Source organism: Neopsephotus bourkii, unplaced genomic scaffold (assembly GCF_033783945.1).
Source record: "Neopsephotus bourkii isolate Nb327-2 ecotype Australia unplaced genomic scaffold, CSIRO-AGI_Nbou_v1 NB_1749, whole genome shotgun sequence".
Taxonomy (NCBI): domain Eukaryota; kingdom Metazoa; phylum Chordata; class Aves; order Psittaciformes; family Psittacidae; genus Neopsephotus; species Neopsephotus bourkii.
Genome location: NW_026902223.1, coordinates 6659690 through 6931505, shown reverse-complemented (window position 1 = coordinate 6931505; position 271816 = coordinate 6659690). Strand labels below are relative to the sequence as shown.

The following is a 271816-nucleotide window of genomic DNA, read 5'->3' as shown; positions in this document are numbered from 1 at the left end:
AGTGTCAAGGGATAGCAGACAGATGCTCTTTAAACGGCCATCTACCACACACACACACTCCCCACCTATCAGGGACAACCTGAAGCAGCTAATTCTGGCCAGGCAGATGCTGCTTTAGCTGCCCTTTTACAGGACTAAAAATAATCCTGCTGCAGTTTTCATCCTCTGTGTCAGCTTTAGGAAGAGAGGAAGCAGTTCTGTGGTGTTCTTGGAAGCAACCCAGGTAACATCAGCACAGGACTAAACATAGGAGTCTCTCAAAGGCTCCCAGAGGAGAAGATGGCAACAAACATGCTGCTGCACAATGGGAGTGTCTGAGAGCAACACGGAGCAAGTGACAGTAAAGGCTTCTGCCTCTCCACTGAGGGCTGTATGGGACAAAGCACCTGCAAAAACATCCTCTCCGACACAGGGAGAGCAGAGAGATAAACAAAAGACACAGAATGAGCACTAAGGACTTTAACTGGAAAGCAAAGTCTGCTTAGACACCAAACTGCTTCCAAAGGATGCATCAAGAGCTACAGATGAGAGGAAAACTGCACTTAATGCCAACATCTAGTACAGTCACACACTGCCTGGAAAGAGAAAGTGCCACATCCCAGCAGGCAGCGAGCAGGCAAAGGCAGCAAATCCAGAGGTAATCAAAAAGGTTCCTGAAATACGTGTACATCTGCCCCAGTCTTTACACAGGAGCTGCTGTTCTGCTGCAGTGTCAGTCGAGGTAAGGGCAGCCACAAAGGAAGGTGGCTGTAGGAGGCGAGAAAGGACAAGTGCGAAGTGTGGCAGGGCAGGGGAAGACGAGCAGGAAGGGCAGGGATTGTTAAACACCCATCCTGACACTGAAAACACAGAGCGTTCAGCAAAGCAGGCAGAGCCTGTGGTAAACAAACACTGGATAATGGGAGGGAGAGGCTGCCTGTGGTGACTTGGATCACTCGCTGCTGGTGAGCATCAAGGAAATGCACTTGGAACCAAGGAATGAAAGGGACAGGCAAGAAGAGCCACCCCAGCTGCTGGCAAGGGGCAGCTCTGGGTTTTCACAGCAAGAAGCCATCAGCTGCTAATGAGGCATGTTTCAAATGCCCTAAAGGAAACCTTTGTATATTGCAAACCTTGGCGCTCTTAAGCTGTCCCAAAGGGATCTTCCCAGCCTTTCATCAGCTGCAAGTGCTCTTCCTGCCACAGAAGAGGAGGTGAGCACCCCAGGGTGAAGAAGCCATTCGCAGGAGGTGGCAGGTCATTAATAAACCCCTCAACGTTCATCTCTTTGCTTTGGGAAGTGGCATTCAAAGAGTAATCCCCTAATTTTCAAATCCAAACAAAAGCAGCAAGACACTATCCCACCCCCAGGCTTTCTCTGAAGAACAGAAGAAATCAGTAAACTCCAGGTTAAGGTGAAAGCAAACCCCTGCTGGGAACCAGGAGGCAAAGGCTACACTACCCTTTTGCCCATGCCTGAAGGGGAAAAGTCCTGAGGAGAAAATCAGCAGTTGCTTCCTCCTTTGTCCCCAGGGGCTGGAGAGACCCCTGCCCTGCCTATTGCAGCTCTAGTCTGTGATGCATGACTGAAGGCAAACAGGGGAAGAGTGAAACCCTGTTCCTTGGGGATGGTACCACAGCTCTCAGTTGTGATCTGTAGGATGGCTGCGAAGGAGAAACACACAGTGCAGATCTCTTCTGTGCCTGTGATTTTGCTTTGTAGAGGGAATGAACACGCTGAGGTGTGGACTGGATGGGAAGATGAAAAGATATGTCAATGTCTCCACTTGCAGTAAACATCCTAGATGTTAAATTACTGCTTAGCTTGCCTGCTAACATCAGGGAAAGGGAACCTGAGCTAGACCTAGCAAATGCCCAGGTTTAGGAGCTGCGTTGGCTCTGCAGGAAGGACACAAGAAGCAGCTCAGAGCTAGGAGACAGGGAGCACAGATAGACTTTTCTTTGCCTTCTCAGCTTCCCCCCCCCCCCCCATAGCTTGACAGGGAGAAATTATTGGGCAAATACCCAATGATCCAGGAGGATCACAGCTAAAAGGTTTCCCCTGCCTTCCTCATGGGTTGCACAGGCATTTGCAGACTGCCAGATAGGAAAAGAGTGGTTATCTTCTGATTCTGCCTCCCACAATGTGAAGTTGTTCCTGAGCATCACCACCTACCCATGTCTGCTTCCCACAGCCCACCTCCATCTTCACATAAACCACCAGTGACTCCTGATGTCTCCTAAAATTCCCATCTTGTTCTTTGACACATGGAAACATTCAAGAATATCTCTGAAGGTTATCAGCTATTCTCTGCTATGCAATGAAAGACAGAGGTCTTGCTCCTTCCTTCAAGAGGAACAAGCAAGCAGAGATCAGACGTATGCAGGTGAGCAAGAGCCACGAAGTATTAGTACAATGAACTCCTCTTGTCTTTTCATACAGCCATTACACATCTATAGTAGCATATTTATTCGTTGTACCAGTAAATGTTGATATAATAAGTGGTGTTGTAGCACACGTGCCAAACATTGTTTTAAATAACACCAGAACACAAATACATTCTTTGACTTCCAAAGCGAGTTGAATCATCCTTCATTCTCTGTGGATTCAGCCTCTTGCAGGATAAGGGGTTCTCACCAAGACTGCTGTACACTTTGTAACTGCCTTTACAAAGCCTGTTTGAACAACTAAGGGAACAGAAAACAGAATATTTGCTGGAAGCTTCAGTTTTCACGGCCTGCAGATCCACCCCTTTGATTCAGAGTGGAAAACCACTACAGAGCGGTATGTCAGATTGGTTCCCTCTTTCCAGGCTGCACACAACAGGCCTCTTTTTCAACACTTCTGTTCAATTGCTTTTCAGTTTTCAACAGTTGGAGGTGGGCAACTGGGCAGCAGAATGTTCTTCCTTTCCCTGACAGCTACTGTGCATTCCTAAGCAGAAAGAGAAGGCAGCTTTTCATTCAACAATGACATTTTGCTATTAATCTACTTTAGGGATTACACCTCTTGAAATGTAAGCACAGTTTCAGAAACACATGAGAAGGAGTAACCTCAGCAAGTATATTTCTGCATGACAGTGTGACAACTGGATGCTCCTCTGCACCTTATTTTCTCATCTCTACAATGTGACTACCAACTGTAGCTGTGATGAAGATTATAATGGTCACCACCCCACCTGAACACTACTGGAAAGCACAGGAAAAAGAACTGTGTGTTGATACCCACAGGACTCAGGCAGCTCCTTAAAGCAGATCATGGCTCTGTGGGCACCACTGCCTTTAAAAGTGGACGTGCTGGGAAAGGTACCAGAAGGCACAACAAATTAAACTCTGTTTAAATGGCACCTGCCATGAGCTTGGCAGCCACAGCTTAGCTGTTGGTGGTCTCAAATCAAACAAAACAAGCAAAGCCTTCAGCACAGCAGTGCCCAAATTAAAAGACAGAGCAACAGGCAACAACTGCCCCCTTCCTCCATCTGCAGCACCAGTATGAAAGGCAGAGCCCAGACCTCCCCCTGCCCCTGGACAAAGGAGACCCCACAGTTTGGTAACCGGGTGCCTGCGGGGGCTTCTGGCTTTGAGGCTCATTGCTAACAGGGCCTGCAGACTTGCACTGCAAACAGACACAGCTGCAGGAGCACAGATCTCTGGAGATGTGGCCAAAGCAACACTCATCAGCTGCCTGAATCATCGCTGCATTTTGCTGTGAGCAGAGTCCATTTTAACCCACACGACATTCACACTTTACCCCCTCCATAAAGCACTGAGTAAGATGCCAGCAGGCATGACCAACCTTTCTGCATGGGTAATGCAAAGCCCAGTGCTCTGCTTCCCCTCAGCTACAGCAGCTCAACAGCAGAGAGGAGGTGACTGCTCCCCAGGTTCCAGCCCAGTGTTGAATCGTGCATTCTTCAGTCCTGTTTGCAGCAGCAAATCCCCAGCCATAGTTACCTGCCCCACCAGGCTGCTGGCAGGATGAGGCAGTGTTTATGCAGTGCTTTGAAGCTCACCTGTGCTATGCAATTATCAAGCTTTAATTACATTATTCCTCCAACTTCAGAGAGCACTATGGGGTCTGGATTTATTCTGGCTCTAACACACAGCACACTGCTTTATGCCAGTGCAGACCTTATTCCAGAGGATGCTAATCCCCTCCCAGAGGCCAGCAAATACTCAGAAATGCACAGAACTTCAGCACATCTGTCATCCCCCCTTCCCATCCCCACTTCTTTAGCTGAAGACTTTGGGGACTAAAAGTATGACACAGCTTAGATGCCAGGGATGAGCAGGTTCAACAGCTACAGATCAAAGCCCATAGAAGAAACAGACAAATTTAAGCCATGAGGCTGAGGGGTAGCAAGGCAGGAGTCAGCACCTAAAACCATGTCTGGCCCCTTCTGTTGCTTCTACAAAGAAAGCTTATTTCCCCATCCCCTCCAATGCACTAAGCTATTCCCCAGTTAAAATCATCATTCACTGCTTTATGTCCTGCCTTAACCTCTTTTCCTCAAAAACTCAAGGTTCTTCATGCACCATCACATCAGGAAGGATGCAGAATGGGAGAGGGTTGGGGGGGGACAGGGAAAGCCATTTTGAATAGAAATGTTAAGTCAGAGAAACTTACTTTGCAGCATTTGCCTTGGTGGGGGATCCAGAAATCAGCCTGTTTAAAGAGCATCTGGGCCAAATTCCTGCGCCACTTCCCCAGCAACTTGCACTGCTGCTGCTCTCCAGAAATGAGCCAGCAAAGAGGGAGAGAGAGCAAGACTGTGCAGAGCCCAGCGCTGCAGAGAATGAGACAGAAGCAGCAGAGTGAAGCACCAGGCTGCTGATTAATTCAGCCTGTTTCCAGTCACGCTGCAGCTCCAGCAAGGAGGCGGTGGATGGGGGTGGGGATGAGGGAGAGAAAGGGGGGGGAAAAGAGGCAGGGAGAGAAGAAAGTTTGCCCAGGATAGCACCAGATGTCTGTAAGAATGGTTCATTCATCAGCTGGAGCCGACAGAGCCAGAATCCCTGGGTTCCCTGCCTGGAAAGATGCATATGCATGCACAGTGAGGGTTGATGCTGACAGACAGGGGTCTGTGGAGAAGCAGATGGCAAATTACACAGGACAAAGTGCTATAAAATATACTGCAGGGGAAAGAACACCTGAGCAGGCAAGGAAAGAGAGTAGATTGAGACAGAGAGAGCCAGGAATACTAACTCCCTTACATAAATCTATGAGAGTCTTCCAGATGATTCCACAGCTTTGAATTCAAGCTCAATTTAAAACTATAAGCATCTGCTATCTGAACAACTGAGATGGCTACGGGTCCAGTTTGACAACAGAAAGCAGCAAAAGCCCCTCTGAACACCCAGTATTCACATAGCCCAAGCCACAGAATCTAAACAAAAGGTGCACCTGAATTCTTCACAGCCATGCACCATGCCGGGGGCTTCCCATTTACTGACACCAGGGCAGTGCCACAGACAAGGCAGAGGATCAGTGTTGAGAGGGAAGAGCTGGGTAGAACAAGAGGTAATGGGATAAAAAGGCTTATGGAGGTGAAGAAGAATGAGCTTTCTCTCTCATTCTTTTCCTGCAATGCTTCCTTCTCATTGTTGGAAAGAAGCACCTGTATAAGTGGGGGGTTATATAGCTCCTACTTCAACGCTGCCCTAATTCTCCCTGGGGCTTCCAAGCTCTGCAGAGCAACCACTAAACCAATGACTTTCATTCCACATAGAAAGAGGTAAGGAACCAGGAACCATCCCAGCCAAGAGCCTTGCTGAGGATTACAGCTGTCCAGACCAGAACAGACAGGCACTGCAAAGATCTCAGCATATCATGGAGCTTTGAAGACCAGGTACCAGTGTCAGGACTCATCCACCCTCCCTGGCCAAGCTCTTCACTTTTTTTCCTTCACCAAACTCCAAATGCCTAAACAGGCATAGCCCATGTTCTACGTTTAAAGCCAGATGTGTAAAGAATAGGTCTCAATATTTACAATAAACCCAAAGCAGGGTCTGGTTATCACTCTGTGTTGGCACTAAGTTACACATCAGTATGTAACCTCACAAAGGCTCTTAAAGCCAAAGTTGAAGGGAAGCTGACACTCCATTTAATGTAACTTCAGGAGAAAGCAGGGGGAGCAAGAGGCAAGGCATCCTTCATCCTCCTATAGGGCATTTTGTTTCCTAGACAACAATTTTAAACCACAGAGAGGAACAAAATGTCCTAATGACACAAATTTTCCTTCCTTCCTCTTTTCCTGCTAAGAAACTACTTACCTACTCACTTCAACACAAAGAAAAAAAGCAAGGAGAAGAAAGGATCAACAACAACAACATGGGGTAAGAATGGACAAACCCTCATACATGTAACACCTCTCCTTTTATCATAGTGCTTGATCCCATGGCTTTGCTCCTGGAGATTGAAGTGAATGTGAATAGAACAACTTGCTTGTGACAGTGCAATACCAGGAACAACCCCTGTGCTTCATGCAGGTAAGAGGTCCTGATACAACTTTCTTCCAGCTCAAAAACTCCAGCTTTGGTTGTGAACACAACTGGAAATGGGTAAATGGATTAAATTGCCTCTTCTTGTTTACCCCACCATTGAGAGGCCTTGTTCTGAAGTGTTTTGTGTAGGGCAGTAATTTGTACTATGTAGCTTCCTTCTGACATCAGTCTAATTGCATCTGAATATGCATTTGTGCGTTAAGTAACAGAATGAAAGAGCAGAGGCTGTAAACTTGAGATCTGAAGATAAAACTGGGGCTTGAAATAAGAGGCTTGAGTATAAAGGCAGGGACTGAGACCCATATGAAAATTGGAGCATAGATGAGAGACGTGCAGAAAAAGATTGTGACAAAGCCCCTGGAAGAAAAGATGAGGTTTTAGAGAGCAGGGGATTAACCTGAGATACAATTACTGGCAAGCTGAGAAGAGGCAAAGGACTTGGGCTAATTTTCAGTCCAAAGGTAAGACAACTCTAGACAGCTAAGGACAGACTGTGCTGGAGCTGGAGCAATGTGGACCCATTGCCAGGGTCTGGCCTGGTGCTGTATCCAGGCTGCAGCAATCACGCTGGGATAACCCAGCTCAGTTGTTATTGGTAACTGTGGTATCAATGATGCCAATTATTTTTACTGGTTGTGTTGCTGTAAATACAGCTTAAATAACACAGACTCTTGAGCCTCACACTGCCCTGTGGCAACCAGTGCTGATGTCTGTCTTGGTATATGCTCATCTTGGAGTAGAGATTTTGGTACCTTTCCCAAGTATTAAATTCACTTCAGAAACACACAGAAAATTAAAAAGTCAGGAGAAGAGGAAGAACAAGATATCAGCACATTTAATTTTAGGTTTTGGCACTGCTCCTGAAATAAACTCTGCCTTTCCTGCAGTGTCTGGCTTCTGGCAGAAATTGGAAGGTGGCCTATATTACATCTGACAAACTCTGATCCTCAGCCACTTCTGTCAAGGGAACTGTATTAGCCCATAGGAGCAGAGGACAAGTCTCTTGACTTCTGAGTGACAAATGTCTGTGCTTCCTCTGAGCACATCTTCTGTTCCAGGAGTGTTAACTCTTCACACACATATATTAGAACAAAAAGCTTTCAGCTAGATTTGAGAGTGATGTTTTCACTTGGGTTCATTTTGATTTTTAGCATTTGAAAATAAAACTAGCACACTGAACTTACTACTGAGGTTACATACCAGGTTAATTTGTTCCCTTATCAGCATGTATGTGTCCAAGTTCTTCACTATGGAAAGGAAGATGGATTCCACTTTAAAGGGGGTGAGACAGGGATCTGCAGTATTGGGAAAAAAAAAAATAGGAGCAAACTTCTTAACACCAAATAATCTACTGCTACAAGAACAAATCCATTGTCTTTCCTCAGATCCAAACAAAGTAAGTTGTAAAATGCAGCTTTACGGTTCAAAAGGCTTTTTGTTTAAATCCTGTTGAAGAGTGTGATGATATCTTGCCTTCATTTTTAACCCCCATTCAGGAAGGAGGGACAAAAAGCTTCAGTAACTCTGAAAAGGAGACTAAGACTTCAGAACACCATGATCCCCCCATAATGTCCTTGTACAGGACACGTTACTAATAGGCCTTTTAAAGGTCTGTTACAATACTGTCCATGCTGCTGCCATTCCAGCAATTTGATATGCAATTCCTGCATTGTACAGTAAAGAATGTCATCTGAGAAAGAGAGAGATGAACCAAAGACAGTGGCCTACAGTGGAATTGTCTCCACTGTGCTCTGCCATGGCTGCAGCCATGCCAGTGCTGGTGCTTTCACGTCCTACGCAGAACACATCCGTGTACAGAATGGTAACTGCATCATCTCTTAAAATGAACAATGCCAGATTAGCCTATGATGTCAGTAATAAGAGAATAAGTAGGTATTTATCCTCATTGGAATGTTACCTCCATGGTAATACAACAATCAGATATAAACCAACACAGTTCAAACATGTGCTCCGAGCACAAGCAGCTCCAAGAGTTTCAGGCATGAGTAAACTCAGACCCTCCGGGACAAGCACACTTCAGAACAGAGACCCCAGCAAAGAAGAGGTGTACTAGACAAGTACTGATGTTAAAAATGGAGTAGCTTTGGAGTCACACTGCTGTAGCAATCTCTGAGAGCAGATCTGAGGTGATTACCTAAAAGGTACTTTGCATTAATGAACAAAACCACTTCTTGATGCTGGAAGCACTGTAAACAAAACAGCAAGAAAGGGATGCAAGAATAACAGAGAGGCAGCACCATGATCTGGCAGACAAAGTTACTGTGTGGTGGAGAAAGGGACACCAAAAAGGAAAGCCAAGAATGTGCTCTTATCAGAGCCAGCTGAGAGCTTGGCGTCTAATGTCCTCCACTGATCTCAAACTACCTGCCCCATTTCTGATTGGAATCCAGAATAAAAACCAGGTCAATTTTTGAGTAAGAAATACATTTAATATTCAGGTAGTGCTGAAACTAAACCAGAAGTGACCAGCACATTGCTTGCTGAAGTGATCAAAATCATTTCACTTTTAGGAAGTAGTAACATGTGCCAAGTTGACAGTCTCCTATCAGCCACAGCACATATGTCTTTAGCATCTACAGCAGCTACTCATGAAGATTTCTCTCTCTTCCCTCTGAATCTCAAAGCATGGCAAGACAGCATTCCTCCATACAATATCTAGACATACCTAGAACTTTTTAAAACAGATGTACAAATACTACCTTGCAGCACTTCCTAGACATGCAATTACCCAAGCAATACATCCAGTTATCATCACAAAAACTGGACTCAGATGATTTCATTAACTTTGTGTATTTAAAAACTCTTCTCAGTGAATTCAGCCTCTCAAATAAAGTCAAGCAAAGTGTCCAGAGGACTGAAGCCCTACTTTAAACCTCAAGAAAGACACAGCATATGTGACAGCATATACTTTGGTATGTGCTCCACCATGACATCTCAGTCCCAGCCTGCAAAGGGCTTACTGACACAAGCATGTGCATCCCTAGGAATCTGAAGGTGACAGAACTCTCAGCTTTGATACTGTGGGCTATACCAGAATGCCAAATGGTGAGCCTTGACCCAAAATAATGAAAGACAATTAAAAGGACTCAACATTGCATCAGGAAACCTACCTGCCACTTCTCCTTGAGCTCCACGGCTGTGTGGTTCTATCAGCATGTGCAGCAGAAGGGGGTTGCTGCTCAGGGGAGGGTGGCTCCTACACAGAGATGAGCTTGGCCACACTTATCACATCACCAGCTGTGGAAACAGAAGAGAAGCAGTTAATCAATCTTCCCATATAACTCCATTTAGGACAAGAAAGTTATGACATTCACAAAACTCAGATTACAAGATTTGTCTTTAAAAGAAGGAGAACTGGGGACCTGAAAGCGCTTCTAATAGTACAGGAACCTCCTCTCACTGAGAACTGATCCCATTAGCTTATGTCCCCCCCAAAAATTGCTGCAGTAGATGAATTAAGTTCCCAGCAGCTCACAGGATTATTGCAGCCCTGACACACTTTAGGGCAAGCCTCCAAAACAAGCTGACAAAGCAGGGGATTCCACCAGGTGCTGGAGCATGCTGTCACCCCTGGCTGTTTGTCTTGCTATTCTTATCTACCAAGAGCTTTGTCCAGCTAATCTCTAATGGAGCCTGCAGTAATGAGTCTTCCACTTGCTGAACAGCACATGCAGTCTTTGACAAGGCTATGTTGCTGGGCTGAGCCTGCAGATGACCAACATTCAGTGGGCCAGAAGTCATAAAAACAATTCCAGATTTCCAGGGAACTAGGTCTTCTTTTTTTCCCCCCTTTCTTCCTTTTAGCAAAGCTGGACCTGTAATAGAATTGAGATAGGAAGCAGCTCTAGAACTCACATCCTTCTTCAAGCCCATTTCCCTTTGATCTTCCATGGCACAAATTTGTTCTTCTTCCACATAAGTAAAATGTATTTATTTTCTGGTTAAAACAAAGGCTTTGTGTACATTGCTCCAGAGGATTCTTTTATATAGGAACACAATGAATCATTCTAAAATGATGCTATGATTTGTCTTGGAAGCTTTTTGTTGATCAGTAACTATTGGTTCTACTTTTTATCACACACAAACTCAGCGCTTAGACTTCTGGTAAATCCAAGCAAACAAGGAAGCAAGATCTGCAAACCAACCCAACTGGGATTTACTACCTTGGCCTATACCATACTGCTTCTTCAAAGAAGGACTCTGGAGATCCCAATCTTGTGGCAGCCACCTGCAGCACTGCTCTCCATGATGCTCCACCATAACAAGGAAAACACAGAGCATCCAAAGCTTACTCAGAAAGCTCCTCCTGCCCATGCTGAAGAGTTCCATGTCAGGATTTCCTCTCATGCAGGCAAGTCCTGCATCTGCATTCTGGGAAGCAGCAAGCATTGAGTACTCAGATGCTGGCTACCAAAGCACTGCTTTGCACTACAGCAACCAGCACCTGCAACTGCCATTTTTTTGGCTGCTGGCTGGCTGGCTGGCATGAGCCACAAGGCTGGACTCTGCCCTACTTTGCTGAGCTGTGACCCTTGTCAGTGTGCACACACCCTGGGAATGAAGCTATTTCAGTCACTTTGTATCCCTGCCAGGCCATTAGCAATTGCAAGGAAAGAATCAGAGAGCTACTGGAGCGAAGCTGACAAAGCTCCCAGCAAAGAGCTGGGAGTGGGAAGGAGGAAAACGTACGTTTGTATGCTTGCACACAGCACAGAGCATCAGTATCTTGCCTTTAACTTGACAGTGACTTCAATATAAGGAAAGGCATGAGGGGATGATTTTAAGGTCACTAATAATAAAAGGGCTGAGAAATAAATCAGTGATTCTTCTTTTTACTCCCCTCTGACAAAAGATGGATCTACTGAAGGATTCTGTGCCATGCTCTCGGTACTTCAAAGCTAAGAGCCTCAATGTCTCTCTGGATCTGAACTTCAAAAGCATAATTATGTGTGACACAAGTGGGTAACTGGGAAGCCAAAGTCACAAAAGCAGAACAAGAAAATATATCCTGGACTCCTGGTGCTCATCCCATGGAGCCTGTATCGCTTGGAGCCAAGGGTGGCTGTGGCAGGATGGTAGGAGGCAGGGTTTGCTGCACTGCCCTGAGTGGCATTCTGGGTTAGGCAGCAAATGAAATGTGATCCTGAGTACAAGCCACACCATTCCTTACAGTTCAGAGCACATCATCCTCATGCTTGGGAACACCACCCTGAAGTCCCTCAGTGCCAGGAAGCAGGATACTAGGGTATCCTACTACGGTATCATCTAGTGTGAAGCGTCCCTGCCCACAGCAGGGGGGTTGGAACTAGATGATCTTAAGGTCCTTTCCAACCCAAACCATTCTATGATTCTCTACACAACAAGGGTGTTAAAAGATGAAAGATTGGTTGGAAAGAGTGAATATTCCCTACCTAGTTAAATTCAAAAGCTGTTACAATGAACAATTAAAGAGCTTGTGAAGTAACCAGTGGTGCATGCAGCACTGCTCCATCACCAGCATGCTGTTCAGAACATGAACAGACTGACCTGGAACCCAGAAGCAGTTTCTCTCACATCCCCAATTGAAGGTGCTAACAATGGTTGGACTGGATGTTTCACACAGAGAAAGCAAGAAGCCAAGTCTCTCCTGTGCCAACCTGGATATACAAACCAAGTGGAATGTTTCATTTTTCCAAGTTTAAAAAGGGCTTTAATTTATAACCAAGAATTCCAGACACAGGTAAGTCTGGACAGGTTGGGATAGCTTAGTATTAGGATAACTGAAGCCAAAAGAAAAGACAGGCTACAGTGATAAACCATCCTGCCACAACTGCTGCACCAGGACTGGCACTAGACCCATATAAAATGTGGTTTGTGCCCGCTTTCTTATAAATCAGAATTCAGCAAGACAAGAAGTTTGCAAGAAAATGGCAGGAATTCTGCCACACCAACAAAAACCTCATCAGCATTAGAGAGGCTTTTGCAGACATTCAGAACACAGCTTCACACAATGAAGCTGAGGCAGTTCTTTCTGTAGGCAACGTGCAGATGTGCAGAGCTGTGCATCCAGCCACTCCACCCTCCTGTAGTTCCCACTACCAGATGTGTCCCTCCACCACCCCTACCCAATAGCAAGGACTTACCCCACTCTGGACCCATCCCAGGAGTTCCGTGCACTACTATTTCTTCCACACTAGAGTATCTGCCTGTCTCTGCCCTCCCTGTGTGTTATCTCTCTTCTGCCTGCCCAGGCCATTAGTCACTCATGCTGTTGACATGTTAGACTGGGCCAGACAGGAGGGAAGAAATGAAGTGGGACTTTGCTGGAACATGTCAGTGGGTGTCAAGTATTTAGCCGCAGACAGATGCCTGAAGCTGTGGTTGCTCTACTCAGACACCAGAGGCTCCAAGGGCAGCCAGTTCACTTTCCCAGCACACTCCATCCTCCTCAGGATTCTCATGTCTAGAGCAGTCCATGGAACTTTGAAATGGTTGGATGTGGTGTCCAAGTGTCATCGTGCTGTATTCAGCATGAGAAATACTTCCAAATCATTTAGTAGAGTGAAACCCAATATAGGGTCCCACCAAGTAACTCAATCCAGTGCACCTTTCACTAACAGCAAATGAACTTTCTGGAAGTCCTGTATGCTGAACTTGGCCAGTAGTTACCCCACAACTATGTGGAGAGGTCTGCAATGCACTTAGAATATGTCTGTTTTATATTTGTAAGAATAAATGAGGTCACTGCTCAGGTTTTCATGGGCATCTGGTACCTTTTAAAATCTGCCATCACCCCAAAGTCACTTCTGTTTGCAAGTGCCCTGAGCATACAGTAAGTCTTATAGCTTCATCTAAGAGTATCAACAAGTGTTTGAAACATCCTTCTGAAGAGCAGAAGCTTTACAAGGGTCCATTCAAACCTTTGTCTATGAAATCACCTTTCAAACAGCACTGTCTTATGCAGTATTTATACAGGTAATAAACACTGTGCTTGCAGATGCTCCTTTGAAATCCAGGGATTTCAAAGCATGACAACTTAACCAAACCTCACAACATCAGTATAGTGATATTTAATAAGGAACTGTACAGCATGATACATGAGGTACAGCACTCCTAAACCAACTAGCAAACAGAAAGATCAGATAACTATACAACCTACAGACACTTGGGAAGAAAAATGTGCTTCAGAAGCTGCAAGTCTTTAGGGAGGAAAATAAATCAACCTAATGATCCTGCTTTCCCTAAATGTTCCATCACTGGTGCTTTCACGTTACTTACTGAAAATATAGATATAGTCTATGAAAAATGATGGGGAGTCTGAGCACTTCTTGCTGCCAAAAGTGGATTCCTCAGGAGCAGAAGCCTGAGCTGTCACCAAGAATAGAAACATGGGGGAACAGAGAATAACCAAAAAAAGCAGCTGCCTTGTACAGAATGGCTTAGATTAGAACTGATGGGTTTGATAACAGCACAACCACACAGTCTTCGTCCTCATGAGTAGCTGATAATTTGCAACATGGGCACGTTTGCTGATCTATGGACTTCCAAAGATGTCCCAAGTGGAACTGTCAATGACCTGCTTTGAGACTCACTGAGAGCACAAAGTAATTCCAGCAAGTGAGCTGGCAGCCACACTTCTGGTTCAGTAGCCGCTTGTGAAAAACCTTGTCAAAAATAGGGCCAGCTGAACATCCTCTGCCTCACTAACCCTAGATTATAGATAGGGATGGGCGGATCTGCCTCAGAGAGAGGCTGTGAAGTCTATTTATTAGTATCTGTAAAGTAAGCGAGATCTTCTGAATTAGTGCTGTATATGTGCTAAGTATTATCAACTCAGCAGTGGTCATGTATCTTGTTTGTTCATGGCTGTGAAGAATCTGTTGACTTCACACTTCCCTTGCTAAATGGCAACAATTAGAGATCTACTTCACCTTGAATCAGGAATAGGATTAAACTCCAAATGAACTTAAAAGTTTGTCTTCCAATTGCCAAATGTGCCTTTTGGAGGTGAAAGTACTTTTGTGTTTAACCCTTACTCAACAGGAGTTTTCTCAATAGTAATCTTCAGCAGAGAACATGCACATTAGACTTGTTTCAAAGGGCAGTGGTGGCTTAAAACAAAAGCTGAGCAACAAGGAGGTAGAAGGGGAATAGCAAATAGTTAATGGCAGGTCTTTTCCTATCTAGTTGATGCTGTGATTTGGCACACTTGCCAGACTTGAAGATTAACACTGGTGAAACAAGATGTCACACAACCAAAAGAAGGCATTTATTTTTGTTTTAATTTTGTTCTGGTAAGTTGAGAATTAACTGATTGATATGGTCAAAAGAACGATCAAATCAGATCAGTCTACCTCCTGCTTCCACAGGGGCTGATAGCGCTTAAAGGACAGTAAATATGAAAGATCTTTGCTGTGTTCATTTTTCCTTACTTTGTTAAAAGAGAGTGTTTGGGAATTAAAGGATTGCTTCATTTTTTCTGCTTCAGGTACCCTAAGTCTGCCACAGAAAGAGACAGCATGTGTACAGTCTGGATCAAAGTGGGAAATGCAACAAAAGGCTCAATTGTGAAAGATGGAGGGGCCCCTGCAGCCTCTGCAGAGCGCTGAGACATCATCTGCTTTGTGGCACGATGCCTTGAACGGCAACTAAAGCATTTCATAGCAAATGTAGGGAAGAATTCACTGCAAAAGTGGCAGCTGTCACTCATCATTGTGATGATGGTTATTATGGGAATCAGGATTGTATAACTCCCTCCATTAAAACCCACCCTGAAATGCTACAAACCCACAAAAAGGCAGCAGCCCAAAATAAGATTCAAAAAGCTGGTGGTGTATTTATAGAACCTTCCAGCAAATCAATGTACACTGACTCACAGATAAAAGTGCAACTCTTTCTCTTAACTCCAGGTTATAAATGAGGGTGTTGTATGCATAGTTTATAGTAAATCTAGGCAAAAAACCAACCCACACCAGTGTTTGCCATGTGAAGATATTTAACAATATCATGTTGATGGAAGGTGTTCATTGGGAGTTCCCCAAAGCAGCACCTGGAGGGCATTAATCAGACCAAGCTCCTACATTCATGCAAAGCACAGCCCTTATGCAGAACACACTGATCAGTTCAAGAGATTTGTCTATTTTGCTATTCTCAGAAGCAGCTCCATGAAAGTTTTATGATGAACATTTGTCTGATGAACTGTGTCTAGAATTAGAGCAGAGAGCTGACTCACTCTACTGTGAAAGGAAAACAGAGGAGCCCTTTACATCTCCTTAAGAACTTCTCTACACTAGTCACTCAAGAGTATTACAGATAATGCTCCAAAGTGCCACAATTAGCATACAGATGGTCCCATATACACTATCACAGGTGGTACCCCAACCCAAATCTTCCTCCTTGCAACCTTAGGTGCAGAACAGTATTACCCAAGCCCCCTTAGGCCTCTTTTTAGCCCACCCTACAGAAGGGCTTGTCTTTTGGCCAATCCCTCACGGCCCAGCCCTGCTCCTGGCTGGTCCCACCCAACCAGAGGGGTGATACAAATACTCCCTCAGGGCTATGTTCCTGGTGGAACACTGTGGTCTTTGGAGTGTTTGTGGCTGCTTCTAGCAGGTACTTTGGGTAGGATTCTAACAGAAGAAGTAAGGGTAGCTTTAAAGATACACAGTCTGGAACAGTTATAGTGTAGCATGAAGACCAGAGGAAGGAAGTTTGTTTTCTTGGTTCCGCTTGCAGTAGCAATATTGATTACTTTGTAACCTAGATTAAAAGGGACCTTAATCCTATGATAAAAAATGTTGGCAATGTGTTTATTTAAAAGGTTATGGTTAAGAGCAGTATTATATAAAGTGTTTTAATGTACTTATGTGAAAGACAACAAAGAAATACAAGGTACTACTTTCAAGAACAGAAGATACCTTGCATAAAGGCATCACAGTGTAGCTATTTATGTGTATGTCTGTATTGAACAGGCTTCTTAGAAAGCAAATTTAGTTTGCTTAGTAGGCTATTCAAATCTGGCTATATTTGAGCAGGCCCTGTAGTTCAGTGCAGTACAGCCCTTTTTAAGGAAGCTTGTTTCTGTATAAACATGCTCTTTTAAGGAACCTAAAGTGTTTCATAGAGGTCGTGTGCCCCTATACCATTGCACCTCCTTGCATATGAGCTGTCTGTTCAGTTAGGAACTTATTCTGCAATTGCTAGGAGATAATAGGATTTTAAGCAAGCACAGAATAACTGCCTCCTTGTCTCAGAAAGTTAATGCTGTGTACTACTTGGCAGTGGCCTTGGGGAGATAGAAGGGTTCTATCTTGGTAACTTTTAAGACGGGTCAGAGTAGCTTAAAGAAACTCTTCTGTAGCACAGGCTGTCCTGTGAAGGCTCAGTGAGTCTTGTAAACTGTGTGCTCCAACACTATTTGCTCCTCTCTAGCTACTTTTTAGGTAGATAGTATCATCTAAGACAAACTTGTATTTATGTAAAGGGATTTTTACCTGGGATTGCTAGGCCTTTTCTTATCAACCACGGCCTGTGTTATCCTGATAGGAGAAAGCTCCTGAACAACAGACAAACAGCGGTATCATAATCCAAGAACTGCATGGATATCACAGCTTTCGGAAGTACCTCACATGGATGAATGTCTGAGGCAGAATGCAGCGTGCCATGAACTTCTGCTGAGCAAGACTGCGATGAGGTAGGAGCAAGAGTGAAGCAACCGGCTGAGCCGAGGAGTCCAGACAAACTCCTAAAGGCTTTTAAGTGGGAATTTAGGGGCAGCCCTAAAACCTTTACGCGGAACACAGAGCTGCAGCCGGAGCACCCAGTTCGGGTCAGCGCTGCCGGGGCTGAGGGGCCTGGCGGGGGATGCGCTGCGAGGCGGAGCGTGTCCCTCAGCTGCTGGGGCAGCTCCGCCGGGTGCGCTGAGGCGCGAACACGTGTGGGGGCGGCTGTTCTCGGTCTCCTTCATTTCCTCTCCCTCACAGGCCGCTCCGGAGCGATGCCAAGAGAGGGTGCGTGAGGGGAACGGCGCTACGCGGGAGCCCGGGCCCGAGGGGCGGCGGGCAGCTCGGCGGGATCGCCGCCGGCTCTGCCTCGGGCCTCCCCCGCCATGGCGGGCAGCCTCCAGCCGACGTGGGGATCCCGCTGTGGGAGCGGCCGGCCCTCCCAGCGCCGCTCTCCAATGGGACGGAGCCCGGCCGCGCCCCGCCGCCGCTCGGCCCGTACTCACCAGCCGCGCCGGGCACTCTCGGCGGGGAAGCCGCTCGCCCGCCGGGCCTCCCCCCGCGCCGCCGGGGCCGCCATCAGGGTCACTGGCAAACGGGACGTCACAGCGCTGGGGGACCCGCGATGGGGCTTCGGGGCGGCCTCAAGAAGCTGGTGTCTGGTTGGTGAGATCCCGCGCGGCCCCCGTATGCCGCGCGCTGATTGGCTTAGGCGGGGTGGCGCGCGAAGCCAAGCATCCGCCCTGCCGGCAGGTCGGGGCTAGCCCTGAGGGGAGCCCGGGTGGGCTGGGGAGCGGCGGCTCAGCCCCGGCGGCAGCGCTGAGGGGACCGGGCGACACAGGAGCGATCCCGCTGGCTCCCAGGTGCTGCGATGCAGTCGTAGGGACGGTGCTGAGAGCACTGAAGTGACTCAGGAGTGAGGGGAATGCGTGAGGGGATGAGGAGAGCCCAAGAGCGGCCTGAGGCGTCATCCCCTTGGCACAGGCAGGCCGAGGTAGATCCCCCTGTCACGGGAGTGTGAGGGAGAAGGGGTGTCCCTTTGCCAGGGCTGTGCCTCCGCAAGGGGAGGGTGACACCTGCAGATCTCCCTTTGAAAAGCCACTTTTGCCGCAGGGTAACCAACGGGCTGGCAGTCTCTAAGGTACCCTGAGGTGAACGCACACGCTGGGTGCCGGATGCGCAGGAAGCCGCCGTGAAGCGAGCACACAAACGTACCGAGCCGGTAATCTAACGAGAAATCTAAGCCACTGCAGAATCTGGAAAGGAAATCAGAGGTGTGAGGCGGAGATGGCCAGTTTCTGTGCCTCTGTGCAGAGATTTGGGGGTTGTCTTCTCAATTCACAGTGGCTAAATCGAAAAGATGCATGTTCCTTAGCTGTAATCCCTTTCCTCTTCCTGCAATTCATTGCAGAGCGGGTATTATCCCAGGTTGTGATGCAGCAGTTCCCATGTGAGATTTTGCTTTACAAAACTGATGATCATTAGTGTATTAAGCTACAGGTGCAGCTGTTTGCGATGTTACGGCAATAAATTGTACAAAGGCTCTGCACTGTTTTCCCTGGAGATGCAGTTTTGGATGAGGAAGTAGTGTTCTGGGAGTGTACTTAATATTCCTTTGAGACACTCTACTTGCATGGTGTCTGGAGACATAGAGAGTGCAGGAGTGTGGTTTCAGCTCTTTTTAAATGCAGTCTAAATTCTGGTGAGGAGAATGGAAGCCACAAAACAACTGCTTTTCCTGAGCTTGTTATCCAGAACAATTCCCTAGAATCAGTTAACGAAGAAACCCCGCAATTCTTAATACACTTGAGTGACACTCTAAGTGGTTTTGGTTTAAAATGGCAGGTCTGGGGAATTTTATGGTATAATTTAGAGATGAAATTACACCATAAAGAAGGGGAAGAGGATAAATATGTTACTGGAGTTGTAATAAGATGGTGTGTTGTGCAGTGTGCTGCATGAGCATTTTTAGTTCCTCTTTATATTGTTCCATCCCTAATAAAGTATACTTAATAAGTAGAAAGTTGTATTTAAAGGTCAGAGTAGAGATACATCTTCAATAGAGATCCGGAGTCTGGACTGTTTTCCCTCTGACACCGATCCCCTGTGGGTTTTGAGCAAGCCACTAATAAAACCTGTTTTCACTCACAAGTATGGTGTGGATAGAGTTTCTGTCAGTGAGATGTGCCGTTATAGGAGCTGATATACTGGACCTTTAACCTAGTTGTGCTTTTATTTCCTCCTTAATAAATCTGATCTACCAGTCTCCCTCAGGGTGATTTAGGGACCTAATGCTTGAAGAGCGTGTTGAGATTAAGTGAAAAACACTATCAAAAGGCATTATTACCAGGGTGGTTGGAAGAGCAGAAACACCCTTGAATTGGATAACATGGCTATAGCATCAGAAATAGGACAGGTATCCAGAGAGCACTTTTCCTATGTATTCTAGTACTAAATGGCAGAGGGAAAGCTGAAAAGGCAAATGCTGTAAAGTACTCAAGAGGCACTAAACTGCTCTGGGTTTTGGATCTTAGAACCTTGGTGTAGAGACCTGTTCTACAAGCAAGCAATGTCTCTGTTTTTTTGATGTTGGGGTTGTGAATGAATGCTCTAAATCTAAACAAGATAATGTTATCTCTGCATGTATGGGTGCTTTTTCCACATCCTTGTACTTCTTGGAATTGTTTCACTGTGTGAAAGCCTCCTATATCATTTTGGTAGGGAGTTTACAGAAAGGAACCAGCTACTGCAAACCTCTCTGTATAGTCTGAAAAAGCTTAATTTCATGCTCCCCATGTCCTCAGCGCAGGGATATACTGTCTCCTCTTGGGACCATGACATATGTGCCAGAGACATGGCTCAGTTTGCAGTAAGCTTCCGCCTCTGGCTTTCAGTGCTTGACAGATCCAGGAGAACTATTTGGCCTCCCTGCATGTGCCTTTCAGTCAGTGCTCATCAGTGCGCTGCTGTGGGTAGAACAGACATGAAAATTTGAGTAGGACCACTTTAAAGCAGGTATTGTATGCAAAAAAAATATCTTTTTTTTCCTTTTTTTTTTTTTTAGTTAGTTCAGCTCTCTGACAAGATGAAGTTGCATTTTTAATCAATATTTGAGTAGAATTTCTGAACAAATAATATATAAATTGGTGAAAAAATATCATATTGTTTAGGTAAGGCAACTGTTGTGTGTTTGATTCCCCCACCCCAAGGCACATTTCATGATAAATGCTAGGAACTGACCATGTTTCTAATATGTCTGTAATGATAAGAGGAATTAAAAGGGGAAGATTGATACAAAGGCTGAGGCTTAAAAAGCAGTAGTTGAGCTGACCAACACCTCTACCAAAGCTGAAGAGAAGATAGTATTTCATTTTAGCTAAATGATATTCCTTACCAGCTCCTGTGTATTATTTAATAAATAAGGGAGATGTACCATAATTCAATAACTAATTATAAAAGACACTGCATTCCTCAAAAGAGAGAGATTCTGCCTTTTAGTAACAAACAGCATCTGCTTTGTTTTTCTCCAGACTGAAAGGTAATTGAACTGACAATTTCAAGCTGTCCTGAAAATGACAGACGACTGAACTGGGAGTAGGAAGAAAGCAGAAGCTCTTTTGTACTGAAGAAAGGGGAGATGATACACTATAGTTGGATCTGGTTCCCTTTTACAGATGTCTTTCAGAGGTTAAGCAGCTCTGAGTGACCTCAGCCAGCACTTTATTGTTGAATTTCTTAATGTTAGCAATGGCTGTTACAGTCCCAGGTAGAGCAGTATTTCCTATGTTGTCATTTTTGTAACTATCTTTTTCTTTCTTCCCTTTGTGACCATAGAAACACATGTGGTACAGAAGAGAATCTGCTTTTATTACATTCTTCCCAGCTCACTGGGAACAGATAAGACGAATAGTTTTGTTTTGGACTGTTTGTTTTCTGCTTAGTTTTGAGGCTAAGCTGACTTTTTTGTTTGCTGGTCTATAAAAGTCAAAATAGTCCCTGTTTGTCTCACATGGTGATTAAGCTGCTTCACAAGTGCTCTTGAGATCTGTAAAATGGTGACACTATTTCAGCTGTTCTGTCTGGGTCACAAGCACCAGCACATTTACTGCACTTGGACAGATTCACAGAAACAGGCAGTTGTGGTAACGTTTCAATATGTGTGTGAGAAAGGCAGAGCATTAGGAGTGGTTTGAAGCACAGGGAGCTGATGGTTATAGCAAGGCTCGGGAATCAAGAACTAGGAATTTTGTTCCTAATGCTGCTGAACATTGTTGTATGGCTTTGGGCAAGTCCACTCTATCTCTGCTTCCCTGTATATAGAATATACTCTGTACATGTTTACATCTGTTATATCCCTTTGATACTGCTTTTATCACTAAGAAAACTACAAACTAAAATGAAACCAGCTAGCAAAGCAGTTATCCTCAATCCATTCACTCTCCTGCTTTCCAAAGAACAGGCACAGAAAACACATCTGGACAGGCTTTTTCCATAGCTTTGCTGTCTGAGTCTCTAATTTGTGCTGTCACACAGTGTTCCGGATACAGGCATGTGGGTAAATCCTTTATCTAGACAGGAAACCTAGATCTGGAATTAAGGTTTTAAAGAACCTCTAGTAATACCAGTTAAGCCTATAAGGCTCCATCAATAGGCCAAGCTTGTTTGGTGACTATTTTAATACTTAATTATGAATGAAGGCAGTTTGTTGCCTTTTCTGTCTGCAGGGAGTATCAGTGGGTCTGTTGCATCTGGGCTAAGACTAGCACATAGATACTAGGTTTTCTCAAAGTATTTAGCATCCTCCTAGAGCAGGTCAAAGTCATTGCTCTTTGATTGCATCAGGCATGTTTGATAAAGCAACTTCTACTCCAAGACTCAATCTTGCAAATGGGATAGTTTTGGATTTTAATGGTTCTGGCATGATTATTACACTGAGGCCAACATGGGGTGATGTGAGAAGGAAAAGGCAAGAAAATAATGTTCATGCAACAAATGTCAACAGCACCATTCCCAGCATTGTCTCCTTGCTGTGCCTACATTCTTGGCATTCAGCTATTTGCCACACCCACTTTATTCCTGTGTATCTTGGAGGTATATGGCGAGTCAGTCCCCCTACAGCTGTCAGGACACTCTTATGGCATTACATTTTCAGCTTGCAAGAAAATTGATCAGGGCTATCTTGAGTTAACTACATCTATTCTACATTCCCCCACAGATTCTCTGCATTGTTTTCTATGGGAGGAAGCTTTCTATCTTGGTTCATACATCAGGCTGCTAATATACAACTTGGGTAGCACATACATAGTGCTGTGCTGTGTGAACTGCAGCAATATAATACAGAATCACAATGTGAAATTTTGAGCATCTTCAGTTGTGTTGCATGAGTCAAGGGTTTGCTTTGAGGAGCTAAAAGAAAAAGATCGCTGTAGTTCTTTGAAATCAGGAAATGTCCCTGAGGAAGAAAGGTGTATTAGTAATGTGGTTTGGTACAGTTATTGTGCCAGATGCCATTAAAAAAATCATTGCAACAGACAATTCCATAAATTGGCAATTGTGAATTGTAATTCATGGTAACCACAGATCCTCATGTCTGAAGAGAATGGACTTAGGAACAAAGGCTACAGAAAGGATGAAATGAGTTGCCTTGGAGAGCTCTAGCCAGGGAGGCTTCCTCTGCCTGGGGTTGAGCAGAGATAGAGACTGAGGCACATGGAATGCAGGTTAAGCCACATCGTTGTAAAGAAATTGCTTAAGTGTTACAAGTTTGTCAGGGAGCTGATGGGCCTATGAAACACCAGTGCTGGTGAAGCAAGGACTTCCTCAAGGCCAGAGGTTCCTTCTGTTAGGTCTGGGATGTGATGACAGTTTCCAGCCACCTCTAAGCAGTTCCTACTCATTCTCAACAATTACACCCACCCTGTTTTGTCTTTGATACTGACAGTATCTGAAGTACTCAGATGTTGGGTTTTTCCTCTTGATTGATTAGATGCCTGAGAGAATTTGGTCTCATACAATTTTGCATCAAGCTAACATTACAAATTAAGGAACTGCAAGTTAAGGATCACTTTTATTCTCCATTCAAGCTTGGGTTTTTCTTGTTGCAGTCTCTGCTGTACCAGAGAGAGATGATTTTCTTTTTCTGGTCTCTTTGCGTCTTGCACTGTCACGAGACAGATCCTGCTGTAGTTGAATTTGCTCACAGTGCACAAAGAACAGAGAGACCACAAGGCTCCTTCTTTTACTACTCATTCACAAGCTTTTAACTGGTGTTTGCCAATAGAGAGAACAGATATGAATCAAAGCTCGAGCAAATATTTTCTGACTATGAACCCTCTCTAAATTCAAAAGCTCTCCCAATAGTTTCTAGCTGCTCTTTTGTTTGAGGCAGAGGCCCCTGGGCTCCAATTTAAGCTCTGATGCTTAGTTTTCAAAACCACCTTTGAAGTTGCATGTGTTGATGCTCTCAGCAAGTGGGAGTGAGAGGTCACTTCTTTCTTCCTTTGAACGAAAAGAAACAGTCTAGAATATCTTCCTGGTTATCATTTAGTTTCTTGCATCAGCCCTACAAAGAAGCACATTTACTGTGTACAGTAGCATTGAGATGGTGGTTAAAACTAGGAATATATTAATAAGATCTCAATACATGCCAGAGTTGCTGTTACGCAGAGAAGTGCATTACAACAGCACATGCTGAGTTCATGCATTTGCTGTGACAATGCTAGAAAGTTAATCTTTAGATGACATAAAGTGGGAGCTCTGAGTCCTAATAATGGAGAAGTTTTCACAATAATTGAATGGCACTGCAAGGGGTTGGAACTTGATGATCTTAAGGTCCTTTCCAACCCTAACTATTCTATGACACAGACATTCGTGGAGCAGAGTTTAGAGACTATGACAAGAGATGTGCTATCACTAGGGTTTGTCTTCATAACATTTGCACTAATGTAACTGCTGTTACTAATGTTAAACTTCCGTTTATATTATCTGTAATTGTTGTCTTAGGCAGTACCATGGCATTAATAGGAATATTCCAAGCAGAAACAGCAAATCTTGAGTGGCTGTTTATACAAAACCAGTTTTTGATTAATATTCTGATTAATTGATAGCAAACTGTGGACATTTATGTCTCCAGACTGCTCTGAGAAGTTTAGAAAGGCATCCAGAAGACATGTCAGACACCAAGATTTGTCTTCCTCTTAGTACTTAAAATACTCTGAGCTAATCTTAGATTATACTTTATCACCACAAACTCTCATAGAAAATCCAGGCTATTCCTAGACTACTAAAACCATCTGAAATTGATCCTCTAGCAAAACAATGTCTCTGTTGCCTTTTCCACCCTAGCTTACAGCTATACAGGATTTTAGCCTCTGCTGCAGTGAAGCTGCCTGCTATTTGCACAGTGAGTTGTGTATTTTTCTAAAGCATGAATGTGTTTGCAAGCTGGGGAGACATTCTACATTAATTGCTTTGCAAGCGAGTACATCTCAGCAGCTCCTTTATTGGGAATATCTTGCTCTGACCACTTTGATCTCTGCTATTTGTAAAATGTGTTGCTTGTTTGATTTTCTAGGACTGCCCTTTTAAAGTCAGGCAGCTGCAGGCTCCTAAAGTAGCCATCATTCAACTGGCAGCTGTTGGCTGTGTCTGGCTCTTCAAGTCCAGCTAAAAGTAGCTGCTCTAGGTTTTCTGAGATGTTCTTTAACTTATAGAAGGCTTACTAAGAACTTCTAAATGCTCTTTTTGAGGTCGTACATGAAACCAGAGAGTCTGTAAGCCAGTTACTGGGGGCTTGGAGTGGTCTTGGAATCTAGCTCTGATTTCATCAATCTTTGTGTCACCCCGGATGCATCACTTCTGCATCCTCAGAAAGAACATCTGAAACATCTGTAATATCCTCAACTTCTATAGCTCCAGTTCCCCACCCTTTCCAATTTTTGAGTGAAGTACTGGGAGAATTCACACTCTCCCCCAGCACCCAAATTTGGCAATAAGTTAAAGCCCCTTAAATACAATGCTGTTAAGAAGAGGACCTTGCTAAGGGTTTTAACCAGAAATTTCATCCCAAAATAACCTCTCAGGAATCTTTATTGAGCATTTAGAATGTGAATGTTAGCAGACAGTGTTTGCAGACCATGGTTTTAAGCTGAATTGCACAAAGCAGGATATATACTCTGATGTTATTCTCAATATGGTTGGAACCATGACACCCCCCTGCAGAGTACAGCTAGGAAGATCAGCCTGTGTGGTGGCATGTGTAATAGAAGTGGGTTTAATTGGAGGCTGGAAATATGCATCTCAGTCTGCTTAAAAGAAAACATTGATTATCTCTAAATTAGATGTAGTCTTGGTCCAGAATAATCCTAAATTTACAGGAACCTGGATGTGAATCCTGTGGCTTGCGTCTCAATTCTGTGTATTTGCTGTGCTCTCTGTTCCAGTTCTCACATCTTTTTGTGGGTGGCAGAGTGGGGAGCAACTGGAGGGGAAAACCCCAGAAGTAGCTGGCTCATCCTTTCATTACAGTTGTAAAAGCCTCCAGGTCAGAACCGAGCTTTCTAGAGCCAGGGGAAAGCTGCTTTTATTCTGTAGCTTTATCAAGGAATTAGGACCTGGTGCTTATCTGAACAACACCTTTACTGTGTGTTGTCATTAGCCTGTTTTCAAGCTCAAAGAACATCAGGAGGTTAGATGATTGCAGGTGCAATCTTAATTCTGCCCTTGTGCATATTTTAACTGCGATGTGTGTTCACTGTTGTGTGTTTTTCCTAAAGCCTGACTGCCTTAATCAGTGCTCAGAAGGATGCTAGTTGTCAAGTTATGTCTCTGCCGGGCGTATTTTTTGCTCTTCGAGTCTGATGAGGTCTGTACCCCCAGTGCCCCCTCAAACACAGTGTGAACAAGGCGGAGATTGTTAATGAATCCCTCCTTGCTAGGCTGCCTTGTTTTACAGATGAACTAGGCATAAACCCTGCACGGTTTCACCTCCGGAGCCCTGTACTCATGACCCCCTTCCCCTGGGGATGATGGATACAGACTCCATGCTACTCAGGTATCTCGGCTCCTGCTTATCCCCGCTCTCTTCTACACAGACCCTACTCTTTCCCCGCGACCACTGCTGCGCATGCGCGAGGAGGGCTCTGAGCGCGCAGGCGCCCCTCCCGCCTTGGGCGGTGCAATCGCGCGGAGCGCTGACACGGCCGCTCTCGCGAGAGTTGCTGCGGGAACGGCCGCGGCGGAGCAGGCGGCGGGCGGGGGGGGGCCCGCGGGACGGGGCCGTAGCGACAGCCGAGGCGGCGCTGGAGGGGCGGCCGGGCCGCGTGGGGCCGGGCAGGCGGCGAGCACCCTCGGGCGGGGCGGCGGCCCCCAGCGCTGCGCGGTGGTGAGTCCGGGGGGGGGGGTGTGTATGGAGGGCGGGCGGCGGGCCGCCGACCCCCCTCAGCCCCCGCCCCGGTGCGCCGCGGGGAAGGGCCCTTCCCGGTGGGGGGCCCGGCTCCTCTGCCCTCCACGGGCCTTGCTGGAGCGTGTTAGGGAGGACAGGCTGAGCCCCGGTGCCGCGGCCTGGGCCCCTGGGGTGTTCCGCCTCTCCCCGCTGCGCTCCGCAGGAGCCGCCTCAGCGTTGTCCCTGTTCCCCGCGGCTGTGGGCCCGCGCCCCGGCGGGCCCCGACCTTCCTGAGGCGCTTGTCGGAGTGCGGGTGCTGCGGGGCAGGGCTGCCCCGGGCGGGTGGGGGTTGGAGCAAGGGCCTGGGCTGGAGAGACGTTATCTGCTGGGCGAGATTCGCCGGCTCTCACACGGCTCTGTCCCGCGGATCCCGCGGACGGGTGTTGGTCTCGGGGCGCTTTCCCCGTCGCCGGGCTTGCATGGAGTGTGAGCTGTTCTTGGGGCTTATTTTTAATATTCCCCGGAAGAGTTCCGTAACTTCAGGCCGCTTCCAAAGGTTAAAAGGTTGTGAATACCCTGTAGGCAGGTTAACATCCATCCCTTTCTTTCTCCAAAGACCTTCTGGGTCATGCTTGAGACGTGCGCTTTATGCTAAAGAAGGACATTTTTCTCTTTGCCACCTCTTTCTCTTCAGAACTTCCTGCTTGAGATGCAGCGTTGATTTTGGGGGGGGGGGGGGGGGCATAAGGTTTAACGTGCCAATATAGTTTCAAATGATCTGTAGAAGACAAGGATGCAGTCATGTTAACTCCCACAGCATCTGACTCAGACATCTCTTTATAACCTAAAGAGCAAAATACTCTGTAGCACAGTTAATAACTGGGAGAGCAGTTCATAGATAAATATAGTGTTTAGGGAAGTTAACTCCTTGTTTCAGAAAATACTAAATGCCTGTGGTCGAGGGCCAGAATATGCAGCGTCACAGATTGTTACTGTTCTTCAAACACTGTGGTGCTTGTAATCCATTTTTCTGCAAACTTTGGGTATTGGGAACTTGTGCCAAAAAAGAGACCTTTCAGTTATCATTTCTTATGCTGATTATGTCATGTAGTGCTTTAAGTATTTCATAATACCAGAAAGCTTGGAACAGTCAAAGCTGCTTATACAGTTCAAAACAACAATAAAAAAAAGGCAATAAATAAATTTGGGCAGAGATAAAAGTTTTCTATTACCTGATAAAATTATTTGATCTGATAAATATTGTCTGTGCTTTGTGCTCTAGTGTAGCTTTGTGCTATCTTGACTTGCTTAAGGAAGTTGAAATGTATTAACGTGGTAGATCATTGGAGTGTTATTTATGATCCTGAATGTCTGGACTTTATATGTTGATAATTTCTATTTTACCTCATTCATTTCTTGTGTTTTACTTCCTTATTTGGCTAATGTGAATTAGTGCTCTGCTCTTACCAGTTTTTTCTTTCTATTCTTTTGTGTAGAGCCTGTCACTTAACACTTCTGCGTGTCTTCCAGATGATGTATCCACACATTTTTCTTTCCATCACCCTCTGTAATGTTTTGTCCTACAGCAGCTGATGAAGCCTGGGTCTGATTCTTTGCAAAATCTTCCACTGAAGGGATCTTCTTTCTTCCCTCGCTTTGGCTTTTCTAAACCGTCTGTTCTTCTGTTCCTGCCCATATCACTTTCCAGTGAAACAGTGGAAAGAGAACAATGAGAAAGCTCTCAGTTGCTAGAAAAAATGCTGTTTGTAAGACAGACAAAAAGCCTCCCTCTGCCTGAGTGGCTTTTGAAATATCTGTTGAAAAGAACATGAGAATTGTTTCCTGTTGGCTACCACTGGCAGGTTTGTATTTGTAATTACTTACAGCCCCCCCTCAGCTTCAGTATTCTTTGGTAATCAGAATTTACCGGTAGCTGCATCTGCTGCCTTTGCTTCTCTCCCCCTTCCCAGATATTTTAAGAGCAGAGGAAGTATCTTGCCCCAAATCACAGTAAGGCAAGAGGTGAAAAACGGAGCAATCTCAGTCATTTCTCTAGTGAGATCATCTGATAATTCTTGTGGTGTGTGTTCATTGTGTTCATATTTTGCCTGTTAGTCCTTCATACCGGTCTGATTCCATTTGAAGTCCGTGGGGCTGGGGAACACTGTAGTATTCGCAGTGTGTTGTTTCTCTGTTGTCTGCCCATAGCAGATACCTCCAGCTGTGCCCTCAGTGGGGAGAGATGAGCACAAGCTGCTTCCTTGTAAGCTGATTTTTGTCCTTGTTGTGCAGTTGGTTTGTATTTTAATAACTGTGTCTGACTGTCTATAATGACTTACATGAATAGTGAAAATCATATGCTTTCTGAGTGGCTTCAAGGGAATTGATGTTCGACCTTAACCTTTTCTGACATGTGCTGTGTAAGTATCTTGGCTTAATATTTTCAAAGCTTTTCCCTAATTTGCATGGAACTTCCCTGTCCAAACTGCAGCTACACTTTTGCCTAAAGTGATGTTTAAAGTTTGGTTCTACACTGCAGCTGCTGTTAGCTCTGGTACCTGGAAGCATCCCTCCTTTACATGCTGACAGTGTATATGATGGTGGTAGTAAAGTGAATGCTTGAAGAAAATTGTGTGATGAATCTCTTTCATCTTGAATTGTGCTGGAAAACTTCCCAACATTGTGCTATTGCTAAGCTCAGGGAAATGCCAGTGTAGTTCTTGGAAATGCTCTGTCAGATTCTTTAAGAAAGCTGAGCAGTAACTCCTTCTGTTAAAAAAAATAGTTCTTAGATGCTAATGCAGTGGCAATATTTGTGTATCCTAAAGAAATGAACATTTCCCAACTGGCAATAGTTTCTTTAACTGTGTCTTGAGCCTATCATGTATTCTTTGTTGTGCAACTTGCTGTTGCATTCTTAGGTTTGGAACTTGGGGTTTTCAAGCAGTGTTCCCTTAGCTGATGGTGTTTGTATACCCATGTAGTGATACCCATCTTCAAATGTAGCATTGTGCTGCTTGAACCACCAAGGCACTGCTGCCAGTAATACTTATCCCTTGAGAGGATTAGAATCTGCTGAGGTTTACCATGGAAGGTGCGGGAGGTGTAGGACAAATGTTTGCATTTTCCATTGTTTCACACACAGTTACTTGTTTTGCTCCTTAATATTGCTGTAATAGCAGGAAATCATAAATACCATCAGTTAGCAAAAACAGAGGCCAGGTTACAGAGATGCAGAGGTGAACACAGAGTTGGCAAAGAGAAAATGTCCCCGGTGAAGGAAAACTATTGCTGCTGTTTGTATGAGTGTGCTGTGGGTGTGGAAGACTGACATCAGGACAATGCTTTTTCATCAGCACTGAAACTAAAATGAAGTATTTTTGAATCAACAGAATGTCGCAAAGGTGATGCACCTTTTGGATTTAGTTATGCATGTTGGTCAAATTTGGATCCAGTAGATTTGTTTTCGATGGTTGCAGTAGCAGATTGTTCAGTTGGGATCTCTATGGCTGTTGACAGCCCTGTCAGTCTCACTGACAGTTCAGCAGCACTGTGTAGGAGTACCAGAGAGTACCAGAGAAAACCCCAAGCCCTGCCCACATGGGGACTTCACTGAGCTGGTCTTTTTTTGATCAAAGTAAATCCTGTACATACCTCTTATCCTGCCAGCTTCCTGTGATGGAAATCTCCCTTCTGGGGTTTGCCTCCAGCTTCGTTATTTGTTATGGGCAGCCGAAGGTTGGGCAAACATGGGCTTCGTGGAACAGGAGCATGTTTATTGCTTCTCTGTATTTGTGTAAGGCAGGTTTCTCTCCGAGATGAGAGAATTCTCTTGCCATCTGCTGCCTTTGCTTGTGGCAGGGCTCCTTCTGGGCCGTAACCAGTGACTGAATTAGCAGGTGCGTGGGTTCACTGCTGGTTGTCACAGCTCTTCTGTCTTGAGTTGTCACTGACAGATACCAGCTCTCTGCTGGGCCTTCACAATAGCTTTGAACTTACAGACCTGATTTTCTCCTGATCCTGTATCTTCTCTGCTCTCCAGCATAGCTGGAGTTCGATTATATCCTTCCAATTCAAACCCAAGATCAAGATTTAAGCCTTTCCAGTGGTTTCCCTGTTCCTTGCTGGGTTTGATGTCATTCCTTCTCTGTGCTCCTAAGAGATAAACAAACATCTTGATTTTCATGCTGTGCATTTGAAGTGCTTTTAAAACGTTCTGTTGCCCAAGACACTGGAATTTTGGGATGGATTCATGTTAGAGTGAGCCCAAACTTTTGTCTCTCTGTAATATTATTTGAGGACACTTTGGTGGGCATTTCAGTTCCAGGAAGTTTTTTTTTTTTTTAGAGAGGACCCCCAGAAGCCCTCTGTGCTTTGTGTCACTGTATTCAAATGAATGGAAAAAACCCGAGTTACTGCTGTCGGCTGCATCCTCAGACCCATCCTTCCCGGTGCAGGGTGCGGGCTGTTCCTCTCTGCAGCCGGCGGGGGCTGCCGGGGCTCGGTTCGGTGGCCGGGCGGTGCTGGGGTGATCACAACCGCGAGGAGCGGGTGTCTGCCCGGGAGGGGCGGGCCCTGCCAGGCCGGCTGCCCCGCGGGCACCACCGGGACGCTGCTGCTGCTGCTGCCGCCGCCGCCCGGGGGCGAGGGCCCGCGGCTCCTCCCGGAGGGCCGGGACCGGCTGCGGAGCCGCCTCCCGCCCCCGGGGCAGTCGTGGCGGCCATTGGCCGCGGGAAGTGTCACTCGGTGAGCCGGGCCTGGGCGAGCGGCGGCGGGAGGAAGCGGCAGCCGCGCCGCGCCGGGCGGAGGGAGCGGCGCTGGGCGCGGCCCCGGCCATCGATCCGTGCCACTTCCCCTAATGGCCCGTCTCTTCCTCCTCCTCCTCCTCCTCCCCCTCCCCTAGGGCGGATCGTCCCCCGGCCTCCCTGTATGTGAGAGACGGGGCCGGCGCCTCGGACGGAGCCGGGCCGCGGGAGGAGCGGAGGCTTCGGGGAGCGCTTCCTGCCCACCGCCCGCACCGCCGTTCGCGGCAGCCCCAGCATGGAAGCCATCGCCAAGTACGACTTCAAAGCCACCGCGGATGACGAGCTGAGCTTCAAACGGGGGGACATCCTTAAGGTAAGCGGAGGGCGAGGACTCGGGAGTTCACTCCTTTGCCCCTGGGCTTTTCAGCTTCTCTTCCTGTCTATCAGACCTGACCCTTCTTTGGGTCCCCAGGGAACGCTGCCTCCTCTTCGTAGGATACCTCAAGATTTCCTCAATCCCAGCCTTATCTCTATGAGCAGGACACAGTTTGGTGTCTGTGTTCATCATGCATCCCAAAGTGTCTCATTTCTCTCTGTTCTAAGATTGGAATATCTGAAAACTTAGTCGTAAACATGGTAGCAAATAAGCAGAAGTACAAACTGGTCTCTACGCTGAATTCCCTTCAAAGAGAGGAAACCCCTTAAAGTGATCAAGATCAGTTTAATATTCCTTTCCTTTGCTCCTGCCAGGGATTCCAGTAGCAAAGAACAGTGATTGGATTATTTCTCAGTAGATAATCTTTAGCATCAGGCTGTCAAATATTGGCACTGAATTTTATCTTCAGTCCTCATGAGCTCCAGTGATAAGCTTGTGGCTGAATATTTAATGGATCTGTGCAGATGTAAGTGGATGCTGGAGTGCATTAGAGGAATTCTGGTCTATAGTTTTTTTCAATATTATCAAAGGCTTTTTAGGCTTCATCTTGGCTGTATTAAGGAATTTGATACATATTTGTATTTCTAAAGCTTTATTTAAAAAACTGGATGCAGAACAAGCCCAAAATTTTCTGTTTTGGATAAAACCCCCTAGTGCTTTGACCTCAGTGAAGCAGAGCTCTGAGCTTTGTTGCTCCCACGTCCTTAGAGCCATATTAGAGAATGCTTTAATGGAGCTTCATTCAGAGTCAGTATTTCCCCATAAGATGGGCTTTACCCTTCTGGTGTGATGTATTTTAAGCTGCTTCTTCCTCAAATGCTTTGAGTAGATAGGAGCAGTGTTGAGAGGTGCCTATCTGCAGATGTAATGCTGTAACTCTGTATGTGCTGACAAATCAAGTCTTCAGACCTCAATGGGATTATGCATATGCGCAAGACTTTTGCTAGGGAAGGGCTTGATTTTAACTGTTTCTTGAATATAAGTTGGAAAAAACCCAACCTTTATGGATAAACTTTTGCCTTTTGTAACTGATATTTCAGTAACGTAATTGTGACTTTGTTAAAAGAGCAGTAAAATGTGTAGCCATCAACAGATACAGGTTGCAAAAATGTATCCCACTGTTAAGATAACTGTATCTGTGTGTATCTTGCTCCTGCCTGTCTCATACTTGGCCTAAAAAGACCTGTACACCTTAATTCCTCTGTTGTAAAAGACCAGAATATTTCCTTTTGCTGCTTTTAAACATTTAAGACTGTCAGAGTTTTAGAAACCTCTGTGATAATCTTGCATTTATTTTTCTTAACCTGAGCTGTATTTGCCTGTTTTGGGTTACTGCTACCCTCAGCTTTCATAGTGTATTTGAGGTCAGTTTGTAGCACATTCTGAACAGGAAGGAAAAACTGAAGCATAATGAAATATGGTTTATTTTAAAGTGGATTCTTAATTATTTTGATCTAGTTTGGTCAGAAATTTACTGAAGTACATGAAAAAAATATCTGGTAAAATTTGCATTCATTTAAAAGCATTTTCTTCTCTGAGAATTAAAGGAAAAAAATAACTTATTTTTTAGACTTTGGAAAGTTTAGTCTCTGCTAAAACTTTCACAGCTACACGCAGTGGCTGATGAGGTGTCCCTGCCCATGGCAGGGGGGTTGGAACTAGATGATCTTAAAGTCCTTTTTCACCCTCACTATTCTATGATTCTGTGATTCTGTATTCCTGAGTCCTAGCACTTGATGTCATCCCACAGGTACACATTGTTCCCAGTGACAGAAACATGGTGTATGTATGGTGTTACACTACAGTAGTCATTTCATTTTTCTAAAGAGAGGGGTTTTCCTACCATACACAAACCGTAGGCTGAACACTTCCTCTTAGTGCTGATGAGCAGTTCTTCACACTGTATTTCAGCTCACGTTCTGAAAATGGTTACTAACTTGACAGATTTCCTCCATAGAGGAGTAAACTGATTTATAGAAATGGTGAACTGCTCAAGATTATCACTAAGGTCAGTGGAATCTCTTGAGAGTTTGAGGAATCCTTCAGCACGCAGCTGAGTCCTGTGCAGCATGGTGAGGGTCACTGTCTGAAGCTGGCAAAGTTCAGACAAATAAGCCAAACCCAATTAGAATCGTTACAGTTCACTTTATTCAGGCTGACAAACCTCTGGGGGGCTTTGTCATTCTGAAAGTCTGGGTCACTTCAAGTGTGTTTCAAGTTGTGGAAATGAATTTCCCTCTGACGTGTCAGATCTGTCTTGTTCATACTTCGTTCACGACTGAGAAATCTCAGGTTATCCCATTCATGTGCCTCATGTGAGCTGTTGTATGAAGCTGGTCAATCCTGCTGCCCTCAAATGAATTGGGAAGAGAAATAAATTTGTAACCTGTTGAATGCACCTGCACATTCACTCTTGAGATACCTTTTGCTGTGGTGCACACATAACTCAGCATGTAGTGAGGACTTCTTTGAATCCAGACACCTGTCTTAATGCACCTCAAGAAAGGCAGATTAGTTTGGTGGCATCTATGATAGAATCATAGAATCAGACAGGTTGGAAAAGACCTTTATGATCATCAAGTTCAACCTTTCCCCAGCACTGCCGAGGCCACCACTAACCCATGGCACTGTGGGCCTCGTCTCCACGGTGTGTGAACACTTGCAGGGATGGTGACTGCAGCCCTGCCCTGGGCAGCCTGAGCACCCTTTGGGGAAGGAATTGTTCCTCAGCTCCATCTAAACCTGCCCTGGTGCAGCTTGAGGCCGTTTCCTCTTGTCCCATCCCTTGGTCCTTGGGAGCAGAGCCCAGCCCCTCCTGGATCCATCCTCCCGTTGGGCAGTCGTAGAAAGCAGTAAGGTCCCCCCTGGGCCTTTTCTTCTCCAGACTAACCACCCCCAGTTCTTCATAAGAGGATGATGGCAAAGGACTGTTCCATAGCGAGATGTTATACCTAACCATGCAAAGGAAAGAGCACAATCTCTTATACTTTAATTCGCACTCCTTACGCAGTTCATGTTTCTCTCTGTGGGGAGAGCAGGCAGAGATGCAACTGACTTGCTCTGACCTCAGCAGATAACTTGCCTATGATGTCATGGTGCCATTACTGCTGCATACCCACATACTCAGGGCTTGATTGAACAGCATTTGAACTGTAGCCATTAAGCTGGTTGTTAGTAATCTTGTGGATTGTTTCCAAAAGTGAGTGAAGATAGTTGACCTTTGGCTTGCAATTGTAAAACAGCTGAGGGAAGAGGAAAAGTGCTTGGCCTTTGCTTGTGTGGGCACTGCATGGCAAAAGCTGCCTCTGTGCTTCTGAAACCATGGCAGTGCACTGGATCCCCTTACCCTGTTGTCCACTGGTTCTGTAGCAGTGTGTGGTGTTGGTATTCAGGAGGTGCAGGCTGACCTTTAAATGTTTTAAATACACTAAATACTACTTTTCCAGAGCAAGGAAAGGTTTCTGGTTCCGTCTGGAGTGAAGATGCCCTGTGCTAGTATTTAAATAAGTAAAAATAAAATGAAAGTGAGGGATTCCTACTTTATTTACTTGTAATAGTCGATGGTTGCTACGATGCTTTTTCAGTCTTTTCCCCTTTCAATTGCTCTATTTATTGAAGTTGGGAGTAGCTAACTTCAGTCTCTATTTGTTACTTAGATTTTATGTCCCCCAAAACTATTTGCAGCAGCTTCTGGTCTTGTTGGCCTTTCTGCTAACTGGCAAGTATCCAGACCTAAAGTGTGCTAATACTTGCTGGTGGTTTGGCAGGAGATGGGGGGGAGGAGAGAAGAAAAATCATCATTCTTTGTCTCATCTCATCATCATTTCTTTTCTCTATTCCTCCTACATCTAATCCAAAGAGTACAGTTAATACTGTGGTGCTTTGATAACCGTTTCTGCATGGTTAATGCAGAAGCACTGAACATACTCATGCATATCCTGAATGTTGTGGCGTTTTTAAAGAACTACAGACCACTGCTCCATTTCCTCTTTCTCTTTTCTTAATGTCACAGGCTTGGGGCATAGCTGTAAAGTGATCTTCTGAAGAACTGAATAAGTTCCTGTTCCCTGTAGCTGTCAGCATAGTGAATTCAGGGACACTTACAGATAGTTTTTGTAAGGAAAATTGCTCAGGTGGTGGTTTAAAATAGAGGTCAGCATCTTTCGCTTTCGGGGTGTTCACTTTGGTGTGGCACACACCAGCTTCCCTCTCTGCTAAAAGAAGGAATTCCTTGGTAGAACCTTGACCACTTGACAGTTCCATTTAGCAAAGTCATGGGGTTTTTCCCCTACTCTGCTCGAACACAGGACAGTCACTGCAGGCTCTGCTCACGTGCTTCTTTCCCACCAGCCTTTTCTTTCTCTCAGCCTTGAAGAGGAGTGAGTGTTTGCAAACAGTTGATGCTGAGGTGGCATTTTCACTTCCTGCATGAAAACCATTTTTGTGTGACTGGATCCAGTGAAACAGTTTTTAATAGAGGGAGGAATCTGCCCAACAAGGGCAGCATGGTCTCCCTCCTTCTTCATCCTTGGGCTTTGACTTCACCTGCATTGCCTGTTACATCGTGGTGTCTGCGCTAGAGAATGGAAATCCATGGCTTGCTGTGGAGTACTGCAAAGACTTCCTTTCTTTAGGGTGAAATTGTTTTTACTCTCATCCTTCTCTCCCTTCCTTACATTCCTTCATCTTCCCTGTTTTTCCGGAAGGAGGTGGACTCAGGTGTGGACTTGATTTTAATACCTGAGAAACCGTTTTCTGAGTTAAGGGAAATTGAAGCCCTGTGTGCTTTAGAGTGAAATAGGTCAAGTATCAGAAGGGGTTGCCCAGAGAAGTTGTGGAATCCCCATCCTTGGAGATACCAGTCAGGTCCCTGAGCAAGCTGATCTAATTAGACCTGTTCTGAGCAGGTTCCAACCTACATTATTCTGTGACTGAGCTGTGAGTGGTAACTGTTGTATGTGGTGGTTGATTTGCAGAAGTGTGCTTTGGTTGTGTTCCTTGGCTCGCAGCCTTGGATAAAGATTGTATTTGTCATCAGTGTGTGATCAATATTGCAGTCAAAGAACACAAACCTCAGATAATTACAGAGACTCATAAAGACAAGTATAATTATCTTAAATGGAGTTAATTTGCCAGCCTGGCAGTCGGAGTTCTGTGTTAGGAAGAGATGCCTCCTATAAGAGGTTGCATTCTTCTGGTCTACCTAGCTATGCAGTGCCTATGTTTTTAGTACCAACTTCTCAAATACTGTTCCTCTGTGCATAATAACCTACAGAGAGAAGGTGGGATGTGTTTCATTAGTGAACTTCCCAGGGTTGTGGGAAGGACCTACCTAACCTCCACAAGGTGTGTTTGCCCAAGAAAGAACACACTCATGGTCTGTATTTCTAAAAGAGAATGGACCTGCTTAGAGCAAGATTATATTGCTGAAGGTGTGTCTGTACAGAAGACGTAAATAGGGAGTGTTCTGGACTGAAGGGCTTTGCAAGCAAGCAGTAAACACATTCTTCCTTAAAAACAGCCTCTTTGTGTTTATTTAGAAGCTATTTGTGATGATTACTTAAACTTGTCACTAACAGCAGAGAGAAACAGGCCCTTGTCAGCTCCGTGCTACTGGTGTTTGAGTGTCAAACAAAACACTGATTAAAGCTAGTGGTCAGCCCAGCTCATTTATTATATTGATTTAACATATATTGCACTCTGTTATAACCAGGAGAAATGATGCTCATCTAAAGCTCCAGCTGCCTTTTGCCAGTGTAATGGAAATGCTGTAGTTCCAGCTTCTCTGTGAAGTCCATGTTCTGCCCGGTGTGCCAGACCCCTGAGAGGTGTTAGCAGAGACATAATCAGCAACTCAAGTTTTGCTTTGCTAAATGATTTATCTGCTTTGTTCAACATGTGTCAAACTGCAGCCAGTGTGATGGGCTTTTGGCTTGGTTTGCTGCCAGCACAGAAATGTCCTCTCCTCCCTGGTTCAGTGACACTTCTCTTATGATAACTCTATGGTGAGAATTTCAGGCCGATAAAATCAGTTTTTCTGGGGACATCCCAGGCGCTAATGGACCCACTTAAATTTTTATTATTATTTCAATTAAAATGGTAAAAGCTTCATCTCAGTTGGAGGAAGAAAAGAGGGATTATGTATAAAGGCTTGAGAGTGTCATAAATGTGGTATTAATAGTTTTCCAGTTTCTGTGCAGAGCCCTGCTATTTGAGGGAGGAGGAGGGGTCCTGTTGGTAGTGAAATTCAGACTTTTCTGGTTTCTTATTATAATAAGGATTCAACTAAGCAAGAGGAGATAAGGAATCCAATTTGACTATGTGCAGCTCAGCCTAATATAAGCAGGGAACTATATGACCCCTTGATAAAATCCCTTGTGCTTTCAAGTTGCCAGTGGCTACATACCAGAAATCAATAGCTAAAGCCTAAACCTCAGGAACAAAATGCACTGGGTGAAACTAATTCTGTTTCTTTGAAAATGAAACATTAGCTCCCTAACAACACTGGAGCCAAAATCTTCCAATCTTCCACTGAGTAAAAAGGGAGTGTAATTTACCAAACCTGATGAATTTCACAAATACATCTAGACTAAAGATAACATTAGGACTTTCTCACAATTGCTGTGAGACTGAGCTGTTGGGTTAATTTAAAGCTGTTATACTTCTGATGCCAGATTTTGCCATACTTGCTGGTTACCACTCAGTTAAAACCTTTTCTATATTCGTAATTTATTTATGTAGGTCTTGAAAGGTTTGAAAAATCAGGGCTAGTTCTGGAACCATAACAATAAACAGTGTTAAAATACCCAAACACACCCTACTACCTGCCTCCAACAAAACACATTTAAAGCCATTCATGAAACAGATGTCAGAAAAGGATTTGGCAACATTGATGAGCTGTTGAGGTGAGTTCTGTTTGAGTTTTCCCTGTGTGACTGTGTATGTAGCATCACATTTCTCCTGGTCTGTGGTGTTGAAGTGCAGAATGTCCTTTGGGTTTGCCAGCAGAGTGTAGTTAAAGCACCAAGCAGAGCTGTGAGGACTCTTGTCACCCCTCTGCTTACAGGTTTATAGGTATGTCTGCATTGCATGGTCAAGAGATGGGACTGTATCTTCTGTGGTCATAGGTAAGCTACCTTCCAGGGAACTGGAGTGATGATCGTCACATTATGGGATTCAAAACTAACATACTTGGCCTGTGCTTCATGCTGGGTTACAGGGGATGCGATGCATTAATGTCTGAGCAGGCTGCTATGGAGGTCTGAATTAGCTGTGTGTAGCAAAGGATAAGCCTGTTTCCCTTCTTGCTTCCCATTGCTTTCACTCCCTTCTTTCAGTGCTGATGGGATAGGTGCTGGACCAGGGAGATAAAGCCATGACTTGTGAATGTAGAGAAGTGACCAAAGAAATGCATTTATTTTTTCTCTGATACCTGATTTTATGGATTTAGAAATGGAGCTTTTACACAGAAGTAAGCCATTTCACTGGCTCTCTAGTGAAAAGAGGTACCAGCTCTCAATGTTTTGGGGTTTTTTACTTGCTTTATTTAGCATTTTGTTAAGAAAGCTGCCTTTGATCTCTATCAGTTCCAGTTTACTCTGAAGATTCTGTTAAATTCAAAATGCAGATGAGTAGGTGAGTGTATGCATTCAGCATTTCTGTGCAGATCAGCAAGCTGTTTAATGCAGGAGTTTAATACTTGAGTTCTCATCTGCAGCTTTATCCCACAGTGCTTCTTGCTTTTTCATTTCCTTTGCTGGCCCTGCAGTGGCAGTTAATGTTATCTCCCAAGCTGGGCAAACATTAGTGACTAGAATATATACAAGGAAGTAAAATGTGTTATTTTAGATGCTTTGGGCCTTGGGGAAGAAAAATGGGAGAACACTTTCTGTGCTATTTAGGGTGTTTTTTGCATTACCTACCATGTGAGTTGTTCCTTCCCCTCGAATAGCTGTATCTTTGGAGGTGGAACAGCAGCATTGTCGATCTCAATCTGTCAAGCCTCAAGCTGCTCTTTGTTTGTTAAGGTTCTAGGCTCATGCCCTGGTGCTCAGTATTTAAAGCACTGCTCATGAGTGACACATGCCTTCAACTTTGAAGTCATCTTGTAACACCTCATAAGAGTAGGTGTTCAGATGGCATAGAAAACCGGTTGTGAAGCAGACTGTGGTGGAGCCTGAACTTGTTCCTGTGTCTTATATGCATGATTGGTGCCACCATCTGACAACTCAAGTGAGAATTGGTTTAACAAACTTAAGAATGTGTTTTCTCATGGTGACATGTGCTAAACACATGGGCTTGTACTGCTGAGCTCTAATAGAGCAAGAAGTGAACTGACATTCCCCAAAACTGCTCAAAGATAATGATTTCGAGGATATTTATTCTGTTCCTGCACCCCAGATGCTACTCTGCAATACTTCCCTATTATTTACTACATGCATCTGAAATTTGCATGTTAAATGGTTGTGTTCATCATTTCCCTCAGCCTGTTTCTCTCTTTACTTAAATAATAGTGTTTTTCTGTAGCTACTCAATATAAGCCTATTTTAAAGATGTCTTGGGACACCAAAGGGGCTTTTTTTCCCTTTCAGGAACCTGATCCTGGATTCTTCTGTCTCTCTTGGAGGTTGGGAAAACAGATAGTCCTGTTCTTGGAGATCCATCAAATCAATTAGGTTTTTGATCCCATGGGGGCAGGTCAGATTGGTGACTGAAAGAAGGCAACAGTGAGGACAAGCTATTTTTGTCTAGGAAGTACATTGTCAGCCAGTGTAGAGTGAGGAATTTATAATGGTGCTGTTCAAACCTTACTGACCTTCATAAACAAAATAGAGAAAGAGAATCCTTTGCAGAGTAGCTGTGTTCAGTGGGTACCTGCCTCATTTAGCTGCTTTGCATGTGTTCATGCCAGTGTGCACGCTCTGTCCTGAGCCGCCAGTTGGCTCCGCTGCAGCTGGGCCTGGTGCACAGAACAGAAAGCATTTCTTTCTGCAGTTCAGCTGAACTGTAATTATGCTGTTAGTCTCTAAAACCCCTGATTTAAATAATTTGTCTCTGGAATTCATGCTTGCTGCATTGAGCCAACCTACTTCTTGCTCTGACTTGTACTCAAACTGCACAGGTTTACATGCGGAGGAAGGAAAAAAAGTGCTGCTCTTATGCAAAATTGTTTCCCTTGGGAGGAAAGGGGGGAATTCTGCATGAGTTATGTATGAGCCAGCAGGTTCCACTAATCCTAGCAGCTCTGCTGGTGCAGAAGACTTGTGGTCTAAGCTACTCAGCCTTCTGCTTTGTGAGAAACTGGCACAGCACTCAAACCTCCTGCAACTGGTGCTGAGCTCCAGTGCAGTTAAATTTTGAGTGTTCTTTTGTTCCCTACACTTCTTTGGTTTTAACCATTTCATCTGGCTTCTGCTTTCTGTTTTTAACAGTTGATTATGGTCTGCTTGGAAAGAGCTATGCTTAGGTTCCAGCCTTAAGTGAGTTTATTTCAGAATACTAGGAGGGATTTTAAGCTGCATCTTTCACTGGTTCCTCTGGAAAATCTTCCCCTTTGACTTAAGAGGTATTTATTTCCCTCACCTCCTGTTCACATCTTGGGCTCTGATCTTTACTACTACTTGAGGCATAACTAGTAAGGGGAAACTCCAAGTGTCTTGATGGGGGCAGAGAGGGAAGGCCAAAGTGCTCAAAGTGTGTCCTACAGTTGCAGAGGAAGGGAAGAAATGAGGAGGAGGTGCAGCAAAGGAGAGAAGTACAATAAAACTTTCAAAGGTGAAATTTGGCATTTAAAATGTTTTTCCCAACCTTGCCTTCAAACACTACTTGGGTTTTGGTGAGAGGAACGTCAGCGTGATAAACATGCCTTGTTCAGGCTGTATCAGGAGAACTTGTATGGATATTCCACAGCTGAATGTTTTGTTTCTGTACTGTTTTGCATGTCCTTGAAGAATACTTTGTTAAGATGAACCCTGGAAGTGATAAAGCCTGATCTGGCAGCTCAGGCTCTCTTCTGAGTGCTGGAATGGAGGAAGCAGAAGTTGCTTTTGCTTCCTCCTTGCCTTCACTTCTGTCCTTATTTCTCAAGATACATTTTGCACTGATGCCTCTTTCTGACCTCTCATGAAACTACAGCTTGTCAAAAACTAATGTTTTGAGCATTTGTACCAGGGTGCTTAAACCTTCTTCCAGCATCAAACCATATTGACAATTCCTTACTCCTTAGCAAGAGGTGATGCATTCTTCATTTTCTTTTCCTGAAAATTGCCTTTTAGGTTGAGAGTGTAAACTTGCTCTGTGGCAGGATGGGTGAAGACTGTTGGGACTCTACCTAGGAAGACACAGGTTAAAATTAACTCTCTTCACAGGGTCAGAAAAACCAGAGCTAACCACAGTGCTTATAGTTGACACAGCTTCCACCCTTCCTTCACAGCTTGATATGTCTGGACATCTTGCAAGCTGTTACCTCCCCTCAGTTTATTTAGGTAATGTAAAAAGGAAGAGCATAGGTAAAAAGAGGCTTCCGATGTTTCTATAAACTTGCTTGAACTTTCTTTTCCATGGAGAGCTTGGGTTTCATTCCACTCGCCTCTGTTTGGATTACAAACATGTGCGAGATGCTGCAGGAAGATTAGAGATGCTGTTGGTGCTGTTTGCATCAGGAGTAATAAGTTTCCCCATATGATTATTAATGGAGAAGAAAAATGATTTTTAACTTTGAAAAAAGCTGAAGTTACTAAATAAATGTTGAGAAAAGAGCTGCTCTGCAGCCTGGCCAGCACTGAAACCCAGCCAGGGTGACTAGCATGAACTGCACATTAGTGTACTGTGGCCATATCTAAGGGTGCAGTTCTAGATCCTTTTGGGCTCCCTAGCTTAAAGTCCTCACAAAGCAAATATGGTTCTACCTCTTTCTTAGTTTGCTCTGAATCTGACAGGGCTTAGGTGGTTTTGTTCAGGATTGCAGTCCAAAGTGAGAAATCTGGCAATTCCTAATCAAACTCTTGCACAATCACCTTTTATTCCCTCAGTCATGGTCACTAACTGGGAGGAGGCTTGAGGGGCATCACCCAAATGAGTGAAAATAACTCCCGTGTCCTAGTGGAGGAAGAAGGAACACTGCTGGAGTGTGCTTGGGTTTGGCAGTGGTTTGCAGCACTCTCATAGACAGGTCTGAGCTGACCCTTTACATGGCTCTTGTACCATGTTGTCAGCTACCAGTATTAGCCAACTTTCTCCTACTCGCTGTTTGTTGCCATGAATAACATTACATTTATTATACCTTTATAATGGATTAATGCTTTAAGCATTCTCCTGTGGAAGTAAATTCTACCCTTCATAATGTTAAAATACTGTCCTCTATTATCTGAGAGCAGTTTCCATCTGAAGTGCACTATATGCCATTTTCATGATTAAACATAATAGGAAGCTCTTTACACATATCATAGAATGGTTTGGGTTAGAAGGGACCTTAAAGATCATCTAGTTCCAACCCCCTGCCATGGGCAGGGACACCTTCCTCTGTTCTTATTTGAATATCTGTACTTATTTGCCATTAGAGACTGGGCTAGATGGACCCCTGGAGTGCTGGCTGTTTGGGATGAGACATTTAGCATTGGGCATCATCATCCTCCTTGCAGAAGGTCTTGACTTCCCATAGGCAGGCTTTAGTGACTTTCTCAGCTGGAGGCTATACCTGGACTATTATGTTTTAGCAGCCACTGATGGTCACACCTTCTGTGTATCTTTCTAAACCCATTTTGAGTCCATATGTATGCGATAGCATTAAATTCTCATCATGTAAATGTGTACTGTGTGGAAAAAAGTGATTCCCTTTGTCGGTTTGAAACATCCTACCTGGTAATGTTATTGACTTCCCCCCTGCTTCTGTCCTCCTCCCCTTGCAAGAGACAGCAGGAAAATCTCTCTTCCTGTACTGAGAATAGTATGTTTGCAGATGTCCTCTTGTGTCTGCTATCCTATAGTGCATAAACCATCCCATACTTGCTTTATCTTTGTTCCTTTCTCAACTGCTTTAGTTTATTTCGGTGTTTCTCGAGATGGATTGAGTGTAGGTACTTACAGAATTCAGAGCCTGACACAGAACACACCTACAGAATCAAAATCATTTGGTTCTTTCATATGGAATATTAGGTAACGTTTCTAATCTGTTTTCAGGTTACTGCCTCCATGATTCTGGGGTATTTGCTGAGGAGTAATAGTTGGTTTAAAACATAGCTTTGTATAGTTACAGTTCTTTGGGGGTTTGGCTGTGTTTTTCCTCATGCATGTTATTTCACATGTTGTATTCAATCTGACATTTATCACTTGGTCTTTTAGTACTAAGTTATCCATGCAACTCATGAATTTTAAGGTTCAAGTATGTCTTGGTGAACTTTGCCACTTCTCTGTCAGCTTTTCAGCTCACTGGTGAAGCTGTTAAGCAGCACAGCCTTTCCTGGGATCCCTGTGGTACAGCCTCCCTCCATTGTGGACACCGACCCCTTGCTTTCCATGTTAACCTTCTATCACGCCACTGAGCAGAGGGGATTCTGTGTTGTTAGTGAGTGTGTTTGTGAGATGAGTAGCCAAAAAACATGAGTTGTTCTTTTGAAATCAAGCAACCCACATAAACCCAAGAAAAGTTCAGGTCTTGGCCTTGCAACTCTTCTAGTTTCTCTCAATCAGTGATTCATCTGCCTTCTATATGGAGTTACGTTTTTGTTCTCTCTTGCCACTGATTAAGTGGAGCTCTGAGGTGAAGATGCTTTTTGCTTTATAGCTTTGCCAGAAGAGCACAGCTTCCAAACAGCTGCTTGACAGTCAGCTGAACTGAAGAGCTGCATTCCAGGGAGGCTTTATGGCTGCAGACCAGCTGGGACCAGCTGGCATCTGTCATAGTGCAAGATACGTTTTTGATACCTGCTGATAAGGTCTGATCCTGGTCTGTGAGCACGCTTGAGGTGGCTTTACTTATTGAGGTCTTCTCGGAACTCCACTTTTGGGAAGGTTTTTGAATGCATCCATAGCTAACACATGGCCTAAAATCCTATTTGGCTGTGTAGGAACGATTGACCCTTTGTCAGGGCCCTGGGGGGACTTCTGTGTGGTCAAGGCATTGATCTCCCGATTGGAATCTCCCAGTAAGGGACAGTTTCAGTGCCTTAGTTTTTACTGAGACTTACAATGGAGACACTGTGCTGCTGTAACATACTTGGGAGCTTAAAATTAGTCTGTGGTCAAATAATATACCCCAGGGTGTGAGTGACCTGCATTCTGATATCCCTTCCAGGTTACTACTATGGAGCCTGAACGAATTCTATTCTTGTTTTAATTTGTTCTTGACCTGGAACAGTTCCTTCTAATTTGAGCCACTAATTAGGAGATGGTTTGAGTTATCTCTGAGCTTTTCCATAAAGAATTTGGTGCCTCAGCTGCCTTGATTCCAGGATTCTGGAGCAAGTTACTGCTTTTGGCATTTAGAATCTGCATTTCTGCATTATTCATGTTAAAGAGCCTCTTGGATTTTCTTTTTTGCCTGTTAGCTAAGAAAGCACCTATAGACTTCTCGTGTAGAGATTGATGGTGTTTGTAATAGTATGTTATATTAATAAAAAAGGAAAGAAAGAGAGAAAAAGAAAGAAGCATGTATCAGTACTTACTTATCAGGTTTCTATTTCTCTGTTCCTCTGAGGTATTGTAGGTAGTGCATCTATTTTAAATTATGCCTGTATTAGTGTACTGGCTTTTTCCCTACCCCTGAGTAACTTAGGACAAGTGTTTCTTTTCCCAATCCATATGATAGTGAATGACAATGACTACTTTAGGCTCAGTCTCATAAATACACACAGTTCTCCTACTCTAAGTTGGTGTGAGCAAATTCTATTTAAGCCTTTTAGTTTCCTTTCATGGACAGAATTGTACATGGACTGAAGCTATTTTATTAGCTCTGAAGTGAAAGAGGAACTTCATAACATAAGGGGAATTTTTTAAAGCATCTCTTCAATGTGCAGATGTTCCCTTCTCCCCCTTCTCTTTTTATGCTGCTCATTTTCCCCTCTCCCTTCCCCTATTGTGTGTAATTCAGGATTTTCCTCTCAGTAAGTCCCTACAGCTGTGGGCTTGGGCTTTTTCTGGGGTAGAATGCAAGTTAAACTTGCTTTTTAGTTCTTGGGTTGTGTGCTTCCCCAGTTTAAGTCAGGGTAGGAATGCTGTTGTGACGCTGGAATGAGTCCATGTTCCAGACCATCAGGCAGCTCTGGGGTCCTAACTGCATGGTGTCCATCCCCTTCTTTTCCAAAAGAGGAGGTTATTGGTATCTTTTAACTTTTTGCCGTTCATGATGACTTATGGCATTCCATATGGGCTTCTTTTGGGGATTAGGTGTAGTTGGGATAGCTTTTCTTGTTTAAAAGAATGAGCCTTATTCTTCAGCTTCTGATTCCTTGTGTATGGTTCAGCTGGCCTTCTCTCCAGCTCCTCAGTCTAGCATTAGTTATCAAAGCAGGTTCTTCTTCCAGTCTATTTGTACAGGCTCTGGTGGGGTGTGTGGTTTTCTTTTCTCTTTGAAAGGCCAATCTTTCCTGGTTTGCCAGAAATTTTGGGGCTTTTTATGGTTAAATTGAGGCCACTGGAATACTGAATTTTGTTATTCCAGCTTGGTGAGTACAGAGTTTGAGGGTGTTTCATTCTATAGACTGTTGGTTGTCCAGAAATTGCACCAAAATCCTACGATGAGTTTGGAGGAGAAAGAAAAATGGATTAGCATTGGAACGAACCAACACTTTTCACTAAGTCCTGTTGTGACCCAAAAATAGGCTGAACTTCAATGTCATTAAAAGATTCTGGGATATAATAGTTCATTATTCCATTGCAGAGTGAAAACAATCATACAGTTCTTCTTAAAGTTAAGGTGAATTAAAGATCAACAAGAGACCTGAGTACTCCAACCCCAGTGTGTGTGTTTATAGAATTTGGTGTATTTCCCTATTGAGGTTTATGTATGCAAAGGGCACGAGTCACTGTGAAAGCGCTGGAGAAGCTTCATGCAGGAAGGGCTGGTGTGTCTGGCAGCTGGGGAAAAGCTGGGAGGGAAGGATGGATGGATGGATGGATGGATGGATGGATGGATGGAGTGAGTATATTACCCAAGTCTTCCTAATAAAATGAAGAATATTAACATACAGGTTGTAGCCTTCATGAGTTAAGGAAACCTGGAAAAGAAATGAAGGAATTAGATCTGAAACCAGTGCTTGGGCACTTTTAGCAAGGTGATGGGGCACAGGCAGTTGGTGCAGATTGGTTTTACAGGCTTTTAATATTGTTAGAAACATTTATCAAAACCTGGGAAGAAAAGTTGTGGTTTAATATACTTTCACAAAGGTTATTTAGGTGCTAAATCCACTGAAATCCCTTTTTCCTGTTTTTGTTTCTTTGCCTTTTTTGGGTTTTGTTTTTTATTTTTGATCCCAGAAGTCTGAATCTGGAGTGTACCTGATGTCTTTGGCTAACAATGGTCCTTAAGTACATCTGTTATTTGCAGTATTTTTCTCTTAGTAGAACTTGACCAGGTGGAAATGACCAGAGTTGAGGGTGAAAGCTCTGTTCTATCTCATAACAACCTCCAGTGGTGGCTTGAACTGTGTGTAGGAATGGACTGTTTGAACTGCCATTAACTTCAGGTTCTTAGTGCAATACCAGCAGGGTCCTGGTTGCTGGCTGGTGGCTTTGTTACCTTCTCTAAAGCCAACCAGGTTGGGTGTGTTTTGTTTGGTGTTCTGTGTTTTAAAGTGTGGCTGATGCCCTGCTGAGAGCTGGGTTGAAACTTGGGTGCAAGGAAATGGCAATGTGCCATCTCAGGCCTCTAAAAGCAAGCCCCCTGCAAACCTTTTTTCATTAAAGGGCCTCTCTTACCCTCTGTTTCTCCCTTATTCAGTGTAATGTGGGCAGGAAAATCAGTGGTGCTAATGTAATGCTTTACAGTAAAGCTTCATCTCATTTCTTCTTGTTTGGTTCTGTTTCATTTCATGTATTCTGAAGTGTTTTTAAGTGGGTATAATGTTCTAGAGCCCATTATTCAAACTGCCCTCAGTGTGCTTAGTTTGATACCACACTTCTGCTCTCATTGCAAGACCTCTCGGTGTGCTTTGCGTTATGCAAATGTGGCAGGAATGAGTCAGATGATGTTCAGGGTTCTGATCAGAAACCATTTGCAAGTGTCTTCCTCTTGTGTCTGTGTGCGTGCCCCGCTAGAGAGGAAGTCTGAGCAGCTTTGCAGTTACTGGAAAACAAGAAGAGTTCCTGTCTCTCTTCATATCCTCACTGTGAAGATCAGCCAAGCCAAGTACCTGTACATTTCCTCTCCAGTTTAAGATGTTGCTAGACATAAATCAGTAAAAGCAGATTCAGTAAGCTATATCCATCAAAAAGACACTAATTAAAAGCATCACCCTGCCCCTAACAAATCTCTGATGAATACAGTTGCAGTCCTTAGTGCTACATTAGTATTCAGGTGCCTTAAATGTTGGGGTTTAATACTGTGGAAAGCTGAGCTCTTGCATCACTAATGCTGTTAGTTGTATGCACTGGAGTTGCCTTGATTTGTACAGGGCAAGCTAAGCTTCATTGATTTCTCTTGATTTTAGTCAGTGCTGATTTATAAGTGAATTTATAATCTCATTATGAAAGTGTCTTGGTTTAAGCAAGGGTTTGTTTACATGCAGGTAGGTTAGGACTCTGATAGCAAAAAATGACCTGAAGTTCCACTACTGTTGGTTTTGCTGTCCTTTCTGTGTGGACAGAATTGAGTGACCAGCCCTGTAGAACTCATGTGATCAGGTCTTCTCTTCTGGCTTTTGCCAGTGAATCACCCCAAAAGGAAATGGGGGAAGAGTGCACATCTGCCTGTCCTCCCCCCAAAGGAGAGTTACATTTAACATTTCAAGTGCACAGATAAGAGGTCAGGCAGCAAGTTATGCAGATACACAGGGCTGAGGCAATAGAAGGAGCTTTATGTGGATGCCAACCAAATCATTAACTGTGGCCATGTCTATATAATACATGACAAAATCATGAGGGCTGTAAGAGTGTGAACAGGCCTTTTGTGGGCTGAGTTAAGACGTATTGTAAAATTACTGGCTTAGAGCAGATACATACAAACTGCTGACGTACTCTTAAGAGTTATGGGTGCAATTAGTCTGAACTGGCAGCTGAACCTGCTCGGGAAGAGATGGGATTTTTGTGGTGCCTTTATCTTTCCCTTCCTTTCTCAGGTCTTTGCATTACTAGCTGACACTACTGCTGCTGAACTGCACATCCAGCCTCAAAGGTCTCATGTTGCTTTGATTCAGAGAGCCTGAGGCTTCTGCTGACCTACAGCATAGGCCTTTTGTTCTGGAAAAAGTTAAGAGCTGTTTGGTGCTTGAAAAATCATTTTCCATTTATCCTATAGCCACAAGTCTGGTTTTAATGCTTTGTGTGATCTCTTGCTTACCTCTGTTTCCCTTAAAAGTTTTATTTAATCTGAAGGCATATTGCTGATCCTATTTAGTGCCAAAATCTAGCATGCTTTTCTTCCTTTTCTCTAAGTTTCTCTGTTGCTGATTCTTGGCCAGGTTCTGCTGAGGTATCTGGATAGTGGCCACGATAGTCACCCTCAGTTATCTTGTATATCTGAGGCTATTCCATGCTTCCCCTCTCCCTTCACCAATACTCATATCCTGAAGAACAGAAGAGTTAAGGGGTCATTCCATCTTTATGTGCATCTCTTTAATGTGCTATCTTAAACTAAGATTAAAATTGTCCCTTCCTGTGCCTGCTCTGTGGCAAACTGGTCACAGATGCGATTTGCCATCTTCACACTGTTTATCCACCTTGTAGTAAAAATCAGTGAGCAGTCTCCAGTCGCGTTCAGTTTTGAGATCCTTGTTTTTCAAAGTATTGGCTCTTTACTCAGTGTTCCCAGTTAAAGCATCTGGGAATGGGATTGGCTAAAGTCTCAGTACATTCAATATTCTGCAGTATATTATAATTACATTAATGTATTACTATTATTGCTTATGGAGTATGGATTTGGAGTTCCTGATTCTCCCTTCCAATATGTTGTGTTAGACTTGGCTAAACGGGTCCAGACCTAGAAAAATATTGACTTAGAGCTACAGTGCTCCTTACAAAGCTGCTTATTCTAGGAAATTGGCCTCCTGTTATCTCTGATTTCATGCTTTTTCCATCTGTCTCAATATGAAGAGATTAGGGCTGATCCGAGCTACGTGTGTGAGGCAGATTATGGTAATCTTATTATTCTGATCTCATTAGGCTTAGTCTCTAGATCTGAAAATGTCCTGGGGTTAACTCTTTCTTCAGCAGCTGCCAAAGCATGGACTGAAAAGGTAATGGAGGTGTGTTCTGCAAACCTCACACTAAAGCTTTATATTACCCTGAAATAATGAAGCTCTCAAAGGCTTTCCTAGTGAGATTAATACACTTGGTTGTTGTTGGGTTTGGTTGTTGGGGTTCTTTTGTCTGAACAGGCTGTCTAAAATGATGAGTAAATCAACTCCTTTGAGTTACAAAGGATGAAATTCACCCTGTATATATGACAACGAATAAGAAATGGTTGTTAAGAATTGCATTTTCAGCTTAAACAAAACACCTTCTGGAAATCCTTAGTTTGTGATAGGTTAGAATTATTTTCTTTTTTCTAGATTTTCTGAAAAGAAATTGGGATTTTTCCAGAGTTTTATCCCAGTGTTTGACACAGAAAACCATACAACTTAACGGAGTGTCTCCTGATCTCATTGCAAGTACACGCAAGTTAATGCGAGATGCTGGAAAACACATACCTGTGTATTTTAAATGAAGAAGGGACAACTGAATTGGAGCACAGATTTCCCAAACATTTTAGTATCTACAGCACAACATTACTGTTGTTGCTGGTGGGTCAGTATTAGTTGATGGCAAAGCGTTAACTTTGTGGTGGAGAAAGGGACTCTCTTCTGCACAGGGCTAGTAAGTTTTACTGTGAACACTAATGCAAACGTTGTTAGGTGGACTCTGAGGATTACAAGAGGTCTTTGTCTCCAACTTACGGAGAAGCTCTGTCCTTTCTGCACAGTTTCAGGACCACTTATGAAGCAAGTGTTGTTGCTTCTTCAAGCCTGTAAGTGAAAAGAAAGCGAAGTGACAGCTGATGCTTGTGGGAGTTACAAAGCAAATATGGTTCTCTGTCTTTAAGAGATTTGGGTTTTATCGTAACTCCTGTTCGAACAGATTCTTCGGCTATTTGAGAGTGCTACACTGATGGACTTCCAGATTAGCTACTGGAGGGAGCTCTCTTCAAAGCATTTGAATATTGCTCTGACTGTTCTACTGCCATCTGTGAACATCAAGCAATTTCCATGTTCTATCCTGAAGCTGCTTTTGGGAAGAAGATTGGAAAGGAAGAGGAATGAGATGTGTTAGTACATCAGAGCTGGGACAGAAAGAAGGAAGTTCCTTCTCCTTCTGTGTTCTGTCATTTTTACATGTTATCTGAATTGGACCTTTTACTAGATGGGGTATGTTGTTAGACCTGGTTTTGCTTAGGGAGAAGCATGTGGTGCAGGAACATCACTTAAGTTGCTACCCCGACTGCCTAGAGTACAGAGCGTGTAAGTCTACATTAGGCTTTGTTGTTTTGTAGTACAGGAGCACTTAAGCTTTTCCTTTAGTTGCTAATTCCTGTGCTCTCTGTTGATACAAAACTCGTGTAAGTGACCAAGCTCCATTGGTAATGAGCATGTTAGCAAAAATGGAGCCTTTCCAAATGATCTTCACCGTGCTCAGTCTTTATCTTCTCAAACACTTGGGCCAGGACAGGGTGGGGATGGAGAATGCAGAGTTGGGAATGAAAGGCTGGAGGGGAGAAAGTGCTGGGAGAAGCTTAATGTAGCTCTGTGACAAATTTCACTTCTGGAATCACTGCCTTGGGGATATATATGCCTTGGCATTCCAAAACAGGATACTGTGTTTTGTGTGTCACTCACTTGTGGTAGTGCAGACATCTGTAGAGGCGCACTGTGAACCAGTCAAGGGAAAGGGGTCACCATAGAGGGGTTTGGTTGGTTGGTTTTGGGTTTTTGGGGGGGGTTTTGTTCTTGGTTCGGGGTTTTGTTGTTTAGTTTGGTTTGGTTTGGGGTTTTTTTAGCTAAGGCTGTGTTTGATTTGGTTCAAAGGAGCTGCGCTTGGCGGGGAGCAGCTTTGGTGTAGGAGCCTTCTCAGTGTACCCCACACTGGCATTGCTGCTGAAGGCTTTTGCTGATGTCAGACTTCAGCCTTCATCTCTGTCCTGGGGCTATACATTTGGCTAAGTCTCATGATGGCAGAGCAGCCTTCTCTTGCTGATTATAGAGCAGCCCTTTCTTTTTGTAACTTGAATTCTTTTTCTTGCTGTTCTTAAGAACTCCTTAAAAATTTGCCTTACCAAAACGGCTGCTTCTATTGTGCGTTCACACTGGGTGGTGATGGTTGTTTTGCTTTGAGTGCTGAGTTGCTGGCAATGTTTTAATATATTTTTAGATAACAGTGAAGTATTTGTTTTTCAAATGAGAGGTAGGAAATTGCAAAGAATAAAGAATTGCATGAGCTGGCTTAGTGATAGCATGCCTGTTCCATTTGGGGTAATGGAGGAGGAAGGGGGAATAGATGGTGATGTAAGGGCTGTTTCTGTGACACTCCTCCAGTAGCAGCTTCTGTGAGGAGCTGTAAAGGGCTGAAGGAAAAGTAAAGACATTGAGGATTTGTGGACTTTGCTTGACATGAGCCATATCTCCTCTGTTGTAAGAGGAGCGTAATTCAAATGAGCACAGTGAACCCTTCCTGTAGTAAATGCAAAACTTCCCCTGAAGCTTGAATCTTGACAAAGCAGAGGATAGATTGCAGTCACTATGAGGGAAGGGTTGTCTCTATAAACAAGAAGCATTAAGAATCCTGATTAAATGCTAGCAAACAGAGTTTGGAGGCTCTGCGTTGATGAGGCAAGTCTTTGTGCTGTCTGGTGGTTGCAGTAAGCCTTACACCTGAGAAGTGCACGTAGCCTGGAGATTGGAGGCTGGGCTTTTGTAACAGCAGTAAAGTGAAGGGGCTTTCTTCAGTATTTTAAAGCCTATTTCTTGGTCTAATTATCACTAGTCAGTCTTTCCCATTTTGCTGGTGTGTGAAGTCTGCTTAATGAAGACCAGTATCTTCTGTCCCACAGGCATTTGTATCATCTTGTTCTCTGCCTGTATGCCTGGTAAATTTTACAGCCACAGCTAAGTTCTGCTGTCCCAAAGATGTAGGTGTAACTGGTGCTGCCTGTCCTAACAAGAAGAAGAAATACAGCTTCCTTGCATGGACTGACAGCTGTTTGTAGAGGGCTCCTCACCTGGAATTCTCAGTTTTCACCTCAAAATGAGATTTCAGCACCATTTACTTCATTCTTTCAGTAGGGCAGGGACTGAAACGCATGGGCGGGGAGTTACTGATGCATTTTGAAGCTGGAGGAAATGCACTTCAAATAGACAGCGATAATCTATCCTTAGATCACTACGGCTGTGAAACCTTCTTGGTGCTAACAGGAAATGGCAGACTTCAGCTTCATTGGCCAAAGAGATCAGCCTTTGCAGGTGGGGTCTGAACTGAATGGTGGTGACATTTGGGGCAGCTGTCTGAGGGCAGTGGAACTGGGGTTTTTCCTTCTCTGTACTTGCAAATGCAGACTGCAGTTATATGCTCTTGGGACTGGCAAAAAAAGTATGTCTGTGCCTGAGATGTGCAAGAAATCAGTGAGTGTTGATTCTTCGTAGAAAATGCTGTTAATGCAGTTGTTACAGAAAGGATATCGCAGTTAACACTTGCTTGACATCCTATGTCTAAAAGGTTCGATGTCAGTGCACTGGTATTGCCATGTGATTTTTAAACATGTAGTCATAAAGCCCAGCTCTTCTCATGTGCAGTTTCACAATGTGTGGTTGGATGGAAGGGCTGACTTTTTGCTATGCATGGCAGTGATAAACCCATAAAGAATCCAGCTTGTCAGAAGGACCAGCAGCTGGAAGTATGGAGCAGAAACAGACTTGATCAGCCCACCAGTACTTCTTGTGAGTGTCCCTGAACTCAACAGCTGTTTCATGCATTAGGTCTGTGGCTTTTCTGACTATGCTGCAGGAATCCTCAGATGTCTTACCAGGATCAGTATGAGGTTTAGCTTAACCTGGCTGCGTGACCTCAAGGTAACTTCTCTTTCTCTCTTGCTCATTAAAGGTCCCAGTTTCAATTTGTGTACAGCTTGAAACAAAGCTGTCTTACCACTTGCCCAAATAAGCCTGTCCCCAGAAGACGCAAATACCTTGGTCAGCCTCAGCTGTGTACCTCACTCTGCTTCCCCATTTCCCTTCTACACACTTACATTCAGTTGAGTCTTCGGTTTTTGCTGCCCCTTTGCAGGACTACCTGTGTACTGCTTCTCAAGCTCTTGTCTGCCTGTTCCCGTAGGCTGCTCTGTTTAACTCTGTCTAGATGAAACTTCATGCAAGGGGAAGATTAACTCTTGTTTATGTGAGTTTTGGGGTTGGTTGTTGGAGGAATTGTAGAGCAGTTTGTGTCTTTTGAAACTGGAATGGAGGGTGTTTCCTTCATGGCACTGCCTGCCCTATTCCTTTCCTTCCCTTCCTGTCTCCTTAGTTGCTTGTCTCAGCTCTAGACTCGTACCCTGCATTTGCTGTGTGTCTGTGTTGCTGACCAGTGAATTAAGACAGGTGAAAAATGCACCACCACCACCTCCCTGAACTGTTCTGCACATCACTTCCCCAGTCTGTTGCACTACACAAGTGCTTGTTACCACTGCAATGGAGTACATGTGGGAGGCTGCAGCCACACAGCACTGACTGCACAAACCAACTCGAACAGTGCGGCTGCCAAACATCCAGCCACTACAGACTGATAGCCTGGCCTCTGAGTTTGTACTGGGTAGGAGCTCATGCTTGGAAGCATGAATTAACACGTCAGGTTGTTAATTCTGAGGTTAAGATGCGTACGAGGTCAGTACTAACGATTTCATTGCTGAGTGTTCTGAGAGATGCCCCAAACATCCTCATTCGTGGATGCAGGTTTAAATAACTTGGATTTTGGCTTGTAGCAGCTCTATGTTTAGTTGGATATGTGTGCCACTTTCAAGGCATGACTGCACTACTGTGCTTTTTTTGAGGACCATCAGTAAAAGATCTGAAATACACAAAAGTTCAGTGATATCAGAGTAACTAAAGCATTGCTTAGCTTTCCAAATATACATGCTTAATACGGCCTATCAGGTGTAATTAATCTGGGGAACTTTGTTCTGTGTCTAATTAGTTGTCAAATATTATTCCCAATACCCATCTGTCAAAGAGCTGAGTAAGGCTGTTTCACATGCTCTAAAATTTACAACGCTATAAAATATGAAGCAATCAATATTAGGTACAAGAACCTATGCTGGTAGAATCCTAAGGCCTTGACATTTGAAAACCAGATGCAGCAAAGTTAAAGGGTTTATTGTTCTTTTAACTTGTCTGGACTGTAAAATAGACGTACAATAAATACTGTAATAAAACAGTTTAAACAAAGGCAGGCATTTAAAGACAAAAAAGGATTTGAAGATGATCTATCTTGTAAATAAATATATGCCAATTGCACTGAAAGCTTCCCCCATTCCCCCCCAGTAATGTTGCTTATAGTCAGAAGAAATCTGCCTCTTGATCTTTGGAAAGATGTTGGACCTTTTGCTTATATGGTTGCAATAGGTTTTTGACTGGAAAGAAACAGAGTAGCTGCAGATCAATTGAATTTGCTTCTTTACAAGCAAAAAAAGGCAGGTCTGTGTTTTGAACACTTTTGACATTTTTCTTTAAGGCCTTTAGAGGATATATCATTTCTTAGCGTTCTTTAAAATGCAGCAGGTAGTGTCTCGTATTGTGTTTCCCACTGAGATATAGTTGGGTTTTGGTAGTGGTTTTGGGTAACCCCTCTGGCTTGCTTTATAGCAGGCAGTTGACATTGATGCCTGACTTGCTCCTTGCCAAACAGTCTGTGGTTGTCAGGGAAAGGTAGGTGTATATTGTCTTTTTCCAGGTTTTTGAAGTACATCAACACTGCAGTTTTCCTTATGTCTGTACACATGTTGCTGGTCACTTGAATTTCCCAGTGCATCCCAGGATATCAACCCCAGTAGTCCACTGATGCTGGCAGCCTGTTTTATAAGCTACCAGGGAGACCTCATTTAGTTGAAATCTACCGTAGGAGGGATGTAGAAAATCACACCCAAGCTTGGGTAGCAGAGGTTCACTGCTGCACTGAGTCTCTTTCCACAGTGTAATCTTGGCTATGATAATACTGCATTAATGAACTGGGTGATGAAATAGGGCATGCCTATAATATTTGTGGTGATTATTAGTTGAGTTGGGCTTATGCTGAAGATACAGTGAAGGAATGTATTCTAAAACCAGGAAGATGCTCAACAAGAATTAATGTATTGTTAAAACACACAGGCAGAAATAATCAACTGCCCAAATACAGGCTGGGGAATAGCTAGCTAGGTATCAGTTCCTCTGGAAATACCCTGGACATTACAGTGGGAAACCGGCTGCAACTGAGGTGGTGTCACACTCCTAAGCAAAACTCACAATGAGATGTGTAGACAGGGCTGCAATACCTCTACAACATGCAAAGAAATTCCACTCAGAGCATGTAAGGGCTTGGCTGGGGAGCACTTGTAGCTAAAAGTCCACAAGACTTTAAAGCTACAAGACTTTAAACCACCTCTAAGTTTCTGATCAATGATTAAGTTCCAGTAGTTATCATCTCTCCTCCTGCCCAGCTTTCCCAGCACTGGATAGAGTTTGGTCTTCCTGCAGGATGCCAAGTGAACTGAGCAATACTCAGTTTCAGTGGCTGCAGTCACCTTCTCTGGAGGTTTGCATTGCATAGCAGTTACTAAGCAGCTTCCTTGACACATCCTTTTGGACTTTAACCTGTTATTACGTATGTACGTCATAGCAATCCTGTTGTGTACAAGCATTAGAATGGTTGTAATAGAGAACCCCTTTACATGGAGCAATTGCTTGATGTAACTCCACAAATAACTGTTCCTGGCTGCTTAAAAGTGGAGGGTGAACATTGTGTGCTAGGAAAAGCAATAATTAAGAATGAAAGTACAGGAGTGGAGTGCTGGACTGTGAAGAATCCTGTTCTTCAATGAGATGCCAGCCTTTCCTTGTCCTCTAGTAGTGTTGACTACCGTAGTGTGGTTATAGGCAAGGTGTGGGGCAACCAGCAAGGAACTCTGCCTTCTGGTCTTAGCTCTGTTGTATAATCACAGAGGAATTGTCCCTGTCTCTGTGCGATGGGTGTATCTGCTTCCTCAGACATGGTGAGGAATACATTCCCCAGCAGTGCATTTTAGTAAGGTATTAGGATGCATGCAAATAGAATTAGGAGTAGAAATAGGAACTCTGGGGTATTAAGTAAAATTGCTATGCAAAGCACATTAAGACTGGATTTCACAGGCTGTGAATCTAGTCTTGATTTATGGACTGTCACACATGTGTATTTCCCCAGGGTATTTCTCACTTTTACTGGGTGACCAGCTTCATTTGTATTCTAAAGCTCTAAAAGGGCAACCACAGCTGGAATGGCAAGCACATGTTACGTGATGGCTTATTCTTTGTTACCTTTTTTAGCTTTTCTGTTTGATACACACCATCAAGGAATGGTTTACAGCAGAGCCTGCGTGATGAGAGAAGTCATGTGAGAAATCTATGCTGTTGATAGGCTTGCAAACAGCCTCAAGGCCACGGCTGATGTGCTGGCCCTGTTTCTGTGTGAAGTTTGCAAGCAGCTCAGAAACACTCACTGGAATGTGTGATGGGAGGGTTTTTATTATTATTATTTTCTGATAGAGTGGCTTTTGACCTGCATCCCTCAGAGCTCGTGCCAAGAGCTCTTACAAAATCCTCATGGTTTCATTAAAGGCCTGAAAAGTTGTACTTTTTGAGAAATAGTCCAGAGCATACGATAACAGATGTGTTTTATGCTTGGTATCCATGTTGCTGAACTAGAAGGGATAGCTGGAAACAACCCCTCTTTTAAGATGGCCTGGAATTCATAACATTTGTGTTAGCAGCAGATGCAGGAATAGAAACCAGGAGACCTTAGTCTGACCACTAGGTAAATTTCTTCTCAAAATGGAGCGTTTATTGAGATGCTTAAGACAATATATACTCTGTTCTTTATGTACAGATGTGCATATATGCATTTGGGTTATTTTGGGGTGTGGTTTTGGATTTTGGACCTTTTCCAAATAGAACAGGTTTTTACTGTGAATTCAAGGCTGTTCTCTTTACTCAGTGAAAAAGATGGAGGTAGATGGTGTAGAGCTCTGTAGGCTTAGAGCTTGAACTGTTCTTTGTGTGCTTCACTGCTTGCTCTTCTTTTTGGGACCCTGCTTAAACCTGAATGAAACAGTGCTAATCTGTTGACTTTCTAAAAACCCCGTGGGGAAAGACACAAGCAAATGACCATCCCAAGTAGTACCTGAGTGAATTAATCCACACAACAGAAAACTGACCAAATGCCCTTCAGTGCTTCCAAACGCGACATGGATTTGGTTTGAGATTAAGGAAGGATGTTTTGTCTTCTGTTTCCGTGATAACATCCTGAGCACTACAGCTAGTTATAAAAGGCCGGTCCTAGTTTTGAGTCACTGTAAACTCACCCTGGGTCTGTTAAGGAAAAACAACATTCCCCTTCCTCTTTTTAAGAAACTCTTCATGTGGATCCCATAGCATTCTGCTCTCTGCATGTGCAAACCAAGCTGTGGAGTTTAAGCGGCGATAACAGCCGTGTTTTCTTGCACTCCATTTTGATCAAGCACTGACACGAGACAGTGAACTCGCTGCAACATCCAAATGTTGAGCACTCACCCTTACGTTATGAAGTTCATCAGAATTAGTGTTCACTTCAGCACCATAAAAGTTGCTGAACATAAAACTAATCTCTCTTCTGAGAGTCCCTGCTGGGGCTGAAACACTTGGGGGTCTTGTAGATGAGGGAAACCTAATTAGAACACGAGCTGGAGCTACTTCTAGCTCTGTAAAGCTATTTCTGTTTGGCTCGTAAAAGCATCAATACCGATTTTTACTGCAGGCTCCTGTTCTTTTTATAATGGAGTTTTTACATCAACCTCCTCCTTGAAAACACACATTTTGTGGTATCTTTACTATAACCTTTATGTAAGTGGTAATAGTGGCAGGACTAATTTGGAGAGAATTCTGTAATCACTGAGGCTGACATCTCACTATCTTTCACAAGCAACATAAGCAGAGGGAGTGAGTTCATTATCATTTTACTTCTATGTGTTTATGCTAGTGGGAGCTTTCTGCACAGAACTTCAGTGAAGATGAGACCTGTGGCAAAGTTCCTCGAGCTTTAGTGACTCCTTCCAAGGTCTCCATTAATATTTTGGAGGTCACTGTAATATACTTAAAATGCTGAGGTTTTCCTCCCAAGTTGCCCAGAGAAGCTGTGGCTGCCCCATCCCTGGCAGTGTTTAAGGCCAGGTTGGACACAGGGGCTTGGAGCAAGCTGCTCCGGTGGAAGGTGTCCCTACCCCTGGCAGGAGTTGGAACTGGGTGAGCTTTAAGGTCCATTCAACCCAAACCATTCTATGATAGGGAAAGAGAATTGTTGTCAAGATTGTTCTCCTTTTACTTCTTTCTCCTATTATCTTAAATAAATAAGTCTTCATAATTCAAGGCTTTTGCCAGAGGGGAAGTAGTAGTAGTACAAGACTTGCAAGGCCTGAGAGGCAGGGTAAGTTAGTCTGTGCTGAGCTCTGTCCTTGTAGCTAGACTTCATTGTACCTCAGCTAACTTAAAGTCGTCTCAAGTATTCTTGTGTTACATACAAAAATAAACACAAAAAGGTGGTTTTGAAATGAAAGCTTGAGTGCTGGTTCCCAGCCTCATTCCTCTCCTTGCACTTTGCTTTGTTACAACACACTTTACTGTACTTGCCAGCCAGTGCTACTGTGGGTTTCTTGACCCCTGTATCTCTTCCTATCTGCAGTTTGGCATAGTGAAATACGGCATGGTATTGTCATTGCAACTTGCCTTTATCTCATGTAGTTAGAGCTAACATCATTTCCTATAATCCTACCCAGCTACTTCTTCCCGTCAACCATTGCTGAAGGTTAGGGGAATACTGGATTTACCCAAGAACATTTACATGGGTCGAACCTCCATTGATTTGTGTGATAGACTGGGGAGGGACAACAGTATTATCTCTAGTTTGGAAAGAGAAGCTTCGTTCATACAGTGGCTGTGTCCTGTGGCTTTCATTGTCATTTCTGGTTTGTTGTCTCTCACCTTGGTCATGTGTTTTACTTTGGATTAGTTTCCAGGCTCTTTGAGGATGAATTGGAGCTCTTGGTCTCTTTAAGAGGGAAATACATTTAAAGACAGCAGTGTTTAACCCAGATACCAGCATTTGCTCTCCTTTGTTCCTGCTTTCAGATTGGCCTGCTATGGTGAGCGCTGTCAATGTGAACCGTCATTGTGTGCAGTGTGTTGAAGCACTTCAGATAAGGCTCTGGCCATAGCACTGCTTGAGAGCAGGGGGGAAAGGCCCTTGTATGTTGTGTTTGCTGTGGTGGGAAGCCTTTCTGCAAGGATTATTTTGGAGTTTGTGTTTTGTGCTTTTAAAAAGGATGGGAAAAGTGTTTCAATAGTGATAATGAGAACTGGGGAGAGGGTGAGAATGAAAACCTGTACACATCATTGCATTATATTCCAATCTACGTGCATTATTTTGGTGTTATTTTATAGTGTTTGATACTGAGTGCAGTTTAAGAAGCAATCTTTCTCCTCCTGTTTCCAGTAACACTCAGTGGTTAAGTGTTTCCACAGCTTTTTATATCCACCTAGAGAGCGTTACAGTTTTCAAGCATGTCCGAACATGGTGCTTTAGGTTTTGATCTGAAAAATTGACCTTTTGCATTTCCTATGTGTAATTATGATAAATTGAATTTAAGGAACAGTCTAAAACCTGTCAGCAGTTCTGAGTTCTTGAGCCTCTCACCTCAATTGGCTCACAGTTGAATTACAGTGCCATTTGACATGCATATCACCATGGCTTTCCCCAAGATGCCGTTTCTGCCACCTTGTCGATGACATTTGGCAGCCACAGTGAGGAGATTCACTTGTTCAGGGAAATCATGTAACCTGAGGGTGGGAGCTGCAGGTTACCGGGTCACATTTTGGGTTGTCTTCTGCAAAACCCCAGAGATGGATTTGAATGTCCTGTGGAGCCATTTCAGTAAGTTTATGGAAAGAAAAGTGCTCTATAATGGACTGTGTTGAACTTATCATAGAATTATAGAATGGTTTGGGTTGGAAAGGACCTTAAGATCATCCAGTTCCAATGCCCTGCCATGGGCAGGGACACCTCACACTAAACCATGTCACCCAAGGCTCTGTCCTCTGTCCAGCCTGGCCTTGAACACCGCCAGGGATGGAGCATTCACAACTTCCTTGGGCAACCCATTCCAGTGAACTTGCTCTGCTGGATCCAGGTGTAGCTTCCCCTGAAGCAGCGGGTGCTTACTGGTTTGTTAGAGGGTTACTAGCTCTCTTCTTGGAGCAGAAAAGGAGCCATTTTCCTCTGAAATGAAAACCTGTGTTAAAGCACCTCTGTGGAGGGTGAAACCATCCTCCCAACCACCACCCCATCCTGGGACACGTGTCCAGGCTTCAAACTTCAGTTGCAGAATTGCTGCCTTTGAATCGTTTGTTCACTTTAACACTTTAATTCACTTTAACTCCCTGTGACATTGAGTGTCACAAGCTCTTCCCTAGCATTCCTGAGGCTTTTGAGAGCGTGTTTCATGTACTGCATCATTTTCTTTGTGGCAGTGTCAGTTCAGCTTTGTGGAGGAGCAGAAACAGATTGTGCTTGAGCAGTTGTGCTGCTGCACTAAGACACAGAAAGTAAGAATCCCCAAACTTTACAGATCAGGAAAATAAGGAAGTTCAGAGCCTTTCCTGAACAAGTTTTTTGGGTTTTGTCACTCCAGAACTGGAGCATTCCAATGAATTTGGTTAAATTTGCAAGCACATAAGTATATTTGAGGCCTTCTGTTTGGTTCATGTTTGCATATGGAAGTCAGCTTGAGAGGTGAGATGCCAGATCTGCTCATTACATTCCGGTTTAGTGCTTGCATGTTCCTGAAAGTTGGTTGGTTTTGAGGGGATCAAGACTGATGTGCAGCAGTTCACAAGGATGGAAAGGCTGTGTGTACACATACGTGGGATTAGGAATGGCTGGGGATGCTTGCTCTTGGGGACTGTGCCTCCTGAGCAGTGCCTCATTTCCATGGGAACAGATGGGCTTCTGTTGATAAGAGATCTATTATCAAAGTAGGAAACTGATGGGCAGCAGTTGAGCCGCTGTTACAGTAAAACAGGGCTGGCTGCAGGCTGAGGACATCACATGGCACTATGTGTTCAAATGGAGTAGCTAAAAATATCCTTCCTTCTTCCTCCTCTTAGGCACAGATGCCCCAGTGTGAAAGGAAGAGACGCTCTGGCATAGATCTGCTTAGATCTAGAGCAGACAGGGGGGCTGGCTGCAAAGGAATGCTTTACGTTGTGACCTATACAAACAGCAGCAGCTTTTAGCAGTCGAGAGAAATAAGTGTTTGTGCCTTTAGACTTCTGTGCAGCCTCTGGAGGCTGCCCCCCTTTGGAGCACGGAATCTTTAAGCTTCATTTTATTGCTTTGTTTCTTGGTATCTGTTTGTACATGGGGAATTTTTCAAAGCAAAACCCAGTGATACATGCAGTACTTGGACTAAGTTATAACTTGGGAATATAAGTCTGGGAAAATCTTAACCATAGCTCAGGTAAGAACCTTTATTTTCCTTAGAGGCTTAGCACTGTGTTTTAAGGATCCAGGTGATATGTTTTGCTGTCTGGAAGTCACTGGAGGCCAGTTGGAGCTACAGGATAGAGGGATTTACTGGATGCTTTCCTTTAAAAGCTTTGCAGCATAATCGTTTAAAGTCAGTTCTTTCAGTGGGTTTACAGTTTAAAAGAGCAATGTCATATGCAGATGTCTTAAGCTTGATACATCAGTACAGAGAGTTCATGTGTTCCTGACTTATTTTTTAGCTATATTTCATTACTGGCTGTCAGTGGCATAAGTTGTTTTCTTGAAGGCTATAATTTTACATAACTATCCTGCAGCTGTCATACGGCTGCATAACTTCATAATAGCAGCACCCGAATTCCAGCCTTGTGCACATGACTGCAAAGTTGCCCTGAATTTAAGGTACTTCAGTACCTTAAAAAGCTTCATTTTTGCTTGGCTGAGCACTGGGAACAGCCCCAGCCGTGGCTCTGTCAGGAAACAACGGTTTTGCAGGTATCTCTGTTGTGGAGATGAGCCCTCTTGAAACAACGCATGAACATGGAGCTTTGTACAGCAAACGGCACCTTGTGTTGCCTCTGGAGGAGTGCACACTGCAAGACCTGGAAAGAGGAAAGAATCAGGGGTGTTCACAGGGTAACTGTATGTGTCTAAGCTCTCTGGTATATAATATAGGGCATGGAGAGTTTGGCTGTGTGCTGGGGTGTGAATGGAGCTGTGATAACTAGTTAAACTGACCTTAGAAAGGACAACAGGAGCTGAAGATCCATCAGCCTGGGTGTGAAGCAGGAAAAAAGCCCTTGGAGCAAACAAAGCAACTGAACGGGGAGGGAGCTGTGGAGGATTCATTATTACAGCAGAAGTCCCCCGACCAGGTTGTACATGCATCTGTGTAGGCAGTTCTCCTTACTCTACCTTTTAACGAGCTATTTCTGAGGGTCACAAAGCTTAATGCCTGCTTCAGCAGTGCTCCCTCCCTGGCATTTGGCTTCAGGCCATGAATTGATGAGTACCCCAAGCCCTGTGTGATTTGGCTCCTCCACGCCTATTAGCATATCTTCAGAGCAAGATAAAACTCATTAAAATAATTTACATTCGGGCATTAGAATTTCTGGCACTTTTTAATAGCCATTGCCAAACGCAGCAGTATTAAACACACAGATCCATAGTGGTGTCCTTCACATGAAGCTAGTTTGCCCTTTTTATCCTCCTCTTGGAGAAAGAACAGACTGCCATATCCCTTAACTGCTCTCTGATGGTAATGAAACAAGTTTGGAGGACACAGTGTTATCAGAGGTTTAATCTGTGCTGTCTTTGGTAAAGGAACACACATGATAGCATAAAACCTGGCTTGTTAGAAATCACATCACAGTGCGTCATGTTTGTGTTCTGTTGTGTTGTAAATGACTCTCGTGATGGCAGCTGAGGTATGTAACAGACTTCTTCCTCATTTTAATCTTCATCTTCCCTGCCCAGTATTCCACAGCTGCCTGTTGGTATCATCTACCTGTACTTTGTATTCTGGAGTTGAGTATGTTTCTGCACAGAATGCTGCCTCGCAGTCACTATGGTGGTTGTAAGAGACGTGCACTGCTTTCTTGCTTATATCTGTGGATCTGCATTAGCTTTTACCTCCAAGCCTGTAACAGAGCCACACTTGAACCTGTGGTCAGGTTAGCCTTTCTACATGACTGAACTGTAATGCATGCTAAAACTGCTTGTAAATAAATACATGGAAGCCCAAAGTAGTAATTGCACAGAGGATAGCTTGAGTATTTTTATTGATATAAAAGTAGTTAGGATCTTCTCAGTGTTAAAGTCTCCTCAGCTGAAAATACTACGATATGGGCTGTAAAGGTGCATAACTTCGCTCACCTGAAGTTCAGTAGATGTGGCCGTGCTCCTTTGCCCGTTCTGCAGTGGAAATGCTGGCACGTGGAGGATGCACATCATCAGTTGGGAGTTAAAAACAGCCAGGTAACATTGCCTGCTGTAGTTCACTGAGCAGGTCCAGGTTCTGTGTTCTCTTTGCTTTGCCAGGTTTCATCTCTGTAGGTGCTGAGGTTTTTCTCTTTCCTATGTAGCAGTGAGCAGTCAGGCAGATGAGGGTGCTGATCTGTCACGTGTGTTTGAAGGGCAGCAGGCATTGATCTTTAGAGTTGAATTTTCCAGAGCACTCCCATCAGCTGTAAGAATTTTAAAGCCTGCACTTGCAAATTCCTCTCTGCTTTTATCTTCTTTTATTTCCTCTCATCACCCTTCCAAAAGCAACAGTGAGATAGAGAAGAGTGGTTTGGGGGTTTATTTGGTGGATGTCTTCATGGTAACTATGTGTATATGTAGTACTGATCTCAGGATCTGCATTTGTGGTGTCTTTCTCTTTGCATTTCCTCATCTTCCAGCATCCAGGCAGTGCTGCTCATGTGGTACTTCTGTGACCTGAAGCTTTAAGTAAATAAATAAACCAAAACTCAGATCCAGCTTTTTTGTTTGCCATTGTCACAAAGCTAAAATAGAGCCTAAGGAAGCTGACAAGTGCTCTGGAAAAGTGGTGTTGTGGTGCTTCATTTTAAACTGGGGGGCAGGTTTTGTACAGTGTTTGCTTCCAGGACCAAATAAAATCAGTCCGAGGAGAGGTAGTTTCGTCCTATAGCATGGCTTTATTTCCAGCACATATCACCATTAAAGAGACTGCTTTCAGGCAGCACACCAGCCCTGCCTATTCCCCTGTACCACAAATGCCATGAAAAATAAAGCACTGAAGTTTTAAGAGCAAGTATGCTTTGAAGTATCAATCTGTGCTTTGTCAAGCACCTATTCATGTGACTCCTCTCTTGTGACTCCTCATCTTTTGTTCGTTGTAGAATAAAGTTAGAGTAAGGAAAGTATCCCTTAAGAAAGAAACTTTGCCCATGTACCTTTGCTGTTTGTGTGTTTAACTTGTCTTAGTAACGTAAAACATGCTCACCAGGCAGGTCACTGTCTTTGCTGTCTGTTTTAACCTGGGTTTAACTTGTATTGACAAAACCAGCTGAAGCTCCCAGTTGTATCCATACTTGTGCTGATGTTGTCAGGAGGGGGTGGTTTGTAGAATCCTCTATAATAGAGGTGTTGCCTTGAACCTTTAACATACCCAACGTGCAACCAGTGCAAATGTAGAAAAGCTGGATGGAATCATGTTTATGCTGAAGGCATCAGCTTTGTCAGCTGAATCCAGGGAAAAGTGATTATTAGAAGGGATAAAGAAAAGGAATTTCTTGGCTTGCAGATTTGGAACAGAATCTTGTGATGATGGCAGCCCGCTTGGTAGATGTGTGCCACAGATGGTGTTAAAAGTACCTGTGGACTTGAGTGACTTTCTCACTGAAGCATGGGGGGTTGGCACTAAATTCCTTTGGCTATTTTAAATTACAGTTCTGAACACTCACGAGATGCAGACCAGGATGACTGGCACCATTTCTTGCAGGTTCATCTCACAAGAGCTGTCTTAGAAACAAGAAGGGGAAGAATAAGCGAGTACCTTCGCCGCTTCTGCTGTATTTTGAAGGTTCATAAGTTTATTTTTTGTTTTCTTCCTTCAGGTTTTGAATGAAGAATGCGATCAGAACTGGTACAAGGCAGAACTCAATGGAAAAGATGGCTTCATTCCCAAGAACTACATAGAAATGAAACCACATCCGTAAGTAGAGCTTTGGTGACAGGCTCCCCTGATCTTGCTTTTGTGCATCCTCTCAAACAGAAGGATTTTCTGCTGAATACTTTGCAGACTGTACCTTACCAGATCTACCAAAATGTGTAGTTAGATAAAGGATGCTGTTGAGTTGTATCTCTGGATATACTGTCTACTGTAACTCATTCACAGCTAGCTGTTTAGGAGGGCTTTTTTGGAAGCTTTTCTGGTCGTTGCTCCTGTGTTTTATTGTAGGGTCAGACAGGTCTTGGGGGCAGCAGGCATAAACCAGCAGAGAACTCTTCAGTAGTGAGCTGTCACAGGAAAGAAGAGTGACTGTGTTCCTGTGATGATTCTCTGTTTTACTTAGCATAGCAGATAAGAGTAAAAACTGGCATTCACAGCTGCCCAGAAACATGTTTAAGGTTATTTGGAGCACTCTTAGTATGTTTGTCACATCCTGAGTATGGAATCACAGAATTATTTAGGTCAGACAAGACCTAACAGTCATTTGCTCCAGAACCTTCCTCACCAAACAGGCCACCCTCTGGTCTGATCTTGCATGATCAGGGGATCACAAATGTACATTGTAGTTTCTCTTCCTCATTTATTTCAATCATCATACATCAGTTTGCAACACTTTTGCAGGCATTTTGAGTTCTAATCTGGTGATGTCTTCTGTGGTGATGAGTTTGTTCTGTGATCATCCATGGTTTCTAGGGATATGCTGTCAGGTTTTTGATACCACAAGGGAATGAGCAAACCTGCAACTGGATGAATCAGTGTTTTTTAAGTATGGTTACTTTGACCTTTTCTGAAGCTGTTTAAACTGCTGGTGGCAGCTGGATGGAGTTAGCGCCATGTGTCAGCTGTGCTGGGAGTCTGAACCAGTGTCTTAACAGCCCTGGGAAATTACACAGAAGTTTTTACAGCATAATGTTTGCTCAGTTGTAATGCAGAGCACTCTCATTGTACAGGTCATACAAAAAGCACACTGCAGGCAGCTGAGAAAGGGAATGCTCCTTTTCTCAGCCTGGTATCAAATCGTGTTGTGGGAAGGTGGCAGAAAGGCTTTTCAAGAGCATTTGGAAAGACAGCAACTGCAAATGGCTTTAAATCCTGTCCTAGGATCTGAGACTCCAGCCCCAGACCCGTGTTTCTTCTTGCCTGTGTTTTGCAAATCTTAGTTTGCTTTGTAACCAGTAGCAAATGAAGCTGAAAGGAAAATGGGGCACCTCTCATTCACCTTCTGAGGGGTTAATCTGAATTGCCACATTAGTTAACAAAGATTTAAATAGACATGGGTATGACACTGAGAGAAGAGCTGTAGGAAGCTAGGCAGGGAGGCTTCCTGTGAAGGCACAAGTTGAGTTCAGGGGCACCTTGCTGTCTCTGAAGGGGCATGGGAAGAATTTGCTGGTTATGGTGTGTGTAAGTCAAGTGTTTGTGTTCCTAATCAGCTTTTCTTGAAGATACTGCTGAAGTCTCACTTTGCAGTATTGTAACATAGGTGGAACTCAGCCAAGCTAGCTAGTTGTGTTAAGTAAAGCCAAAGGAATTGCCAAACTGTGGATTGAAGCAAGTCTGAAAGTGATGTGAACTTTGTGTTGTGCCATCATCAGTGCATCTCCCCCACACTGTGCAGCATCAGCAGTAATGCCAGGATTTGGATTTGGATTGAGTTTTGCAGTGCTGACTAGCTGAGTTTCACCTACATTACAAAGCCAGTCGGAGACAAGTGTTACCAAGCATAGGGAAGCTGTGGGAATGTTGTGGTTGGTTTCTTTGCCCTAATTCTCTCTGATTTTTGACATGCTTTAATTCCTTTAATCAAATTGTACACTTGTACTTTGTAGTGATTCAGTAAAGCTTATGGGAAAACAGCAGCTTCGGGAAGGATTATAGATGTGCTCTTGAGCTCTTTCAGGCTTTCCTTCTATTTTATGGAGAGGGATGAGGAGTTTCAGGTTTTGGTGTTTTTTTTTTTTAAGATAAGGCTTTCATTTGCAAGTCACATGTGAGTAATTGAGACTTAATTGGCAACTAAATAGAATTAAACCACTTTGTAAACAAGAACTATGGCAAGATACTGAAGTCATGATATAAAACTTGCTTTATGTAACGTTTGGCAGAGGCAAAGTCAAAGACTTCCTTATCTTCCTGAGCATTGTGCCAAAAGCCCAGGAAACAAAATACTACCTCTGAATTCTGACAGGGTTTCATATACTGGTTTCTTTAGGTGGGTTTCTGAAGGCGGCTGAGTGCAGGGAGAGGACAGGTACGTGCTCCTTCTGCTGCCTCCGCCACCACCTCGGGTACCAAGAAGTGGCACAGATGCTAACGCATCAAGGAAAGGATGAAATGGCATAAAGTATCACTGGAAATAGGATGGTTGTTGGAGAAAGATTTTGCTTTTCATTTCAGGGGATAAAATGCACACAGGATTTGCAAGCAAGTAAAACACATTTAGGTGATCATAGAAAAACCTCTTAGAGAGGAAGATCTGGTGACTTTGTGACTTGATGAAAGCTTCAGCCTCTCTTAAGTGACTGTTTCATGGGGGATTCTGCGACTTCTTTTTCCTGCACCAAAACCCTTCACTGTAGAAAGTAAACTTTGTGTGTGGAGCTCTTGTTACTAAATGCTCTCCTCTGAGGTCAGCCATCTGCATGGTTATAGGCTGTGATTGTGTGTGATCTGTTCCTCACAACTTCAAGCTGTACTTTTTGGTTGTGAAGGTTTTCCCACACCATGTGACCTACCACTCAGCCCTTGTTTCCTTTCATCTTGGAGGAGTCTGGAAGTGCAAATGTGAATGTGGGTAAGAATCCTGTGACCAGGGGCTGTTGGTCTGTGCTGCCTATCTGGTTGCCTCTGAGGTAGGTTCACCCTTGGTGTCATAGAGGTGGTCAGCACGTGTGGTCAGACTTCTGCACAGCGGCCAAGAATATGAGATGTGGCTTCCATGGTGCAGCTCCTTGATGTGACTGCTTGTGTGGAAGCTGCTGGATTGTCCTGGCTCTAGGAAAAAGCAAGGCGACAGGCTGCTGAAACAAGTGTTATCAGCCTCTTCCCTAGAACTCAACTGCATGCCCAGCTCAGCACTCCTCTGCAGTGGAGCCAAGGGACATGGAGGGCACTTTTCTCACTTGATCTGCACATAACTCCACTCCTGGCACCTGCCTTAGCATTCTGAAGTGTGATACACATCTTTGACACCAGTGCTGTGGGATGGGACAGAAAGGTTGGATTCTGGGCTGCAGGAACCTGCTGAATGAAAGGACTCATTCTGCCTGAAGTAGTGGTGACTTACCACCTGATCTAAAAGAGATTAGAAATTGGTATGGATACAGAACACCCTTTCCACTTGTGCAGGATAGGTCAATCCATAGACAGGATCTTCTTTGTACAGCTGTGATGTTCCTGAAGACAAACCTGCGAGTGAACTCCCTGTGTTTCCCTTGCACCTTGCAAATGCTACAGTTTTGGTAAAGATTTCTACCTGCTAAAAGTATGACATTTCTGTGCTTAATCCTTAATAACTTTAATTTTCTATATTGAAAACCATGGCTAAGGCATGGGTAGCTTCTCCTTAGGAAAAAGCATAAGTAATAGAGGAGACTGTAATTCCTGCTATTATCTTTGGGTGCAAATAGTGACATAAATGCTGCTCTATCATAGGGAAGTTCAGTAGTGACCAGCCATCAGTGAAGGATTTCTTTGTTGTCTCTGAGTTGATGGCATCATACACTTCAGACAATTAAAACTTTGCAGGTAGAGACATGGGACTTTATTCCTTAGTGACAGAGGAAGGGACCTGATTTTCTTGTTTGAGCAAGGCATTTAATCTGTTTCACTTTAGGTTCTGAGGCCTGATTACTAAGATAACCATTGCAGACCACAGTAGACATTTGACCTTTATCCAGGGTTGTAGCCAGTTCCCAAGGTTCTTATCTTAGTGAAGTCCTGCTTTGTGAGACTCTGAAGCAGCTGCTTACATGAGTTTCTTGTGATGTTTTAGATGCAGGTGCTATAGGGTGCAAACTGATGTGAATAATACATTAAATTTTGAGCAGGATTTTTTCCACCTCTGCAAATAAATCCTATAATTTGAGGATTTCACTCTTGCCACATCTCTGCTTCAGTGCGTTGGGTAGAATAGGGCTGCTGCAAGCACCTGCTTATCAGGTTGTGGTTGCTTCGTTGCCAGGAGGAAGCATTATGAAAAGCTCCGTGGTTCCGTGGCCTGTATTGGCATGGCAGTGAGGTGCAGTGTAGTTATTTCTGTTAGGAATCACTTTATCTTTCTGTGAATGTCTACGTCTGTCATGAAGGAATCACAATTCTCCTCTTTCGCTGTTGTTTTCCTCATACACAGGTGGTTTTTTGGGAAGATTCCCCGAGCGAAGGCTGAAGAGATGCTGGGCAAACAGAGACATGATGGTGCCTTCCTCATCAGGGAGAGTGAGAGTGCTCCTGGGGACTTCTCCCTCTCAGTCAAGTAAGTAATGCCCAGAAGCAACTGTGTGTGGTAATCAGGCCACCTACTGCTCATATGGACGTGTGAGGAAAAGTCAGGTGAGGGCAACCCTGAGGAGGAGGAATAAGCTTCCAGATGCCCTATAGCATTGCTGTTCTTTCAGGGATGCTTATTTAGTCCCTCTCTAAGAGAACAAATGTATGTGCTCTGGTTTGTAATGAGTACAGGGGTGACCTGGTGGCATGTTCCTGTCTGGCTCATACAGTTCCAAGCACTATCTGTTGGTCTGGTTTTGAGCCCCATTCCTCCTCCTTACAGCCACAAAGTGCCCAGTGTATACATGTTTTCTCCCATCCTCCTTCAGTCTTCTTACACAGTACAAGTTATTACTATATCTTTTCTCTGTATAGTACACTTCCAATATGTTTTCATGTCTGCCTGGGACATCCTTTGGGGGTATTTGTGTTGTCTGGCACTGGAACACGGAGGCCTCTCCGATCTTTCACAAGTGCATTCCCCATTGATAGAGAAACTCACTCTAATAACAGTGAAGTGAGGAGCAGCTCTCATCCTTGAGTAACCTCGCTAGAAGGTTACTCAAGAAGGAGTTCCTGCTGGTTAGCTGTGGCCCATATAATACTATGCTACCTGTCACTGTAAAATGGAGGTATTAAAAAGGTACATGACTTAATCCAACATGGGTTGGGGGTGGGAGGGTTCTGTCCTCAGCACTTGATTTTTGCCTTTATATTTTTTTCCTGTAGCCTTCCCCTTTGCTTTAGAATCCAAACAATAGAATTTTCTTTAACATCCTAACAAAGTTTGGTTATTTATGCACAATTCCTAATCTGATGGTGTCTGTGGCTGTCAGTGATCTGTTTCAATAGGATTACTTCTTTTTCTGGTTATCTTTCAGTCAATTTTTGTCCTCCAGTTTATATTTGTCTTGAATACAATCATCTGAGCTGGAATCCTAGATATAAATGGCAGCTTCACTCCAGAAAGTTCATTCCTTTAAGAAACATGAAGTCAGGCTAGCATGGCTTTGCTGCCTTTAGCTTAGTGTTGCCATCTGGTGGCAAATTCTCAGTTAATGTTGTTCCTCCCCATTTGTTTGATTTGGAAAAGGCTTTTTCCTATACAGTGATCTGCAGGATTTAAATGGTGGGAAGCTCTCAGGTTGAGGAAGGGAGAGCAGAGGCAGTACTTACGTGATGGTTTCTGCTAGCTTTATAGCCAAGCTAACGTCTACTGTGTCAGCCAGCGTACAGGAGCAGCCAAGTGGGGAACAGTTGTTGTCTGTTTGCAGTGGTTTAGGCTGAAGTAAAAGTTCTGATGTGCCATTCGTCTGGAAAATCCCAATGGATCTCTTCAGAGTTCCTCTGTATTCAGAATGAAATTGTTGGGAAAGCAGCTTCAACTGGATGGCTTCTCTTGTCAGAAAGAATAGTTAACGTCGAACTGAAGTTGTTGCATTACATGTGCAGCATCACCCTTCAAACATGAGGGGGGTTGGGGTTGTTTATTTTGTGGGATCCTTTTGTTTTGCAGGGCAGTTTTTTCCATAAGCCCAAACCAGCTGCCAAAGGAGACAGTCCTACTCTCCCTGTGACAGTGTCTTCACAGGAACTTACCTATAATGGGACTGGAGCTTATGTATTGCATTATCACACACACACAGTGGTGCTGCATGTGGATAAATGGAGACAAGCCGAGGACCACAGCAAGAATAGCTCAAGCCTAAACTGGCTCGAGTCAGTTGTGAAATTGCTGTGTGTGAAGAGCTAAACTGAGACATTTGTACTGTTTGACGTCAGAATGTGGTATTTGAGATTGTGAAGTGGAAGGCACCATGGTGCAGCTACTTTAATGTGACTTTGTGTTTGTACTGCAAAGTTCTCTGTGCACTGTCTTCAGCAGCTCAGGTGACCTCATAAGTACATCAAGAAGTACATGTCCTGGATGCCAGCTTTGTGGCAATGCAGGGTTAAATAAGAAGCTGAAATACTGCATGTCAGCAAAGATAAAGAGTGTTTTGTGACACCAGAAACCCTTTAAAAAAGACCTCAAGGTTCTGCAAATTCAGAGTAGTTTGAAAAGCTGGCTTTAATCTGAAGTCCTATTACAAGGAAAGCACACGTGAAGCTTGCAAGATTGTTTTCCAGATAAATTCAGTATTTGGAGTCAATCTGACCCCTGATTTCTTTACAATACAACTGACAAGTGGTTTTCAGACATCTTTTTTACAGATACCAATCGGTATCTGTCTTATCAGCATCACTGACAGTTTCACTGTGTCCTGGAAGGACCTTTTTGTTCTAAACTCTGTGACATCCCAGATTGGTGACTAATAAGGTGGTTTTTATGTGTTGTTCAGGTTTGGAAATGATGTGCAGCACTTCAAGGTGCTTAGAGATGGGGCTGGCAAGTATTTCCTCTGGGTGGTGAAGTTCAATTCTTTGAACGAGCTGGTAGATTATCACAGATCCACATCTGTCTCCAGGAACCAGCAAATATTTCTCCGGGACATTGAGCAGGTGCCACAGGTAAGAGAAGCGTCTTCATAGAGCACATGTTTAGACTATTGCAACCACAGTCTGAAGTGGGATTGCAGCTTAGAGTAAATAAATAGGGATGGAAAGAAGCTGACTGATGTTCTCATGTCTGTGGAAGTGTAACCTTTACATCCTGCAGCCAGAATTATCCTGGCAAATAAGGTGGATGTTTGTGCAAAGCCTACCTGGAACTTCCTAGTCTCCCGTTCAGGCAAAGCGTTATTGTTGCTGCTTGAACAGTTGGCTTACAGATCATCTTATTCCTGTGAATTAAAAGTGGGTTTACTCCTGGTTCAGGACATAGGAAGAAAGGATAGTTCTGTACTATAGAACTGTACCCCTCCATAGCCAGTGAAGGTCCTGGTCTTTCCTAAAGAGGTGGCTACAGCATATAGAACATCTCCAGCCTTCTGGTTTGGATCTAGCCAGTGTTAAGATGAACCAAAAACTACTGCTAAGTGCCAGCAGAGCAGCTTGTGGATATCTAGCCCTTTGTTTTGTTCCATTTCCCAGGGCAGTCAGAACATCACATTGCATGTAACGGGACCTTTTGTCAATTCTGAATATATCCTTTTGCTTTCAAGTGCAGCATCCTAGTTCTAGCTTGAGAAACAAGGGGGTGGAATTCATTCTGCCCACCGAGTGCCACGCACACCCTTTGCCACAGTTGGTCTGAATTAACATCTGGCTCTGCACAGTTGGGTCAGTGATAAACAGATGATGAGCAAACAGCTGGCTGAAAACAACAGCCATGAAGATACATTTCTAACCTCATGATTTTAAGGATGCAGATTTATTTGAAATGAACCATTAGCTTTTGCATAGGAACTGAAGTATTTACTGACCAGGGAGAACACTTTGTGACAGGATTTATTGATAGTGGAGAGTTTTAAGGAAAATCTAAAAGCTAACATCCAGTTTTTAGGATAAGCTTTGTGTATCACTGTGGTAGGTAGATCAGTAATATTCACCCTGTCAGTTGGTCAGCACAGGATGAATAGAATACTATTGTATTGCAGTACATACAGATTTACAGTAGGTCACGAAGACTGGAAAAGACTAGGAAAACATCTGAGTCATCAGCTATCTTTATTTCTGCTCTTTCACAGAAACCTGACTTTTTCAAAGGTCTTCTATAGACTATGCCTTCCTCTTTTAGCCTCTTGATATAGATGTTGTAAGCTGGCTTGCAGGGAAACGGAACAGCCCAAACTGTTCACTGTTAACCCTGGTGTAGGTTAAGCTCCGGCCTGAAGGAGCAAGTTTCTCAAGCACTGTGGATGACTCTCACTTTGTGTCTCTCTTCCTTTCCCCTTCCAGCAACCGACATACGTTCAGGCCCTGTTTGATTTCGATCCCCAAGAGGAAGGAGAGCTGGGCTTCCGCCGTGGAGACTTTATCCAAGTCCTTGACAATTCTGACCCCAACTGGTGGAAGGGAGCCTGCCACGGACAGACGGGCATGTTTCCACGCAACTACGTGAACCCAGTGAACCGAAACATCTAGAGATAAATATTAGAGATTATTTAAAGAAAGGAGAGAAGCAGTAAATACACATACAGAGCCTAACTGCAGCCAGTGACCTAAAATCACGCGGCGATAAAACCCGAGTCACCTTTCAGCGGGAGGTGACCCTCCTTCACTCAGTACGGAACTTCAGGGGCTGGGGGGGGAAGAGTTCAACTTACACACCAAAAGTTATCCTTAAAAAAGAGAAAAAAAAAAGAGAGAGAAAGAGAGAGAAAACAATGAAAATAACAAATTTCCTCAGCTGCTCCTGGGTTACCCCCTTCCATCCACTCTTCTTGTTTCCCCCCCTCCCTCTGTCCATCAGTGCATGAAGTTTTAATGCCATATAAAGTCCTAGCCATGCAGTTAAAGGAAAAGGGAGAAACTCTGCTGGTATTTTCTCTCTCTGCAAACGGTCTTCATTTGACATGAAGGGACATGAGAGAAGAACCAAATCCACAGTCCTGCCTTTAAAACAAAACAAAAATCATCAGTCTCTGCTTTTGCCTTCAACATTCAGCTCTTCTTGCCTGGGAAAGATGAGGTGTTAATCTTAAGTTTTATTGTCTCTTCTCCTTTGGCACTTTCTTCTGAAGCTCAGCAGCTTCCAAGCAGGGGAAGGGAGAAGAGTTGTGTGGCTTTTTGTTCTTTTCTTTGGAGTCACAGAGCTGCTTTGAGAAACTCCAATGTACAACTGAGGGTCTGTTCATGCTGTGCTGACAGCGCTTTTGTTGTGTTCTTTCCTTAAAGGTGTACGGTTGAGCACATTCTGTACTTTTTTCCATAGTGCCTTTCCCTTCTTTTAGTTTCTTTTTTATTCTTTTTAAGTTAAAAGGACAGTCCAGAACTTTTTTTTTTTCCCTGCTATGTGTAAATAAATACTTCTGGGGGAAGGGTGTGAAGGAGGGTGGTTTTATCAATGCACACTTGAGAGGAATCTACAAGCAAGAGATGGAGCTTTAATCTTAAGATTTGTCTTAACTGTTGAACTTCCCTTCTTCCAAGGAAAGTAAATCAAGGCATTCAAGTGGCAACTTGTGCTGCTCAGAGGTGGGGAGCTGCAACCAGGAGCCTCAAAAGAAGTAAGAGAAAGGGGGGAAGTTATGACCAGGGAAGATGAGGAAGAATATTTTGGGGAGGGGAGGGTTAAAGGGGGCAGGGGGGGGGGGATTTGAGGAATAATAGCCCTGAAATGTCCTACAAAATGTACATTCCTTTGATGGAAAACTATAATGCAGAGAAACCTCAAGAAATAGTGCTTGAAAAGAAAACTTTATGCTCTTAGTGAATGTCTCTACGTGATGCATGTAATCAGCCTGTCTCTTTGGCCTGGATAGGGAATATTTGCATTCGTGTTGCTCTTGAAACGTGGGGTTGGCATCACTGTTCTCCAGTTTCTCCTCCCTCCTCAGGTCAGTGTTACTGTTGAAGTAGCTCCCCCCCCTACCCCTCTCCCCATTCACAGCAGGCTGTGTGATGACTGTAACCCCCACCCTGCACCAGAATGGTGTTTTCTGTGGCCATTTGCTCCTCCACCAGAGCAGTGTGACATTAAATTGGACAGAAAGGAAAGCAACAGAGCCCCACTGCTCTCTGTGCCAATCTTCAGTTGCATTACTTTTCCTTTGGATGGCCTTTTTGGCTTCCTTCACCCCACCAACGAATCCAAACCCTGCAGCAGAGATCTCCTCCTGCCCTGCTTGAGCATGGGCAATCTTGAGTTGGAGGGTGCCTTTTTTTGTACTAAGTGTTACAGACGTTTTCTTCCTGACATGGACTCTGCCTTACACTTGATTTTCCAGCAGATGAAAGAGAGAGCTATCCTGTAGAGTTATTACTTTCTCCCCCTCTCCTTGCTAGCTGTCACTCACTTTCCTCCTTCTTTGTAAAGTGATTGGAAAAGGAATCTATGGCATTCTACACCTGGACCATTTGATTGTTTCCTTATTTTGGAATTGGTGTATATCATGCAGCCTTGCAGACATATGTCTTGTGTGTGTATATATATTAAAAGGAAAAAAAAAATCAGTGTTTAAATAAAAAAAAGGCCTATGTACTTAATCCTTTAACTCTGCAGCAGCATTTGGTAGATAGTAATTAACTGTGAATAATAAATATACATTGAATTCTTCACTTGAGCATCTGTCTGTTATTTCAGTTCACTGACCAAAATGCCACGGATGGAGCTAACGTGTATGTTACATCCTATAGGATACTGGATTGCTGTAGGAAGAAGCTGTAAGGTGTGTTCTGGCCTGAAGTACGCAGCCTCTGGAGCATTGTAGTTTGGTCTCAGCATCCGTGGCTGAATTCATTCCTCTTTCAAGCTGTGTCAGCACAGAGCTATGTCACTTGGCATGTGGCATTATGAACAGTGAGAAGGGGGGAAAGGTGAGGCACAGGGTGCCCGGAGAAGCTGTGGCTGCCCCATCCCTGGCAGTGTTCAAGGCCAGGTTGGACACAGGGGCTTGGAGCAAGCTGCTCCAGTGGAAGGGGTCCCTGCCCATGGCAAGGGGTTGGAGCTGGATGAGCTTTGAGGTCCCTTCAACCCAAACCAGTCTGTGATGATTTGAATGATGATGTTGGTGCAAGGACCAAAGACCATGCTTCAGCTGAGCGGGGAGGCAGCACTGCAGTATTTCCCCCATTGCTTTTCTCTACCCTTTTTACCCAACAGCTCGAGTGCTTTGCAGTACAGACTGCGTGTTGTGAGGAGACACACCAGCTGTCTCTGGAGCACCTTGCTGAGGGGATGGTGGGCACACAACATTGCCATGGCTCAGGCCACTCGTGAGCTTTTGCCCTGCTCCATCAGTGCCTTGCAGGTCCTTTTCCCTTTGCTGCTGAAGGAGAGCTACCACGGTGTGCGGCAGCGCTGCAGGGTCAGCCTCTGCTCATGGGCTGAGGGCTGGTCCATTTTGCAGGCTAATACACACTAGGAAAAGGCCCATTTGGAGGTTTGCCTTGGGTTTGCCCAGTTGCTTTTAGTTATTATGCTCAAATACAAATATAGTCAAGGAGTTTATGGTGGAAATGCCTGGATTTTGTTATCACAAGTTTATTTTTCAGCCAATACAGAATTGATGTGGTTTGGTGCTCTGGGTTTTCTTCTAAGGCTGGAGCAGGACAGGGTGGATCAGAACCGTGCTGTTTATAGCTTGGTACCCACTGAAAAGCGTGGAAACCCTTTCTTCCACTTCTAACGAGGGAAGGGCAACACTTGTTCCTGTATGTGACTGTGTAACAAGGCAATAACCACGGAGGAAGAACCATCAGGAGCAAGGCCTGTCTTGTCTGCATGATGTGCTCCCTTCCCACCAGGCGCTGTGCTGCAGGGAGTGCCTAAATCCCGGTTCATCCCAACCCCATCCGCCCGTCCTTGGGAGCGCCAAGCCCCCGCCCGCCATTTTGCCGCCGCTGGACTACACGTCCCAGCATCCCCCGCGGCGCGCAGGCGCAGTGCGGCGCCGGGCGGCTGAGGCGCCCCGACGGGCCCCTGGCTGAGGGCGGGCTGCGGTCGGGGGCCCTACCCGGGGGTGCGGGTCCCCGCTCCCCTCCGGTGCGTGCCGTGGGGCTCAGCGTGTGCCGAGGGGGAGCGGTGTGGGGCTGGGAGGGAGCGGGGGGCTTGGAACGGGAGCTGTGGGACCGAGCCTGTCCGGGGCGGGCTCAGCAAAGCCCCTGTCTCCCGGCCAGGCTGCGGGGGCTCCGGGCAGGCATGGTCGGCTATGACCCCGGCTCCAGGTGCGTGTCCACGGCGGAAGCGGCTGCAGCAGGGTCAGCATCTGGCTTCGTCACCCGGCTCCTCATCAGTCCCTTGGATGTCATCAAGATCCGCTTCCAGGTAGGGTCCTCACGGCGTGCTCGGGGTGAATGAGCCCGTTACAGGGCATGGCCTGGGCGAACAGGGCACTTGTGCACCCAGAGAGTTGGTAACGCTGCTCCTCAGCCCTCACCTCGTGGTGTACAGGTTATGCAAGGTAGCAGGGCTATCCTGTGTCCACTGCTTCTATTTATATAACTGGAGTGTTTGAATGGGACCTTGTGGCTTTTATAGTTTGTTTTCTTTCTCTGTCTTTACGAATGAATCATCTTCATTATCTAACTGGATTTCACCATCCTCCCTACTGATTGTGTTGCACATGTGGCTTTATTCTTTCAGAGCCCTACATAAACCACATCCCAGTCACTTCTAGGTGTGAGTCCATGGGAGGGCATTGCTTGGCTCTGGGGGCTGTGAATTCCCAAAGGCAACACTTGAACTTGTTGAGACGCGGTGTGGAATTAGAGCAACCCTTCTCTGTGTTCTCCTCCAGCTCCAGATCGAGCAGCTCTCCTCCAAAAACCCAGGCGCGAAGTACCACAGCATCCTGCAGGCTGCACGCCGCATCTTCCGGGAGGAGGGCTTGGTTGCCTTCTGGAAGGGCCATGTTCCTGCTCAGCTGCTTTCAGTTGGCTATGGAGCTGTTCAGGTGAGCTGACCCGTCATCCATCCCCTGGGCCCAGTGCACATACATAGGACTTGACTTTGCTCCTCTTCAGCCTGGCTCCAGGGTCGCACTGTACTGATGTAAAGATATGCAGCTGTATCTTGCTGATGGGTGATTCCTGAGCTTGCTGAAGCTGGAGCACCGATACAGCAGACAGAGTTCTGTTTGTATCTGCTGTCACAGATAACCCCGTTGTTCCTGGCACTTGGCTTACCCATTCATGTTCCAGACCTGTGTGGTGGTTTTGCTTTTGTTCATGTCTCCCTAACAGCTTGTAAGGAAGAAATTAAGCTGATGATGGTGTTCTACACCGCATTGTTATGCTTACTTTGTAACTACTACCAACATGTTTTGTGAGCAGCGGTTGAAAGAGAAATGCACAGTGTATCTGTAATACAACAAACACTTTAGGATACACGGAGCACTGAGATGAGCTTTTCACAGTTCTAACTGCAAGAATTAGCACAAGTGTCAGAGCACAGACTGTGCTGAGCATTCCCTGCGCTGCTGAGTGGTTTTTACACCCTACTCTTTGAGCACACACATGCTCAGCGTGCAAGTTGGGAAGGACTTTTGAAGGACACAGGGAGAAGGTGGTTACAGGCGGTGGGTGGAGCTCTCTGGGTGAAATGAGAGAGGAATGGGAGATCCATATCACGGATCAGCATTGACTCCTTGACCTGTGTGTGCTTGTTCCTGCCAGTTCATGGTGTTTGAGAACATGACCCAGCTGGTGCACAACCTCACCTCCTACAGCGCCCGTGACTCCTTGGTGCACTTCACCTGCGGTGGGCTGTCTGCCTGCACAGCCACTGTTGCAGTGCAGCCTCTTGACACGCTACGCACCCGCTTAGCTGCTCAGGGTGAGCCTAAGGTATGGCTTAGGGATCTGTGTGTGTTTGGGATTATCTTCCATAGCAGTAGCAATATTCCATGTGTGGGAAAATAGGAGGTTTGAAAGGTACATAACGGCCCCAGGGATTAGAGAAGGGAGCTGGTGCTGTTACTGAGCAGTGTCTGTACTGTTGCCAAGTCATCCTCTGTGCTGTTGACACAGGTTTCTTAATTATGTTTTGCTGCTCTTGATTTGTGTTTGACTCCTCACAGATGATCCAGAAAGGAGAAACTGTCCTTGCCAGGATAAGTCCATTTTCATCTGCCCTGTTGGCCATTTATAAATACACTCCTCAGTCTGTTGAACATTGTGGATTTGAAGCTTTCTACCTGCACAGAGTCATGTTTAGATAATGATGGGGATGAGATCTGAAACCAGTCACCTTTCACTTGTATTTCATGTTCTTGTTTATGCAAGAATTGGTCTCCATGCTAATAAGATCTGTAACAACTAGATTTATTTGTATCAGAGCCATTAGCCTGCAGTAGACTCACAATACATATTACATGAATTCTGCTGCAGGAGTAAGCAAAGCTGTTAAGAGAAAAATAATCTTGTCTTCGAGGCAACTGGTCTCTGGCCTCAGCTCCGTGCCTTGTTTCTTCCCCTCAGCACAACTTGTATGTGGGATACAATGTCAGCCCAGTGCAATGCTAGGGATCGTTAAGTTAGTCTCTCATAGCCCAGAGGCAGCTTTAGGTTGTCAGCTTATAAGAGTCACAAGGGCTGAGCTGCAAATACTGTGTGATGTGCAAAATCACTTTGTTCATTGCTTTGTGCTGAAAGTCAGTTGTATTTTGGGCACTGGGAAATCACCTGCCCCTTAGTTTGTTGTTTTAAGCCTCTTCCATCAGAGAATCAACCTCTTCTTTCTTGCCTAGATCTACCAAAACCTTCGCCACGCAGTGGTCACAATGTACCAGACAGAAGGACCTCGGACGTTCTATAGAGGTTTGACCCCCACAATCATTGCTGTCTTCCCAAATGCTGGTCTCCAGTTCTCCTTCTACAACATCCTGCAACAGTTTTCTGAATGGGTGATTCCAGCTGAAGGAAAGAAAGGAGGTAGGCACCTGGGACAGTGATGTCTGATGTGGGGGTAGAGAAAGGATGAGTGCTACTTTGGGAGACTGACATAAGCTTGGTTTTCTGTCCTATCAATCTTTTCAATGCAAAAGTGTCTGTATTTCCCATCTCTCATTCTTAGCCCTGCACAGATAGTGCAAAAGTAAGTACAGTGAAGTTTACAGACAGCTCCTGTTATGGAATAACCATGATGGAAGTGTGGATGGATGGGAAAGTGAAGTGTCACAGACTCATACTCCTTCTCGAGCTGTGTCACGTTACTGATCCTATGGGAAGACAGTAACATGTCTGTTCCATTAGTTTCCATTTAATTCCTCTGTTCCTTTAGTGCTGTGGGGGTGGGACTCTTGGACTTCCTCAGGAAATCTGCCTGAGTTTCCAGCCCAGCTGTTCCAGAAGAGGATTTGTTCAGCCTCATTTAAAACTGCCAAGCTCTTGAGCTGATAGTTTTATGATGCTTCCTAGCTCCATGATAAGAGAACCTCAGCCTGATGCAGCTTTTCACCTTGACAGTTTTAGATACTGGTGCCTCCTTGGGAAAGAGTGTATGCAGGATTAGCGTGTTCTTATTCCTGGATGGAGTTTCTTCAGTAGAGGATCTAGACTTTCCAACATCATGCCTGCATGTTTAGTTTAGATGGCAGAGGCTGATGGTGGTTGTGTGCTGGGAACTCAGGTTTGTCAGGAAGTCTAATGCCCCAAAAGTCATTTCTCCCAAGCCTCTGCACTCATCAGGCAATGCCAGCTTGTGACTTCCTCCAGTCCAGAGTAAGTCAGAGCAATCAGGACTGCAAGATTTCCAGTGACTGGGCTTTTACTGGGGGCAGGAAAGCTCCATCCACCTGTGGCAGGTCCTCTGGTCACTGGGGTTTTTTGTGCTAAGCCACTTGGCAGAGCAAAGCAAGATAAGTGCGGTGAACCAAGATGAGCTGTTACAACTCTGGCCCCAGAGGACATTGCAGGCCAGATGTAGAGATGCAGCTTGAGGTTCTGTGGCCCACAAAAAGGTCCTTTTTAACCTTGTGCAAAGTGATCTTCAACTGAAGTCTCATGATCTGTAATGCAAACTCCCTGCTAATCCTCTTTCCCCCTCCTGTCTCCCCTTTCTGCTTCTCAGGCAACGTTAAAAACCTTGTTTGTGGCAGCTGTGCTGGGATCATCAGCAAAACCCTCACTTACCCCTTCGACTTGTTCAAGAAGCGACTGCAAGTGCGTGGCTTTGAGCAGGCCCGGGCAGCCTTTGGGCAGGTGAAAAATGTTGGAATTCCCTGATTTTTAGGAGTATGGATTTGTGAGACAGTCGGGGGCCAGTCCACCACTGATGATTCACCAGTGGTACCTCTTGTGTTCGTATTTGGGTTAGGAGCTCCTGATGAACTTGCTCTTGCCCATCTGCATCTGTTGGTTGTCTTGAAGCTGGGGATGACTGAAGCAGGAAACAGGGGTTTCATATACTTAGCTTCTAGTTGCAGCTTGGTATTTCTGATTGAGGACTACGTTCCTAGCAGAGGATGACACTGGCTTTATGCTGGGATCGCCTGGCTGTCAGGATCCTCTTCTGCAGTTAATATTTTGACGCAAGGAATAGGCACCAAGTGTTCAGCATATGTCTTACATACCAGAACATCCTGAAATTCAAAGCAAATTCAATACCTCTGGTGTTCGTTAGCACCTTCCTCTGTGCTCCATTTGTCTTACAGTGTATTTCACCTCGAAATAACGCTGTAAGACAAATACAGATCCTTCAAGTAACTCTTCCTTTACATGCCATGTGGAAAATGCCTTTTTTTCCTTCAGATTCCTTGGATCTGAGGAGCAAATCAGTCTGCACCTCAAGAAACTCAGAGATAGGAACTTGAAGTCTTAACCCATAGCATTGGATGCTTTTCCAGTGAGGTTCAGAAGTTGTTCTTAGCACTGATGTGTCACAAGATGTTAAAAGTTCCCTGGGACACGATGACATGTGGATGGCTGTTTTTGAGGCTTGTGTTTTCTTTCTGTTAGGAAACTAGAAAAATCCCAGTTTAGAGAGTGAAGGGGATGGAAAACAGCAGCCCAATCTGAAATAACCACTGCATAAACTTGTACCATGAATAATACGTGTGGTTACAGCATGAAGATTTTAGGGCCACTCAGTTAGAATGATCTGCATAAGCCATTGCTGATGCAAAACACATGGCTTTCCTCCACCCCACTTGCTACAAACTGGCTCTCAATTCATTTCATTATAATAGCCAGAAAGGTGTTTGATTATAATAGCAGAAACCCATCCCATTTTTGTGGGATATTTGGGGATCTCGGTGTTCTTTTCCAGGTAAAGTTGTCCTGGAGTTTCCTTATTTAACCCTTTTGCCATCTCTCTCCCAGGTGCGGGTGTACAGCGGGCTCCTGGACTGCATAAGGCAGATCATGCGAGAGGAGGGCCCGGGTGGATTCTTTAAGGGCCTCTCCCCCAGCTTGCTGAAGGCTGCTGTCTCCACTGGCCTTACCTTCTTCTGGTATGAGCTGTTTTGCAGCCTCCTGTGCTCCCTGAAGACTGCTGATAGCATTGCAAGGAAGGAACGCTGAAAGGGGCATGTCTGTGGCTACCTGGTGCCCTCCTAGAGGAGGGGAAACTGATGGGCTTTGCTCTGTCATGAGCATGTCGGGAATGTCACAGTTCCCAGAGCTCCATCAGCCTGTAGGAAATCACCTCCTGGGACCAAGCAGAAGGAGAAGGCAGCTGCAGTTCTGCTGAAGACACTGAACTGCTTTGCTGGAAGCTGTTAACTGAGCACTGTTTTCCTCTGTCTCCTCTAATATCAGCACGCATTTAGTGGGGAGAGGGGGGAACCAAGCAGAAAACTACCTGCTCTGAAGAGGCACCTGCTGAAGCGGGTGTATTCCTGTGCTTGCCTTGGATCACCGATTGGGATCCAGGTGTAGCTGGTGCTGCTTATCCAACCTAACACCACTTCCTATGGCTACATCCGCACAGCTGTGTTTCCTTGCTCTCTGGCCTGCTGTTTGCACCGTGTTCTTTCCTTGGTGTAGCACAGGCAGCTCTCTGCTGCTGTTGTGAAGTCAACTCAAACCTTTTTAGTGTCACAGAACCTCAGTTTTCCTTTTCTTTGCTGCCAGCTGCTGCTGCTTGCTTACCACTTGAATCAGCCACCTGAAACACAGCATCTTCTGGTGGATCACACACAAACTTGCTCTTCCTTTAACTCTGATGAGCTTGATTGTATCCAAAGTGCCCATTTCTCTTCTTGCACGTCTTGCCACACATCTCTTGGGGTTCTGCATTGCCTCAGTCACACTTTTGCATCTCAGTCTAAAGATTAAGAACCCCTCTCTAAGGGAATTCAACGCACAAGCCCTATTCTTTAGGGTTCTTTGCTTCAATGCAGTGAGTAACCAAATGCTGTATAGAGTTCTAGAAATATTTAAATGGGAATAATGAAGGAGAAGTCCTGTGGAAACTAGTAACTATCTTTTATTATTATTATTTAATACCACCTTTGAATGTTTCCAGCAAGTATTTCTGCTCAAAACCTTTCTGAATCTCACTCCTGCTGTGGTGCTAATAGATGAAAGTGTTTTGCCAAGCTAACCTGAAGTGAAAGGACTGAGCATCAGATGGAAACTGCTTGGTGTTTGACAAGGAAAGGGTGATGGAATTAGAGCTGGAGAAGTGATGTTCTGCAGTTTCAAAGGTTTTAGGGATGCTTTGAAAACCCAACAAAACAACGACCCAGCAGCTCTGATTTACGTAACGGGGAAAAGAGGGAAATTGCTTTCTTCCTCCTCTTTTACTGCTTTTCCAGGCTGAGCAGGGTGTGGTTGGACCAGTTATGGAAGGCAGGCTCTGAGGAAGAGCTGCTGTGATACAAAAGCCTGTCCATCATCTGGTGAGTGGTGGATGGGGCAGAACACTGCTGTTATTTAGAGGATGGTTTGATATCTCTTCATGCAGAGCTTCCCATGGCTCTTTTGCAGTATCCAGGGTGTTAATCCTAGATGTTGGCCACATTCCAGCGTGACCAATTCCATTCTGCTGATGCAACTTCTGGCAATTTTGAGCATATCAGCATTGCTCCCTTATCCTGTGCTGTTGTGAGAGGCTGGTTCCCAAGAGCAGCTGTTTCACTGGGATCTGAGGTAGCCAGAGAGATTCCTTGCAAGGCCAGGCCAAATAACTTGGTATCTGCTGTGGTTTGAGATCTTGGAGTGTGAAGTGGCTGTTTGCAGGTGACTTTGAGAGCTATTTGAAGTTAAATCTACTGAGCAGTGGTGGTGGCTGGCAGGAAGCTCATACAGGAGCCTTAAAGAGGGAGTAGTAGCTGCATGTACTCCAAAAACGCACAGTTTTGCTTAGAGGAATAAATACAAAGAATGTGGAGTAATGTGTCTCAAAGTGCCTCAATCTGAGTGGCATTTTCCTGTGTTATTTAAGCTGAGATTCCCCCCCAGCTCTTCTTAACTATATTTTGCCTTTGTTTCTTGTTCATCTCTTGTTCTTGGAAAGACATCACAGCCAGTGATGGGCTTACCCTCATGCCATCCTTCCAATGAGAGAAAGCAGAGTCAAACAGGTTGGGATTGTTAGGCTTTTGGCTGCTGGTACAGAGGAATGCTGTCATGGGTAGCAGGGGCAGCACTGGCCACAGCGGGTTTCTGTGCTCTCTTAGGCTCCCATAGGAAATCGGGCTTCGTCCATCCTGTCTAAACCTCACCAGACTCTTTGGTTCACTTTATATCAAAGAGCTGCTGTTAAGCTGCACAAAATAGGGGGAAACTGGTGAGGACTCAGCAGTGGGAACTGCAGCCTCTGGAAGAGGGGGGAGTTGCTTTGGTTGTCACAGCGGTAAAGGATAAAGAACAGAAGACTGCTGAGACAGTGCTCCTTGAGTGTGCTGTGGAGCTTAAGCTGATGCAGCTCTAGGGGCAGGTAACTTGGTTGCTCTACAGGGAGAGGAGCAATGGAGGGTACAGAGCAGCTTCTCCTTCTGGGATAGTTTTTTCCTCCACTGCATTAAATCCACTTGCCTGCATCCAACAGATGGCAAAGGTGGAGTTGAAGCTGTGCCAGTCTGTGGAAGACACTCCTGGTCAGGAGCTTCAGTACACAGCCTGGTTGGTTGTTTTCTCTTTGGGAATGACTGGTTTAGCACTAGGAGGACAGGTCTTACTTGTGATGCTGATTGAAGCCAAGTTTCATTAGATTTGAGCAGGAGATAGGAGAGATCCATAGTCACCTTATTCTCTGCTGTGGGGGACAAATGTGCTCCCAGATACTCCACACACCAGTTCACACTGACTCCACACGGTGAGTGACTCGCTGTCAATCTGTGCTGGGTTTTTCCCATTGGGATGGCTGGGATTTCCCTCTGATGTCATTCTGTCAGGGGGATCTGTGTTGCCTGCGGTTGTGTTAGCTTTCTAATAGTGCCTTGTACCATCAGGACATCCAAAGCACTTCAGCAGGGAAAGCCCAGCTGTGCTCTGGTTGTTGCTCTTTGCTGGCCTCAGGCAGGAGGACATGGACACACAAGTTCTGTGATGGACACCGTGCCCTCCAACACTGAGTCCTGGGACACTGTTCTTGGAATGCTCCTCCAGAGGGTGGTTTGTGAAAAGAAATGGATGTTTGACAGTCAGGCTTGGAACAGATTGTTCTTAGTTTGGGTTTAGGTTTCTCATGTGATGCAGTTTGATTGTCTGAGGTGTTTCGTTGTGTTTCCTGAGTGGATCTATTGCAGCTGCTGTTGGAAGGTGTCCGAGCAGAACGTGTGCTACCTTTGAGACAAGGTACATTAAATACTTTGTTATGCTCCTGTCTGGCTGCAGTTCCTTTATTCCTTCCCTCCTAGTATGAATATTCAGCTGGATCCCATGGGATTGCTGTGCCCCATCTCCTGCCCTGGGGGAGGACAGCCAGGCCAGGGTGCAGGGCAGGAGGGTCTGGTTTTCCTTTCCCATCACTGGCTCCTGGGAGCCGTGCCATCCCCTCTGTGATAATGGGGTGATGCTTTGGGTATAGCTGCACCCAGGGGGATCAGTGGAGCGGGGTCTCCAGCCCTTTCCCACTGCTGTGCCCCAGAGGGTCAAGTGGGAGCTCATGGGTGGGAGCCCCGCAGCATGGTGAATGAGGCCTGGCTTGGTCTGTAGCAAGCTGGAAAGTTCCCAAACCACTCATTCTGGTTTCCTGAGCTGCTCTGGCTGCTCTGCTCCTGTCTCAGTGCCGCCGAGCCTTCCCCTTGGGGCGGTGACACGGTTGGGAGTGAAGCGGTGAGGATGCTCCCGTTGCAGTGAGTTGCTTTAACGCCTCTCCCCTCGTATTTTCCCCATGTGTTGTTCCACGGCCGGGGGGGACCGGACTGACCGCGGCTCGCAGCGGGGCCCGGGCGGTGCTCCCGACGTGGGACCGGGACACACCGGTAAGAGCGGCCGTGGGGGGGGAAAGGAGCCGCGGTGCCCCGGAGCTCGCAGGCGGTGGCGCTGCGGCCGCGGCTCTCCCGGCCCGGCCCGGCCCGGCCCTGCCCTCCCCCGGCTCGGGCGAGGAAATGACCTAAGAGGAAACCGGGGCCGCGGCGGGGCCCGGGGCGCTCCGCGATGCGCCCGCGGCCGGAGGAGCCAGCGGGGCGGCCCGGCAGGTCGGTGGCGCTGGGCACGGCTCCTCCGGCGGCAGGGAGGGGGGTACCCGGGCACAGAGGGGTCCCGGTGCTGCGGGTTCCATCGGTGGGGATGGGACGGGGTCCCCGGGGTGGTTGTGCCCCTCGGAGGAGACTTCGCTGCTCCTCACCCTCTGCTTGCGGTGGCCGCGGCACGTCCTGCCCTTCCCACCGGGACTGACGCGCTGCGATGCAGCCAGTCGAGGACACCAACCCCAACTAAGTCCCCAGGATAACTCGTCTAGTGGGGACCACTGGAGTTGGTACCCGCGGTGATGCTGTGCCTGGAGTCACCCACCGCCACCAGCCCTTCACACACGGTGGTCCTGGCTGGTTTGCACTCAGGGCAGGGTTGTTTGGCTCAGCAGCTCCAAGCAGCCGTGCCCACCCCCGGGGAGCTGCGGGGATGCTCTGGGGGCGGTGGTGACAGAGGCTGCAGGACGGGCTCGGGCGCTTCGGCTTCGCTGTGTGCGGCGCTGAGCTGCCGCCAGGTTCCTTCAGCACAGCGCTGCTGGTGCTGGTGCTGGGACACGGGGCTGCAGAGGCCAGGTGGAAGGTGTTTGTCACCCAGGCATGGCACGGAGGGCACAGAGCTGCTTGTGAATCCATCTGGGAAAGAGACCTCAGTGCTGGTCCCGCAGGTAACCCTGTGCAGGTGGCAGCTTTGGCTGTGGGAGCAGCGTTGGCACTTGTCGCCCCATGGGGCAGGAGAGGAGGGCAGAGCCTTTACCCACTGCTCTCTGCTCCGAGGTACGGTGTCTGTGTGTCCCATGCTTCCAAAGGTTGATGGGCTCTTTGGCTTTAATCCCTGTCAGGACCTATTTGCAGTGAGGGGTGAGTAACAGCAGAGGAATTTCAAGCTGGCAAGACCCGTTTGGCCGAGTGCCCTCCCCATGTGTGTGCTGTGGGTCTGGCCAGCCCAGCAGTTTGTGTTAAGCAGATCATGTTATATATGTGTGTGTTAGGGAAGCCCTTCCTCTCTGTGCCATGACTGTGCTGCCTTTAGTGTATCACAAAGCAGCAGCAAATTAATCTGGAGGCTCTTTAGGAGCCTGCAGAGAGCTGTGCTTGGCTGCAGTGGGATGGGATGGCATAGGAGCTGGTGGGGATTTGGTTGCAGAGCATCCTGTGTCTCGATGAGGGAGCCTGGTTGCTGTGCAGGGGCTGCTCTGGATGCTTAGGTGCTGGGTTTGATTCCTCCCAGGCTGTCGTGTGACACCAGCTGAGCTGGTGTGTTAACGGCACAGGGAGCGGCTGCACTGGGTGCTCCTGTGTGTGTGTCCCTGTGATAAAGCCTTCCGATGGGAGATAGGTGTATTTTGGTGTGCTGTGCCTTGTGAACCTGCAGACCAACAGGCTGCAACACATTTCATACCAGAAGAACATAAAGGCTCTGAAGATTAAGTCCTATCATAGGAAACAAGGATGTGGAGCAAGGCTTTGCTCAGATGTAGGGCTGGTGGGAGCTGTCATAACAGCCTGTGCACCAGCACTAGATGGGATTTGCCAGTGGCTGGGTGAAGGTCTGCCTCTGTCCAACTGTGCTGTGTGTGTTCTTTCCCCAGGGACTGACACTAACTAGCCCATCCACTGCCCTGACTCTTGCCCTTGGAGGAAGCCAGTCATGGGGGAAACAGGCAAAGAAGAATATAAAATACAGTCATTTGATGCCGAGACGCAGAAGCTGCTGAAAACAGCCCTCAAAGGTCAGCAGGCTTTGTACTCGCTCCTCTGCTGCAGCTTGGCACGCACGTGAGGCTGGACCCCTGTAAGGAACACCCAGTGTTCAGTGTAGAAGAGCTGTTCCACAGACACTGATCATCCCTGGCTGGGTCCTGTTGGTGAATCTTCTCCAGGAAGGTCTTTGATCCCCCCTCTTTTTACCCCCTGTCACCTTCTCCCAGTGTTTAATGGTGCTGCTGTTCAAACAGCTCCTGATTCTCATCACTGGGGTTCTCTCTGATTTCAGGGTACCTCCTAACCCAGCATTGCTGCCCAGGCCTGGCCTCTCATCCCTCTCCAGCACCCTGTTCCTGCTCACTGTCTCCATCCTGTGGGGTCATCTCCTTCTCCTAGCCCATGGGGTCTCCTGCTCACTGGTCACGTCTCTGTTCAGAGCCCTGCAGGAGTTTGCCCATCTGGCTCTCACTAACCCAGCTTTGAAGCAGTTGTGGGATTTCACATTCAGATCAGCTTGCTTCCAGTATTATCTGCTTTCTCCATCGTTTTCCCATCATGATGGCTGTGTCTTCAGCCTGGGGGGACCATGCACCACTGGAGCTGGTGTCTCCAAAGCAGCCGGGGTGTGAGGAGGGGCTGGGACTCTTGATGTGGGAGCAAGCGTGAGGTTTTGCACCATATAACTTGCTTGTACCAGGCCCCACACTGACCTTGATTGCTTTCTAGGTACTCCAAAGCAAGCAGGACACAAAGGGTGCTGGCTCCTGACAGTGCTTCTCCTCTTTGCAGACCCCAGCAACGTGGACCTGGAGAAAGTGGCCAATATCATAGTGGACCAGTCCCTCAAAGACTGTGTGTTCAGCAAGGAGGCAGGGCGCATCTGCTACACCATCATCCAGGTCAGAGCTCCTCGTGTCTGCTCCTTGGGCTGGGCCAGGAGAGGCTTTGCCCCAGCCCTGTGCCATGATCACCCAGCTCTTCTGCTGCTTGCCCCTTGCTGTGGCAGCATCCAGATGAGCAGCAGTGAGCACAGGCTGCAGCTTTCCTGCCTCTGGGGGCAGTCACAGGAGGGTATCTGTGTGGTCCTGCATCCCCCTGCCCCTCTCACACCCCCAGTTCATGCCTCCATCCTGCTTTGTGGGCTCATAGGCAGAGAGCAAACAAGTTGGGCAGAGCATCTTCCGGAGGAGCCTGCTGAACCGGCTGCAGCAGGAGTACAAGGACCGGGAGGAGCTGCGCACCCGCTCGCTCCAGGCCTGGATCTGCTACGTCACCTTCATCTGCAACATCTTCGACTACCTGAGGGTGAGGAGCAGGAGCTGAGGCTGCTGCCTGGAGGTGCCAGGGGGGTCTGGGTGTCCAGAGGTGCCAGGGCTGGGGTGGTGGATGGGTGTTGAATGGAGCCCTAGGGCCATGGCTCAGCAGTGGGAGCCAGAGCCGGTTCTCAGCACAAGGATGCTGCTGGAGCTTGTGATACCTACAGGCAAGCAAACAGGCGTGGAGAGGCAGGGCCCTCTCTGGGAACAATCACAAAGTCTGAGCTTCCCCATTTTGTACCTGGTGTTTGAAAGCCCCTGTTTTGCCTGCTCTCACATGTCCCAGATTGAACTGGTTTAGTCCTGGGTCAACCTGTGGGTGCTGATATAATTACTAGCCCATGTACTGACAGAGCTTGTCTGCAAGTGTGTGTGCTTGGAGCAGATGTAAATATGATGCAAGCAGAGCTGCAGGCAGGAAAACGCTGTTGCATCAAGTGCATTTCCGATGATTACCTGATTCCATTTAAAAATAGATGTTTTTCACATCATTTGTTCAGCTTCTCTTCCTCCTGGAGACTCAAGTGTCTGCTCTCCTACAGGAATCCCACCAGTAGAGTTCAGCAGCACAACTAAATGCTGCTCCCTTCTCCTTTGAAGAGCAGCAAGGGGACAGCTGTATAGAATAGCTGCAGACTCCTCCCTTTCTGCCCCCAAGCTGATGATGGCTCCTGCCTCCTTGCAGGTGAACAACATGCCCATGATGGCTCTGGTGAACCCTGTTTATGACTGTCTGTTCCGGCTGGCCCAGCCCGACAGCCTGCGCAAGGAGGAAGAGGTGAGTGCAGGGAAGAGGGATGCTGATGTGCCTGGGTCCTGCTGAGAACCAGCAAAAGGCACAGCCCGGGGGGGGATGCAGGATGGAGCTGCCTCCTGGGATGTGCTGGAAGAAGGGTTTGCAGCCTGGGAGGAAGCAGGATGGAGGTGCTGGTTCTGACTCCCTTGCCCAGGCTGCACGTCCTCCCTTGGAGCAGCTTTCCTCCCCATTGCCAAAATGTCATCACTGTAGATGCAGCAGCAGAGCTGGAAGCAGGGATTGTCTGGTGCTACACAGGTTCAGTCCCATCATGTGAGCAAAACACAGATGACTCCCCCGTTCTCACAGAACCAGCTGCTTTTCCAGCATTCCCGATTGCTGGACATCTGGAAAAGCAGCTGCCACACTGATGTGCTGAGGCATTGCAGCACTGGGAGGTGATGGCAGGTAGCTGCAGTTGCTCACAGCAACTTTGGGGAAGCAGAACCATCACCTCTTGGAACTCCAGAACAGAGGGAACGGGATGAGTTGGTCCATAAGTGACGGATGCGAACCTCTATACATGTGCCAAAGCTCTCCATCCCCTTCATCTCTTCCTCCTGAAGGTGGACTGCCTGGTCCTACAGCTCCACCGCATTGGCGAGCAGCTGGAGAAGATGAACTCCCAGCGGATGGATGAGCTCTTCTCCCTCCTCCGGGATGGCTTCCTCCTGCAGGAGGGGCTCAGCTCCCTGTCCCAGCTCCTGCTGCTGGAGATCATCGAGTTCCGAGCTGCTGACTGGAAGATGACGGATGCTGCCCAGAAGTATTATTACAGCGAAGTGACGGATTAAGCTCTGCAGCAGAGGGGGATGCCCCCAGCACCTTCACCAGCAAGCTTCATACCAAGTTTGAGTTTCCTTTCACATTAATGTTCTTCTAGCACTTCCTATAAATAGGGCTTGTATTGGGTAGAGCCTCTGGGCACTCTGTCAGGCTGCAACGGGCACTAAGCTGACTTTGGAGGTTGGGAGAGGTGGGAAGGACACATTTAACCGAGGAGCTCTCCCATTGATTTTGGCTAACGTTGGGCTGCTGCCAGCAAAGGGCAAGCTTTGAGTTTCTAGCTCAAACCAGCATTTTGTGAGTGTTAAAAGCACAATTTAGGCTGAGAACACTTTGGTTCATCCAAGGGCTGTGGGAGGCAGAGGGGTAAATCCATCCCAGCTCAGGTTGTACCCGGTTCTCTGGGACAAGTCACACAAAACACTGTGGCCTCACAAACAGCTCATATAACCAAGTGCTATTTTTCCCAGGCTCCTTCCAGCCCCTGCATGCACACAGCCACAGGTACCTGCCATAGGGCTCTAGTAACTGGTTCTAGAGAACCCAACTACTCACATGTAGTTCTTTACTACATGCGCAGGTCCCTGAGCACATGTGGCCAGGCACAGGTTTTGTAACTTTTATACAACTGTCCTGTTTTATCCGACTTTAGGAAATTTCAACCCTGGAATGTTTCTTACAATAGAAGAAAAGAAACAAAATAGGCTATTGAAGGATCTTTTTCTAATAAAAGTTTTCCACTAACATGCCCTGCTTTCTGTCTGCACAGCTGCTGGGCTTTACTTAAAGGTTACTCCTGACTTAAGGCTTCAATACTCATTTTGTCCTCGGGTGTAGGGTGTCACCAAGGCTTTGTACAACCAGGGTTACTGGAAAGAGCAGTCTGAGAGTCAAGCAAGGACTCGAGAAACCTTTCCCATACAACTGGTTTTATTTTGCTGTTATTCCCATCAAACCTGTGCAGACAATGCTGCTGATGACCAGAACCAACTCAAAAAGGGCCTTTTGTACCATTCAAAGTGTTGTGGTGTGACAAAAATCCAGCTCTGTTCTTAGCTGTGCAGCCGAAACCATTGCTGATTGCAGGAGCAGAGACTCACAGGTCTTACAGTAAAGGTAACTGGAAGATTACTTTGTGCAGCATTGCTTTAAGAAAACATCTTAAGGCTTGTCTTTACAGGGAAGTGACGATGAAATAACCAGAGCAGGGGTTGGTAACTCCACATTCCTCCTTTCCCCATCCAGACAAGCACAGAGGAACCTTGTGGGATCAGATGAGTTTTCCCTGGCTTACTTCAGAAGCTGCATGGAAGGGATCTTCCCCCTTTCCCTCTTCTTCCTCCCCAGCTGCCCCCAGGCAGGCAGTGCTGGGGCTGCTGGCACCGTGTCCCATTGCAGAGTCCCTACCACCAGCGGTAGTGGGCATAGGCCCGGTTGGCCTCTGCCATCTTGTGCAGCATGTGCTTCTTCTTGATGATGGGGCCCTCGTTGTTGTAGGCCTGGAGCAGCTCCTGGGAGAGCTTCTCAGGCATCAGCGTCCGGCGGTGCTTGTTCTCCCTGCACTCAGTGATCAACCACTTCATGGCCAGGAAGCGCTTCCGATTGTCCTTCAGAGGGACTGGCACCTGGGGAAGGTTGAACCCGAACAGTTATCACACTGTGACGGGGCAGGAACCTGCTCTGCTCCAGCAGTCGCACAGGTCCAGCCCATGCTGCTCTCTGCAGTAAAACCAGTGCCCAGCACCTCATCTGTCCCAGTTCACCTCCTGTCCCACAGGAACTGGTCATTGCTACCAAATGGATGTTCTGATCAGCCTTGGTACTGCCTTGGAATGGGCTTTGTGAGGACTTCTGGGCTGTTTGGGAGCTGGACCCAGGCTGCAGAGATGGGAGATGGTCCCTACTCCCCTGCACTGAATGACAGAGAAATGCCTCCACATCTTATTTCCCCATCAGGTCTCCATGTTGCAGAGCTTGTACTTAAGACAGGTTCTGTTCAGTTTCAACCCTCCACTGTATCTAACTGATGTTTTCTGCTACACTGACCTGCCCCAGGGCTTTGGGACCTCTAGCCAAGCAATGTGATGCTGCACAGAGGATGAGACGGATAGTCATGAACTGCCAATTCCTTTGCTGCCTGTCATTGATCTCTGTTTTCTTGGATAACATCTGCTGCATCCTCCTTATCTCATCAGAGAAGCAGAAACCATTGCTGACAGGGAACTGCCATGCTCACAGCCTGGGGGCCTGATCTTGGACAAAGCTCTAGGTGCTGTTTTAATCCAGGCTGCAAAGCATCTCTCTTTCCAAGGGGAGGAAAGCTTGAGCTGAAGGGGTGGAAACCAGTTCATCTGCTTCCCTAACTCCCTCCCATCCAGATGTGCTCCCAGGCCCCCCTCTCACCTGGTAGGTTTTGCCTCCTTTCGTGATGCTGCTGAGCCCAATGATGGGCTGGCAGTTTTTCAGAGCCTGGTGGAAAATGACATAAGGGTTGCATTCAATTGTCTCCTTCTCATCTTCTGGAGCTTTGTGGTACTTCTCCAGCTGCTTTCTCTTAATGGCTTCTAGAGTCTTGGGATAAAGACAAGAGACAGAGCAGATGGATTATCCCACTCCATGAATGTTCATCACTTTTACAAGCACCCCGTTTTCACTTGAGCAACTGGGGAACATTTGGGCACAGCGTGTCCTTGTTTCAAGGGCTTTCAAGGATGGAACAGACCTGATGGGACCATCAGCTGATACCATTTACTGTAGGTCAGAGCAGGGCTCAAAGCTATGACACATCTGCGAGCTTTCATTGGCAAATTATACAGAAAATAAGGCACAAAAGAGCTGGAAGGAAGATTATTTGAGAAAATAATGCTTTTAAAGGTATTCTCTGGGTTTACGCAGTACATAAGGGCCAGGGGCTACTGAAGAGTGGAAAGAGAACGTTCTCCATTAGGCTCCCACCACCTGGGCTGTGAGCTGAGTGAGGCTGAGGCTTATACAAAAGGCCTTATCAGGTAAATAGCAGTGAGAGCAAAGTGACCACAGGGATAACCTGAGTTCTGATAATTCCTTATTCCAGTGAGCTTGACAACCCAGCCTTCCATTTTGTATTGGTTTAACCTAATAGAAGAAATGTGAGTTCTCACCTGAGCCATGAGGCTTCTGGCCAGCACTTTATTTCCATCCTTCATCATCATATTGGTGAATTTACTGCAAACACAAAGCCAAAGGTGAACCGATTTCCATCACCCATAGAAACAAGCACCCCCCTTTGTGCCATTCCTGTCATTAAGACTGGGTGCTGCTGGATCTGCTGTGATTATCTCTAATCACTGCCAGTCACTGGCTTTGTGGGGAAAAGATTAACCTGGAATAAAGGGATTGTGCAGTGAGAGAAGGCAAGGGCAGCACAGCAAATAAAGGCACAGCTCCCAGGTACTGTGGCTCCACAGGAGACGGTGCCTTCTCTGACCTGATCATGGGGTCGCTGAACACGGAGCTGGAGAGAGTAGGGGGTGCAGCTTTGACGGGCTGAACAGCCTTAAGCTCCAGTTTCTTCTTCTCCTCCTCAGTGAGCTCCTCTGGAGGTTTCTGGTACAATTCCTTGTTCACCTCTGGCTCTATGTAACTGGGGTTGTAGCGGCTCCATCTCACCTGCGTCAGCCTGCAAGGAGCAAGAGAAGGAGGGCTGTAAACTGGCACACATGGTATGTCACGACAGGGGTGAGCATGCCTCAGATGGCCACATTGCACTTGGGAGACATCTCCACCTTCCTCTCCATCGCTGCATTTCTACTGCAAGGCGCAGTCCAGGCCATGCTGGATGTGGTTCTGGACAACCTGGTCTAGGGAAGATTTCCCTGCCCATGGCAGGGGTTGGAACTGGATGATCTTGAGGTCTCTTCCAAGCCAAACCATTCTAGGATTCCATAAATAAGTAGTTTTACTGCTGGCCACGCCAAAGGGACGGGCAGGATCCCAAGTCCCAGGCACAGCACTGGGCCCCTGCCCTACCCTTACACTCCCTGAGGGCCCAGCCTGTGTGTGTCTCGAACAAACACCGCTCTGTGCCCCTGGCAGTGGGGCGAGCACCTTACACCGTGATTCCATTCATTATCCGCCGCGGGGAGCGCATTTGGATACGGGTCGGAGCGGAGCAACCGCGGCACCGAGAACCCCGCACCTCCCCCAACACAGCGGCTGCCCCGAGCCCCTCAGGCAGCCCAAAGCACGGCAACCCGTGTGCGGCCGGGCCCGGGGCCACCCCATCGCACAGCCCCGGGTGTGTGCGGTGCAGCGCGCCCCGACCCCGCTTACCGCGGCAGCCATGCCCGCAGCCGCCCGCCCAAACCCGTCGCCATGGGCGCCGCCATCTTTCCTAAGGGGCGGGGCCACGTGCGGCGTGAGGGGCGGTCCTTAGGCTGGGCACGCCCCCTCTCCGCCAGCTGGTCTCGCGCGGCCGGGGCGGGGCGTGCGCGCGGGCCGGCAACATGGCGGAGGCGGAAGGGGAGAGCCTGGAGTCGTGGCTCAGTGAGTACCCGCGGAGCCCCCGCCTTAGCGCCGCTCCCTCAGCACCGGGGTCCCCGCTCCCCTCAGCTCCGGCTCTCCCTCAGCTCCGGCTTCTCTACCCGGGCCCTTCCCATCGCCGCCCCACCGCTCCCCCCTCAGCCCCGCGCCCACCTCAGCCCCGGGCCCTTTCCCATCGCCTCAGCGAGCCGGGAGGCCCCTCGCAGGCCGTGGCCGTGCAGGGGAGGCCGAGGGTGGTCAGAGCACGCAGGGGCCGGTCCCCCGGAGCACAGACCTCCGCCAGCGCGGGGGGAAGCGGCTGAGGCCTCGCCTCCTGCCGGGGTCGCGGCCACGGATCGCCCTCTGTGGTGTCCTGCGCCCTCGGTGCCACAGAGGCGCGGGGCTGTGGTGGTTGTGGGGGTGTAGCTGTGGTTTGGGTCCGTTCATCGATGTGCTGCCTGGGAGGTGCGAGCAATGGGCACGTTTGGGGCTCACCTCGCTCTGCTGGGGGGTATTTTGACCGTGAGGGTTCATATGTGTGTGCTCCCCTTTCCTGGGTTTTGGTTGGGGAAGCACACAGCGTTAGTGCTGTCGTGAGGCTGAGAGCGGTGGGGATTTACCTAGTGAATTGTATTCCTGTGTTACACAACCATGATTGTCAAGCAGATGGGTTTTGCTTGGTGCCTAGCTGCAGTTTCAGGGTAGGAGTTCTGGGTGTCTGTTCCATATACATTGGCATATTTAGAACCCCTTTGTCAATATAAGGTATATTTCATCACATCAGGCACAGGTTAAACCCCAAAACATAATCTGTTCATCCCCAGCCCTTGCTGAGTATCTCCTCATTGAGTGTCTGGGAGCCGGGGGGCTGTGAGGCTGTTGGCTGTACAGAGCCTGGTGCTGCAGGATCCCAGCACAGTGCAGGCAGATCGGGAGGTGATTTTTGAATGAATCAGTCATAACAGTGGTGGTTTTCTCTATATTCCATGCACAGGGGCTGCTGCTGCTGCTGCCCCTGGGAGGCTGTCCTGGGCATCGCCAGCTCATTGTATGGAATGTCTTCTTACTGTAATAGCTGTTTGGTTGCAGCAGTGAGTGGAGTTCTGAAGTAGCTGGGGAGTAGGCAAACAGCAGATGGTCATTAAATATCATAGAGTATAAAGCCTCTTACCCTTTCGGAGTTCTCTTCCCATAAACAAGGTTAATTCTTGTTCTTTCTTGGTATTTTTATATAAAACTCCAGCACATATCCAGTATCCTCATCTGTTATAGGAGTTACTGGCAAAATGATGTTTTCAGCCCTTACTTCTCATTTTAGATCAATGCCTTCTGGCCCCTCACCATTTTTGCTCCTCCTCTGAACTCCCACTGTTTGTCAATATCTCTTTTTGTAGCCAGTGAGACACATGAAGAAACACCCACATCCCATCCTTTTAATCTTCCTCTGAGGAGCACTGACTCACCGAGTTCAGTTTGTGTGTGAAAATATCCCTAGTAGGAATGCTATTTTAGGTTGTGTCGCCTGGAAAACTTCCTGCCTGTTTGTTTTGTGGGCTTGTTTTGCAATTGTGGATGTTAAGAGAGAACTTCTCCCTCCTTGGCCGAGCAGTAGGATGTTCTGCACAGGAGAACACATGCTGATGGCTAGCGTTACAAAAGCCTTACTCACTGTAAGTAGTGCAGTGAGCCTGCCTGCAGAGGTGTACACGTTTCTCGAGGCTTGAGTGTTGCACTCTCATTTCAGAGGATGCTTTTATGCCAGGTCACTGCCACAGTGATTTGTGCTGGTGTGATTCTGTTGCTCCTCCCATCATAGAGGAGCACAAAGCATTTAGTGTATGTGAATTACTGGAGTCGTGCAGCCTGGTGCAGAGGCTGTGCAGCTTCTACCAGGCCTCCTGAGGGCTTTATTCTTGTAACCATCACAAAGCTGGGCTGTGTCCACTGCTAACCTTGAGGGTGAGCACCTGCTGTGCCCTTCCTAAAGGGAGCGGCTGGAATTGCTCTGGAATTGCTCTGGAATTCCAACTTCCCAGGCACAGAAGGTGGAAAATTTCCTCCTGACAATGATTTTTCCTCTGTACCTTCTTCGCTGCCCTGTCTGTCATCAGGTGGAGTCATAGACCCATGAAGTAACATCATCCTCGTGTCCTAATGCTGCAGCAAGATCTGCACTTGAGCCAGTGATGATCTAGCAGCTTCACGTTTCCTGCCTCATCTCAGGCAGCTGGGATGAAAGAAGGTGATTCTTGCTGTTCTCTCCCTGCCAGCAGCCTCTTCTGCTGCACTGAACTGAAATAGAGGAGGTTAGGAAATAATGGCAGTTGTACAAACACAGCTGGATCCTTTGACTTTAGCACTGTCTTTACTGCATCCAGAAGGAAGCTGTCTGTGTCTCACTCATGTCAGGCTTAGGCAGTGCCTCTCTGATAGATGCAGGTGGATAAAGTATTGTGTCTGTCTTCAGTTCTTTTTCCCTTATATTGTCATGGGTCAGCATTCTCCTCCTGGGGATACAAACAAAATTGGGCTGTTAAACTTGACATGCTTGGACTAGGGATTCCCAATTCATGTATCAGGCCTGACCTGGGGGAAGCCCTTTTTTGGGATGTTTTTTGTCTCATTTCAGAAGTAAACCTGGGAAAATATGAGCATTCATTACCAGTCAGTTAATGGTCTGTGCTTCTCTGCCTTCCAACAGTGGATTCTCTATACAGAAAAGAAGCACCTTTGTTTCATATCTAATGATGCATCTGAACATTGCCTCGTTGTGTTCCAAGGTCTATCAGAGCAGCTGAGGCCTGAATGGCTCTGGTGCTTAGGTCAGGTATGAAGCAACTTTATGTGTCCAGGGATTTGATATTCCAGAGTACAAAACTCTCCTTCCTGGAGTGAATCCTTTCATGTAAGTGTTGAAGCATATTTATAAGGCATTGCAGAGGAGCTCCCTGCCCACATCTTAAGTGTTCTACATAAAAATAGAGGACTTTTAAGTTATGCCTCGATAGACATGGTGCAGCTTCATGTAGGGATGTCCTGCAAAGGGAAATTTAGCTCGCTTGGGATGCTGTGTTTGTGTGGCTGCACTCAGATGGTAATAAGGATCTGTACACACCATTGTGTTGTGTCATGCAAACGCATCAATCTCCAGAGCCAGGGCAGGACTCCTGATCAAGCTTATTAACTTTTATGATCTAGGGGTTCACACTGAGATTTTATGAGTATTAGAAATAGGGAGTTGCTTCATGTGGAACATAGCTTCCCTTCAGTAACTTCCTTCTGAGACTTTGCTGTCTCTATGCGGGAGCCTCTGGTGCAAGAACTTAGATGAGTCTAAACTGAGTTTGAGAGTGTGAACTAATCCAGTGTCCTTCCAATATTTGGCAATGTTTGGAACAGCTTTAAAATGAATGCTTAGAACATGGCACCATTGGTTACATTTTCCTGTTTGTACTGCAGCTTTTTCCTACTTTCAGGATTTGCAACCAACAAAGAGTTCATGTGCTTGAGTGTCCTTATTTGTTTGTGCTCTTCCTGTAGTTATTAAATCCATTCCATTAACTCCAGCCAAGAGCTGTGCTTTTTCATCTTCAGAGCAGCAGAGGTGCTTTGGAGCACTGAGCTGTGTGTGATGCCATTTGACGTGCATGAAAAGACTTCACATTGTTCTAGGCCTGTGGTTTCCTGATGCTTCCAGGGTGCTGAGCAGTTGTGTGTGGTAACCGGGTTGAAGTGTCCCATATGTTTTGAACAGTTGCTTGGCTCTGCAGCAGCTGTGCTTTGAACTGAGCCTCTCTTGAATCTCTTGAGTTCAAAACTCAGCTTTGTAGCTCCATTTGTACGGCAGGATGGGATCCTCCAGCTTGTCCTCTCTGCCTGCTGCCTTCTGCTTCTTCAGGGTCCCATGTAAGTCAACAGCAGGCATAGGGATTCACCTCTGTGGAGTGTTTTCCAGATGAAAACCATGGAATAACTTACAGAATGGCTTTACAGCTGTTTGTTCTCTTTGAGGAGGAAGAAAATACAAGCAAACCTTGTAGGATTGCCACAGTAGGAAGACTGAGGTGTGCTGTGAAAGTGGGGTTATTCTGTTGGCAGCTGGTTTTACCTGCCTGTGGAAAGGCAAAAGGATGTGTTTTAATGATGATAAACAATGACACTTTGTAATGTAGCATGTGTGGAGTTCATTATGCTTCCCTCTATGATGAAAGTAGAGGGATGTGTTCCCTGCCCTTCATCCTCTACTCTATACTGTCTAGCTAAGCAATACTTTCTTTTCTACATCTTTTCTCATTGTATTGAATTTTTTATGAAGGCTCCTTAAATGCCAGCCCTGAGGTGTATAGCATTGCTTCTTCCCTTACAGGAAAGAAAAATCATCATGTCTGCTCATCTTAACTGGAAAATTAGGTTAAAGTAGGAATTTCATCTCCTGTAGATCCAGTGCTCCATCAGGGTGAAGTAGAATACGTGGATAAGATGCATTCATAACAAAAAAAGCTGCTGATAGCATCACTATTCTGCAATCAGCACAGTAAGTGAGGTCCTGGTACCCAGGGGAGGATCCTTCAGGAGCCTGAAATAACCCAGTCAGTAAAGCATCAATCTCTCAGTCTGAGCATGCAGGGTTTGAATTGCTGATCAGGCCCACGCTAGAGTGTTCATTATTTGCAAGAACAACTCAATGTATAATAATGAATTTCACTTCATAATCCCCAGAAGGAATGCTAAGGCATCTAACAAATCAACTGGCACTCTTAATGCTAAATGCCTCTATTAAATATCTGATGTTCCAGCTCTTCCACTAAACTTCCAGGGAATACACTAATAATTTCCTATGTAGAGAGTGTGAGGGTTTAGCTTTTAAGAAGTTTAATGTTAGAGCCAGACAGAAAGAGCATTCAGGCAGAGGGAAGCTCTGTGAGCTCACGTGTTTTATCTTGTGCTCTCATTTAGAGTATGGAAACAACATGTTTGTAAGTACCTGAGATTTGGCACCTGGCTTTTTGGGAAGCAGTGATTCCTGCTGGATATTTGGATGTTTCAGCTTGAACACACCCTTTTCTCTGAACAGACAGACCTGTGTGACCTTCTTCCCCCTTTATAGTTGGCAAAAGATGTCAAATGTTTTTGTCTAGGAAGTGCATGACCTTTTCTACTGTTTCTTTTGCTTGCTTGGTAATATATTCTCTTTCCCTTGCCAAAGATAAAGCCACTAACCCATCTAACAGGCAAGAAGACTGGGAATACATCATCGGATTCTGTGACCAGATCAACAAAGAACTTGAAGGGTGGGTGTCCCAAAGTGCTCTAGGCCTCATAAGTTAATATTCACAGCTTTAAGTATATCACTTGATCATCAGACTTTCATGTTGTCTTTTATATATGCTGATATCACAAGGAAGATGTGGCTATAAAAGAAACACGATGCTGTGAAGTGTGGTTTCTCTTCTGGAATGCATGGCTTATACACAGGCTGAGCACTAGGAAAATGGGAATTCTGAATCTGCCCCTAATTCTGCAGCTGCAGATTCTCATCTGGCTGAAGTTCCTCTGGTTGGCAGGCTGTGAAGTGGGGTTATAACTGTTATTAGTGCCTGGTGGGCCTCACACCCTTAAAAACATTACTAGGCTTAACTGAGGAACCCTCCTGGGCCACAGCATTCCTGGCAGTTAAGGGAGAAGAGTTTTCGTTTGGAAAAATGAAACTAATGCACAAGAAATGAAGGGATTTCCTGGGCTGGGAACTGGACTGGGAGTTGCTTGGCCCCTCCCAAGGAGAAATCTGGAATTGCTGGCTCAGACCTTTCCTATGTGCAAACACCCAGCCTTACAAAGATGCCTCCTCTGAGCCTTTGTACACTGGGGGAAAGATAAAAAGTGCTACTTTCCTTTAGTTATATAAAGACAGCTCATTTAAACAGCAGAATCTGTGAAAGTCTGAAACATCCTTCACTGTGTTTACCTGCTCTGTTTTAACGAGGATCTGCTTTGTTTCAGGCCACAGATAGCTGTGAGACTCCTGGCTCATAAAATCCAGTCGCCGCAGGAATGGGAGGCAGTCCAAGCCTTGACAGTAGGTAGTCCTTACCCCTCCTCTTCAATCCACTTATATATCAGTTCATGTCATCTGTGCAGGGTATAAGGGTTGCACAGTGTGTCAGTGGGGTCAGCTATGGGGCTGAAAGCCCTGATTCCCTTCTGCTGGGAGTGGGAGCACAGGGACCTCACTGAAGTGTCCACATTGCTCATTGCAATGGAGCAGTCAGAAATAACTCTGGTTTAGTTTTAGCTGCTTCTGTTTGTTGTCTTTGGGCAACATTTGTGTTCATTGTTAGGAGATCTAATAGCGAGATAACTTATATATATACATGGCTGAGGATGGGAGACCTGCCTGCCTTGGTGTATCACCTCTAAAGATCTGAGCTTTGTGTGTTGCAGAGCCAGAATGCATGTCTCACTGACATGGGTCTTTGAGTTCCTCTATAAGCACAACACAGCTACACAGTTACTGTAGGGTTTTGTGTTCATTTCAGCCCTGTTTTTCTTCCTTGAATGCAGGTGCTAGAAGCTTGCATGAAGAACTGTGGGAGAAGATTTCATAATGAAGTAGGGAAGTTTCGCTTCTTAAACGAGTTGATAAAAGTCGTGTCTCCAAAGGTTCGTCCCTGAGCTATATGGCTGAATTTGCTTCTTGTTTAGCCTTTTGCAGGCAGCATCCAAAATGCTTGAAGTGCTCTGGCTGGCTCATTGCATTTATTAGCCTATACTCAAGAGCATTTAGCTAAGGTTTTTTGGTTGGTTTATGTTCTGCTTGCTGTTCCTGTCAGTAAGTTGTACTTATTTACCATCAATCTCTGTTTTTAAAAACCAAACCAAACTCCAGCATCAGTGGAAGAGAGGCGTGATGCAGAGGTTAAAACAAGACGCTTGGCAACACACCAGAGTTCTAGTCCTCACTCTGCTGCTGACTTGGTGTGTGAATAGGGCCTGGCTAAGTCCCTCAACACTCATGGGGTGATAAATGGACAGGGGCACCCCATGGCATGATTCCCAGATTCTTCGGGGACAAGGAAGGGGGTGGATATCTGTATTGCTGTAATTTTTAAACAGCAAAATCCTGAACGCCACAGAACAGCTGCTTTTTCCTTTGCTAAAGGTAATCACAAAGCTTCTCTTCACTGTTACTTCAAATATACTAGAGGAGCAATTCTCTTAATAAGATGTATCTTAGATAATCGTGGCCCTTGGGTTACACACCTTTTAATGTACATCACTCAACTTCCATTCTGTGGGTTTGGGCTTTACTTGTAAAAAAAAAAGAAATAAAGAACATGGAGAATTTACATCTTTTTTTACACGTTTAGTACCTGGGAGACCGAGTCTCAGAGAAGGTGAAGACCAAAGTCATTGAGTTGCTGTACAGCTGGACAGTGGCACTGCCAGAAGAATCCAAAATCAAGGATGCCTACTACATGCTGAAGCGGCAAGGTAGGAAGTTGGCTGCTAGTTCATGCATCCCCTCCAGCCTGGGCTTTAAGGAAGAGTGTCACATATGACAGGGTGAGGTGTTCCTGCCCATGGCAGGGTTGTTGGAACTGGATGATCTTAGTGTCCTTTCCAACCCAAACCATCCTGTGATTCTATATAGTTCTTTTAACTGGATCACTTTGCAATTGTACCTTTAGTTCAGCTGATAACACATTTCCTGTGTAGGCACAGTGTAAAAAGCTCAGCTGAGAAGATGCGGCTTCAACACAAGGAAAATTGGTTCCAGGAAAGCTCTTGAGGCTGAGCATGAATCTTAAGGATGTGACAATGGAGCAAACAGGGACTTAGCTCCTCCCCAGTCATGGTTAGGAGCCTGCTCATCAGCCCATTTTGCACTGCTGCTCTCCTGCTCAGCTCGTACAAACAGATGTCATGCCCTTGAGTCTGTACAAAGCTGGGTTGTCTGGGACTGGACTTAGTGCTTCAGTAGCTAAAGAAAAAGGGGGAAAGACAAATAGTGAAGAGCTGTTGATTATACTGAGCTATTAGAGGAGCAATATGGACATGGCAACACGTTTGTGGGGGTTTGGCCTTTCTTTGTCAAAGAAAACTGTGTTTTTCCAGCTAGCATGCTCAGTGACATTGATCCTGTATTGCTCACTGGGGCAGTGTGCTGGGATCAGTGGACAGATTGACTGTGTATGGCTTTGATAGCAGCCTGTGAGTAACTGGGTGCACTGCCTGGGGTGACTGCATGTGCAAACCCACGTGGGTTCCCTTTCTCCTTTCAGGGATCGTTATGTTTGATCCTGTGATTCCTGCAGACCGAACCCTGATTCCTTCCCCACCGCCTCGTCCCAAAAACCCTGTGTTTGATGATGAGGAGAAATCCAAGGTAGAGTGAAGCCTTAGTTCATAATCACTAATGAAAAGTGATTAGTGAGTGCACATTTAGAATAAGGAAGGATACTAAATTCAGCTTTTGGTTTTGGGGTGGTGGTGTGGACTTGCACAGAACTCATTGCTTTGTCCACCTGCCTAACCTGAAGTTCAAGTGAAAGCCTTCTCTGTGTCACCACTATGAGGTTATTCCTGGTTAAAGCACCATCCTGCTGTAGCACTAAAGGCAGAGACCGTTCAACACTTGGGACCCAAAATGATATATGGGAGGAATAATGATCTTGTGTCTGAAGTCTCTGAGATTTCACAGCAAATGTCCTGTGTAGAAGCAAGAGTACAGCAACTCACATAAAATAAGAAAGCATAAATGACTCCTCCTGAAGTCACTGTAACTACAGCAGTGTAAGCTGTGTGATAGCAGGCTGTATCTCTTCTCCTGTCCCTGCCCATGGCAGGGGGGGTGGAACTTGATGATCTTAAGGTCCTTTCCAACCCTAACTATTCTATGATTCCATGAATTGTTCTCTTAGATTCCTTTCTCTGCTTCCCTTTGTCAAAGGGTCTGTATTTGTTTCCTGAATATCCTCTTCTCATCTTACAGCTTCTAGCCAAGCTCCTGAAAAGCAAAAACCCAGATGATTTACAAGAGGCCAACAAACTTATCAAATCCATGGTAAAAGAGGTAAGAAATTCCTGTAGGATTGGTCCCAGTTAGCAATCTGCTTTCCAGGTTTCCAGCAATTCGACTTCAAACTGGTGGAGAGCTTTAGCATCATGTGAATGGTAGAACTTGCCTTCCTCAGGCTCCGGGAGCATTGTGTTAGTACATCCCATAGTTAAGCTGTGGGGACTGGGTGAGACTGACCACCAGTGACATCCAGCTTTTTGTTCTGCTTAAAACTTATGTCAGTGCTAACTTGCTTCTAGTCCCTGGGGTACTAGAATAAAGGGCTCTGTGTGGTATGAACGCGTTGTGATTTTGACTCCAGCTTTCAAATGGGAGTTGGTTCCTGTGGTGGAGGAGGGGGTAAGAAGGGGCAAGGGTTGAATACCCCTTGTTGCAATTACACTCCCATCACTCGAGGTGGTCTTTCATGGCAGGCGTTGGTGGAGCATTGCAGTACCACCCCTGGATACTGAGGATTGAGTCATTTGGAGCGTGTCTTCTCGCAAGCAGGCTTCATGGAAACACCTTCCTGTTTGTAGAGCTCTGATGCACCCAGCCCAGGCAGTCATTAGAAACTGGGGGCCAGGAAATGACTCACTGGGATTCTGGCAAAAAAAGAGGATAGTTTCTAGACTGAAGAGGATGTGTGGGTTACTGAAGTGTTTCCATTCAAGCTCCTCTTGGCTCCAGGGCAGATTGTCCTGCATTTGTAGCTGGAATCTCAAATCCATAGGTGGACATTCTTGATCAGAGAGTTCTTGTTGCTCCTAGTAAACGTTTTGCTTCAAACTCATCTTTTCCATAAAGTGACATCAAGTGACCAAAAAAAATCAATCTTCTGGAAAGGTCAGAAAGGAAATTTCCTATTTTTAGTGGTAGAATTATACACCAAAGTCTATTAAGTGAGACTGTTTGGAAAAGGTAATAAAATAAGCAGAGCTTCATGTGAATGGAGAGGTGGTTGGTTTGTTTCTAGTTTAAATAGACATTATTTGACACAGGTTATACCTGCTGTTGTAATACCATGGACCTCTACAGGGAAACTCACTTTATGTCTGTGTTTTACTCCCTGAAGGATGAGGCTCGGATTCAGAAGGTGACAAAGCGCATGCACACGCTGGAGGAAGTGAATAACAACGTGAAGCTGCTAAATGAGATGCTGGTTCATTACAGCAAAGAGGAATCATCCGAGGCCGATAGGGAGCTCATGAAGGTGGGTCTGAGCTGCTCCTGGAGTCAGCCCTTTCTTCTGACAGACCTGAGGTTTGCAAACAATTACAGAGTGCAGTAAACCAGAGAGCAGTGGTGAGAAACAAGAGCAGGAAATAGCAGGAAAGGAAAGAACTGTTTTTATAGCCTTTCACCAAAGGACTCTGTGGGTAATAGATTGGGTTTGCACATGCTTGAAGCAAGGTGCATCTGTGCTTCGAAGATGCAACATGGCAGAATCAAGAAGCTGCATTTTGTAATTCCTGCTGCTGGTAGGCCACAGTGATTGCAGATCAGATCTGTCCCTTACAGCACTGTGGATGGATAAACTAAAAGCAGAAAATACATCCTCCCCTTCATAGAAAGAATTGTAGCTTGTGATAGAAGGTTGGGAGACCATCAGAAAGGTAAAAATGAAACCAGCTGCCAAGGATGGTTGGATAGGCCCAAGGCCTTGAAGAGTTGGGCTTTTAACAGTTAAAATGACTCATTCTAACAGGCTTCTGAAGCAGGGGTAAGAAGCTTAAGACACTGGTTTGTTTCTGTGAAACATTTTGTTCTTCCCACCTTTCCTCTGTGCAGTTGCAGACTCAGTAGTGGTTACAGCACAACTGAAGCATAATAGTTGAAGTACAATTCCGCTCTTCCTGTGGCTGTTAGGGACTAACTGCAGTGCATGGGGTGAACATCTCTTTGGGACTAGAGCTGGCCGTAAGTGCTGATGTGAGGGAGGGCTGGGTGATGTTGTGTTGAAATGCAGGCTGTGTTTAGATTCCCAGGCTAAGGTAGTGCTTCACAGCTCTGTTAACAGGGCAGGGACAGGGATCTTGGTTGTCCAGCCACGCTGGCACAGGGAGATTGGTTCCTCTGTTCTGGGCTTTCCAGTGTGCCTGGGGAGTCATTCTGTGCTGCCTGGTATTGCTGCTGATGGCTGATGAGACCCTTTGTCCTGTTCTCTCCTCCTAGGAGCTCTGTGAAAGGTGTGAGACCAAAAGAAGGACATTATTCAAGCTGGCCAGTGAGACAGAGGATAATGACAGCAGTTTGGGTGAGCTCAGTGCCACTTCTCCTTTGCTAATTGCTTTTGTGACCTGTGACTGTGCGAGGGTTCAGCAGCTGCTGGAAAGACACCTCCTCACTGTGATGCACTTTGCTTTGAACAAGCAGATAAAAGCCTCTTTATCCTTATCATTTCAATTCAGGCAAGGATGTGACAGTAGAGTTGATGGTCAGGGGAGGCTGGGGGTGCTAATGGGGGAGAGCTGCTGCTTTGGAAGGGGAAGGGAGTTGCTGTGGGGGACAAAGCTTTGGACTCAATTTTATATTGTTAGTGTAATGTGCATGCACCTAGGAAAGTCAGGGTGTTGTGTGGAGAAGCAAGGCAAAGGCAGAGTAATGGAGCTCCTTGCCAGATGATCATGGGTTATCTTCTTGCTGGTTATTCAGTTGGGGCTCTCAGTGGGAGCAAGGTGCCTGAGGTCCTGGAGGTTGTTTCTCTCTCACATGTAGGGGATATTCTGCAGGCCAGTGACAATCTGTCCCGTGTGATCAATTCCTATAAGAAAATCATAGAGGGGCAAGTGCTCAATGGTGAAGTGGATCTCCCTGGGATGTCTGTAGTGGAAGGTGAGTTCCTGGGAAGCCAACTGTTGTGGTCTTGAATCCTGAATCCTAAGGCTTTTGGCCAGGGTTTCCTATTGTGCTAAAGTAGAAAACTGCTGGTTCTTGTGGCCAACGGCTTGTTCAATCAGAGGGGGACAAGACAGCTCCTAAGCAGTGGATAAACAGTTCTGGATATGAGCAACAGTGCTGCAGCTTTGCATTTTCCATTGCTCAGTCCATATTATTGAAACCTTTGATAACAGCAGCAGCAAACCTGCATCTGAATGGTTTGTGTGGCTGGAAGTTTCCATTCATTTTCCTCTCCACATTTGTCCTTAATGGTGACATGAAAGGTGAAGATGATTTTATCAAAGGACAAGGTGGGAGCCAGGCCACAGGTGCCGTTCCTTGCTTTGCCAGCAATTCCATTTGTGAATTTAGGCCAGTTGCCCATTGGCACTTCAGCTTCATCACTGAAAGCTCTGCACATGTGCAGCAGAATTACCTTTGGGGAGTCGGTTAAACTGGATGGGGAGCAGCAGAGGAATGCATACTGCTGCCTGACAGCATCTCATGGAGACAAGACTCTCCTCAATAGAAAGATCCAAGAGAGTATGAGTTTTCCTCAGCTCTTGGTAGCCCTGTGTGTTGTAATTCTTTAGGATCTCCCAAAGCCTCATCTGAGCTCAGAAGGCTTTGAAACTATTACAAATTATGCTACAAGAAGCACTGAGGTTGGAGCAGGTGCTGATTTTCATCCAGAAGTTTCCAAGTATCTTGGTTGATTTAAGTAGCTTCTGGACAGCAAATGGTGAGGTAGAAAGCATGTGGGCTTTCTGTGTTACCAAGAGATAAAATGAGGATCTGTGTTACCTAAACCATCTCTCTGATCATTTCTTCTGTACATTGGCTTTGCTCTGAGCCTTTTGCCTTCTCTCCTAGTAGTGCTCTTCTCCTGTCCGCTGCAGGGAGTAACTCCACCAGTAACCTCAACACCCTCATTGACCTGGCTGGACTGGACGTCAGCAGCACCCCAGCACCTCCACTGCCACCCAGCACCCTGACACCAGCCCCCCCAGCTGAAATCCCCATCCTCCCACCCCCTCCCCAGGCATCTGTGCCCCTGAGGAGCAGCTCCTCTGGCCAAGTGGAAGCTGCACCCCCTCAGCAGAGCAGCAACTCCCTGTCATTGCTGGATGAGGAGCTGCTGTGCTTAGGTAAGACACTGAAGGGCCCATAAAAGGGCTACTCAATCCATGCCTGCTTTCTTCCCTCTGCATGAGTGAGGGCTGGCTGTGTGTGGCGTGCCAAAACGGAGCATGAGATGCCTTTGGTATCTTGAGACGTCCAGGGCACATTCCCTTGCATCATCCCTGATGTAAGACCTGGTCATGGAGTCAGGACTGAAAACTCTGATCTTCCCAGGCTCGGCTGCATGTGAAGCAACTTGAGTGTAATTGCAGTTGGTCTCTGTAGGTGCCTGGACATGCAGTTTGGTACAGGTTTCACCCCTGTACCAATGACTGCTAAAGAACAAGGTGCCGTAGAGGGGTTGTGTGTAGGAGCCTGCAGAACACCTGCCTGTGGAGCCCAGATAGGAACAGCAGAAGACACTGCAAACCAGGAAGGGTTAGAAGAGCACAGGGGGTGGCTGTCAGCTCCTGGTGCTGTTAGTCTTCCTCATCATAGACTTGCAGCCCATTTCCGCCTTTCCTCAGGTTCTTGGGGTCTGGCAGAGCTGAATTGAGTGGTTTGATGGTACTGAACCAGTTGCCAAGGGGTGACACCTCACTCGTGTCCTCCTCCTCCAGTCACAATACTTACTGTTTCCCTTTCAGGCCTGAATGACCCTGCCCCTGCAGCAGCAAAGGAGACCTCAGAAAACAACCAGTGGAGCATGTTTGAGGTACGAAGGAGGGTCTGGGGCAAAGGGGAGGGATTGTCACTGTGGGAGATCTCAGAACTCACTGTGTCACCTTGAGAAGCATCAGAACGAGCACACAAGCAGAGGGGCAGCTGTTCCTGAGGGGAAGTCTGGCTTAGCCCTAAAATCTGGGATAGCTGTGTGTTAAACAGAGTAGATATCCCTGAACCTGGCTTTCTCAGTTCCCCATCTGTCCCCATGATGTTAGCACTTCCTTTGCTTAAATTACAGATCAGATGTAGCCCTGACATAGGCCACAGACTTTGCTGCTTGCCACCCAGCACCTGTGTTTGCGGTAAATCTATCTCCCTCTGTAACACCTCCACAACAGGGGGTAGCAGCGAGTTAGAGCATCTCCTTGTCCTCTCTTTCAGAATGACCAGCTGGACCTGGATTTCTTTAACCCGAAGATGGTGACTGTTGCTTGCAACCCTGCAGGGAACCCTCTTCTCCATCACACATCCCAGACCACGTGTGGAACGTCAGTGACGCTGCCCTCTGCTTTCACAGCCTCTCAGACTGCTCCCAGCATCCCAGCACCAAACTCAGCACCGTTTGTATTCCCTGCTGGACCAGGCGCCCCTGGGGGGCCTCCTAAGACTGTTTCAGTTGCTCCTGGGTACTTCAGCTCGTCCGTGGGGAGCAATATGTCCCATAAGATGGATGCACTGGGACAACTCCTTGAAGAAGCCAAAGGGTAACCAAAAGTCCTGGACTTGGCTTTGTCTCTGCAGTTGAAAAGCCAAGGTTGCTGCAGGTTCAGAGGCAGACTCTGAACTCTCTGTTTGGGTGGAAATGTGTGATTGGGATTTGTCTTCTTGGAGGGTTTCAGTTTACAGACTGATAGGAGGGTCCCACTCTGGGAGGGGAGGGCAGGCACCACTATGGAGAGCACAGCACCCGTGCTGGGGCCTGAAACAAATGAGTGTGGTGTGAGGTACAGAGGCTTTGCCCTTCTTGGCCTTGCCAGCCTTTGCTATGGTGAAACTCTGCTTCCTTCTTGACTTACACAAGTGATGCTTGACCCTACCACCGTGGCTTCCCTCGTAGCTCTCCTCCTTACATGGGACTGGACTGAGTGACAGACTCCAGTCTGGCCCCAGGCCACTGCTGTGTCCTGGAGATCTGCTGTTACCTCTGGGTTTGTGGGGAAATTCCTGCTTCACTTCCATCTCCATTTCCCACGTTTTCCTGTCTCTCTTGCAGGACTGCCACCCAAGGCATGGTGACACCCTCAGTGTTCCCTGGGGCTGCTTTACCAACCACTGTCACCTCTGCTCCATTGATAGCGCCTGCAGGGCTGCCAGCCACTGCCCCTGCGGCCCCTCCGGTTCCCTTCCCAAGCAGCTGCCCTGCTGGCTCAGGAAGCCCTCTCTTCCAGCCAGCATCATTCCAGCAGCAAGGCAGTCCTGTGAAAGCACCCGAGATTTCCTTGGCCAATGTCCACGTTCCCTTGGAATCCATCAAACCCAGTGAGTATTTTGGGATTGTCACCTTTCTGTGAACATTCCTGAAAAGCAAAGTTTCTTCCCAAAGCTCATAAAGCAGAGAAAGGCCGAGGTGTCCCAGCTGAGCAGTCAGAGTGCCTAACGCTGCTCTAGGTCACGTTCTGCACTGTAACCCTGCATTCTGTCCCCTTCCCTCCCTGTGGCAGGCAGTGCCCTCCCAGTGACAGCCTACGACAAGAACGGCTTCCGGATCCTCTTGCACTTTGCCCGGGAATGCCCGCCGGGAAGGTCGGATGTGCTGGTGGTGGTGGTCTCCATGCTGAACACGGCACCGCTCCCTGTGAAGAACATCGTGCTCCAGGCTGCTGTGCCAAAGGTAGGGATGGGGCCAGACCCACAGCCATGTGAAACTGCCTGGATGTGAACGTGGGAATTGGGGCAGCCTGGTTCTGCCTTTCTATAGGCGGTGCTTTGCCTGTTCCCAGAACATACAGGGGGTTGTCAGAGGCAGAAAACACTGAGCAGGGTAAGTCAAGCACTGCAGGCAGTGTTCTGATTGCTGTCTAGGATCAATCCAGCTGTGTGTGTTCATGGAGGTGGCTCAGACAGTTACAGGGATAGAGCCACCCCTCAGGTCTTCAGGACCAGTTTTTAAGACATCCTTAATCTGCAATGTGTTCTGTTCTGGTGTTACGCACCTGGATAATTTGGGATGGGCAGCTTTGTGTTTTGAGAACTGTCTCAGTCTCAGCTGTGATCTGCTGCTGTCAGGAAGGTGCTCACATGAAAACTTCTGGCAAAGAGCACGCAGATGAAGGTGCTGTTGGTGTTCACCTGACCAAGGCTTTTACTCTGGGCTGACTTCTCAGTACCTGCTCCAGTCATGCAGGAACACGTTCCTGTCATGTAGGGGTGGCTCTTGTTTCCTTAGCCTCACGTGTGGGTTTATTCTCTTCAGTCTGATGTGTGCTGTTACCTCCCTGGCCTGTGCAAGCAGCTCTCACTGTCCCCAGAGCAGGAGATAACCCCTGAGGTTCCTCTTTCCTTTTCCACTTGCAGTCCATGAAAGTGAAGCTCCAGCCACCCTCTGGCACGGAGCTGTCTCCGTTCAATCCCATCCAGCCGCCTGCTGCCATCACCCAAGTCATGCTCCTGGCAAACCCTGCGAAGGTGAGCGGGGCAGTGGGGTTGATCCGGTCGGGTTCGATGTAAGCTGGATTCTGGGGACAGGGGTTGGACTGAACATCTGGGGTTGGACTGAACATCTGGGCAGATGCAGCTGTTTGTGACCTGCCCTCCAGAGGTGGTTACTGCATACTGGTGTGTGAATTGAGGGCTGGAGGGGGGCTCTTCCCCAGCAGACTGAGTCAGTGAGGAGAGGGACAAGAAGGACCTTCCTCTCAGCAGAAGCATTACAGACACATAAGGCTCAGCTTTAAGGGGTGGCAGTTGGAGCTGTACAAGGACTTTGACCCTCTTGTGCACTGGAAGCGTCTGGCTTTGGTGGTGCTGGTGCTGTAGGTGTACTTTTGCTGCGTTGAGGCTGATGGACCCGAACCAACAGACAGATGTCAGCTCACATCTGTTCCCCTGTTCTGTGGGGATGTCCCTGTGACCAGGGAAACAACGTGGTCAGCACTTCCTTTTCTGCTGATGGTGCTGGGAGCACCTGAGCAGCTCAAGTAGCCCTCTCCCTGAAGCTCAGATGCACTCACCTGCATGGTGCTCCTTGAGGACTAAAGCAAAAGGGTCCTTAAAGAACCAGCTGAAAGCTTTGAGGATAAACATCAGAGGGGTTTGGTGGGAAGATGAGCAACGCTGTGGGGTGCAGGGTGATCCCCTCACTGAAGGACTGGCTCCATCTCCTGCTTGCTGCCTCACTCGGGGGTTTGCAGAGCAGGAATTGCTTCATCTTCCTCCACATGATGAGGAATTTAATCTGGAAAGTGTTGACTGATTCCAGCAGCATTCCTCAGGCTCGGTGTGTGCAAACAGGTCGTTCCTGCTGCTCCAGGATAAGCAATCAAGCTTTTGTGGTATAAAAACTGTTAAGGGCAATAGATGAAGAGCTGAGCTCCATGGGCTTCAGCCAGGCCCTCTTCCCCTGGCTGAGTGCTGCAGAGGTCTGATGCTCTCCCCAGAGCTGTAACCGTGTGTTTGTTCAGGAGCTGCTCTCACGTTGCTCTTGGTTTTGTCTCACCTGCAGGAGAAAGTGAGGCTCAGATACAGACTGACCTTCACGCTGGGAGACCAGCCCAGCACAGAGGTGGGCGAAGTGGATCAGTTTCCCCCCGTAGAGCAGTGGGGGAACCTATGACCTTGGGCCACTGGCAGAGACTGTGACAGGCCCAGGAGAGGCTCCCGCAGGACTGGAATGGCTGTGGCGTGGCGAGGGACACGCGTGCTCTCCACTGGTGATGCTCAGCTTTGTTTACATGTCCTGACCACTCTGCTTGTAGCTTTAGTCCAGAACGTTTTGCCCCACGTTGGAGGGGTCCTGGAACATTGATGCCAAGCATGGACTGAGGCGGCAGCCGGTACCATCAGTGCTGGCTGCCTTCATCTTGACCCCGGGGTGAGTCTGGTTCTACCTTCACTCCATTGAACTTGAAGCTATTCTATGTTGAGGGCAGAGCTGTCAGCAGAGCAGGGTTTAGTTGGCTCGTTCCTGTACCGCTGTCCAGAGATACCACAGGCTGGTGGGGTGATGATGCCGTGAGCTTCCTCAGTGCAGAGCCCTTACACATGCCCTCCCTTGGACTCTCACCTCCTCAATGCCACATGGAACTGCAGCGCATGTGGAGCAATAACGTTGGATCCGTGAGGGAACGCTGGTTTTTTACACTGGAATGGCACTTAAATCCCTTCCTCCCCCTCTGCTGCTTCACTCCCAACAGCCAACATAAGCAGCCCCTCGCTCTGTGCTGTGCTGCTCTGTCTTTAGTTGGTCTGTATTCGACTTGCTGCCTCCCTTCTGTATCCTCTCGGGGCAGCTGAGGTTTGGATGCAGGGGGTTACGTTGGTTCATGCCTTCATCGCATTCCCTAATGTGGGAGAAGAGGAACTGTGTAGTGAGGAGGTAAACAGGGCTGGATGGAGGGCTCGGTGTTGGTGGAGGACAGCACCCAGTGTGCAGGAATGTCTTCACAATCACTGATCAGGTGCAGTGACTGAATCCAGGGATCAGGAGATGCCTCTCGTGTCCCCTCGTGCGGGCAGTATTATTATTGTAGTTGAATACTGTGTTTATTGAGCTGAGTACAATGACATACAAGATGTAAATAATAGAGCTATAGGGTATCTAAATAGGAACAAGCAGGTGGTGAATGGAAGGAAGCTCCTCTGGGCTGGGATGGTGCATGTGTGGGGTTTGATGCCCCGTTAATGTATTAAGTGGCCAAGTGCAATTGTCTCTGCAAGGGGAAGCAGTTTTGCTGGACGTTGGTGCTGTGTGCTAACAGGGGGCAGAATCATAGAGTCACAGAATGGTTTGGGTTGGAAGGGACCTTCAAGCTCATCCAGTTCCAACCCCTGCCATGGGCAGGGACACCTTCCACTGGAGCAGGTAGAAAAGCCAACCCCTTCCACTACAGAAGCAAGATTTAAGTCACAAAGATGTGATTCCAGCAGTCCCTTCCTCTTCCACGTCCAGTCTCCAGCAGTGCCCCAGTGAGCTTTGAGACTGGTTCAGAGTAATGGGGTTTTTAACGTGCACAGGTAGGGCAGGTCCTTGCGCTCTGCTCAGTGCTGCCAGGCAGTGGCTCTTACCAGGGCAGGGTGGGAGCTGTCAGCTAAAGCAGTGGAGCAGACCCCTGCCTGAGACAGGAGGGCTGGAGGAGGAGGTGCTGCTGCAAACCCCATGGCTGCACACGCAGCTCAGTTACATGCAGCTGCGTTTCCTTTACTGGGCTGTAAAGTAAAATCACTGGAGGGGGTGGATCTGAAGGGCTGAGGGCCCTGATCAGGGGAGGCACCAGCTGGAGAAACCCCTGAAGGATGGGTCAGAGCTCAGCCAAGGAACTTGCTGTAAATGCCTGGGCTGAAGCTCGGGTTCTTGGATGCCTGAAGAGCAGTTTTAACCCAATGGACTAGGCTAGGGGACCAGGAGAGAGTTCTTTGTGCCTCAGCCAGCACTTTAGACCCAGCAGGCTCAGGGTGATGCTTAGGAGGTGGCAGCGTGTCCTGAGGCTGGGGATGCAGTGTGAGTCCTGCTGTGACTCTGGGGAGGGCAGAGGAGCACCGGTGCTCTCTGCAGCCTGGCTTTGTTCTGTGCAGCCGGACAGAGCCCTGCTGCGTGGAAATGCGTTGTTATAAGCTTTGGGAAAGAAACCTCTGAATGTTCCTTGTCTGTAGGGTGAGGTTCCTGCTCACCCCCGCAGCTGTAACTGTACATACATCTCCAGTGCATTCATTCAATCTGCTGCATGTGAAATAAACTGATTTCCCTACTTTGCTCTGTGGGTCGCCCTTACTGGTGAGTGCTGCTGCGGTCGGTGCTGCTTCTGGGGAGCTTAAAACTCAACCCGTTGTCTCAAGGCCATCCAAACTAAGGGGAAATGGAGAAGTTGCTGTTTCCCAAACCTCCCTTGTCTTCAAAGGTGGGTTTGGTGTCAGCCCTGGGCACTGGAGCAAAGCAACTGGAAAAGCCAAGGTACCACTGCTTTGGTGATGGGGTTGACTTCACTGGGAGGGCTGGCAGCTGGAACAAACACCCTCAGCCTTTTGAGGCAGCTCCTTCTTAGAAGCTGTGTCTATGGCAGCCAAGAGCAAATCTCAGCAATATGCAAAACAAGGCATTTATTCTTAGAAAAGCACTTGGGTTTATGTACAGTGAACGAGAGGAGGAGTAAAATCACCCTGCCTTCAGGATGCTTCCAGCGTGCCGTCCTTGACGATGACTCGTGCAAGGTTCCGTGCAAGAGCAAGCCTCAGCATTTCCACTTTCATCGTCTCCACGTTGTCATCCTGGAAGTGAGCAGAGCTGGGGTTAGGCTGCTGCAGACAGCAGTGAGCTGGGGATGGGCTCTCCATGGGTCTTGGAGAGGGTGGATGTTCAGAGAGTGAGCATGTGAGTATCTACCTGTTAAAGGGAACCCCCAGAAGAGGAAGAGCTGCGTTTCCTACTTCCTAGATCACACAGGCACCACTACAAAGCCTTTTCCTGGCAGCTGCATGAGCAGCAAATGCTTCCTGTGCTATGCCTGGAACCTTCCACAGCTCGAGCTGTTGGGTGGCAGCATCTCCACATTGCCCATGTCATGTGTACTTGACTACCTTGGAAAAGCATCCCAGCCCCATCCAGCTCCAGCAGAACAGCACTGGGTTTGTGTCTATGGAAATCCCATTTGGCTGGCCTTAACTGGGCTCTCCCCCTCCTGCCCTTGCCCAGGAATGTAAATGCTGTGTGACCCTGGCCCTCCCCATCTAAACCATCATCCAGTTGTCCTCAGGGCAGGAGGTACCTGGAATTTCTGCTTGTCTGCCTTCCCTGCTGTCAGGTCTTCCAGGCACCGCATCAACTCGTACGTCTGCTCTGCTGAAAATATGACCTGTGGGGAGGGAAGCATTCACTGAAGGGGATGGAGTCCGAGGACATCACACAACGAGAACTCGACTGAGGGCAAGAGAAAGCTCCCACACCCCCTTGGATCCATCCTGACCCTTTAAACCAGGGTAATTCAGGCTGGAAGTGACTCTAGGAGGTCTCCAGTGCCACCTCCTGCACAAAGCAAGGTCAGCTTTGAGGTCAGAGCGGGTACTCTGGGCTTTACCCAGCCATGGGTCTGCAACTGCTCAATGGTTGCTTTCTTGATAATGAAGTATAGAAGAAGGAAGCACCAGAACAAGCTTCCAGCCAAGTACCAAGAGGAGCTGGATGTGCTGTGTACTCCAGTGGATCCCACTGCTGCTTTCTAAAGGCAGGGAATCAGGTTAAGAGTGGCTTGTTCTGTCCTTGCTCCTGTGTGCTCCCACTGATGGCACCCTTGGGTGATCTGCAGTTCTGGGAGAGCTCTTTTGCACTGGGGGTGCACCTCCAGGCTGGGGTGTGGGGAGAAAAGGGGGTCAGCACTTTGAGATCCCCTGTCAGGAAGGAAGGAAAGAGCCATGGGGGGGGTTTGCTGTGTGTGACCAGCTGCTCACCTCTTTCTGCTCCAGCAGGGGAAGGGCGTCTGTCAGCAGGGTCATCCAGAAGGAGCAGGGAGCGATGTGAGCTGTCATCAGCATCAGCAGCAGCCTGGCGGCCTCGGAGAACCGCTTCTCCCCGTAGAGCCGGTGGAATTCCCGGTACTTGGCTGCACACGGGTGTTGGGGAAGGGGAAAAGGGGTCAGTGTCTGTCAGACCCGGAGGCAGAACCACCCCCAGTTGAGACTCCAAAGCAGCCAGGTCAGGGGGAAGGAGAATGTTGTTAAAACAGAGGCTGGCTGAAAAGGCAGCCAAAAGCCTGTGAGTGTGCTGGTAGGATTCACTGCTTGAGCCAGGCTGGTCCCTCACTGGTGCTGGGTGTTCACTGGGCAACAGCACGAGTGGCTCAGAGACACTGGTGTCATCTGCACAAAGCAGGAACAGGAGGGGGGAAGCAGGGGGTAACTGTTCCCTTTGATACCATCGGAATGGGGAGGTCTGAACGCTTGCACTGTCTTCCTGAGTGGATCAATGAAACTGAGATCCTTGTTAATGTGGAAAGTTCTGGTTTTGCTAAGAATCAGATCAGTACTAAGATCAGTTAGATCAGTACTAAGATCAGATCAGTACTAAGATCAGTGCTAAGATCACAGATCAGTACTAACTACGATCAGTTAGATCAGTACTTAGATCAGTACTAAGAAAGATCAGTTAGATCAGGACTAAGATCAGATCAGTACTAAGATCAGATCAGTAATCAGATCAGTACTAAGATCAGTTAGATCAGTACTTAGATCAGTACTAAGATCAGATCAGTACTACCATCAGTACTAATCAGATCAGTACTTAGATCAGTTAGATCAGTACTTAGATCAGTACTAAGATCAGATCTACTAAGATCAGTACTAAGATCAGTTAGATCAGTACTTAGTACTAACATCAGATCAGTACTAACATCAGTACTAAGATCAGTTAGATCAGTACTTAGATCAGTACTAAGATCAGATCAGTACTAAGATCAGTTAGATCAGTACTTAGATCAGTACTAAGATCAGATAGATCAGCACTTAGATCAGTACTAAGATCAGTTAGATCAGTACTTAGATCAGTACTAATCAGATCAGTACTAAGATCAGTTAGATCAGTACTTAGATCAGTACTAAGATCAGATCTACTAAGATCAGTACTAAGATCAGATCAGTACTTAGATCAGTACTAACTACAATCAGTTAGATCAGTACTAACTAAGATCAGTTAGATCAGTACTAACTAAGATCAGTTAGATCAGTAGGTGAGAACTGCCTGAAGATTAAAGTGAGGTTTATTCTGTGGCTCTGTTTGTATCCACACACTACAGCAGTGATTCCCACTCAGATCCCCTTCAACTAATGCTTCAAGCTCAAGACAGAGACATGTGAAAGTTGTCCAGCAAAAGAACCCCTGATGTTCCTAAAAACTCCCAGCAGGAATCCTTTCAGGGTGTTTTATCAACAGCAGAAAGGGGATTTCTCTCAACCACAGTTTCTAAGCACAGCTCATGATTAAGCTGTGAATCTTTGGGGCTGGTGACACTGGGCACACAGGGATGTGAACAACTTGCCAAGTCACAGTCAGCTTCCAGACTTAATTTAGGATCAGGTTTAAAGGAAGGAAATACAGTTCCAGTTTTGCTAGCTTGGACCAAACAGGAACAGATCAACTTCAGGATCACCCTCACTGCAGTGCTGCTGCCAGCCAGAAGGAGTCAGCCCAGCTGCCAACAGCTACTGCAAACTCTGGTTAGGTTTTAGCCCCAGTGATTGTGCTCCCTGAAGCCCAGCTCCAGAGAAAGGTGCCTTTTGGCTCCATTTCCTGTCTCAGCCCATCAATCAGAGGCCCCAGAGCAGCTGCAGCGAGGTCAGCACAGCCCAAAACCACTGTTACTGGGCACAACTGCCACAGCGAAAGGGGGGGAGAGAGCTTAAGGTTGAATGAGCTTGGCCTTGGCACATGGAAATGAGAGTTTGAAAGTGTGGACAGCTTTCTGAAGTCAGTAACATCATCACGTTGTCAAGATCACTTACACCACACGTTTCTCTGCAATGGAAGCCCCCTCAGGTCTTCCAGACCACATCTGCTGCTGTTTCAAAGGCTCTCTAGGTAGTGATACTGGCTTGAAAAGGCCTATCCTGCTCAAAGCAGTGCAGGACAGATGCTGCTGCGAGCACGGCTGAAAGAGCAGTCTCCTGGTAGTGACCACGCTGCATCCCCCATCATCTTCAGCCATTTGCTTTCCCCTCATCACTAAACCAGGATGTAGCCAGATGGAGGAAGAGCCAAATCCAAGCGATCCTTGGAGTTACCTGTGTTCTAAGTAACAGCCCAGAATGAAAACTGTGCATGTCTCACCAAGAAACGTCAGTCGGTCACTGAGCAGCATGGATGGTCCCAGGTTATCAATGAGGTCCAGGTCAGAGAAGCTCCCCCTTTCACAGTAATCCTTAAGGAAGCTGGGGAGAGTATAAAACGCAACAAAAGCTGAGAGGGAGGAACATCATCCACGTTAGCTTTGTATCTCCTAATCCCTTCCCAGAACACTTCACTGTACTGAGCTCCATCTCAATCAGCCCCTTGTGAGGGTTTCAAAAGGCATCAAAACATTTCCTGGAAGTGGCCAGTGAATAAATTGGCCACTCAATTTATTCTGGTTTTGTGGGAGTTGAGATCTGCTCTTTGAAAGGAGTGAGTGAAGGAGGGAGCACAGGAAGCTGGGGCTGGCGGGTGCATAAATAACACTCCCAGCTCATAACAAAAGCCCTGTTTTTCTGCTGTGTGAAAACACTGATAAGCAGCAGGAACAAAACAATTCTAAAAGCTTCTCATCTGTTTTGCTGCAGCCTTCACGATGCTGCATTTGCAGATCTGCTTCCTGGGATGGTTTCCTTTCCCCTTCTGTTGAAACAAACAGAACGGTTCCCACTCCCTGAAAGAACAAATGAAACAACCCCAAACTGAACCCCCAGCCCAGCAATCTCTTACTCCCTGTTCCCACTGCTGAGGACAGCACTGCCCGGCCACCTACCCAAGGGGTCATTTCAGTACCGGACTCAAACCATGCAGAGGTTGGTACCTGCCCATTTCCATTAGCAAAAAAATACATGACATGGATTGTGAGGGAGTGAAAAGCTCAGAGAGTTGCCAGAGCTTCTGCCCAGGCCTTATCTGCGTCCTCTTCAGGCTTATAACATCCTCCCCTCCATGGTCAGATGTGATGAGCTTGAACAGAACCAGGGACACAACAGAACTTCACTCCCTGGTACATCTGTTAAATGGGGGTTGAGATTCTTTGCAGAAATGGTGGCTCAAGTGACTCCCATTGACTTGTGTGGAGGTTTCCTGGTGAACTGGACTGGGTAAGAATAACCTGCTTTATAAGAATATAAAGCTCAGAAGGGGCTCATTCTCCACCCAAACCAGTTCACTGTACAGTTCATCAAACAGCCCTATCAAAGCAAGGGAAAGGGCAGTTCGTGAGATGAGAGATATTGCCCAAAGAGATGTTTACCAAAGCAAGGTCTAAGAGGCTTGCCCTGTTGGATAAAGCCAATCTGTTTCATCTCTAGACTGCATGAAGTAAAACAGTGCAGAGAAGAACCAGGCAGGGTAGTGCAGATGAGAGTACCCAGGGATGTCATTTGCTACTCCAGAAGCAGGCACTGGCTCTGAGGGAAAGCCAGTGTCCATCTGCCTGCAGCAGGACCTGCTCTGCCCCACTGCAGTGGCTGACAGCCCTCTCCCCACCACCCCGCTCTGGCAGCATCCCTCTGGGAGCTGCTGCTCACACTCACCGGTCTGAGATGAGTGTAGCAAACGCTGCATCTTTGGCTCTGATGCTCCAGGACAGTGCAGAGCCCAAGCGGTTATTCCGCAGCGCCTTCATGGCCATGATCTTACAGATGCTACGGACTGAGGAGGAACCACAGGAGAACAAGGAATGAATTAGTTCCAGTGACTTCACTTACCCCTACAAACCAGGGAGATTTACAAATCAATCACCTTGTTCCTGCATCTGCCTCTGCTCGCAGATCCTCAGCACTTTGAGAGCCTTCTGTTCTGTGTTGAGGGGTATCCGTTCAATGTGAAGCTCCAAGTACACTCTGCCATACTCAGGGCAGTAGTCAAAGTAATCGACCCCCAGCTGCCACAGGCTGAGAGAGGGGACAAAACCCACCATCAGGTACTCTGATCATGTACACCTTAAAGAAGCGCAACAGTAAAGCCGCAAGGAGAATGTGGATCTGCACTAATAACAGTAAGTCAGTCAGTATTCAGAGCTAAAATGGGTTCTACTTTCTACCAAATACAACTGTGGAACACCTGCAGCTCCCAAGTGCTTTGGTACAAGTTGTTCTGTACCAGGAAAGCCCCAGGACAGGAGGATTCTGCCCAGGTCAGCACGCTCCACAGGTTCTAACAAATAGCTTTTGTCTCCCATTCAGGAGAGAAAACATGCTCATGTTGCATGATCCCTTAAGGACGCCTCTGCTGGGATCCAAACAGTGGCTCTGTAAGTTTTGCCTGTTTGTTGCATTAATATGGAGTTATTTGTGTTGGCTGCCTCTGTGTTAGTCTACTGCCTGAGCAAAAACAGAGGTTGGTACCTGTGGTGGGAGAAGAGCCCTGAGGCATACTCCAGCAGGAGGAATTCCCGCATGTTTGAACCAAAACTGGGGGGAAGAGAGGAAAGAAACAGGAGTCATTATTTGCACCTCATTGGAAACAACCTGCTGACTTGATTTCACAAGCATTTCAATTTAAGTATCATGTTTTCTTATGGGCCATCTTAATCTTCGTTCCTTGGGCCTAAGTTGCAGGTCAGCTTTCTCCTTGGGGAGAGCTGCCACATAGCTACAGCACTGAGCAAATGTAACTGCAAGAAAAGTGCTTTAAGAAACTGAAACCTCAAGGGAATTCAGGCAGCAAAATCCAATTGCTCAAACTTCAATTTACCCAGGATGCAATCCTGGAATTCTTTTTAGGTTGCAAATAATCAACAAATGTTTGGGCCCTTGATTGTATTTCAGATAAAATGGTATTTAAGAATGCTACCACTGTACTGAGGCGCTGCTGAACAGCACATCTTATTCATCAGGGCAGCAACTGCTGCTGCTTCTCAGAGCATCTGGGCTGCCTGTAACTTCAGAGGCACACAGAATGGTTAAGAATTGGAAGAAACCTTAAGATACTCTAGTTCCAACCCCCTGCCATGGATGACATGCAGCACCTTTATTCTCCATCTTCTGTACAGGCCCAAGATGCTTCTTTTCCACCAGCATCCCCATGCTGCTTCAGTCATCTCTGCTGCTGGGTGTCTGAATAATCAATGCAAAGGAATACTTACTACAGATTGTGAGACTGCAGGAGCTTACAGTGGTCCAGCAGGTCAGTCAGATGAGCCACAAACCACCAGTTGCTCAGGGCAATGCTGTATTTGAAACAAGGAAAAGAAAGATACAATACAGAGGCTGTATTCCAGCATGATGTCTGGTTGCAATGTCCCAGACCTAACAGAATACTTGTAATTGCTGCCTGCTTCATGTACTTTTGCTAAATCCTTGGAAAGAATGGTGAGGTGGCTGTACCCATACCCTCTACCCTAAATCCTACTGCAGTAAATGCACAGAGTAGCAATACTGTAGAACCAGAGAATCAAAAACCTTAGAACTCCACCTGCATTCCTTGATCACTTGATGAATCTCAAATTCAAAAGCTGCCATTAAAATCGTGTCTAGAGGCTCAGGGCTGCATTCTCCTCCCAGGAACAGGTCCATGCTAGACTGTGGAATGAGATTACAAGACATGATAAATGCCAACGTTGTGAGATGGTAAAAGGAAGACATTTGGTTGGATGTAACAGTCTTGTTTTGGTTATTTTATGGGGAATAACAGGTCACAGAGACTGAACACATTAACAAAAACAAGATTTTTTCCCTTATTTTAACATAAGGAAACTGGGAAAGCAATTTGCAGGAACAAGACTGGTGACAGCAGCCACTGAAGAGAGTGGGTCTTCAACATTTGTCCACTGTATCAGTCTCCTGACCCACTTCAGATTCTAGGGAACACTTTACAGGTATGCAGCTGTAGGGTATCAACCCTCCCAAAGGTTTCTTTAGGTCAGTAACCCGTGTGTGTTTGTGTGTGAAACAGAGGAGAATATCCAGACAATTCTATTTCATGCCTGTGCATAAAACCGCAGCTCCATCGGCTTCACCGTTGGGTGGGAATACAGGAGTCGGGTAACCAGGAAGTGGTACCAAGTGGTCATGAGTTCCTTTTTCTCTAGTATGGCATCCTCATCTCCCAGCAGGATCTAACAGGAAAGAGACACAGGAGTGATCCTCCAAATCCAGCAATGCACGTAGGTGCATTGGAGCTCTTTAGAAGCATTAATCCCAGTTTGCAAAGTTTTAATCAAAATGAAATAACAAATGATAAAGCTCCTTCTCAGAGCCCTGTTTCCTCATCAGCCCCATGGTCTTGGGCAGGAAGAGAAAATGATCTGCCCAGTCCTGCAAAAGCTGCTGCAAAACAAAGAACACAGAAGACTGGCCTGAAAGCTCATTTAATGAACAGATCATCCTGCATATTCAAGTTATCTACACGTGGCTCCTGAAATACACAAGAGCCTGATCTGATACTTGTCTGGTTTCTCTCCTTCCCAGCAAAAACACACCTTGCAGATGGATTCCATGTGGGAATTGGAAGCAAAAGTTCCATCCTGTAGATACCGCTGACATTCTTCATGCCAGTGCTGCCATTTCAGCTCCATCTCGGTCAGTGTCTGGGTGTTGTTAAGCTGAACACAGGAGAAGATACATAAAATAAGGAAAACACCAAGTCAGATCACAGCAGATGCTTAGGGCTGAACTCAAATCAGTTGTGATAAAAAGCTAAATCCATTTTTACATTGTCCTACTGTTACATTTGGAATGTCTTACTTTACCCATCTGAATAAGGCAAAGGGGAGCCTGTGAGAGGTTATTGTGATGCAGCTGCAGCTTTTCCTCCACAAGGAAATCACTGCAACAGAGGGAAACTGCTGGAAAAGCCTTCGGAGAATATTCTCTACAAGGGAATAGTTCTCACCAGGATGTCTCAGACACCTGGATAATGGATTCTGCTGCAAAATGATTTTCCTATGTTGGTTTGTCACCTACCAAGCTTTTCTTGGGATGGTTGGGTCTTTAGGGCAACTCAAGAACAAATACTGTAAAGGATTAAGACTGAGATGTTTTAGTGGTGAACATACTATACTGTAACAGGAGCCACAACAGAGCCGTTCTCTTTTCCCAATGGAACAGCATGATAACAATCCTCTTTATACATACACTGGGCACAGGCATTTTCTTCATCAAGTCATCCAGGATTCTGTACATGTGCATCGACGTGGGATTGGCACTGGCTTCCTTGGAGAGCAAGTGCCGTGCTTCATCCATTCGGCCTTGCAGCACAAAGACATCCACCTGCAAAAAGAACCCATCTGTGAGCACCACACTGGGCAAGGCTGGAAAACACCCAGGAGAGTGTCAGAGCCCACTTGTGAGTTAAGTGGAGTTAAATGCTTAAACTCTAGGCCCTGCTAATTCAAGTACACAGTGTCTTGACCTCTGTGGAGGATGAAAATGGAAGGATGAGGGTCGGAACGATCTTCAGAACGGCTTCATCTTAAAAGCTATGGAGGTAGAAAGCAGCGTCCTAGGATCAGCTTTTAGAGGTCATCTAGTGTTGAGCAGGGAAGAGGAAGGTAAAGCACACAGGCTGGGTGGGACTGTACTCACCACATTCCAGAAGAGCTCGTGTTTCGATGGATCTTCACTGCTCAGAACTTCACGGACCATGTTGTCCACATCACAGACGTGAAGTCGAACCCAGTCAAGGAGGCGAAGCAGGAGGGGGCCAGCTTTGTGCAGAAAAGATTGCACTGTTAGCTCCCAAGTGTCTGTTCCCAAGTCACTGTCTTACTTGTTTCTAACCCTAGCGGCTTGACAATCACTGCCTGAGGTTTACTGATTGGATTTCTACCTGCCATAGTCGAACAACAAAGGTTCAGAGCTCCTCAGCAGCGAGCACTGAGGCTGTGGGAGCGCCAGGCTGCTGACAGAATTCCATGTGGCAAATCAGAACAGCACCACAGGCCAGGAGAAAACCCCAACCAGAAACTTGAAGAAATAAAAAGTGAGCAATTCAGATCATAAATCTTGCAATGCCAAAAGACACACAGAATGTGCCTGTTCAATTTAGCATCAATTCATTATTCTTAACTGAATATAAGGAAGAAATCTGTGGCACTTTTCTTCAGATTAAGTAATCTACAATCTGTGAATCTCTCTTTGACTTCTGGGACTGTGCAAGTAGAGTATTTGTTTGCAGAATCCCATTTCCTTAATATTTACTACTTTCAAATGCCAGTGTAAAACTGACTTGAGAAATGGCATCTAAAGTTAAAGGAGTTGCAGCAGAGTAAATGTTAGCTGACATCAACATATTTGATGCTTAAAGATGTGTTTCTGCTTCAAAGTCAAATAAACTGGCAACAACTTTTGATAACCTTCTTTTTCCCTACCTGTCAAAAAGAGAATTTACATTGTAGTGCACTACACAAGGGGAAAAAGTAGGAGTCAAATCCAATACCTTGATATAACTCAGTATGAAGAAGGCAATTTACTGAGGCAGAAGAGGTATAAAAAGGCTTACTGACATTCGTCATACTTTAAAACATTAAAATGACACACTGATGCTATATACATTTTAAACAAATAAATATGCAAACCAAAAGCCCTTCAGTCTTAATGTCAGGTAGTTCACTGCTCACCTGCAGCTGCTTCAACAAACAGAATCTCACACAGGTTCCAGATCAGCTCCACCGCAGATAGGATGGAAACCTGTAGGATGAAAAAAGCAGGGCCATGTGTCAGATCCAGTCATTATTCCAGTTGTTGGGAATAACACCACACAAAGGCATCTGCTGTCTGCAGCAGTCAGGTAAGCTCAGTTTTTACAGACAAATGTCATATTGACATTCCAGAGATACATATCAAAAGGCAGCAACAGGCTACACAGATTCAGCTTAGAAACTACTGCCACTGTGTACTGAACTGCAGTGACGATCCGTCACCAGTGGGCAAGGCTGAGTAGCACAGTAGTAGTGGTACAGTAGTACACAAAGTGTTATTTTCAGCCTTTTTGCACTCTTAAGATTTAATACAAACAGCAAAGAAAGGCCAAGGAAGCAACATCACTGCAGTTACCAGGACAAAGCTACTGTAAACACTGCTCTTCCTATACACTCATAGTGAATATCCAGAGCTTGCCATGAACCCTATTGGAACTTGCATGTTTGAGGGGTGAAGCTTCAGACAGCCAAGTACTGCCTCACAGCTGACTTTAAGAGACCAGAAAACATCACCCCTATAACACTGGATAGGTGCTCAAGAAACAGAAGTTAATTGAGACGTTGGGCTCTTTTTTTTTGGTTCTAGAAATAAAGGGGCTAACTGTTCCCATTTATTCTTGGTCACAAACTGCATCCAACACACTAAGCCAGAGTTGAATCTAAAATGCCTTACTGCCACAGTGTCGGCCTCCCTGATGCATTTAATAGCCAGGATTAATGCTCTAGTGTGCCTACATGACATTACCTGGGTGCTGTACTGGTTTTGCAGGGTAGGGTCCCGGGCTGAAACTGAGGGAGGAACAAAGAAAGTCAAAGTGTGAGAGATTTACCCTTCACAGCCCTTTCTGGGCTCACAAATGAAGACAAGACGTGATCACTCATCAAGCACAGAGCTGAGTATTAACGTTTATAGAAACCTTTGCTTTATAAATCCTGTGCAAATCTGGGTATGGCAATGGATGGAAGACGAAAATCTCCCACTTTTTCAAGGGAGCCAGCTGTTAATTTGGACTCTGTTTCCCATATGAATATGAAAAGACTGCAAGCCCCCAGAAAATCTATTAAAATGTGGTAGAAAAAAAATAAATCTCTGACCAGATTTACACAGTTGGAAATCTCCTGGATGGAGATTTCATTTTACAGTAGTTGTGATAACTCACAACTGAAATGCTACTTTATAATCCCAAGTAGCATTTCCTTTTACTGCTGTAAGAGAACAAACTTACCAGCTGCCTGGTGCATGTCCTCCATGCAGGCTCTGATCACTGACCGGTAGTTTTTACTCACTTGAACCAAACTGCCAAACACAGAAAGGCTTCAGTTAGAACATACCGTTTGAGTTCTAGTCTCATGCCTGTTGACAACTAAAGCTTTGCAAGTTCCTCTGCAGCAGCTGGGTGAATCAGTGGGGATCAGTGAGGCTGTGTGCAGTGGTTGCTGTATGCTGGGAACACAGCACAGTTACTTGGTTTGTTACCTTGGGGTTTTCTTACCCCACAACAGTCATTGTTTGTGCACTGCAGCTGATGACAGCAGCTCGGAGCAGGCTGGTCAATTGCATCCGCCTCACCAGAGGCATTTCTAAGCCCCAGGCACTTTGCCTGGCTGGAGAAGGCGCAGGGAAAGCGGGTGCTTCCCGCCCTCCCGCTCCCCATCCACTCACTGCGCTCTCCTCGCCTTCCCCGCCAGCTCCTCCTCGCTCCGCTGCAGCCCGATGAAGATCCCGTGCGACTCATTGAAGAGTTTCCGCAGGGTGTGGATGTAGATGTCCTCATCCTTGCGGACCACGAAGACGCGGGACGCGCTCGCTCCTCCATCCCCGCTACCTGCAACACACGCGCTCAGCGCCGGGGCACGGGGGCCCTATCCTAGCCCGCCCCGGCCGGGACCCACCTGTGCGATCGAAGCGTGTCTCGCACACCAGCACCTCCGCGGGGCCCCAGGCGAAGCAGAGCTGCCTGGCGGACGGGTCCGCGCCCGGCACCACCTGCGAGGGGACAGCGGCACGTCAGAGGCGCCCGCACCGCCCCGCACCGCCCCGCGCCCCCCGGCCCGCACCATCAGCGGCGGCTCCGCGTCCAGCTCCTCCATGGCGGCTGCCGCGCTGCGCTCCCGACAAGGCCCCTCCGCGGCTGCCCGCGCCGCTGCCTGCACCGCACCCCCCCGCAGCCCCGCCGCGCCCCGCCGCTTCCCCGCGCCGCTGCCCGCCCTGGGTGAGACCCCGGCCGGGGGAAGGGGCCCGCCGGGGAAGCGGCGGCTCGGGGCAGGCGCCCGCAGCTCAGCCCCGGAAGCGCCGCCGGGTCCCAAGGCCCCGCCGGGGCGGGGCGGGCTCCGGTCCGTTGGGCGCTCCCCTGAGGCCTCCGGAGCCCGGCAGGCGGAGGCTGCCCCGGAGCGCTGGAGCAGAGCCGGCAGCGGGTGGCTCGGGCAGCACGGAGCCCCTCGGAACCGGGCCCGGAAAGGGAAGGGGCCGCCACATCCCCACTTACCTCATTTTGTTGTCTGGACGGTTTCGGTGCTGGCTCTGGTGCGCAGTGATCTTGTTGGCCAGGCAGCGCTGTCTTGGTGGTCACTTCATTGACTTGACTGCCTTGTGATAACTGGTTTGTCTTTATTTCTTTATGCACTAAACACATCTCAGGTAAATGAGCCTCTGGGTTGTCGCAGGTGACAGTCTCTCATTGATAAAGCTGAGTCATTAAATTATGTGCTTTATGACTTCAGTGGGCTGCCTGGAGGTTGGAGAAGGACTGTAATGAAGCATTAGATTGATGGCAGCAGATCAGGGAGATAGGCTGGCAAGTGTCAGGCAGAACAGCCCTGCTGTGCCCTGGTCACTTCCTCAGGGTCAGGAGAGGTTTTCCCTTCTCTGCCTGGCAGGGTGAATACCCCCAGAGCCTGATGGACGTTCTGCTAACGCTGAGAGCTCACCTATGCATGGACTCGAATGACCATTAATGAGTTGGTGTGGTAAAGCCCTGACCACACGCTGCTCCTTTCCTTCACTCTGCTCTTTCCCATCTCTGCATGCTCCTCACTTTTTGCTCGTTCCTCTCACTAATGGGCTTGTTCAGTGATGCACTGTTTAAGAACAGCCCTAGCAATGCTGTCTCACTGAGCTGCCACCTGGAAGAAGGCAGCAGGCCCTCAAACTGGTGCTTTAGAAAAGCTCACTGTTTTCAAGATAGCTTAAAGCATTTGCTGACCTCATACAACTGCAACACTCCACTGCTAAATCCCCCTTTTTTACCTTACTGGCTACTGCATCCATCATTCCTCATAACAATAAAGCCAACAGTTATCTTTGTTAGCAGCACGTTGTGTTGCCAGTCATGCTGAGCAAAGGCAGTGGTGTCTGCAGGGCAGGCAGGAGGAATGGCTTGTTGCAGGGTAGAAGGACGTAACTCTTCAGAAACCTGCTTAAGAAACAGATCCATGAGTTTTGAGACAGCTCATCCTTCACTGTGGCTATGAAGGCTGTGTTCTGGGGGAACGTGGGGATGTTGGAATCTGTTGTACAAATTCATCTACTGGTGTACAAAAGGGTGCAGACAAACTGTGTTTCTCCTTTACAAAGCTGCTGCCCAAGGAGGAAGCAAGACGTGGAAACATTTCAGGAACCAACACGTGGAATTCTTCTTCCCAGAGATGGAATTTCTCTGGAATGCTCACTGTGCCGCTGCCCCATTCACTTCCCTCCAACTGCAGGCATTGAAGAGGAGGAGCTCAGAGGGACAAAAAAGCTTTGCCTTTTGCTCCCCTCTGCTGCAGCCTGGATCCTGCCCGACCAGGTCTTTTGTATTTCCCAGCGTGGCTTCTCCCCTGCTGCGCCCTTCTGGCCAGTTCTCGGGGGATTTTAGCACTTACTGGTAGCTCCTGTAGAACGTCAGTTTCCTCTGTTGCTCTATAAGAAGAGAAGCCATATAAATAAGAGGTTTGTACAAACCTGCCCTGTGTAATTGGTGGTGAAAACAATTCTTGTCTTTTTTGAGCACATATAACATCCACAGTGGCAGCAAAACCTCGTATGTTCTCATAAAATCTAGTGTATTTTCCCATCTCAGGTCTGTCTGTAATACTGCCCTCAATGCATGGCTCAGTGCCACTCCTGCATTCAGTTCTTCTCAGGCCTTGGCCAGCTTCATCCCACTTCTCCCCAAAGAAATCCTCCTCCTGGACCTGCTGCACAGAGGTCTTCCAAGAGGGAAGGGAGAGCAAAATAAGGCAGGACCATGGAGCACCATCAGTCTCGTGATGCCCTTCCTCCCAGCAGTGCTCCTGTGTGATGTTGCATCATCCCTAAAAATAGAACTTGAGGTCTCTTGGGAAATGGCACTTGTCTTTTGTTCTGCAAAGCACCCCTCGTGCTCAGAGCCTCGCTTAGAGAAAGCTATGTACCAAGCAGAAGACTTGAATGGGGTTTAAGATGGTTTATTCCCTTGTTCTCACGTATAGTCCTGTTTCTTAGTGGTGGTAATGGGTTTCAGAAGGTCACAGTGACATTGCCCATTGCTTTTCAGAGCTAGAAGAAAAGGTGAAAGGAGATCACAGGAGCCTGAGTCACCATGAGGCTGCCTGAGGGGGGATTTGTACAGCGGGGTGGTGGTTTCTGCGCTCACCAGTGCTTCTTGCCTCCTGGTAGCTTTAGTAAATAGAAAAAGCAATAGCATGAGGCATTAAATGCAGGAAAACAGGCAGGATGGACTGATTGGAAGAGCCTTGATGATAAGGAAAATCACACAGGTAGGAGTGGAAAGTACAGCTCAACGGAGTACCTTTGCAGTCATAATTCAGACCAGCATCCAGGTTGCTTTGCTGGGTTAGATGGGGCTATCCCAGTGCCTGTGATTCCAGAACTGACTCGTTAAGGCTCTTCAGGAATGAAGTACTAAAAGGTTCTGTGAAGCTCCTGGTGACATTTGATCATTCAGAGCACTGAAGCAGAGGGAAAGCTTCAAGATCTATGGGAGCCTGGTCTACAAGGAGACGGTGGAAGACTCCACGGCCTGTGTTTTATATGGAAGCGTGTCTGCAGAGTGAGCTTTGCTCAGAAGTTTCTCTTCAGTTGATACCTCACGATTTAAGCACTTTAATCAGGACAAATCCCACCTTGCAGTGTCTCCGGGATGGTCCCTAAACACAGGCCTGGCTGTTGGCACACCTGGAGCAGCGTGTCCATGACCTCTTTCTCAATGCAGTGCGTTCAGCCCACATGAGCAGCTCCTGGGGGGGCTGATGCCCACCATTAATGGTAAAAGGTCCTTTTTTTGTGGTGTTTTGTTTGTGCTGTGAAGGAGCAGATGACAAATGGCAGCAGTGGGTTGTGGAACCCCTGGGGTTACTGAGGACTCCCCCTTCTCCTCTGTTGAAACAAACCTGAGGAGACCACTTGCATCATTAGTGTATCGTATTTAAGCATGATAATCTTTGAGGTGCTGCCTCATGTCCTTAGCTCGTTGAAGGACACAAGTAAACCTTGACTATATCCAAGCTGGTTTTGGGATGCAGCAGAGGAGGGCTCCATTCCCTCTGCAGAAACCCCAATGGGAAGGCAGGGGGATGGCAGAGGCGTAGCGGATGGCTGTCAAACCTCGGTGAAACAGCAAGGAAACGACTTGGGGGGCAGAAACCCCTCATGTTTGAGGAGGCCCAACACAAGGCCGAGTCATCGGGGGAGCACCACAGGAAGGTGTGTATGGGTATGTATATGTGTGTGTGTATGAGGAGGGCGCATGCACGCGTGCCCCGGGCTGAGGTGCCTGAGGGGGGGCGCGGCGGCCATTTTGAGTCGGACAATACCCGCCGCACAGGCACGGCGGGGCCCGCTGAGCGCCCGGCGGGGCGGGGCGGGGGCGCGCGCACGCAGCGGTTGGGGCGCGCGCACGCTCCGCCTCCCGCCGGCCCGCGTTATGTAACGGCCGCGGGGAGCGCGCCCGCGCGCGCCACCACCTCCTCTCTCCCCCATCCTCTCCCGCCCCCCCCCCCCCCGTCCCCTTTGTCCCCGCCCACCGCAGCGCTCTAGAGCCCAATGGGCAGCGGGGCCGCGCCTGGGAGGGGGGGGGGATTGGGGGGAAGGCAAGAGGGGGGCGGGGGAGATCCCGTCGGGCGCGCGCACGCACGGGGGCAAGGCGCGGCCCCGCGGCAGTGCGTGCGCGCTCCCTGCCCCCCCCCCCGCCTTCCCCTCTCTCTCTCTCTCAATCCTCCGCCGCGCTCGGTCGTTCCTTCCCCCCCTTTGTGAGGTGCTCGGAGTGGCCCGGACATCGCTGACTCGCCATGGCCGACGAGAAGCCCAAGGTGAGGCAGGCGCTCTCCCGCCGCCCTCCCTCGCTCCCGCCGCCCTCACTTCGCCCCTGAGGCGGCGGCGGCGGGAGGAGGAGGAGGAGGCCCGTGCCCGGCCCTGGCCCGGCCCCAGCCAAGCGGCCTCGGCTCCGGCGCGCCGGCTTTGCGCGCCATTTTCCTGCGCACCCAGGCCGCTGCCGCTTCCCGCCCCGTCGGGGGAGGGGGGCCGGGGCCGCAGCCTCCCGGGGCGGGCGGGGGATCCCCGGGGAGGGTGGCGGGGAAAGAAGAGGGGGGCTGAGGGGGGCGAATCCGGGCTCCCTTCCCGCCCTCCTCAGGGAGAGAGGCAGGTCCGGAGGCGGTTGCTGCCGCTGCCTTCTTCCTCCTCCTCCTCCTCTTCGCGGGGCCGGATCCGGCCTCCCCTGCGCGGTTGGCGGCGCAGCATCCCCGCTTGCAGCCAGCCTCTCGCCGGGGCACTTGCCAGCCCCTTCCCGTTCGGTCCTGCGGGAGGGGCGGGCGGACATCGCTCCCTGCCCCCTTTTGTGCTGCCTCCGGGCCCGGCGGCCCTGGCCGCGGGAGTGGGGGGGGGGGCGCTGGCTGAAGTGGGGGAGCTTCGCTTTCCACAGTAGTAATTAAACAACAGCCACAGTGAAATAATAATAATTAAAACCCCCATCACAACCAGCCCCGCTGCCGTTTTCTCCCTCAGTTGCTATTTTTTCCCTCATTTTCAACGGGGTTCGGAGGCATCTCTGTCACATGGCGGCGGCGGCCCGCACCCGGCCCCGGGTCGCTCGTCCGAGAGGGAGCACGGACAAACACGTTACCCAAGAGCCGGGTGGTGGTCAGGCTTCTCTTCCCCTCCGGGTCAGAACGCGAACAGCGGAGTTGAAGTCGGCTCTCTGCAGTTTGTGCATGTGGAAGCGACAGGACCGGACTCGGGGTTTAGGAGGGGTTTTACTGAGCCCTGAATGAAGGAGGAAGCTTGGTTCTTGTCAGGTTTTGCCACCTTTTCACATACAGCATTTTAAAGTAGCTTGAAGTTTTCTTCAGAAGGACTTCAACGGGTAGAAAAAAGTTTGAGGTGTAGTAAGAAACCCACTTGGTATCGGTGGTGGCTATAATATAATTAACTTTATTCCTTTGGTTGTGAGCTGTGGTGTTGCATATTATTGTGCCCTTGATGGAGGTAACTACTTTTTTATCTTTAAATACGTTGTAAAACAGTTGTCTTAGTTTTTCATTACTGCCTGGCATGTTAACCAATGACAGCCAATATCAGTTGGGTTTGGGGGGCTTTTTTTTTTTAAAGTTTCAAACAAAAACTACTGGGCTTTATCTCCTAATTCAGATTTTCAAGCTATAATGCCCTTTATTTCTTCCCTTTTTTAATGACCTGTTGCACCGTGGTGAAATGTTCACTTCTTGTTTCATACCTTTTTTAAAAAAAATAAAATGTGTTTTTTTGTCTTCTTTCGTTTCCTCCACAGGAAGGAGTGAAGACTGAAAACAATGACCACATTAATCTGAAGGTGGCAGGGCAAGATGGGTCTGTGGTGCAGTTTAAGATCAAGAGGCATACACCACTTAGCAAACTAATGAAAGCCTATTGTGAACGACAGGTATGGTTCTTGTGTGATCATCAGGAGAGGGGTGGGGGAGAGCTGATCTCCAGAGGTGACACAATAAAGACAGTAGAGGCTTAGATCTATGGAAATGTTTAAAATGATAAAGGCTTAACAGAAACTAATTGTGTTGGGGGGTGGGTGTTGTTCTTAGGATCTGTTACAGAGTGGCCTGACAGGGTTGTGACAGGAAATGGGTAAAATAACGATCTGTTGTTATCTTTGTGAAATCTATGTTATAGGTGGAGGCTTTTGGGAGGCCACTGCTCAAAAGTACCCGTATGGAAAGGGTGGGTTGGGAACCTGTGGTATGGACTCAGGATAGAGACTTGAGTGGTAATCAGAGGTACTTTTATAACTATTGAGTAACATCTTGGTGTGGTCATAGGCTTCTGCTTTATTAGCTTAGTATTGTATTGAGATGGGAGAACATCACTGGGTACTGCAGTGTTTAAAGGTGTCGAATGTCCACCTTGAGAAGGAGCTTGTACGGTTAATGCTGAGCGTGGGTTGTATTTTCTCTTGTGGCCTTGACAGATTAATCCTCTGAGGAGCAAAAAATCCTTGGATTTTGTTAGTGTAATGGCAAGTGCAGGCAACTATTGCAGGTTTTACCCCCACCTGTATAAGAGCGGTGCTATTTAACACTTTAATCTGAAGCTTGCGGTTAGGAAAGTTCTGTCTCTGCTGTCCATTATTTTTTAATGACTGTCTTGCCTTTAAAAAGTTCCATCAGTACAACAGTGTTTGGAACTGGGGGTGGTTTGGTTTGTTTGTTTTTTACAACACAAATGTTCAGTGATACCATCAAATACAGTAAAATCAGCAGAAAATACTGAGGTAACTGTTTCACTACCAGGAAAAAACAAACTCATTCACATTCAGAGCGGTAAAACCTCTTTGATTTACCCTTTGCCTCAGCAGGCTAGTGATACAAATAAAGACAGGGCAAATCAGCTCTCACTGAATGTGTGAATATGTTCTTGTATGGGTGTTCTGGGGATAAATTAGTGAGTGTTTGAAGCTGTGAACTCATTTTTCCTACCTCCGTCATACAAACTCTTGTTCGATTTTGCAGATCTCTGTGTACTGCTTTTGCAGACATGAAGTACAGTTAGATCTCTCTTGGTCAGTTGTCTGTAAAATCCTAGGAAAGATGATTTTAGAAGCACCATTCATATTTCAGTGACTTGGAAACAAGAGTGAGACTATAAACTCATCACCCGAAATCCCCATTTGTCACCTGGAGGAGAAAAAGAATAAATCTTTATAATGGGAGACATTATTTCTTGTTTCAGTTTGAAGGCAGTAGGTGTGCAAAGGATATTGTCTTCAAATTGCATTTCTGAGGTGCTTACTTTGTTTAGAATTATTTGTTCTGCCTTAGTCTAAAAGTTAGATTTAGTTTGCTTTGTAACTGGGCACATCCAGTCTTAAACTCCTTAAACTGTGGATTTCAGATCTAATTTTGGAGGTGGAAGCTGCAATAGTAGAGAAGTGAGCAGCTTTAAAGAAGGAAAATCACGTGTTGCATGTAGTAAACTTAAAATGGAAGTAAAACCTTGACTGATACTTTTAGAAGATCAAGACACTTTGTGTGGGGAAAACTAATCCGTGGAACAACCAATTTCTTGTGGCTATTAATCTTGCCAGGGTACCATTGTTGAGGATGTTTTCAGCTAACATTTATCCAGCTCATAAAGTTGTCAGGAGCCTGCAAAAAAACCCCAACACTTTTGGAAATGGGAAAAATATATTTTAAGCAACACAATGACAGAGAAAACAGCTCCAACCAAATGTTGCTGTGCAAAAATGTGTTGCTGCCATGCCACTTTGCCACATGGTTTTTTTAAACAAGATGATGTTCTGTGTGAACACTGCAGAGTCTGAGTCATGTTGGAGAAGGCTTTTGCTCTGAATTTTAAATTGTGACTGAAAATTTTACTCATTCTTTCTTAAAATCTTTGCTTCCTGACAAATCTCAAGAATAACGAACTACGTTTTGCGTGATAAAGCTGTTGTTGCAGGCCTAAATGAAGGCTGCTCTTCAAATACAGAGGTGCCAGAACAGCACTGTGTTGGATTTACCTCGACTTGTACAGAGAGTAGATGGAACTGGGGAAGTAGACACCAAGGTTCTTGGTTCTGGTTGTATCCTCAAACTTCATTCATCTTCCTTAGCAGAACATGGTGTACAGTAGAATACCTTTGAAAACTCTTGAAGTTGAGGCTTATGTTATTACTCAAAGGGGTAGTTGCTCTTTAGTTCTTTTTGAGTTGGCCCAGGCAAGAATGAGCCATCCTCTGGGGATGGAAGAGGTCAGCAGAGTGACTGTGTGTGCGGTAGAAATGCTTATGATGAGTTCTGATCCTATTCAGTAATTTCTGCAAGTAGAAAATTCCTTTATCTTTTTTGAAGTTTCAGCTGTGCAGGGAAGAACTTTGATCCACTGACTTCTTGTAAATAGGAATTTGAGGTCAGAAAGTTACCATTGCCTGCCCTTTGCTGCTGCAAACTAAGAGATGGTGGTTGCACTTATGGGACAAATACTTTTAGTTTTGGGGAGGATCAAAAAAGGGATATCGACTATTACTGTTTGACATCTGTTACCCGAAGTATTGCGTCTAATTTTAAGTCAATTATTATTAAAAAGCTCTATAAAAATCCTGGGTTTTGGAGTGAGCACTAGAAACTGCTTTATTTTACCTTCCAGTCAGTGGGGGCACTGTTGCTTCTCTTAGTCGTTGGCCACAATACAATTATTAATACAAAACAGATTGCAAGGATTTGTAGTGAAATGCCTCAAAGTCAGTGCATGAGGGGAGTATGAAAAGTATATTGTGGCATTTAATGATCATGCTGACAAGTTCAAGAGAAAGCTAGGGAGTACTTTTACACCAGACTTACTTCTCTTTTTTGCTTCCCTTTGTGCAGGGGTTGTCAATGAGGCAAATCAGATTCCGGTTCGATGGGCAGCCTATTAATGAATCAGACACACCTGCACAGGTAAACAGCAGAAGAAAGGCTAAAGAACTGCATTTGATAGTTGCTGCAGGTGTTGATGCTTCTCTTGCATATGAAATACTTGTGTAATTATATATGTTAATGATTCAACTTGATCTTTTTTTAGCAGTATTATGGTTGAACTAGTTTAGGATTATTGGAACTGGAATCTCAGACTTCTGTAGTGTTTTAAATAATGAGTCTGTATCACCAGGAATAAAATAAGAAACGGAAGTGCAGTGTACAGATGGTGAGTCTTGTAAAACTGTCACCTTATTGAGTCACAGCTCTGAGCTAAGAGTTGGTAAGTCAAGAACTGAGGTTTTTCTGAAGCGTTGGCTTTCTTTTTTCTATAATAGGTTGCCAGGATGTTATCAGGGTGCTGTTTGCAAACTGGCTTTTGTAATGCAGAAGTAATTTTCTGTTATTTGTAACTGTAAGCTCTGTTTCAGCAGCATAGAGTTAATACTGTGAAGCTTGTGTTTTGGGGTTGTAACAGGGTATAATCAAGGCCATTCCAAGAACAGAATGGTTTGCTGTGGCTTTTGAGTATTTCTCTGTGCTGCTCCACATAGCTGTGTTTAATCAGTGTTTCCAAGTGATACAGGTTGATGTGCTTTGTCAGAAGTAGTTGTTATGAAATAAGGGATTCTTGGTGTTGGAGGGTTTATAATAGATCTGTATTTTCTAAGCAGTTGCTTCAAAGAATGTGCCTCTTACAGGCACAATCTGTGCAACTTTTCAACTCAGAATGCTGATAATCAAGGTAACAGGGTGCTTTTTTCTCCATCCGTGTTATGCTGAAGCTCAGGATCACAGCTATTTATAGCTGTGGTAAATGCCATAGACCTGTTTGGTTTCCTGGAGTAGAAATTGAGACTGTTTAGGAATATAACATTAGTTACAGCAACTCCTTCAATCTTCCAGTAGACTTTTATCACCAGGTAACATCAACATCCCAGCAGTACCAACTGTAAAAATTAGGATGAAAGAGAGACTTACATTTATAAAGTATTGCTGTTGCTCACTGGCAGTTTGTTACATGTGTGACCATGTGAAGTGCTTTATATCATGCTTGCTGATGCTTGGTTTTACTGCCTGCCTGGGCTGGGGGCCTTAATTACAGTCTGTTTTCTTTAGTGCTGTAGCTGAACCCATTTGAACAACAGCAGCAAGGTGGAATTGTGTCAATGTTCTAAGGTAAACTGAGGAAGTAAATAGGAGAAAGAAGATGCCATGGAAAAGTAGGCAACTGAATCAAAATACTACGAATGTTGATCTTTTCCACAGGAGTCCTACAATGCACCCTGAAGTTGTATACTAAAATCCATTCTAGGACAAGAGTTACCAACTGGCTTTTTGGTTTTGCTATGTAATTTCTTTCCTCTTGAGTTCTGGTGTTGTAGGTTAAATGTACAAAGTGATGGTAATGGAAGGGAGAGGGGCTGGACTGGTTTAAGCTGCATACAAAGTAAATGTGAACATAGGAAATGGGAGAACAACCGAGCCTATGGTAGATACCTGAGAAGAGTTAAAAGCCTTTTCTGTCTTTCTTTTCTGCTCCAGTTGGAAATGGAGGATGAAGATACAATTGATGTGTTCCAGCAGCAAACAGGAGGAGTTTACTAAACAAACCAACACACAAACAACCTGCTACTTTCCTCTGCAGAACTGTGCTCCCACAGGCGACACATTCACAATTAGACAAACGAGACTTGGTTCAGCCACATCCTGACTACTGCAGTAGAGTTTTCTCTCTTCTCTCTCTTGATTATTTTTTTTTTCCTATTCCTTCTATTGTACATAAAGTAACTGGTGTATGTGCACAGACATAATGCATATTTTTTTTAACTAAATGGCCAATGGTATGTTTTGATCAACATTTAATGGAGATGGGGTGGGAAAAACAAACTGGTTCTGTGAAAAATGCCCCTTTCTCCGTTAGTGGCATGCTCCTTCTCCTTTATCTTTATATTCCAGTAAGTTATTTTGCTCTCACTGTTTAAAAAACCAACAAAAGAACCTTGCATACCTTGTTTGATTGGATAATTTCAATGTTTTTTCTTTTATCATTGTAAAACCAAGGACAATTTTATAACTTTTTTGTACGTAGCTGTTACATGTAGAGCAATCTCTGTCTAAGTAGGGTTAAATTACTCTAAAAAAAAAAATGGAAAAAAAAATCCTAGATAGTTTTCCCTTCAAGTAAAGCGTCTTGTTGTTTAAATAAACTTCTTGTTTAAAATAACCAGGTTTCTTTAGTTTTCTCTGGAGTAACAGTACTCAGCAGTTATGTTTCTTTCTCTGCAGCACTTTATGCTTCCCAATGCTCAGCTTTCCGTGGGGTAAGTAAGTATAATTCCCCTTTTACAGATAGAAGACTGTTGGATAATGAAAGGCTTCCTTAAGCCCTCCCAGTTGGTAGCTGAATTGGAAGTAGAAGTTGTTTTTCTCTTTTGATTTCTTGTTTTAGATGTTCAGCTAAGGCAAAAATGTTTCAATAGGCAAACTGCAGAATGTTGGAGTTTGGGTTGAGCTCTTTTTGTCAGTCTTTAATAGAAGCATCAATGTTGTTGTAATACCAGTATTGTTCCAGTAGCTTATTTAGAACTATTTTAATGTTTTTTGATGTAAAAATTAAGCTAAAAAGAGCAAATATTTCATTAACCATTCACTTTCCTGTGGTATCACATGGGAGATGCTTGGAAATGTGAAGCACAAATAACCTGAGTTCTGGGTTTTGGGTGTATTTAGCAATGGTGGCATAGATTCCAAGCTCTTGCTTTATCATGGTGGTAAAGCAGAAAGATAACCTCTTTCCTGCTTGGAAGAGGAGGAGGCTGGAGGTGCCAAAGGGGAGCTGGTGCAGTGATGTTTTTCATTAGTCTTTTCCACAAGGCTGGTGATCTGGAGCTTTCTCCTGGGGAAGTTTGCAGTGAAACCCATGGGCATTCATGAAAGATTGACCTGTTGACTCTTCATCCCTAAAGCATTCTCTGATGGCCTGGGAACATTCCAACATCTTGTAGTGTTTGCAGCGAGCTGATGCTCTTTCTGGTATTAACTTGTTGTCAGAACTCACTTATGGGTGGTGGTTTTTGTAATGGTCAGTTCAGGAAGTGATTACATGTGAGGCCAGTGCCTGCTGGACCTGGAAACACTCTTGACTTTCTGGCACAGTGTCAGGTCTGTGCATTTACCTGATAGACAATGATCTGTTTGACTTCTGTCATGATTTTAACACATTTGATATTACATTACTTTTTAGAAGAAAAATAGCACTGTTCTTGCAGTTGCTTTTGACTATGGAGCTGAAGAATGACATCTGTCATTTGCCATTGGTTTCACTGTAGGGAATTCTCCTGCTAAGGAGATGATTTCTTCCTCTGGTATGTACCTTAGAGACTTCTGTGGTATATTGCAAGGTTGGAATTCCCTCTTGTGAACAAATGTTTTCATATCCAATTGCACACAGACCTGGGAGAAAACTTCTTGGGAAGAATAAAAAGGGTGTGTGTGTGTGTGTAATGTATTTCGACACCTTTCCTAGGTTAGACATTACTTGTTGGCTTTAGAATCTCTGGCACTGATAACAGTGTCTAAAATTCTTTCAACTTGATGTCATGCCAAGACTTCTCCCAGGAGAAAGCTCTCTCTATCTCGTTTAGCCAAAAGAGATGTTTGGACTTGCTTTGGTTTCTGAAGAAAGGGTGAGTTCTCCTTAAATACAGGGGTTTTTCCAGCACAACTTTAGCCTGGGAAGCTCAAAACTCCCTATTATATCTTGCCAACTATTTCTCCTTTCCTGAGGCCATAAAAGCCAAGTGACAGGTACTGAACATGCTTTCAAAAACAGTGTCTTAATTTCCTGAATTAAGAGGGGCACTTCATTTGTCATGAACTTACATGCATCATTTGCCTAAATGTCCTCATTTCTCACGTCTCTTTGCTATTCACCTGGGTTTGCACCTCATGTTTCTGCAATAACTGCTCTAACAGTGTTGGGTGGTGGTGGTGTGAGTTGGTGACTGCAATCAGAAACTGATGAATTGAGCTTTTCCTCTATTAGACAGGCATCAAGAAACTGTCTCAAGTGGCTTAATTCGTCCAGAGCCTCAAACATTAATTTCCACTAGTCCAGCAAACTGTTGAGTTTGCACATTCTGATGCATGTCTGTGGACACAGCAGTGCAGAAATGCTGTGTAAAACCTGCTTTTAAAACCTATTCTCATACAATTCATCTTAGCAATACTTTCCTTAGGCTAGAACTTGGTGCTCATTGGTACCATTCCTCTGTTGCTGGAGAATTTACCTGTTGATTCCTGTTTGCTGGGACCTCAGTGGGTTTCCTCTGAGACCTCTTCACTGGGAAAGCTGCTTCGAGGGGTGAGGATGCAGAAGTTCTGTGAAGTGCAGGGGTTTGAACAATTCAGACTTGGCTGTTTGGCCTGGCTTGGTTTATAGTAGTTCTTACACTAATAGGAGTCCACATGTCAGATGATAATGGGAAACGGGTGCAGAGGTCTTGTCACATTGGTTGGGAGAGGTGAGTTTTTCATGTTTGTTAACAGCTGGGATCTCTCAAGAGCCTGGGCAAATGATATTATTACCCACAGCTTTCAAATGACACATTCTGAAGTGATTGCCATGCAATTTAGTTAATGTTCCTCTCCTGGTTTCTAAATGAAAAAGAATGGAGTAAGTTGTAGTCAGATACAATTCTCTAGTGAGTTCCTGTGGATGATAAGGCCTTGCCTTTACTGTATGCTGGGTCTTCAGTCCCTCAGACAGTTTCATTTGTGGAATGGACAGTACCAGTGTTTAAAAAGGTGGAAAGTTAAGGTGGTTTTATTTCTGGGAGGGGTAATGGCAGACTGGAAGTACAACTGGTTGTGGTGGGACTCTTTAGTTAACACCTGAAAGCTAGAGCCTCCCTTTTATCTGCACAGGGGGGATGACACCTGTTTAATAGGGCTCTTGTTCAGTACGAAGCAGCCTGAGGTGCTGGTTTCAGAGGTGGTTTGGGAGTGCAAGGCTGATCTGAAACAGAATATGCTGAGCTGCCAAGAGGGTAAGGAAATACTCTGAGTGGTGATGTGAGAGAGATTCTTGTACTGGCTATAGAGGTGTTCTCAACAAAAGCAGAGCACCTCTAGTAGCAGTGTGATAGTTGCTGCTTCAAGATCATGACAATATCAAAACAGGTAAGAGTGTTCCTGCAAAGGTTGTGTCAAAACAAGATTATTTTCTTGCAAGAATATTCCTTTCTAGTACCTTGACTTCATTACTTCCGAGTCAATGTAATGTAAGTGCTGTCATTTCATCTGTCAGATACCGGTTCTATTGTGACCGTCACTGCAACATTAATGAACAGGCATGTGAGCTGCTCAAGGAAAGAATGCTTTCTGTGCTTCAGGCAGCTGGAAAGAAGGGAATTGCTAAGGAACAGCAATTTGTTCTCAAAGCTAAAAGTGAAAACCCGGATGCTCCTTGATCATCATCTACTAAATTGAAAGTGAACAATAAACTGAAGGGTTTTGTTAGAGGTTTAGGTCGTGGCTGCTTCTCAGGCCACTTGTATAGGGGTTTGTTAGGGAATACTAAAAGACACTCTAAAAGCATTTAAATAACTTACGTTACCACTGTCATTAATAGATTTCATTCTCTGGATTATTGAAGTTCATTCTGGCTGTTAAATGGTTGCCAAAGTGAATGTGTTCTGAGGGAATAATTTAATCCTGAAATATATCTTCCCTTTTTTGTACTTGGTGTCAGAAGGGATTGGTAGCACAGCAGTTCTCCCTGGTGGTTAGGATGTAGAAGTGTAAGGATAATCAGGAGATGGAAGGCTGGATTTTGATCTGGTTTCAGTTTTTGGCTGGCCTTCAAGGTGCTTGATTACAGAGGTTTCCTGGTTTCTTCATTCAGAGCATGGGACTAAGGGTCTTCTGCTAACATGGGAGACCCAGCGGGTGTTTGTGAAATGGTTTTGAGTCCCTTTGAGGGGAAGAGTTTTCCTCTTTTTCCCCTATTCCTGGAGAAGTTCAGACTATGCAGGAGGGATGAGGTAGAGCTGGTGGTTCACTGGCGACAGAGATCCTGGAAGTAGTGAGGGTATGGGTGCTATAGGAAGAACAAGTTAGTGAGGAGCTGTGGTGGGAACAGGCAGGGCTTTCACAATTAATCCTGATAGGAGGATGACTTTAGAGCACCAAGGAAAGACTTAAGGTTGTAGAAGCCAAAATAGCAAATTGTTACTTCTTAGGAAAGAAATATTCTTGGGGGGGGGGGGGGAACATGGGTGCACAGGAGACCCTTTGGGACGGATTTTGTGCTGGTTTTGGTGGTTTAGATGCACCCCCTTTCAGCTGTCATCCATAGATCTCATTAAAGCGCATCTGATGCCCTGCAAGGTCTCTTGAAGGATGACTTAATGAAAACTTCAGTTTAAGCAATCTAGAATGAAAGGAGTGCTCTGAGGACTCTCATCTCAGGACACTGACTTCCCTTTCCAGTGATGCTTGTCTTTTTCCACTGTGCTTTGGAGTATACAGCCAGCCTTGGTAATGCTGGATGCCCAGACAGGAACAGCAGCATGAATTTCACTCTGCTTTTTATATTGTTCAGAACTAAATCCCTGCAGCTTTGAGAGGAATCTGGATATTGATTGAAGCCTCCATCCCAAACACTAGCTTACTGCTATGGATTTTATGTAAAGATGTACAGGGGCACCAAAGAAGCTTTTACAGCTCCTGCAAACTGTAGCATCTGCTCAGTAGGAGGAACAGTTTCATCTTTAGGATCCACTGTGCACCACTTCACATGCAAAGGTCTTTTACAGCTGCAAATCCAGCTGTGACAAGGATTATTTATTAGCTGAAGCTTATTTCTTACCTTCAGCTATGAATGGAGTGGGGGGATAGAAGACAAGACTGAGTGAAACCCTATTTTTGGTAAAGTGAGCTAAAGAACAAATGTTCTTTGTGGCTGTGCCATAAGTAGCAGAGACTGGCATGAAGAAGCAGCCCTTGGTCACAGGAGGATGGCCAAGCTGAGGCTTTTCTCAACCCAATGGTATCTCTCCTTGCCTAACCCTTGCATTTCCTAGAGCCTTGTTTGCACTTCCAGATGCTTTTTGCTTTCATTGCCGGTTCAATTTCAGGAGCAGGTGGAATTGTGGTGTCTGAGTTGGTCAAACAGCTGCTGAGGAGAGTTCTGGTCGAATGCCATCATTCTGAGGAGAACCATAAGCCCAATTTCTGTGGCCATCTTCCTAAACCTCTTCTTATGGGTAACTAATCAGCAAAGCAGCTTTTCTTTACAGACCATTGCACAGATTGAGACATCAGTGGGGTCCCCTTGGAAATGCTGAAGGTTCAGAGTTGTAACGCTGCGTGTTAAAACTGGCTTTGGCAGAGGAAACGGGTTTTTCTTCATCTTGACTTTAAGAAAAGGCTCTGCCTGTCTCAAGGGTACAAATTTAAGAGTCAAATGCTGTGGGTTTGAATAAAAAGCATTTAGATGACAAAATACTTGAGCAACTTCCCGGGAGAGCACCTGCTTACCTGTATGCAAGAGTAGGGATCACTTGACTTCTTAGTGCCCAAGCCTAAGGGATAATGGAATTAAAACAACTGTGTCATGTTACTTAAACTTTCCCTTTAATCTGCATCTGGAAAAATGTGACAGAATTCCCTGTGGACCTAAATAGTGGTTGGGGCTTTTTGTTAACAACTTTTTTATAGATCCTAGATTAGAAAATTAAAATGCTGTGCTCCTGTTTAAGTGCTTTCAGCAGTTCAGCTCTGAGCTGTGTTAAGGTTAATGATAACTCAGACGCTTGATACCTCCTGTTGTACATCAGGGTGAAGCAGCACAAACCAAACTTGCATTTGCCAAAGCATAAAGGAGAAGAATGGGTTTTGAGGCTGTGAAGGGCTGTTAGTGCAGACTGGGAGGGATGGATGGAACACGCAAGGGTTTTCTTTCCCCCTTCTATGTCCTTATGCAAGTACTAATTACAATAACATTTGCAGCCGGAGGTCCTGATGTCTTCATTCTGGAGATGTGCTGGTGGTGATCCAGGAAACATCTGTGTGTCTGAAGCTCAGGAACAGCTCCAAGGTGGATTTGACAGATAGGTCAGTGGCCAACATCTGGTAATGTGAAGTCCATGCTGCACATGTTTTGGGGAGGATCCACACAGTCTCCAGCGTTTAACACAGTGTTGATGGGTCTCATTCTCCACTGCTGCAGACAGTGATGCCCATGGAATAGCCACCATCTGATACTGCAGCTTACTTCATTCCACTGTGCCTTGTGCCTGCAGGTCGCTGGCTGTGTCTGTCCTCGACGGAGCCAGCCCCTGACACCACAGTGGCCTCATGCAAGCGCCTTCCACACCTCCGTGGCCTCTTTGTTGTTCATCCATGGCTGTTGAGGGTGCACCATGACGTGCTCCGAGGCACCTTCACGGCTGGCAGGGGCCGGGCCGCCTCCCAGCATGGAGATAGGAGTGAGGGTGGCGGTGGGAGCCCAGTGGTACCGGACACTGCCGTGGGGACAGGCGCTGGCCCGGTTGCCGTCCCAGGGCCAGCGCCGCACACACTTTTGTCTCACCTCATGTGCGGCTGAGCCAATCGCAGCTCACCTGAAATGAGCGACGGGCCTCCTGCCAATCAGCAACAAAAGGTGCCGCCGCCCACGCCCAGCCAATCACCGCAGAGCAGACGTAGTGCTTCACCAATGAGCTTTTCCCGGTGAGGCAAGGCGCCTCAGTAGAGACGGGGAGGCGGGCCATAGGGCAGAGTGGCAGGATGCTGTCGAATAGGAGCTCGGGAGTGCTTTTGAACCGTCCAATGAAGTTGCGCCTGGGGGGCGGGGTCTTAACGCGGATATAAAAAGCGCGACCGGTGCGGGCGGCGGCCGCAGTTGTCACCGGCGGCAGCAGCGGGGGGAGGCCGGGTGGGGAAGGAAGGGGAGCTCCGATCCGGGACTGTCACCGCCCGCTGGCCGCTCCACGGAGCCCTTTCCTCTGCGTCCATCTCCAGCGTCCCCGCCGCCATGACCACCACCACCACCTTCTCGGGCATGGACCCCAGTGGCAGGAACAGCTCCAGGTCCGGCGGGGGCCTCTGGGACCGTTAGGGCGGCGGGGCTGAGGGCGGTCGCGGCGGGGCCGGCACTCCGCCTCGCCTCAGGGCCCGGCCGGGTGTGGAGGGGGCTCCATGGAGCGGCTCTGGGGGACGCGGAGCCGGCCCGGGGGGGTGCAGTGGATGCGGGCAGAGTCGGGGGTCGGTGTGTGCGGTTCTTCCTCGCCGTTTCCTGGGCGGGAGGCGGCTGCCGCACCCACCCGGGTGCCTTAGGCTACCGGTGGGCTCGACTCGGCTCGTCCGCTGCGCTGCCGGTGGCGGTGGGGGGCCCAGGCCGGGGCCGGAGCTGTGCCCTGCCGCAGCTGCCCGGGAGAGGTGGGTGTGGGAGCTGCGGGGAGGGAGCTGGCGAGACCCACCCCGGGTGCTCGGGCGTGCGCCCCTGCCTCTCCCGAACAAAGAAGGGAGGCGACTCCCTGCGCGGCCGCGCTCCGCACCGCGGGGGTTGGGATGGGGGGGGATCGGCACCCGGCTGCCCTCCGCTGCCCTCCTCTGCCCGCCGCTCTCCCCTCCCTGCGGCTGCCAGCGCCGTTCTTACCCCTCGGCCTGGCGGAGCCGTCGCCTTCTGGGTGGGGCCGAGCGGGCTCCATTGTCTGCTTCCCCCGGCCTCCCCACCTGCCCGCTTCGGCGGGGGCTCCCAGGGCCGGCCGGTGCCGCTCCGTTGCTTGACCGTCGGTGGGCAGGGATCATGCTCGGGACTGGGGGGGTGCCTCTTCCCCGGCCCTGCGGTGGCAAACGGGGGCTGGGGAGCTGTAGCCTGTCTGGAGACAAAGACAACTTGGCAGGTAGGTCTGGAAGAGATGCTCGGCACCCGCGTTCCTGCAGCAGGAGCAGCTGGCGTGGGGAGGACCGTGTCGTGTGTTTCCATGAGGTTTTGGCCTGATAAAGCAGCTGCTTCCTGTTTGCTTCTGCCTTTTTGGGGTGCGTTGTAAGACAAAGCAAACCCTGTGTAAGAGTGTGCTTCCTGGATGGAGCCAAGGTGAATCTGCACTAAACATCACTGGGTATCAGGTGCAGTTTTAAGAGCGGCTCATTGCTTGAAGTGTTAGATGTGGCTTTGACCAAATGTGTTGCAATGTCTCGAGGTTGTGAGCGGCTCCTAATAACACCTATGAGCCTTTAGCTGAGGTTGGCAAGAGGGATTATTCCTTTTTAACAGCTTGAGTGATGGCTTTCTTCCTTCAATTGCCTCTTCTGTTAATTTCATTAAGGCTGTCAGTGGAAACTGTTGTGCTGTTAAGGGAGTACAGGTTTCACTGCTCTGGTAAAATAAAGGTGATCTGAGATGTGGAAACAATCCCTTTGAACAGTCTGTTCTTTGAATTACTGCAACAGATGTCACTGAGAAAATAAACCTACGTGGGGACATTTTCTTTGGGGGAAAAAAGATAAGCTTCAAGACCATGGCATTGTTATCTCTGTAGTCAGAAGGAAGACAAAGCAAGGCATAAAAACCCCATTCCTGGATTCTCAATACATGCTCCACAATCTCCTGGGATCCTCCCATTAACAGCTGAGTGCTGCTTGAACTTTGGAGGAGAATTCTGTTAGGAACAGTAGTGTGCTGGTTAAGTAACACTGAATCCCCACACCACACACCTGTGTCAGTTGGGCTTTGTGATCTCTATAGGCTGGAGAAGGGTTCTTGCGTTGCATCTGGGGTGCAATAGGCACAAAGCCTCAAAAGATCTAAACCCTTTGACTGATGGTGATGACATGGTGAAATCGGACATGTTCTCTGTGTGCAGTTCCTGGGTTGGGTGCATTGACAAACTCTGCACTGTTCTCTGCTGCAGAATTCTAGCCTGATTTTATGTATGCTATCCCAAGTGTGTTCTGGGCTTCATTTCACAGCACTGAGTGTCTTAAAAGTGCAGTTCTGTTGACATACTCACTTCTATCCAGGGTTTGTGGCAGTTCTCCTTATGTGTTTTTATGCTCCTAGCTTTGTCTGGCTTCTCCAGCTAACACAACATCTCATGCTTAAGAAAATAAGATCTGAAGGAATTTACATTTAAAGATGTGTTTTACTGCTCCTGTTATTTGGCTTGATGTCTGCATGTTGGAAAGCAGACCACAATATAGCTCACAAAGTACCAGGCAGGCTTCTTTTGTGTCTAATAGAAGGATTGCTAGGTTTAGGTTAATACCTGGAGCCTCATATATATGTGTCTCCTAATCATAGTTTAGCCTAAGACTGTTTAATAGCACCTTTTAAGTCTAGTCCAGCAGCGTGCTGCAGACTTAAGGGTTTTTCCAATGGAACAAACGTGGATAAAGGCTGCAGCCCCCAGTCATCAGTGATACAACCAGTCCTTTGGCTCCTGTCTTTGCTGCGCTGCCAGTTAGAAGATTAATGTTGGAGTTCTCAGGGCTCGAAGTGTTGCTGACGAGACAAGCAGTGGAGTTACAGTGTCTGGCTTGAGTGCTGGCAGGCAGCTTGCCTTTAGAGCTGAAACCCTGCACTGAAGACACGACACCCTGTGTCATTTGTTAAAAGGCAGTGCTTAATACAGTCATCTTGCACAGTTTCTGTCTGGACAGTCTGACTGCCTGGTACGAGAGCCAACTATGATCTCTTGGCTTATGAGTCTTGTTTTACATGTTGGACTGCACTCAGCAATGGTCCCTGCAGGGTTGTAAAGCTGCCTCTTTCTCTCCCCAGAGTGCTGCGTCCTCCTGGAGGTGGGTCCAACTTTTCCCTGGGTTTTGATGAACCAAAAGAACAACCTGTGAGAAGGAACAAAATGGAATCCCACATCTTTGGAACTCCTGAGGAAAATCCACCTTCCTGGGCTAAATCATCGGGTACGAACGTAGGGCTTTGTTCCCAGAGCTGCTGACATGTGCTAATTCCAGTTTCTGAATGGGCCCGAAGCTGTTGGTGGCTTAGTGTAGAAACCAGAGTTCGCTTCCCGCATGGGAGCTGAGGGCTATAAATGATGTTTGCTTGCATGAGACTCTTTATTTCTCATTTTGAATTGCTTCCAGAGTTTTGCTTGGCTGGGAATTCCTTTATGCAAGACATGGGCATGGGTGTTGCAAGCAGGGAATTGTGTTTGGGATGTAATTTCTCCAAGGCACAATAAGGTGAACTTGTGTCTTAGTAGCACTGATTGGTCTTGGATATTCAGGGGAAGTGTAGTGGGATTAAGCTTCCATCTCTGCAGAGCACTGCCAGTATGGGTGGCTTTGGGACCCCAGTTTCCATCTGTTTAAAGAACACCCTTAACTGAATGTAATGCTATTGTAAGACTGTAATTTGTGAGTTACTATTGAAAGGTCCAAGAAGGGTAAACCAACCCCCAGTGATGTACTTTCCCAGGCAGTTTATCTTGCAGCCTGATTAGCATCAATCTCTGCTCGTAGGGACTAAGCCAGGTGAAAGCGGAGAAAACTGTGAATCATCTGGGCCACAAAGAAGAAACTCAACTGATGCAAACTGCCGAGACTCTGTAGATCCCAAGGTCAGTACATTAACTAGGAAGAGCCTGATAATGGGACAATTCATGCTCTGTGTGGGATGGCTTTATCACTGTGTTCACACAGTTGGAGACATTGTAGGATGTGAAGCCTCAAATCTGTTCTTTTCCTGAAGGTTCACTTTTCCATGTGATAGTTTTACAGCATATGCTGATGAAGGGCTGGATTTTTCTAACAGAACCACTTCCTACATCATTCAGCTCTTGTTGATGAACCAGTAATGAAGTGGGGTGAAATCAGCTTCAGACATGTGTGTAATGGTGTATTTAACAGACTTTACAAACAATAGTTACCTACAACAAACTGGAACTGACAAAGGACTTGGTTTCACCTCCCAACAAGTACTTAGCTCAGTAGCATGAATGCTTGTTTTATTTCTGTTACTGTCATCAGGTGTGTTCTTGCCTAAGATAAACTGCACTTGGTGGCAATATGGAACGTGATTTTAGTGTTAACATGGGATTTGCTTGAGGTATGATTATGTTTAATGGGAAAAACAAAAGCAGGGTAGCAATTCCTCCTGAACTTAGGAAAACAGGATGCTAAAGAGCAAGTTTCAGTTTGATACTTGGCATCAATCACAACCTGGTTCTATAGCTTTTTGTATCAATAAGCACTTTGAGCCACAAAACAGTTCTTGCAGGAAATAGATTGTTCCAGTTAGCAAATATAAGTAAGATTGAATTTGTAGCTGCTACCCCTGAAAACACAAACTGTTTAGTGTATTTTCTACTTAACTGTATTCAGTACTGTGGTTCTCAGCTTTGCAAACGGCTCCAGTGTGGAATACTTTGTACAGTAGTTACAGCTGCGAGCAGCAGAAGCTGGAGCTAGTGCTTTGTAGCCCCCATCTGAGATTTAACTTGGTATATTTCTATGAGTCTCTGTGTATTTTATATCCTGATGACTGGAGTTCTGCTGTGTAATAAACAATGTTAAATCTATGGAAGTTGCTGAAACCTCCTGCTATAGGGGAGGCTTGGCTGCTGCTGGAAGACTTTCTGTGTCTTTGTGGCAAGCTGCAGCCTGTGAAGAGATTCAGCATGAAAGGAATGGGTTTAGCTGTTCACGTAGTGAAGGGAACCTTATCAGTAACCTTGCAAAGAACTGATCTGTATTTCACAAAGGGATGGAAGAAATGCTCTTGGCCTTGCTAACAGATAAGTATTTGGTGTTGGAAAGAGTTGTTTAATAGAAAGGAGGGGACACTGAACTGCTGTGAACTGCTTATATTAATTCCTTGTCACTACTGCTCAGCAGTTACAGTGTCCTGGTTACTGTCTGCTGCCTCATGGAGGGTGATGTCTGTAATAAGTGTCCTTGCCCACCCATGTCCTTCACAGTGTGAGAACAAGTACAATGCCCCATGTTAGAGGCAGTCAGGATTGCTTCAGTAGTATCTTTCTGCTTAAACATTAAGAATTATGCCAGATAAATAAACAGCTGATGAAGTTGTATTAGTCATTCTGTAGGAATTGGGGCTTGCAAACCCATAATATCTGCAGAAATATGTATGCAGAACCCACTGCTCTGCTATCTGTACCTAAGAGCCTGTTGCTGGTCTGTAAGTGCTTCACTGAATCTGTCACTTGGAAGGTGTTGCCCAACCACCATGGTCATAATGTGGAGTACTGAGTGACCCTCTTTGATGGAAGGGGAAAACACATTGTGAAGCATGAGATTTAATGTGTTTCTCTCTCTTCTAGGGAGAAATTGGTGGTGGTGAAACTTCTGGTGAGTAACTCCTTCAGACTCCTCTAGTAAAAGCCTTTTGCAGTTGGGGACTTCTGAAACAGAAGAGGACATAGGATATATAAATGGTCGTGTGTCAGGAGAGAGACAGCTCAGGAGTGTTCCTGGAATCCATCAAATCACTAAAGTCAGCTGGCTGCTCTAGTGGCAGTGTGGCTGTGGGATGAAATGCTGGAGTGCCTGCTAGCCATCAGGTTCAAAGTGGGAACAGTCCTGTGCATTTATTTGGCCATCAGCAGTTGGTGTCCAGGTTTGTATAAGCACTGGAAGGCGAGGTGGGTACCATCCTGCAAAGAGCTCACTGATGGAGACTCCATTGCTCTTCTAGTAGTTTATAATTCAACAGTGCAGTCAACTGCTTTTAGTTTACCAATTCAGTTTCCTGTTGCCTCCTGCAGCAAACACTACATTCACAGAAATAATCAAACCCAGCACCTGCATCTGGAAGTGTGTGCACTTACTGGCTTTTAAGCTCCTGTCCTTTTTCAAATGCTGATTTCTGTCAAGGAAGTTCATCTGCATACTGCAAACGTGGTGTAAATGGGCATTTCCCCTTGCAGCATGCATGGTAACCTTGAAGTGTTTTCTCTAGCTCTGAGGCTGGAAATCTCTCTTTGTAAGTCTGACCTTAAGAACAGCTTACTTCCTGACCAGAGGAATGTGTGTTGACTGCTGCTTTCTAAGTGCTGCTTTCAACACATAGGAGTTGTGGGAGATCACTAAAGCCATTAGCAGCTCCCTGTCCTGAAAAGACTTCTGCTGGGAGGGGGAAGAGTATTCTCTGAATGTTTTACCTACCTCTAAGTGGTATCTGTGCCCCAAATTAGTCTTGCTGCTTCTAATCAAACTGTACAGGCTTCTTCAGTGTTTCTTTCCCATGTCTGTCTGATCTTAATTAGCACTGTAGGCAGCTGGAGTTTATGTTTCAAGTAGGAGGATGTGGTTTGCTAATAGAAGTAAACTGATCTGAGGACTCTGCTGCTACTCCTGGTATTTAATGAGCTCACATGGGGTCGGATGAGAGCCTGCAAGCAGTGGTAAGGCAAGTAGAGAAGGGAGGAAGCAGATGCAGGGCTATGTTACTGGCCAGGGACTGGGGTGTTTGCTGTTGTAGCCGCTGCTCAAATTGCATTTCTGTAGATGTTTAAGATGAAATAGAAACGACAGGCAGAGGTTTGAATGATAAGCTTCCCCAGATGGTGCTTAGGAAGGAGTAGAAAGTGGAAATGGTGACTGTGACACATACCTGAGAACCTTGGTGGATTGTGAAGTTAATTCCTACCGTTGATAGCTTCAGGTATCAGAGCTTAATGGAGCGCAGCATCTTGCTGAGCTGGCTGTGTCACTGCACTTGATGTTCCTGCTGTGTGAGATGGCAGGCATGAGCTGGTGAACATCCCACCTGTGGCACTTGTCTCTGGGCTGAATGAATGCACCTCCAAGGCAAGACAGCTCAGTGCATAACCAGATTCTTAATGGGTTCCCATCATTAAAACAAAGTGGTTATTCTGTTGAATTTGAAAACGATTTTCTGTGTGTAACTGATTGTAAAACCCCAAGTAGGTGTCAGGTGTGTGCATCTTTATTAATCATGCCTGCCTAGGGGAAGAAAACCTGTTCCTTTTTGCATCAGTGTTCTTGCTGCTTGTTTGGAAGCTGTAGTTCCTTTCTGTGCATCAGTTTCCAAACTCCTTACTCAGGAGGAAGCTGGTTGAGAGCTCATACCCTTTCTGATAGGAACTTTAACATTTGATCTGATCCTGTTGCACTTACTACTTTAGTTATTAGGTTGAGCTTATCCACACCTCGATTATGTGGGAAGCACTGATGTGTACCTCAGCTGGCCAAGTGGGCCTCTAAATGCTGTAGAAACTTCCCCCAAAGCCTCCTGTGACAGTAATTCTGGTTTCTTTTGTGATTCAGTTGGCCCTGTGTGCCTAATGAACGTGACCAGCTAAGGAGAACCAGCCAGCCCTCGATTGACTGTCACCAATGACTGACTCTACATGATGATACACACAAAGGTGGAGTCTGGCATTTGGTGGACAGATCATCACTGGGAGTGCTGCACAGTACTTGGACTGTCTGCTGAAGGTGCAGATAATGGAGCATTCAGCTTTATGTGAGCAGTGGGGATGGCCTGAGTTGTTCTCAGCTTGCTGAGTAAGCAGGCAGTGGTACACATGGACTGCAGAGCTTCAAGCTTCATAGTAACTGTGGTGTTCAGATGTGGGTTAATGAATAGAGCAGAGAATCTGTCTTGGAGATTGTTTCTGATTCATGGAGACTATACTAAGCTGCTGGAGCTCTTTGAGATTATTAGAAGCATGAATACAGGAGGGTCAGTGCACACGAGTGGGTTTTCAGTGCTGCTGGTAAAATTCTGCATCAAAGATGCCATAGGATTGGAGGCAAACTGCTCCTTTAGATAGAAAGGGAGCTAAAGCTTAGGAGGCAAAGGGTAGGGCTTAGTGATTGCTTTTCATATTGGAAAAACGAGCCATGGGAAGTGATGCTGAGGCTGGTTTTATTCAGTGCCTTCTCCTGTGACCTGGAAAAGGTAATGAGCTGTGAAGTCTCCAATCCTGTTGGTGACACGAGTTCCTTCAAGGAGCCAAACTGTGCTGACAGTGAGAAAATGTCACCGTCAGGAGAACTCAGTAAGGCAGGCGGCTTAAAAGGTGGCAGGATAGTTCTTGTGTAAGTAAGTATAAAGTAATGCACTGGGGGGGAACCCAACACCTAAATGATGCCAGCCTTGGGTTCGGTGCTGCAGCAGTTAACTCCCAGGATCTGCCTTGAGTCCTGTTACTGAACTTCTCTGACACTCTGAAATGCTGTCAAGGAGAGAATGGGGAACAAGCCAGCATTTGCCTCTGTAAACAATGATACACCCATGTCTTGAATCATGTGTGCAGTTCTGGACATGTAAAGAGCAGAGTGGAGGTAAAAGGGGAATGTAAGGGGAAATGTAAAGGGATGCAGTAGCTGCCTTGTAAGGAGACTAAAATGGCTTCAGCTGGAAAAGGGAGAGGAAATAGGATCAAGATGTACTGAATCATGAAGGTGGTGGTGAAGGTGAATCCTCCAAACCAAGAACTAGTGATATGATGAAACTAAAAGGGGTCTCCTAAGTTCACCTTGACAGAGCTGATGGTGAAACTGCATTCCCTTCATCCCCCCCAGGTATCAGGGGCTGCTTGGCGCCGATTTGGGCCTTTGGCTCATACCTGATTGTGTTCATTTATGAGAACACGAGCTGCTGATGTGTTTGATGTGCTCCTTAATGAATTGTCAGTGGAGCAGATCCATTAGTTACTTGCCACAGTATCTAAAGTGCTTCCTATGAAGATTCCTCCTGTGTCCTGTCTTCACTTGTGGTCGTTCAGAAGCATTTAGATAGATGAAGCTATCGTGTGCTTCCCAGGGGGTCTACAACCAGAGCCTCCCCATGCATGGCTGTTCCCTGCTCTGTCTCTGTGAAGCCTCAGAAGTGTGTGGCAGATGCTCTTCCCTCTAGTTCATGATACTGGGAATGTAGTTTGAGCACTTGGTTTCCAGCACCTGCTCGGATTTGGGTTACAATTGGCACGGTCATACAGTGACTAATAACATGGACAAGGCTTAAGCTGCTTGTCTTTAAAATGTAATGTATGAACAATTGATGGGTTCTGTAACAGCAGCTGTGTGAATGTGGCTCTTGAATGCCTGAAGCCGAACCTTAAGGCATCAGGGTACATCTGGAACACTTCAGAGGGCTGCAGCCTGTCCTGCCAGCAGGTTCCAGCAGCGCTCTGTGTGTCAGTCTGAACCAGACTTAAGAGGAGCTGATCCTCTGTGTAAGCCACAAACTGTGGCTCCATCATCCACATCAGACACTTTAAAAGCTTCTTTTCTCCTAGAAATCACTGAGGCTGACGTAGAAGCTGCCCCAGGTCAGAGTGAAGAGAAATCCCTGCCTGCTGCACCTGTTCCTAGCCCAGTAGCACCAGCACCATCCAGGAGAAATCCACCCGGTGGCAAGTCCAGCCTAGTCCTCGGTTAAACCTTTCCCTTCCTGTTTTGAACTCGTGTCTTGTTTCTTCCCCCCCTTACCCCCCATGCTTGTGAACTGCACAACTTGAGCCTGACTGTACATCTCCAATTCCTTTCATTAAAAAGAAGCACTTTATGTACTCCCATCTTTTGTTGAGATCAAGGGTTGGTTCTGTTTTCTCCCCACTTCTGTCCTGTGTTTTCCCCTCCCCAGATCTACTGGAAGTGACATGAGTGTTTTCTAGTGATAGGCTTGAGGGAAAGCTTTATGAAGTATCGTCATTGTAACTCAAAGGAGAGTAGATTGGTTCCAAGTGTGCTTAGAGGGTTTTTGTACCGAGGTTTTTTTAGAACCCCTTTAGCTTTACAAGGGTCTAGAATCCTGGTTAAAGAGGCCAGCAACCAATCAGCAAGAGCAGTCCCTTCCTCCACATGCAGGACTTGGGGACCCTAAAGGGCTTCATTGACTGCATGGGGTTAAATGCCTTGAGCCCTGCTGTGCCATATGAATCCTGAAGTGGTTAGTGTACACCATGCTGCCTTTAAAATACACTATAGAATCAAACACTTGATACTGGACTACTATGAAGCAGGGTATGTGCCAAATAGGGCTGATGCTAGGAGGGGAATTCTTCAGACTTGATTCAGTAAAGCAGAGTGGATCAGTGAAATCAATACAAATGACAGGGCCTTTTTTTTACAACTGACTCAATGCTGTGCATGATCATGCTGGTGCTTGACCATGAGGTGGAAAAATCTCATCCTTTCAAGTGTGTGTTGTAATCTCACAAAGCTGGACTGTTGCTTACGAGTAAATAATATAGAAGTTTTGAAGCAGTGTTTCCTGTGTGGGTTTTATTTCAACTCTGGTCTCAGTGGGCTTTGGCTCAGCCTCTGACATAGAGGTGGGATGCAGTGGAGTGTTTGCATACCTGGTTTGGAGTTGCCATCTTCTCCTGCAGACTCTGACTCGCCTCTATCGTCTAGGTCAGAGGAGTGTGGGGTATGGGGTGATCTCTAACCTGCTTTATCCAAATGCTTCCATCTGTCAAGAAAACAGAGGGATGTTTATTCTCACCATGAAAATTAGGGGAGGGGAGACGAAGCCATGAGTGTCTCTGTTGTCCTGGAAGGGGATCTGCTGCACAATAAGCCAGAGCAGTGAATCTGCACGGAGCTGGTGTGACTGCTCCATTCCCACCCTTCCCCGTGAAGAATCAGTGCTTAAAAATACCCTGCCTTTCCAGTTCAGTTCCTGGGAAGGCCCAGCCAGGGGTGCTTAACCTATAAAACCGGATTTGCTCCAGGATGCTCCTCCCCTCCTGCAGCGGGGGGTGCTGCTCCTCGTGGCTTGCAATGTAAATCGTGCCCACTTGTTTTCTGCCCTGGGAGGAGGAAAACAATCAAATCCCGTTTCCTCTGCGAGCCCCACAACCCGCGGAACTCGTTAACGCTCCTTTAACACTTGCTGAGACTCCAGCAGCCGAGCGGGGCTGCTCCTCCATCCGCTGCCCTCTTTGGTGGAGCATGGCAATGGGGCCGAGAAGCGTGGAGCGGCTCTCGCTCTGCTTTCCACCCCTTAGCAAGTAACCCCGGACACTGGTGCGGGGCGAGAAGGGCTCCCTTTAACGCGCTCCATCCCCGCCCATGCTCATGCATATTCGTGCCGCGCCGCCCCGCACGGCTCTCGCTGGGTACCACGGGGCGCCATGGCCGGCGCGCTGCGGGTGCTGGTGGACATGGACGGCGTCGTGGCCGACTTCGAGGGCGCGGTGCTGCGGGGCTTCAGCGCCCGCTTCCCCACGGAGCCACGCGTGGAGCTGGAGGCGAGGAGCGGCTTCTCGGTGCGGGAGCAGTACCGCGGCCTGCGCCGGGACCTGGCGGTGAGTGAGTGCCGGGATGGGCCGGGGGAGCAGCGCCTCTTGCCTTGTATCCTGCGGGGAGCAGGGGGATCACTTCCCACCCACTGTGGGTATGCAAAGCATGGAGGGGGGGGGGTATCACAGTGCTGCAAAGGGCTGTTGAGTGCCTTCATTTGTATGGAAATAATAAGCGAGTTCTTCCAGGAGGATTTCCTGCCCTTCACAGGGATGTGTGTGTGGGAATCCGTTGGCAAAGCCTGATTCTCTCTTGGAAGTAACTGGGTGAAACTGCTGAGGCATCCTCAGCTTGCTACTCGTGAACCTCTCTATGGTAGGCGTATTACTGTGGCAGTAATAACTTAATAATATTAGTATTATTACAAAGTAATATTAACATTATTAAGATAATAATAAGGTAATAACTGAAAGCTGAGCGCTCTCTAAGTACTAATGCATCCCTAGCAGGATGAGAAACAGGAATACTATGTGTTTGCATAGCTAATGAAACCCCACGCCTAGATCATGCGCTCTGACAAGCAAAGTGTGTGGTATTTAAAACCATGGAGAGCCATGTAAAATGCTGGTGGTACCCCCCCATCCCTGCAAATGGTTTCTGGTTTGAATGTTTGCTAATGTGTGAGTGAACATCAGAGACATTTGCAAAGCAAAGTTAGTGTCAATGCAGACCTCAGGCTTCCTTCTGGGTACCTCAGGACACTGGGGGACTGTAAGAAGATGGAACGGATGCGGATGCAGGCTGCAGATCCAGGCTGTGCTTTCATTGCTCGTTTTAAGATGCTGCCCTGGGCCTCTAGAGGTTTTTTTACTGCTGAAAAATGACAACTTGCAATCAGTTCCCTCCCACTCCAGGGCAAGGTTCAGGCCCCTGCACCCACAGGAGTGCTGGCTCCAAAGTGACCGAGCTCTAATGGATGACTATTGATGCTCAAAACTTCCTGAACCTGGATTTTGTATAGATGGGGAATGGGCATGAATTGTTTATCATTTATAGAACCAAACGTGATTTATTGCTGATGTGAGCATTCCTTAAGTGAATCCCATTACAGGGACCAAAAAAGAGGCAGGTAATTTAAGGGGTCGTGGAAGGGCTACAGTCTGATCTGTCCTGAAAGGCACATCCTGTTCTGTTTCTGGCATTCCCATTCCCTAATTTGGTTCATGCCCATCCTGTTCCTTCCTAGACCTTTAGGTGTGTCAATGCAATAACCACGTAGCTGGTTTGATTTCCATGCAGATCAGCAGTGGCACAAAGCTCTTATCTCACTGTTATTAGCCTGCCTTCCTAAGGAAATGAGGGGTTTGTGGTGGTGTGTCTGTCTCCTTCAGTCACCTCCGCATCTCTGGGCTGGTTTAGGTGCATTTGGCACAACTATACAGTTTTAAAGCTCCTTTATGTGAATCCTGTGGCTGTAAATAGAGACCTCAGTTCTGCCAGGCTGGTGCAGGAGCATCCCTGCACAGCATCGCTCTGTTAGGAGGAAACCTTCAGCAATGATGGCATGAGAATGAGCTGTCGCATTTTTGGGTGGGTAAAATGGGTTTTTGGTTCTGAAAGTCATCAATTCCAGTTCTGTTCTCCAGCAAAGGCAGACTTGCTGGTGACACGCTGGAAACTGGCCCGTTTATACCAAAACTGGATAAAAGAGCTTTCCGATACAAACCCTGGTCCTGTAATTGAGTCTCCTTGGGGAGAGCTCCAGGGAATTGTTGCTGAAATCAATGAGGCTTTGCCTGGAAGCAGGGATCGGTGCAGGTCTGATCCCCACATCTTCACTCTTCTGCTCTGCATGAGGAATCAGGCAGTGCTTTCACATGTCTGGCTGCTGGGTTATGAGAGCTGAGAGAGCACCCTGGTCCAGGAGGCTTGTTTAATGCTGACTCCTCATTGCTGCTTAATTGGAATGGGCTTCATGTCCAAGCTCCACTGGTGAAACAGAGCAAGGAGCCCATCAGCTGGACTATAAAGCAGTCTGATACAGTTCCTAAGCGAAGCTGCCAGGTTGAAAAATACAGAGAACTAAGATTCCAGACTTTGGGAATGTCTGACTTTAAGCTAATGGAAAATGCTGCCTTGACACCGCTGGAGCTCCCTGTGACCCCAGGGAAGGCGAGATTCCCAGATTCCCATGTTTTAGGGCTCTCTGTTTGAGAATGAAGCTTAGGTCTGGATTCAGCCCTTTTCACGCTGCTGGGATGTGGCTGCTGCCCACTCAGCCCTGGCAGGTTCCGGAGCCACCAGCACATCCAGTCAGATGGGACGGAGCAGCAGGAGCCTTCAGCTTGCTCCTTTGATGCCTCACAAGAGGCAGTAGAGAGAGACCTGCTGGGAAGGGTGAGCCGTGAGCTCCCCTGTACCAGGCACCAGCCAGAGCTGTAGGGCAGAGCTGGGCCTGTGGTGCTGCGCAGGGTCAGGACCAGCTCTGCCTCCTCACTCCAGACAAGCCACCAGAGAGGAACTTCTCCTTCTTGTGTGCCTGAGCCAGAACCCAGAAGGTGAGAAACGCTATAATGGCCTCTAGGTGTGCAGCATCACTGCCCTTTGATGGCTGTTACACCCGGGGTGAGGGGACAGCTGTGATGCTCAGAGCTCGGACACAGGCACGGGTGGGCTTTGCTGACTGTCCTTCTGTCTCTTGCAGGCTAAGGTAGCCAGTGTCTATGAATCACCTGGCTTCTTTCTAGGGTTGGATCCTGTTCCAGGAGCCCTGGAAGCTCTGCAGGAGATGATCCGCATGCAGGAGTAAGGATGCTTTGCACTCCGTAGCCCTTCTCCATTATCTTATGCACCTTCCCCTGCCTGCTAAGGGATGTATGATGTATAATAAATAATGCTGTTTCTTTTCAGCACTGAAGTCTTTATTTGCACAAGTCCTCTCCGGAATTACGAGCACTGCGTCCTGGAAAAGGTGGGAGAGAATCTGGTTTAGTGGGGTTTATTTTGCTGCTTTGGCAAGGCCTTGTTTTATCACCCAAGTCAGAATAGTGCATTTACAAAGGCAGCGGCTGGCTCAAGCTCCCAGGCTTCCCTGGATGTCTCTGTCTGAGGGGCAGCTTCCCAGACACAGGAATCTCGGAGTGCCACATGGTGCCAGTGTCCTTACTGTGGGGCATGTGTGCCCCATGCTCTCAGAGCTGGCATGATGTGACCCTGCTGCTCCAGCTGTGCCAGCCGGTGATAGTGAAGGAACTGCTGTAGAATGGCCCATACGGGTGGGAGAATCCTCAACCCAACCTCAATCCTTATTCTGTCTAAATGCAGTGTCCTGAAGGAAGCCAGTGCTGAATTAAGCGGAGGCTTCAGCATTGGAATTGGTCCTGTTTGCCATTGCATTAGAACAGAGAGGGGGACCTTAATCCCTGGAATGACTTGGATGGGCACAATCCACACGTTCTGGTGAGCAGCCAGTGCTGCTCACAACGTGGGTAGTGGTTAGGCATGGGAAGCACAGTGCTGCTGATAGAAAACAGGTTGAATCAGTGTCCTGGGCCATGGCCAGTCTCTGCGGTGAGGATTCACGGACACGGAGGTAGGTCTGCAGGGGAAAGGTTGCTCTGCTGGGGCTGATGTGAGTGGAGCTGAAGCACAGCAGCGTCTTCTCTCATTCCTTACCTCTGCAGTATAAGTGGGTAGAGAAACATCTGGGACCCGAGTTTGTGGAGCGGATTATTCTAACCCGAGATAAGACCATCGTGTCTGCGGACTTGCTGTTTGACGACAAGGACACCATTACAGGTTAGGAAAGCGCTTCCATCGCTCTCTGTTAGCCAGGAAGGAAACCCCTGCCTGAGCCCAGCTCTCCTCCGTCACCCACAGGCGCAGAGCCGAACCCGAGCTGGGAGCACATCCTCTTTACCTGCTGCCACAACAGGCACATCCAGCTGCAGGCCCCCCGCAGGCGCCTGCTGTCCTGGGCAGATGACTGGAGGGGCATCTTGGAAAGCAAGCGCAGGCAGTAGTGCACAGAGGGGGTGCTCTTCCCACTGCGCATCCGTGGGCAGGGAATCCCATTCCCAGGAGGCAGTGAGCGTCCCCATCCAGGCAGAGGCACTCGGGGAGCAGTTACAAGAGCTGCCTTTGTTAGACAGGCTGCTGCTGCTCCACGTGTCTGGAAGATTGCTTTGCAGTTATGTCTGTAGAGGTTGGGGTGTTTGTTGCTGGTGAAACGGTAAAATACAAGCAGCCGTGGGTTGTATTTGTGTGTGTGTGTTCTTAACCTCAGTCCTGTTTGCTTTGGGCCCCCTGGGGGTGGAATGGAAGAAAAAAGAGGAAGTAAAGCTCTGAAACTTGAGCAGACACAGCGAGGGTGCCTGTCAGGGAACACTGCAACAGCCAGACCCTGCTGATGTTATGGATTTAGCCAGCCTGGCTTTTGGGCTACCTTTTGCAGCGCTGGCTGATGAAGAAAGGACACGAAGCTGGCTTCCATTTCTGGCCCATGTGCGTGAGTAAGAGTGGGCGAAGGCTGGGCTGCAACTGCTGGAGAGAAGTATTTATGAGCTTACACCAAACTGTTTACACAGCACTGAAGTTAATGTTTTATTAGGAGAAGGTTTTACAAGACAGCTGCTCTCATGAGCCGGGCTGCCATGGGCCCTCCTTTTAATCTCCTTTCTCACCAGTGGTAATGAAAGAAAACCAGCTTTTCACTTCCCCATTTACAGGATACACACAGTCCTGTGCAATGATTTACCAGTCTGTGCCACGATGACAGATGGCACAGTTGGTTCCAAAGGGGTACATGAAGACTGCAGGCTGCCTGAGCAGGGAAACACCTTTCTTCTGAAGGAGGAACAACGTTTATGAGACATTTAAAGTCCTTTGAGTAGACATTGGAGAGCTGCAGCCCCACCAGGCAGGAACTGGACTGGGATATAAGGTGCCCAGTAACCCAAGCAGAACCCCCGCTCATTGCTGGGAAGGGTTCTTTGTGCAGGCTGGGTGCTGGGCTGCACTGGCACCCTGCTCTCCAATGTCCATGACCTGTGCTATTGTAAGTATTTGCTTTCAGTTTTAGCTGTGTGCTTGGCCTCCCTGTTGGGGCAGTGCTGTCCATCCTCTTTAGCAACTAAATCCAGTGCTGCTGCGACCAGTTTCCCTCTTTAATGTTCTTGACGCAATTCTGCTGAGCAGGAAGTGTCTCCCTCTTTTTTCCCTAAGAAAGTGGTGGAATAACCCTCAAAAACCATGCAGATGAAGCCCTCAGTGCCATGGGTTAGCGGTGGCCTGGGCAGTGCTGGGGAAGGGGTGCACTGGCTGAGCTGAAAGGGCTTTTCCAACCTGGCTGATGCTATGATCTGCACTGTCCTGCCTACACAGCATCAGTCCTTGGGGAGAGGAATGCCCACGGCGGTGTGTTTGCTCAGGCTCCGGGCCTCCTCCACCTGCAGAGGGGTGCAGTAATCCTGCAGGAACACGGTGGCCAGGTTGCTCAGCCTTCTGCTGGCCGAGAGGGAGAAGCGCAGCATGCACTCCACCACGGGCAGCGCCGTGGTCTGCTCCCGCGACTGAGGCGTCGTCAGGTACATGAGCGTCGTGACAGCCGACATGACGGTCTCCTCGTTGGCGCTGGAGAGGCAGTTGATGATGGGCTCTACCCCGTTCGCCTCCAGGATGTAGTCTTTGTTCGTTTTATCCAGGCACAGGTTACACAGACCCCCTGGAACAGCGAGAGAAAGCATCTGACATGCATGAGACAAGCTCTTCACCCCGTCAGCTTTTCATGCTGTGAGTCAGGTTCACTGATGAGCCCTCTTCCTAACACAGGAATAAGAATCCAGATTCTGCGTGGAGACCTCACAGCAGCCTTACAGTATCTGAAGGGGGCCTATAGGGATGCTGGGGATGGACTCTTCATTAGGGACTGTAGTGATAGGACAAGGGGTAATGGGTTCAAACTTAAACAGGGGAAGTTTAGATTGGATATAAGGAGGAAATTCTTTCCTGTTAGGGTGGTGAGGCACTGGAATGGGTTGCCCAGGGAGGTTGTGAATGCTCCATCCCTGGCAGTGTTCAAGGCCAGGTTGGACGAGGCCTTGGGTGAGATGGTTTAGAGCGAGGTGTCCCTGCCCATGGCAGGGGGGTTGGAACTGGATGATCTTAAGGTCCTTTCCAACCCTAACTATTCTATGATTCTAAAACTCTTTAACGGCTCCTGGGCAACGTTTTCCATCAGAACATTCCTTCTGCTTTATGTCATTAGAGGGCACTGTTACTGCTGGACATAACCTCTGCCTCGGACTCCAGCATTATTTAACCCTAACAGAGCCTAAAGCCTGGAGTTCACTGCAGGTGTTATAGGAAAACAGAATTCAGCCAACAGCACAAGGCAAGAGGTGCAGAATGCTCGAACGTGACCCTTTAAGATGCAGCCATGTCCTGGTGTAGCTCAGCCACAAACATTAAACATCAGATGTATTTACTATCAGGTCGGCATCACTCACAATTAGGATCTGGGCCTTTGGTTTGTTTGGACCACACTGAGTCAGTGTAAGGCAGTTCCTTAGAGGAGTTATTACAAGATTTCAGGTAAGTGTTGGAATTTGGTTGTCAATTCTGGTATTGGCCGTCACTAATTTCACTAAAATTCACTAAAATTTCACAAAATTTCACTAAAATTGAGTGCAATTTCACTAAAAACTCACTCAGTTTGTGTTCAGTTCGAGGTTGGGGGTAAAGAACCCATCCTGCAGCACAGCAGCCCTATGAGGATGAAGGGCCGATGCTTCCATCCCAGCTCTCCCCCGTTCCGCTCATCCCCGCTAAGTGAGGCAGTACCAGCGCAGAAAGGGGCCGTTCACCCATCAGACTCCCCTCTGTCCCTCGGGAGGGATACGAGCCCCAATCCCCAGCATGGCCCCGCTGTCCCTCGGGATGCTGCCGGCGCCGCCCCTCACCCATGGCGAACTCCACGAGGGTGTCGCTGCTCTCGCCCAGCATGTCGAGGAACAGGTCCAGGACCTGGAGCCGCCGCAGGTGCTCGTAGTTGCCAGGGTCGTAGGCGAAGTTGGCCAGGTTGGCCAGCACCTGCTCCTTGGCCTCTGCAACAGAGAAGCGCCGCTTGAGCGCGGGGCGGCTCCGCACGGGGCTGCGGGGCGGCCGCGGCCGCGGTACCTGCGCTCTCCGTCGCCTGGAACTCGGTGACCAGGGCCTGCAGGTACTCCAGCCGGCCCAGCTCCATACCGGGCCCGGCACGGGCACCGGCACCTCACAGCGCCCGGGAGAGCCGTGGAGCGGAGCCGGCGGCGGAGCGGCCTCCTCAGCACCAAGCCGGGCCCGGCGCGGCCGCCGCCATCTTGGGGGCGTGGAGAGGCGGCTCCTCCTCCTGCTGTTACTTTCCCCTTCTCTTTCTCTTATGTTTCCCTTCTCTTTCTTTCTTTTCTCTTTCTCTTCTCTTTCTCTTCCTTTCCCTTCCTTTCCATTCTCTTTCTCTTTCTTTTCTCTTTCTCTTCCTTTCTCTTCTTTTTTCCTTTCTCTTTCTCTTCCTTTCTCTTCCTTTCTTTTCTCTCTTCCTTTCTCTTCTCTTTTTTTCCTTTCTCTTCCTTTCTCTTCTCTCTTCTTTCTCTTTTTTTCCTTTATCTTTCTTTTCCTTTCTCTTCTCTTTCTCTTCCTTTCTCTTCTATTTTTTCCTTTCTCTTCCCTTCTCTTTCCCTTCTCTTTCTTTCTCTTCTTCCCCTCTATTCATTTTTCCCTTTTCCCCCTTTTTTTTCTGTATTTCTTTCCCCCTCTTTTCCCTTTTCCTCCTTTTCTCATTTTTTCTTCAATTTTCCCATTTTTCCCCTTTCCCTTTTTTCCTCTTCTTTTCCCCCTGTATATCTTTTCCCTTCTTTTCCAACTTTTTCCCTTTTCCCCCATTCCTTCCCCCGTTTCCCTCCTCTCTTTCCCCACGGACCATGTAACCTGTTCACCACCACAATAAACGAGCATGCCCGAGGTGCTGGCTTCTTGTATCTCGGTGTACGGCCGAGCTCAGCTATTCAAACACCTTGCTCCGGGAAGCAGCTTTATCCTTGCCTCGCTCACTGTTCCCTATCCACTGAACTTCCATGTGTGCCCTAGGATACACTAAAGGGAAAGCAATGTGGAGGCAAGGAATGAATGAAGGCAGCAGCAGGGAACTGCATCCTGGTTGTGCAATGCCCTGGTCTGAGCATGGAGCAGAGCGATCCCATGGGCCCGAGCCAGCCCAGTGCCAGTGACCTGCTGTGATTGCGGGTGCCGTGAGTGGATTCGTGTGGTTCATGTGCTATAAACAGGTAAGGGAAAGGTAGCCAAGCTCAGCAGAAATCCGTGCTGCTTTTATTGGAGCAATTAAACACATGGAGGTTCTTGGCTAGATAAGGAGGGAACAGGTTGTCTTGTGTGTTATCACACAGGAAGCAAACTGGAGCTGGCCGAATGCACTGGTTACGTGGCACTGGTGGCGAGTGTGTTGGGCTGTTAATCCCCTGTTATACAGCTGGGTGCAGTCACCCATGCCCACGTTCAATAGAAGGATGGGCAAAGGACCTACAGTGAGTGCAGGGTTGCTAAAGCTTGTAACATTGCAGTGCTGTGGAAAGGCAGAGAATGAGAAAGGGAAGGTGTTTGTTTATAACTGGTATAAAGATTTAAGCCAGGCCTGTGCTAGCAGCTCCAACTCTCTCAACTTGGTGTGTGTATATATATATCAAATTATAGAATGGTTTGGGTTGGAAAGGACCTTAAGATCATCCAGTTCCAACCCCCCTGCTATGGGCAGGGACACCTCACACTAAACCATCTCACCCAAGGTTCTGTCCAACCTGGCCTTGAACACTGCCAGGGATGGAGCATTCACAACCTCCCTGGACAACCCATTCCAGTGCCTCAGCACCCTAACAGGAAAGAATTTCCTCCTTATATCCAATCTAAACTTCTCCTGTTTAAGTTTTAACCCATCACCCCTTGTCCTATCACTACAGTCCCTAATGAAGAGTCCCTCCCCAGCATCCTTATAGGCCCGTATTTATGTTTATCTGTATGTGTGTGTATATATGTACATGTATGTATAGGTATGTCTATATACATGTACATATGTGTGTATGTATAGGTACGTGTATGTATAGGTATGTCTGTATATGTGTATATATATGTATATGTATGTGTATGTATAGGTATGTCTATGTGTGTGTATATGTATGTTAATATAGAGGTATGTCTATATATGTGTATATATGTCTGTGTATATCTATCTGTGTGTGTGTATATACATGTGTATATATAGGTATGTCTATACATGTGTGTGGATATATATATGTGTATATATATGTATGTCTATATATGTATGTGTTTGTATGTGTGTGTGGATATGTGTATATACATGAAAGCAGCCACAAAGGTGCTACAGACAACTCCTATATCAGAGTGCTTTACCAGTGCATTAACAAACCCCTTAACGTATGCCTGTGTAAGTGGCAGGTATTGACACACTTTAAAGCCACATCCGTCATTACACGGAAAGTGAATGACTAATGGGAGAAAGCAGGGGAAGAGAAAGCAAACACAGCACAAAGAGAGGTGATTAAGGATGCTGGGCTTGACTAATAAGGGGTGAAACCCTGTGTTTGAAGAGGAAAAATGCAATGACTCGTGTCTGTCAGGATCATTTTGCATGCACAGGAGGAACTTTGTCCCCTGGCATGGTTTCATAGGCAGCGGTGCTTAGGAAAGGCTGGTGTCTGCTCCCGGTGACCCATCTCCAGGTCACACTATTCAGTGCATGGCAAGAGGTAACCAGGAGAGAGGAACACCCTGGGGACTGCGAGCTGAGCTCCTTCCAGCCTTTGTCTGGCATTGGGGTCCACCAGGGCTGGCTGGGAGAGGTGAGGGATGCTTTATCTTCCCTTTGCTGTGTTGCAGCTGCCTCTGGGAGGAGAGGTTGACAGCAGAGGCTCTTTGCAAGAGCCAACAGCCCACACCAGTCCTGACCACCCGACCTGCTCTGCTGCTGGCACTGTGCTGCTTGTCTTTGTGCTGACTTACTGTGGGGAGTCTGGCCAGATCATCCAGACAGGTCACTTGGCAGTAGCAGGAGTTGGCCGTTCACTCACCCAAGACTGTCCTATATGTCTAATGGACATGGAACTGTTGGAACAAGTCCAGAGGAGGCCATGAGGATGATCAGGGACTGGAGCACCTCCCATATGGAGACAGGCTGAGAAAGTTGGGGCTGTTCAGCCTGGAGAAGAGAAGGCTGCGTGGAGACCTCAGAGCAGCCTTCCAGTATCTGAAGGGGGCCTATAGGGATGCTGGGGATGGACTCTTCATTAGGGACTGTAGTGATAGGACAAGGGGTAACGGGTTCAAACTTAAACAGGGGAAGTTTAGATTGGATATAAGGAGGAAATTATTTCCTGTTAGGGTGGTGAGGCACTGGAATGGGTTGCCCAGGGAGGTTGTGAATGCTCCATCCCTGGCAGTGTTCAAGGAGAGGTTGGATGAGGCCTTGGGTGCTCCGGTTTAGTGTGAGGTGCCCCTGCTCACGGCAGGGGGTTGGAACTGGATGACCCTAAGGTCCTTTCCAACCCAAACCATTCTGTGATTCTAGTCTATGTTTAATCCTCTGAATGCTCCAAGCACTTGCTGTTAGCCAGAAGAGTTGGTGCAGAATGACTGCTATAGCTCCAGGGGCTGGTCTATAGTGACATTGCAAGGTAGGATTCAATAGAAGCACTACTACTCCTAGTAGTTATGTTTCCCTTCTTGCAGCCACTAACCAGGTCTGCAGGCAGGATGCCAAGCCCTTCATTTAGGGGCTTTTGCCCTTCTGAGGTGTTTCAGAGCGTTAAGTTCACTGTGACCTTCCTTTGGGTTTGTATTAAACTTCCCCAAGCCCTATTTTGGCTCTGAAGGACCATGATCCTGCACCAGTTCAGTGTGAACTTCCTGGTGAATGTTTCATTGCAGTAAGGAAAGGTGCTGGGTGCAGAAATGCTTACCTTGCAAGGTCAATGATACCTTAAATGATAAAGGGAGCAAGAGGGGACGTGGGGAGCTTGGGACATTCAATTCTGGTCAAGTTGGGTTGTTCTACCTGGTTGAGGTATAAGTGCTTGTCCGTTCTTAGAGCCAGGGTTATTTTACTGTCTGTAGGTGTTAAACAAACCCTGCTTCAGGGGGGGAGTTGCCTTTGCATAATGGGACAACCTTAAGCTAATGAAAGGAGCTTTTATTGCTTTGTTTTCCTTCTGGGCCTCTTGATCCTTAAGGACTGAGCGTTATTGCTCTGTGTGATAGCTCTGAGGGGGAGTTGTTATTCCAGTGCATATGGTTGTTATGCATGGTCCCTTCAGTTATGCTTCACAAGCTCCTGCTCAAGGCAGCTTGGAGTTCAGGTTGAAAAGAGAGCTAGGAGAGGTGGGCAGATGGAGGAGGGGGGTAATTTCCTCTATCATGGGAGCTCAGACGTCTGATTTACCCCTGGAAACACAGCCTCAAGTGTTGCCTCTTCCCTCTGCAAGCTTTATCCCCAAGCTGTGGGCTGTGGATGACTTGTAAAGGGTCTGTGGGATGCAAGCAGCCCTCTTTGGAGGCAGCTCATGTTCTGTAAGGCCAGTAGAAAGTTTACAGTGAACGAGTTGAGAACATTACAATAATGGAATTCCTTCCCAGAAACATCCCTGCTTTACCTGCAGCTAAACCCCAGTCTGGATCTACAAAGCACTCTCCTAACTTCCCCTCCTGAATTATCCTCCACTGCTGTGCACAGCTAGGAAACAGCCAAAGCACATCTCTAGGCAGTGCTGTAGGAGGAGCTGGCCTCTGTGTGCCAGCTTCAGTGGGTGAGTACTTTTCCTTCCTACCTCACAAGCATGCATTAGATGACGCATTTCCCTGCTTGTGAACCAGCTCTAGGACTAAAGCATTGCAGATGGAGGGGTTGGCTCCACAAAGATGTATTCCATTGCTCCTCCAACTAACCTTTGTTTTGCTGGGATAAACTGATGGGTTGTGGCTTACACCATCTTTTACCTGTTTTGCCCATGGTATCTGTAGGACACAGGAGATGTGGGACAATATAACCCCATATTTCTGGAAGAAAACAGGGTGTGTAGAAAGGTGAACAGAACTTAAAATGTAAGAATTACACCCAGGAGAGCAGCAATCTGTTCAGCAGCGTGGGTCTTTTATTTGCAATAGCTAGGAAAGGTTTGGGACTTCACCCTTGTCATTGATCTTTTGGGGAGGAAGGGAGAAAGCCCCATCTTTGTCCTAGGAATGTACAGCAGTCACTGTTTCCGTAAGCTGAGAAGCACCAGTTGCTGTTTGCTTTGCACTTCTGGACCATGTAAGCATTACACAAGTTAATAACCATGTGTGACAAGAGATTAGATGTGTATGGTCTCCCACTGGTTGTTTTATGTGTGTTTGATCAGGAAGTGCAAAGCCTGCTGGTTCAGTAATCCCAGAGAGGCACTGAAGAGGATGCTGAGAGGTGGGAGCAGTAACCCCTCTGAAGGGCTGATACCTCTTCCATCTCACTCCCGTGTTACACTTCTGTCTCTCTGATGGTTCTGATGTGTTGAGTAGTCTCCATCCGCAGTGCTTTGTGAGCTGTATGAGCAGTGTGTGCCCAGGCAGCCAAGAAGCCCCCTGGCCTGTACCGGCACCAGTGCGGCAGCAGGACCAGGGCAGGGATTGTGCCCCTGCACTGGGCACTGGTGAGGCCGCACCTCAAATCCTGTGTTCAGCTCTGGGCCCCTCACTGCAAGAGAGACACTGAGGGGCTGGAGCAGGGCCAGAGAAGGGAATGGAGCTGGAGCAGGGCCTGGAGCACAAGGGTGATGGGGAAGGGCTGAGGGAGCTGGGGGGTTCAGTGTGGAGAAGAGAAGGCTCAGGGGGGACCTGATCACTGCATACAACTGCCTGACAGGAGGATGTACCAAGGTGAATGCTGGTCTCTTTTCCCAAGTAACAAGGGATAAGACAAGGGGAAATTGCTCAAGTTGCTCCAGGGGAGGTTTAGGTTGGAAAGGGTTGTTAAGCATTGGAACAAGCTGCCAGGGCAGTGATGGAGCCACCGTCCCTGGAGGGATTTAAATGCTGTGGCACTGAGAGATGTAGTTTAGTGGTGGACTGGGCAGTGCTGGGTTAACATTTGGACTCAAATGATCTTAAAGGTCTTTTCCAACCTAATCAATTTTGTGATTGTATTATCTGTTCCTGTCAGATAAGGAATGATAGAGAACATAAACATTGTGCAACCCAAGCTGGTGCTGAGGGAGGCTAGAAGCTGATGCAGCTCTCAGTTATGATTGCAATTCCCAGGAGTGGAGCAAGAAGAGCTATTACAATCGGTGCTATATGGGTATGGAAGTCAGTGACATTGACTTTTCCCAATATACTTTTCCCAACAGATTCCTTTGTAAGTCATGCTTGTGCTTATAAGAAATGTAGTTATGCTTGTGCAAGCACTCTGTAATATAGAGAATGCTGGCATCATGAGTCTAAGCTAAATTCATTTACACAAAGGCTTTGTGCACTACAAATTCACTTACTGCAGTGGCTTTGAATCTGTCCCTCTCTAAGGATGCACACACTTGTTCTTAGCTCTAGTGACACCTTTGCTACCACTCCCCCCCTGCAATGGGTCCCCGTTCATACTGAAAAGAGCTGTATTCACACCAGCCACAAATCCTGTTCCTGGTACATCAAGAAGCACTCGAGATGTCACTGGTTACACAGAGCAGGCGCTGTAAGGTTGGTTGGGTTGTTTCTTTTGGATGCTCTGGAGCTGAACCTTGGAGGCTTTGGAAACATCCTTGGCCTGAAGCCCTTGTGTATGTGCCTCATAGAAGGAACTATTTGCCCTTACTTGGCTGAGTTCTGCAGCAGCTTCCATGTAATATTTAGAGATGTGGAAAACAACAACAGCCTCCCTGTGGAAGCTGCCACCCGCAACATGGGAAGCAACCAGGAAACTCTATATTCTGCACCACATCATGTGTTCGGATGAGGCAATAATACTTCTTTGTGGAAGAATGACCGTTGTGCATAGCCATCAATGCGTATTATCCAGTGTTACCCACTGGAATGTGCATGTGAGATTCCAGTGACTTAAAGGCACTGACTTACACCAATTGAACTGACACGGCTTTTGTGTCTCGGAGCTGGTTACCATGGCTGTTATCCCAGGGTTTGCTTTGGGGAAGCACAGTTCTCTTTGTCCTTCATCTCTTTGGCTGGCGCTGGGTTCTGGGCTCAGCCCATGGTCCAGAGCACTCACTTGGAGTCTGACACGGCCCCATAGAGAAGGATGACGGCAGTTGTGGAAAGCAGCCACTTGTTTTCTCATCTGCCATCAGTGCTGGGCCGTGTGGAGCTTTGTACAGGCCACATAATTCTTTGTGTTCCTCTCTATTTGTCCTCTTGCTCTTCATATGCTTGTGATGTACACGACTGCTGGAGGGGGCTGATTCCCAGGCTGTGATTCAGTTGGCATTTCACTGTACTGATAGCTGGAAGGATTATCCACGGGTACTTTGGAAGCCTCTTTCAATTTGGTTTTCTTTTCCAGAGCACAGAAGGTGAGAGCCATGAACAACGCTGCTGAGATGAGGAAGAAGCTGGAGTTGTAGAAGACGTAGTGGAAGTCATTAGTTACGTCTACCAGGAGACCTGAAATAGAAGCCACAGCTTAGCCAAAGAGAAGATGGACACCAAAGGCAACAGGGTGACATTAACATAGATGTCAAACCTGAATCAGTCAGCAAAGTGCCATATTTGAGAGATGAGCATTCACAGATGAGTTGAATTCTCTCCTCTAGATTGCAGGGGTTGGTTGTGTTTTATAGTCACGACCTAAGTGATGGTTCTGCTTTCGTACCAGGTATATCATAACACACAGGGGAACCAAGGGAAGAAAAGAAGCTGAGTTTTCCCCGATGTGCTGATTCATTTTGTTCACTCAGCAGAGGACCCTGTGCCAAGCACTGGATTTTGGGGCGAGGGACCCTGTTATATACCAGGTCAGAAAACAGAACAAGTAAATAGAGAAACCCCTCCTGAATGAACAGGTTAGAGTCTCTAATAGTGTGTAACCAGGGAGAAGAACATTCACAGCAGAGCTAGCATTATGCCTAACATGAAGTGCCTTCAGTATAAACCATTTGATGTGGGACATCGAATGAGTAACCTTACACTAATGTTGGAGATGGAAAGGTGATACCCAGGTCAAGCGGATGATGCTTTCCATAATCTACTTATTTAAATGGAAGTACTGGAATGTATTACAACAACTGCTGTTTGCTTGCTTGTGTTCTTCAGTAAAGATTGGTGATGTTCCTTTTCCTGGTGCACTTTAGCAGATTTTCAGGCTACAAATGGAACTGGTGCTGCTGTCACTGGCCTTTGTTTTGCCTATCTGCCATTCCTTTGAGGGATGTCCAAGGAAAAACCTTTTTGGCCCCCTCAGAAAAGTGACTGACCCACTAATGCCAAGGAATACCATGCAATATGGTGTATGGTTTCATCCCGTCCTTACAACAGAGAGTACTTTCCTGCTGAGTGGCACAGAGCTCATTGTCTGGAGAACACAACTAAAGCCTGCTTCATGCTCAGGTTTGTTTCTTGTTTGTTAGCCTTTTGGATTCGCTGCTGTGCTGCAGGAGCAGGTAGGTGCAGGAGTGAGCTGTGACAGCTGTGAATCATTGATTGGCTTTGGGTTCATATCTAGCTCCTTTCTTGTCTCCAGAGTAAAATTGAAACCCTCTAGAACTTGGAAAGCAGAGTGAATGGAAGCTGTTGCTGTATGGCTCTTGAGCTGTGTAGGGCTGGTGTGAATTGTGATCGCAGTTTGTTTGTTTAATGGGATGTTCATGAGTCCTTGAGACTTCACAGATGAAACAGTGCAAACTGGCAAAGCAGTGAAAGAGTTCAGAGACAGCAAGATCCTACTACAGTAACTCCTCTCTGTATTGCTGCTCGCTGCAACAAAGCTCTGATCAGTCACACCCGTACCTATCAGACTGCTGCAGTGACACTTGGGCAGCCGCAGAAGGACCCTCCTTCAGCTCTGAGAAAGGGCTGATCCTTCCTCTCTGATTCTCCCTTTTCTATCACTCCCTCTGAGTAACTCACCTGCCTGCATGGGTTTGGAATCTCCCTTGCTTCTCTTCTTAAGCTCCCAAACACTTCCCACCAGTGTCTGAACAACCCAGCCTGTTTAACAGCTTCTCACCTGTGAGAGGGGGTCCGATGAGGAGCGTGATGCTCTCCAGGATGGTGAAGAGCCCCAGAGCGCTCGAGAACCGGTCCATCTCCACCACGTCCATCAGCACCTGGAAGGTGAGTGCCCCGATGCCGCTCATGGCGATGCTGAGGATGACGCAGTAGATGATGAGCACGCTGAACTCAGCCGAGACCACGCAGATGAAGTTGCTCAGCCCGCAGAGGAGCACGGCCAGGCTGAACAGGTAGATTCGTCTCCCTGAGAAGAGTTTGTGTCCCGAGAGCAGCCCCGTGAAGGGCCGTATGAAGATGTTGATGAACCCAATGACAGAGATGAGGAGGGCTGCCCTGCGCTCCTCCACCCCATTCCGGATGGCGTAAGGCACAAGGTAGATGTGCGGTAACGCGAACCCCATCATCATCCAGGTCACGCCAATAGTGTAAATCTGGTAACCTTTGTTTTGACAGAAGATGTCAAAAGCCAGGTACTTCTGCAGCACGTGGAAGCATGCAGTCCTCCTGCTTTGCTTCTGGAGCTCGTGGTGGGGAGAAGATGCTCCATTGGACAGCTGTGTCTCTTCTGCTCTTCTCCTCGGCTCCTCTCCAGGCTGGGGTGACTGGAGTAGTGACCCTGAGGCGGGCTGAACTGGTCTCATGATGGCTCCACAGACACAGCAGTTCAATAGTATTCCTCCAAAGATAAGGAAAGTGTTTCTCCAGCCCATCTCATCCAGCAGGTATTGAGAAAGCAGTGGCCACAGCGTGAAACCCAGAGAGACGCCAGTGGATGCCATGGCATTGGCCAGTGTTCGCCACCGTACAAAGTAGTATCCCAGTGCAGTCACTCCTGCCTGGAAGCTGAAACACGACCCCAGGCCTAAAGGTAAGAATAAAAGAGCAAATGACAGCACAGGACCCATCTGTGTTGCCTTAAAGAGCCTAAATCCAGGGTTTAGACACAGGTGAGACAGGCCAAGGGGAATGGCTTTAACCTGCCAGAGGGGAGACTGAGCTGAGCTCTTAGGCAGAAGCTCTTCCCTGTGAGGGTGCTGAGGCGCTGGCACAGGGTGCCCAGAGAAGCTGTGGCTGCCCCATCCCTGGCAGTGCTCAAGGCCAGGTTGGACACAGGGGCTTGGAGCAAGCTGCTCCAGTGGAAGGGGTCCCTGCCTGGGGCAGGGGTTGGAACTGGATGAGCTTTAAGGTCCCTTCCAACCCAAACCAGGCTGTGAGGCTCATGACCCGCTGTGATTTACACTCACAAACGCCACAGAAGTGATGCTGTGCATAAATTAAACTACTTGTGTTCTACACTAAGTAAACTGATCCAAGCTGGCATTTGTCTGGGGCAGGCTGCTGTTCCTAAAATTGTCATGGAATTGTTCATTAGAAACTGCTTATACTGACTGCTTTCCTGACACTTCCATCAGGACTATAGGGATGCTGGGGAGGGACTCTTCATTAGGGACTGTAGTGATAGGACAAGGGGTAATGGGTTCAAACTTAAACAGGGGAAGTTTAGATTGGATATAAGGAGGAAATTCTTTCCTGTGAGGGTGGTGAGGCACTGGAATGGGTTGCCCAAGGAGGTTGTGAATGCTCCATCCCTGGCAGTGTTCAAGGCCAGGTTGGACGAAGCCTTGGGTGAGATGTTTTAGTGTGAGGTGTCCCTGCCCATGGCAGGGGGGTTGGAACTTGATGATATTAAGGTCCTTTCCAACCCTAACTATTCTATGATTCTATGATTCAGGGAGTTACTTGGTTTTCTCTCTATGCAATGGACACCATTTAGTTTGCAGGATCCAATGGGATTAGTCCCAAAGCAGCCTGGCTGAGGAAATGAACTTCTTTGTGTTAGAAAAAACCCAAGAGTTGAACATCAGTCACAGAGGAGAAATATTTGTAAAGGAGAAGTTCCCATCTGTTGCTTCTGTTCAAAACCAACATGTTCTTTTGTTAGGAAAAGATGTCTGCGCATTGCCCCTGACTGGGAGTGGTGAAATACAAGCCCAGGGAACTTGGGAGGGACGTTATCATAGGTCACATTATCCCAACATTACATTCCAAGGTTGAAAACCCCCTCCCTTCTTCACAGCCAAAAGGCTGAGGTGCTACTAAACAGACCAGGCATCCTTGCTGTCCATTTTGCCTGCTGGAGACCTGAAGGTTTCTCCAGAGAGAAGCACTTTGCAGGGAGCTTGGCTGCATGAGGGGTGTGAAGGGTAAATCTGCCTGCTCTGTGATTCCTGCTGCTCCTGATTGATCCCATTTCATGGATGAGTAGAAAAACATGAGTTGGGAATCACCATTCCCCATCTCTCAGGTCAAGCTGAGCATCCAGGTTTGCCGTGGTACTCACCCGTGATGAAGCCAGCAGTGATGTACAGCTGGCTGATGGACCTGCAGAAGGAGCTGGCCACCATGCCCACGCCGCTGAGCAGGCCCCCCAGCATCACTGCAAACCTGCAGCCAAAGCGCTTCACCAGGATGCTGCAGAGGGGCCCTGGCACCAAAGAGGAAAAGGGAAGCAGTTAGGGAAGAAGGGAATTCTTTGGACCTGCTTGGATTGCTGCACTTACCCCAGTGGTTTGGTCTAGAGACCCTGAGGGTTGTCCCAGCAGCAGAAGGGAGGGAATATATATTCCCTGATCCTCCCAAGGGCTTGTTAGCTATGGGGAAGGCTCCTGTGATCTGCTTGGCTTTTGGCCATCCAGTAGGGTTTCTAAGCTTCCCTGTGCTGGATTTTAGTTAAAATGGTTGGAAATGGAAGAGAAGAAGGACTTTCAAGTGTAATTCTGTTCTTGCATGGTATAAATTCAGGGGATGATTTGAGAAAGGGAAGGATTGGATTTCTGAGCCTCCGAGTAAGAGATGCTAAGCAGGATGATGTTTCTTTTTGTGCATTTGCACTCATTTCACTGTGTGTTTCAAATACCCTGCCACAAAATCTCCTACATTGCCTGTGGTGCGCTGCTACCTTGGTGAAACCCCTTGCAAGAGGAGACAGATTGACCCTGAACTAGACCAAGAATGGGAGAAAACTGGCATCACTGAGGAGGATCATTTGAATACAGCTGGAGAGGTGTATTCATGCCTACATGGGAACCCATCTAAGCTTCAGGCAGTAGCACCCAGGCTGCAGCTTGTGGGACCCTGCAGCTGTCCTGCAGCTCATCTTCTCCAGGGTAATCCCATGTTATTGTCACACAGCTCTTTGCTCATTCCTGTCCTGGGATACCTGGCAGGGTGGGGAGGTTTCACTGCACCCACTTCCAACAGGATAAGCCTAGGAGCAGACCATGCACATCCCGGGTCCCACTTCTACTCCAGCGCAAGCAGTGTGGAGGTGGGAGTGAGAGCTGGGTTGTTCTAGTGGACCAGAGCCCACCTCTGCCCTTCATGGGCCCAAACCTGTGTTGTATTGTGCACCAACATTGCTGGCAGGCTTTAGAGCAGAGAGTTGTGTTATTTCATCAGGAAAACAACAAACAGCCATGGGGGGATGTTTAAGGTCAGATAATTCTTTACTTTTCATAGAGTTCTGGTGAATTCCATGGGGTTGTGGTAAATGCCCAGGTTGTGAATGTCATTGAGCATCCTTTGTTTTTGGGGTAGGAAAAAGTGAGCTCAGACCTGCAGCCCACTGCTGGGAAACAGGGTTCTGCCTGCACGAGAAGAGGATCTGGGTTTCTTTTTCCATTCCTTTGAGGATGTTCAGGTTTTTCCAGGGTTTGTTGGGTTTCCCCTCATCCAGACACTTCAGGTTATATGAGCAAAGGCCAAATGACTCTGAGTTTCAGAATTAGGTGTCAGGCAGTGCAGGGAAAATAACCCATGGCATATCTGTGCCCCAAGTCAATGACTGCTTTGAAATAGAACCCACATAATGGAGCAAACAGGGGAACGTGATTAAATGAGGAGAGCAGCTGCCTGTATCTTGATCTGCTTGGGAGACACCTCAGACTTTGAAGCAAATGGTGACTGCGTTATTTGCATCCTGCTAAAGACATCAAGGATGGTTCTGCAGTTTAAGCAGCCCCAGTAGCCAGAAGTCAAAAGGAGCATGACCAGCAGGTCAAGGGAGGTGATCCTGCCCCTCTGCTCTCGTGAGACCTCACTTGGAGCACTGTGTGCAGTTCTGGTGTCCTCAACATAAAAAGGACATGGATCTGTTGGAACAAGTCCAGAGGAGGCCACGAGGATGATCAGGGGACTGGAGCAGCTCCTGTATGAAGATAGGCTGAGAAAGTTGGGGCTGTTCAGCCTGGAGAAGAGAAGCTGCATGGAGACCTCATAGCAGCCTTCCAGTATCTGAAGGGGGCCTACAGGGGTGCTGGGATGGAATCTTCATCAGGGACTGTAGTGATAGGAGAAGGGGTAATGTGTTCAAACTGAAACAGGGGAAGTTTAGATTGGATATAAGGAGGAAATTCTTTCCTGTGAGGGTGGTGAGGCACTGGGATGGGTTCCCCAGGGAGGTTGTGAATGCTCCATCCCTGGCAGTGTTCAAGGCCAGGTTGGACAGAACCTTGGGTGAGATGGTTTAGTGTGAGGCATCCCTGTCCATGGCAGGGGGGTTGGAACTGGATGAGCTTAAGCTCCTTTCCAACCCAAACCACTCTGGGATGCTATGATTCTAAGTCATGGATTGAACATTCCAAAGCAATGAGAATGGCTCTAAAAGCAGAGGGGATTTTCATTACTTATTCCTGTGAACTTCCTTCCTAGCTTTCAAACGTTCCTTCTCACTTGCCTGAGGCTTTTGTGCTTTCCTTTGCAGAAATAATAGCAACAGAAGTGCTGTGTTTGTATGAGTGTGAGTTGAGAGTTGCGTGTGTGTGAATATGGAGGAGCAGGAACCCGTGGGGCCTGAACTCCCCTTTTGGAGATGGCCACAGGATCCTGAGGTCTCTCAAATGATTCTTATAACAAAATAACCATTCATTGCCTTTACCTAATGAGATAGGTTTGGCTTCCTAACTGGTGAGTTACTGTTTGCACTGGGTCCTTCCTTGCCCCCTTCCATAGCTCTCCTGCATGGGACCTTCTCCCTGCGCTGACCACCCTGAGAACGGGCCCCTCTGTCCATTTCCCTGCCCCTTTGCCCATGTTTGCCACAAATATTGCTTTTCCCTTCAGTTCCTTGGAATTAGAAAGAATAAAGGAGAAGAAAAGAGAGCAGCATCTTCAAGAGGCACCGGCGACGCTGCAGAGTGCGGTTTAGGATGATGGATGTAACTGGGGAACCCGAACCAAGCAGAGCCTGGCCCAGCACAAAGGAGCTCAGAAGCTGCAGCAAAGTTGAAGTCTTTCATGTCTGGTTTTTGTTGTTTTTCTCCTGGTTGTGCTACTCCTGCCTTACTCCTGGGGGACAAGAATGAGCACTCCCCTGCTGCAACAGCCTGCGATAGGAGATGGAACTGGCAAGCACTGTAACTCACTGACTGTGCCCTGGCAAATTCTGTTCCTAGATGTCATTAGCATGAGGCTGTTCTTTCCTTGTCTAAGTTATAACTTTTAGATCTATTTATTGGCTGTCTTTATAGCACCTTTTCGTGTGGTCCCAACCTCCTACAGAAAAGAGAGGTCAATAGATGTCTTATTGCATGTCCCATGACCTCCTGCATCTTCTCAGGGGGAAACCCCAGTGATTCCCTCCACAACGCACATAGCACAACCCTCCTTCCACCCCCTTCACCCGGAGGCTGCCTCCTGACCCGCATCCTGCATCAGTCCAGCTCCCATCCACCCTGCCTGGGTGTGCACCCAATGCCACCGCCCAGGGAGCTGGTTTAATGCTCAGCCAGCAGCCTGGAGGAGCTTGGCTTGAGGCGTGTTTCAGCCACGAAGAGCACACTTGTCATGGGGAATATAAGGGATGTGTTCTCACGGTTGGGAGATGAATCAAGGAGGCACTCAAGCTTCAGAGCTACCTGCTGGCCTATTCAAAGAGCTGCTATGGGAAATAACTCAGTTCTCAGTGGTATGGAAAAGCTGGGAGAGAAAGGGATTCACCTCCTTTGACCAAGGGGCTTGGGTGTCTCTTAGAGTGGTAAAAGGGAGCTTGGTACCTGTGGAAACTGAGGTGGTGGAGGGCATCCCCATCACTTACCGCCTCCATGCAGCACGGCCACCATGATGGAGGGGAACCACGATGTCTCACTGTTGCTGGCCTGGAAGTCTCGCTGCAGGTCCGTGAAGAAGATGCCAATGCAGGGGGGGAAGCCCAGCGTCATCCCCTGCAGCACCACCGCAGCCAGCAGCACCATCCATGCCCAGCCCTGGTCCTGGGGCTTGGCAGCTTTGCGTTCCCCTGCTCCTCCTTGGGACATGACGGCTTCTTTCTCCTCCCAAGCCAGCCTGCTGGGGAAGGAAGGGCAGCTACCATGCAACCCTCAGCCCAGCCAAGGGGCCTATGGGGCAGAGCTGATGGTATTCCCAAGGCTCAGAGGCACCGGAGCGTCCCACACCTTTGCGGCTGGCTCCTTAGACCTCTTGCTCTGCATTTCTCCTAGCACCTCCCTTCATTCTCGCCACGGGATCCTGGCAACGGATTGCTTCAGAAACAACTGCCTTCCCCTTTTATATTTCACAAGCCCGTGACCACAGGCAGGTACAGGGCAGGACCACACCTCCTCGGAGGAATGAATCGGCCTTGCCTAATTCCCTCCCTTATTTTCCCTTTCACCTGCTTTCATCATATGGAGTCCCCTTGCTGGCAATGGCTAAGGTCACATCGTGCTGTGCCCGGAAGAGGAGGAAAAACCCTGCCAGTGCCAAGAACAACAGAACCACATAAAGCCTGCGTGTGGCAGCAGGGCTGGTGCGGAGCTGGCAGGGAGGCTGCACCTCCCCACACAGTGCTAGTGGGGAAAAACCAGTTTGAAAGCCATTAGATCATTAGGATGCGGTGATCGCAGAGAGGATTTTGCTTTACCTCTGGTTAAAGCTTCTTCAGAGACACCCCAGCCTTGAGGCTGGCTGCAAGAAAGGCATCGCAATAACATTCCCCATCCACATGAATAAACATGCATAAGGAAAAACCACCTTTGCCAGCTGGATGAGCTCAGAGAAGTGCCCATAAGGTCACAGCAGAGTGCAGTATTGATCTAGCTCTCCAATATTGATTTTTCCTAGAAGAAATAGCCACGTCTGGGCTTGGTGTGCAGCTTTAAAGGTGAGCAGCAGTTTGCCTCTACTCGTTAGCTCCTATATGCCATGGGGCAGAAAGTTCCATACCTCGGGTTGAGACAAGGATGGGTCAAAGCGGAGGGTGGCGAGCGTGTGGCTGCGCGGGCAGCTCATCCCCTGTGTGTGCAGCTCAGGGCCCACGCTTCTGCTTCAGCAGCCACCGAAAGCCTTGATGCAGCCTTTTGCAATGTTAACCTCGGCATCACTCCTGGGAGCAGGGCTCTGGTGCTGGCTCCTAGCCCAAAGGACAGAAAACAAGGCTGGGAGCAGAACGGGGGAGGTGGTGCCCGTGGGAAGGGGCTCTGAGATGCAAATCACGGTGCTGGTGCTCAGCACACTTTAATCCTTTGTCCACTTTTAGCCGGGCGCAGATAATGCAGCTAATTCAAGCGCTTGTCTCTCTGGTGTGAATTAGCTGGAGGACAGCCTAAAGCCTCTCCCCGGCAACAGCGAACCTGCAATAAAAGGCAGACGCACACAGCTCCTCTCTGTTCCCACACTGCTCTGTTGCTCCAGCACATTGCTGGCTCCCCGCACCTCTCCCTGCGCGCCCGCTCCCATGGAAGCGGCTCCCGAGCGGGGCCGCACATCCCATGGCTCTCATCCGCCTTCTGCCCCCGGCTGCAGGACACCCTTCCCCTTGGGCAACCCAACCTGGATGGACCCTGGCGCTGGGGGTGCCAAGAGCACGGTGACCTCCTCGCTGCCTCCCCGCTGCCTGCATAAAGGTAAAGGAAGGAGCTGGCTCCGGCGCTGGCTCAGCCGGATGTGCCACACGGAACGCCAGCAGGACCGGGCTTTAACCCTTCCCAGGGTAACCACATCGGATGGACGGGGCAGCCATGGGGGGGGAACGTGTGTTTTAGTGCCCCTATGGGCTTGGTGGTCCTCCAAGCCTGCTCCTGGTGTCGAGCAGTGAAGGTGACAGAGCAGGGACATCTGCGGGACACCGGTTTTCCCATGCATGGGACCGCCTCGTGCTGACGGTGCTGGGAACGGGACTGAAGTTCACCTGCAATAACCACGCCTGGGTGCCTACTGCAAACACTGCTGCGATGGGAACACGTGGATGTGCAAAGGTGCTCCCCTCCACCAGCCCAAGCGGCGCCCGCAGTGCACTGATGCCATGGGCAGGACACGGGGGAGCCGCTGCTGCTTCCTGGCCTGTCACTGGTGATGATTCCCTCTCATTCAGAGCTGGGTGCTGTTTCTTCTCCCTCCAGTGACCCCCAAGACCTTCTGGGGTTTCCCGACCTGCGATGGAGCAGCCCTAATAGTTCTTTATGGCAGCAGACCAGGGGTGCTCACACGGTGTCTTTCCCTCCTCCTTCCGTGCCTCAGTTTCCCTCAGCTGTGATGGGGCCTGGGATGAGGGTTGCGGGATGCTGCTCCCCGCAGGGACAAGCAGCCCTTTATGCTGACAAACACAAGGGCCTGGGGCATTCACGTAGCTCACTTCCTAGGAAGAGGTTTATATTCAGCCTGCAAATGATGATGATGATGTCCGTGTATCATCCTCAGTGAGAGCCTGCAGCTTGGTGGGTACCTCCATGGGGAGAAGAGCAGCCCAGTTCTCCCTTACCCAGGAGGGATGCTCCAATGGGGAAACCAGAAGGTTGGCTGGTGGGGGGGGACACACAGGACCTCTGCCCCAGTGATGGGCTTGGAGGGGTGCTCAGAGACCAGGCGATGCCAGCGGCTTGGGATGGAGATGGAGAGGAAAGTTCCTTGTTCATGGTACATCAGGTCCCTGTCCTGCTGCCCAGCAGCATCCTCCTGCCGGCCCGGCTCAGCCTGGCATGTGCTGGACATGGGCTTTATGAATGTGTAAAGTAAGCTGCATGCACACGAGGGAGATGTTTACTGTAAACAGAGAGGGGTGGTTTTAAACTGCTTTCTGGGGTCACCCGGGGTCTGTTGTGGGGAGGAAAGCCAAGCACATCTCTTGTAAATACCCTTATAAGTGACTTTTTAAGTACCTTTTCATCCTGAGGCCCTGGCTTGCTTTGCCATCCTCCCCCAGGTGACTTTTCCAAGGTCACCCACTGAGCTGACAGCAGAGAATCCACATCTGGCTCTGAGTAAAGCAATGGCCCAAGTGCTGCAGCACAGCCTGATGCTATGGGCCTGTGGCTGTGGGATGTCACTTGTCAGCAGCCCTTAAGGGTCAGGCTGTGCCCAGGGCCATAGGTCCTGTGCTCTCTGCATGGCCTTAGTGGCATGTTACAGACTTATAAGCCAGTCCCCAGCTCAGCAGCTCTTTTGGGGCAGACCATGTGGAAACCAAGGCACAAATACCCCAGAGACAAATGCCCATTGCCTCTGCTCCAGAGATCCAGGTGAGCAAATGGCCTGATGCAGGTTGAATCTTGGGGAGGAAGCTGGCTGCTGTTTGGGTTTGGGTTTTAGGCAAGAGGAACTAAGTGACGTTTCAGCTGTGGGATTGCAGAGCGATAGCTGGGGGCTAGTCCTGGTCCACACTGAATTAACCTCCTGCTCTGATGCTGCCCTTGAACCCCACCAGACCCAGCAGAAACCAAGCTCTCAGAGCACCCCAAAACACATTCCTGGCCTGAGACCGAGGCAGGATCTGACCAACCCTGGCAAATCCCCTGCGGAGCAGCTCTGCTGGTGCTGAGCGGATGGGGCTGTGCCAAGGGTGGGGAAGTGCTGGTTTATCAGGAGTATGGGAGTATCAGGAGTACTGCTTATCCCAAGCAGTTCCCATAGCATCACTCCCAAATCCTCTCCCTGCAAAGGACATCAGGGTCCTGCTTGTGCTGATGGGTCCTGATCAGTTTGATCAGCCCCATCTGGGGCCTCCTCCCACACCCCTTCCTACCCCATTTAAGTCCAGATCTTTGCCTTAGATCAGGCTTTGCTCCATCTCACTGCTGGTTTCTGCTCTCCTGCACTGACTTTGGCTCTGCCTGGCTGCTCTGTGCTCATTCGTCACCATAACGTGGGTGTAACAGCACCAGGTGAGACATCCCCCCCCCTCTGGGACCGTGTTCAATGACCAGTAGTGGGGATAACGCTGCTTGGCACGGGGATGGGAAGCAGGGGTTGAGGAGGCAGCTGGCACCAGGGCATGCACTGACAGCTCCCATCAGCTCGCAGGAATCCAGCAGGATGGGGCTTGTCCCTGTGCTTTACCCTGGTGGTTTGGGTGTGATGCAGCCCTTGCTGCTGTCCCCATGGTCACTGGCTCATGTGTGACACCCTGCCCTGCCATGCTGCCCTTGGAGCGGGACTGATGCTGGCACAGCGCTGCCCAAGTGATGGAGGTCTCTGCTAGAACATGGTCATTGAGGCTACCTGGGAGCTGCTGGTGCTGTTCTGGCTGCTGTTTCCCTGTGAGGATGAGGAAGGTGTCCCGAAAAGTGGGGCTTTTGATGAGGTGGAGTTACCTCACTGCTGGCTGCATGAAACCTCCATGCAATACATGAGGATGTGGCACAAGAAGGGGGCAATGAGCCGTGCTGCAGCTGCGGGTGAGTCTAACCCTGCTGCTGCCCATCTCCCCCATGGGTTGACTTGTAAGGATGCTGGCCTATCAAGCTCTTAATTCTCATCTACCTTGGTTTGTATTAATGAGGAATAAGGGGTTTAATGGTTGAAAGGTTGACAAGTGTTTCCCTTGGTGGCTGCTGGATCCTTGGAGCAGGTGGAGTTTGTTGGGGATTAAGGTGTGAAGCCACAACTTGGGTTTTTAGGATGCCAGCAGGTTTTGGGCTCCAGTCACCCAAGAGGAGCATCTTTGGCTGTGCTGCTCCCAGCAGATGCTGTTATCCCAGCCAGGTCCTGCTCTCCTTTGCCTTTTGTGCAAGGACACTCGCTCCAAGCAAGGTGCAGGTGATACCTGGAAGCCACAACAGGGCAGGAGGGGGGATCCAGCACCTCAGCACCAACACAGGGGCTCTTCCTGCTCCCAACCAGAGGGATTGTGATGGTTCAGCTTTGTGAGTCCTTGAAAGGAAGGGCAGGAGCTCTTCATTCTGCTAGGAAGCGCAGGTCACTGTGTGCATCAGGGACACATTATCACATGGAAACACCTAAATGTGTCCTTTAACCTTTGTTTCATGGGCAAACCCCCTTTGGTTTGGCAAATACAACCACCCCTTCCCTTTTTCCATGTTTCTCTGCATTTGGTTTTGGATGAAACCCCACTGAATTGTTAGGATGAGGATGACTGTTCAGTGCTTCAGGGACTCATCTGCTTCTCCCCAACGCCCTGAACTCAGTGCCTGGGTTAAGGCCTGACCCTTTGCTTGGTTGCCCACAGTTTTCCTCATAGAATCATGTCATAGAATCATGGAATAGTTAGGGTTGGAAAGGACCTTGAGATCCTCATCTTCAGCCACTACCATTTGAATGCATTAGGCCCATGTGTGTGTGTTCCTGCCTGTGCTGCTGCCCTGATCTAAGTCACGGGTGGAAGGTGCTCACCTTCCCCAAGGGTTTCCTTGGTGCTGCAGAGCCCCGTGGAGCTCAGCTCAGGGAGGGTCTGATGGGGACCCATGGCACTTGATATGAGCTCACACTTCTGGCCAATGATGGGCTTGTATCAGGCTCCCATCTGCTGAAGTCTGGGGAGCTCTTGGGAAGGATGGAGGCTTCTGATAGGGAATGTTGCTCCAGGGTCAAATGTTGGTGCCTTTTCCTATGTTACACCACACTCTGAAGACAGTTGCTGGGGTTTGTAGCTCCTCTTCACTGTGGGTTGGAGAAAAGCCCATCCTTCTCCAGCCCTGGAAGGGAGAGGGTACCTGTGGGTTATTTGCCCATGTTGGGTTAAACCTCTAGTGGCTGCCTCAAACCCAGATCAAGGTGAATGGCGATGGCCAAGGTCCTTGTTTCCCAAACAAGGCAGTGAGCTGGGCTGCAAACATCTGCAGGCTTTCTGGCTGTGAACAGATCTGCCTTGTGATGGCTTTGTTCTGGGTGAAGGGGGTGGGTAAGTGACAAACTGACCTTGTCCCTATGTGAGAGCCTGAGGCAGAGCAGAAGAGCGTGCATGTGTGCAAGATGCTCTTACGGCTGCGCCCAGACCCCTGGACCACTGGGTTTCCCCCTCCCATATGTGTGTGATGAGGGGAGATGCAGCAGCAGCTTCCATTGCTTTTGCTGGTGCCTCATGCTGATGCTGATAAGCGTCTCTGTGCTGCTAAACCCCTTTGCTATCTTGGATGTCAGCTTGGGTTTCCTGTGCCCACAGACAAGAGCGGGCAGGCCAGGAGAACAAGGGAACAGTGCTGCAGGCAAAGCTGGCAATGAACAGCTCCAGTGACTAATGGCAGGTTTGCTGTGCTGCACTGAGCTGAGCCCCAGCCACAGGGAGCCAAGCGGCCCTAACCCAGCGTGGGAGGAGAGCTCAGAGCCTGAGCCTGTCCTTGAGGTGTGGGGTTGCTCCTTTTATGCCCCTTCTGCTGCGGAATAGGCTGATAAAGGGGCACTGAACCCCTCTGCCGCAGCTGGGATGCGTGTGCTGTCGGGAAACCTCAGCCAGGGTTTGTTACTCATCTTCCTCCCAAGCACCTGGGGAACTCATTTCCCTCAGTTGCCCCTCGGGGGTAGGATGGGCTGAACCCTGCCATGGGCAGGTATGGAGTTCACTGGGTGCCACCATCCACCCCCTGCCTCGGTCGTGGCGCAGCTCCATGGATGGAGGTGCCTGCAGTGGGTATCTCACATCTTGGGGCAGCCTGGGGTGCTCGGGCAAACCCAGCCAAGAGCCTTAACCCTCTGCTGAGGCCAGTTCTGCAGCAAACCACCCCTCTCTTTCCCTTCTAGAGCAGCCTGGGTTTGGCAATAGGGAGAGCTGAGCTTTGGCCTGGCAACAGCAGAACCTGCTTGTTGAGAGCTGGTGTATAGGGGTACTTTAGGCAGGGTAACAATGACCACATGGGATGCTGTTGCCTGTGCTGCAGAGCCTCTCCCTGCTTGGTACCACTGGGGCATCACCTGTGTGCTCTGCAGTGTGAAGGAATGGTTTCTAAGAGGAGTTAAATGCATTGCACAGGCTTTGATGGGAAAGGGAAGGATGGTGCCAAGCTCTGGCAGCTCCAACCTGTGGCTTCAGCAGAAACCACTGAGAGACACTTGTGTCTTCTGCCCGGTGATGTGGCATTGGGTGTCCTTATGTGGCTCATATGTCCTTATGTCCCCTATAGGACAGCCCTACAGTGGAGAGCAGGGAGGCCTGGTGTGCCAGCTGTGATTTGGATGTGGTCTGTGATCCCATCTGCTGACAAGTCCTACCTTGTGAATGTGAATGAATGAATGCACAGGTGGTGCCAGCAGGGCCAGCCCTGCAGCTCCTGCCTCTGCCCAAGATGCTGCCAGCACCTGAGCATGGCTTCACCCTGGGCAAGTTCACTGCAGCCCAGACCTGCGGTCAGAGACATGGGCATGGGGCAGGGAGGTTCTCAGATGAGCCCATGCTATGTGGTGACTGGGCTCAGCCGTGGTTTCTGCCCCTGTGAGCAACCTGTGATGGGAAGAGTCTCATTGTCTTCCATGGTGTTGGTGTTAAACCCGGGTTTGGGGTTGTCTCAACCTCCTTCAGCTCTGTTCTGAGGCTCCTGTTGCGGTGGGGATGGAGGCAGCACGGTACCTGCAGGGTAGCTTCACAGCAGCAACAGCCACTTGTAGTCAAAGGACTGAGTTAATCCCTGTCTTCCCACCCTCCTCCTCTCCCCATGTTGGGCCTCAACTGTTGATGTTATCCACCTTTTGGCATCACCAGAGCTTGACTCTGTGGTTTGCCTCTGCCTCCCCGCTGCCTGTCCATCTGTTGGTCCCTCTGTTTCAGGCATTCGAGCTGCAATGCTGTGTAAACAGGGAAGAACTAAACCCCAGCTAATCCCCAGTCACACTAAGGACACAAACACTGGCAGCTCTGCGTGTGTGGTAGCAGAGGTGGGGGTAATAGAGCAGTGATTTAAACCATCCTCCAGGGTTTCTGGGCTAATGCCCATGCCCAGAGCAGCCTCTGGATGCAAGAGTAAGTTGCCTTGAAGAAACTGCAGTTGCTTTTCTTATGTCCACTCCCTCTTTTGCCTTGGTGATGGCAAGAACCGTGTGTACTTGGTCTTGTGGGGTATGTGGAGAGCTGTTTGCAGGCTGCTGTGGGTGTTCAGTGTCGGTCTCTTGTGGTCATCCCAGACTGGTTTGGGTTGGAAGGGACCCTAAAGCTCATCCAGCTCCAACCCCTTCCACTGGAGCAGCTTGCTCCAAGCCCCTGTGTCCAACCTGGCCTTGAGCACTGCCAGGGATGGGGCAGCCACAGCTTCTCCGGGCACCCTGTGCCAGCGCCTCAGCACCCTCACAGGGAAGAGCTTCTGCCTAAGAGCTCAGCTCAGTCTCCCCTGTCAGGTTCAAGCCATTCCCCTTGGCCTGTCCCTACAGACCCTTGTCCCAAGCCCCTCTCCAGGTTTCCTGCAGCCCCTTTAGGCACTGGAGCTGCTCTAGGGTCTACCCAGAACCTTCTCCAAGCTGAACCAGCTCAGGTCTCTCAGTCTGGCTCCAGAGCAGAGCCGCTCCAGCCCTTGCAGCATCTCCATGGCCTCCTCTGTACTCACTCCAAAAGGCCTGTATCCTTGTGCTGGAGACCACAGCGCTCAACACAGAAATGCAGGGGAGTGTGTATGTGTGCCTCATGAGAGCAGAGGGGGAGAATCCCCTCCCTTCACCTGCTGCTCATGCTCCTTTGGAAGGGATGAAGCTGTCTGAACAGCCAGACCTTTGCCACATGTGCTGGTCCAGCACTGAGTAAGGGTTTAGCGAACAAAAGCTGACAAAAAAAAGGCATTTTCCTTTCTTAGCTACTCACATTTAATGCTTGTATTAACATTCTGCTTGCTTGGGGTTGTCAGTGGAAACGATAAAATGTAGAAGCTGAAATTCTTTTTTATAATGGAAAACCAGAAACATGCTGCAGTTTGCCTTTAGAGAATCACAGAATGGTTGGGGTTGGAAAGGATCTTAAGACCACCCAGTTCCAACCCCCTGCCATGGGCAGGGACGCCTCACACTAGGCCATGTCACCCAAGGCTCTGTCCAGCCTGGTCTCTGAATATAACCAAGGACTCCCAAATCTAATTATATCCACCTCTTAGCAAATCACTGCTATAAATGGAGGCAGAAGCACGTTTCCTTCCCCACATGCATCCATCCCTGTGTGGATGCAGAGAAAGCCGCAGACCCCTCAGTTCAACCGGTTCAAACCCATCTCAGACTCTTTATTGGAAAGCCAAGAACTCGCTCAATCACTCACAGCATCTCGCCTGTTATTCAAACACATTTAATAACCAAAGAGAACCGGTAGCAAAGGGCACTGACACAAACTGTACAAAACCTCCGGGTTCGCAGGTAAAGGTGGGGAGCCCACGGCCCAGCGCCCCGCAGCCCCCCCCCCAGGCCCCCTCTGCCTCAGCCCACTCAGTCACCCCTGAGTAAAACCGCTTTGTGTTTAAAAATGTGCAGAGACAAAGACACTTGGAGAGGTTCTTTCCAGTCTTGCCATAATGGGACAATCTTAGGCCACTGGGAATGTGTTGAAAACCCAAAGCGTCGAACTCGCCATTGCCAGGGTTCATACTCGAACATGACCCTTCCCAAGAGGCACAAACGCTCTGAGATATCCAGTAGATCTACACCTACTCACCACAGCACGCTGCCTGTTTTGGAGTGAACTGGACAGATTTCATCCTGATTCGGTGCTAGTTTTGATATAGTTGTGACTGAGTGATAGGCAATGGAAGGAAAAGCCCTGTCTTGAGCACAGAAGGGATGCAACTGGTGCATAATGCAGACTAGCCTTGGTCCTCGGGGTAAAGGTGACCAAGCACAGTTGGGAAAGGAGAAATCCTCCTGGGAATGTACCTGCTTTGGATGGAAGTCATACCTGGTCCTAAATATCACCCAAGAGCTCCAGTGTCCAGTACCGACTGGTCTCTTACCATCAACTTGGTTTGCTGAGTTTAAAGACCCTGCAATTGGACCCAGAGTCTTCAATCCCCTGGCACATCCTCACTGCAGAAAGCAGCATGGAAGGGAAAAGCAAGATGCAACTCTGAAAGCCTTTCCTGTGCACGTGAGTTAAACAGCTCCTCTGTTAGCTGCAATGGGAGCTTTTAGGCTCTCTGTGGCTCAGAACAGGGAGGGAGCGCATCACTCCTGTATCAGGCAATCCTCTGGTGGGCTTCCCCATGGACGGCATTTCTGGTGATACAAGCAAGCAAGGATGTGTCATTGTTATCTACTTGAGCTGTACTGGACAGAAAGCCTCCCTCTGCTTTGAGCTCCATAGCTTGAACAGCAAGGTGCTCAACTGGCATCGATGTGACAAAAGCAGCTCAACCAGTTCCTGTTGCCTTTAGTTTGGGATTTCCTGACCAGTTCCCAGAAACTCCCTCCTCTAAGGAAGGGAAAGAAGACAGATGAGAGTGTCCAAGGGCTTTTTTAGGCTGCTAAGTTGCTTACATGTGCTTCTCGACCTCTTAGCTGTGAGCACAAGCAGACAATGAGCGAGGCTACAAGATACTGACAGAAGAGAGATCTCTACACACATCACAGTGTTATTTAGGCCCAGCCAAGGCGTATGGTCTAATCACACCAGCACCATCTCACCACATTATAAACAGGGAAGATGGAGAGCAGAAGAGGAGCTGGGTTCTTCAGCGTGATGGCAAGCCAGCTGCACTTCACCAGCCTGTAACTGACATAAGGTGCACTCAAAGACATTTGGCACAGTCTGTTGTTACCAGGATTAAACTAGCATCAATAATCAACCTTTCTTGAGAATGAGGCAAAGCAGGATGGGAGGGGACAGGCAAGATGGCATACAGAAGCAGTGGGAAGAGGCAGAGTGCAGTGGTGTCACTTGGTGTCCTCGCTGCATGTCTTGTCTGCCAAACTGGTTGTTGGACCGTCGGAAACGCTGCTGCAAGGCCCTGTCAGCAACAAGTGGTAAGATGGGAAACCTGCCTAATTCTATCTCAAAGCTTTAAGGAGACCACAGGTAGCTGAAGTCCTCCAAAATGGAGCCCAACTCCTCAGTCCAGGTGAGGAATCTTCTGATACCTTACTGAGAACCAACTGCTCTGAGCTTACCCATGTCTGTGAATTCCAGCTTCTCTGAAGCTTTGCGCTTTCATGTCAGTTTGGGACTTGACTCAAAGAGACCCAAGTGCCTGGACCCTTGGGCTACAGAGAACAAAGCCAGGATGAAGGGGGGAAAAACATGCAGCAAATTGCTAAGTAATTCCATTTACCAGACTAGGAGGGACATGCCCTTGGTTAGGGATGGCACAGGTTAACAGAAGGGAACCAGTGACTGCAGTTTGGCTAAGATCAGAATCCAAAAGAGGCACAAACGAACATTTTGCACATCCATCCAAGGCATTCAGAACAAAATAAGGAAAGAAAAGTCACAGAAGTTGACACATCACTTTGGACAAGAAACATTACAACAGTTTGGCAACTTTTCACCAACCCCCACCCCAACTCTGTGCTGCCCCTCTATAATTTGAGGTGATCTCCTAAAGGTGGGGACACGAGGGGGCTGCAGGTAAATCGCTCCTTGTAAGTAAGGGGATCTCCTCCACAAAGGATCTCAGGGGTTAAAACAAACCTACCTGCTTGCTACAGTACAAAAGAGATTCTGTCTGAAGCCCTCCCTTGGGGAGAAGGAAGGAGACAGAGCCCACGCTGCTGGAGACAAACAAGGCAAAGCTGAACTTGGCAACAGCAAGTCCCTAACCTTGTGACTTTACACCAGGCTAAGATATGGCCATGGCAGGGTGCTGGAGGGGAAGATGTCACTGCTCCTCTTCAGCAGAGAAGCGTGAAGGACAACTATCACTCTATCACTACTCTGGGTGAACACAGGTCTCTGTTTATGCATGCGAAGTGATGGGCTTTGGGAAACACCAGGAGCCCGTATGTAATAGTGTTAACAGCGAGACCCACATAAGGTGTACACACAACTCCCCTCCCCATAGTATCTAAACTTAGCTCTTAGGAATTGAACAAGGAACAAATACAAAGCAAGAATGGAGAAGTTTGTGTGGGTTTTTTAACTCGTGGTTGTTTTGTTCCTCCTTTCAAAGCCCTGTTCTGATCGGGGGGGGGATGTGGCTGATCAGGAGGGGGAGCACTGCAAGGTCCCTGCACTTTCTTGGTGGCAGCTCTGGGTGCAAGAAATGGCACAGCTCAAATACAGATCCTCCCACCTGCACCAGCCTGTGGAAGGTGGGACTGATCCCATGGGCCTGTGGACCTGAGCAACCTTCACAAAGGCTCCGACTGGGAATGCGGCCCAGCTGCTGGTGGAGAAACTCAATACAGCGCTGGGCAAGAAAAGAAACCAAATACTTGTGGAAAGGACCATCCCACTGGAAAAGTCTCTTCCTTCCCAGGTTTCCAGGGTAAGAGGGAAGCCTTTGGTTATGACCAGAATTATTCACCATTGGCAGGACAGGCTCGGCTTTGCTTTGCATTAGCTTGGTTACTGTACAAGGGCAAGGTTGCACTGCGGAGAGGCGCTCTGCCCAGCTGGGCTGCCCTTTGACATCTGGGAGTGTTAATGGAGTGGACACTGGAATTACATCCGGGATCCTCGCTCCTGAAGAATCTGGAAAAGAAGAGGGTTTCTATAAACACCTTGGACAAGTTTAGATGCAGAAGCTCATGCTCAGAGTCCTTGTTTTTTTGCAGAGAAAGGAGACAGAGTTAACATGAGTGTATCTTGCTGGCTTCTATGCTACAAGCCTAACAAATGACAGGCTGCTTAAAGCAGACTGAGCCCCTTCTCTAGAAATCCTGCTTAGCTGCCTCCCAGGAGTTAAGAATGATGTTTTCTGTTGGTATCACAGAGCGGCTTGAAGAGAGAAACAGTCTGTCTCTCCTTGCAACATCCTTCAAGCACAAAATGTGACCAGTCTCAAAGGTCCTTGCAATGCTGGCTGCCTTTTCCAAGCCCCTCTCTCCAATTTGTCTTGATTTGAAACATACAGCCTTGGCTCTCGTTGTCAGTAACACATAACATCTTCCAAGAGGGAAAGATCATGCACAGAGGACATAGGAAAGCTGGTACACAGGAACTGCTACTGTAAGTACAGCTTTTTCTTTGCAAAGCAGAATTCAAGCCAACACCTCTGAGCCCATGCCTCACCTTTGCCTTCTCGCTCGGCTCCTTGACAATGCCATTGGTAGAATTGTTGAGCTCCCTGGACACAACGCAGAGGAATTCTGCCTGGTCTTCGTTTCCGTAGTTATAGGAAGATCCAATGCTGATGAGCTGTGCAACGGGAGATCACCAAGGGAATATCGGTAAGTCTTGGCTTCTGCTTTATTCCCACTATTGCCCAGTGGAACCTATTCTGGATCTCAAGTGTCTCCCCATGGCCTTCTGTGTCACAGGCTTTGCTGTGTGTGTAAGGCAGGGACACAGCCGAGCTCCAGAGCCCTCTGCTGGCACCTGGAGCCCAGGAGGAAATCCCAGCCTGAAACTAATGCTGAACACAACAGAACATGTCCCAGGTAATCACTAAGGGCACAAAAAGACACATCATGTAGTTTTCCCTCTCTCTATATGTATTTTGCTAGATATATATTTTGCCACACATAATATCCAGCTAATTCAGACATGGGGTGGGCAATGCAGGCTTCCTGGTCCAGGCTCCACTGAGCTCTCTACTCTCAACTTGCCCTGTGACTTTGATGTGTAAAATCTGGAAAGGCAGTTCTTTACCACAGACAGATGTTAGATTAACCAGGGGGCATGAGGCAAACTGGCACCATTCTTTATGTAGATGCTGTCAAGATGGAGTTGATATCTGTATAAATGGGATTATATTCTATTACTGTTGCGATGAGGGGTCTGGACTGGATCCAAGAAATCCCATCTGTCTCATTTATCATTATTACATTAAAAGGACATCCTGGAGTGCAGAGCTAATTTATCATTTACTGCTCAGTTCTGCTTTCTAGATAACAAATCTAAGTAATCTGAAGAAAGCAACAGGACTTGTATCAATCGTGTATACCAGGAAACTTTAATATGCAGCGTGCACCCTAACCTCCATGTCCTAATGGATTTTAGAAGAGGCAGCTCCATCTTTGAGACAGATGACTATGTGGTTACAGTGCAGCTGTAGGAACACTTGGGGGGCTGGTGTACTGCCTGACCTCCAGTACTGTTTTAAACAGGCTTTGATGTTTATGCTGATGCCAAAAGATAGCCACAGGATTATAAAGGGTTTTTATCTTTTTCCTTTTGCTTCCCTGCTCCTGTTTTGAGAGTTGAATCTCTTTGATACCTCAATACCACACATGACTATTTACTCAACAAAGCCTCTTCTGATAAAGACAGCAGTTTTCCAGACTATGGGACTGTAGGGGGACACAAGAATGGGTTTCTGTTTAAAATAGCAAATTTCTTTTCCATCCTAATTTAAGCAGGACTGAATAGAACAAGACAGAGAACCTGAAAGGCCACGTGCTCCTCGGAGAGCCCAATCCTGACAAATGAGGCTGCAACAGCTTTTACTGTTTCTGGCTTTCCCGCAGGTTTCTGAACCGGTCTTTTTGGTGTTACAAAGTGACTGAATCCAAAGAGGCCAGAAAGGGAATATCTGCTCTGTTCCATCATTGGCATCCAGGCTAAGATTTAGCAACGGGCTCTCTTTGTTCCCAATACGTAGATCTGTTACTGTCTTTCCTAACGCATCTCAGCATGCCAAGTGGTGTGATTTGGGGTAGTGGTAGAAGCCATGCAGGGGTGCACATCAGGGCAAAGCTTTGGCAACAGGCTGCAGCTACAATGGGCCTCCCAGCAGGGGACACATCCGGTGCTGCACCATTGCCATGTTCCCACTCTGTGACCTAGTCTGGCCCACCTCAAAGTTGCAGAGAAGCTGTGTTGCTGTGTGAGGTCTAGTCCTGACCAAGGCATTGTATCTGTCTGTCCTGTTCATTCCTGCCCTTGGGGTGTCTGAAATGTGAGTCCTGGGGAAGGCAAAACCAGCTCCTGAGGGTGGGAGTGTGCTGGAGCAGGACACGCAGGAGATGTTCCTGGTGCCTGCAGTGTGCAGGAAGGAAGCTGGTGTGGATTTGTGCAAAGGTTGTGGATGGCGGAGGGATGGAACTGGAAGGGAACCCAGTAACATTTGCTTACAATTGGTGTCTTGACCCTCTCATTACACATGAAAAGCAGGACCAGAAAAGATGCAAGGATGCAGATTCCTGTGTAGGGTCTCCTACTTTTGGGGCTGTACACATGCATGTGTGAAAGGCAAATTCTGCTGGCTGTTGGAGAACTGCACTTCCATAAAGCAGCTGCTGGCTCTTGCTCACGACATGTCACCACCAGCTCCCAGGAGCAAGAGTTTTTGGGTAAATCTCCACAATACAATAGGAATTTTCAGGCATTACGGAACAGATACACATGAACAAGTGATGCAAAGTGCTGCTGCTCATCCTCTGCCTCACTTTGTGGCAGCACACATTTCCCATAGCATCCACCTGTACTGAAGCTAGATTACTTGGGAACAAAGAGCTGTAATTCATAGCCTATTCTGCAGTTTAATAGAGCACTAACATGCAGGCCAGCTGGTTTCCAGTTCTCCATCCTCTTAAATGAAAGGACTGTATCTGATTCCAGAAACCAAATGTGGAACTAATGCCCTATGCAACTTCAGTGACACTTAGTCCCAAACCCAGCTGCATTAGAAAGGCTTCTGCAGGAAGTGCATTTCTCCTGTCACTCAGTGCCTCTTTTGCAAATGTAGGAATTGTGGCTTTGAGCTTCCAGAAAAGTTGAGTATTTTTATATGACTCTATTAATTTTCCTGTATTAAACTGTTGCACCAGGGCCTGGTCTATGTTATGAAACGCAGAAGGGAAGTCATGCTCTGGGATTTGACAACAGTACAGAAAACACCGAGAGAAAATTACATCTCTCTGCAGTTTGGGTGAATTCTGCCTTTCCCTGACAAAGCAGACTGCTGCTCTCTTCAGGCTGCTTATCCAGAAGAGCAGAGCAGTGTGAAGTGCAATTCAGTACCAAACTCTGCTTATTCCACATGCAGCTTTCAAAGGGGTTCTACAGTTCTTTGGTAGCAGTACCTGTTCGAACTTCCACCCATCGGACATAGTGGACACCATCTGTGTGAGCTCTTCCTCTTGGCACTGCAGGACTCTGTACACATGCTTCACAGGTCCCTAAGGCAGGGAGAAGAAAAGTGTGAGGTTAGTACTTGTTATACTAGTATCAAGCTAGAAAGTGAATAAGCATCTCCTGCTCTGTTGTCTCGTCATCTGAGGAAGTCTGAGCCCTGAGGGTCTGTCCTTCTGACCATCCAACTGATCCTAAAACAGGTACATATGGTTTGCACAGTTCTCTTAAAAGCCTTCTACGCATCTAAGAGTTACTAAAAGCAAAACCTCTTTGGCTTCCAAAGCCATTTACTGCATTTTGAAAACATTTCTCTTCTGCAATGGAATCTCCTGGATGTGTTATCAGCTGAGCAGCAATGGGGAACATTGCCTCACATGGATATAAAGGGAAGAAAATGGTTTAGGGAAGGAAGAGTTTTAACTACTCGTTACCTACCCAAGCAGCATGTTTTGCTTTACAGCTACCCAGCTTTGCTCCTGGCCTCTCTTGTTTAACTCTTCCTTGTCCTTCCCTACAGCACTAACAAGATGGCTCAGTGTTCTGTGCTTATGGAACCATAATGGATGCTTTCTCCTGGCTGTGCCCTGGATCTACTTGAAAGTACTCACTCTTCCAGTTAAAGATAACTGCTAAACCAAGGGACTGCTACTAGAAGTGCTGACAGCCACACTTGTCCTCCTGCTGTGCTACAGAAACACAAATATCCCTGTGCTTACTTGAGAGGTTCTGTTCTCGTTGTCCCGTATCCGCTCCTTCACCAGCCGCACGAGAGATGCAATGTTATAAAACTCAGCTTCTTCCAGTACCCCTAAGGAAGGAAGCAAAAGCAGACATAGATTCTGTTACTTCATACAGGGTAGAATAGAGATGATTCTGCTATGAGGGTGGAACAGCTGCTCCTGACTCCAAATCCATCCCAGAGAAAATCCCACATGCTGAATGTGCTGCAGATTCCATGCTCCCAGGCTGGAAGAAAACCACTGGTCAGTTCTTCCCCAGTGTTCTTCTCTTACCTTCCTCTGCAAGCTCCTTGTTTATGATGAGCTTCCCGTGTCGGAGGTAGTTCAGTATTGGACCAAAATAGGTGGGGTCTCTATCGATGAGATACGCCCCTGTCTCGTCCTGTTGAAGAGGGGATGGGTAAGTGGCAAAGAATCATTTCAGTTGAAAACAATAAATGGAACAGTTTTCCTTTTAAGAACCAGGATTCCTCGGCCTGTGAAAGGTGTGTTAGTGACCCCACATGTAAACCAACATTTATGTTTTCAATAGCTGAACTCTGCCACAAATGCTGCAGCTTCAGAATGTTTGTAGATGCTTCGAATTAACCAGTTCTACACACGGAGTTTACTATCTGGAGAGAAAAGCAGGGCTTAACTTAGGTTTTCTTCACTGCAATAATAAGAACCAAAAGCTGGCAGTTGTCTGCTGCCTAAATTTGTTTTGCAGACTCATCTGATTGGGGGGCTCTGGAGGAAAACTGGATCTCCAGCTCCAGCGAACAGAATGCAACCATTGAAGTCGCTCATGTTTACTCCTTTCTGCTACTGGAAGTACACGCTGCAATGCACCAGCCATGGCTCCAGCAACACAATAACTGTTAAATAACCAACAATTCACAACCAAAAGCATCTCTTGAGCCAACTTTGGAACACTGACAAACCCTGTGCAGAACTCTTCCGTATCACTCCCTTACCCCGCTTTAATGCATCATTTCTCCTGGCAGTCAACCTGCCCTAAAGCAATAAAAGACCAAAAGAGACATTCTGAAACATCACCTCCTCTACTCACTGAAGCAGTGACTCCTACTTTGATCACAACTTCCATCGAGCTCTGAACAGAGTGCCCAAAGACCAGACTCCCAGTCTGCCCTACCCACAAAGCACGTACAAAACCTGGTGCTGCAGCTCCTACAGCACACCTGCAAGTACAAGTGTAACTGTCTGCAAAACCCTTATGACAAATGGCAATGAGTTCCAAGCTGTGCACTCATAAGGAACACGCACTGTGGTCTTTATGACAGCAAAGTGGAATATAGGATTACAAAAACACATTCTTATTTCTAGGAAAGCTTCCTTCTTGTTTCCTCCCTGCTGTAACCATCATGGGAGCGCTGCTGGTTTGCTCCTTGAGGGGGACCTGTGTCCTGGCAAGAGATGGAGGAGCACCCGGCTGTCACCAGCACTGGGCAGACCCTAAGCCCCGCGCTTGGGGATATGAGCAGCCATGTAACGGTGGGGCAGGATATGGGACGAGGAGATGGCGTGTACCAGAGCAACGTGTGCCCTGCGGAACACGGCAGTGCACTGGCTGCTATGGAGATGGGCAGGGCCTCGCCACACCGCGGGACCAGGGCCGTGCATGGGGATCCAGGGCCCTGCGGACACCGAACCCATACACCGGGCTCGGGGCGCTGCTCCCCGGCGGCACCGGCTGCCGGGGCCGGTCCCCGCCGCGGCCTCACCTTGTCGGAGCCGAGCTCGGGCCCGTCCTGGCAGCAGAGGCGGCACAGGAAGGACTTGGGCTCCCGGCACAGCGTCTGCCGGGTGCTCACGAAGTACGTGCCGCCGACGTTCAGCCGGACCCACTTGGAGGCGGCGGCGGGAGGCCGGGCCGCGCCGGGCGGGGACAGCGCCGCACCGGAGCCCGCCGCCGCTCCGGCCGCACGGGGGCTGGGCGGCCCCGGCGCTCCCCCTGGGCCCGGGCTGGGCGTGCGGCCCCGCGGCGGCCCCTCCGCTGCCGCCGCCAGCTCGGCCATGGCGGAGCCGCTCAGCGCCGCCGCGCCGCCATCACCGCCCCGCTTCCGGCGCGGGGAGCGCTTCCGGGCGGCGGCCGCAGCGGGCACGGACGGGAGCGACGCTTTCCGGTAGGGCTGAGCCCTGATTGGGCAGCGGGGCCGGGACTTCCGGGGGTGCTCGGTGGCGGTCAGTGAAGGTGAGAGCGGGGCTGGGGAGCAGGGAACCGGGGAGGGGGCCCTGGGGTTCCGGGACGGGACGGGCCTGGGTGTGTGGGGGGGACACATGGAGGGGGAGCGAGGCAGTGGCGGGGATGGGCTGGGAGCGGTGCCCCCGCGACCCGGTGCCCCGTGTCCCGTTATCCCCGTATTTCGGTGCCCCGGTAGCCCCGTGTCCCATTGTCCCGGTGTCCCCGTATCTCGTTAGCCCCGTGTCCCATTGTCCCGGTGCCCCGGTGTCCTGTTAGCCCCGTGTCGCAGTGTCCCGTTGTCCAGTTAGCCCGTGTCCCATTATCCCCGTGTCCGGTTACCCCCGTGTCGCGGTGTCCCGGTGCCCCGTTAGCCCCGTATCCCCTTGTCGCGGTGCCCCTGTCTCCTGTTCGCTCTCTACCGCGGTGTCCCCATGTCCCTGATGCTTCCGCGTCCCGTAGTCCCCGTGTCCCGGTGCCGCGTTCCCGGCCCGGCGCCGCCCTCCCCGTGCCCGCGGTTGCCGTCCCCTGCCCTCCCCGCGGTGTAACCCGCCTGGTGCTGTCTCTCCGTGGCGCAGCCGGAAGCATGGCGGGGCGCAGAGCTGCCATCAAGGCCATTGACTGGGCGGCCTTCGCCGAGAGGGTGCCCCCGAGCCAGAGGCCCATGTTCAACGCCCTGAAGACCCGCAGCGATGCGCTGTCGGCCCGGTGAGTGCCTGCCCCGCGCCTGCCCGTGGGGCGGCTCAGCCCCTCAGCTGAGCCGGCTGTGTGCTGGGTTAAGCCGGGGTTGGTAACTATGGGCTTACAGGAGTGTCCTCACGGGCTTTAAACAGGTCACCTTCGAGGCTGCCGGTGGCTTTTTGTGGCAAATCACCTTTACATAATCCTCCTCGGAGTAAAACAATGGCTGAAGTGTGAAAACGGGCTCTGTGCAAGCAGTTTGGTGTTCAGAACCAAACCCATGCCTTGTTGTCCATTAAATGCTGTATGCATTCGTGACTCTTTACATCCTTCACCATCCACTGCTGGACACAAGTCCCTTTAATGTTGCTGATCACCTCTAGCGCAGTGCTGTGAGAACTGCCTGATCCTTTTACAGGGGTGCTCACAGAGATGCTGTGCAGTGGTTTCCAATGGAGCAGGGCTGCAGGCTGGGCTCTTCTTGTCTTGTCTGTATAGAGAAGCCTGTGTCAAGGATTTACAGAAGTGGTTCACTGCTGCTTGCTAATGAGGGAGCTGAAAAGATCTAAACTAAACCTACCAGGCTCTAAGTAACTGTGGCAGAGCTCAAATGATGGCACCATGGAGCGCTGGTTGTGACTTCTTTCATCTCTCCCTTTAGGCTGGCTGCCCTGCCAGAGAAGCCCCCGACCATTGACTGGGCCTACTACAAGTCTGCTGTTGCTAAAGCTGGCATGGTGGATGAGTTCCAGCAGAAGGTCAGTCTTTGTAAGCAGCGTGTTGCCTTATGGAGGTTTAAATGGGGAATGTCTTTGGTGGTGGGAGGAAAACACCAGGATTGGCAGAGGAGGCCGGTTTTGGCTAGAAGGGGCCCTGGCTTTGCATCCTGCAAGTGAGCATCACTAACCCTGAGGCGCTCATCTTTCAGGAGGGAGCCTGTGGCACTATGCACTGAGAAGGCTGGTGAAAGAAAACCTGATAAGTTCTTTTGGCTGCAGCAGTGTATTTGGGCAGTGCCTCTCCTGAGGCAAACATCTGACCTGTTTCTCTAACTCACTGAATGGAAGGAGGTAGCAAGTACGGCTCTGCACACTGTGAAATGTGCTGCCTGCAGGGCTCGTTACCCTGTTTGTAAGCAGGAATTGAAAGGCAGGAGCAAGGCTTGTGCTGACGGGCAGGTGGTGTCAACTGACACTATGAAAACTGACCTGGCACTGGGAGGACTCACTGGCCTCAGATGGAGCTGGAAGCTTTGTCCTGGCTGAAAACAGTCTGCCATGTGTCAACTCTTTGCTATTAGACTTTCTTGCTTCCTTCCAATGCTTTCTCCAGTGAATGTGTGTAGCACTGTGTGCCCTGGTAGTAGTATGTAATACAGACTAATGGCTTTAAGCTCACAGTCACACTGAAGTGATCAGTTTTAGAAAGCCCATTAACTGACATGGTTGTGAGTATATCCTGGGAAGAAAGGAGGGAATGCTCCCCTGCTGCCAGGGGGAATGAGCTCAGTGTGAAGGATTATTTAATCAAACTGCATAACTAAGATGTTCTCTTTTGATTGACAGTTCAGTGCACTGAAGATTCCTGAGCCAGTGGATACACAGACTTCCAAAATCAATGCCCAAGAGCAGGAGGCTGTAAGTGTTTGAAATATTCCCTAATGCCAGGGTTATCTGTGGGGATGGAAAAGGGTGAGAGGGAAGAGATGTTCTTCATGTGCATCTGCACTGGCAGGGCAGCCTGATCTGAAGGATGCTCAGTGTCTCTGGCTTTTGGATGAGCAAGAGGATCTCTGCACATGGGATGGTTTGGCTGTTTGGGATTTGGTCCTAGTGTAATGATGAAGATTTTTAATGCCAGCTTCAAGCACAGGCTTGCAGGTTCACTCTAGGTCACTGTCTTTATCATAACCATGTCCACGGTGTCCTCTCCTTTCCTGCAGGCAAAGAGTGCTGCGGAATATGTGCAGGCTTCCAAAGCTCGTATCGCCCAGTACGAGCAAGAGGTAAGCCTGGGCTTTGCTTAGAGAATATTGCCTTTAACCCTTGTTCGTACCTGGGGGTGTGCTTTGCTCTTTCTTGCTGATAAGTGATTTATAACACGTTTTATCTCTGCTCCCACTTCAAGCTCCAGAAGCTCAAAAACATGATCCCCTTTGAACAGATGACGTTTGAAGACTTACATGAAGCCTTCCCTGAAACCAGACTGGACAAGGAGAAATACCCGTACTGGCCCCACAAGCCAATCGCTGATCTGTAAACTTGTCCAGAAGCGGTTTGTTTAACAGCTCTCAGACTCTGTGGTCATCTAAATAAAGTACTCCTCCTCCTGTCTGTGCCTTAGATCTTGGACATGCGGTTGCAAGGTCTTGAGGAGCAATACATGAGCTTGCAAACAGCACACTGGGTTTTGTCTTTTCTACCTGTGAGCTTGGTTTTGTAGCGAGGGCAGGATTCTTTCTTGATCAAACTGAGTTCTGTTGTAACGAAACTGTCTCCTCACCTGTGTTACTGCGTGGTGCAGGGAATGTAGTTCTGCCATTGCAGGCAACTAGCTGCATAGGAGTTGAAGGTATAAAGCCTTTTATGATGTTGGGGTGTGTTTCGTAGTGATGTGCAGCGCAGTGGGAGATGTGAGTTCTACAGCAAGAAGGTCTAGGGTTGATTTTAGGTTGGTTGTGATGGTTTAAATACAGCCAATTGCAAAAGGAGTTGAAATAATGTAGATGTGTTGAGATACATTAAAAAAGAGCTTTTATCTGTTTGAAACATCCCACCTATCACCTCTTTAACCTTGGTGATCCTGTTCTCTCTGTCCCTGGTTTCTGGATGGTGCAGAGCTCACTGAAACTCACAGAAACAAATGCTTCAGACTTGCACTGGTTTATTTCATTATCTGAGGTGGGATTCTTCCAACACCCTTCCCCAAAATGGAAACATCTCTGTAAGAGATGGGCATTAAATCCCTTTCCATTGGTCATGCGTGTGGTGAGAATTACAGAGGAATAGGATGGAGGTGTTAGCCCTAGATTTCACAACTGCTTTATTGACATACCTTGCTAGCCACACAGTGCTTTAAGAAGCAGATGTAGTTCTGCTGAACAGAGCATGAAGAGCTAAGCATGCAGATCTCACACCCTGTGGATTTGTCTTTGTGATGGTGTTACTGAAACAACTGCGGCTCAATGAATGAAGCTGGATAAAAGCTACACAGAAGGGTTAGAAGCAATGCAGGGAAGAGCAACTGACCCAGAGCTGGGCTTCAGCTGCTCCATTTAACAGAAATAATAGCAAAGAAAACCAGGGACAGGAAGAAGTGGCTGTAGAGAAGCACCTTCTCCAGAGCAGGCAGGAACAGGTCCTGCTCCTGTGGTTGCCAATGGCGCTTGGCTGGTTGTCCCTTTCCCTGGGCCTTCTTGGGAAGGTTTGGCTGTTGGGCACCATCCTTGGCCAGGTGTTTTGTGCTCTGCTTGGCCATGGTTCTCATTGTCAGCTTGGTGTGCACATCTGTGAAGAGCAGATGTCAGCGTTGGTGGGTGACTGCCACAACTGAAACCAACCCTCGCCCAAAGGAACCCGCGGTAAAATGCACCAAACCAACTGGTCTAAGAGGTTGTGGGTTTACCTTGCTGGAAGCTTCTGAGAACCTTGTCTAAGTAGAGGGATTTGTGCTTCTGGTGCAACAGGAGGAAGGTGTCTAACACAGCCATGATCATGAGGAGGAAGGTGCCCAGGAAAAACACCACTGCAGGACAATAGGGAAACAGAACAGCCTTCCAGTGCCTAAAGGGGCTACAAGAAAGCTGAAGCAGAGCCTTGGACAAGGTCCTGTGGGAATAAGACAAGGGGGAATGGCTTTAAACTGACAGAGGGGAGATTTAGATTAGACATCAGGCAGAAGCTCTCCCCTGTGAGGGTGCTGAGGCACTGGCACAGGGTGCCCAGAGAAGCTGTGGCTGCCCCATCCCTGACAGTGTTCAAGGGTGAGGCTCAGGCTTAGGCCCCAACTTCAGGGTTGGTACCTGTGTAAAACCCAGCTAGTTCCTATTGAGATGAGTACCTATTACAGGGGGTCTGTTGGAGGACGTTGGGAGGATGTTGTTGAGAATCACAGCTAGCATGGAGCTGCCGAGGATGATGGCAATCTGGAAGTCGATTTTCTCCTCGAGAGAGCTGGGTCCAAACAGCACAGCCATGTCCAGCAGATACAGGGCGCATGTTGGCAGGATCAGGTTCAAAATATACAGAGTGGGTCGTCTCTCCATGGAAATCTGTTGGAGAAGATGGACAAAATACAGGTGAGCAGGAGATAACTTTCTGCCTTGGGCAAAGCCCTGTTCTCTAATGTAGAAAATCGCCGTTTCATGCTTTTTCCCCCTTTTGGTGGCAAATCAGTGCAATCTAACATGAAAGTATTGCTATACCATGTAGGTGACCACAGAAAACTGTCCATCATCCAGGTCTTCCATGTATTCAACGATGCTGAGGTTGGTGAACTTCCATTCTCCATCAGTTAGGAAGTAACTCTGGCTGTCTCTCATCATATCCTCTGGTGTCCGCTTCGTCTTCATAACCAGGTCTGTTGCTGTTGGGCAGGAGGCAAAGGAGGAGAGAAGTTGTAGAATTGAGGTTATTTATTAGGGGTCAGAGATCTCCTTTCCATTTCCCTCCCAACCAAGGGTGCCTGCAGATGGGGAAGGCAGCATTCCTTGCACTCCTGGGGTTTCTTTGCCCATCAGTGGACTCCGGTCAAGAGGCTTGGCTGGACCTTTGGGAATGTAGATCAGAGGGGAAATTAGGATAGTTGTGCTGGAGCTGGAGGGTTTTGTGTTACTTCTGCTTATTTTTCACCCCTTCCTGTTGAGATGAGCTCTGAGTGCAGTTTGGACCCCTGAAACTGTCCTTAACCTCCTCTCATATCCATGCCTTTGAGGTATGTTTAAGGAGGAGCCAAATTGGATGTGAACCAGTAGCCTTGTTGCAGGAAGCCACCTGGTCTCTTGGTTTGTCCTGGGGAGGGGGAATTGCCACAGAGCATCCAGATAAATCCCAAGATGCCACTGGGAAACGTGCCAAACAGAATACAGTGTTCTACCTCATTTCCACATGAATTACATGACCTCAACCCCACTAACCCATTGTGAGCCTGTGGTGCTGGCACCCAGGAGTGAGCTGGGGTCCATCCCATCTCTTCCCCTCCCTGCAAGTTTAGCCCAGCTGATGCGGTAAAGCCCAGCTTGCTGCTGTACCTGGGTAGAGAAATGAGGCTATGCTCAAGTTGCAGGTCTGGGTGTCGAAGGGGAACTTGAAGATCATCAAGCTGCAGGTTAAGGTCACCTGGAAGGGCTGAGTGGAGTTGAAGCTGCCGTTGTGCGTGATGCTCATGTAATCCAAGTTGGCGTTTTGTCCATTCACTCTGGAGGAAACAAAAGCAGAGAACAATGGAGCTCCAGGATGCTGGGGTGCTCCTCACTGGGCTGTAAGCATCCTTCCATGGGGGCTTTGTGCCGTCACCCACCTATAGGATGTAGCAGTGAGGAGGAAACCTGGGCTTGAGGAAGGGCTGGTGAGTGCCTCTGAACTGAGGTCTGTAGTTCTGCACATCCTCCTGAGCTCCTTCCTCTCTCCTTCGCTTCCATTCTCATCTAGGGCAGGGCTCAGTGGTGGCTCTGCTCACTGCAGAGCTGCCTCCCTCCTCCATCCCAGCTAAAGAGCTGGTGCCCATCGCTATCAGACCCGCAGAGCTCATCCTGTATCTCACAACTAACTGCTAAGGGTTGCTTCATCCAGTCTCTGCTGCTTCCTCAGCTTTAACTACAGCCCAAGTGGGACATTCTGGTGATGTTACAGTATTACAGAGCCACAAAGTGCTTTGTATGAACCGTGGTCACCATTAACCTAAATTACAAGGTTCTTGGCTTTAGAGAGTTCATGGGAACAACTTTTAACCACATGAGTTTATCCCATTTCCTACAATAACACCAGCACTTTAATTCCATTGTATCTCTCTTAAGGCAGTAGATAAAAGCAAAAGGGGAACGTACCGCTCTAAAATGAAGATGGGGGGAGACCAATAGGATTCCATGGGCAGAACGACTTTGGAAATGTTACAGAAATCCTGTGGGTTCCAGGTTGCAAAAGTGTTTTTCCACTCCTGGGGTAAAAGAGGGGAGGAATGAGCGCGGGGGCTGAGCAGCAGCCTCTGTGCTGGGTGTCACAGCAGAGAAACACTCCCGAGGGACCCACCAGGTTCAAAACGAAGTAAAACGTGACCGTCTGGAGCTTTTCGACCTGGGGAAACAAAAGGGAACATGTTCCTGACTGTCTTAGGTACATCCCATGCAGAGCGCAGAGCCTGCCCCTATCGCCCTATTGCAGCAGGCAGCACAGATTGCAAGGGCTCAGCTCAAGGGTCTTGGTCTTGCAGATGAAGAGTGGGAGCAGCCCAATGGGGTATATAAAGAAACAGGTTTTGGTTACCATTTCCATGCCAGTGCCCTGCAATTGCATTGCTCAGCTGAGGCACTCTGCGGGGTTGGGTTTAGAGCCTCCTATGAAGCAGGTCCCCTGAACCTGCCTCTGCCCTTCTTCCTGGGAGCAGGTGGGAGGAAATACTCGGGATCTTCCAACCCCACTTCCATAACAGCAGGGAGCTGAAGTCAAAGGGGCTGATTTTCACCCCTGTGGCCTTGCTGGCTCAGCCCTGCCTGGCACAAGACCCAGATCCCAACCTAGGGATTACCCAGTTTTCTCTTATAAAGACTCAATGGGGGTTTTGGGTCCTTACCACAGAGAGAATAGCCATCAGCATGAAATCCATCTTCACCTCCACAGGCTCGTTCAAGTCTGTCTTGGGCAGTATGTGTGCATGCAGCTTGCTGTGGGAGGAGATGTTCAGGTACTCAACCACATCGTAGTAGGTGCAGATGTACCTGGGAGCAGCCCCTGCTAAAGAAAACAATTCCACTTGAATCAGGAAAGGATCAGGCAGTTCTTAACCTGTGTGAGAGATGCACCAGAAGAGAAAGGGCCTGGAGCTGTGGGGATGAAAACCATCATTAACACAGGCAAATCCCTTCTCATGCAGATGAGAACAGACTTCCTCAAAGCTTTTCTATCCCTGTTGCACTTACCTGTCCCAAGAGAGAAGGTGAGGATAGCTATAAAAGCTCGCTGCATCATCTCCTGCTTCTAAATAAGGAGACAAATGGTACCCGGGTGTCTTATGAGCAGTTGCAGGACACGTCACTCGTTGTGTCGAAGTTGATTTGCTATTTATTAATGAGGGATGGATGTGCTGTAAGCAGGAGCTAGACTTTTTATGTATTTATTTGCATTGGAAGGAAGGACTTGCTAATGGTCTGATGCACTCAGGGGAGCAGCCTTTAGTTGTGGTGAAGGCAAAAATAAAGTCATTAAACCAACCCCAACGATTTGAGGGAGAGGAAAGAAAAGGGCCCATCTCCACAAAGAAAAGGCAAGGAGCCAGAGCTACTCAAAGCAAATCTTGTCTCATTTATTGGGCTGAGAGGCTGCTGCAACCCCACTGAAATGGATCAGGAATTAGTGCTTGTGTGATGGGAAGGGAGGAGGGAGGCAGAGGAGAGGCTGCTCTTCTTCAAGCCTGGTCCTGCTCCATAGCAGCCCAGGCTGTGGGTGTTGGAGGATGTCCTCATTTCACAAAGCACTGAGCCTTTTACACACCCACTGATGTGTTTGTGCCTCCTGAGGTCCTGTTCTCCGAGCCCTCACAGATAAGATTAAAGGCTCAAAGACCTTTTCTTTTAACATCTCTGTCTCTTTCCCTCAGCTGCTCTCCTCTCCATCACTGCCGTGATGTCAGTGATACCCTGAGGTGCTCCAAGTGATGGTTCCCTTGCAGGGGAGCAGCTCCAACTCTTGTCTGCCCTGAAAGCCCCATCCTGCTGGGGCACCCGAGGTGGCATCTCACTGTGGTGTGCGGCTGTGTCTGAGATAGGAGGTGGGAAGCATATGGGCCACAAGAGTGGGTTTGGATTGCATATAAGGGGCACAAGGAGAAGCAGAGGTGATCTCCGTGCTGGGGCTTGATGGTTGTGTTGGCTGTAGGAGCTTACGCTGGTGGGTGATAGCATCACTAGAGGTGGGATCTGCCAGAAGCTGGTGTGATGTGAGTACACTGGAGATGCAAACCTGTCCTGTTGCTCTGCAAACCGTTGGTACCCACTGGGTCCCGCTGCAGCAAGGATCTGCATGCTCTGTACGGCATCCCTCCCGCAGCAGCTCATATGGGGGGCAAAGAAGGGAGGCAGGCCGAACCCTGTGGCTCTTGCGAGGCTGGGTGAGGTGATGGGATGACCTGGATGCTCAGTGAGAGCCTATACTCCGCATCACCCCACTTCTGCCTCTCCCCAGCAAAGCATCCCGGCCCTGCCTGCGGGACCGTCCCAGGCTCCAGCGCAGCGATCGCAGCCGGAGAATCCCACCCTTGCTTTTCCCCTGCCCTGCAGACAGCGGATCCTTCCCGGGCGTGCTCCGGGATGCTCCGTGCCGGTATCCCGGGGTACCCAGTGGGACTGGCGACGGGAGCGGGCTGGGGGTAGGCAGCACCGCTGGGGGGTTTCCCTACGACTGACCGCGTGGCCTAATGGATAAGGCGTCTGACTTCGGATCAGAAGATTGAGGGTTCGAGTCCCTTCGTGGTCGACCCTTTTTTCCCTTCCCCATTTCCATCTTTTCCCGCTTCTCCCTTCTCGCCTCTTCCCCCGGCGGGGTGGGGGGAAGAAGCGAACCCGGTTTGGCCCCGTGTCCGCCCGCCCGGCCCTACCGCTCCCGGTGCATCCCGGCTCCGTTCCCCGGGACCCCCGGGTGATTCCCCCCCCACTTTCCCCTGCGGGCTCCACGAGCCCCCGCAGCGCCGGGGCCGGGCCGTTCCCGCGGGCCGGGGCGCGCGCCGTGCGCAGCCCCAGTGGCCTAATGGATAAGGCACTGGCCTCCTAAGCCAGGGATTGTGGGTTCGAGTCCCATCTGGGGTGAGCACCCAACGTTTTGCTGCTGCCAACCCCGTTTCTGTGCGTTTTCTCCCCGGTTTAGCGCAGCCAGGCCCGCGTAGAGCTGCCGAGCCTCCTCCTCCTCCTGCTGCTGCTGCTGCCCGGCTCGGTGCACTGTACGTGTTTTGGGGCAGTGAGTTCCCCCCCAGCAGCTCCAGGCTTGCTCTCTGTGCCGACGACTGCAATACACAGCCTGCTGTACAGGAGCTGTACACGATGGCGTTGGGATGATGCTGTTACCTGCTCCTGGTCAGTGATCACAGCTTAGAGCCCATGAAAAAGACAGGGCTTGAAGCAAGCTGCTCTAGTGGAAGGTATCCCCAGTGGCAGGGGTTGGAACTGGATGAGGCCCCTTCCAACCCAAACCAGTCTGGATTCTACGATTTGATGAAGAAGGGAAGCCCCCGGGCCTCAGTGCAAAGGTGGATGCTTGGGACCTGCTGATGAAAGGATGATATCTGGAGAGGTGTTAATGAAAGGATGGTTCTGGCTGGGGCTTCTTTCCAGGTGGCCCAGAAGGTGCAGAAGCAGAGCAGTTAACACTGTTTAATTAGCCCTGTCTGGGCAGAGCTGGGTCTGTGTCAGCTCAGGGCTCTGCAGGGAATTCAGCTGCATTTTTACCTCCTCTGGATGCTCCCTGTGCCATCAGCTGCATCTGACCCCCAACAGAAAGCCAGTGGATGCTGGGGGATGAGAACCTTGCCGGTACCGCACCAACCTCTTCCCGGAGCAGGACAAGCTCTGATGGGAAGGATGCTTCCCTCCGCCAGCAACTGCATCTCAGTGAGGGGCAGGCCACTGGGGTCACACAGTTTGGCTTTGCTGCCCGGGGACCAGAGTCCTCCTCATAAGTGTCTTTTGGGTAATGACCTCAGGTTTGTTGCATTAAAAAGCTACCTGGAGGGTCTTTTCCTCCAGAGTTAATGGATTATAAAAGGCAGCTGTGGTCAGGGTGAGACCACACTGGTAAAGCCTAAAGTAAAGTTTCTTTCTAAGTAGTTTTTCCCTCTTAGGTGTGGGAGGAAATGACTCGGAGAGCAGCAAACCTGCTGAAGGCCCAGGCACATGGCAAGTGCTCATCTCCTGCAGGCTTTGCTCTCCGGTGTGTTCCTGCTCAGCTTTAGTTTGAGGCATGGCAGAAAAGCCGTGCTGGTTGAAGCTGAGCTGAAGGGACCCCAGGAGCCAACGTGTCCCCAAAACTCCCATGGATATAGAAGAGGTTAAAACACCTTCCTGCCTTGTGGCAGGTTTGTTAAGGGTTAGATGTGGAATGCAGGGTATAGGGAGAAGCTGAGCTGCATCAGGAGGTGTTATTGATAATGAACAGGGGCTAAATGCCCTCCCTGTGTCTCGTTGACTCTGTGCCCATCACACTGAATGCTGTCACTGTCAAGAGCAAGTTGTCTCCAGGGTCTTGGCTCTCCCCATCTTTCTTTCCCAGTAATGCCCAAGCACTGCTTCCCTCCCTCACACAGAGCCTCAGCTGGGTGTGATGGTGTTGGCTTTGCCTTTCCATGGGGATGTGGCAGGGAAAGCCTGGACTTGTGTGCCCCTGGCAGCTGGAGGGTGACCCCAGCTGCTCTGCGTTGGGGGTGTCTCCTGGATGGTGTCAGCTCTGCATTTGGGGTTATATTTGTGTTCAGAACAGCTTGGGTTGGTGGCAGGAGGGGAACGTCACAGCTGCAGACATCAGCACATACAGGGTAAACTGGCAGAACGGGTGGCAATAGGGGTCTGTGATGACCAATTAGCACATGGAGTCCCATGGCAGGAGGGAACCCCCCACCCAGTGCTGGGCATGAGGAAAAGCCATGACCCCAGACGGGATGGGAATGGGGAGGATGCCAGGGACTCCTTGGTACCCCCGGTGTCTGCCGCTGTCCCCAAAGCAGAGCTACGGGGGACCACGTGGCCTAATGGATAAGGCGTCTGACTTCGGATCAGAAGATTGAGGGTTCGAGTCCCTTCGTGGTTGTTTTAAAGCCACGGGAGAGCCTCGAACCGTTTAATTTCGCTGTGCCGATGGCTTAAGGGGGTGCAGCGTTCGGCCCCCCCTGGGGTGAGAGCACCCCGGGGTGTCAGTGCCTGTGCTGGGGCAGCTTTGGGAGGCGTTTTGCCCTGCAAACCCCATTCGTGCTTAGCGGTTCAGAGCGCCCTATGCCGGCGGTGGGGACGAACCGGAGCCCGACACAGGGTGAGGGCTGAGCAGCAGCTGCTGCCGGTTACCGGGGATGGAATAAAGGGGTAGGGTCGGTCAGGATGTGGCTTTTATTGCTGCAGGGAGCGCCTGGTGAGTTACAGGGTTTGGTGTGTGTGTGTGTGTCCCCTTCCGCCCATGCTTTCCCTTGGGGTTCCAATGCAAGGAGGTGGAGAAAAAAGCCGCCCCCACCCCAGGTGGGACTCGAACCCACAGTCCCTGGCTTAGGAGGCCAGTGCCTTATCCATTAGGCCACTGGGGCCGCGCAAAAGCCAATCTTTGCCCTCCACCCCCCCGCAGCGAACGGGGCTGCCGGAGCGGGGAAAGCAGGGGCGCGGCTCGGCGCAGCGGGACCCGGCGGTGGAGACGGGCTCCTCCCGCTCTGCCGGTGCGGGATTGCGGGCTGAGGCCCGGCGGGCGGAGCTGGGCCCTCTGCGGGGGTCTCCGTGCCCCCAACATCGTCTCCTTCCTGCGCTGTGGGCAGAGATGGGGACGGCGCTGCCTGGTGCTGAGGGAGGCCCCGCATCCCCCTCATGGCGGCCGCGTCCCCTCTGGCCAGCAGAGAGTTAAGTCACGGCACTGAAAAAAAAAGGCGTCTGTACGCAGCCCCAGTGGCCTAATGGATAAGGCACTGGCCTCCTAAGCCAGGGATTGTGGGTTCGAGTCCCATCTGGGGTGACTCTTTTCCCTTCCGCGGAACAGAGCCGGTTTTGGGGTGTTTCGGTGTGTGGAGGGGGTCGGTGCTGCAGTGACAGGCGAATGAGCATCCCCCCCTGGGTTTCCCTAACCCTTGGCTCGGGCATCTTCACCCAGGAGAGATGTTGATGTACAAAACCAGCTTTATAATACGCTTTTAGTCTCTGAAGTGGATCCCCCGCTCCGCGGTGTCCAAGGCTTCAAGCACGGCTTAGCAAATCTCATGGCAAAACCTGGGTAAGGAGGCCTGGAGAGCAGGGGATGGTGACGTGTCCTGGTTGCGGGAAGCCTCAGGTGAGGTTGTTGCTCCCCTGGCTGATGTTCCTGTGATGATTCTGTGTCAGAAACACATTTAAAACAGCAGAACCCCACTCATTTGCAAAGCCCAGGGCACAGCTCAGAGCTGCAGCCGCCTATTGCTGTGAGGGGGGAAGCCGGCAGCCATGGTGAAAAGCTTTAAGCAGGAGCAGACTTCATCTTTGCTGGCCTTGGTGTGCAGGGGTGCATCAGGATGCTCTGATGTGATGCTGCATCCCCTGGCAGCCTGTGTGGGCTTTGAGCTGTGCTTCATTTGCAGATGTAAATGTCAATCTGGGCTGGGTAAGGGCAGAGCTCACGACTCCCCCCATTCCAAAGGGAATGCCAAAGAGCATCCAGGGACCGGCAGAGAGCGCTTCCCTCTCTTGTTTGGGTTTTTACCTAAAACAGAGCCACCTCTGCTCACCCCAGGTGGGACTCGAACCCACAATCCCTGACTTAGAAGGCCAGTGCCTTATCCATTAGGCCACTGGGGCCCTGACAGAGGATGAAAAATGGGTGATTTTGGTGGTTTTGAGGACACCCCCATGAAGCGCCCCAGCAGCAGACCCCATGTTACCCACAGGACCCCCTCATGAGTGACTCCCGAAGCCTGAGAGACTCATTGAGGTGCTTTGGTGTCGCACCCCAAGGACCAGCATCCTCCTGGACTTATGGGGTGGTTTGGTCTTTAAGAACCCACCTCCTGCCAGATTACTGCTGTGGCTTTAGGTCAGGTTAACACAATGAGGTGCACCTTATGGTCAGGGAAAGATCAACTGAAATGAATGGAAAATGCCTGAAATGGTGAATTGTACTTAGGTACATAGTTATACTTTTACTCTTGCCTTTCCTTCCCGCCCCGCCACATCAACTGCTGCTTTTGTGCTCAGCAGCAGAGGGTGCTCTCATAGAACAGAGGCCTGAAGGACACAAAGAATTAGTATATATACAACATAAATGATATATTATTTATAAAAATATGTATTTTATATATTCTATATATTACATATAGAATATATTCTATATATTCTATATTATAAAGTGTGTATCATTCAAACCCCTGAGTTTTTTGTTTCAAACAAGAACAATCATTTTCCAGTTCAAAAGGAGATGTTCTGTATCTTTATGTACATTTTCAGACCATTTTTATTCAACAGAGCTCATGAGTTCAGCACCATCTACAGCTGCCAACGCCAGTTCTTTATGCAGCTGGTACGCCGAGGGCTGGGATCCCTGCTCTCTCAGTCAAAGTCTGCCTTCCTGCTCTGCTTTATGTTTGAGTGTATCTTTTTCTGTCGTAGTCGTTCGCGGTTCATTTTTTCCACCCTAAAACAAGGTTAAAAGCTCCTTTAGGGCACCAAGAAAACATTCAAACATTTAATATTCAACTTTCTCAATTATAAAATAATAATGATATATATTATATTATATATATTATAGCATAGATTTGATGACAAATGTCCACAGACAGAAAAAACAGCCCCTCTTCTTGGGGGGGGAAGTGGTTAAAATCTGATGGATCAGTGAATTTCTTAGCAAAGGAAGTCCAAATAAGGATGAAGATTGTACAAACAGCAACCTAAATCATGTCACACAATGATCTGAATCCATCCCCAATAAAAGGCCATTTCAATGGCTATACCTCTCTATTAATTTCTGCGTTGTCTCCTTAGACACCACCTTGGGCTGCTCCGTAGCCTCCGTGACCATGGTTCGGATCTTTTCTAAGCAAATGGCCAGGTTCCTCATCTGGTAGCGACTCTCTTCAGAGGTCACCATCAGCTCACCAGCTCGGTTTATCTTGTTCCTGTACTGCAGAGATGAAAACGGGATGTGGTCACTGCCACCTTGCCATGTCACATCTGAAAGTGACGTTTAAATTGTGGCTACAAGGGAAGGTTGTTACCATTGATGCCATTTTCTGTCTTACAGCTTCTGGAATCCAGTCTGCTGATGCCAAGTGGAACCGAACTTCTGCCTTGGTGTTCACTGGGAGGAAAACCAGGGTATTTTTCTATGTAGTGGCTTGACATCCTAAGGTTTATGAGATAACTCATTCTGTTCACTGCTGGCTTTGGACATAGGGTGATTCCAGCATTACTGTCCTGAAAGATCACCTTTTTCCTGGTTATCTTAAGGTCCTTTCCAACCCTGACTATTCCATGATTCTGTATTTTTACATACCATTCTAAAAGGCAATCTCTAGATTTTTATGGCTACCCTGTCATGATATTTGCCTTTCTACAGCAAGTGCTGCCAGTCACTACCCACCTTAGTTTTAATGGCAGGATTTATAGATTATTTGAATTAAGTTGAGAATTTATTGTGCTTTAAAGTCCCAGAAACCAACTGGCTGCTGGTTGAACAGATGAGACAGAGGTGGTGCTTCATGTGGCAAGTGTAGCAGCAGTGCTCCCAGTCAGAGGAGGAGAATCAAATGCATTACCAGTGGTCTTGAGCACTGTGAAGATTTGGGAGTTGTGTTAAAATGTAATGATAATGAAAGCTCAGCATGGGGCAGCACAAAGATGCTCTTTAACCATGGCAGGGGGTTGGAACTTGATGATCTTAGGGTCCTTTCCAACTCTATTCTGTGATTTAACTTCAAGTTCTCAATGTTTTACCACCAATACAGGGAAGCAATTGAAGACTTTCCCATCAAAGGGGGAGAAGCTCTTCCTCACCTTTATTAACATGCTGCCCACCAGGGCCGCTGCTCCTGCAGTAGGTCACAGTCAGGCGACCTGGAAGAGAAGTGCGGCAGCGTGCTGACCCGGAGGCACAGCTCCTGCTGGTGCTGGAACAGGTACGATCCAGGCTAACACCTCCGGGCACCTAACCCAGGGCAGATGTGGCCGAGCACCACGGCCTGGGCTGGTTTCAGTGGGGGGACTCACTCATGGGGATATCGAGGGTCGGTGGCTGCTGCTCCTCCTGGAAAACACCATGGAATGCTGTGTTAGGGGACAGGGCACGATGCGGGGACCGCGAGCAGCCTGACCACGCACAGCCACGAAGCCACGCCCCCCTCGCGAAGCCACGCCCACCCCGTGTGCTCCAGCTGCGCTAAGCACCGCCCACCCACGATGGCACAGCCCCTTGGCTTAAACCCCGCCCACCCTCTCCCTCAAGCACCAAGCCCCGCCCCTCGCTCGTCTTCTCCCTCCTTCCCGCCCCCCCTCACCGGGGTGGTGCCGGTGCTGTCGCCGTCCTGCCGCGGTGGGTACAGCTTGTCCAGGCTGTACGCGCTCCGGTACTCGGTCCCGGCGCAGGCCCGCTGCGAGAACAGGGTGGCGACAAGCCGCGGCCGGCACAGGGCCCTCAGCGTGTGCGCCGCCATCTTGGCCCCCGCGGTGCAGCGCTGCCACGGCGTCCCTACGGAAACGGCGGCTGCGCGCAGCGTTCCGGGGCGGGGCCTGGGGGGGGTGCTTGGGGCCAAGGGGGCGGGGTGAGGCATGGGGTGTGGGGGGTGTATGGGGTCAGTGATGTGATGTGGAGGGATCTGTGGGGCACTGTGTGGGGACATGGGAGGTCGGGGGGGGATTATGGGCTCTGGAGCACCGTGGGAGGGTGCAGCAGTTGTGGGGTGTATATGGGGTCTGTGGAGCACTTTGGGAAGGTGTAGGATGCTACATAGGTTATAAAGTATAGGAGGTTATATAGGTTATAAAGCGTATAGAGTCTATGGGTCATCTTGGGGAGGAGGCATATAGGATCTGTAGGGCAGCTTGAGTGGTATATGGTGTCTGTGGGGACCCATGGGTGGGTATTGGAGGTCTGGGGTGTGTGGGGCACTGTGGAAGAGCGTAGGAGGTTATATAGGTTATGAATTGTAAAGGGTTATATAGGGTCTGTGGGCAGGTCACTCCCAGCTCTGGGGTGCGGGCAGTGGTGGGGACTGTATGCTCCTCCCTGCATCCCACACTCCCACACGTTGAGCAGTGATGGGCAGCAGTGACACTGAAAACACATCCAGAGTTTTCCATGTACTTGGACTTTGCACCTGGGATGCTTCAGCTTCATCTGATCTGCTCAAGAGTGATAAAAAAGACATCTACATCTATATGTATATGTATATATAGCTTTGAATGCTGTTATGTGTTTCCAGGTCCGTAGGAGAGATGCCTAAGTTGGAACTAGATGATCTTTAAGGTCCCTTCCAACCCAAATCATTCTGCGATGGGGGATGCAGGGGAGTGAAGCACTGGGGGATGCTGGATCCTCCACAGCTTTTTGGAGCTGTCAGGTTGGCTTTTGGGAGGGGCAGGAATCGCTATTTCTGGCAGCAGGGAAGTGCACAGGCAGGGATGGGGCTGTCGTTTACTCTGGTGTTGTGACAGGAGCTGACTGTCTTCTTTTTAAAAGGGTGGGTGAAGTCAAGAAGGGTGTTTTGAAGCTGATATGACAGTGATTGAGGAGCTGAGCTGGGTCCCATCTAAAGGGTTCCATGCTTTGTTCTAATCAGAGCTCTATGTCCTGAGGTTCTGCTCTGCTTCTCCCATCTAGACTCTGCTGAAATGCTTTAAAGATCCCCCCAGCAGTGTCAGACACAAGCCATGCCATCTGGTGACCTTAATTTCTATCAGGAACAGGTAACTGATTTGTAGCCAGAGGTAAAGTAGACAAAGCAGAATGACTCATTTTGCCCACTGGTATCAAACACACTGGTGTTGTCACTGTGCTGGTAACACACCAAGGACAAGTTGTGGGGTGGGCAAATGGGCTTGAAGGTCAGAGCTGGAGGCAGTCCCATCTAACGGGATGTGTTTGTGGTTTTGCTTCCTTCCCACTCTGTGATGGTGGATATAGATGCCCAAAGAGCCCTGTAAACAGCAGGATGATGGCTGGAAACAGCTCTCCACACCAGGGAGGGCTTAGGGGGGCTAGGTCTTACTTTAACCCAAGGGGAGCCAAGCTTTTGATGTTTAAGATGGACAATGAACTGGCTTAGAAAGCGAGCTCTCCCTGTTTGGGCATGGTGTTCATCAGGGAGCAAGAGCTGTAAAGAGCCATCCCTGAAAGGTGATGCAAAGCTGGTATGTCAAGGAGCTCGTTGCTCCTCGTGTGAGTGAGGGCATGAGCCATTAATGCAGGAGGAATCAGCTCTTTGAGGGACCTTCCAGAAGGGTTAAGCTCCTGCAAGAGAGGTAAGACTGAGTCAGGAATCTCCTTCCCCATGAGGGTTTGAGCTCTGTAAATCCCTTGAACTCATGCTTCAAGTGCTCCATCCCTATTTGTGATGCTGGGTGGGTTTCTGATGGGTGGTATGAGAAGAAGCCAGACTAGATGTGATATCAATGCACTTGTCTCAATGTCATCTTTTGAGTTCAGCATAAAGCTGAATTCTTGGCAAGCCATGCCCTTATTGATCTTATTGCTGTGAGCTGCACGGGTTCATTGGTTTTGCCAGATGCTGGAATTAAATCATTATTTGCTATTGTATCAGACTTCCCCTCATCCTTTTCAATTGCATGCAGTAGTTTTCTTTCTGTCTTTAACCACAGAGCCCTGCTGTTAAATAGCTGCTGCTCTATTAGACCTGCTTCTGTGGTCAGCAGTGTGGTTGCTTAATACTCTCCTCTTACCTCTTAATGGAGTTTGTAGTTTTCCTTGGTGTTTTCAAAGCAATATGCAAAGTTTAGATGGAAGCTTGGCTAAAAGACCAGGAAATGCTTATTTTCCCCTCCTTTGATTGCTGAAAGCCTCACTGAAGGAAAGAATCAAGTGACTGTGACTCACGGAGTCATCAGGATGTGTATATATGGCCACTAATATTTTTGGATGCAGAGGAAAATGCCCTCAGCACTGAGCTGAACAAACTGCTCATACACAGCAGCTGGTCCTTTGTGAAGCCAAATTCTAATGCCACGTTACTCCCATCCGTCAGCTTTGGGTTTGAGGCTTTCAAGAAAGCCCTAAACAAAAATAGCATTTGAATTGCCAGCTTTGAGATGGTGCGGATTTACAGAGGCTGCAGAGCTGGCAAAGAGGGGTTTCCATCATGTGGCAAATGTTAGTGGTCCAAGTGCATAGAATGTATGTTACATAAGTAACGCAGCAGTAGGGTTTGGTGTATTCGCTCTGCTTTCTGCAGGGAGGCCTCCAGCATTATCATGACCCAAATTGTACATATAAATCAAAGAAATAACTCTTCTGCTGCTCTTAAAAGAGCTGTAAGGAAAGTCCTGGCTTTGAGAACATCAGTGTTCCTTTTTACACAAGAAAGAATAAAGCATTGGAAAATCTGCTTAATCTGCTATACACAGTGATGCTGATTCATGTGGGATTGTTTAAGGTGATCCTCTTCCCACATCTCTGCAGCAGCCAAAGGGCTGCAGGGTCAGCTTGAACCAGCACTAATTCAAGCCATACCCTGCTACAAACAGTGACTTTAATGGATGGATGCTCTGAGAAAATCACCAACGCTGCTTCTGCTGCTGCTCTTGTTCAGTTTTATTTGTTTTCTTTTATTAGACAACTGCTTTCCATTATAAATAAATAAGGCATGAAGGTTCTCCATACTGTTACAGAGCTGGTAGCCACGGTCGTGCGTGCGGCTCCTGGTGCTTCTTGAGTTTGGGGCACCTGAAAATGCAGAGCATGGAAGAGCAGAGTGGATGGTGGAGGATGGGTTGAGGAGGAGACCTCTGGAGCAGGTATGGTTTGGGCATTGCACTCCTGCCAACTTACCTCTATGGTTCTCAGTGTAACACAGGAGTGTGTTCTGGGGGGTATTTTTGCGTTACCTCCATGGTGAGTGAAAGGAAGGTGGCTCCTCATAATATCAAGGCCCTGGACTTGGAGGATAATTCCATTTTAACAGTCTTCCCACTCCAAAGCTGCATTCTCATTTATTCATCTCAGCGTTGCAGAATTCCCAACCATTCACCCAAGGTTTTGGGATGTAAGCTGGTGAAAACAGAACCTAGATCTTGCCTGGAGCTTCTCCAGGCAGGTACAGAATAGGTAGCTTACACTGTGTTTTGTAGCTCTGTGCTCAGGGTGTTGACTAAACTGTAATGAAATGCTGCTTCTCTGCCTAAAACGTGTGTCTGGCCATACAAGGTTCATGAGCAATGGAAACTGGTGATTCCTGAGACTGCAGTGGCCTTTTGGCTGTGTGTTTGCATGTCTGTGGAAGCAAAAGTGAGGAGGATTCAGTGCTGGGAAGTGCACATGAGAGGTGACAACCTTTGGAGACAGGATCCCAGCCAAGGAAGGTGATTTTCAGCAGAAACCCTGAAATCTGTCCTCTCGACTGGGGAGATGTACAGAGCAAAAGTGGGGGGTAATGTGTGGTCAGTGCTACTGCCAGGGCCAGAGCTCCTGGCACTGTGAGATGCTGTATCCTTCTGCTTGCATGCAGGTCACTGGTAGTCAGTTCTGCAAGCCCATGCAAGCTGTGCTTAAGGAGTTTGCTACAATGGGGCAATGGCAGCCTCTTGAAGAGCACAGCACAGAGGGCTGGTACCCAGACCATGGGATGGAAGCATGTCTCTGATACTGTAATAGCACTTCTTGTCTAGCTTATGGGAAAGCCCTGGTCATTGAGTTCCTACCAGGCACAGTGCTTCACCTGGGGCAGATATAAAGCGAGGAAATCCCATGTGCCTACAAAGTCTGGAGGGTATGGACTGAAACACTACATGACACTGATGAAGACAGAACAATCATCTGTTTCTCTTCAAGTTTTTCCAGTTGCAAGAAGCTTGCATTGTAAAATAGCTGAAAAACCTGACTGGTAAGAGAAATGGCTTCAATAGCAAGAACATAACTGCCCTTTGGGGAAGGGGAAGGCGTAGACAGAACTCTCTTGGGCACAAGCATAGGTTCTTAGCTATCAAACCACAGTGGGCCGGTGTGCTGGAGCAGCCCCTGGGGTTCCGATGGCTTTTGGTTGACTTTCAAACGCTCCAGCTGCGGGAGAATGCTGGAGGACATCCAAGCTTTTGCTTGCAGATAACTGGGCTGTAAGACAAGCTGCAGAGGGTGGAGGAGGTGATCCGTGTTCCTTGCGGTGTGGTTTGCTGTTGTGATGTCTGGCAGCGGCAGTCACTCATGCAGAGATCCATCATACGGGTTCTGGAATCCTCTAACTACAATGTACAATTACCCCAACGAGTTGTCCAGAGCTTCCATAAAGAGAATCGAGTCTCTGTGACGTTGTCTTGCTTGTAGACCTCTCGAACCTTCAAAGCAGAGGGGCCACGTGGCGTTTCCTGGGGCTTGAAGAGAAGACGTGGCTGTTGCGATTGCACGCAGGACTTGCGGAGAGGCAGGGGCTCATTTGCTGCTCTTGTTTTTCACCTTTGTGGCATTGATGTCTGCTTTTGTTTTCTGGATGCGGGAGAAGATCTCCTTAAAGAGCGCCTTGTACTCGGGCTGGCTCTGCTCCAGCCGCTTGTCCACGGCCTCCACGTGTTTGCTGATGGTCTTCTCCATGGTTTTCCTCTCTTCCAACTCGTGTCCCTCTCCTCGGAAGTCTCTGAAGGAGCTGTCACGGGAGATGGGCCGGGACGTTTGGACCCCTGTGTGGCGCACGCTGTCCTTGTGCTGCCGGCATTTGCTCAGGAGCTCTTCATACTTCTCCAGCAAGGCATGGTACTGCTCGTCCACCTCCCTCAGGATGGACATGCCCCTCTTGCGCACGTTGTTCGCATGCAGTGTGTAGTTGCCCTCGTGCCGGCTCACAGCATCCTTGGTGACGATGGCATTGAGGGCGGTGTCGCTGCAGCTCTTGCGGACAGGGTGGTTTGGGGAAGGTGTCATTGACGGCCCATGGCTTTTTCCTCCCTCCTCCTCAGAGAGGTCAATGTAGTCGGCTTCTGGGGCGTTATTCAGCGGCTCAAGGAGGGCCTCGGATAAGTTGTCTTCTCTGCTGAGTAAATACTTCTTGACTTGTTTCATCTGCTGTAGCTCCAGGAGCTCTGCTTCCAGCTCCTTGATGCGCAGTTTGCAGTTCTCCATCTCGCACACCCGCTGCTCCAGATCCGAGTACTCCTGAATAACAGAGGTGTATTCTCGCTCAACCCTCTCCTTCCGCTGCTTCTCCTGGTTGACTTGGGACCTGAGGGAGTTCACCATGGCTTGGAGACGTTCGTTCTCCCTCTCCAGTGGCTTCTGGTTGAACTCTGTGGAAGAGCTGTGGATCTGGAATGCGTCCTCATACCTAAAAGAGAAGAAAGATCCTTGATGGTGTCTGACCAAGTGAGAGTCCACGAAGGACTCCTTGTGTCTTATTGTCATGGAAGTGATTCCACTATGCCCAGAGCAAACCCGAGCTCATGGAGTGAGATATGCCTCTTCCATGTGCCAGGACACCACAAGGTGTGGCTGGAGCTCTCCCGCACACAGAGACCAGTCTCTGTCCCAGAGAACCTGCAGTCTCATATGGTAGCAGTGATGAAAGACAGGAGGGAAATGAAACCCTAAAAGGTGGAAGACTCATCAATGTGGACAAGCCACCGGTGTTGCCGTGAAGCAATGATGAGCGTTCAAGTTCCATCATTCTGAGCTGAAAGAGGGAGGCTTTCAGTGTTTCCTGCTGCAGTTCAGCAGCTACTCACTGCATCATGGAGTTCACCAGCTACTCACTGCATCTGCCAACAACCCCAAACCCCAGCCAGCCAAAACCCAGCAGCACAGGCTCTGCTGTCCTGTGTCTGGGAGATGCTCCAGAGAGTGTGTGTGTGGGGGGGATTCAAACAGCAAGGCAGGCAGGTAGAGACTTTAGACATGGTTGAGTTGCCCCTTCATTGCCTGGGGAGTGGTAAGAAGCATTTCCCCCTTCCCTCAGCTTCTCCTCCTCCTCAGTGAAGTGCCCGTGGCATCCTATGTAGTTGGAACAGACTGGAGAGGAGCAAGCACTGTGGCCTTCCCTGGGAGGCAGGACTGGGGGTGTTGGTGGGTATTGAACAGATTCCAAGTTACAGAGGGCAGCCTGACCTTCAGAGCCAGCTGCAGAGCAGCAACCGAACTGAGGTCCTGAGGCACTGGGGAGAGCAGGACTGGGGAGCTGGGGGGAAAGAACCACAGAGACATTAAGTGGATTTTGCTGGGGGTTAGGTTATGGCCTCATAAACAGCCCCGTTGCTGCTGCAGTAGAAGTGTCTTTTGTTCATATCCTCTGGCAGAGGATGCTTTCAGTTACAAAGCTTATCGATTGCTTATCTATTTAAAGAAGCCTCTGTTGTGGACAAAGCTGAGCAAGAAATGCCCTCACGAGGTCAGTGAATGAACAGTGCCTGGGGCTTAAGGAGGATCAAGTGTGCAGTAGTGCTGACGGTGTTTGTACAGCACTTGGCAGCATGTGGTGTATCTTGGTGTGTGGCTGGTGCTCCTGGGGTGGGGGTACTGAAGTCATATAGGACAAAATGCACCATCTCAACTGGTTCCAGTGAGGCAGAGATGCTGGTTCTGTGTATGTGGGGTTTTGTGCACCCCCAGAGGGTCTAACCCACCACATCCCTTCTTCACAGGCAGAGGAGGTGGGGGAGAAGGCTGGCAGGGTTGCTTCAGGCAGGGCTCCATACCTGGGGCTGGAGCACAGCTCCTTAAGGCAGGGGAAGGTGTGGATGGTTCGGCGCCGCTCCCTCTTCTCCCGCCGGATGCGGAGCTGCTCCAGGCTCCTCATCTCCTCCACCTGCTTCTGCAGCTCCTCCACTTGGTTCTGCAGCCCCTCGATCGTTTCTGTCAAGCTGTGGAGAGAGGAGGGATTAAAGCAATGGTGAGGGATTGTGTTAACTTGAAACCCTCTGTCCTCAAACCAGGTGGCTAAACCAGTCACCTCTGGGACATAAGCACTATCCTGGAATACCCCTGCACTAAAAGCAAGCAGGTGAGCTATTGACTGTCTTCCTCTTGTATGTCATATAGAGATAAACACAGAGAGACCAAACTGAGATTCAGTTGTGTTCTGGCTGTGAACGCAGTTTATAAAGCTCCCTTTCAGCACAGCTGTCTGCAAAAGACGCTGCATTGCAAGGACATGGCTTAGTCTGTTGTTTCCAGGGATGACCTTGGTCATGGGCTTGTTTTAGGAAAGAAGTACTACTGATAAACTGGTGTTTCAGCATGGACTAGCCAGTGTTCCATTAGATGATGGATCTGTGCCTGGTGTTGCTACTGGGCTGTGTGCTGAGGACCTCCCTAATACCATTATGTGCCTCTTCTTGAAGGAAACACATCTGAGGAGAGGCTGCCATGGCTCCCTCCTGGCAGCTTCAGACACTCCTTTATCCAGCCCTTGTCCCAGGGCGTCTGCTAACCAGCATCAGTGCAACAAGCTTGTGTTGTAAATAGCCACAAAACCTGACTGATAAGAGAATGGCTTCAATAGCAGAGATATGCTGCTCTTTGGGGCAGGGGAAAGGGGAGATGAAGGTCTTTTGGGCACAGCATTGCTACAGTGGGAGGAGGGGAGGCTGTACCACTGTATCTTCTGTTGGGATGTCTTGCTTTCCAGCACAAGCTTCTGGTTAGCTAGCTCCAGGTCCCGTGCTGTCAGGTCCAGCTGCTCATAGACTTTTGCATGCTGTTCATTCATCTGCCGCAACGTCTCCAGTTGCTTGGTCAGGTACTGCAGGAAAAAGCCAAACAGAAACACTCCACATCCCACATCCAGGTTGTTTCACAGGCAGCAAATCCTACAGCCCTTGTTCCCTCTGATAGTGTGTTCTGTGGCCGATTTGTCCTCTGCCTGGTTGAAATAGTCATACCCCCTGCTCACTGAATAGTTCTGTATCTAAAATACCACTGAACTGCCCTCTGTGAAGGGCACTAGGCTCAATCTGTATTCAGCTGCTCTTTTATTCCCAGTACCCACAGAAAGTTGATACCCCTGGAACCATGACCCTTCAGTGCAGTTGACTGAAATGGACCAGTTGGTTACTGGATTTTCTGACAGATCGATTGCAGGAGATGCAGTTCCTTAGGAATGCAGGTAAAAGCTCTGAGTCTGTGAAATATGAGGAGTCCTGCGGCTGCTGTGTGTGTGCAGAGCCTTTGCTGTGAGCCTGCCACTGCAAGCTTTCCTCCTGCAAAGACTGGGGTTGGGGCATCACTCTCAGCTGGGACCAGACCCCAAATCCTGCAGTGAGTGTGCTTCTGGAGGGGGTGGTTAAATCCATCCACTGGTGTCCTCAGACATCAGCTCTCAGATCTATAAGAGCCACCATGTGCTGCTCTTGTGAACTCACTCTGCCCTGTGTCCTGTTAAACCAGAGGGTTCCAAGCTTTTTTAATTCACAGATCCCTAGAAGTTTTCCAGTGGATGAAAACCCTCTTGGCACAGCAGGTTTAAGCCTCTAAGATCACTTCTGTGGGCTCTTAGAAATACTGCCCTGACCCCAAAGGATGCTTGAAACACTGGTTTAGATTGCACCTCCTGCAGAAAGAGCTATTTTGTGCCTGTAACAAAAGGGGCTGTGTTATGGGGGTGCCCAGGGGCCAGCTGGGAACAAATGCGATTATGAATAACTGGAATGAAGGGAAAGCTGCTGCAGAACAAAGGGAAAGGAGTGTGGAGGCTGGTGGATGGGCAGGGAATGGCCAGATGTGACCCAGGTGCAACCTGGTGCTAAAATCTGGTGTGCACATCTGGGCAGAGGGTGGGGATGTGGGAATTGGGAAAATACCAGTTAGGGGGAGAAAGGGACCCTCTCCAGGACTGGGATGAGCTTGACCAGACCTTAATCAATCCCACTTCAGGCACATAGGGAAGATACTTCTAACTCCCAGGCCCTCCGGCATATTCTTTCTATTGACATCTGAATTGTTTGCATTGGTGGAAGAGCCCCTTCCTCACCATCACCCTTAGGTGACAGTGATGACTGAGCAGCTCCATCCCCACCCCTATCCCTACCTCGATTTCCTGCACTTGCTCCTCGTTGGTGGCATACATCTGCTGCAGGGAGTCCTCCAGCTCCTTGTTGCGCTCCAGCAGCGTCTTCCCCAGCTCTGCGGCCAAATGCAAGTCTAAAAGGCAAGATGGGACAAAGCTGCTGCAGTTCCTGTGGCTCCCCACGTGCCACCACATCAAACACGGGAATGCTTTGCATGATGTTGATGTTATTGGCAAGTTTTAACAGGGATGCACACTTATAGGACAGAGAGGATCTGGCCTCTTCCATCTCTCTTGGCTGCTGGAGCAAGGGGACATCCTCCATGCAATGATTTGGTGCCTGGCTATCTGCACTGCACACTGCATAGCCAGGGTCAGGCCCATGGGGCTTGGCTGTGGCAGATGCTCAGCACCTCCATTCCCTATCAACCAAAACCTGTAGGGCTGAAAAGGACTCAGCACCCATTAGAATGAGAGCCTTGGGGATGCTCTGTAAATGATATTGTTATCCCTAATGAAGGGAGTGCTTTGCCTTTCCCATCAGTCCCCATCCATCACTGTTAATAGACTGACACCAGTAATAAACCCATGTGTGGCCCTAAGGGCTGGCAGCACTGGCTGTGTGCTTCAGTGACTGGGTCTGTGGCTCTTTCCTTGGGGCAGCTCCAGGGTGAGGACAAACCACTTCATGTTCACTCCCTGCCACCTCTAAACACCCTTTTTAAGCTACTGAAATAGCTGGGCTTTAGGAGAAGTGCAGAGGAAAAGAGACGACCACGTAGTTGGCTTAAACACTGGGTTTGCTGCCTTCTGGGTAAAGATAAAGCCTCAGGACCTTGTGGGTCCTTTGGCTAAAGCTTGAGCAAGGCAGGCGATGCTGTCTGTGGGCCTGAGATGGCTCAGCTGGCTCTGATAATCTCCCTTTGCTTTCACAGAAATTGGTTGTCTTAAAGCCTGGCCTCCTCTGAGCGTGTGGGTTTCTGTTTTGCTGGTTCTTTTAGGGGTGATTTTTCTCTTTTAGAGGTAGCCTGAAAATCTGACCTCCAAAAAGGTAAGGCAACAGGTCCTGGTATGTGTTTCTCTCTCTGGTATGTTTATTAGGCAGTTTTAGATGCTTAAGGAGAAGCGATTCTGCAGTGTGGGAGGGGACCTGGGTCTCCTGCTCTGGTGTTTTCTCAGCCCATCAGTGTTCCTCTCTAGTTTGCATCTAATTGTGTTTTGTAAAGGCTCTGCCATGGCTAAGAGCAGCTATACTTTCTTCTAAGGATTGATTTGGTCAAGCAGTTGATTGGGAAAGAGGGATACCTGGTCACTAAGGCAAGAAGAAAGATGCTTAGGATGTGTTCTGGGCCTGGGAAATCACTGATCTCTCACACTTTGAATGGCACATCACAAACTGAGGCTCACACTGACCTCTTGGATGTGAGTGTTCACTGACAGCAGTGCTGTTCGTGCTGTCAGTGCTTGAGATGGGGCTTTCCTGATGGATAACACTGTATTGTTGGAAGTGCTGCTGTGTTATTAGCTTGGATGACACCCATGTTCCATTCTGTGTGGCTCCAGTGGTGCGGGAGGGGTGGCTCCCAGATGTGCTCCAGCCAGAGGTGCTCAGTGTGCCCTGACTCTCCCTTTCACCAGTGGCATGTGCTCTCCAGCTGTGGCCTTCATTGCAGGCTGCTGTTCTAGGCTGTGACCTCCTTAATTCTAATCCCCCTCGTTGCACAGTGACCTGGGCTGAGGGTCACAGCTATCAATGTGATCAGCACATTTCCCCATGGACTTTCCCACCTATTTTCTTCTACCAAGCACTAAATTTCCCCTGTTTCCAAAGTGCCCTTGGGAGACCGAGTGTTTGCTGCACCAGCTGGGCACAGGGAACAGCCAGATGCCACCGGAGAGGAAGGACAATGTGTGCCTTTAAGCTGCTTGGGGCTGTATTTAATGGCACCACCACCTTTGCCAGAGCCAGCGTCATTGCTGGAGCCCAGCGTGTTGCAAATCACATCCCTTGCAGCAAGCAGGGCCCCGGCACAGAGGGCTCTGTGCTGCGCTCCAGGTAATGAGTCAAGTGTGTCCCTGTCCCTGTGGATTACACCAGTGCTCTCCCACCATATGGCATCCAATTTAATCAGCTGGGGTTGAGTTAAGTGGATTAGGCAGTGCAAGATCCTGCATTGTAATTTAAAGGGCTCTGTCAGCAATAATTGAATGGGGGAAAATGGGCAGCGTTTGGGGACGGCTGGGAAAGAGGAAAGAAAGGGGCTGAGCTCCGAGGAGGAAATTGAATCTTCGTTTCCATTTTGAGCATAAAGGCCTGGGAGACTCCGGGCTGGAAGGACATGGGGGAATTGGTTCTTTCAGTGTCTTTTAGCTGCCTCAGCTGCTGTCACACACATACATTCACTCACTCTCTGCCTGCCAGTGCATCCCCAGTAATCCTTTCTCATCCATCCCTTGTGCCTGAGTCCAACCCAACCTGTTGGTCTCCCCCAGGCTGCGGGACCGTGGGGATGCTGCATGGAACTGCTTTAATGTTGTCTTTAGACCAGATCCCTCTTGATCTTTGCACTAACTGTGGCTCTGCAGGGGCTGGGGAGCACACAGCTCCTCTCCTTGGAGACCACAGAAACCTGAGGCTGAATGTGGAATTTCAGTAAGTCTGGGGGAAGAAAGGAACAATGTAGGAGTTTGGGGATTCTCTGTGGATAGCACTGTGCTTTCCCCATAGTTTGTAGTATTCCTCTGCTTCCCCACTGCCAGATCAGCCAGTGCTGTATCACTTGCCCTAATTTAGCAGATATGCTGATGCCTTCCTTCCCCCTTCTCTTTCAATGCAGAAGGAGAAATAAAGTGGTTGGGAATGACTGCAGTGTGTCCGCTCCATGTGTGATCCCTCCACAGCCTCTGTGCTGAAGACAGCGCTCAGAAATGGGCAACATCCAACTTAAAAGATGGGAGCATTGGTCCTGCCCAAATCCTGTTTGGGAGAGGGCTGTGGATGCAAACTGTCCTGGGCAGCACCAGCTTGATGCCCTCTGGCTCTGAGTACCACGAGTGCTGATGTGACCCTTCTAAGTGACACCAGCCAAGGAGACACCCCATGTCCCCAGACAAAGAGCTGTGCCTATGGAGTGGAGGGAGGGATGGAGGCTGCGTTTCCCTGCAAGCTTCCATGGGAAAGGCGCTTGAGCAAGGAGGGAGGGGAAGAGAAGAGAGACCATATGGTGGGAAGGGAGCGGGAGTTGAATCCCAGCAGTGCTTGGTGGAGGGGAGCCTGTCTGGGCAGTGTGTGCAGGAGCAGCTGTCCTGGAGCTGCCCAGATCAGCAGCAGCTCAGCAATAATTCTGCTAGCTCTGTGCCACCGAGGACACCTGGGAGGCAAATCCTGATCCAAAGCTGGAACAGGTTGGGTATGAGTGGAAGATGCTGAGAAACGCGCTGCTGGGTATTCCCCTGCTGCAGGACCCTCTGGCAGTACTGGCACAGGCAGCTGTGCGCTACATGGAGCTGCTGTGGAGCTAGGCACTTGCAATGAGGCTCAAAGAGGGTTTGAAGCCATTCCTGCCATCCCAGTGCTGGCCTGCATCTGTTGAGCAGAGCAGTCTTTGCCATAGCCCATGCTTGGAAGTGGTTTCCCCACCCCCCAGCATCTCCCGGTTGTGGCTTTGGGGTGCACTAGGCTGGTGCCAGGCAGGGGAGGTTTCAGCTGCTCTCTGCATGGTGGTGATCCAGTGGCTATTGAGATGGTCCTCACAAATATGACTTTCTGGAGGAAGCAGCCGCTTTGGGCTTCCCCTCATTACCTCTCTTGCATCAAGGGATTCATTTGTTTAGGCTGTGGGGGAACATGCCACTGCTCCAAGCACAGGCGAGAAGGATGCTGCACTTTGCTCCTCACCTTTAAATGCACCAACCCAGTCCTCATCCTATGAGAAAGGCAGGGGGTGACAGCAGTCCTTTGACTTGTGGTGCCAAAAAGCAGAGGTTTATGGTGCATGTGTCTGCATCCTTTTCCAGTTAGCATCTATGAAGAAATAACTTGTGGTCCCTTCTGAAGCACGGAAGGGCAGCTCCTGCATAGGATGCATACGATGTTACTGCAGATGATGAGTTCACCTGGTTCAGAGCAGGGATGAGCTGCTCACAGAGCTCTGGTATGGAGGTCTCTGGAGGAAGTTCAGGGTGTTTGTTAGCTGATGGATGGGGTAGGTTCATCATTAAGAACTGATGTTTAATGCTGTTGACGTTTAATTTAATTGCATTTGCTGTCTGCTCCATTACACACGGGTACTTAGAATCAAGGGTAGGTGCAATTATTCCTTTTGAAATCTGAATAAATGATGCTGTGCTGGTTTATCCTAGGGTAGGGTGTGCTTGCCATTCATTTATTGTTCTTCTTAGTTGCAAGGGATTGTGCTGTCTGGGTATATTACAATGAAGATCAGCTTTTGTATAGCACTTACTGTTGCTCCATGAGAGGTGAAGGAGGCATTCTGTGTACTTAGCCCTTATAAGCCTCTGCAAGGGAGCACTGGGTCGCAAATAAGTCAGTGCCATCTGACAGCATCCTGCAAACAACCTGGAAATGCTTTTTCATTGTGCCCATTCCACATATAGCATTTCCTATGGCATGGCAGAGCTTTCAGAGAGCCACCGGTGTTACTGCTGGGGCAAGGATTCTCCAGCCCTATTACACTGGCTAACTCCAATGTTGCTACCCAGTTCTGTGTGTTTCTTATGGGGATCTGCCTTTTTGGTAAGTAAGAGGCAGGGTTTGCTTTGCAGAGCAGCCCAGTGCAACAAAGGGGAAAGCTGCCTCTGGCAGGGCTGGTGAGAGCAGGCGAGGGGTGTGTGTGAAGCCCCTGCCAGCACAGCCTCCTCCTCCCTCTCCTTTCAACCTGTGGCTGTAGCTGGGCTGAGCTGACGTTGGTCACACGAGCGTTTCTGTTGGATAATGAGATTTGCTGGATTTCCTGCTTGCTGCTTTCCTTCCTTTCTTTCCCTTTTATTTCTCTTGTGTAATCTGTTACGTACCCCTGAGCTGCCTTGGGCTTTGCAGTCAGCCACAGTAGGGGAGCGAGGTGGTTTGCAGGGGGCAAAGCAAGCACAGTGCAATGAGAGAAGCTCGCTCAGTGCTGTCTGTGGTCCCCTGAGCAACAGTGGCACCACCAAGGAGTGAAAAGCCCTGATAAGGGGCTCAGGGATGCATGAGCTGTGCTGTGCTGCAGGGAGGCCCTCCAGTCTTGCCAGCCCCTGCCCTCCTTTCCTTGCTTTCTGCATTTCTCAGTCCTGTTCAGTGTTTCCATTCCATCACCTCTTTTAATTCACAGATGGTCATCAGGCTTTTTGTTTGATTGATGCTTGCCTTTTCTTTCTGCCCTCTTATCTTTCTGTGCCCCAAAGCCTCGCCTATACATTAACATTTGAGACCTAGCATGGCTACCTCTGCTTCTAAGCTGCATGTGTCTATACAAGCACACACAGAGCAGTCCCATCCTGGTGCCCACAGCAATCAATGTGCATTTGCCAAGTTGTTAGAGCATGATAACACAGTGTGTTATCAGACCATGGTTTGGACCCCAGCTGGGTCTTTCCCTGCTGTTCCTTTATCTGGATAGCCTTGGTGCCTGTGTTTGCCTTGTTAGGCTGAAACAGTCATCTTGGAGGCTCTGGTAGTGCACCTGGATCAGAAGGTGTCCTAAATGAATGCGTACAAGTGGAGTTGTTGAGGAGAAGCAGAGGAAAGAGGAGTAGGAAAGGCAGCCAGCACTTTCCTGCATGTATCCCTCCTCCAGGCAGCAAATCTCTGACTAATTAATTATGTTGGGATGCAGAGAACCGTGAATAGAAGCTTTGACTCTTTTAAAGCTAAAGACACAGACATGGATTGCTGCCGTGTGGCAACTTCCTCTCCCCTGTGTGCTCTGGAGGTTGAACTGACCCGGGATGGACAAGGAGGATGAGCGCCAGGGAGACTACGTGTTGGCTGCTGCTGCTGCACCACAGTGCTGTGCACGTGCTGAGCCCCGAGCAGAGGTGACCTGGGAAGGACAGGTCAGTGTGCTCGTGTGGCAGGGAATGGTGCCCACAGCAATGGGCTGCCACAGCCGGGTCAGCTCTCGTGCTCATACAACGTGTTCTGCTACTCTGAGCCATTGCCAGGCAACTCCTCCGCCCTTGCTGGACCACTGATCCCGAGTGGTTTGGTCCCTCAGGGAGCAACCAAGCTCCAGCATGGCTGCCATTTGCACCAAGACCACCACCAGCAGCATGGCTACTCGTTAACTCCTGTCTGTTGCTCCTCATGTGCCAGAAGCACAAGTACAAGTACAGAGAATGTCCTCCTTCCACAGCCATGTGTGACAGCTAATGGAGAAAACACCCTCTGCAGCAACACCAAAAACCTGCAACGTCTTCTCTAGCAGCCCCTCTGCTTGGCTTTAAAGTGCACCATCTTCTGTGCTGCTGCCCCACCAGTGCTGCAGGATGCTCTGAAGCCCTGTTCCTCTGGGTGCTGAGCTCACATACAGCCCAGTACCTGGCTGTGGGTACCAGCTGGAGATGCTGCCTATGTGGGGAGAGTTTCTCATCTCGGGTGAGTGATGGATTTGTGGAGCTATGCAGGAGGGACACAGTGCTGTAGCCTTCCAGTTTGTTTGCAAGGAAAGGGGGTGGTTAAATACTTGATGGTGTTGTTTATGGCCATCACTGGTCCTGAGCAGGATGCAGGGCAGTGCCTCTTTCAGGAGTCCCACCAGTGTTCCTGAAGCAGCTCTCCTGCAGAGCCCAATGCTCAGGGGGTTGTGCTGCACTTTCCTTGTTCTGCCTCATCCTGCAGAGCCCATTGCTCAGCCACCACCTCCCAGGCCAATGTGCATTCCTAGGATCCAGTGCTTGCTTTCAGGCTGAGATAACTTGGAGCACAGCACGATAATGTCCTTGGTCCAGCACCAGCTGCATAACGGGAAGAGGTCAGCATGGACCTGGATACTACACACTCAGACTGAATCCTTCAGGGAGGAGAGAAGTTAACTGAGCAGTGCCAGGGCAGCTGCACTGCACATGGGGTAAACTAGATGGACATCACAGAAGGCTGCAGAGGAACAGACTGTTTAAACCATTAAAAGAATTGACATATTTTGGAGAGAAGGTTTGCAACTGTGCTTTAAATATGCATGGGAAAAATCCCAGAACAAACTCTGACCTAAAATCAGTTTGAAATTCCCAGCTGTGAAAGACCAACAGTTGTGTAACATCTGGTCTCATTCCTCTGGGGTGTTTTGTACTGGAGATATCTGCCTGAATTCTTGACTCAGATGTGTGTTTTTGAGCAGGTCAAGTAGCAGCTTTGGAAGCCCTCATCATGTGTTTGATGTGAGCACAGAGATCTGTTGGAGTCAGGCAAGGTGGGAATATACCATGTGCTGCTTTGGGAAAGGTCCTTTAGCAGAGGAGATGGAGTATGTGCAGGAGTAACCTGTGTGTTAGCATAAGCACTGGCACAGCTTTCAGCAGGAGCAGGGTCAGACCCTGGTGCTGTCACAGCTCTGTGTGGCTCCCGACTGTCCCACTGTATCAGTGCATCTCCCCTGTCACCAGCCAGCACTGGTACAGGACGAAAGGAAGAGGGTTGGAAAACGCTGGGATGTGAGGAAAAGCCTCTGAATGCAGGGTGTTAGTGGCTGGTGCCTGGGCTCCCATTCCCCTGGGCTCAGGGCTGATGTGGAAGGAACGTCCTTCAGGACTTGGACCATAAATCCTTTGCACACTACCTTGCCAAGGAGAAATTCCACTGTTGGCTGATTGTTTCAGGATGGGGGATATGGAAATCTCTGATTTATTATGTTTGGGGTTTGGGTTCTTTTCTTTTTGCCTCTCCTTTTCCTTCTCCAGCAGCCCCTTTAATCCTGCTCCCTCCCACAGCTGGAATTATGTGCCTGGGATTCAGCAGATGGAGGAAGGAGCTTCTGTGAGAAACCAGGAGGGAGATCCTGCAAGTGGCTGGGTGAGACTCTCTTATGCCCCCGTTTCTTACTGTCTTCACATAACAGGGGAATTTTTATTCTAGGAAAATACATACATTATGTATATAAGTATATATATTCTTGCATCCTTTTGTTTTTCCTTCCCAGATTTGGAGGCTCTCATCCCCCCCTCAGGCTAACCTAGCTGTCATCTTATGCCCTTGTCTCCTGTGACTTTTCTAGTCCCTCTTGTCATTCCCAAGTGGCTTGGCAATTAGTCACTGAAACCTTTCTGCTTCCATAAGCTACCTGCTGTACTGCACTGCTAAATAAGTAAGTGGCTAAGCTACTGCAGGCAAAACTCCGTCCTTCTGGCTTGCCACTGGGGAGGAAGGACAGCGAGTTAACTGCTGTGCTGCTGAAGGACAGGCGAGCTGCATGGCTTGTCCCCTGAGCTGGGTTAACTGAGTCATGAGAGAGAGAATTTGGGATACCAACTGCTCCTCAGTGCAGTGAATCCTTTGGGAAAGCTGATGGTGGATTGGGGGTCTATGGAGCACCCCAGGTAGGCTGGATTATGCAGTTATGGGTGCTAGCACTGTGTCCCTGGCTTTATCCTAGTGTCACCAAAGCGCTGGTGACCCTGTGTCTTTACATGGATGAGTTTGGAGTGGTGCAAGCTCAGCACCTTGTGTCATTTTCCTTCTTAGCATGCAAGCAATCAGATGCTTGGCAGGAGGAGGAGGAATTAAAATAAGATCCTTAAATCTGGAGACCTTTAGAGGTTACAGCTATCAAGTCCTAAGCCTGCATTGCAGATGGTTTGGCCCAAAAGTTTCTATGGCTGAGGATGATCAGTCTTGCAGTGGCAATGAGGTGATGGGCTGGTTCTTGTGCTACTTCTGGTCCTCTGGCTAATTCAGAGCAGTGTGAGGCTGTTGTATTTAAACAGGAGGAATCACCCCAGCACTTAGGTGGTATTTAGGCTCCGGATGCCATAAGGGTGTCCTTGAGAGCCCTTCTCTTGGGCTGCACCCTGCTTTTTGGCTTAGATTGGAATGCTGGCAGTGGGAAGATCAGGGAATGCAGTGGGGTGACTGCAGGAAGGACTTCTCTTGGGAGCTTGCTGCAGGGGAGATGAAAGCTGGAAGCAGCTGGGTCTGGTCTCTGCTCTGTTTGGATCCAGATGTGATGGAGCTGGCACACAGCCCTTTTACACACAAATGCCTCTGATGAACAGAAAAGGTGTCCCCACTTATCCCCAGCTCAGACTCTCTAATTTTAGCTCATTCATTCTCTCAGGCTCTGGCTGAATACTCTGTGCACAGGGTATGATGCAACTGGAGCCACATCATCAGTTCTCGATGGCTGGAAAAGGTTCATCATCGCTGTGTTCTGGCTTTAATGCGGGGAGGCACAGATTCCCCAGCTCATGGAAGGTGAGGCTGTGGCTGAACCAGAGCACTGCTGACACCTATTCATGATTAGAAAGCCTGGCAATAGGCAAACTGTGCTACCAAGCAAACAGAGCTCCATTTTTACCCCTTTCTTTAAATCAGAAAGCCTTTCCAGAGGGAATACCATGAGAATTTAACACCTCAAAGGACACCACTACTGTTTCCATGTCACTTCTAAGTATCCTGGCTGGGATTTGAGTCTCTGTTTCTGTGTTCTAAGGCATCCTGATACAATGCCTCGAACCACACAGGCTTACAGCATGCGAGGGAACCTGAAAGGCACCAGCTTCATTTGAGGGAGGCTGGAAGGGCCTTGAGGCTGGGGACCAGATCTGCCTGCCTCCAAAGCATGTGGTGGATGCAGTCAACCACTGTGGGCACTTTAGGGGGGGAAAAGAGGGATTTGGGTTTATTTTCATGGAAAAATTAGGTACTTCAACAAGGTGAAGCTCTGTGAAGGATGAGGAGGGGAGTAACAGGTACTGAAGTGGAGCTGAAGCTATGATTTCCTTTGTGGTGCTAAAACGGTTAATTAACACAGTCATCACACTGCTCCCAGTTAAGCCATCTGTTGCTTAGCAAACAGTTTTGGATGTAAATGTCATAAATACTTGATGCTGTGAAATGATGATAAAGGCCCAGCGACCAACCGCTTCACAGCAGAACCTCCTCTGCTCTCCTTGCTCCAAGACAAACAGCTCCAAGGCTGTTTCTTGCTTCTCCCACCCCTCACTCCTAAGGAACAGTCTCTAAGCCTCTGCTTTTGTCCTCTGCCTGCTTGGCACTGCTGCGAGGTGTGGGTTTCTGTTCGACCCTGGGCTGTTGGCATTCCTATCCTCTTACTAATGCTGGTCCATGCCCATGCTGCATGGGATGTCTTACACTCTATTTTCACCCCCCATTTCCAAACCAACAGCTCCACAGCTGTGCTGTCACCAGAGACCTCTGGATCCTGCTATGGCTATAATGCAAAGGCACAGAGTGTGTGGACAAAGTCTGGCACTGTCCTTCTTGATGCTTTGTGCATCATGCAAATTAATTACGGTTGTAATTACCCCATAGGACCTTTCCAGTTGGCTGGCTTTAGTTAAAGGCTTCCTCATCCCTCCTCCTGTGTTTGTGCAAGCCTGTGCAGCCCCTCTCCATACAGGAGGCTGCAAATCCCACCGCTGGGCTTTGAGTGTGTGTTTTCTTCCAGACCTGGATGTGCTCAAAGGTGGAGGCTGTCCCAGCATCAATCCATCATCCGGAGGCAGTTATTCTGCATTACACTGCTGGGACAGAGTGAGGAACCTGGCCTACAGTGGGAAGGTGGTTTTATTGTTGTGAGCCAGTTGTAAGGTGCCAGTGCTGACTCATGAACCTGACACTAGGGACGGTGTTACGTTCAAAATCAATCTGTCCCGCGTTGTCCAACAATCCCTATATTCATCCATGATTCTGCTGTTCCTCAGCCTGCATCCCGCCCCTGGAGCAGTGCCCAGACCCCTTGTGAGCCATGGGAAGACGTCACCCAGCAATGTGCATTTCTGAGCACTCAAAGGCTGCACTGTTTATTCAGTGATAGCTCCATCTCCATGCTCTGCCCTGGCTTCATCTGTGTTCCATAGCCCAGGACCCAGCATCCCGCTATGGATACTTCCTGTTTGCTAATAAACTGGGGTTGAAAACCAGCCGCAGCCATCCCTGGGGAGCTGGATTCATTCCTTGCTGGGCCTCTGCCCTGCAGCTGAAGTTGTGTAAACTTTCAATCATGACATAATGTCCTGGAGCGATGGGGGGCAGAGGCACTGCAGCTGGACCGCAACCCAAAGCCCATCTATAACTGCACCTAGAGTGCGGCGGAGAGGTACTGGATTCAGGGAGGAATCTTCCCCTGTGGATTGACTGAGCAGTTTGGTTCATTCCTGGGCCAACTGCCATTAAGCAGGACTTCTTCCAGTTATTTACTTACTGTGTGTTGACTTGAAACATTAAGATAAGGAATAGATGCCCCAAATTCCCACAGCCACTGACTGTCCACCCTCAGGATAAGCGTTACACAGAAGCAGTGCAAACGTAGGTACAGCTGCTTCAAAACAAACTGTGAGTGAATGTTATCTTCTTGCAAAGCTATTTTTGCTGTTTGAAACTTGGCCTTGATCTTGTCTTTTCTTCCTTCCCAATTTCTCCTGCTTTTTGGCTGGTTGGAAAAACCTCTAGAAGTAATGAGGTGACTTAAAAGCTGAAGATCCCTTTGGATTTGGGCTTGGCCAGCAAAAGCTTTTGAGAGACACTTTCAGCACCTTCAGCATAGCAACACATTATTTTTGATGTGTTCATTCCTAACTAGTGTGTGTGCTAACCCTACCTGCAACTGCTGTGAGATGAAAGCAGTGTCCTAACTGCCCATCTTTGGTTCTGCCTGCAGCAAGTTTTCTGGGGAACCAGCTTCCCTGTGGATGTAACACACCAGGATTTTACCACCCTGCTGCTCACGACAGCTCTGGGCTCCCTGCCTCTCTCCATCGGATTTAAACTTTCCACGGCCAGGACAGTGATTTGGAGCAGCAGAGATGAGATTTCCATAGAGGTGCCGCTGCAGGATGAGGCGCTGGCTTTGCCAAGCAAATACGATGCTTGACAGAAGGTATCCCACCCTCCCGAACCCGGGATTTGCCCCCTTTTCTGCCTCCGCATCCCCCTAACCCGCCATCCCTGGCAGCTTGCGGGGTGTCCCCATCCTTACCCTGCTCCAGGTCCTGCTGGTCGTACCAGGGCTCCTCTTCCTCGCTCTGAAACTCCTCCATCCTGTCGGCGCTCAGCATTTAGCACCAACGGCCCGGGGAGGCGCGCAGCATCCGCTAACGGGGACCCCGCCGCCGCGGAGCGGAGCGGGGAGGGATGCAGGGATGCGGGCGGGGATGCGGCCTCGGTGCCCGCGCCGGGAAGAGGGTGGCACGACGTGGCAGCCGGTGCCTTGCCGCTTCCCCGGCTCTGCTTGCCCGGGGAGGCGGCTTCCTCCTGCCTCCAGGGCCGGGGGAGGCTCCGGAGGGGATGAAGCGGGGACGTGGCGGCCGGGGCGGGGGACACGGCTTGCCCGGGGCTGGGGGATGCACAAAGGAAGGAAGAGGGCCCGGCGCAGCCAGGCAGATCCTCTCTCCGCAGCTCGGTGGAGACCTCTAGCATGGAAATGCTGCAAGGAAACCCGGCGACAGGGAAGGGGGAGGCGAGCAGGGACCGGCCTCCTTCTCCTCCGCCTCCTTCTCCTCCTCCTCTCTGCCCAGCCCTGCCTGGGGCTGTAGGGAGCTGGGTTTGGGGCTGGCAGGGTGCGGAGGAGGGAGCTGCCCTGCAGTTTACCCCTGCGATGATGCCTCCGGCTGGGTCCCTGCTTCCCGGGCAGGGCAGCCGGGAGCAGGGTTTGCTCCAGCGCTGGCTGGGATGTGGAGGGTGTCCTGGCCTTGCCACGGGCTCCTCTGTGACTTTGGGCAAGTCTCAGGACCAGGATGTTGGTGCCTTCTCTGCCTTGGTGGGCTTGGGTGGGTTGCTTTTCAAGGAGGGGGGTGTTTCTAAGCTTCCTGGCTGGGGCTGTGAGAGGGGAACTTCCATACCAACAGTTCCGTAGCATCACCTTAACGTTGTGCCATCCCTAGCCCTTCATCCTGGTTTGCACCCTGATAAGAAACAAGTGCTTTGGATGTGGGTTTCTCTCTTCTTTTGATCAAGGACAAGCTCTTGTGTCTTTCCAAATGGTGAAAGGAGCTTAAAATTGAGGGAAATGAGGATTTGCAGAGGTCTGAGGAGGATACATGTCTGTTATATACTAGTTCAGAAAGACTTGGGATTTTGGTACTTGCTTTTCAGCTTAGGGCAATGAACATTAGAGAAGGTGGCCTTTCTCCTCCTTGCTACTGTGGGGTTTGGTGCAAGGGGGTTTATTTGTCCTTGTCACCCCTGGCATCCATCAGAGACTCCAAGGTCCAAATGAGCTCGCGTGTCAGTGGGTTTAGATGATCTTTTAGTGTTTATTTGCCTTTGGTGTGATGGAACCCCTGGGTTTTTACTGGATGGTGTTACCTTGCAGCGCTGCCAACAGGAAAGGCAATAGAAGATGTTCACACAAGAGCAGCAGACTGTGCATCCAGAAAAGATGGGATCTATGTCTGAAAACTCCATCCAGTGCAGCAGTGACAGGCAGCTGGGAGCCCCTGGGTGATTAAAGCAGTGGCTGGTACTGAGCTCATGGGTACAGCAGCAGAGGAGGGAGATGAAGCAGGGAATGAAAGAGAAGTAGTAGATTACTCCACTCCCTTTCCCTCTCATAGACCTCTCTATACATTAATATCAATACATCCCAGAATCACATCAATACACATCAGTATATTCCCAAATTTAGAGAAGTCTTTTGCTTTAATGCGGTTGCAGACCAGGATTGAGGAGTTTCCTTTAACCTGGCATTTATAACTCAGCACAGGTAATCAAGCACTCTTGGGGGGTGTGTGTGAAAGCCACCTCTGACTGGCTCCTTGAGCTTTTTCTAAGCAATTTGAATACAGAAATGAGAAACCCTTCATTTTCTCCTGCCTGTGTCAGTGTTGAGGAGGCATTTGGACAATGCCCTTAATAGCATGCATTGGGTCAGCTCTGAAGCTGTTGGACTCGATGGTGGTTCTTGCAGGTCTCTTCCAACCAAGCTATTCTATTAAATGTGCAAAAGAATTGCCTGGGAGAAGGGTTCTGCTCCTAACTAGAAATCATTTGCATTTATCTGTGTAGTGTTGGCATATGGGTGAGTGCTTGGATGCAGATCCCTTGGCTCTTTGGCAGCAAAAGCCAGGCAACACGATATTGGGGAAGCATTTTCCTGTAGATCTCACATGGAGGTCTCAGATCTGACCCGTCACTCAGTACAGTCAAACACTGGTGATTCCCACCCAGGTTATATGCCAGCAAATGAGCATTCCCAGAGTCTGCCCCAGCTGGGGAGTGAGCAGATTGCTTTCTTTTGCCAAACCCATTGGAATTACCTCATTCCCTCTGAAGAAGGGAGGTTTGCAGGGCTGAGCATGGGAAATGCAACGTAGCGACACCCAGAAGCCCTGCTTGCCATTCAGTGCAGAAAGCAGTGGGGATAGCTTCAAAGCAAACACTGAATCGCCTCGAAGAGCTGCTTTAAAGTGGACAGTGAGGGCCAAATCCTGAATCCCCCGTCCCCAGGGTTATAAACCCACCTCTCCTTGCAGGTGGGTAGAATTCCATTAGGGTTAATGAGTGCTATGTGCAATGAGCTGGTTACAAAGTGCTTGCACAGGGCACTTGTTACAATCCTGCCTGTTCCTGGCCTGTTTCAACCCAGCACTAGGGTTGCTGGAGCCGGCCATTCCCCAGCATCCTGCTGCTCTTCCAGACCATCCATGCTTGGGACCAGGATCTCTGGAGCTGTTACAGGGTCTGGCCCTGAGCGCAGCCAAGCAAAGGGGATGCAGGGGACAAAGGATGCCGGGAGAAGGGGCAAGATGGGGCTTAAGGGGGAGAGAAAGCAAAAGGTGGGGAAGAAGGGAAGGGGAACATCAGGAAGGGGAGGACATAGAGGGAGCTTAAGCCAGAGGGGAGAGTGAGGAAGGGCTGGAAGAGGGGGGGAAAGTGAGGAATGCCGTGCTCTGCCTTGGGGCCTCATGGAGTGACGGTGAGGGAGGGTGTAGGGGGAGCAGGGCCATGGGGATGGAGGTAGGGAAGAGGCTGCAGGCGGCGATGGGGAGGGAGGAGGAGAAGGGAGCCCGCGGGGCGGGAGGGAGGCCTGGAGGAGGTGGAGCCGCGGCCGAGGGAGGAGTGAAGGGATGCGGGCGGAGGGGAGGGAGGGCCCGGAGCTGCGAGGCCGGCTTTGACAGCAGGGAGGCAGGCGGGGAGGGCGGCCGGTGAGGGCACGGGGGATGGCGGCAGCGGCCGCCCGAGGAGGAGCGGCGGCATCGGCGGCGTGAGGGGACAGCCCTGCCCTGCCCGCCGAGCCGGGCCCACCATGGGCAGCGCCGACTCCAAGCTCAACTTCAGGAAGGCGGTGATCCAGCTCACCACCAAGACCCAGGTGAGGCCGCCATGTCGGGCGGTGGGTGAGGTGAGGTGAGGGGTTGTGGGGGGGGGACGGACACCGCCATGTCGGGAGCCGCCCGCCCTGCGGCGCGGCCTCCCCCGGCTGCGAGGCGGCTGGAAGGGCCCGGTGCTGAGGGAAGGGCCCGGTGTGAGCTCCTTGTGCGGGTTGGGGGTGACAACAGGGAGGGGGCCTTCAGCCATGGCTGGCTCTGGTCCATCTCCCGGTGAGGCCTTGCTGTACGGCTGGGGGCTCTGGGCAGGCTGGCCCCATCAGGGACACGAGTACCGCCATGGGGCCGGGCTCCCCTGGGGGCAGCCATGGGGTCCGGCAGGGCCGTGCCTGTGTCGCGGCGCTGTGACAGCCCGTGCTGTGGTGGCAGCAGGCTGAGATGCTGCTGTCGGAAGAGGTGTCCACGGCTCCTTAATGTATTCAGCTGCAGGTTTACATCACCGCTTTGCCGGCGCTTCCCTTTATGTATTTGCTGTTTTCCCAGTGAATAATTGGTGGTGAGCCTTGTTTTTGGGTAATAGCCTCTTCAAAGGGCTGCTGGCCATCCATGGGAGAGCTTTTTGCAGCAGAAGCAGCTTCCATCTGTGAACTGATGCTTTATTGCTGTAGAGGAGAGGAATTGAGTGAATGGCAGTCAGGGCTGTCTGTATGTGTTATATGCATAAGGAAGGTGGCTGCCCAGCACTCTAACAGATGCTGCCATGTCCTCGGAACTAGTTCATGTGTAAGTTGGGAGTCAGTGATGGCAGCATGTGGGTAGTCAATGAGTAGTGTCCTTCTGTCTAAGGAGCAGAGGGATTTTGCTCTATTGAGATATTATGTCTCAGATTCTTATGAGCTAAAGTTGAGAGCTGCTGTTCTGATCCACCTTAGGCAGGGAGGGAGTAACAGCTGCTGGGAAAACCTGGGGACGATGGCAAAAAGGTACTTCATAGAATAGTTAGGGTTGGAAAGGACCTTAAGATCATCAAGTTCCAACCCCCCCTGCCATAATGAAACCTTAATTCAGAAGAAAAGGGATGGGTGCAAAGGGATAACAGGAGAAAACCTGTGAAAACTCAAGGGTAGAATTGGAATGAACCATGGATATTAAGGCTGGAAGAGCCGTTGGGAAGCTGTGTTTGTACTTTCTAAAGCAGTATCACCGCTGTCTGCATCACTCAGGAGGGGCTTTTGTGAACATCTTCATCACAGCCTTCAGCTGCAGATGTTCTACAACATCCCTAGGCAAAAAGAGAAGTGAGTGAATAAATGTTTTAAGGGATTCTTCCATAGGATGCCAAATAATTCAGAGTGCCCTCAGCTTTGGACCATCCTTCCTCCACTGGGAAATAAGTGTGTAAGGTGAAATTAAAGGGGAAATCAAGCCTATAGGGACCTTCTCAGCCTGCTGTTCACAAAGAGAATCCTGTATGAGGCAATCCTTCCTATTGCCAGCCAAGAAGAGAGTGGTCCCCTCCCCTGCTTTATCGACCGTGTGTAATGAAAGAAGTTTCCCTGGGGCCCCAAGTAAAGGAAGGAGGAAAAAGCTTCATTCTTGGCTGGATTAGTTTCAGGTGGAGGTGAGCCTGAGCTGCCATGTGGAGCAAGGGTGGGGTGGTGGCGCTCCCATATTTGCATAGTGTAGAAAGGCACCGGTGTTTGCTTGTGCAGGATGTGTGCCTGGGCTCTGCTGGAGCCTTTGGAGCTCCTACCAGCAGCAACCTCCTCCTGCTGAGCCCTGGGTTCAAACCCAGGTGCAGCAGTGGGTAGTGTCAAGTGCTTCAAAGCTGTTGGCTCAGGATACACCTTGCTTCTTCAGCACCGCATCTGCTTTGCTGCAGCCTTCTCCTCTGACGTTGGGGAGCTGGACAAATAGGTTTGTGTCACATCATCAGTAACATGAAACCCTGAGCTTAGTAATAGGCTGTGTGGTGTTTCCTAAGGCTGTGATGGGAGGAAGCTGAGCAGAAAGCACCGTTCACTCACTGGAGAAGGTTCTGTTGCCACTGATGTGAAGTTCAGAATGGTTTCATTGATTAGAAAATGGCAGTAGTTCAGTAGTACCAGGAGGAAGGAATTGGCTTATGCTACTCGCGCATATTTATAATGATACATGGAGGAATGGGCTTTAGGATTTTTATATATTGTATATTGCCTTAAACTGCACACCTTTAAATTGATGGGGCCATCCTTTTAATAACAAACCAGGTGTGCTTTATCGCAGAGAAAGTGTGAGCCCTCCCAAACTGCCCATGAAAATGCTGTCTCCTTAAGAGGCGAAGGGGAGCATAGAATGTGAGTATGACAACCAGTCAGTGGTGGAGCAGGGAACTGAAGCTGGGAGCCTGCTGGGAAGCACGTTTTCTCTCCTTGCCAGTTGGTGATTAAATGGTTTCTGCAAGCAACCGACTGGAAGATAAGAAATTGTGATCTTGTGAAGCAGCTTGGTTGAATTTAGTGCTAGCTATGCCTCTGCTTTTAAAGAGACAGGAAGGATCAGCCATGAGGGACAAACTCCAGTCCTTTCTCCCTCTCTGATGTGGAAAGGCTGTTAATTTGGGCCTGATAAAAGTACATCTTGTGCTTGGAGGCTTCTGGCAGCCTATTGCCAATAATATTCAGGCTTGTCTCAGGTTGATCAGAAGCAAAGTTGTTGGTTTAAAAGCAGTGTTGTAACTAACACTGCACACAGCTGACACTCATCCTGGGCTTTCACTGCCAGACTTGCACTAATCCTGTTTTCCGGTTCCCTTTGCCACACTGTCTGCTGTGGGGGCAGAGAACTGGCATCACACTCGAGTGGGGTCTGTCCTTGATTCTGCACTGCTGGCTGCAAAGATCCTGCAGCAAAGCTTACTGTTGGTCTGTGTGGGGCTGCTGTCGTTGACAGCAGGGGGGAAATCCTGCTGGGTATTAATGTTATGAGTAAATCTGTCCTCAGCCTTTCCTTTTGCACAGTACCACAAGCAGGTGGTACAAAGGTGTGAATGGCCTCAAACTAATCCATTGGCCCTGCAGGGTTGCCTCATCTGCTAGAGCTCTACCAAGTGCTGCAGGAGTGACTCTCTGGTCAGTATTACACCGCACAGTTCTGCCTCATTTGGCGTGGAAAGGAGCCTGCTGCTGTTACATATCTGACCTTGGGTAGTACTGGCTAGAAACCCCGGTAAGGGATGAGGGATCTGCTCTGATGTTGGGCTGTGGAAGAAGGAAAGTCCCTGCCCTGCACATTTTGTTACATTGGCTCGGTTGGTGGGATGCTCAGCTGACGTGTAGACAAGAAAGAAGAGAATACAGTGAACAAGACTAATGGCTGCTTCTCCCCTTGGTTCTCTGCTGATGTCTGCAGCAAGGTCAGGATTGGTTTAAGGAGAGTGCTCTGTTAAGGACCTGCTGGAGGAATTCTTGGGAATGGGGATTTGGTGTAAAGGTGGAGATGCAGGAATCTCTTGGGTGGGAGGAGAGTGCAAACACTCACCCTGCTGGAGTTTGTGCGTGGTTGTGTCTGAAAGGGAAAGCGAAGGCGGTGCTAGTGTCAGGCTGAGCACAGTAATGAATGGGGGAGGCTGTGCCTCAGGACCTTTTCCTGTTTATAGGACATGGTCAGCTCCACTCTGTGTTCCTGTTTCCTGTGAGGTATCCTGCTGGATGCCTGGGGATTGCCTGTTGGGGCTGTGATTCTCTGTTCAGTAACTGGCAAGGTGCTTGCAAACTGTTTTCTGGCTCCTACAGCATGTGTGGTGTGCTTTAAAGAACCTGAAACCCAACATTTATAACTATTGGGAAACAAAGACTGGAGGTGTCCAGTAGGACCTGTTCCACCTCTGTGTGGCCAGCGTGCAGGTGGGAGGTCTTTACACATTGTCCTGGTGAACTGAAGGCAAGTCTCCTTCTTGCCTTGATCTGGAGGATGCAGCGACCCCAGCTCACACCATTGCTGGTGAGGATTCAGCTCCTCGTGAGCTCTTCTGGTTAAAGCACTGTCAAGGGTAGCTGTGGGATTTGTGACTGCAGCGTGTGCTGCTTGTAACTAAATCCTGACATTTCCAAATGAAGATATCCATAGCTGGTGAACGAGGCTGTTCTAGGTCTCTGTATTTCCCTTCCTGTGAGCTACATACGGGCAGTTGTGTGAGCTCAGCATGAGGAAATGGATATTTAGATCCCCAGAGATGCCGTGTGCAGAACACAAGCAGCTTAGAAACATCCGTTAATGTTCTATCAAGGAGATGAATATTATGTGGATGGGAGTAGCTTTGTGATGCCAGACTGTTAATTAAACCAGGGGGGCTGTGGGGATGTGAGTGACTCAGTACTGAATCCGTGGCCCAGCATTGTACAGGGGATACCATCTGTTGGTGAGGAGCTGACTGCTGCAGCTATTAAAGCTGAAAGAAACAGTGTTTTAGCATCATCTGCTTGCCAAGATGGCAGACATGACATTAATGTGGCTGCAGCACCCAGTGTTGCAGCTATGCTTCTCTACTGCTGTGTCCTTTTAGTCAGACCATGTCCTTCAATCTGCTTTAGCTCTTGTGTTACCATGTGTAAAACAAGGGCTGTGTTCAACCTCAGAGCAGGCCTGAGGCAAGCAGGAGGTAAAGGATCTGTGTCTACTGGTGGGAAATGGTTTCTGCTTCCCCTCTAGATGAGAGGGAACCATTAGTTATGCATGAGCTCCAATTAGCAGCAATTGCTGCTCCCTGTTGTCAGTGGGAGTGGCTGTGGCAGGCAGCCAGTGGGTACATGTGGGGATTGTACACAGGGTTGTGGTACCAGGTTTGGAAGGAGATGTAGGAAGTCTAGGATGTTTTGTGCGTTGCAGAGATTGGATTTCCAAATACTTGGTTCTTTTTGAGGAGTCCGATTAGAGGTGAGGTTTGCAAAGTAGCTTTGCTTCCACTTAAGCATTTCATGCCCAGGTTAGGAAGAGTGCGGCTCCTTCATCCTGCCCCTTTATTCTGCTCTCGTGAGACCTCACTTGGAGTATTGTGTACAGTTCTGGTGTCCTCAACATAAAAAGGACATGGAACTGTTGGAACAAGTCCAGAGGAGGCCACGAGGATGATCAGGGGCTGGAGCACCTCTTGTATGAAGATCGGCTGAGAAAGTTGGGGCTGTTCAGCTTGGAGAAGAGAAGCTGCGTGGAGACCTCATAGCAGCTTCCAGTATCTGAAGGGGGCCTATAGGGATGCTGGGGAGGGACTCTTCATTAGGGACTGTAGTGACAGGACAAGGGGTAATGGGTTAAAACTGAAACAGGGGAAGTTTAGACTGGATATAAGGAAGAAATTCTTTCCTGTGAGGGTGCTGAGGCACTGGAATGGGTTGCCCAGGGAGGTTGTGAATGCTCCATCCCTGGCAGTGTTCAAGGCTAGATTGGATGAGGCCTTGGGTAATATGGTTTAGAGTGAGGTGTCCCTGCCCATGGCAGGGGTTGGAACTTGATGATCTTAAGGTCCTTTCCAACCCTAACTATTCTATGATTCTATGATTCATGCACTCAGGAAGCTGGAAGTCAGGCTGTGAACACTTGGTGTTTCCTCTAGATCCCCTCTTAGGAGCTGTGATCTTGAACCATTTGGAAAAAGTTGCTTTTCCCTTGGGAAGGCTTAGTGGGAACTTGCTTTGGTGACAGGTGATGAAATGAAAAGGGTTTCAGCACTAGAGCAGTTTAAAAAGATCATAGAATGGATTGTGTTGAAGGGACCTTAAAGCTCATCCAGTTCCAACCCCTGCCATGGGCAAGGACATCTTCCACTAGAGCAGGTTGCTCCAAGCCCCTGTGTCCAACCTGGCCTTGAGCACTGCCAGGGATGGGGCAGCCACAGCTTCTCTGGGCACCCTGTGCCAGCGCCTCAGCACCCTCACAGGGAAGAGCTCCTGCCTGATGTCTAAACGCGTGTGTGGCTTTTTTCAGGTTTTAAAGACTGGAGAGTCTCTTGGGTGGATTTGCTGCGTGGCTGGAAGGACCAGGACAGGAGACAAGCAGCCTCGGCAGCGGTGGAGCGTTAAGGCAGGGAGCTGCCGGGCTGTAACCTGCTATACCAGTTTGGGGGCAGCTACCTGCCCATCTCACGTTTTGGCCTTTGAGTGATAGTGACACGTGCTCAAAGGCTGTTAACTCAGGAGGTGATAGCAAAGAGGGAGCTAGGGCACTTCTCAGTGCCAGGGCTGTGATGTTCTCCCTGGACTTGTGTCTTAGCTGCATTTAAACAGCAGAGAGCTGGGCACATTTTGTGCCTGCTGCAGCAGGGCTGGGAGTGAGCAGGCATTGTTTCAGTTAAACACATGTTCATTTTCTTGCCCCTTTCCCATCTGACACGATAGATCCATCCACAGTGCTGGTTACTGCAGCTGGGAGAGAGCTGCTCTTTGCTTTGGAGCTGGTGCACTTGCAGGGAGGACGCTGCCCCTCATCTCCAGCCAAGGGAATGGCTCTTCTGATCTACCACTGTGCCTCAGCATGGCTGGGGAAACACTGGAAAAGCTTCAGTTTTCCTCTTCTATTGTAGATTCATCTCCTTCCTGCTGCTTGGCATAAATAGGTATTTATCCCGCCCTTTGGCTGGATGAGTGCTCCCATGCTTGTTTGAGTGATGCCTATCTCTTGGCAAGTATTAGCATTTAGATGGGGAGAGCTGTGCTCTGTTTTAAACTGGCTGAAAAGTTAAGTCTTTCCTGATTATTCAGAGCTTTGGATGCCTGAGATGTTGTGTAATGGAAATGCCTCCTTGTTCAGCAAACAGTGCTGGTGCTTTCACCTTTTGAGGAGTGCTGGTCATCAGTGTGCTTCCGCAGGGTTGGAGGCACAGCTGGCCCTGTGTTTGAACACCTTGGAATGCTTTCTGGCTCTACAAAACCATAAAGGGCAAAGTAAGATCCAGTCCTCTTCGTTCAGCCACATATAACCTGACCCCCAGTTGTCACTGGCAGTGTTTTGCTTTCTGAGTAGATGCCACACAGTGAGGAAGAAGCTGGAGGAAGAAATCACATGGAGGCTCTGCAGCCGGATGTGCTGAGCTGACTTTCCAGCTGTGGCTTTGCAAACAGACCAGCCTTACAGCCAGCATCCCTTGTAGTGGGGTCTCAGGGTGGGCTTGAGGAGAATACTCATCCTCCCACTGTGGAAAGGGGACTGCAGTGCTGATGAAAGAGAAGGTTGTCTGCACCTGCAGAGCCAGAAGAGGTAGTGGGAAGAGATGTGTTCCCAGACATGGAGAGCGGGGTGAGCTTCTCAGACCACAGGTCTGAAATGGGTTGCTTTTTTTGGTGTATCAGCCTCCTCCTTCCATCTTTCTCTTCGAACTGCACACTTAGTGCTTTTTAAGAACAAAGCTTGGCAGCACTCAGCTGCACAGTCCAGTTCCTTATAAATATTTGATTCAGAAAGACCAATTCCCTTGTATCTGTAAGTGCTTCGAGGCGGGTCTGTCAGTTCTGTGAGATCTCTGTCCGTGCCCTCATGTGAAATGTCTCTGACTGCTTCCTCAAGACTTTGGTTGCAACAGAAGTAATTCCAGTGCATGCTCAGGTTATCCTTGGCTTGCTCTGAAGGTAGTAGAGCTGTGAGAGCATTGGTATACCTGACCTAGCTGTTTGGACTCCATAGAATGGTAGTTCTGCATCTATAACCACGTTTGTCTCTCCACAGCCTGTGGAGGCAACAGATGATGCCTTCTGGGACCAGTTCTGGGCAGACACAGCTACTTCAGTGCAGGATGTCTTTGCCCTTGTACCAGCTGCAGAGATCCGGGCAGTGAGAGAAGAATCACCTTCAAACTTGGCAACTTTATGTTATAAGGTAAGGTTAGTGCTGCCTTATTCCTTACTTCAAGCTGGCAGATCACAGAGGGGTGTGGAGATTGTCACTGTATGGGTGTGTGGATGAAGTCTGAGGGAGATCTTAAGACTTCTTTTCCTGAATGCATCCCTGAATGCTGCTTCTGGTGTTGCCCTGTCCTTGTGTGGAGCACAAGGCACGTGGACTCACATTTCCTACCCTCTAGGTCTGGCAAATTGTCAAGCTGGTGAGCAACAGCCTGAGACTTCCTCTGCCTGGGAAAGTGCAGGTGTTAACCATGCGTCTGATTTGAGCCCTGCAGAGAGTAGCCTCGAATCTGTAGTACTGGCAATGTTTGGAATGGCATTTTCCCAGTTTAAAATGGTTGTTGCCATACTGTTTTTCTTTTCTGCTCTACAAAATGTGGTCAAAACCCCCTGAATCATACTGAAGGTGCCTCTGATTGGGAATCATAGAATCATAGAATAGTTACAGTTGGAAAGGACCTCGAGATCATCAAGCTCCAACCCCCCTGCCATGGGCAGGGACACCTCGCTCTAAAATCACGCCTCACACAGGTGCCTGTGGTAGATGCTTGAGAAAGAATACAAAAATGAGGGAAAATGGAATAATTCTTCCCTAGTGCTGTTTCCTGGCTTCTGGCATCAGCAGCTTGAGAATAGAGAAGGGCTGAGGAGACCTCTTCTGACCACAAAACCCCTTTGATTCTGTGTCCTTTATACCCCCAAACCAAGACTAAAATATGGGCTTTCCTCCCTACTGGAAACAGATGTGTTGGGCGACCTGGTGACTGCAGAGCAGCTTATCCAGGAGGCCTGGATGTTCAGATATCAGGGTCAGAGGAGCCTGCAGACTCCTGCAGTGCTTTCCCCACACTGTGCCACGTGCAGTGTGCCGCTGGACTTAGCAATGCTGCATGGTCATGGAGAGCACAAGAGCATGGCTGAAATGTCATTTGCAGTCATAGCTACAGGCTCAGGCTGTCCAGAGTCATAAATGGGCCTGAAAGGATAGTTAAGCTCAGTCAAGGAGTAGTGTATGGCTAAAGTGAGGCTCCACAAACAGCATTTAAACACCCATTAATGCAGTGGTGCAGGCTGGCAGGCAGTGACCCAAGCAGCCTGCTAGGAAAACATGCAGAACACATGACCTCATGAATTAAAAAGCAATGAGGTGAATCCTTGGTAAATGCTTTGGCTTTCATTCCCTCTCTGTTTCCCCTTGGGATCAGGGAGTAAGAGCGAGTGGGTGCAGCTGCTGGGGGAAGGAGCTGCCTGTTGCTGTGTGTGGGTAAAACCTCTTGCTGCTGCCTCCTGGGACTGTGGTTGGTGCCTGATAAAGACCCCACAGCCTGTTCTGGAAGACCCAGTGGCTGTCTCCATTGGTGGGTTCGGCAGTGACTGGGTGGGCTGCAGAGACTCAACACAGAAGCTCTTTCCAGAGCACCAGTCCTATTCACAGGAAACCTGGGCTGCCACCCTCGTGTGCAGCAGGGCCTTGACAGACTGTGCTGGAGGCTGTATCTGTACACTAAATAGTCACAGGCAGCAGCTTTGCTCCCACCTCCTGAATGAGGAGAGGTTCCTGCTGTAATCACAACAGCACATACAGAGCTGTCAGACCCGTTTCTGTGCCATCTTCCCCTGCCTGCCAGCACCTCACGCCGTGCAGCACAGTGCTGTGCCTTGCTTCTGCCTGGGTCTCGTGTGCTTGAGATTAATCTGATCTGCTCTTTTCAGTGTGTGGTGTCATGGAGCAGTGCTGGAAGGAGCCTTCTGGGGCTGTGTCTCACATGGTGTGACACATGTGCTGTGTGGATTAACCCTGGTGTGTGAGGTCTCTTTGAGTGGCACAGCAGAAATTCAGGAGGGTCTCTTTAACGTCATAGAATCATAGAATAGTTCGGGTTTGAAAGGACCTTAAGATCATCAAGTTCCAACCCCCCTGCCATGGGCAGGGACACCTCGCTCTAAACCATATTACCCAAGGCTCTGTCCAACCTGGCCTTGAATGCTGCCAGGGATGGAGCATTCACAGCCTCCCTGGGCAACCCATTCCAGTGCCTCACCACCCTCACAGGAAAGAATTTCCTCCTTATATCCAATCTAAACTTCCCCTGTTTCAGTTTGAACCCATTACCCCTTGTTCTGTCACTACAGTCCCTAATGAAGAGTCCATCCCCAGCATCCCTATAGGCCCCCTTCAGATACTGGAAGGCTGCTATGAGGTCTCCACGCAGCCTTCTCTTCTCCAGGCTAAATATTACCCCTATTTCTGCAGTGTTTCAAACAGCAGCAGAATCTGTACCATTGAACCCTGAGAAAACGGGCTCCAAGAGCTGCTTATAACTCTCAGGGTGTCACCAGCAGGCCAGACCTGCCCAACTCTTGCTAACTTGTGTACCTGCCTTGGTTTCGTTTCCTTCAGGCTGTGGAGAAGCTGGTGCAGGGAGCAGAGAGTGGCTGCCACACCGAGAAGGAGAGGCAGATCATCCTGAACTGCTGCCGGCTCCTCACCCGCATCCTGCCTTACATCTTTGAGGACCCAGACTGGAGAGGTTTCTTCTGGTCAACTGTCCCTGGGGCTGGCCGAGGAGGGGTCTGTCTCTTAGCACTTACTCTTCTTTCTTTAGACCCTATGTACACACTTGGGAGCAACTTTATTCCAGTTATTTCTATTCTGTCAAACATCAGGTGACACCTTCTAAGTTCTTTTATTTCCTTTGTTTCTTTCTGTTCTTCCTCTCACCCTCAGCTGCTTTGTTTCTGCATCATCTGAGTATTTCACGTGAGTTGTAGCTGTAGGAGAGCAGTGGTATGTGAGGAAAGGCTTCTCCAGCGTAACTGGAGTGTGAACATGAGAGCAGTACTAGATGCTGTATGACTTTAACTGAAATGACCTTGTTCCATTAACTAAATTTGATTTAAGGTTAATGTCAAATTGAAATGGAGTGTAGTTTCCACTGACTTTACAATGCCACATTTAAAGCAACCAGTGCCAGAGAAGCTCTCAGCATCATTACTGAATACTCTGTTATGAGCTGAGTGATGCAGTTTTAACTGGGAGTGTACCCACAGAGGTGAAGCCCATAACTGAGCAAGAGTGATTAAAAAATTAGGTACTGTATAACCTTAGGGGGTGCTCTGAACCTGCCTACGTCTCTGTCTGGAGAGCAGGCACAATGGTGCTCTTCTGTGTCTCTCAGAGGAATGGGATGAAACCGCTTTAGGATCTGCAAATAGGAGAAGCAGTGTTGAAAACAGAGCTGAGTTAGGCCAGAAATACATATGTGCCTGCTTGCTCCCTCAGCAGCTGCCTCTCTGTGCATAGAGAGCTCTCTCATATGAGTTCCTGAACGTGCAGGTCAGCATGGCTGTACTGACGAGTGTGGTTTCCCCGAATGCTCAGTGCACTGCAGTGTCTTTGGGGATGGATATGAAGGGTTGGCAGTGGCTGGTACAGGACAAAGCTTGCACCTTGAGCTGTCTCTGCCTGTCACCTCTAATCTGTTTTGCCTGAGGCCACTTCAAGGGGACGATGGTCTGGGTGGTGGAACAGGAAGTCTGCTAGCCCTGCTGCTCTGCTGTGTGATCTGTGATCAGGAGGGTGGTGGTTGTCCATCCTTTCATCCCTGCAGGGGCCAGGGAGTGCTGAAGAGGCTTAACAATGGAGGAGCTTGTTCTGGGAAGGAACGTGGGGTGCCTGGAGCTCTGATCCAGCCAGGCTGTTGTTACTGCTGGTTCTCCACCTTGTTCAGCACCTAGAAGAGAGCATTCTTTACAGTGATCCAACCCAGCGCACGTGTGAACCCTCCTGCTGTTTGTACCTTCTGGATGTCAAGGAGCTGATGTGGTTCAGTGTGCTCTGTCCTTTAACCATGTGCAGAAGCAGCTCTAAGGCTGGCTCAGCTGCCTGGCATGAATAACAGAGACATTAAGGGAAGCTGGGGCTAGATCTAATCTAGAGGCAATAGCTTTGCTGTCTAAAGGCTGATTTCTCTTTGGGAACCAAAGGGGAAGATGATGGTTACATTAGTAAATGTCTCTGCAATTATCTTTCATGTGCTCCATAGTGCAGTGATGGATGGCAGAGCTCCAGAATCATGGGAGCCTCCCTCTTGTGAGGAAGTCTGTGCTATGTACTGGTCTGTTGGTTTGGTGTGTGTCACCATTTTGGATGTGGTGGTACCCAGAGCCTGCAGGTACTTCTTTTCCAGCAGCCAAGGTGATCTTAGCAAAGGTCATTCTTGGAAAAGAAATCCCCTCAGACTCCAGTGCTTATCATTTCATCTTAGACTGAGAGCCCAAGTAAAAGCATCTTTGCTGTGCTGGCTCCATCCATGCTGTCTGGGTTTCTCCTTACATCCAGGATCTGTTTGGCAGTAGTCTTCCTGCTGTTGCTGAGGCAGCCACACAGGTTGTTATCTCCCTTAGCTGCCTGCTGTGATTGAAGAGCTGTGTGTTGTGTGCAGGCTGACAGAGGTCTGGCTCGGATAGATAAGCTCCTGCCATTCCTGCTCCCTGCCTTTCCCGGCAGCACCAGTGTGTGGTGGGGAAGTTCTCCCATCCAGGATGCTCTTTGAGAAGCAGGATCTGGAAAGGTTTCCCTTGGCAACGGCTGCAGAGGAGTAGCCATGCATGAGTCCAGTGATTGCTTTGAATGCTGGAGAGGGCAAAATCCTCTTTGCTGCCATGCTTCCTCTGCCATGGCAGGTTTAGGCAGCGCCTTGCATGGTGCATGCAGCCTCTCCTGCTTCTGTCACCTCCAGTTCTGGGCTGCCATGTAGGACTTCAAGGGGTTTTACACCTTACTGCTGCTGGCTGGCTTCTTCCTATCGCTGTCTGTGCACCATTCTAGTCACCTTCCTTTATGACTGTAAACCCACTTCTCTGTCAATGGTTCCCTTTCCTTTTGTCTCCAGTAAGTCAAGCATCTCCACTTGTCAAGGTCTAGTGCTACTCTTCTGTTTCCCCAACATCTCTGTCTGCTCAGTTTGGTGTCATTAAAGAGCTTATTCCTGTTTAGTCATCACCTTCCAGGGGGGAATTTCTTTCCTGTACAGGCTGGGTTTTGTCCCTATTGTTCCTTTGTAACTTCTTGCCTCCCTGTGTGTTCCTCAGGAGTGTATCTTCTCTTGCTGTGTTACACTGGTGTTCCTGTGTGCTCTTTGCTAACCTGGGCTGACAACACCCTTCCATGTTTCTACCTGCAGGGAGATGAAGATGATGAAAATGCCCGACCCCTGGCTGAATCACTGCTCCTTGCTGTCACAGACCTGCTCTTCTGCCCTGACTTCACTGTGCAGAGCCACCGGAGGAGCACAGTGGTAAGTTGAGATTATAGAGGGTTATAGAGGTAGATGAGGTTATAGAGGTAGATCAGCTGCATGGTGGGGGATTCCCTGGAGAATCCCAGCAGCTCCCTGCAAACCTGCAGGCAGGGAAATAGGGAGTTGCTGCATTTGAACCCACAGTGATTGATACTGATCAACATTTTGGGTTCATTATGTGGGGTTTGTACCTTCTAAAACAGATGTTCTGAGGCAGCTGGATGAGTCTCAAATGGAGTGGCTGGCACCTACCCCTACACTATGGAAAGGTGCTTGTGCTGGCAAACAACCGCCCTTCTGTTGTTGCCAGAGACCTTTAGCACTGCTCCTTTCACTGGCAATTTAGTCCAGATAGGGCAGGAAGCAGCTGTTTGCTTGATCACAGGTGCTGGCATCTGAATGAGTAGATTGTCTCTGTTGCCTTTCCACCTTCTCTTTCTCTTTGCATCATTGCAGCAAAGGCAAATGTGCTGTGGCCCCTATGGTGACTGTCTTTGGAGGAGTTCCCTGAAGCAGGGATCTCTTACCAGGTGTGCTAAGGACAGGTTCTGATGCATTTCCTTCCCTGCCTTCCAGTGACTCTGTGGTGTTTATTGTAGGCCCAGTCTAGAAAGAGAAGTGGGCAGCCCTCCTTTTTGATATAGCTATGAAGTACATTAAAAATGAGCATTCTACACCACCATGTATTTGACGGCTGCAAAATCGCCTGAAAACCTCAGTGCTAAACTCCTTGCTTGAGGTTTCTGGGTATTAGAAATAGAGTTGAAATCTGTAATCCAGGGATGAAGGGGCAGATTCTCCCTGGAAGAGCCCCCTGTTCCCACTGCAGGTGTGGTTTCACCCTTGGCAGCAGCCAGCCTGGTGTTCCAGGACTCTGGACAACTTGAACTAGACAATGACTCAGGAGTGCTTTGTGTTCCTTGCTGTTAGCTGCCTGCCTGCTGCCTGCAGCCTCTGTAGTCTTTGCCTAGCTTCTTCCCTCCCTGGATCTGGTCTGACTGCAAGTTAAGAGCAGAGAGGTGGGTACAGCCCCCTCATATTCATGGCAGAACAACTTGTGGCCCCAGAGACACAGTTCATGGTGGATAGCTGCTAAAGCAGAATTGACAGGAAGCATAAGAACTAGGGAGGGAATGGGCAAAGGAGACCTGGGATGAACCAGCTCTGTCAACCTTCTGCTGTTTGTCCTCTTGCTGAAGTCAGCCCTTGTAACTAAGGCTGGAAATTGGGGCTCTGTCTGTCATGCACAGTGCTGCATCTCTCTGTTTTAGCATTTACTTGCAAAGCCTGAGCTCTCTGAAGACATCAGCACCTGCTTTGTTGGGCCTGGGAATCTGCTATAATGCTGGTATCACCGGCATCTTGGTTGCCCTCAGAATTTGAGGAAGGTCTTGCCTATGTGGAAGGGAGAGAGGTGATGCAGTGGGAACCCAGAGCAATTAGAAGCAGTCCTCTGATCTCTTTTCCCTAAGTGCAGGGAGGAAAAAAGGCAGGAGATAGAATTTGCTTCATTAAACCTCAGAAAAGAGACAGCCAAAGTGGGCCAAGTGCACTTGATGCAAACATACTCATCTGTGCCCTTGCTGCTAGTGGTTCCTTGAGGGTTGGCAGGTGGTTTTCAATGGCAGCAGAGCTGCTTCAAATGTGACAAAGAAGGGCAAACTGCTGTGGTTCATCTCCTCAGGTTGCAAAGCAAGAGTCTGGGAGTCATGCCAGCAGCTGTCAAGGGACTGGGAGGGTTCTCACTGGGAGAAATAACTTATTTGCAGTCACCTTCTTGCTTTCCCCTCTGAAAGCAGATCACAGCCATACCTGCTTCTGTTATGCATGAGGGTTAATTTGCTGCTTCTCCTGTCTTAGGGGTGCAGCCACTGCGAGACACCATTATGTGGGTAAACTCCACATGATGTGCCCTGAGGTAGGGTTAAGATGTCAAGCAGCACCCTGTGTGGTGCTGTTGATCTGCACAGGAAAAGCCCTCACTTGGTCTGTATTTCATGAGATGGGGAGGAGAGGAGATGGTGATTCATCCTCTAAGGAGAACAGAACATAGTTTGGATCCTTTGTCATCAGGTGATCCTTCCCAGCAGAGGTTGCTGGCACTGCACCTTAGCATGCTAGAGGAAAGGCCTCATTCTGCATGGTGCTCAGTGCATGTTGAAGATGAGGCCCTTTCTCTGCGGTGCTCCCCAGGTGGTGCTGGTATGGACAGTGGGTGTCTGGATGCTTCCCTTCTGGTTTCTTTGGTACTGCTGAATAGAGGGGCAGAACTGCCTTGGGTATCGCTGGTGCTGTCAGCTCTGGCTCTTGCCTTCTGTAGTCCAGCCTCTTGTTTCTCCCACAGGACACAGCAGAAGATATCCACTCCATCGACAGCTGTGAGTACATCTGGGAGGCAGGAGTGGGCTTTGCTCATTCTCCACAGCCTAACTACATCCATGACTTGAATAGGTAAGAGGGCTGCAAAGGCAGAAGGGAAAAGAGGCTGGGTTCAGGAGAGGGGGATGTGGGGAAATGGATTCTCCTTGTCTCCTTGGGTGTCCGTGATTCCCAAGGGCCTTTATGCTTGCACTAAAAGGAGCTAAAAGGACCAGCAACAGGGGAAATAGAAAACAGCTGACCTTTTGAATAGCTTTGTGTAGTATGATATGGGAGTCAGGGTGTCTGCAACAGAAACTGGCAGAACACTGCTGCTTTGAGAATGCCCAGCAGCTCTGTACTGGATTTCCTTTTCATGAGGCAGCAATTCTGCTGAGCTTTGCACCAGTGACAACAATATTGCTTATGAAATGGAATAGGCTTAGCTCCCTGTGGTGAGAGCTTTCTAGATGGGACTGAGCTTTCCTTATGTTCTGCTGTTGGTGTTTCCTGTGCCCAGTCCCTGCTCCTGAATGGCTTCAGGCCTCAGCTTCTTATAGAATCATAGACTAGTTAGGATTGGAAAGCACCTTAAGATCATCTTCCCTTCTTTCAGGACAGAGCTGCTTAAGCTGCTGCTGACCTGTTTCTCTGAGGCCATGTATCTGCCTCCCTCCTCGGACAGCAGCAACACCAACCCCTGGGTGCAGTTCTTCTGCTCTACAGAGAACAGGTGAGGGTGAAGAGGTGGAGCCTGGGTGCCAGGGGAGCAATACCTTCAAATCTCTTCCATGGAGTGTGTTGGTGATGGGGCACCATAGCACTTGCTGCCTCCAACATGGAGGAACTGTTGTCCTTTTTCTTTGTCCCTATCATATGTACATCCCATTATCATCTCCGCTTAGTGGGAATTGCTCCTCAGCAGCAGAAAGGGAGACTGAGCAGGTGCCCACTGGAGTTTGATGCAGGGCTGATCATGTCCTGTGGGAAATGAGAGCTGCTGTTCCCTGTAGACCCTTGTTCCTTCCTGGGGATGGTGGCGTGGCGCTGCTGTGGGCAGTGCCTGGTGTTGGTGGTTGGATGAATGCTGCCCTCTAGTGACATTGTCTGCTATGGGACTTCAGCTCCTCAGGTTGCCCCCCTCGGAGCAGTCCTGGCTGAAGATACGATTTTGTCTTTCCAGAGCCTGGAGAGCTTTGAGCTCCTTTTCTCTTCACACAGTACTACACAGGATTCCTCTGGGAAGCCACTCGGCCTTGTTTACCTCTGCTTTCCCTCTCAGATGTAGTCCAGGAGACCAGCAGGGAGCTGGAGTGTCAGCTCTTGTCGCTGAGGCACTGTTACAGCTTAGAGAAGATGATTGTGTTTGTCATGACCCCAGACATGTGTTGTTTGTGTGATGATTGTATTTTATCATGACCCTCTCCAAGGCAGCTCCTTTTTCTTCCTGCTTCTGCCTTCTCCTAATGTTTTCTTCCCCTCAGACACGCACTCCCACTCTTCACCTCGCTCCTGAACGTCGTCTGTGCCTACGATCCGGTGGGATATGGGATTCCCTATAACCATCTGCTTTTCTCGGACTACCGCGAGCCCCTGGTGGAGGAGGCAGCCCAGGTGCTGATTGTCACTCTGGACTATGACAGCTCCACCAGTTCAAGTCCCACTGTGGATGGCACCACCACTGGCACGGCTATGGATGATGTGGATGTGAGTGAGACTGGGAGCTTTATTTGCTGCTCTCCTGAACTCCCTGTAGTGATCTTACAGCAGCTTGTATTGAATGTTGACCTGTAGAGCCCTGCGCCACTCCTCCCCTTGCAGGCTGCTGTCTCTGCTTCTTTCCTGTAGGTCACTAAGCAGCTGTACATGACCACATCATTAGGCTTTGGTCACTAACTGGAATCATAGAATAGTTAGGGTTGGAAAGGACCTTAAGATCATCAAGTTCCAACCCCTGCCATGGGCAGGGACACCTCGCTCTAAACCATATCATCCAAGGCCTCGTCCAACCTAGCCTTGAACACTGCCAGGGATGGAGCATTCACAAGCTCCCTGAGCAACCCATTCCAGTGCCTCACCACCCTAACAGGAAAGAATTTCCTCCTTACATCCAATCTAAACTTCCCCTGTTCAAGTTTTAACCCATTACCCCTTGTCCTATCACTACAGTCCCTAATGAGGAGTCCATCCCCAGCATCCCTATAGGCCCCCATCAGGAGCATATAAGTGAAAAGTCCCTGGCTTTAGTGTTCCCTGAGGCGTTCTGTCTCTTAGCATTTAAAATGGGATAATTCAGAGTGGAAAGCTGAAATGGGGCATTAGCCCCAGTTACACTTTTCCTTCCTGAGTATTCCTTGTTGCCATTAAGTGTTTCAATCCTTTTCTTTGCATGCAGCCTCCTGGACCAGACAATCTGTTTGTGAATTACCTCTCAAGGATACACCGAGAGGAGGTAACATGCTCCTGTCCTGAACTGTTTCCTGTCTGCTTTCACGATGATTGCATTAGCCCTGGGCTCACCACAGCCTCTTTCTTGGTCTCTTGGCAGGATTTCCAGTTCATCCTCAAAGGAGTGGCCCGCTTGTTATCAAACCCGCTGGTCCAGACCTACCTGCCAAACTCTGCCAAGAAGATCCAATTCCATCAGGAACTCCTCGTCCTCTTCTGGAAACTCTGTGACTTCAACAAGGTGTGGATCTGCTTCTTGCTGAGCTTTGCCCCACCTTGCCTGTTGCCCAGAGCCTGGGGAAGGGTTGTGGGCAGACAGTGTGAGCAGTGACTGATCAGCAGCACTGCTCCCTGCTGCATGGGGTAACAGGGATCTGGGTATAGGGACAGCTTATGAGAGAGACTGCAGCTCCTGAAGGTCAATGCTTGAGGCAAATGGCTGAAGCAGGTGTTATTATAACTACAAATAACAGGAGTTGAAGAGCTGGTGCATACATCAGCCTTTCTAATGGTCCTGAGAGATTTGTTAGCTTGAGGCTACCTGTCCTGAGGCCTGCAGATGCTGCAGAAAATCAAATCTGCTTATGATGGTCTGAAATCCTGCCCTTTCTTCCAGAAATTCCTCTTCTTTGTGCTGAAGAGCAGCGATGTGTTGGACATCCTTGTCCCAATCTTGTATTTTCTCAATGATGCCAGAGCAGACCAGTGTAAGTTGGTTATTTTCAGTATTTGGGATGATCAGTGCTTGACAGTTGAGCTAGAATGTTTTAAGATGCTTCCTCCCTACCACTTAGATGCAATAGCATCTTAAGTGCGTGTTTCTAGCCTTCTAGAAGGGTGGAGTGCTTCAGATAGCTGAGTTTTAGTGTCCAGAAGCAGGACAAGATTTATGCCACAGCACAGGGAAGGGAAATCCTTAGCATGTTAACTCATTTTGGGTTCTTGTGTTGAAAACTGTGTCTCTGAGAGAGAGAAATGAGGAATCTGCTCTTGCCTTGGGAATAAATCGGGCATAACTCCATCACTGCATAGTGGAAGGACTTGGGATCTGTCTTACTATGGTGATGGGTTTACATCAAGAACATAATGAAGAAAACCATAATTTATCCAAGACCTACACACTCTATTGGCCCCATAGATGTGTTTGGGAAGGGCACTGGTACTGGCAGCAGGGGGAGCTCTGTATGGGGTGTGCCTTGTCAAGACGGTCTGATGTGTGCAGTTTCTGTTTCAGTCCCATAGTGTTTCTCCCCTCTCCTCACTGCCTTCTGCCTTCAGGAATCCACTGGCCTCACTGTGATGTGTTTTTGCCTGCAGCACGAGTGGGCTTGATGCACATTGGGGTCTTCATCCTCCTGCTTCTCAGTGGGGAGCGTAACTTTGGGGTTCGACTGAACAAGCCCTATTCTGTACGAGTGCCTATGGACATCCCTGTCTTCACAGGGACACATGCAGATCTGCTCATCATAGTGAGTATAGCTCCAGCAGTTCTTTTCTGTCCTTCCTAACTCCTGTTGCATACCTCCACAAATAGGTGTCCTCTTTTCTCCTCCCATATACTCGTCCTTCCTAGGTTCACAACCCACTGAGTAGCTAGAAAGCATGTGGGATGCATCCAAGCACTGGTGGGATCTTTGCACATTGTTAACCTGAGGTGGTGTGCCTGGGAGGGTACAATTCCATCTGCATGAGATGATCCCAAAGAACAGGATCCCGGATAGCACTGGACTGATGTCTAAAGGACTCTGGGAGTGGAATGAATGGAATGGGTGCATGGCCTCTAGCAGACTTATCATGGGTGGGGAAGGCAGGAGATCTGACTGCATTGCTGTCTGTGTCCCAGAGTTGTGTGGAGCACATCTGTCCGAGTGGGAGCAACTTGGTGATACCAAGCTGAACCTACAGCTTTGGGTTTTGTAGTGCCAGCGTCAGGTGGTGGTACCCTGCTGTCATGTTCGTGCTTGTTTGCCAGAGAAGAATATCTCAGCAGATTCTGATAAACCTCCAAAAGGAGATTCCCATTACAAAGAGTTGGGAGAAATGTGCCTACCAGAGCTGTTGGTGCCATGTGTTTTGCTATTACATTCCATTCCATTACTCTCCTATCATCTCTATATCTTTTGTTCTGCTGCAGGCCTTCTCTGCAGGCATGCCAGCTAGAGGTGGGAAGGCCAAGACTGGGAATGTCAAACCTTCCATGTCTGAGGTTACAGTTAAGAAAAATAGGACAAATATCTGAGTTAGAAGTGTGCACTAAAACCAAATATGAAATGATTTGTTCTGTGGCATTTCAAGCAGCTACTGTTAGGGTTCAGAGTCACAATCCATTCCAGGTGATGATGTTTCTTTACTTCCTGGTTAATTTCTGTCTTGGGCTGCCTGTGTGTTTTGGAATAGCTGACAGTCAGTTTCTGTTTGCAGTGTTGGAGAGCCCTAATCACATCCCCAAAGGATTCCTTGTAAATGAAAGCTTGTACTCCTGGAGCGCAAGCCTGCAGTGAGAGCAGCGTTCCCCACCTGTGTAATTGTGGCGTGTGCAGGGCCCTGCCTAGGCAGGAATGGTGTCAGGAAGCGATTAGTGTGGGGGTGGCACTGGTTTTGGTTGAGAGGGTGCTTTCAGTAAGGTGCCACCTTGCTCAAGAGCTCTTTCCTTGCCATAGGTCTTTCACAAGATCATCACCAGTGGGCACCAGCGGCTGCAGCCTCTCTTTGATTGCCTACTCACCATCGTGGTGAATGGTAAGTGCTGTTTGAGTGTGGAACCACAGCCTCCAGAGGGCATACCCTCACTCCCCTCTTCCTGTGCTCCTACCTGTGTCCACTAACACTGACCAGTGTCAATGACTGCTGCTGGAGGTGCCAGCTGCAGATCAGACCTGTCTGCAGAGCATTACCTGAGCCCAGATGGGGCAGAGGGGGGGACAGCAGCATCCCTGGAGCCCCTCGGGGGTGGCAGGAGGGCATTTGCCAGTAGGTCTGGTGAGGGTTGTTGGTAGTGCCATCCCTTTCCAGCAGGGAGTGCCACCTCCCCACGGTGGCAGTGGCTTCCCTGGGGCTTAGCCGGTGGCTCTGGTTGTGTGATCTTTTCAGGAGGTGTGCCAGCATCGATGCTACTGGTGTGAAGCTACCCAAGAGCCTCTAAAAGCACAAATGTTTGCTTTCACTAAGGTTTTATGTTGACTTCTTTTCTAACTGGAAATATTTCTGTGGAACCCTGTTGGGCTCAGCTATTCCATGAGGCTTTCCCAGAAGGGCAAGAAGGGAAGGTGGTAAAAACAATGTTTTTAGAGGTGTATTTATGTGAATGAATGCACCTCAGTTCTTCAGTTTGAATTTGTTTGCCTTTACAGTGTCTCCATACCTGAAGTCTCTCTCCATGGTGGCTGCTAACAAGTTACTGCATCTCCTGGAGGCTTTTTCCACCACCTGGTTCCTGTTCTCTGCTGTCCAGAACCACCACCTTGTTTTCTTCTTGCTGGAAGTCTTCAACAACATCATTCAGTACCAGTTTGATGGTAAGAGACTGGCTGCTGTGTTTAGTTGGTTTGCACTAATTTAGTCCAAGAGAATGTGAGATGGAATGACCGAGAAAATCCAAACAGGTGAGGGAAGCTACATGGAGACATGCCTGGGATTGGGAAGTTGAATTAGGAGGTAATAGATCAGGTTAGAGCAAAATGGGATGGCAGTTGATGATCAGCAAAATCTCAACCTCTTGAAGACCAGAAGATGAGCTGGGTTAGAGAGAAAGAAGAAGGGAAAGTGGGTGTGTAACACTTAAGGTGTGACTGGCTGGATGCTGCTGTGAAACTGCTTGTGTTGCTCAGCAATGTAGATGAGGGGCAAACCAACTTCCATCTCCTTAAACATTTAAAAGTGCCTCTTGGTTCTGATTTAGCAAGTCACTGGAGCTGAAGACCAAACAGCCTCATCCAGACAAAGTCTGGCACTTGCCACCTTTGCAGGAAATGCCTCTTAACCGCGTGATAGTCTTTTGCCTCAAAAAAATAATAGTGAGGTCTTTTGAACTGCTCCAAATGTCATGCTTTGCTTTAAAGCTGCAACTCTAGAGTGCCCATTTTGGTGCCCTGATGGAAATCTTGTAAGTGGTGGTTGCTAGATCCCAAACCAGCCTTTGTGGCTGTTTTGTATTTTGTATTAGGGAATGGTTTCATTCTGTTCTCTGCCACCTTGCAGGCAGTAAGAATTCTGGTCTTTTGGCTTTGATATTTCAAGCCTGTTTCTCATCAAATGCAATGCCCCTGATGTGTTTTGTGAGCGCTTTTTGAAGCTGGAGGAATATTGAATCTTGTTTCACAACCATTTCTTTCAAAAGAGGTGCTAATGTGTGATTTACACTCTCCTTTTTCCTCTCAGTTGTTTGAATGATAGTTTCTAAGCCATCAGCCTTCCAGCCTAGGAAGGATTTCACTGAATTTCCAGTACTACTTTGTAAGGGATAAGAGGATATTGAATCCTGCTTTCTTCCTTGGGCTATTGCCTTTGTGGGTAGAAGCATGGCTCTCTGAGCTTGCAGGGTCTCCAGAACCATGCTTCATGTCCCCGCTGAGCTGTATGGCATTGGCAGAGCTCTTTGAGTCTTATTTCTCTGCTTCATTTTGTTGCTTGGCTTGCCAGGAAACTCCAATTTGGTCTATGCTGTTATCCGGAAGCGGAACGTGTTCCACCAGCTGGCCAACCTGCCCACGGACTCACAGGCCATCCAGAAGGGGCTGCAGCGCAAGAAGAGGACTCCAGAGCCTATTTCTCGCACCAACTCCCAGGAAGGGGTCTCCATGGAAGGCTCCCGTCCTGCTGCCCCTGCAGAGCCAGGGACACTGAAGACAAGCTTGGTGGCTACGCCAGGTCAGCTTTAGTTTACCTTTGTAACAGGAGAGAGGCTTGTTTCCTCTGGGAGATACGGTGTGGACTCACCCTTTCACTGGGTGTGGGAGAGATTAAGAGTTTACATCTGTGACTGACTTACTGCCTTTCGTCTGAGTTACACATCAGTTTGCCCAAGCTGATCACAAACAAGTTAAAGTAAACTGCCTTGAGCTTCTCTCCTCTCAGACTTAATGTTCACGTGGCCATTTGTCCTAACCTTGACCTTTTGCCTCAGTTTAACTCTATCCATGTAAACCTCTGCTCCTCTTTAATCAGGAGCATTTTTTTAGGACAAATGGACTCCTTTGGGATAGTGAAATCCAGGCTAAATCTTGCTTTTCCTGTTGAAAGGAGAGGGATTTGGTTGTCAGCAGATGCATAGGGTGTCTGTGCATGGTAGGACAAAAAAGAACCCCTTGCTTTTAAGTGTATTCACTTGCGTTCCTGAGCTTTGTCTCTTTTGAACACAGGAATTGACAAGCTGACAGAGAAGTCCCAGGTCTCAGAGGATGGGACCATGCGTTCACTGGAGCCTGAGTCTTTGCAGTCATCCCCAGAGGGTAACCCATCCTCAGCTGTGAGTGATGGGGAGCCCTGGAGCGGGGTAAGGCCGGACAATCTGCTGTGCAGGGAAGGGCTGGGGTGTGACATGGACTAAATGGGGGCCTGGGAATGAGAAGTCTGGTTGGCCCATTGAATAAAAGCATCCTATTAGAGGCAATATGCACATGTGCACTCTGCTGGAAAGCACCATGGTTCAGAAGTCATGTTGCATTATGGTGGGTGTTTCAAATCTGTGCTAGTGACACAAGAGCTGGGACACCAGAAGAGAGAGCTTCCACGACAATGAAAGCTCCTGAGCAGCAAGTGTGTAACTGTAAAGGGATGTATTCCTGATCTGGAGGCTTTCAGCTCAGGTTCTGACTACTGTTGCTTTCTCCTCTCCCTTCTTTCTGGGATGCAGAGCTCTGCCAGAATCTTCTGGCTGGCTGGTGGTGTGAACAGTATGTTCCCATGAGGGCTTGGCTGAGGTGCTGCTCTCAGAGTGGCGGCTCTTTGGCCGTGTGGATGAGACAGAGGCTTTGTGGTCTGTGAAAGAAGGCTGTGCTGGCTCTGGTGGCGATGTCAGCTTTCTGGCATTTGGTGGCTTTCCCTATCAAGAGCTAGAAAACACCCATTTCAGTGGAGCAGCCTCTTTACTGTGAGGGTGCTGAGGTGCTGGCACAGGGTGCCCAGAGAAGCTGTGGCTGCCCCATCCTTGGCAGTGTTCAAGGCCAGGTTGGACACAGGGGCTTGGAGCAAGCTGCTCTAGTGGAAGGTGTTGCTGCCCGTGGCAGGGGGCTGGAACTGGATGATCTTAAGGTCCTTCCCAACCCAGACTAATCTGTTACTCTATGGTATGCTATTGGGAGAATCATCACTGCTATCAAATGGCACTTTACGCAGCACACATCTGTCTCCAAGAGTAGTGGTGTTTCAGACTAGGTGAACATTGTCTTCCTTCTGTGCACCAACCTGCTTCTTTAGTATAAATGAATAAAAGATACTATATAAATTATAGGATACCCACGCTTATGACAGATTTGATTTCCTTCCTTTATCTGTTTGAATGTTCTCTGTTATCAGCCATAACCACGTCAAAAGTGTCTTGTGAGATGTTCAACAGCTTCATATTCCCATGTAATTCCATCTTACTTCTAAATGTGCCAGCTGGCTGCCAGTGTTTGGATGGCAGCTGTGAGGGGGCAAGGGCTGTGGGAGAGGGAGGAGGAAAGAGGAAGGAGATGGGGTCATCTGCAGGAAATCAGAGGGTTTTATGCCTTTATGAATTTATTTTTAGAAGCCTGATGAGGACTCAGCACTGAAAGTGAACAGGCTGAATGATAAGGGTTGTAGCTGCAAACACTGCAAAGTAATACTGCTGTTTAGGCTGTGAATGAACTGGAATGAACTGAATTACTGAATATCCCAGCACCAGTTTTACTTATGCTTCCTGGCCTTTCCTGGTGAAGGCCTGTGGTCAGCAAGATGTCTTAAGCACACAATTACGTTGTTGTTAAGTGAGATCTTGGCTGAGAACTTGAAGAAAGCTTGTCTTCCTCCACTAGCCCAAGAAACAATCACAGGTCATTACTTCTCTGTCCAGCTTGAGCTGTTTCCCAGTTGGAAAAGGACTGGTACAGCACTGTCAGCTTCCAGTGCATTGCGGCACAGCTCTGTCCCAGGCCTGCTGTGGCTGGTTGCAGAGGTGATGCGTGAATGAAGCCATGCATGTGGCAGTTGAAGGAAGTGTTGTTCCCATTTGTTTTGTAGAAAGGTCAGCTCTAGTAATGATGATGTTACTTGGTAGTAGTGAATGGTTCAGGGTGTGTTGCAAAAGGAAAAAGCCTTTCCATTTTTACATCATGCAAAGATTAATAGTGATTTTAAAGGGTATTTTCCTTCCCTTCTACCATAAATAAGGAAAACCAGCATGTTAATGTCTGCTGTATAAGAGACATGAAAACAGATTGATGGAAAGAAGAATAATGAGAGAGAATTGTGTCTTGGACTTTTGACCAGAGCTTTCCAAAAAGTGACTAGTGATGGTGTTCGTGTTTGTACCATTCCTTAAGAGGCAGGGGATGTTAGGCAGGAGTTGCTGAAAGCCCACCCTTGGAAAAACACTCTTTACTATGTTCTAGGATGGGCATCAGAGATACTCAGTAGACAGAGGTCTGTAAAGCTGTTCAGTCTCTGTGCTAGAAGAAAGCACTGTGCCTGGACAGGCTTTGTCAGTCCTGCTTTAATTTCCCACTGTGGATTGTTCCAGCAGAGTGTCAGCAGTTGTGACATTGCCAGAGGGTCCTACAGCTTAACCCCATCAAATTGCCACTCTCTGGGTTAAAGCATATGGGTTTGGTTATGGACGGTCTGGTGGGTTTGGTCTGTTCTATGGGCAGGCTGAGCAGTGTTTCACAGAACTCCTCTGGGAAAGCTGGGGGAAGTCAGCAGGACACGGGTGTATTTCTTGCTCTAAACTGAGTTGCTTTTGGTTGGGTTGGTGTGTTCCAAAATCCTCTTTATTGCCAGGAGGCATCACACCCCCGACGGGATCGAAGGCGTCTCTCCAGTGCATCCTCCAGTGGGCAGTGGACCCCAACTCCTGACTGGGTAAGGGAATGTGGACAGAGGACATCAATGTGGAAAAGAGCTGGGGCACAAAGGCCTCACACCTCATCAGCTTCTCCTGCCTGAAAGACTCCAGACAGGAGCACTCCCCATGGGGAATGTCTTTGACTTTGTGTTCCAAGCTCCAGAAGTTTATCACCGTCTTTTGCTTCACCTGATTTAAACCAATGCCCTGTTAGTTTCATTGAGTGGCTCGTGTTGTAGTACTGTTGTGCACTGAGTTCCTCCATCACCTTTGTGCTTTTTGTAAAACCTCATTTGTTGTAGAGATAGTGGAGATAACCATAGATAAATTCCTTATTTCCCTGCGGGCTTTCCTACTCACAGGTGATGTCTTGGAAGTCAAAGCTTCCCCTGCAGACAATCATGCGGCTCCTGCAGGTGCTGGTTCCTCAGGTGGAGAAGATCTGCATTGACAAGTAAGTACACCTTTGGAGGGCAAGGGCTGTGCAGTGTGTTGAGGAATGTGAGGTTGGCAGTGTTTGGAGTGCCTCTGGGGGAAACCTTGTAAAGTCTAATTGAGAGCATCATGGTCTCAGCAGAGGAGATGTTATTTTGCTTGCCGAGCTTCTTGTTTGATCCCTTCTCAACTCCTTTTTACAGCAAAGACAGTGTGTGTTCTTGGTGGCCATAATTGCTGATGTGGCTTAGCCTGATAAGCCGTCTGTGTGTGCTTAGCCTGATACTTCCTGCTGCAGCAGTTTTGGGGTATCTGTGGGGCATGCCTAAGGATGTTCCTCATTTGCCTCTTTGCAGGGGTCTCACTGATGAATCAGAGATCCTCAAGTTCCTGCAGCATGGCACACTGGTGGGGCTGCTGCCTGTGCCTCACCCCATCCTCATCCGCAAGTACCAGGCAAACTCGGGCACTGCCATGTGGTTCCGGACCTACATGTGGGGAGTTATTTATTTGAGGTAAACCCACTTCTGTGCAACCTAACTTGGTCTTTTCCAAACTTTTGGGAGGCTTGTGGAGAGAATTGCATGTGCTTGGCCAGCTCTGGATTGTCTCGTATTTACAGGAGGGAAAGATGTCAGTCCCTTGGAAGAGGCCAGGATGAATATTAGTTGCTCCAAAACTTGGTTTGAGTGAAGGGAGCTGTTCTGGGAACTCTGCTTGTTTGGGAACTGGCAGCAGCAGGGAGCAGAAAAGCTGCCTAGAGGGGATGGTGCAGAGATTTAATGCAAAGCTCTGGCTTTGTGGGGTGTTGTAGATACTGTCATCCCTCTAAGGTGCATTGTTTTTCAGCCAGGGATTTCCTCTTTTGCAAAGCAGAAGGCATTCTGTGTAGGCAGCTCCTGTAATTTTAGCTGTGAGATTTGCATTCCATGTACCTGCTCACAGAGACTGAAGTGGCTCTTGTCTTTCTCTCTCAGGAATGTGGATCCCCCTATCTGGTATGACACAGATGTGAAGCTGTTTGAAATTCAACGGGTCTAAGAGAGCACTTACCTCTATGAAGAGAAATACACTGGATATAAGGACTGCTGTGTGCTGCTTCATCACAGCTATTCCTGCATTTCACATCCAGCTGAGAGACCAAAAGGACAATCACTTCATTTACCTCCCTGTCATTTAAAGCTTTAACTGGGACCTGCTTGGACATCCCTCCCCCCAGCTCACTTCTCTTCCCTAACCCTTCACCAGGAACCTTGAGTGAAAGATGTCTAAGGGGTTGTGCATTGTTGTGCTTGCACTAGAAATCAGGTTGTACTTAGCTCTTCTGTTACTCTTTTGCTCCTGGATGTGGTTTGGAAACCAGTCTGACTCTGTCCTTGCCTTGGTCAGAGTCAGCATGTGATTGAGTAAGACTAGCCGTAAATCGGGTGCAAGGGAGAAGCTGCTATTCCTGCAGGAGATGGGGTTTGGAAACTGCAGTTACTTTCATGTGGCTCCACAAAGTTTCCAGGGCATCCCTTCTGGCTGCAGGTGTCTCCCTGGTCTCAGTTGGGTACTGATAGGGAAGTTATCCTATCCCAATGAAAGGAGAAGTTGCTGAAGGAAAGCTTTGTGTCTCAGCTCTGAATCTCTCTACTCCTTTGCTGGAAAGCTGCTTAAGACATTTCATAGGAGCTGGTGCTTTGAGATGGCAGGAGAAGTTTTGCCTTGGCTTCCAGGCCCAGCAGCCTGTCCTTTGTGATGGGCTGCTGCAATGGAGTGTGTGCCACTTTGGAAAGCTCTGCTTAATCCATGTGAGCACATAGGGAGGAAGGGACTGGCTCAGTGAGAGCAAGAAGAGACATGACTGTTAAACTCCTTTAGTCTTCTGTTGACTGGAGGGACAGTGCCACCTGGCTTTGAAGGGAACCATATCCTTCCATCTTTGCCTGGCAGGCTGATGCAATGCAGGGAGTGGAAGGGTCTTTTGCACACTACTGTTTAAGGCAGGGGTTTGAGGGAAACGCTCAGGGAAGTTGTAGGAGGAATTTGGAAGTTGTAGGAGGAAAAGCATCTCCATGTCAGTAGGGAGTGGAGAGTGCTGAGGCAAAGTTCAGTTCTTCAGGGCGTTTTGCTAGTGACCAAGTTATCACATCTTGAATGTATTGGGTCCCAGGCACGTGAAATCTTGGAAGCCAGAAGTGGAATTAGTGGGAGACCCATTGTTGCTGGCTTTGGTTCAGCAGCATGGGATAGGTGGAGACATCCTTGGGTTTGAGTTGCATTTTGTATTCTGCTGGGAGAGGCTGTTGTGTTGGACCTGCGTGGTCTTTAGACCATGAAATGTGAGGGGTCCTGTCATGAACTGAGACCTTTCTCTCTCCACCAAAGCTTAGTCCTTGGTGCTCTGCTATTCAGGTTCTTGACAGGATCCCTGGCCACGAGCTCAAAGAGTAAAGCCAGAGGTGAGATCACTCCATGGGAACAGGCCTCACACGTTAAAGGGGGCAGGTATGGCACACACTTGCAACCCTTGCCTGAGTTTTAAAGCAAGGGTGATAGCAACGTGAGTGTCCTCTCCTAGAGTAGAAAGTAGAAAGCTGAAATAAAACCTGAATGGTTTTCTTGAAGGATAAGAAATACGTGAAACAGAGAGAGGTCATTTCCCCCTCCCAGCTCCCATCTCCAGCCCACTTTGCCATCTAGCACTACTCCCATCCTGACCTCATCCCTGCTCTGATGCAAACAGGGTGAGGTCTCTGTTTTACTTGGAATCTCTCATATACAAGAATGTGATTTGGTGGGGCCAGCCTCTGATTGTGTGGCACTTGCACCTCACAGCTGGAATGGGGCATCCTGTGTCCCACGTGCTTGCCTCTTCCCTCCCATGGATCTGCTGGTTCTCATGATCTCTTCCGTCCTCTCTTTTCTGCTTTGTTTCTTTGTGAGTTCCTCTGGAAACCTTTCTGTTTTGTTTCTTGGTGTTTGGAGTCTGACACTTGTTCTGTGGAAATCAACTTGCACTGTAAACTATTTGCTTACCTACAGAGAGAAAGATAAAGATTATCTGAAACATGCACTTGGTTGTTTAGTTTATTTCCAGAGAGAGGTTTGTAATCTTGTTTGGTTTATGCTGGAGTGATTTGTGCTTCTAGGAGACTGTGTGCTGGCTTCCTCTGCAGTGTGTGGAGTCTTTATTTTAATCAGAAGTGAAGATTGGCCTCTGGAAAATGAGCCTGAACCGTGTGGTTTTGGGCCCTTTCTGTGTTTATGGCATGAGACATCATCAAAGGTAACTGCCTGAAAGGGCACAGCAAAGAAACTAGATCAAACAGGGTCAAGTCTCCCAACTTTGAAGCCTGTACTAAAACCTTTGAGCAGCTGAGGCCCATAAACAGGCACCCTGGCCCTGGGAGAGCTCTGAAGGCCATTCATGGGTGGCAGATGACAAAGGAGCAGGTGGGTCACTGGCATGCCCTGGCTGTGTTGGACCTGGGAGTCAAGGCTAGCTCACTGCTCACTAGGCTTTGATTACTGTGCCCTGCTCTGCCCTCAGCCTTGTGAGGGAGCCAAGGGCAGTTTTAACTGCATGCAAACAGTGTGTCCATGGGTTTATCCCTCCTGGAGGAAAACACAAATCAGTCCAGAGACAGAAGCCCTCTAAGTGAAAGGGCTGGAACCTTAGACCCTACATTTTGGCCTAGAAGAGGGCTTCTGCTGTTGCTTGTTGTGGGATTTATCTTCATCTGCAGTGTTGGAACTGGGGCTGGAGGGCCCTGAGCACTTCTCTGCTCTATAGGGGCTGTAGGTGAGAGTTGGCCCTGGTGGGCTTCATTCCTTATCATGCTAACCATGTATGCAGGTGTCCCATCTGTTTACCAGCAATGAATCACAAGTCAACTTCTCTTTCAGGGCATACTTGCACATAGGATCTGTGGCACTTAGTGTTTGTATCTCAGTGGGAGACCTCCAAAGTCACCTGTAGGCCCAGTGGCTTAAGCAGTGTTCTGTCTGCAGGCCATGGGTTTGCCCATGAAGTACATCATTCCCTGTCAGTAACTAGGAAGTTTTGGGTTGACGT

At 48.3% G+C, this 271816-nt stretch overlaps 18 protein-coding genes, 1 long non-coding RNA gene and 6 other non-coding genes across 40 annotated transcripts in view; 14 read left to right on the top strand and 11 right to left on the bottom strand.

The window, feature by feature from the left end:
* TMEM94 (transmembrane protein 94) overlaps window positions 1–17854 on the bottom strand; it is a 47825-nt gene extending 29971 nt beyond the window's left edge. The window contains exons 1-3 of one of the 3 annotated variants that reach the window (XM_061377118.1): window positions 17711–17854; window positions 9615–9741; window positions 7684–7778 (exon numbers count right to left, since the gene is read on the bottom strand). In XM_061377118.1, coding sequence (XP_061233102.1) covers window positions 7684–7778; window positions 9615–9660 — 141 coding nt within the window. In that variant the 5' untranslated portion in view covers window positions 9661–9741; window positions 17711–17854. Of the gene's footprint in view, window positions 1–4606; window positions 4767–7683; window positions 7779–9614; window positions 9742–17710 lie in introns of those variants that run through there. The other 2 variants (XM_061377119.1, XM_061377121.1) reach the window with 2 other exon arrangements.
* A 227-nt stretch (window positions 17855–18081) lies between these two features.
* GRB2 (growth factor receptor bound protein 2) lies at window positions 18082–77086 on the top strand. Of its 3 annotated transcripts, XM_061377144.1 has the most exons (7): window positions 18082–18198; window positions 18318–18426; window positions 31490–31704; window positions 66321–66418; window positions 70788–70910; window positions 73267–73435; window positions 74765–77086. In XM_061377144.1, exons 3-7 carry the CDS (start codon window positions 31627–31629, stop codon window positions 74948–74950), a joined length of 654 nt encoding a protein of 217 aa, XP_061233128.1. In that variant the 5' UTR covers window positions 18082–18198; window positions 18318–18426; window positions 31490–31626; the 3' UTR covers window positions 74951–77086. The 3 variants fall into 3 exon arrangements, with proteins under 3 accessions (XP_061233128.1, XP_061233129.1, XP_061233126.1); XM_061377145.1 differs by lacking the exon at window positions 18082–18198 and having other exon boundaries at window positions 18306–18426; XM_061377142.1 differs by lacking the exons at window positions 18082–18198; window positions 18318–18426 and adding an exon at window positions 26433–26586.
* A 1525-nt stretch (window positions 77087–78611) lies between these two features.
* SLC25A19 (solute carrier family 25 member 19) lies at window positions 78612–87239 on the top strand. 3 transcript variants are annotated; one of them, XM_061377138.1, is made up of 6 exons: window positions 78612–78794; window positions 79267–79422; window positions 80144–80314; window positions 81217–81400; window positions 82539–82630; window positions 83789–87239. In XM_061377138.1, exons 1-6 carry the CDS (start codon window positions 78669–78671, stop codon window positions 83987–83989), a joined length of 930 nt encoding a protein of 309 aa, XP_061233122.1. In that variant the 5' UTR covers window positions 78612–78668; the 3' UTR covers window positions 83990–87239. The 3 variants fall into 3 exon arrangements, with proteins under 3 accessions (XP_061233122.1, XP_061233121.1, XP_061233123.1); XM_061377137.1 differs by having other exon boundaries at window positions 82539–82669; XM_061377139.1 differs by having other exon boundaries at window positions 82539–82702; window positions 83789–83925.
* Window positions 87240–88244: 1005 nt separating this feature from the next.
* On the top strand, window positions 88245–92782 carry MIF4GD (MIF4G domain containing). Of its 2 annotated transcripts, none has more exons than XM_061377141.1 (6): window positions 88245–88258; window positions 89654–89780; window positions 90544–90653; window positions 90904–91059; window positions 91756–91848; window positions 92454–92782. In XM_061377141.1, exons 2-6 carry the CDS (start codon window positions 89699–89701, stop codon window positions 92658–92660), a joined length of 648 nt encoding a protein of 215 aa, XP_061233125.1. In that variant the 5' UTR covers window positions 88245–88258; window positions 89654–89698; the 3' UTR covers window positions 92661–92782. The 2 variants fall into 2 exon arrangements, with proteins under 2 accessions (XP_061233125.1, XP_061233124.1); XM_061377140.1 differs by having other exon boundaries at window positions 92433–92782.
* Window positions 92783–93652: 870 nt separating this feature from the next.
* On the bottom strand, window positions 93653–97090 carry MRPS7 (mitochondrial ribosomal protein S7). The gene is made up of 5 exons (XM_061377149.1): window positions 96964–97090; window positions 96119–96310; window positions 95793–95856; window positions 95056–95223; window positions 93653–94277 (listed from the first exon to the last, which is right to left on the bottom strand). Exons 1-5 carry the CDS (start codon window positions 97017–97019, stop codon window positions 94056–94058), a joined length of 702 nt encoding a protein of 233 aa, XP_061233133.1. The 5' UTR covers window positions 97020–97090; the 3' UTR covers window positions 93653–94055.
* Window positions 97086–115404, top strand: GGA3 (golgi associated, gamma adaptin ear containing, ARF binding protein 3). Of its 5 annotated transcripts, XM_061377128.1 has the most exons (17): window positions 97086–97176; window positions 102359–102443; window positions 103153–103228; window positions 103714–103812; window positions 104520–104643; window positions 105435–105538; window positions 106145–106225; window positions 107286–107423; window positions 108386–108467; window positions 108929–109045; window positions 109990–110238; window positions 110860–110927; window positions 111320–111642; window positions 112152–112417; window positions 112600–112769; window positions 113453–113563; window positions 114600–115404. In XM_061377128.1, exons 1-17 carry the CDS (start codon window positions 97137–97139, stop codon window positions 114708–114710), a joined length of 2244 nt encoding a protein of 747 aa, XP_061233112.1. In that variant the 5' UTR covers window positions 97086–97136; the 3' UTR covers window positions 114711–115404. The 5 variants fall into 5 exon arrangements, with proteins under 5 accessions (XP_061233112.1, XP_061233113.1, XP_061233115.1 ...); XM_061377129.1 differs by lacking the exon at window positions 102359–102443 and having other exon boundaries at window positions 97114–97176; XM_061377131.1 differs by lacking the exon at window positions 102359–102443 and having other exon boundaries at window positions 97131–97176; window positions 103153–103232.
* A 1771-nt stretch (window positions 115405–117175) lies between these two features.
* NUP85 (nucleoporin 85) lies at window positions 117176–129660 on the bottom strand. Its single transcript, XM_061377132.1, has 19 exons — window positions 129511–129660; window positions 129346–129439; window positions 129116–129278; window positions 128679–128749; window positions 128198–128241; window positions 127372–127441; window positions 126338–126459; window positions 125888–126022; window positions 125233–125355; window positions 124738–124869; window positions 124227–124333; window positions 123898–123981; window positions 123158–123223; window positions 122553–122704; window positions 122345–122462; window positions 120906–121006; window positions 118535–118686; window positions 117856–117942; window positions 117176–117358 (listed from the first exon to the last, which is right to left on the bottom strand). The coding sequence occupies exons 1-19, from the start codon at window positions 129541–129543 to the stop codon at window positions 117257–117259; spliced, it is 1956 nt and encodes a 651-aa protein (XP_061233116.1). The 5' UTR covers window positions 129544–129660; the 3' UTR covers window positions 117176–117256.
* LOC133225094 (uncharacterized) lies at window positions 118693–120082 on the top strand. Its single transcript, XR_009729022.1, has 3 exons — window positions 118693–119105; window positions 119250–119270; window positions 119801–120082. It is a non-coding gene; the product is annotated as an uncharacterized LOC133225094 (long non-coding RNA).
* A 3922-nt stretch (window positions 129661–133582) lies between the features above and the next one.
* Window positions 133583–140602, top strand: SUMO2 (small ubiquitin like modifier 2). The gene is made up of 4 exons (XM_061377382.1): window positions 133583–133743; window positions 135216–135347; window positions 138286–138357; window positions 139921–140602. Exons 1-4 carry the CDS (start codon window positions 133723–133725, stop codon window positions 139981–139983), a joined length of 288 nt encoding a protein of 95 aa, XP_061233366.1. The 5' UTR covers window positions 133583–133722; the 3' UTR covers window positions 139984–140602.
* Window positions 140603–147338: 6736 nt separating this feature from the next.
* On the top strand, window positions 147339–156920 carry JPT1 (Jupiter microtubule associated homolog 1). Of its 2 annotated transcripts, none has more exons than XM_061377346.1 (5): window positions 147339–147474; window positions 150170–150312; window positions 150874–150971; window positions 152694–152721; window positions 156642–156920. In XM_061377346.1, exons 1-5 carry the CDS (start codon window positions 147419–147421, stop codon window positions 156782–156784), a joined length of 468 nt encoding a protein of 155 aa, XP_061233330.1. In that variant the 5' UTR covers window positions 147339–147418; the 3' UTR covers window positions 156785–156920. The 2 variants fall into 2 exon arrangements, with proteins under 2 accessions (XP_061233330.1, XP_061233331.1); XM_061377347.1 differs by lacking the exon at window positions 147339–147474 and adding an exon at window positions 148265–148289.
* A 1542-nt stretch (window positions 156921–158462) lies between these two features.
* Window positions 158463–162850, top strand: NT5C (5', 3'-nucleotidase, cytosolic). Its single transcript, XM_061376919.1, has 5 exons — window positions 158463–158657; window positions 161297–161397; window positions 161503–161563; window positions 162276–162390; window positions 162472–162850. The coding sequence occupies exons 1-5, from the start codon at window positions 158484–158486 to the stop codon at window positions 162612–162614; spliced, it is 594 nt and encodes a 197-aa protein (XP_061232903.1). The 5' UTR covers window positions 158463–158483; the 3' UTR covers window positions 162615–162850.
* Window positions 162851–163799: 949 nt separating this feature from the next.
* Window positions 163800–165847, bottom strand: ARMC7 (armadillo repeat containing 7). Its single transcript, XM_061376920.1, has 3 exons — window positions 165769–165847; window positions 165552–165695; window positions 163800–164314 (listed from the first exon to the last, which is right to left on the bottom strand). The coding sequence occupies exons 1-3, from the start codon at window positions 165833–165835 to the stop codon at window positions 163977–163979; spliced, it is 549 nt and encodes a 182-aa protein (XP_061232904.1). The 5' UTR covers window positions 165836–165847; the 3' UTR covers window positions 163800–163976.
* Window positions 165848–172641: 6794 nt separating this feature from the next.
* On the bottom strand, window positions 172642–181745 carry SLC16A5 (solute carrier family 16 member 5). 2 transcript variants are annotated; one of them, XM_061376930.1, is made up of 5 exons: window positions 181311–181745; window positions 180953–181203; window positions 177200–177343; window positions 174854–175720; window positions 172642–173292 (listed from the first exon to the last, which is right to left on the bottom strand). In XM_061376930.1, exons 2-5 carry the CDS (start codon window positions 181170–181172, stop codon window positions 173051–173053), a joined length of 1473 nt encoding a protein of 490 aa, XP_061232914.1. In that variant the 5' UTR covers window positions 181173–181203; window positions 181311–181745; the 3' UTR covers window positions 172642–173050. The 2 variants fall into 2 exon arrangements, with proteins under 2 accessions (XP_061232914.1, XP_061232915.1); XM_061376931.1 differs by having other exon boundaries at window positions 180953–181200.
* A 10542-nt stretch (window positions 181746–192287) lies between these two features.
* On the bottom strand, window positions 192288–199988 carry KCTD2 (potassium channel tetramerization domain containing 2). Its single transcript, XM_061376960.1, has 6 exons — window positions 199680–199988; window positions 198229–198337; window positions 197932–198023; window positions 197164–197259; window positions 194210–194335; window positions 192288–193669 (listed from the first exon to the last, which is right to left on the bottom strand). The coding sequence occupies exons 1-6, from the start codon at window positions 199971–199973 to the stop codon at window positions 193640–193642; spliced, it is 747 nt and encodes a 248-aa protein (XP_061232944.1). The 5' UTR covers window positions 199974–199988; the 3' UTR covers window positions 192288–193639.
* An 18-nt stretch (window positions 199989–200006) lies between these two features.
* ATP5PD (ATP synthase peripheral stalk subunit d) lies at window positions 200007–203216 on the top strand. Its single transcript, XM_061376962.1, has 6 exons — window positions 200007–200149; window positions 200716–200845; window positions 201480–201576; window positions 202384–202455; window positions 202761–202823; window positions 202946–203216. Exons 2-6 carry the CDS (start codon window positions 200724–200726, stop codon window positions 203075–203077), a joined length of 486 nt encoding a protein of 161 aa, XP_061232946.1. The 5' UTR covers window positions 200007–200149; window positions 200716–200723; the 3' UTR covers window positions 203078–203216.
* Window positions 203217–203584: 368 nt separating this feature from the next.
* On the bottom strand, window positions 203585–208038 carry LOC133225019 (5-hydroxytryptamine receptor 3A-like). 3 transcript variants are annotated; one of them, XM_061377000.1, is made up of 9 exons: window positions 207951–208038; window positions 207605–207765; window positions 207064–207108; window positions 206862–206971; window positions 206067–206233; window positions 205242–205402; window positions 204878–205088; window positions 204443–204562; window positions 203585–204324 (listed from the first exon to the last, which is right to left on the bottom strand). In XM_061377000.1, the coding sequence occupies exons 1-9, from the start codon at window positions 207997–207999 to the stop codon at window positions 204080–204082; spliced, it is 1269 nt and encodes a 422-aa protein (XP_061232984.1). In that variant the 5' UTR covers window positions 208000–208038; the 3' UTR covers window positions 203585–204079. The 3 variants fall into 3 exon arrangements, with proteins under 3 accessions (XP_061232984.1, XP_061232985.1, XP_061232986.1); XM_061377001.1 differs by having other exon boundaries at window positions 207605–207854; window positions 207951–208013; XM_061377002.1 differs by lacking the exons at window positions 207605–207765; window positions 207951–208038 and adding an exon at window positions 207298–207374.
* A 1391-nt stretch (window positions 208039–209429) lies between these two features.
* Window positions 209430–209502, top strand: TRNAR-UCG (transfer RNA arginine (anticodon UCG)). Its single transcript has one exon. It is a non-coding gene; the product is annotated as a tRNA-Arg (tRNA).
* Window positions 209503–209758: 256 nt separating this feature from the next.
* Window positions 209759–209831, top strand: TRNAR-CCU (transfer RNA arginine (anticodon CCU)). The gene has a single exon. It is a non-coding gene; the product is annotated as a tRNA-Arg (tRNA).
* Window positions 209832–211748: 1917 nt separating this feature from the next.
* On the top strand, window positions 211749–211821 carry TRNAR-UCG (transfer RNA arginine (anticodon UCG)). The gene has a single exon. It is a non-coding gene; the product is annotated as a tRNA-Arg (tRNA).
* Window positions 211822–212232: 411 nt separating this feature from the next.
* Window positions 212233–212305, bottom strand: TRNAR-CCU (transfer RNA arginine (anticodon CCU)). The gene has a single exon. It is a non-coding gene; the product is annotated as a tRNA-Arg (tRNA).
* A 343-nt stretch (window positions 212306–212648) lies between these two features.
* TRNAR-CCU (transfer RNA arginine (anticodon CCU)) lies at window positions 212649–212721 on the top strand. Its single transcript has one exon. It is a non-coding gene; the product is annotated as a tRNA-Arg (tRNA).
* Window positions 212722–213460: 739 nt separating this feature from the next.
* Window positions 213461–213533, bottom strand: TRNAR-UCU (transfer RNA arginine (anticodon UCU)). Its single transcript has one exon. It is a non-coding gene; the product is annotated as a tRNA-Arg (tRNA).
* Window positions 213534–214148: 615 nt separating this feature from the next.
* Window positions 214149–216432, bottom strand: MRPL58 (mitochondrial ribosomal protein L58). The gene is made up of 6 exons (XM_061377354.1): window positions 216224–216432; window positions 215937–215973; window positions 215724–215783; window positions 214946–215028; window positions 214682–214851; window positions 214149–214365 (listed from the first exon to the last, which is right to left on the bottom strand). The coding sequence occupies exons 1-6, from the start codon at window positions 216377–216379 to the stop codon at window positions 214281–214283; spliced, it is 591 nt and encodes a 196-aa protein (XP_061233338.1). The 5' UTR covers window positions 216380–216432; the 3' UTR covers window positions 214149–214280.
* A 3334-nt stretch (window positions 216433–219766) lies between these two features.
* Window positions 219767–238654, bottom strand: CDR2L (cerebellar degeneration related protein 2 like). Its single transcript, XM_061376958.1, has 5 exons — window positions 238030–238654; window positions 225902–226014; window positions 224469–224617; window positions 223572–223736; window positions 219767–222208 (listed from the first exon to the last, which is right to left on the bottom strand). The coding sequence occupies exons 1-5, from the start codon at window positions 238106–238108 to the stop codon at window positions 221323–221325; spliced, it is 1392 nt and encodes a 463-aa protein (XP_061232942.1). The 5' UTR covers window positions 238109–238654; the 3' UTR covers window positions 219767–221322.
* A 2475-nt stretch (window positions 238655–241129) lies between these two features.
* HID1 (HID1 domain containing) lies at window positions 241130–270315 on the top strand. Its single transcript, XM_061376957.1, has 19 exons — window positions 241130–241362; window positions 249014–249163; window positions 251591–251761; window positions 254376–254489; window positions 256837–256943; window positions 257467–257583; window positions 258335–258557; window positions 259246–259302; window positions 259399–259539; window positions 259915–260005; window positions 260616–260767; window positions 261959–262037; window positions 262649–262813; window positions 263937–264164; window positions 264656–264789; window positions 267258–267338; window positions 267684–267775; window positions 268113–268271; window positions 268734–270315. The coding sequence occupies exons 1-19, from the start codon at window positions 241297–241299 to the stop codon at window positions 268795–268797; spliced, it is 2391 nt and encodes a 796-aa protein (XP_061232941.1). The 5' UTR covers window positions 241130–241296; the 3' UTR covers window positions 268798–270315.
* The last annotated feature ends 1501 nt before the right edge of the window (window positions 270316–271816 follow it).

What these genes read in the sequence shown, in the direction of transcription:
- GRB2 (XM_061377144.1), top strand. Translation starts at nt 31,627, where the DNA reads ATGGAAGCCATCGCCAAGTACGACTTCAAAGCCACCGCGGATGACGAG. An exon ending in AACGGGGGGACATCCTTAAG is followed by an intron (nt 31,705 to 66,320) that starts GTAAGCGGAGGG and finishes TTCTTCCTTCAG; the next exon opens with GTTTTGAATGAAGAATGCGA. An exon ending in GACTTCTCCCTCTCAGTCAA is followed by an intron (nt 70,911 to 73,266) that starts GTAAGTAATGCC and finishes TGTGTTGTTCAG; the next exon opens with GTTTGGAAATGATGTGCAGC.
- SLC25A19 (XM_061377137.1), top strand. Translation starts at nt 78,669, where the DNA reads ATGGTCGGCTATGACCCCGGCTCCAGGTGCGTGTCCACGGCGGAAGCG. An exon ending in TCATCAAGATCCGCTTCCAG is followed by an intron (nt 78,795 to 79,266) that starts GTAGGGTCCTCA and finishes GTTCTCCTCCAG; the next exon opens with CTCCAGATCGAGCAGCTCTC. An exon ending in CTGCTCAGGGTGAGCCTAAG is followed by an intron (nt 80,315 to 81,216) that starts GTATGGCTTAGG and finishes TTTCTTGCCTAG; the next exon opens with ATCTACCAAAACCTTCGCCA.
- MIF4GD (XM_061377140.1), top strand. Translation starts at nt 89,699, where the DNA reads ATGGGGGAAACAGGCAAAGAAGAATATAAAATACAGTCATTTGATGCC. An exon ending in TCTGCTACACCATCATCCAG is followed by an intron (nt 90,654 to 90,903) that starts GTCAGAGCTCCT and finishes GTGGGCTCATAG; the next exon opens with GCAGAGAGCAAACAAGTTGG. An exon ending in ACATCTTCGACTACCTGAGG is followed by an intron (nt 91,060 to 91,755) that starts GTGAGGAGCAGG and finishes GCCTCCTTGCAG; the next exon opens with GTGAACAACATGCCCATGAT.
- MRPS7 (XM_061377149.1), bottom strand. Translation starts at nt 97,019, where the DNA reads ATGGCGGCGCCCATGGCGACGGGTTTGGGCGGGCGGCTGCGGGCATGG. An exon ending in CTGCGGGCATGGCTGCCGCG is followed by an intron (nt 96,311 to 96,963) that starts GTAAGCGGGGTC and finishes TGCTCCTTGCAG; the next exon opens with GCTGACGCAGGTGAGATGGA. An exon ending in AAGGAGGCAAAACCTACCAG is followed by an intron (nt 94,278 to 95,055) that starts GTGAGAGGGGGG and finishes AACCTTCCCCAG; the next exon opens with GTGCCAGTCCCTCTGAAGGA.
- GGA3 (XM_061377127.1), top strand. Translation starts at nt 102,277, where the DNA reads ATGTTTTTGTCTAGGAAGTGCATGACCTTTTCTACTGTTTCTTTTGCT. An exon ending in TGGGATGTCTGTAGTGGAAG is followed by an intron (nt 109,046 to 109,989) that starts GTGAGTTCCTGG and finishes TGTCCGCTGCAG; the next exon opens with GGAGTAACTCCACCAGTAAC. An exon ending in TCCAGGCTGCTGTGCCAAAG is followed by an intron (nt 112,770 to 113,452) that starts GTAGGGATGGGG and finishes TTCCACTTGCAG; the next exon opens with TCCATGAAAGTGAAGCTCCA.
- NUP85 (XM_061377132.1), bottom strand. Translation starts at nt 129,543, where the DNA reads ATGGAGGAGCTGGACGCGGAGCCGCCGCTGATG. An exon ending in GACACGCTTCGATCGCACAG is followed by an intron (nt 129,279 to 129,345) that starts GTGGGTCCCGGC and finishes CGTGTGTTGCAG; the next exon opens with GTAGCGGGGATGGAGGAGCG. An exon ending in CAAGTGATCAAGGAATGCAG is followed by an intron (nt 123,982 to 124,226) that starts GTGGAGTTCTAA and finishes TTTCAAATACAG; the next exon opens with CATTGCCCTGAGCAACTGGT.
- SUMO2 (XM_061377382.1), top strand. Translation starts at nt 133,723, where the DNA reads ATGGCCGACGAGAAGCCCAAG. An exon ending in TGGCCGACGAGAAGCCCAAG is followed by an intron (nt 133,744 to 135,215) that starts GTGAGGCAGGCG and finishes TTTCCTCCACAG; the next exon opens with GAAGGAGTGAAGACTGAAAA. An exon ending in AATCAGACACACCTGCACAG is followed by an intron (nt 138,358 to 139,920) that starts GTAAACAGCAGA and finishes TTTCTGCTCCAG; the next exon opens with TTGGAAATGGAGGATGAAGA.
- JPT1 (XM_061377346.1), top strand. Translation starts at nt 147,419, where the DNA reads ATGACCACCACCACCACCTTCTCGGGCATGGACCCCAGTGGCAGGAAC. An exon ending in AGTGGCAGGAACAGCTCCAG is followed by an intron (nt 147,475 to 150,169) that starts GTCCGGCGGGGG and finishes TTCTCTCCCCAG; the next exon opens with AGTGCTGCGTCCTCCTGGAG. An exon ending in TGGTGGTGGTGAAACTTCTG is followed by an intron (nt 152,722 to 156,641) that starts GTGAGTAACTCC and finishes CTTTTCTCCTAG; the next exon opens with AAATCACTGAGGCTGACGTA.
- NT5C (XM_061376919.1), top strand. Translation starts at nt 158,484, where the DNA reads ATGGCCGGCGCGCTGCGGGTGCTGGTGGACATGGACGGCGTCGTGGCC. An exon ending in GAGATGATCCGCATGCAGGA is followed by an intron (nt 161,398 to 161,502) that starts GTAAGGATGCTT and finishes GTTTCTTTTCAG; the next exon opens with CACTGAAGTCTTTATTTGCA. An exon ending in CGACAAGGACACCATTACAG is followed by an intron (nt 162,391 to 162,471) that starts GTTAGGAAAGCG and finishes CGTCACCCACAG; the next exon opens with GCGCAGAGCCGAACCCGAGC.
- ARMC7 (XM_061376920.1), bottom strand. Translation starts at nt 165,835, where the DNA reads ATGGAGCTGGGCCGGCTGGAGTACCTGCAGGCCCTGGTCACCGAGTTC. An exon ending in CCAGGCGACGGAGAGCGCAG is followed by an intron (nt 165,696 to 165,768) that starts GTACCGCGGCCG and finishes TCTCTGTTGCAG; the next exon opens with AGGCCAAGGAGCAGGTGCTG. An exon ending in CCTCGTGGAGTTCGCCATGG is followed by an intron (nt 164,315 to 165,551) that starts GTGAGGGGCGGC and finishes TCGCTGTTCCAG; the next exon opens with GGGGTCTGTGTAACCTGTGC.
- SLC16A5 (XM_061376930.1), bottom strand. Translation starts at nt 181,172, where the DNA reads ATGTCCCAAGGAGGAGCAGGGGAACGCAAAGCTGCCAAGCCCCAGGAC. An exon ending in CACTGCTGGCTTCATCACGG is followed by an intron (nt 175,721 to 177,199) that starts GTGAGTACCACG and finishes TCTTACCTTTAG; the next exon opens with GCCTGGGGTCGTGTTTCAGC. An exon ending in CATCGGACCCCCTCTCACAG is followed by an intron (nt 173,293 to 174,853) that starts GTGAGAAGCTGT and finishes CTTCTATTTCAG; the next exon opens with GTCTCCTGGTAGACGTAACT.
- KCTD2 (XM_061376960.1), bottom strand. Translation starts at nt 199,973, where the DNA reads ATGGCCGAGCTGGCGGCGGCAGCGGAGGGGCCGCCGCGGGGCCGCACG. An exon ending in CCGAGCTCGGCTCCGACAAG is followed by an intron (nt 198,338 to 199,679) that starts GTGAGGCCGCGG and finishes CCTCTTCAACAG; the next exon opens with GACGAGACAGGGGCGTATCT. An exon ending in ATGGGTGGAAGTTCGAACAG is followed by an intron (nt 194,336 to 197,163) that starts GTACTGCTACCA and finishes CCCGTTGCACAG; the next exon opens with CTCATCAGCATTGGATCTTC.
- ATP5PD (XM_061376962.1), top strand. Translation starts at nt 200,724, where the DNA reads ATGGCGGGGCGCAGAGCTGCCATCAAGGCCATTGACTGGGCGGCCTTC. An exon ending in TGGATGAGTTCCAGCAGAAG is followed by an intron (nt 201,577 to 202,383) that starts GTCAGTCTTTGT and finishes TTTGATTGACAG; the next exon opens with TTCAGTGCACTGAAGATTCC. An exon ending in TCGCCCAGTACGAGCAAGAG is followed by an intron (nt 202,824 to 202,945) that starts GTAAGCCTGGGC and finishes TCCCACTTCAAG; the next exon opens with CTCCAGAAGCTCAAAAACAT.
- LOC133225019 (XM_061377000.1), bottom strand. Translation starts at nt 207,999, where the DNA reads ATGATGCAGCGAGCTTTTATAGCTATCCTCACCTTCTCTCTTGGGACA. An exon ending in CACCTTCTCTCTTGGGACAG is followed by an intron (nt 207,766 to 207,950) that starts GTAAGTGCAACA and finishes TGTTTTCTTTAG; the next exon opens with CAGGGGCTGCTCCCAGGTAC. An exon ending in CAACAGACCCCCTGTAATAG is followed by an intron (nt 204,563 to 204,877) that starts GTACTCATCTCA and finishes ATTGTCCTGCAG; the next exon opens with TGGTGTTTTTCCTGGGCACC.
- MRPL58 (XM_061377354.1), bottom strand. Translation starts at nt 216,379, where the DNA reads ATGGCGGCGCACACGCTGAGGGCCCTGTGCCGGCCGCGGCTTGTCGCC. An exon ending in GACCCTCGATATCCCCATGA is followed by an intron (nt 215,784 to 215,936) that starts GTGAGTCCCCCC and finishes CTTCTCTTCCAG; the next exon opens with GTCGCCTGACTGTGACCTAC. An exon ending in ACGCAGAAATTAATAGAGAG is followed by an intron (nt 214,366 to 214,681) that starts GTATAGCCATTG and finishes ACCTTGTTTTAG; the next exon opens with GGTGGAAAAAATGAACCGCG.
- CDR2L (XM_061376958.1), bottom strand. Translation starts at nt 238,108, where the DNA reads ATGCTGAGCGCCGACAGGATGGAGGAGTTTCAGAGCGAGGAAGAGGAG. An exon ending in AGCAAGTGCAGGAAATCGAG is followed by an intron (nt 224,618 to 225,901) that starts GTAGGGATAGGG and finishes TTTTTCCTGCAG; the next exon opens with TACCTGACCAAGCAACTGGA. An exon ending in GAGCTGTGCTCCAGCCCCAG is followed by an intron (nt 222,209 to 223,571) that starts GTATGGAGCCCT and finishes CTTCTCTTTTAG; the next exon opens with GTATGAGGACGCATTCCAGA.
- HID1 (XM_061376957.1), top strand. Translation starts at nt 241,297, where the DNA reads ATGGGCAGCGCCGACTCCAAGCTCAACTTCAGGAAGGCGGTGATCCAG. An exon ending in CGGCTATGGATGATGTGGAT is followed by an intron (nt 258,558 to 259,245) that starts GTGAGTGAGACT and finishes CTTTGCATGCAG; the next exon opens with CCTCCTGGACCAGACAATCT. An exon ending in GAGAAGATCTGCATTGACAA is followed by an intron (nt 267,776 to 268,112) that starts GTAAGTACACCT and finishes GCCTCTTTGCAG; the next exon opens with GGGTCTCACTGATGAATCAG.